The 235,491-nt window shown below is 35.8% G+C and overlaps 6 protein-coding genes across 10 annotated transcripts; 3 read left to right on the forward strand and 3 right to left on the reverse strand.

Annotated features, from left to right (window-relative positions):
- Positions 1–16,473: 16,473 nt before the first annotated feature.
- On the reverse strand, positions 16,474–25,418 carry LOC120633824 (serine/threonine-protein kinase 40-like). Its single transcript, XM_039904184.1, has 7 exons — positions 24,788–25,418; positions 22,891–23,124; positions 22,230–22,362; positions 21,255–21,435; positions 19,426–19,519; positions 18,107–18,298; positions 16,474–17,057 (listed from the first exon to the last, which is right to left on the reverse strand). Exons 1-7 carry the CDS (start codon positions 25,265–25,267, stop codon positions 16,515–16,517), a joined length of 1,857 nt encoding a protein of 618 aa, XP_039760118.1. The 5' UTR covers positions 25,268–25,418; the 3' UTR covers positions 16,474–16,514.
- Positions 25,419–25,763: 345 nt separating this feature from the next.
- LOC120633913 (AFG3-like protein 2) lies at positions 25,764–30,061 on the forward strand. Its single transcript, XM_039904314.1, has 3 exons — positions 25,764–27,349; positions 28,239–29,090; positions 29,455–30,061. The coding sequence occupies exons 1-3, from the start codon at positions 25,897–25,899 to the stop codon at positions 29,466–29,468; spliced, it is 2,319 nt and encodes a 772-aa protein (XP_039760248.1). The 5' UTR covers positions 25,764–25,896; the 3' UTR covers positions 29,469–30,061.
- Positions 30,062–30,654: 593 nt separating this feature from the next.
- LOC120633912 (transcription initiation factor TFIID subunit 3) lies at positions 30,655–35,359 on the reverse strand. Of its 2 annotated transcripts, none has more exons than XM_039904312.1 (2): positions 35,142–35,359; positions 30,655–34,987 (listed from the first exon to the last, which is right to left on the reverse strand). In XM_039904312.1, the coding sequence occupies exon 2, from the start codon at positions 34,969–34,971 to the stop codon at positions 31,375–31,377; it is 3,597 nt and encodes a 1,198-aa protein (XP_039760246.1). In that variant the 5' UTR covers positions 34,972–34,987; positions 35,142–35,359; the 3' UTR covers positions 30,655–31,374. The 2 variants fall into 2 exon arrangements, with proteins under 2 accessions (XP_039760246.1, XP_039760247.1); XM_039904313.1 differs by having other exon boundaries at positions 35,077–35,359.
- Positions 35,360–36,149: 790 nt separating this feature from the next.
- Positions 36,150–49,613, forward strand: LOC120633812 (general transcription factor IIH subunit 1). The gene is made up of 11 exons (XM_039904170.1): positions 36,150–36,546; positions 37,965–38,166; positions 39,011–39,147; positions 41,107–41,308; positions 41,647–41,752; positions 43,614–43,739; positions 44,066–44,323; positions 45,302–45,400; positions 46,015–46,141; positions 46,622–46,812; positions 47,191–49,613. Exons 1-11 carry the CDS (start codon positions 36,393–36,395, stop codon positions 47,311–47,313), a joined length of 1,725 nt encoding a protein of 574 aa, XP_039760104.1. The 5' UTR covers positions 36,150–36,392; the 3' UTR covers positions 47,314–49,613.
- Positions 49,614–57,601: 7,988 nt separating this feature from the next.
- Positions 57,602–69,816, reverse strand: LOC120633777 (syntaxin-12). Its single transcript, XM_039904124.1, has 6 exons — positions 69,640–69,816; positions 67,913–68,146; positions 65,621–65,786; positions 61,957–62,085; positions 60,736–60,874; positions 57,602–59,150 (listed from the first exon to the last, which is right to left on the reverse strand). The coding sequence occupies exons 2-6, from the start codon at positions 68,137–68,139 to the stop codon at positions 58,975–58,977; spliced, it is 837 nt and encodes a 278-aa protein (XP_039760058.1). The 5' UTR covers positions 68,140–68,146; positions 69,640–69,816; the 3' UTR covers positions 57,602–58,974.
- Positions 69,817–114,512: 44,696 nt separating this feature from the next.
- Positions 114,513–229,542, forward strand: LOC120633658 (fibroblast growth factor receptor homolog 1-like). Of its 4 annotated transcripts, none has more exons than XM_039903959.1 (17): positions 114,513–114,713; positions 159,925–160,065; positions 214,233–214,389; positions 217,025–217,146; positions 219,098–219,397; positions 220,099–220,293; positions 220,717–220,989; positions 221,304–221,495; positions 222,078–222,280; positions 223,980–224,115; positions 224,344–224,600; positions 224,902–225,139; positions 225,544–225,733; positions 225,851–225,959; positions 226,285–226,478; positions 227,598–227,735; positions 228,392–229,542. In XM_039903959.1, exons 2-17 carry the CDS (start codon positions 159,966–159,968, stop codon positions 228,594–228,596), a joined length of 3,009 nt encoding a protein of 1,002 aa, XP_039759893.1. In that variant the 5' UTR covers positions 114,513–114,713; positions 159,925–159,965; the 3' UTR covers positions 228,597–229,542. The 4 variants fall into 4 exon arrangements, with proteins under 4 accessions (XP_039759893.1, XP_039759891.1, XP_039759892.1 ...); XM_039903957.1 differs by lacking the exon at positions 222,078–222,280 and adding an exon at positions 223,227–223,444; XM_039903958.1 differs by lacking the exon at positions 222,078–222,280 and adding an exon at positions 223,227–223,444 and having other exon boundaries at positions 159,928–160,065.
- The last annotated feature ends 5,949 nt before the right edge of the window (positions 229,543–235,491 follow it).

Consider the following 235,491-nt stretch of genomic DNA (forward strand, 5'->3'; position numbering starts at 1 on the left):
TATACATAAATCCGGTAAGTTTTTTTTTATTTACAGTGATAATTGTAGGACCTAAGTTATTGCGTATGGCAGTTATGTTAAACTCATGCCCCTAGACTCAACCAGACCTGAGAAATATCAGAAATTCTAAATTCTGTTCTCTTCGTGTGAACACTTATCAGAGTTAGATTCCTATCGTGACATTCAGCTTGACGTTTCGCACCTCCGCAGTCCCGTCGAGACCACGATCCATGTAACTTGGTCGAAATATCGATTTTTAAAGTGGTGCGTGTAACCTTTACGCGCGATTGAAGTAAAACTTCACTACGTCATTGTAAAATTCATTAACATCACTTTCACATTTTATAAATATTTTAATTTGTTAAATAGAATAACTGAGAGTAGAAAATTGAAGGTTAGATCAGCACATGTGAATATAACCTTGTCCAGAAAATTTATTAATAATTTATTTATTACAAAAGTTATAAATAAACTACATATTATATATTTTTAAAACCTGTTGAATTTTTATTCAACATTCATTTCAATCAATTGATCCGTTTGAAAATATTAGAAATACATTATCCTAATTGATTATCACATTTGCCACTAGATGGCGTATAAGTCAAGAAGCGTGGAGTATATTACATATACTTACGACCAATCCAAAACATTATTTTTAAATAGCGGCAACTACACAGACGTCTGACGTAAGGGTTACTTCCGCCAGAAAAAAATCTAAAAGAAGTTTTTTTTTTTTTAATTTATTTTACGGCTGTGGATTCAAGTCCTTTAAGGCCTTTAAAAAAATATTGCAGTTTAGCTTAAAGAAAGAAGTTTTACTTAAAAAATATCATAGAGGTATGTACCCGTTAGAATTTTTTAAGAAATGTTAGTAGCTATTCACAATAAATAAAACAAAAGCATTTTATTCGTAAGCGAATTTAACAACGTAGAATATCACATTCGGCTCCGCGGTGCATATAATGCACGGAAGCAGGTAGAATAAAGACAGCGTAAATAATTTATGACTTGATGACATCAAATGATATATTTGCTATTTTGCTCCGCCTTGTGCGCGTAATCTTTCATACGACAAATTTGTACGGGATGTTCTTTTTTTTCATCACTTTAGAAAAGGGGCACTGGAAAATATGAAATGAGGTATTCTGTTTCTCTCATCCGTATAATGAATGTTTTTCTTGTTTTCACATGATTTCGGTTACAATTGGTTTTGTTTAGTTTATTAGAAACATTCTAGGAAATAAAAAAATAAACGGAATTGTTTTTGGTCAAAGAAAAATAGTTTTATTAGACTCCGTTGGTAAATCTGCGCTAGGTAATCCTGAATTGCGGGCGCCTGTTAAGCATTTATCAATAAGTACAGTTGTCACTCAGCTTTTACTTCAAATGAAAGGAAAAGAAATTAAGAATGAAATAAATTGTTGCATGCATTTAATTCAGTTAACTGTTTGCGAGGGTATCTCTTCAGTTGTGTCATAATTATTTGATGAAGCAATAAAGGATCAGTCATCGCCATCCTATCGCCTATAACAGTCCACTGCTGTACTAAAGGCCTCTCCCAAAGGAAGGGTTCGTCCATAAACACCACGCACATCCAAACCAACACAAATATAGACTAAGGCAGTTGGTTAATGGGCTTAGATATGTGTCTATATTACTCAAGTTATAGGTAAAGTGTTTAGTTCCTTCTTATCAAATTTAGCCGTTAATAATTCCAAACCTGGTTAAATCAGTGTCACCGAATCGATATGCTACCTGTTCAGGTTATTGTTATTTTATTTATTCAATCAACCTATTTTTAAAAATTATTAATATACATTACATTATGAGTATTACTGCTACAATAAGTCTACAAAAAATCAGAAGTCGTATAAAGTATGCCAACAACTTAAAGAGTGCGCTTGAATCGGAAGAAGAAATATTAAGTTACCGAGAAATATTCAAAACCACTATAGAATACCTTATTCACCCGCACAAAAACGATTCCGTTGAGGAATATTATAGAAAAATAACTGGTGTCATTGAAAATTGTTTGAAACAAGCAAAAAGGCCCAGCGCGCGAAAACGGAATTGCTCTGTTATATCTGATAACACAAGAAAATTAATCCATCGCAAACATGAGCTACTTGCGATTAAGCCAAAAACACGTTCAATGAAGAATGAACTGCGAGCTCTTTTCAAACTCATAAGCAGACATATAAGAAATGACTATAAAAATCATCGATTGCATGTAATTCAAAAACATTTAAATACCACGGGAAGCCTCAAAAAAGCTTTCAAAAAATTAAATGATCACAAAACATGGATTGAAGGACTTCATGGACAAGCAACGATTTTTCGAAAAAGGTCAGAAATACTCAACGCTGCAACATCTTTTTACAAAGACCTTTACAGTGAACATGCTAGGCCTCGCAAACTCGAACTAGAGGACCTGCATTATGATAAAGAGACTACTCCCGTGGACGAGTCTGAAATATTAAACGTAATAAAAAAGTTAAAATTAGAGAAGAGTCCAGGCCCTGACAACATTACCAACGAGGCTTTAAAAGCAGCGAGTGACTATCTTGCAACACCATTATCACAGTTATTTAACATGGTTATGAACTCTGGCGTTACACCTAAACAATGGTCGCAATCGAACATTATTCTACTATACAAGAAAGGCGATCCTAAAAATATGAGCAACTACAGGCCAATAAGTCTCCTTCCCTCTCTTTACAAAGTTTTTGCATCAATATTAGAGAAAAGGATAAGCATTTCGTTGGAAAAATACCAACCAATCGAACAAGCCGGATTTAGAAAAGGTTTTTCTACTGTGGACCATATTCACTCAGTCGAGATGATAGTAGAGAAGTACCAGGAATTCCGAAAACCACTCTACATGGTCTTTATAGACTATAAAAAAGCTTTTGATACCGTCTGTCACTCGTCGATATGGGAAGCTCTACAATCACAGGGTGTAGAGAGAAGATACATCAATGTTTTGAAGCATCTATACAAAGACTGTACTAGCAGAGTAAAACTGGAGCGAACTGGGCCACCCATTCCTATAAAAAGAGGCGCGAGACAAGGCGACCCGTGCTCTCCTAGAATTTTTATAGCGGTACTCGAAATGGTGTTTCGGAAACTGAATTGGCAAAAGTTAGGACTAAATATAAATGGTAAATACCTCAGCCATCTGAGATTTGCTGACGATATAGTGTTGTTCTCAGAAAACAGCAAAGAGCTCAATCTAATGCTACAATCATTACAACTAGCAAGTAGAGACGTTGGGTTGGAGCTTAATCTCAGCAAAACCAAAATCATGACAAATTCTTTTGAGTCCCCTATTTACCTTGGAAGTGAACCTATACAATATGTTGACAGCTATATCTACCTAGGAAAGCAAATATCTTTTAAAAGTCAGAGTAACGATTTAGAAGTAGACCGAAGAATTAAAGGCGGCTGGAACAAGTACTGGAGCTTAAAAGAAGTTTTAAAAAGCTGCATGCCAATAAAAGTAAAATCAAAGGTTTTGGATACATGTTTGTTGCCGTCAATCGCTTATGCTTGCCAAACCTGGAAATACACCTATCGCATAAAAAATAAAATCAAAATTTGTCAAAGGAGTATGGAGAGAAGTGTGATGAAAATAAAAAGAATTCAAAAAATCCGCCATGATGTCATACGACAAAAGACGATGGTAACAGATGCCCTTCATTACTCCCAAAGATTAAAATGGCGATGGGCAGGCCACATAGCTAGGATGGTTGACGACCGTTGGACATTAAGGCTGACGTCATGGCCAGGTCCTGCAGGCCATAGAAAGGTAGGCAGACCGTATGCAAGATGGTCTGACGATATCGTTAAAGTTGCCGGCATAAACTGGATGCAAATAGCCAAGGATAGAGACCGGTGGTCATCTCTGGAGGAGGCCTTTACCCTCGCATGAGAGGGGTTCCTGCTAGAAGTTATATAACACCAGATAACACTTATTAATTGAATCACTTGTTATTTTATTTTATCTTTTTTTATTTTTTCTGTTTATTTTTGTATTGTTGATGTTATCAGTATGTTGTAAGCAAGAATTAAAAGGCTTTTTTATTTTTTTATTTTTTATTTTTTTTATTTTATGAGTATTACATGTGTGATAAAAAAGCTTGGGTATGAATTGCTCTAACTTCATAGCTCAACATTAACTAGACTGTAAGATGGTGATACCAAAATAAAAACCTGGCTAAGTTTGTTGTGGGCTCTTCTTAGACCAGGGCGCGTTTAGAACCCTCCTAGCTTCAGTTTTGAGTTAACGAATGCAGTTATCACCGTCACTAACATAACTGTAACATGTTAAATGTATGAACGCTTCATAAGTGCCTGTAATAAAGTCTACATGAATAAAACATTTTTGAATTTGAATTTTGCATTTGAATAATAAAAGACTATCAACTATTACTGAAAAGTTGATAAAGTGGTTAGTATAATTTATATACTAACCACTTTATCAACTTTTCAGCCGGTACTCCGCTCTGTTCAAATAAAGTGACCTACCAGTAAAGAAAACTTAGAAAATGCTACTGAGGATGGATTGACAAATGGTTCCATTTTTACTATTTTATAACGAAACAATTAAAAAGGATACCTTTGTGATTTGACCATTCAGCTTGCATTGGTTAAGTCTGAGTTTTTATATTTGATTTGGACTCGGTTAGCCGTGAAAAAGAACACTAAGGTAAGAGCGGTCACAGATTTTCACCGTCGAAAAAACAATTAAAAAAAAAAGAAAGGTGAAATGCGGCTCGCCCTGTATACGGAGCGATTTTGCTGACAAAAGCCGAGTGTATGAAGCGGATCTGTCGCCTCGGGCGCCGCCTAATATGCTAATACGTGCCCAAATAATCGGGTTTCAACGGAAGCATGTAAAATGTTGCGTACTTAAATTCCTGCTAAATTCCCATATAACTAATAAAACAGGAAGAGTAATAGTAAAAGTAAGTTTGTAAATATATTTATAAATTAAAAAATTAATAAACCCCTTTTCAACATAGTGGACCTACATTATTGTATTTTTGATTTGATACTTATAATACTGCCATTTTGTGACGGCGGCCATCTTGGAACAATTTTAATCAAACGTGGCCAGGAGCATTCCCGAAAAATTCACCTCTCAAACAAAAACAAACAAAATAAAATCGGTTCATCCATTCGGGAGATACGTAGCCACAGACAGACACACACATACGCATAGACAAGTCAAACTTATAACACCCCGTCCTCTTTGCGTTGGGGTTTAAAAATGGGCGATAAGATCGCTAAATTGGAACTTACATCTAACCTGTTCTTTTTATTCTTATTTTTTGTATATGATAATGAAAATCGGTTGAGTATGAGGGAAAATATATATTTTAATATTGTCAATTAAAAATTTAAATAACCCTCGATTTTCAATATTGTGTACATTATTCTTCTAGTCAAGCCCGTTAACTTGCTATCTATATAGAGGGAGTTGCGAAAAAATGTACTTAATCTTTCATTGTGTGGCGGCCGCCATCTTGATTGATTTTCATTAAGCATAGCTGTGAACACTCCCGACTATTTTACCTTTCAAACACACACACACACACGCACACACACACACACACACGCACACACACACGCACACACACACACCGTCGTTCTTTTGTCAGGGGTTAAATATGGGCGCCAAATTGTAACTTCCATCTTACCTGTTTTATGTATTCTTATTTTTCGGAATATTTTTGTTTTACTGGTGTCTAATGAATTCAATCATTCATTCACATACTGTCGAACTCAACAATTTACGTTCTGCGTCAAGCCCCGTCTATTGGGAGCACCCTAACGATGGAATACGAATAACAGCGCTCCCATAAGAACCCATATAGATACCTTATACACGGTAAATAAAAAATAATCCGCACGATTGAGTCTGTGCGGCATATCCGCGGGGCATCACCTTTATTGGTATATTCTGTTCGATACGATTAGCTTGGAAATGGCTTATGCTTATGGCCTTACAAATAGAAGCGGCATAACGTCGGAATACTTATGCATGGAATACTTTTTTTGTATGTCGCTGGGGCTTTAGAAGATATCTGTTTTCTTTTAACCAAAAAAGAAATCTTAATATTTTATCTCTACCTACTTGCTGGACATTATATAGTTCTGTAACTTTTAAATAGCACAAAAGTTATCAGAACAAGTTAAGACGTCATTAGAACTGCATAACATCCCGCAACGGTGAGCACTGTGCTTTTAAAGTTGGAGTCCTCGGGTTCGATTCCCGCAGGGGCAATTTTCGAATTTATAATTGTCCATTTTTCTCTCATGGCGAGCTTTTGCGTTCATCTCATATCTCCGGTGACGCTGTTGAAACAGTCCTTCCGAAAAGAAATACACTTTAGTCTTTTACTGAGACTCAGACGGTGCAAAGATACCTCCTGGTGTATTAATCGTTATCGCATCCTGGAGACGGACTTAGGATAAAAATAACAATTTTAACAATTTTATACTTATATATGTTTTTTGAATACGGGTAATATTTTATCACATCACTCTCCAGTTGGTAATTTACCTAATGTCTTAGAAAACCATAAAATAAACAAGACGTTACCTATAGCACGGGACCCATAAACTTCCCTTGAATAAAGCTTGAATAGAATACAGAAGGTAAGTACCTAGTCCGATCGGGCAGGAATTTTTAAATTTACGATCGGAATCGGATTTTATGATTGTTTTAGTGCCGATGCAGTTTATATCGCTTTTAAATATTGGAAATTTAATCATCCGCGAACGATTGCCGATTGGTAAAGTGTTTTTTATGGCCCTCATTGTCCTAAAAGAGAAACATTACCAACAGTGGCGTACTCAAGATTGACCAGGGTAGGCATAAAGCTAGTATAAAATGGAGAAACCCTCTTCCTTCAAGTTATATGAAATTTTAAGGGTAGGCTGTGCATTTCTGCATATACGAAATGCATGCAACTGATTACCGGCCCAGTACAGGACTCGAGTCTGGTCCCACAATGAGAAGCGTTAAAGCTGTAGTACCATGCTGTGCGGATTAAATAAAAAAATTAATATACTACGACAATACACACATCGTCATCTAGCCCCAAAGTAAGCGTAGCTTGTGTTATGGGTACTAAAATAGCTGTTGAATAATTTTTTTTTATGAATATAATACACATAAATACTTATAATACACGGATAAACACCCAGACACTAGAAACTATCATGTTCATCACAAAAACATTTTCCAGTTGTGGGAATCGAACCCATGGCCTAGGACTCGGAAAGCAGGGTCGCTGCCCACTTCGCCAGTCGGCCGTCATATTGGTGGACTACACACGCCTTTGAGAACATTATGGAGAACGCACATAACTTAGAAAAGTTAGTGCTGGGATTCGAACTCGCCCTCCCGAAAGTGAAGCCGAAGTATTAACTAACACCGGTTACTTACCTTGCGTGTAGTACCTTGGTAGGCAGATGATATAAAATGAAGAAAATCCTCCAGTACGAGTTATAAAAAACCTTAGGATAGGCATTGTAAGAGTTTTATAGAGCCTACCCTTAAGTATTTATAACTCGCACTCGCCTTTTTGACAGCCGATTGGCGCAGTATGCAGCGACCCTGCTTTCTGAGTCCAAGGCCGTGGGTTCGATTCCCACAACTGGAAAATGTTTGTGTTTTTCCGTGTCTGGGTGTTTATGTGTATATTATATTATTAATAAAAAGTTTTCAACAATCATCTTAGTACCCATAACACAAGCAACGCTTTCTTTGAGCTAGATGGCGATGTGGGTATTGTCGTAATAAACTTGGATTTATTAATTTTTTTTTTTCACTTTATATCTTCTGCATACCCTTTGCATACCCTCTATGCACGCCACTGCGTGTACCTAAATAAATAAGATACCAGATACCGAACAAAATAAATAAGCTACACTATCTCTCGAAACAATTTAACTTAGTTATTTCACAACACAGATTAATGCGGGTAGTTTTTCGCAGCGCAAAGCGAAACATTAATATTAAAATTAGTTTTCATTTAAATGAGGGTTAGGTCGGACGCGCGGACGGGCGGGGTAGACGCTGAAAAATGGCGCAGATCTCGCCTTGGGAGTTTCGTTTTATTAATTTGTATTACGTCTTAGTCCGCATAGAATTTCCAAGGCGCAGTGGAGAGCAGAGTGGTCTTATGAGCAGGTAGGCAGTTTCTTCTTATTGGGTATGATACCCGCAGTGGCGTGCACTACATACATGCACAAAAGCGTTGCTTACCGGTAATTTGAAATATAGCTCGTCTAGGAGGAGCGTTTTTGCCATTTTGTACAATTTCCCTGTTGTATGCATACCCTGGTAAGAAACTCAGTGCACGCTATACCCGTACGCGGATACCCGTAAGGGTAAATTTGGGATTTTATAATCTGAATTATCTCTTGACGCACAGCGACTTAACGTTCTGGTACGCTGCCACGTTTAAGTCGATTTTGGATTTGATATAATTGCAATACCTGCCCCTAATAGGCCCGCTGTACGGAGGCATTCATACATGATGTCTGGAATTTTGTGAGAAGTCAACCTAAATATTTAGACCAATGATTTTATTTTGTATTTCTTCTCAATATTGGATGATTGTTAAAAGCAATGATAGCCTAGTGGGTAAGGCTTCGGATTTCCTTTCGTGGAGACAGAGTTCGAGCCCGGCACCACTGACTTTTCGGAGTTATGTGCGTTATTAATTGAAGCAATTTAAATATAACTTGCTTTAAACGGTGAAGGAAAACATCGTGAGGAAACCTGCATGCCTGAGAGTTCGCCACGCACCACTGACACCGCTGACTTTTCGGAGTTATGTGCGTTATTAATTGAAGCAATTTAAATATAACTTGCTTTAAACGGTGAAGGAAAACATCGTGAGGAAACCTGCATGCCTGAGAGTTCTCCACAATGTTCTCAACGGCGTGTGAAGTGTACCTATCCGCATTTGGCCAGTGTGGTAGACTATGGCCTAAACCCTGAATGAATTGGATTTTGGCCTTTCTACTTAATAATCACCATCAGATCATCATCATACCATTATTAGCCCAGTACGCACGGGTCTCCTACCACAATGAGAAGTGGTTACCCACGTTTCGCTCCGATACCGAAGCATCCTCAGGAGATGTTGACAATTGTTAATAATTATTAATTGTAAAGTCAACATCTCATCTCATCTCAACCGTACAATGAATGATTGTTAAGTCAATAATAGTTGCGATGCATAAATTCCATACCTTTTTGTTTTCTTTTAGTGTTCTGTTGTCTTTCATATCCGCCATATTGGATTTGTCATGACGTCAATATATTCCATGAATGCAATGTTTCGAACGAGTCCCATTCGCATATTAAGTACCTACTTATCTAAAAAGGCTTTATTACGGGATATACATGCGTTATTACATGTAATGTATTTACACGTAATTACGCCTATAATTACACATTAGGTATTTTTATTTCGATGTAAGTAGGTACCTACTTGTGTATATTCGATATTGCCGGTGGATAAGAACAACTGCCTGGTTTCTTACCGCTTCGCCTTCCAAATGATAGTCGCTTGCTTATAAAGTAAGCCTATTTGAAATAAACGATTTTTTTTACGTATTTAGGCCTTTTTCTTCTTTAAGTATTTTGACACCTTTTTTTAAGTGGGAGGTCCCGGGTTTGATTTCCGGCAGGGGCAATTTGGGAATTTGTAATTTCTTAATTTTGCTCTGGACTGGTGGGAGGCTTTGGCCGTGGCTAGGTAACCCTACGGACGAAGACGCCGCTAAGCGATTTAGTGTTCCGGTGCGATGTCGCGAAGAAATTGATTAGGGGTATGACTGCCATTCCATTCCAGCACATGGAATGGCAGCCCCGTACTGGTAAGCGCAGCGTTGGTCGACCCCAACGAGTTGGACAGACGACATTAAGCGCGTCGCAGGTAGCCGCTGGATCCAAGCGGCTCAGAATCGTGGAACTTGGAACACCCTACAAAAGACCTATGTCCAGCAGTGGACGTCTATCGGTTGATGTGATGATGATGATGATGATGATGATGATGACTGCCATACTGCCTAACAGGTTAATTAGCCCGCTACCATCTTAGACTGCATCATCACTTACCACCAGGTGAGATTGCAGTCTAACTTGTAGTGGAATAGAAAAACACCCGGTGGTGCATATTATTTAAAAAAAAAAAGTAGCATTTGTTACCAGCTTGATCGCTAAACTTATCTTGGCGAACTTTTGCATAGAAATAGGTTACATCCTGGATGCATTTAATCTCGGGGGATAAATAGTTCCAGCGGGATTTTTAAAAACCCAAAAAAAAACGCGGACGAAGTCCCGGTCAACAGCTTCGTCAACTTTATTTTACTTTCACTTTACAAATACTTGAAATTCATTATGTCAACCAATGGACGTCCACGGCTGGACATACGTCTTTTGTAGGTAATTCCAAATACCACGGTCTTGAAATGACTCCAGTTATTCAAGTTACGAAGATGCGGATCCGTGTTGCGAATGCGTCAGTGGTCGTCAGTTTTTGCAATAGCGTGGTCAAAATTTTCGCTCACGAATTGATCTGTACTCACAGGAGAGAATGCCTGCGAGGCAATGTTTAAATCGTCTAACATAGACTACGAGACCTAAAAAGATTGACTTGAATAAATAGGTACCTACGTCGAATACCTCCGCCATTTTCAAGAACAGCTTAAAAAAACTAGTTCGGGTCAAAGAGGAATGAAATACAAAAAGACATACCTTTTTTTTAATACATCTTTATTAGCCTACATACTTTATTAGCATGCTTCTAACAAATAACAAAATTGTCTACTTATTATACAAATATCTTTACACTTATATCGAATACATAACAAAAATATTAAAAATATAAAATAACAACCAATGCAGGGTACAAAAGGACGTAAATATTTATTTTTAACAAAAAAAAAACTGTACAGATAGTTAAAATTAATTTTGTTCGTAGAAATCCTTAGAAATAGGGAACGTATGTTGATTTTTAAAAACACCTGATCGACGTAATATACTTAAAGAAAGTAACAGTACTTCAATATTTTATAAAAACTAAAATCGGTTTTATTACAATAAAACGATTTTCGGCATTTTATTCGGATGGTTTTCCAATTACCATCAGGTGGACTTTCTGCTTGGCCCGTCAATTATTATTTATAAAAAAAAAACCAATCTCGCTATTATTTTCACCATTGTCACTAAGGGCTTTGCAAATAAAAAGACGGTCGATTGGCGCAATGTGCAGTGACCCTGCTTTCTGAGTCCAAGGCCGTGGGTTCGATTCCCACTGGAAAATGTCTGTGTGATGAACATGAATGTTTTTCCAGTGTCTGGGTGTTTTTTTTTTGTTGTTCTATTACCATTATTAATGTATATTATTCATAAAAATATTCTCCAGTTATCTTAGTACCCAAAACACAAGCTACGCTTACTTTGAGGGGATAGATGGGGGGATATGTGTATTGTCTTAGTAGGAATTGTTATGGAATAGTTATTCAGTGTTTTGTCCCGCTCTGACCTTCCAGAGGTGCTCTCAGTTGAAGTGTGACAAAACAATACGTAACTTTAATATCGTTATGCAATATTAATTTGTAAGGCCCTAAAAGTATAACATTTTTATCAAGGTTTACAATTTGTTATATTAAGTATAGAAGATGGCTCTTCGTGCTATCTATAAAATGGATCCGAGAGTCATTGAGGGATAAATTTAAAGACGTTAAGATAATTTTTAGTGACAGTTTTTAGTCAGTACATATTTGGAAATTTTATGTATGTTCACAAAAATGTATCTAAATTTAAGAGAAAATCTGACTGCAATAATTTGAACTTTAAAAGCAAAAATAAACTTGCAGTGCAATATACTAGACTACATTATATAAGTTATTGATTTAAAGGAAATTGTATACAATTTTACAATAAAAGTATAACATTTTCTTCAGAATCACAATTTGTTTTATTATTGTAGGTTGTTAAATTATTTTTTTTCCAGCCCTCTTACAAAGCTATTCACTACAATTCTTCTTCAAACTTGAAGATAGACGTTGTTTACATTTCGGTATATTTTGTTGCCCGTCACAGAAAGTAAAAAGAAGAACTACACTAAAAACTACTTTATTTATAAAAAAAAATATGCTAATATTAAAATCAAATATTTACCATCCATTATATTATGAAAATTAAGCTTAATTTTCATATTATGAAATTCCGTAACACCTGCTAATATCCAATATTTACATCGCTTTGTACTCCATAGTTGTTTCTATAATCGATAGTCCATGATTTATAAAACCTACCATGATAGAAAGGACGACAAGTTTTAAGTAATCAACCTAACTAATATTTATTCGTTAAAATTAATCCAAGAAAATATTATTATTTGGGTGGCATTTTGCGTAAACAGTATGATCGCTTACTTCTGTAAGCGTTCATGTTTAATATAACATTCAGAGATGGTGATAACAAAAAAAAGCTAAGTCTGCTCTAAACCGGCCATGTGGTGACGGCGAATCAGAATGCAGTTGTCACCATACGTAAATTAAACAGCGACCTCTATGCTACTATTGCCATCTGCCGTGATAACCAACGTGGCTATGGGTCCAGCTGTGGACTGTTATAGACTATTGTCTATAACAGTTGTCTTTTAGAAGTCGGTTTAGAAAATCGTGCGTTTTTTGCAATGCGCAGTATCTTATATCTTTAAACGAGCAATTCTTCTATATGTATTTATAATTGGAATCTCGGAATCGGCTCCAACGATATTCATGAAATTTAGTATACTATATATTTCGAGGGCGATAAATCGATCTAGCTAGGATTCATTTTTAGAAAATGTCATTTTATTTGTGTTTTCCGGTAATAACCGATTTGTTGCAACGAAGTTGCACGGGTCAGCTAGTTTTTTTTAAGGTAGATTATGATATCTTCGCCTGCGACCTGGCTGTACGTACGTACGTCATAAAAGAGGTTTTATTTTCAATTATAAAAAATAAAAATGATACAGCATTAATTCCTTACTTATTTTAACTAATTAATAATATTATATATTTACAAAACGGAATACTTAAAAATATCTAAAATTTGGCAATCATTTACAAAATTATAGTCGATTTTCCATTACAATAGTTATTTTAAAAACTTACCTAATAAAATCGATTTCAAATGCTAATTTATTTTTAAAATAAGTACTTTAATAGCCAATTAATATAACATAGTATGCATTGAGTAATAAACTACGTACTACTCCATTTTGAGTGGTCAAGAAAAACAAACAATTTTAAGGGTTACATTTTTTTTTCACGTGTCTTTCAATGTAAACTTACTTAACGTTACTTCTTAGTGTTAAGTTTAGTACACAGATTCATTTAAATTCTGAGATCTATAAAGCGTGCTCACCGTTATTACAAACTTAACTTTTAAGTTAAAAAAGTTTTTTAGCTTAAAATTAAAGTCAGAATTAATGAGAATGACGAAGGAAATCTTTTGTTACACTACTTTTACCTGAGAGCAATAATTTTGGCGAAATAACAAAGTACACAAAGTTTTCGTAAAAAATACGCAGTGACAACCAAAGTATCAGCTGTGTTTACAGTACAGGTCACGGATTATTGTGGCAATATAAAAAAAAATAAAGGTCCTAGATAATTTGAAAACAATCATTCACACACACATTCACACGCACACGTAAATGTTATGACAAGTATATACAGTCTATTTTTTCTTACTTGTCTTTTAAAGTAAACAATCTTTTTGTTACTTTTTGTGTAAAGTTTTAACAATTGTTAAGAAAATAATTAATTAAGATTTTTTTTTTTAAGTTATACTTCTAAGAGAAAAATTATAAGAGTGAATTTTCACGATGCGCGCGCACATCGACTCCTGAATTCTACATTCGTAAAGTTAGTTCCAGGTGGCAGGAAAATCGATAACTATGTTCTAGTTGTATATTCTAGTATTTTTATATTAAGAACAAGTGTTTCGTAACAGTACAAACAGTGTGAATAAATAAATATAATTACGATAATAAAACCTTTTTTATTTAAATAAAATCTTTTTGATTAGTTTTAATATTTATCGTTAATCACTACTGTAATATAGGTATTTTTTTTCATACGCCAAAGAAGTATAACTTCTAACGCGTGTACACACTCTTTTTTTTAGGTTGTTTATACTTATTTTTTCGCACTCCTTGTTTTACATTTTTAAAACATAAACAATCAACATAAAAAATCTTTTCATTAAGATTAATGAAAAGATTTTTTACATTATAGGACGAGTTAGAAAAATAGACTTTACAATAAGTCAGTGTTGTCAATTTTTATAGTAAACTGAAATACATTTATTTACTCTAAGTAAAAATCAAACTATTGTGTTGTCACACAAAGTATATACCGATTGAATCTCGGTATTCAAATCTTGAGCTATTGAATCACTTAAGAAAATATTTCATAATATATACCAAAAATAAAGGTGATTTTATTTTTGAAATAATTCAGCTTTGCCGTTGCGTGTTTGGATCGGCGCTTGAAGTCGAAAACCGGCGGGTATACGCCAACCAAAACATGTACGGAGTTAAACTAAATTATTTAAAAAAAAATTTATAGGTCACTGAATTAAATTTAGTGACCCAGATTTTCTTTTACACAAATCATATTACACTCGCTACTATTATTTTGGGACGTCAAACTTTGCGACAGTTCTTGTAAATGGCAAAATTTGACGTCACAAAATTTAAATTGATGTGAAACAAGGTTAGGTAATTTTTTACTACAATCTAAAACGTATTGGCCATTTATTCCTACAAGTAACATTTTCTTTAGTGAAAAAGTGTAATTTAGACATGTAAAAAAAACAACATACATAAAGAAAATGTCTCTTTAAGCTAAGTGCTTTTTTTAAAACACATGTCATAAAACTAAACTACAGATCAAAGAAATATTATTCTTATTTTTTAATTAATTTTACAAAGCTGCCAATTATCCAGACGGAAACACTCGAAGCACCCTTGCAGTGAGCATAGACAGGTTCACATCATAGACTATATATATAACAAGATATCAAATTGAACCAGAGAAATAGTGGTTAATATTTCGGCCTTCATTTCGGGGGCACAGAGTTCAATCCCCAGAACGCTCTACCGAGTTCTCCGAGTTCGGTGCGTTCTTATTTAAAACAATTAAAATATCAAATATCAATATAATTTAAAATAATTAAATCAATATCTATTCCATAGTTTAGCTATCGGGTCAGTTCGATTATTAATAAGTATGTTTCCACCTTTATTTATTAATTTGTAAATCTTCACCTATTTTCCAAAAATAAATCTAATCTTCGAAAATGTCTCCCTACTGACCTTTTTTCACCATTTTAATTCCGACGCTTTATAACCCGAGAGGATGTAGGAAATTCTAGACGGGGTGATAAAGTAACGCTGGTTTCGCTATCTTAGTATGGAAAACTGACACCCAAACTCTCCAAAAATACTGGGATTTTGTCCACCAAGTAAGTACTACATAATAAAGACTGAAGTTAACATATTTTAAAAAGAATAAATTTAATGCAGATAAACAAAGTTGACAAATAAAAACTAATAAACCAGCGAAACTCACTTAAAACGATAGAAAATACACAAGGCCTGTTGCATACCATGTTATTTGTCACTGTAGAAGATGAATTTAAGGCCGAAATATCTGCCCATTTACACACCTTGCCCATATCGTAAACTACAGAAAGTTTCAATGAAACACCCCTTCCAAATCAGCCACGCCCTCTCGGAACACCAAGAAAAGTTTTATTAATAAGTAATTCAGGTTTCTGAAATTACAATATAAACCAGTAGATCAGATATTAGAATTCCAGCAATTTTTTAAATATATGTCTATACAAATAAATACAATTTTTGATTGCTGGTGATTTCTAAATAGTTTTATTCATTTGGTCGATACTAAGTTTTTATGTACATGTCTGTCTGTTTGTCCAGATTTTTTTTTCCACTACAAGTTAACCCTTAAACTGTAATTATAACTGGTGGTCTATGATGCAGTCTAAGATGGTAACGAGCTAACTTGTTAAGGGTATACCAATGAAATGGTTTCTATGCGTCATCGTACCGGAACTCTATAGGTAGGATGGTAACTAGCCACGGTCCAAGCCTCCGACCAGACCAGATAAAATTCAGAAATTACAAATGCCTGTAATGCCTGGGATCGTAGCCGGAACCTCCCACTTACATCACTGTCCCACTATCACCACTACGCCATGGAGGTCGTCAAAAATATGTAAACAGGGCTTTCAATGGCAGGTAGAGACTTTGACCTTGATTTTACGACTTGATTGTCTTACGAGTAGTTCTTCTTCTCGGGGATTTCAAAAACAATCATATTGATATAGGATTTAAAAAAAAATCTCATGCCATTTTTTTTTGGGGAAACCCCCCCCCCCCCCAAGTGCGGCTACGAGCTTACAAAAAATCGAAGACAGGATCAACAGGCGGTCGAGGATTGTTTACAACAGCTTCCGGATTGACCGTATGAGTCGGAGCAGGGTTCATTATCCTATTATTACTCGATATTCTAGAAAGATCCAGAACTGGCAACCGTAGAACGTAATCCTGGTCTAGTCTGTCCATTTGCAACCGGGATCTTTCAGACCAGGCGACTGGCACGATGGGTGATAACCGAGGAATCCTTTGAGCTAACGTTCTTAGTCGGGAATTTTCCGGACGGTCGCTCCTGGCCTCCGATACGAAGTTCTGCACTTCGGTTCTTCTGGAACTCTCCGAGCGTTGGTTTGTGAACATGTGCTGGTACCTAGCTATTTCTATAGGTAGCAAAGGTCGCGCGTCTCTGCCTATTCTCTGCACGGTGATTTGCCGTTGATTTTGGTTGGTGTCGACGGGCGCTGCCGATTGTACCAGGATGCTGTTTTGGTTACCTCTAGTCGGCGACGGGAAGTTTAAAGCTAGGAAGTCTGGTAGAGGCACGCAGAACACGTTTAATTCCTCCTGTAAATAGTTAAAAATTAAATTAAGAAAAAAAATAACCGTTCAGTCAAATTACGGGGAGGCAAGTCAAAATAGATGCTGAATCCGGGAAAGACCCGTAATTTTATTATGAAAAATAAATAAATATACTACGACAATACACACATCGCCATCTAGCCCCAAAGTAAGTGCTTGTGTTATGGGTACTAAGACAGCTGTTGAATATTTTTATGAATATAATACACATAAATATTTATAATATACCCAGACACTGAAAAACAATTATTTTCATCACACAGACATTTTCCAGTTGCGGGAATCGAACTCACGGCGTAGGACGCAGAAAGCAGGATCGCTGCCCACTGCGCCAGTCGGCCATGAAACATTGTACCCGCATATTAGAATACACTATAAACCACAATAACAAATGCCTTCTTGGCCTAGTGGTTCATCATATCGACCCAATACTGGCATAGAGGGTACATTGTAACGAATCTACCCTTCTCGCTAAATAAACAATATTTTTAAAGAACGTAATTTCGAGAAAATCGGACCTCATAATTTTATTTTGTAACGAAATTCGATTAAACATGGCTCAATAATTAAGTTCGGAGACGTACTAAAACATGGCATTATAAAATAAATACATTTTAACAGTTTCTTTTTCATATATGCATTAGGCACGCCTTAGACATGAGTTTGATAATGGGATCTAGTGGTTATCTAGATACTATTTTTATGCTATTCAAGGAAACCTGGTTTTGTGAACTCGTTGCTTCTGACGCTCTAAAAGTCATGAGTTATTATGGTACAACAAGGTTGGGGTCTTAGCCTCTGGATGACCATGTGCCAGTATTATTAAACAAATTATGAAACCTTGCGGAGAGATCTTTAATAGGACCCAGTTGGTTTAGTAACAACGTGTAGATGATCTGTTTGGTGCAGAGTATAAGGATTGAAGAAATTATAAATTACACTATACAGATTCTCCTGCTTTTTGCGGAGTTTAGCAAACAAAGCTAAATTTTCATAATAAACGCGGACAAAGGCGGTTAAAAGCTAAAACTCACATTAGCCTTCGGTGTTCTCTCCCCACTATCAGGAATGGTCAAGAAGGGTTTCCTCTCGATCTCACTCGAGCCGTTTGACGCCGGTTTCTCCTTCTCCTCGTCTAGAGCCACGTCGGGTACCACTTGCAGATCTTCCGGTGGATTCGGTATGATGACGTAGCTCGCTATGATACTGGACAACTGGTCTAGAACCTAGAAAACAATGGGTAAGAATAAAAATTTAGTATCCTAATTCCCTCTATCTAAATGACCTTGTATAACATTTTGTATGAAATGCACGTGAGTAATCTAAAGGAAGTAAGACTTTAAATACATTTTTAAACATTAATAGACAAGAAGAAGAAGAAAAATTAAGCTTACTTTTTATCATACATATATCATGGAAATTTTGTAAAACGAAGTTATTATGCTCCGGAACAATCTGCCTGCTGAAATCCGTGGAAATAGTTCCCTTCCGATATTTAAGAGTCGTCTGAAGGACTACTACCTCTCTTTGAGTGATGGAATTAGTAGATTCTTTATATTTCTTTGTTTTAAATCATGTATTAAAATCTACTTATATATATTATGTTTGTTATATATTTATAAATATTATGTATATTTTATATTTATATTTATATGTATTTATATCTTTACATTTTGGTATTTATGCCTATCTATCAACACTGTTGGCACTCTCCCGTTCTCTTGCTGTAAGTCCTATCTACAAAGGTTCCCTGTAAGATATTGCTTGCAGCAATAAGGCCGCCTTTGCATGTCTACTTTTTGCACTGTATACTCCTTAGTGTATACTCCTTAGTTTTTTCCTGTATGTTATACGTGCAATAAAGTGTTTCTTCTTGTTCTTAATGGAATTCCGCAAAGTAACACCTGCTTCTATCCAATATTGATGTCCTTTGTGGGATTGAGTATACGCTTTTATATACGGTGGTAGAGTCATTACAAACATTTATAACCTAGAGTCATTAAATTATTTATAACCTCCCTGGCGCAACGGTGAGCTCTGTGAATTTAAGTAGGAGGCCACGGGTTTGATTCATGGAAGAATTCCTGAATTTTCCCTGGTTTAGCGATTTATTGTTCCGGTGCGATGTCGCGTAGAAACCGATTAGGAGTATGACTACCATACTCCCTAACAGGTTAGCCCGCTACCATCTTAGACTGCATCATCACTATTCACTTACCACCAGGTGAGATTGCAGTCAAGGGCTAACTTGCAGTAAATTTAAAAAAAAAGACTTTCAGAAGTTTCAAAAGTGCTTATATTAGGTCTACAAGGGAAATGAATGAATTTCATGTAATTTTATTGGAATATTTACCTGGTCGGCAAGCAATCTGTGTTTCGGATCCTTCACCAGCAATCTCTGAATCAGAAACACTGTGTTGTCCGATGCTTGAACTGAATTTCCATCCCTGAAATTTTACATACGTGTAAATAAAAACCGAAATAGTACTTCATTGAGACTTTTCTGTGAAACCGTTTTGTGTATAATTTTTGAGTAAACCATTGCCATTGTTTTTACTGAAAGAATTCAGATACATCATACAGCCCTAAACTCACATGCAAAATAAAAATCGAGTGACTCCTGTCACTTTATTGGGTACGTGTACCGCAGCGTAGGTACTATGCGCGTGTCGGTCTTTTATCTTCAATAGGGTTGTCACGTAATCACTTAGAATGTTTTGAATTAATTTGTATGGAAAAATATAAAACTTTAGGAAATATACTTATGCATACTTCAACAGTAATTAGTAATTCAGTTACACGTTGTATATTATATATACTAGCTGGTTTTTATAAATCCCGTGGGAACCGTTTGCTTTCCTGGGATACTACTCTCCGTCCTTCCAACTTACTCTATGCTAAAAATCGATTAATTAGTTTGGAGTTTAAGTAAAGATGAACAAACTAACAAGCAAACACATTGCATTTATAATATTGGTATGGCTTATGGCACTTATATAACAATCCATGTTGTGTCGGCAGATTAGAATACATATGAGTGACCACGATCCATGCAACTGGGTCGAAATATCGACAAATCCAAAAATATTATCGTATGTACCCGGCAATGGGCAGGGCACATAGCTCGGAGAATCGATGGACGTTAGGATCTTAATACTCTGTTCGGGAGAAACAACACCACAGATATGTCACTGCCTACATGCCGGCATAGAATTAAATTTAATTGTTTTTAGCTTATTAAATTTTAATTTAGTTACCTAATTTTAAGATCCTCTATTTTTATTTTTTGTTATTTTTTAGTTTAGTTTTTTATTTTGTATAGCGTGTACTCTGTATATTAATTCCTATGTGTTGTTTATTTCGCAAATAAAAAGATTTATTAATTGGGAAAAAACAAAATAATATATATATTTTTCTATATGTTTTTGTGTAGCGTGTACTCTATATGTTAATTCTTAAGTAATTGTTTTTTTTCCCAAATAAAAAGATTTTTTAATTCGGAAAAAACCAAAAATATATACATATTTTTTATTGATATGTTTTTGTGTAGCGTGTACTCTATATGTTAATTCCTAAGTATTGTTTTTTTCCCCAAATAAAAAGATTTATTATTTGGGATACAATTATTTTTTTTTTTTTATATGTTTTTGTGTAGCGTGTACTCTATATGTTAATTCCTAAGTATTGTTTTTTTCCCCAAATAAAAAGATTTATTATTTGGGATAAAACAAATGTTTTTTTTTTTTTATATGTTTTTGTGTAGTGTGTACTCTATATGTTAATTCCTAAGTACTGTTTTTTTCCCAAATAAAAAGATTTATTAATTGGGAAAAAACAAGATAACTTTTTTTTTCTTGATTGATATGTTTTTGTGTAGCGTGTACTCTAAATGTTAATTCCTAAGTACTGTTTTTTTCCCCAAATAAAAAGATTTATTTATCATTATATAATTATTATTACCCACCGTGTGCTTGTAATTACACCGGCTACCAAGCCCTTCAGACCGGAACACAGCATTGCAACAATGCTGCTTAGCGTCGCAAATAAGCATAGCGTATATTCTTCCCCGGACGTGCTCCATAACAAAAAGCTGTACTAACCACTAAAACCTCAAAGGCATACCTCTCAAAAGTATGCCCCACCATGGACTTTGAAGGTCAAATAAAATGGTTTTACACTCACGGCGGTATATTATAGTTGGCGGCCTGTATGCGACTGAACAGCTGTGCGAGACTTGTGTCACAGAATGGGAACTGTCCGTACAGCATTGTGTACAGAACCACACCCAACGCCCACATGTCAGAAGGCTTGCCGAGGTAAGGTTTACACATCAGCACATCTGGGGATATGTAGGCTGGGGAACCTGATGTGAAAAACAAATAATGTTTCATTGGTTATCACCAAATCATATATCAAATCAAGAACCGGTGATAGCGCCCAGTGGATAGGACTTCGACTTTACTTTGGGGGGGGCTGAGTTCGAGTCCAAAATAAATAAAATAAATAAATAAATAAATAAATATACTACACCAATACACACATCGCCTCGAGAATATCATAGAGAACTCTCAGGCACGCAGGTTTACTCACGATGTTTTCCTTCACCGTTGAAGCAATTGATATTTAAATACGACGGCCGATTGGCGCAGTGGGCGATTCCCACAACTGGACAATGTTTGTGTGATGAACATTAATGTTTTTCAGTGTCTGGGTGTTTATCTATATATTATAAGTATTTAAGTATATTATTCATATAATTATTCATCATTCATCTTAGTACCCATAACACAAGCTACACTTAATTTGGGGCTGGATGGCGATGTGTGTATTGTTGTAGTATATTTATTCAATGTGTATAATAGCCTAGCTAGAAGTTTTTTATTTGTATAATTGACAGACCAAGCAGATGGCACTCCTGATTGTTACTCGAAAACCAAGGCATGCAAGAAATATGTCCAGCAACGTGCCATCCTGGGTCCAGCAACCTGAGTCGAAGGTCTTAAGCCTGATATGCCTAACACAGCACTGCAACAATGCTGCTTAGCGGCAGAAATTAGCATGGTAGTACTTCCTCGGACAAGCTATGTCACAAAAAGCTCTGCTATTACTCAGTTTTGTATATAATAACCAAAAATGGCAATAAAATAAAAATCTTACCTCTCTGATCTTTCAAGAGATCCCTATCGCTTCCTAAATGTGTTCCGAGACAAAAATTAGTTAAGATCACTCTTCCAGTTCGTTGATTTAAAACTATGTTCCCCAGTTTCAAATCTCTATGTACTATATTTGTCTGTAAAGAAAACAATTCTTATCAGTATATGAAAGTCTTAAAGTCTTAAAAAAAGAGCACGGGTCTCTTCTCAGAATGAAAAGAGTTAAGGCCGTAGCATACACAAGTTATGTTTTAAGATATTTCAAACATATACTAATCAAAAAATAATTTCAACAATAATAACAAACAGGGTTTTAATTATGCAGATTTTAATGCTCTAAATTTAAAAACATAAGACTTTCTTAAAATCTGCCAACCCCTTTTCTACCCTTTGGGGTAAAAAAGCTAGATTTTAAAGAATAATTATACTTTCCTAAGTTTTAAATTAACCCGCTCATGGAATAAGATGGGGCAGGTATTCAAACAACTTTAACTACACAATATTATTTTAATCAGTCTATATATATGTATGTATTATATGTATTCCAATTTAATTTATGCTTTCAATTAATTCATTACTGTAATTTGGCTTTGTCCGTTCTAGTTAAATAACAGTAAATAAATAAATGTGTAGTGAACAAATCCTATTTAACTTTCATTACTTACTTTGTGCAAATTAGCTACGACCCTAACAATGTCATAAAATATCAGTATAGCTTCTTTTTCTGGGACTTTCTTGACTTTAGTGACATATTGTTGGAGATTTATAAGCTCACTGCCCTTTTCACTAAACTGGTGGGCAGTGACACTGTCTAGAACTAAAAACAGTCTTTGTCTAACACGGCCTGTGTAGATGTAGCCCGGGCCCTTTGGATTTGGCACCTCTTCTAAAGCGTGATCCTGCAAAAAATAAGTCATATCTTAAACACCTCAGTCATTTTTGTAACCTAATTATTATATATGAATACCAAATAACTTAGAAATGGTGGGTTACCGATTTCGACAATATTTGCTATTAATGCAAAATTGCTGCTTATGTTGAATCCACCCTATTTACAAAAATTGGCTTGATAAATTTTTAAGACCTAGAAGAGTGTCAATACATAAATATTGGGCACTGATACCAGTCTAATCTGAAAGCTGCTTTAACCAATACTGACAAATTTCAATATACATATATCCAGTGGTGTGAATAGAGGGTATGTACAGGGTATGCAAATGATATAGAATGAAGAAAATCTCCAGTACAAGATATAAAAAACTTAAGGATCAGCATTGTAAGGGTTATAAAAACCCTACGCTTAAGTAATTTTAACTTGTACTGGAGATTTTCTTCATTCTATATCATCTGCATACCCTGTGCACACACTCTATATATCTATCACTCTCACTGCATATATCTATCAGGTAAACGCAATATTCAGCTGAGTCAGAATCATTTTATTGGCACAGCACATTGTAGAATGAAAAGAAAAATGAATTAATATTATTGTTTTAGATAGTAAGTTACTCAGAATGTAAGTCTTAATGTGTTTTTCTGGAAATATTTTCCACATTCTATTCTCTCTATTATCTGATAATGGGATCTGAAATGACAAACTTTTTCCTGGTTAATAAAAAGAAAAAAATAAATATGTGTAACTTAATGAACCAAACATTTTTAACATCCCTAAGAATAATTAAAAAATTAAAACCTTCATTTATTAAATTCTTTATATATATAACATTATATAAATCGCAAAGTTCTCTGACTTTGAATAGGGGTAGCTTTTTAATAGTTTCAAATATATTCTAAAATTCATTACCTTTCAGTAAAATAAATATTAGCTATCACAAAATATACATGAAACAAAACTATAAAAGTAATACTATTCTCACTTTCAGATCTTGTAAAGGAAACGTAAATATGAATCACTTTAGTAATTAAAAGTATTGCGCAATTATTAGTGATGACCATTTGAACTGAAATTAAGGATACAGTAGATTATTAAGTAATTCAACAAATGATTTGCAGGGCAATGTTGAATTTGTCTGATTACAAAATACTACCCAATATGACCTTCAGTCTGGATTTTTGTACAAAAGTGTAACCTGTAATCTGACAAATCGCAGATCTAATAATAAAATTCTATATATTTTACTCCGAAGTACAAATCGGATAATAGACATGTCAGATTTCAATGATAATAGACATGTCAGATTACAGGGGGCGCAGGATTAGACAGGGGCCGTACTATCGGGATTCTACTGTTGTAAAGTTATCCTGTTTTCCTTGTGGCAATATGATTATAAGAATATCATTATACGGGAGAGAAGGACTGTATTCATGAAGGCAATGTCATTGTACGTGTATTACTAAAAAGAATGAACTCCATAACAGAAAGTTGCACAATAGCAGCCAATCTGTATTTCACATATCTGTCAGCAGGTCAACTGTGGGTCACGAGGACCTGAGTTTATTTCCCAGGTTAAGCCAAAAATTGGAAAGAATTCTCAGTATGAGTAGTGCGGCTGCTGTGCAGTGAAACTTTAAAAGGCTAATGTTGATGATGATCTCACATACCTTAAACAGTCCATGATGATGAATAACACCATCCTGGTCCTTCAACAGAGATAACAGTGAGTACTCAGTGTGCAGAAGCATTTTCCCTTGCCTATCATCCTGAGTCTCAACCTGACCCTCATTCCTTAAGCTCAATATCTTTATTTGGTAGAAATCATCAGTCTTTTCCTTCCTTGCTAAACATTGGACTATACTTTTCACAGGACTAGGCCCTAGTTTAGGCCCTAACAAGTAAGGTCCCGCCTTACGAACCAATTTTTCTGGCACAGGTGTACCAGGTGCTGGCACATCGCTTTCATTATATGTAACGTTGGATTTCTTTGGTGAGTTTGGACTCAACTTTTTGGAGTTCTTAAGAACGGAGCTGGACGTTGAACTCACGTACGCAGCCACTCTAGGGATCTTGGCCCTCGGTTGCAGTAACAAAGGTCGGGTCCGTTTACCATGGTTCACACTGGACCCAGGCTTTTCTTGATCCATAGCTTTATTTCTAGTGAATTCGACACCTTCAAACTTTAAATTAACAAATCACACTCTCTAGTTACAATATCTGTAGACTTTTGGAAACTAAAACATGCTGAAACTCCAACAACGGTACAAAAGTGAAATCGAAATCTTTTTATTTACTTGGCCAAATGTCGTCTACAATAAAAAAATCAACAATTTATTCGTTTTATACTCTGTGGTTAGGACTACAGATTCCACAAATCGCTAATAGATTAACATGATCAACTAATTTGGAAAAAGTAATTTTTAGTTTTCTACTTATTTTAACCTTTTACTGGAGGATTTAACTATTTTAAAAATTAGTTTACCGCTAAGTACTCAAGTTTTAATACGAGGTTAGCTTTGATTCACGTATTTTTCTAACTAATCGAACTCCAGTTTCCTTGGAATAAATAATATTGTGAAATAGTTATGAAACCGAGGGCAACACTATTCTACTATGAAGTATGATTATCAAAATTGACAGAATACAGATTATTTTTAACCATGTTTTTGGGAAGACTTGTGTAGTTCTCGAATATATTTTGTGACATAATAAGCAATTTTATTGTGAAATACGCGATTCGCACGAAAATTGTAAATAAAATAGACCATAAAACAGTATGTGGAAGGGCCTTAGATTAACGCAGTCACAACTGTTGAAACTAAACTTCAATGGACATAAACTTCAACCGATAGGAGTACCAGCTTTAGATACTGTATTGAACCAGTGGTACGAGTTCTGCAAGAAGCCGCCTAAGGGGTTCGAGAAGTATTTCCAGCCAGGTACTAGTCAGAAACAGGAGAAAAAGCCCGAGAAAGATGCATCACCCTCGCCGTCGAAAAGTTCGCCGCCTCCACCGAAATCAAGCTCGTCACAGGATAAATGGAATATTAATATGTTTTCTAACACCCCAGGAGGCGGTAGAGGCCCAGGCCGTGGTGGCTACGAGGGCCAGGACAGAGAAAAATGGATGATGTTCGGCGCAATGGGTGTAGTAACCTTAATAGCTTCGATAGCATATTTCGAGCTTAGATACAGAGAGATAAGCTGGAGGGACTTTGTAAATCTGTATTTAAATAAAGGAGCAGTGGAAAAACTAGAAGTCATAAACAAAAAATGGGTCAGAGTTAGATTACAGCCAAGTTCCTTTGAAAATAAAATCATTTGGTTTGCTATTGGTAGTGTTGATTCTTTTGAGAGAAATCTAGAAAATGCACAGATTGAAATGAATGTAGACCCACCGAATTTTCTCCCTGTTATTTATAAAACAGAGGTAGAAGCTGCTAGCTTGACTGGTATGCTTCCAACATTATTAATTATTGGGTTCCTAATCTACATGATGAGGCGTTCTGCTGATATGATGGGCAGAGGAGGTCGTAAAGGTGGAGGTCTCTTTGGTGGAGTAATGGAATCTACGGCAAAGTTGATAAACCCAACGGACATTGGTGTTAAATTCCAAGATGTTGCAGGCTGTGAGGAAGCCAAAATTGAGATTATGGAGTTTGTAAACTTCCTGAAAAACCCGCAACAGTATATTGATTTGGGTGCAAAAATACCCAAAGGAGCTTTACTAACCGGACCACCCGGTACTGGTAAAACCTTGCTAGCGAAAGCAACTGCTGGCGAGGCTAATGTCCCATTTCTAACAGTATCAGGTTCTGAATTTCTCGAAATGTTTGTTGGAGTTGGTCCATCGAGAGTTAGAGACATGTTTTCTATGGCCCGAAAACATGCACCATGCATCCTTTTCATTGATGAAATAGATGCAGTTGGTAGAAAGAGAGGTGGACGTAGTTTTGGAGGTCATTCCGAACAGGAAAACACTCTAAACCAGCTTCTCGTAGAGATGGATGGCTTTAATACAACAACAAATGTTGTGGTCTTAGCAGCAACAAATAGAGTGGATATTTTGGATAAGGCGTTACTTCGTCCTGGGAGATTTGATAGGCAGATCTTCGTGCCTGCTCCAGACATTAAAGGCAGAGCATCTATATTCAAAGTTCATCTGGCACCTCTTAAAACTACATTAGTTAAAGACAATTTGGCGCGTAAAATGGCTGCATTAACCCCAGGTATGTAAAGCAGCTAGGTAATCTATTTTAGAATTTAAACTATCATGAGTGAAGTTCTCTTTTGGTACATAATTGATGGCTAAACTCACCTGAATTTCCATTTGAGACAAGAACAATTAGTCTAGTGTTGTTTCTATTTTACTTTTTTGATGTGGAACACCAGTTAGGAATGCCACAAACCATGTTATAATAATAAAGTGACAAGAACAACAAGAACATTTTGTCTAGTGTTGTTTCTATTTTCCATTTTTGACGTGGAACACCAGTTAGAAACGCCACAAAACATTTTATAATAATAAATCATTGTTCATATTTTTGGCATGCTGAGGAAGTCTGTAGCTTCTTTATGAAATATCAATGAGCACTGGATCATTGATAATTTGACTACAAAAGTCCCAGAAAAGTGGACAGCACAGATTAAAGATCAATATCACAGTGAGCTGTGCTGTGCCCCTACCTTAAATTTAATAGCTGTTGCCCAAAAATTTGTCCATATTTGTATCCGGAAATAAAAATATCTACGTCAGTCTTTTCAGGTAGGATATAAAGTACGCGGCACGAGATAATACTAGTATGTTTGACCAGTTGTACTAATCGTATGTAAATAGGACATTTCATTGTGCTTCTGATATTTCTATTAAAAGCTTGTATCCTTATAGGCATATGAATTTCTTACCCATGCTTAGTAGGGTTTCCACTTTCTTCAAAGCACTAACAAACTATCTGTTTCGGATCGATAAAATGTGACATGAATCGATAAAAACCGCCAACTGCCGCTGTAGTATCGTGAAGTTGCTGACCTATGAATACCTCTTATAAACGAGGCGAGTGAGCAGCAGTGAGAGAGATAGACTAATGATGTTCTTAATCGGATTCCTTTTTTCTTCAGGTTTCACTGGTGCGGACATAGCCAACGTATGTAATGAAGCTGCCCTAATCGCCGCGAGAGAACTGCTCACGGATATTACCATGAAAAACTTCGAACAGGCCATCGAAAGAGTAGTGGCTGGCATGGAGAAGAAATCGAATGTTCTCCAACCCGACGAGAGAAAGATCGTGGCTTATCACGAAGCAGGTCACGCTGTAGCCGGATGGTTTTTGCAACACGCAGATCCATTGTTAAAAGTCTCAATCATACCAAGAGGAAAAGGCCTTGGTTACGCCCAATACTTACCAAAAGAACAGTATTTGTATAGCAAGGAACAGCTATTCGATAGAATGTGTATGACTTTAGGGGGACGCGTGAGCGAAGAGCTTTTTTTCGGCAGAATCACGACGGGCGCTCAAGATGACTTGAAAAAGATAACCCAAAGCGCCTACGCCCAAATTGTGCATTACGGCATGAACGCGAAAGTTGGCAATGTGTCCTTCGAAATGCCACAGCCCGGAGAAATGGTTATAGATAAACCGTATTCAGAGAAAACCGCGGAATTAATCGACTCCGAAGTCAGAGAATTAATCAATAGCGCGCACAAACATACCACGGATTTGCTAACGAAACAGAAAGAAAACATTGAAAAAGTGGCAGAGAGGCTTCTGAAACAAGAAATACTGAGTAGAGATGACATGATCGAGCTTTTAGGGCCCCGACCTTTCCCAGAGAAGAGCACTTATGAGGAATTTGTTGAAGGAACAGGTTCCTTAGAAGAGGACACTACACTTCCAGAAGGACTCAAAGACTGGAACAGGGAAAAGCAAACCACCCCAAAGTCTGAAAGTATACCATCAGCCGCAACTCCCAGTAAATAAGCCACTTATATTTTAATAATTAGATTGTTGAGTTTATAGTCAGTTTATGTGAAATAAATAGATTACATTTAAGACAAAAAAGGATATTTTTTTGCTTTTGTTAGGAACTTTAAAGTAGTGGCGGAATAGGGTAATATTTAAAACTATATATTAATTAGTTGATATCCAACGGATTCGTAGGAAGTGGTTCAACTTCCTTGTTTCAAACACTTAACGCAACTGTCTTCCACTAAAATGGTTCCTGAACAAATAAGCATTCTCTAGGCAAGCGAGCTTCGATTTAGTTTGCATAATCAATTTCTATCAGGTGTGTATGCTGTCGAGCGCTAGCACGGTAACTTTTTTTTTCTTTTCAGAACAAAAAATATAGGAACCGGATGTTTTAGAGAATTACCATTAATTCGGTGAAATAGCGACCCCTTGAACGAGTGCGAGGGACGCGGTGCGACGGCGGTACCCGTTACTTTCGGTCATTTATCCTTGCGAAACAATATTCAAATACTTTGTTCGATCAGAAGTTTCAAACTGCATTTATTTTTTTATCATTAGTGCAGTAAACTGAACACATTTGTAATATATATTTGAGATGCTTCATAATAAACAAAGTTTAGGTAAACTATAAAATGTTTTGTGTATTAAATGTTACAGACGCATCATTGGTTAGAGCGTTTCGCGATAGATTTTTTATTTTGTTGAAAAGATGTAAATAAAAAGCAAAGTACGAAAGTTAATAAAAGAATTTATTCAGAATTGGTTCCTAATTCCTGCTTAACATTATACAACTACATGTTGCATCAAATTTATTATGTCTACTGAGGATCATGCACATGTCAACAGAAACCATACTTCTATTTAAAAATAATTAAAATAGAATAGATTAGAAGAAATAACCATAGAAAATTAAAATAAATACGATTGCAGCTTTCCATCGGTTGTTGTTTTTAGAAAATAATTCTGCCAAAGTTGCTAAGTCTAGAATCGTCGGGCAGGGTGGCGACCGCAGAGGTGTGATGTCATAGGCCGACGTATCTTAACTAAACAGATTTTGATCGAGTTTCTCAATGAATAGTTATGGTAGGTAGGCATACCGTATCATTTGGTCTTATAGTTTAGAAACGCAAATAAAAACTGGACAGTAGGTAAGGAATAATGCGTTCTAAAATAATACATTATAAAACTCATTGTTTTCTATATCTACAGGTTCTACGAGAACGATATAATTTATCTATGTGTAATAAATAATAAGAAAACCCTTTATAACTCTGTTGACGCGGTTTCTGAATGTTTCTCAAACTGAACTGAAGTCTGACGACTTTTGCGCCCTATGACGTCACGTGCGGCAGTTATTGCTGCACTTGCTCTCTGCGTCAATAACGGCGATTGTATGAAAAAACTAGTTGAATTATATTTTTTTAAATCATTTTAAGATTTATAAAATGGTGCATGATCCTCAATGTTTTTTAAGCTTGTTTTACAAAAATAAATGAATTCTTTAGAGTTAGTGTTTTTTCTTCCTTGAAATAATTTAAGACAGGATTTTAAATAATTTACTACAATTTATAGTACCAATATGTTTAATTGGCCACTGGCTGAAATCAAAATTTACACATATCCCTCCCCTCCATGTATGAATGTGTTACTTAGGACGAGCACCTTCGCGCCAGTTTATAATTGTTAATAATTCACAGAGCGGGAGAGTAATGCGAGATTGTGCTAGCCCTGTACATAGATAAGAAGGAACAATTTCAACAAAAAAATAATTAAAAACAGAGTTATATTAAAATTATAATATGAAAATATTCAAATATTGCTGAATATACTTACATCCAGCCTTCTTTCTGTTTATTTAAATATTCACTACATTACTTTTTACATCACCAATTTCTTAAGTAAATTCAGTTTTTTGTACAATATAAAAAGAATCTTATATTAAAACCTCTATGTTTACACGCAGCAAGTGTACAACACGCCCGCATTCACATTAAAACTTGATCTAACCGAGCGAACGAGAAAATAAGAAATTTAACAAAAAAATCATTAAAATTATGGTAATTATTACATGTACCTATACTATTTTTTTATGTTCAACATTTTATGTCAATATTCAATCATTATCTATACTTACGTCTAGCCTATGATATAACATTATAAATGGTGACAACTTTTCCGCATGATATCAACAATAATTCATTAACAAGTAGGTAGCAATCCATTCACTCACTTCTATCGAACGGTTAAATTAAAACTAATCTCAGCAACAACGAAAAGTCCGACAGTCAATGACAGTCTCTTATTTTTTCCCCTTTTGGTTTGCGGCCGCGTTTTTTGCCGGAGGGGACACCGGCTAAAACCATTGCCGCACGCTTGGCTAAACACGACTTGCAGAACCAATCTTCCGTCGCGCCGGGTTCCTCCGTTATCCCTACGCACACCCAATGGTACCAACCGTCGCACCCGTCGCAACCGATCATAGGCGAGCCGTTGTCTGGCCGACCACACGCGGGGCACACCCAGATCTTGTTCCCATGCTCGTCTACGTAATACGGTGTCGGCAAGGGCCCACTAGGTTTGTCGACTGCCACCGGCGTTGGCGCCGGGGCCGCGGTAGGCACGGGTTCTTCTGAAAACGCAACCGACTCGTCTTCCAAATCATCTTCTTGAGACTTTTTCGACATAGGCTTGAACAATATTTTCTTTAACTTCGAATGACTCGATGGAGGACGATTTTTCCTTTGCGGCGAAGGAGAACTAGGAGGCGACGATAACTGCGCCTCCCCATCCGCTATGTGATTATGCTTTGAATGCTTTTGTTTGGGCGGTCTCGTTACCAAGGCTGAAATTTGCGCCAATTCTGGCGAGCGACTGTGTTCTCGCGACGTGGGCTCGTCTTTTATCGAAGAAGCATCATCGTCCTCCTTTTTAACAACTGGCCTTATATTTAATTTGAATATATCGGGCGAACTAGGGGGCATCGGGGAATTCGAGTTGGAGGAACTTAATTTAAGGGTCAGCTTGGGTACCAAACCATCTGTGGCCTTTTCTTTCTTTTTCTCTTTCTTTTCCTTTTTGATTTTATCTTTAAGCTCGTGACGTTCTTCTTTATCTTTTTTCTTTTCTGTTTTATCTTTATTTTTGTCCTTCTTGTCTTTTTTCTTTTTGATTTTTAAACCGTCTTTGTCACGCTTTTCTTTTTTATGGGATTTGTCCTTTTTCCTTTCCAAATTATCTAGTTCTTTTTCTTGCGGAACATCCATAATAACAACCCTTTCTGGTTCGGGTTTAGGAATAGGTGCCGGTTCCGGGATTGGTACGGGCTCTTCTTTTTTCGGGGATGGTAATCGCACGGGAGGTGGTGGTTCTCTCGGCGGCTCTTGCCGGACTTGTTCCAGTTTTGGAGGATTTAACTCAATAGTGATATCAGGCTGTACAGGGGGCATTTTATACAAGTTAGCTTTATGATCTTTATGTTTCAACTTTTGTTTCTGTAGAATATTTGGAATGGTAGGAGGTTTGTGCTTATCATGACGGTCCTTTTCACGTGGTATCATGGGTGACTTATGCATTATTCTTTGCTCCTCATTGTCGACGGGTATTACCTCCAAACTAGGGCGACGGAGCATTTGCGGAATTTTTACAGATGACGATCGGGATGTATGAGGAAAGTTGCCCATTTGCATGAGATGGTTGGGAATTCCTGGTCCTAGACCACCTGGTAGGAAGCTTGGCGGCTGTATAAGTCCAACTCCTGCTGATCCTAATGCAAATGGATTAGTAAGTAAGTTTGGAGGATGTATACCCCTAAGTGCTGGATTGTTAGCTAAGTTAGCAAATAGGTCACTTGGTATCAAACCAGGTCCAGACATCATCCCTCTACCTGGAGGCATGGTGTGGAAGAAGGGAAAACCTGGAGGCATTTGTGATAGCTTTACTTCATTCTTTGACCTATTTGGTTTTGATGGCTTATCATTACCCAGTTTCATTTTTTTCTTCTCAGCCATTTGAACCATTTGGAAAGATTGTAACTGCTGGTGCTGTTTCTTCAGTTTTGCTTCTATCTTTAATGCTTTATCCTTTTTCTCTTTATGTTTCTTTTCCTTCTTTGTTTTAGGACTTACACCAGCCATGTCTTTGGAGAATGGGAACTGCAGAGATTTATTTATTGATAGACCACCTGGTGGACGGGGTTCTGGATTTAAAGTTCTAAACTGTGGCATAGGGTGCATATCAAAAGAATCATCATCTATATTAATAACTTCATGAGATCTAATATCTATTTCTCTGGACAAATCTACAGGACTATTGTTATTGTTCATAATAGATTCAACACTTTTAACTCTAATGTTATCACTTTTTGATTCATGTGCAGAATTGTGTGCAGAATTTTGTATCCTTGAGATCATAGCGACAGACTGTGTATGCATTTTTTCAGGTACAACCTCTGGAGTGATTTTGTCTTCTTTAGATTTGTTCGATATTCTTTTAAATATATTACTTTTTGATCTATCTGGTTGGGAAGCCAGTTTCTCTTCTTCTTCAACCACCTCTTTTTTAATTTCTACTTCTGGAATAAGGGAATTTGTGGATGTTGGTTGCTTATTTACAGGTAAAGAGTTTGACACTAGTGGTGACTTTGAAATTGGTATTTTCCTAGGCACAGGAATTGCATCTTCTGGAAGTTTAGGTGGTGGTCTACTTATTGTCGGCGGAGGATCTATAGGTTCCTGCTTAATAACAGGCCTCAGAGGTTCCGGTACTGGCACTTGCACGGGCACTTGCACTGGCACTTGTACTGGCACTTGTACTGGCACTTGTACTGGCACTAGCACTGCAGGCACAGCAGATGACGGCAACATTGGAGAAGGTGTGGGTGCCGGTGGCTTTGAAGGGGGCATCATCCTCGGCGCAGGCATTGTTACATGATTATGATGGGTTGGATGTATATCTTTATTCTTTATTGGATATCCTGGAGGATACCTGTCCAATTTATTACTATCCCTAGATTTGCTACTTTCACCTTTATGACTCTTATCTTTTCTTTTACTTTTCATAATCTTGCCATTTAATAATTTATTTTTCTTAGATTTTTTATCACTTTTATCTAACAATGGTAATTTGATTGAGTTTGAATGATGCAAATTTGCTTTATGTTTTTCATGTCTGTCCGATATTATTGTTGGAGGTCTCGCTTCAGGCAATTTGCCTTCCCGTGCTGGTGACAGGAAGCCTGACATTGTCATCATAACACTACTGATTTCTCTAGTTCTTTCTTCTTCATCCAGCCGTAACCTTGGCCGTTTGCTATTTTGTAATGCCACTGGATCAATTGGCCTTTTAAATAAGTCTTTAGCTTTTTCTGGACTATCTGTGACTGATATTTCAGGACTTGTACAGCTAGGGTTACTTTCAATGCTATCAATACCATTTTGACGGATTTCAACAGTTCCAGCAACTGCTGGGGTATCCCTTTCTTTCTCAGGATACATGGGTGGTAAGTGCTCATGCACATGCATTGGTCTTGTAACAACCTCATGACTGCCAGGTTTAAGGAAATTCAAATTAGATTCTTTCGATTTGGGAAACTTTTCAGTTTTAACGGGTGGAGGTACAGGTGGCACGCAGCGTGTGTACTCCGCTAGTTCTGGAAGTTGTATGTGTAAATCACGAAACACTAATCCTAAGTCATGTAAATTTGGTTCAGTCCTATTAAATTGTTCAGAGTATCTGTTAGCTTGTGTGCCAAGTGTACAGATGTACTTTTCCAAAACATGTACTAAAATGTCGAGCGGCGTTGAGTTTATACCGTTCCATCCTATAGTTTGGCATATTTGCGCAACATTCCTCCGTAGTATCTCACGGGCGTACGCCTCTGACATTATGACACCAAGTTATCTGGAACAAACGAGTATAATGTATAAATACGACAAAACATCAGTCAAATAACGTATGTGGAATTTGCTGACCACAACAAACAGGTTCACCTTTCAACTCGATAGCTCTATATAAGATAGGAGAGCTAAAACAGCATATCTCATGGTTTTCATACCTGCAAGTGTCTTGTAGTACAGAGACGGTATCGCAAATAGGTGGAAACCTCGAGATTTGAACACACATGTATGCTTCGCTATGATCTTCGGAATTTACGGACAATTTATTATAGCACATTTAATGATTACAATGCAAATTAACGAAGTGTTTACGTAAAAACTTCTCAGCATTCTACAAACACAGAACCCCGTGCGCCATGATTGCATTTTGGTTGTGTCAATGTTTGGTGTTGCAAGGTAATAATAAAGAAAATGGCGGTCAATTACGGATGCGTTCAGTGATTTGACCTAATTAGAGTGATCTTGTCATATTACAGTACCTATTATTTTAATATTCTTTCCACTTACAACCATTACAATTATAATTAGTATTATTAAATAATTATCTATTATTCTATACTACACATCAAAATTAATACAGCTGACGTGATGTCAAAATTTACAGTGAAAGTCAGAGTAGTCAAGTACTGCGTAGTGTTTAAATACTCTTTGACTTCACAAACTGTGAGGATGCACTGTTTTTACATGCTACTGGTTTAAGCTCAGGGTTTATGTAATTCTCACATGGACTATTATATTTGAGCACCTGCTCTACTTGCTGTTGTTTTGTCACAAGACAAGGCAGAGCATATTTTTATCTTCAAAAAAGTTTATTTACTCGTATGTATAATTCGAAGTATTTTTAGTTTATTAAGTAGTAGTAGTACTAGTAATTTTTAGTTTTAGTATTAATGTAAGTTTAATAGGCATAGTTGCTACTGTGTTTCTTGGCTCTGAAGCTAATAAATAAATAAAATGAAACCAGCTACAGCTCTAATATTAATTCTAACATAACATTTTCAATCCATTCGACTACAACACTCCTCTAGCCTGATCCAAAACAATTACGTCATAAATAAATGTAGAAAGAACTCTGTGTTTGTAATTTTATCTGTTAAAACTCATTAGTTTATGTTTTCAAATCGCAAATATTGAAATTGACATTCCATGTCAAATACAAACCGCAAATGGTTGGCGATGTGCTTTTTGTGAATGCAAATTTTGTAAATAATTTAATCATTTATACGCGTTGCGAAGTGTCTAAACATGTTAAGCTTAGCTATTTAACTAAATACTCCACGAAAAGTCACACTTGAGTGCAGATGGTTGATTTGCAAGGACTTAGGAATTTGGTCTCATAGTGCCTAATAGGCCTACTAAAAAGTTTTGTAGTGGTGCGACCACTGACTGTTGATTTTCATCAATTTAAAATGACTACATCATCAGAGGACGTACTCTTGAGTGTGGGACACGTTAGGTACAAGAAGGGTGATGGAACTTTGTATGTGATGAACCAAAGACTTGCATGGATGTTGGAAAATCGGGATACAGTTGCTGTTTCTCACAAGTACGCTGATATTAAAAGTAAGTTGTACACAAATTCATAATTATAATCTTATGATAAACATCACAAAAAGTAAGAAATAAAACAAAATATGAGAAGGAACTATCTTTCAAATAAAGAAAAAATTATATGCATGGGAGAAACTTGTCGGAATAAAAACCTGCCAATATTATTATTATTAAAACAGAAAAAAACGAGTGTATCAGCTTGCACTTGCACAAACATTTTATATTAACATCAGTCTACCTAACAACTAGTTCTTCTGGTGCAGTTTAGGTTTGCATACTCTTTTTTTCTATAACAACCTTACTCTATTACTCTTACTATTATTATTACTATCTGTCATTTAAGACCTGATGCAATATGCACTGTCAGGTAGACAATAAAAATAGACTTCCTCTAAGTATGGTATAACGGTAGCCTCACAATATATTTATAACAATATAGTATTTGTAAGAAAACATATTAGTCTACATAAATAAAATGTGGATATAAACAGTTGACTTACAAGAAATGGTCATAAATTAGTGACATCTGCATATCATCTGGTAAAGGTACAGAAGTCATTTGTGGGATTGAGTATATGCTTTAATAATATGATTCCTTAGGTAATTTTGGACCTACCAATGCATAAGATTAAAGAATGTGTTAAAACACATTTATTACAGTAAGGTAATAGGTATACAATTGATAAATTTCTTAATGACAAGGTTGCTTGGAAGCATCCGGCTCCGCTTTCATCTCTCACAAGATAGAAAAATGAATTTTAAAATGTAAAATGTAAAGAAAAAGGAATTTTAAAATGTAAAATGTAAATTGTTGATATTGGGAAAGAGCATCTGTTGAGTTTTTGCCGGCTTCTTCTGGGTAGAATCTGCCTTCCACAGACAGACTTGACGTTTCATAAGTACTTATATTCCTTTTTGAAAAGAATGTTGAAGCATGATCCATGTTAAGCCAGATGATTTCATCTCAGCTGCCATGTTGCCTGCATAACATAAAATGAAAGTGAATTCTTACCCAATTATAAATCCTGCTGAGATTGTGCTGCACATTGTGGAATTGGATAGATAGACTTGCAACTCGGTTTTAGGTATAAGTTGTATGATGTAGGCTCTTTTCAGACCAGGGTGTGTTTAGTAATCTCGTAGCTTTAGTTTTGAGTTAACAAATTGGTTATAACCTCACAATAAAGCAGGTGATATTAATACAGAATTTTTGAATTTAATCTATCTCAACACTCACCTCTACTGCTCATGCTGCACTCCCTGCCTTGCCAAACATCACAGTAAGCTGTTAGCTTTACTAACACATTGTAAAATAGGGCTTATTGCAGATCTAGCCACAGCAAGATGTGTTACTGTATATAGATTTAAATAATTTGTCTAAGAAGCAATGGCTGGAAATGAAATGACTAATTTTTTTAAAATATTTACAGCACAAAAAATTTCACCAGCTGGTAAACCTAAGGTGCAGCTGCAAGTAGTATTACACGATGGAACATGCTCCACGTTCCAGTTTGTTAACTCTGGGGGCCCAGAGGCCCAAGCGAAGGACAGGGACCAAGTTAAGATGTTACTGCAGAATCTACTCCCTAAGTTTAAGAGACAGATTGATGGGGAATTAGAAATGAAATCCAAGTATGACTGCTTTATATAATATAATCTAATCAAAAACAAACACAGTGTAGAAAATATGTACTTTAAATGACTGAAGTGTATCTATGTTTTTCTATAATGTTTAATTACAAACTCAAAATAAATACAATTATATTGTAATAATAATAATCATGTATATACAAACTTTAAAAAGGAAAGTGGTAGGTAGTATAAAAGTTGTTCCACAACTTTTGTGGGATAGTTTTACTAAAATAACTACATATTTGAAAATATACATTAAAATTTGATGATATAACATTTAAAAATAATATATGTTCTTTTTTTAACATATGTTAAATTTAAATTCAACAGCACACTTTTCTGTATTTAAATAAAGTTTATTTCCTCCGTAAAGACTGGGATTGGTCGCGCCGACAATTGGCTTGTTATATCATATCAGGATTCCCTTTTCTTCATCTTGAGCAGAGCTTCAATTCCCAGTGTCACGTTAACACTGGTCTGGTGGGAAGCTTTGGCCGTGGCCGTTAACACCCTACCGACAAAGACCTGCCGCTAAGCGATTTAGTGTTACGGTGCGATGTCCCATAGGGGGGGTATGACTACCATACTCCCTAACAGGTTAGCCCGCTACCATCTTAGACTGCATCATCACCTGCCACCAGGAATTAAAAAAAATGAACCATGGAATAAAAAAAACAAAAAAAATTATCAACACTATCTTTAGTTCCCTACCAATACATTTTGCCGCACTAATCAGCATTCCTTGGAAGTTACGAATATTTTTTTAGGATATTCTGTATTTAATAACTTGACCATTTTGTAACCTAATAAACCAGGTCTCAAACAATTTATTTCTTTATTATAGATTACTATCTCTACATCCTACTCTAAAGCATTTATATGAAGACTTGGTGATATCAAAGGTGATAAATAGTGAGGAATATTGGAATACGCCCACTTTGAAACACTACACAGAATCCACTAGTATGAAACAAGAGGCTGGTAAGATTTTATTTTTGCACTTACCATTTTAATGGACTACGCACACCTTATCAGGCTAACACCAACTCAACCCAAGCATTGAAATTTAAGCTTTATATCAAGTATGTGACACAATGGTATATCATCATCGTCATCATATAAACCCATTGCCGGGCCACTACGGGCACCGGTCTCCTCCGACCATAAGAAGGGGTTATCATTAGTGTAGGCCAATACAAATTTTCATTCTACAATTCTCGAGGTCCGATTCTTTAGCGTGTGAAATATCCTCTGATCTTCCTTAAGAATCCTATTGAATGCAAAAAGAGTTTAATTTGTAGTTATTTTGATCAGTGTGTTCTGAATGAATTTTCATAGCCCAGGTAGACTATACTCAGTGGCGTTCCTAGGGTTTTAAAGATGGGCAAGCCCTAAAAATATATTAAAGTGTGTCCGACGTACGACTTTCAGACACATTAACAGAGTTCTCTGTTGCTAACATCGGGAGTTACATCGATAATAACCGAAACAAGTGATGTCAAATTAATTTAAAATCGACGCGAGACTTAATTACATCAGCTACGGAATGAATAATATCATTTTGAATTTTATTAGATAAATAACTCGGCTCGGTTTTCCCGCTAAGTTGATTTTGCATATGTTTTTCTAAAATAAGATCCTATTTTGAAAGTAACAATACAAGTTCTACGATATTTCCTTTATTTAATGAACTATTGGACTCGTCATGACCTCTAAAAGGTAGTTCTTGCTATGCCAAATGACAAACAATATCAAATAATCTTTGAAAATCACTACGATTATGGTCAAAACACGAATTATGATTGGAAATTTCAATTGATAATTGGTGGGATAAAGAAGTATCTATGCGCTGTTTGCTGAAAATAAAAAAATAAATAACAGCACTCAAATGTTTATGTGTAAATCTGGTGTCTTTTTATAGCACCTGAAAAGTTATTTCAATCCTTGTAACCAGCCGCGTTCCAAACGTTCTTTTCATTAGAAAAAAATATGCAATACCGACAATATAATTTATTCGAATGGGAGCATCAAACAACCCAACTAGTATTGTTTAACGATCTATTAAATTGCCTCTAACGATTTTTATTAGTTTTAAAAAGTTTCGGTGATGTTATTAGCTGTTTTTTTTCCAAAAAAGTTAAATAATTTACCTTTTGTTCACCAATTAACGTTTGCACACACCTGACGCCGCCACAAGAAACAATTTCCACACAATTAGAACTCATTGTTAATAAAATTTACTTTAATTAATAATGAAAAAAAAAAAAACAATGAAATGCACTTTTTCGAATTCAAGCAAACACTAAAAAACTTCAAACTATGAATCACAACACTATCGGAGAAGTGTGAAGTTGTTCAAATTTGACATCCTGACGAACTTCAACCTGTAATGTTGCTTTTTATGTCCATATAAATTATTACATAATTTAGATTGTCTCTGCTAAAAACACTAACATTTCTAAAGGTGAAAGCAGTAAAAAATAAGCCCCATGCAAGCCAACGAGAGTGAGTGGGACAAAGCGAGAGGTCTTCGTGCGCGACCTTGATATTTTGTCATTCCATCGCCGCCACTCGGAAGTTTGCTGCGTTCGGGAATTTCTGTACCGCTGCGTTCGGAAATCGCGCATTGTAATACACTATTGAGTCAAAGTTCATACTTTTTTATTTCCTCATTACTATCAAGTATGAATTATTATAGGAGATTTATTGTAACCCAAGCCGGGCTTTTCGGCTTCTATGGTAGTACCGCCACTGACTATACTCCACCACTAATAATATATTTATGAATATTATTCATAAAAATATTCATACACTATATACAAGCTTCTCTTACTTTCGAGCTAGATGACATTGTGGGATGGTATTGCCATAGCTTATTTATTTATTTATCATTACCTATTCTTGATTTAAAACTTTTTTTTTTCAATATTTATTTTTTAGGTGTGTCCGGAGCATTCCTAGCTGACATCCAGCCTCAGACTGATGGCTGCAACGGACTGAAATACAACCTGACGCAGGATATCATAGACGCCATATTCAAAACATACCCAGCAGTCAGAAAGAAACATGTCGACTATGTGCCCAATAAGATGACGGAGGCTGAGTTTTGGACCAAGTTCTTTCAGTCGCATTACTTTCACAGGTACATACTACATCCTTGCTAATATTGGACGGCCGAGTGGCGCAGTGGGCAGCGACCCTGCTTCCTGAGTCCAAGGCCGTGGGTTCGATTGCAACAACTGGAAAAATTCTTGTAAAACATGAATGTTTTTCAGTGAATCAATGTTTATCTGTGTATTATAAGTATTTATGTATATTATTCATAAAATATATTCATCAGTCATCTTAGTACCCACGAAGTATTCACGGAAAATTAGCTGATAGTAATAAAGTGCAAGAATGTACCATGCATCGAGGACTATTTGACTTTGGCTTTAACGGTTTAAAACGAGCAGGATAATTTTTTTTTTTTTTCCGCAGAGACCGCATAGCTTCGTCGTCGAGCAAGGATCTGTTCGGAGAGTGCGCCAAACAAGACGACCATGCGATCGCCTCGGCTATGCGGCATACTACACTGGATCTCACGGTGAGTGACATTGCTTAGAACGTATGTTCGGTCTTAAGAGCGCTAATGATCGGAGTCGATCACAGAACGTCGCGGATTAAAACGCGACCTAAAATACTGCGTGGCTGCTTCGTGCATTTCTCGATTACGACTTTCCTTTTTTTGGTTGTGTATTGCTCTAACTTCATAGCTTAATATTAATTTACTGTGAGATGGTGATAACAAAAAAAATTTGATTCAGAGGTTCCTTGTGAAGGATCCGAAACATAGATTGCTTGCTGATCAGGTAAATATTTCAATATTTGCTCTAGCTTCATAGCTTAATATAAATTTACTGTGAGATGGTGATCACAAAAAAAATACCCGGCTAAGTTTGTTGTGGGCTCTTCTTAGACCAGGGCGCGTTTCGAACCCTCGTAGCTTTAGGTTTAAGTAAGCGAACGAAGTTATCACCATCCCTGTCGGCGACTAGCTTTTACTTTAGTTTAGAATAATTAATATAAGTAGTAGAATAATTATTATAAGCAGTTAACATTTAAGATATTTAGGTAGAATAGATTTTATTTAGATGTTAACTAGACGATTATTTAGTAATATAGTTAGACTGAATAAGAAATATTATTAAATAAAGAGTCTCCATTGGCGGTCGAGTACTTTCACGCTCGATAGCTCACCAAGAGTTCTCGACCGAGAAATTAATATAAATAGACCACTCTGGCGGAATGCCAGTGAGTCGTCCCGGAGCATTGAAACAAGAAACATCTCGTCTTTTATTGCGAAGAATACCCTGAAACCTCAAGAATGGTGTCGCTACCCCCACCACGGGCTACGACTACCTGAACACGGTGGAACTCACGACCGGAGTGCGCAGCAGACGGGCGCCGACCAGCGCACGAGACAGAGCTCCAACTCTGTCACAGAACATAAGGCAGGGTTCTTATACCTGTCTTATTTCGCGCCTCGTCACCCAGTGGGACACGTTCCCTTGGCGTTGGTTCGGCATAAAACGCCGACGCGCCGCAACAATCCCCTTACAATTATGTAAAAAATTAATCTATGAAATCTTCATAATTGCCTGTGATAGGCCTAAATGAATAAAGAAATTTTGAATTTGTATTTTTGCAATTTTTTGGATGTCTAAATAATATTAAATATAAACGAAAGTAATCATTAATGTAATTTATTAAAATATGCCAAAATTTGTATCAATAACTAAGACTGAAAATTGGTTTCAGTTGAAACTTTTAGACAGCCGGTTGGCGCAGTTGGCGGCGACCCTGCTTTCTGAGTCCGATTCCCACAACTGGAAAATATTTGTGTGATGAAAATGAATGTTTTCTAGTGCCTGGGTGTCTAACTGTATTTTATAAGCATTTATGTATATTATTTGTAAAAATATTCATCAGTACCCATAACACAAGCTACGCTTACTTTGGGGCTAGATGGCGGTGTGTGTATTGACATATATACTTAGTGAGGGAACGCCTGCCATTGTCCATGTTTGAGACACAGGTTTACTGGTGTCCCAGCAGCATCCCTCCCTGAAACCTACCAGTCTCTTTTGTGAACCTCACAATATCCCCTATAGAGAGGTTTGCCAGGTCTTCTACACTTATACTCTCCTTACCTTGTAGTTCCCATCTTACCAGCACTCAGCTATGAAATGAAAACTGGTTTCCACCTCACCACACTCTGGACAGGATGCATCTTCTTTTGCATAGTATATTTAATTATAACTATTGATGAACGTTTAAAGTATGCTTAGGAATCTCCTTAGATTAAGCGCTACTTATTTAGGCATAGCCTTCGTCGTCGTTATTGAAACCGGGAATTAGAGCCTCGCCCGTTGGAAATTTAAAAAAAAACCCCTTTGTATTTACAGGTCGATTTACCCCAATTCACGGAGTCCGTCCCTTTCTTGCCAGACGACGATGCCGGTGAGAAGGAAAAAGACGGCACATCCATACACCGCAGTATGATCAAGCGGTTTAACCAACACTCAATAATGGTAACTATAAAGGCAATTTTTCCTTACTTTCCTTATTTTGTAAACAATATATTTTTTTTTTGTTTTAATTCTTAAAAAAAAAAACTATTAAAATTTTTTAAGAAAAAAGCACGGGTCTCCTCCCACAATGAGAGCGGTTAAGGCCGTAGTCCACCACGCTGGCACAGTGGTTATTTGTAATAGGTGGATTTTTGGCATAGAGCTATTTAATAATTTTGATTCGAGAAAACCAAACGGTTTTCATGGGATTTGTGAAAAAAGAAAACCATAACAAAAACGGGAAACATCCTCTTTACAATATTTTCATGTTTTTTTTATTTTTCCAGGTACTCAAAGCTAGTCATCAGAAGGCAACCAATAGCACCAATAGCAGTAGTAATAGCAATAGCAAAACATCGAATAACAATAACAAAGTTGTCGAGAACGGCGTGAAAGAGACAAACGGCGTAGAGAAGAGAGCGGCACAAGAGAAAGATCCATCCGAGCCGGTCGATAAGAAGAAGAGGATATTAGAAAAGTTACATTACGAGGATCTAGATAGTGTTAACATTGGCGAAGATGCCCAGGAGTTGAAGTTATCAAAGGTAAAAAATATTATAATTTACAGGTGGCAGAAGTAGAAAAGTGGACCCCGTTCCCCGTTATACTCGTAAGAAACCCGCAGGAAGTCGGGTGGTGACATCTGTATTCTGTTCTGCCGTCACCACACGGCACTATCTGATTATATAGATAATTTTAATAGTAGTTTATGTACTGTTCAATGTCGCGCGGTGTGCTGTCAAAACTTGAATAGCTATTGTTTTTGAAAACGCTGTCTGTGAGAAACCCTTTGCGCAGAAGGTATGAAAAAAATACAAACGAGTGTTATAATGAAATTTATATCATCCGTTATTTATGAAATTGGGTGTTTTAATGTTGGCAATACGCTAACCTTTTCAGAACCTTTTATAGAGGATTTATTTATTTATACTCTGTATTTACACACTGCAAGTTGGATAGAAGCAGGCGTTACTTTGCGGAAATCCATGATATATTATCAAAATTAAGCTTAATTTGCTATACTCCGCGAAAAGCAGGAGAATCTGTGTGGTGTAATTTATGATTTCTTCATTCAATTGTTAACAATTATTCATTGTAAAGTCAACATCTCCTGAGGATGCTCCGGTTTCGGAGCGAAACGTGCGTAGAGGATATATTGCCGAAGATCTGTTTGGTGTGGAGTATAAGGATTGAAGAAATTATAAATTACACCACACAGATTCTCCTGCTTTTCGCGGAGTATAGCAAATTAAGCTTAATTTTGATAATATACACTGCAAGATGAAAAAAACCAGAAGAAGAATAAAATAAAACACTGACAGAAGCAGTATATAAGTAGTAAGTACTAAAGGCGGCCTTATGGCTTAGTAGCGATCTCTGCCAGGCAACCTTATTAAAAGGATAGGATTTTTAAAGCATAGTAGATAAAAGCTTCAATGTGAGTTTTTGACTGTTTCCTCCTCCAGCCTCCACTGAGTTTATTTTCTAATTTACCGTGTTTTATAGTTCTGTCCTTTCAACAGGTAGAAAGGTATTTATTAGGCCCATCCTCCCAAGTCAGCCAGGCATGCACAAGCACTAACAATCCACCGCCATTGTCGGCTTTAGCGTCCATATGTCAAGTAAGTACAAAAATGTATATACAGACTACCCTAGGATCATAAACAAATGCCGACTCATAAAACATAATGTGTTGTATCAACTAATAAAACAATGTGTTGTATCAATTAACAAACAATGTGCTGTGTCAACTAATAACATATAATGTGTTTTATCAGCTAATATACCAATAGTGTTGTAACAACTAATAAAACATAATGTGTTGAAACACCTAATAACATATAATGTGTTTTATCAACTAATATAACATAATGTGTTTGTAACAACTCATAATAAATGTGGTTCGAGTCAAATCAATTTATTTAGACCTACTTTAAATGTCACCTAGTTATCAAATCTTATCATACTTACACGTTTTAGAGAAGATAGTTACATTACATAGATACATAGCATAGATACATAGCATAGATATAGTTTGATACACTATTATTTGTTATGTCACATTGTTTTAGTTGTTATGTTACTTTGTGAGACATGTCATAGTTTGATATGTCACAAAGTTTGACAAGCCACAGTTCGATATGTCACAAAGTTTGACATGTCACAGTTTGATATGTCATAGTCTGGGTAGTTATAGTGTAATATGTCTTAATATCAAACTTTATGTCACTTCTAGGCATGGTCCAGCGGCCAACAGTGTCAAAGGCCGTTTAGGGTGAGTGCTTCAGCGGCCGTGGGTGCTTTGGGTGAATTGAGTCCCGGAGGCGCTCTTATGAGGCAACACCACGCCTCGTGTATGGCTCGTGAGTCTTTTAGACTAATTAGTTCGCATTCAAATTAATGAATGATACAATGAATGGTTTAAATTTTTATTTATAGCCCTATTAACTTACTAGGGCCTTTTTGTTAGTAAAATTTCACATAACACGTGATACTTTATGGACAATTAGTTTACATTGATATTAATTAAATTTTTCTTGAAAAAGTATTACATTTACAAGTAAAATGTAATACTTTGCAATCTTATCAGTTACATTGTTTGAACATTAATTTAGACAACTTTTGATAGGTAGGTTCTTAACATTATTAAGAAAGCTCAGACATGCAGGTTTCTTCAAGTTGTTTCGGGCATGCGTGCGTTCTTACGTGCGTGCGTACGAGCGAGCGTTAATGCGCGCGTGCATGCGTGCATGTCTTTCAGGCTTACAAATTGTCACAGCTTGATAATCGTAGTAGTGATTTAAATTCCAACATGAATCTAAAAACGGATCATTGTTTACTAGAATTAATACCAACGGACGTGAAAAACGAGTTACACCGCATTTACCTATCCGGGGGGGAATTGCTGAGGGAGTTATGGCGGTGTTTCCCACAACCCGGCGCCGCCGCTGAGTCCGAAGACACCCCTGCGAGAGCGGAAAAGTTCTACGAGGCTTTGCTTAGGTTTAGGAATGTCAAATTACGACCTTTTGAAGTGAGTTGTTTTTTATTATTACTACCCGATATCGTACCGAAACGCTAAACTAGTCACAGACACACCGAGACAAACAAGTCAGCCAGACACAGAAAAAATCAGAAATTGTAAATTCGGATAGAATCGAACCCTGGTCCACCCATTTATAAAACTACAGCGCTCAGCACTGCGCCACAGAGGTTGTCGTTACTAGCTCTGCGTCGGTTTATTAATACGGCCTTTTATCTCTGTCTCTCTCACTTTCCGATTAGCGAAGGGCTTTTCCTAGTACCCACTACTTTAATAGACTGAGGATATCCTTTTATTCCTGTGTAAACTGTTTAATTAATAAAAGTATTTAAATTATGAATTCATGAATTAAAAATATATCTTTTGCAGGATAAGATGCTACGTGAACTAACACCGCTAGCGTCTTCGCTAACGAAACATATGAACCAAATGATCGATGCGGCCTGCGCCAAGTATGCGATGTGGCAGCAAAGACAGGCCAAGTTGAGGTAGTACACGCCTAACTACAACATCATACCGCATATGTAGCGTTGGTGTACTAATAACTTTATATTGCGAACAATGATTAGCAATTTTAGTGAATACAGTGATAAAATTACCTATTCAAGTTAATATTGAACGCGAATTGACGCTGTTATCTATAAGGCTTGTGCCAAGTTTGCGCTGTTACAACAAAGGCACACCAAGTGAAGGTAATATATGACTAACTTTTAAATCATAATGCATATGTAGCCTGACCGAACGTGAAGCCTGAAGTGGTGACTAAAAACATTATTTCGAACCATTAATAGTAATTTGAATGAATGAAGTGATAAAATACCGATTCAAGTTGATACAGAACGAGAATTGACGCTGTTATGGATAAGGCTTGTCCCAAGTATGCTCTGTGGCAACAAATGCAGGTAAAAGTAGTATATGCCTAAGTACAGTATAATATCTTAACTATAGCGTTGGTGTACTAAGAACATTGATAATAATTTATCCATTAAAATGTTAGCTTTGACAAGCCATTAAGTAAAAATGTGAGCCGGTGATAAAACACCGATTAAAATTGATCTTGAATCGAAAATATCTTCGATGAGGCGCAAAAAAGACTGGCCAAGTACATATATAATTACAACGTTGTTCTTGCGCACATTAGCGTCGCTGTACTAAACATTTGTCAATTTAATATTTATAATGAAAACAATGACTATCAATTTAAATAAATTCAGTGATAAAATAGCGGTTAAAGTTTTTACTGAGCCCTTAAATTGACACTATTAGTTATACGGCTTGCGCCAAGTGTGCACTGTTGCATCATACCAAGTTGAGGTATAACTAACTAAATGTCTGTGTGTAATAAATTAATGAAATTGATTCTAAACTTTTAAATCGACAATATACAAAAATACCGCGAAATTCAACGTATAAACAGGCACTATCACTGTAATACATGCGCCACGTTTAAGCTCTGTAAAGACTTTTATCGAAGGTCCTCAAAACTAAATACTTACATGATAATGGCATATTTTTTAAAAATCCGATATGGCCTGCGCAAAGTATTTGCTGAGGCAAAAAGGCAAGCCAAGTTTCAGCAGTCTCCTAATTACAACATCGTACATAAAATTAATGGTTAAGGCTTATATCATTCTTAAATTGACTATAAAACGGCCTTTAACTAAATATCTTTTGTGTCGTAATAGCTAGTTAATTCAGTGATAATATTATAGGTAAAGTTGATAAGCTTAAGTGGACGTTAAAATAACTACGGCCTACGCCAAGTTAGGACTTTGTGCAGGCCAAGTTATAACAATTAGTGATTAACCAACATTCTCATCGATTTGTACTGTCTTACTAGTTCACTACTACTATTCGACTGTGATTATTTTTATAATCAACGTATTGTACTAAAAATATAAATGTAGTGTTAAATAAATAAAGTTGAATAGCTATTAATCTTGCATGTGTGGTCATTTTGTATTTAAGGTCACTGCCCAAGTTGCAATTGCGCCTAGACTCTATTTATCAATGCACACTTGTATGTAACTACATTTGTCAATAAATTTTTAAGTCAAAGCCATCCGAAAAATATTATCCCATAGACTTAATAGCCGTATTGTTTGGTAATATTTTTTCGTAAAAGACAAAAGTGAACTTTAAGGGCCGGTTTTTCTATTGTCAATAAGAATTAATCAAGGTTTTTTTGCGTTATCTTTCTTTAACACTCATTAAAGTTTTGACGTTCAGAAGAAAATGTATTGAAAATGTACATTATGATACAAGTTTGCAAAGTTAATTATTGACTTTGATGCGAAAATGATATAGCGCTAAGAGGTTAATGAATTCAATGTATTAAAAAAATAATTTATTCGACTGCAATATTCCTAAACTATTCTAGCGTAATAGACCGAATTAATTACCAATAATTGCATTGTTATATTAACAAAAAGTTAAAATCTCAATAATAAATTGTTTAATAGCGAAAGATTATGATTAGAAATGTTTATGGAAATTAGGGTATAAATCGGATATGTTTTACATATAAAAAAATGACAGAAATTCAATAAAAAGCGCATGCTCAATTTTATTTTCTTTGTTGAAATTTTTAGTAGTAAATCTATATTATAGTACCAGATGGGGAAGAAAATTCCTGCATAGACGTATGGCTCATGGTTATAATACAACAAAATATATTAAATACATATTATTGTAAAACAAACATATGCATATCCTATTTTTATACAGGGATTTTATTATTATCCTACTTTATTTCATCTATCGGGTCTAAAATCTAGATCTGACTAATCCTTTATATATTGTATGTAATTTTCATTAATATTATTTATAGTCATTATTGTATGAATGTGTCCAATACTTATATAAATAGAAGAAAACTACTATTTCCTATATGTAAAACAAATTTGATTTAAAACCTTTATACTATTGAAAATTCTTACTCGAATAATAAAGGGACGGAATTACGCATTATGAAACTGATAATTATCGCTTGAAAAATTAACTAAAAAAGAAAAAATTAAAAAAAAATATTGTACATAACCTTTTTGTATTGTATAGAACTTAAAGTAAATTTAATACAAAGTTTAATTAAGTAGAATACTGGGGCCCCGATTTTATGTGACATGAAAATCGATATGCCTGTCATGTTGTCAGTTTGATGCTGGCGTTACAAATGATGCTGATGTAACTGATTTTGACGTCACAAATAATTCTGATGAAACAAATTGTGGTTGATACGGTGCTATGATTTGTATCGGGACCCAGGCCGCGCCAAACTTCAACCCCCGACTGAAACGCTTCTTACAATTTAAGGGCACCTTATATATTAATGTATGCAGCAAAAAACAAATTAATCGTAGAAAGTATAATACGATATATATTTTAGGGTGGATTACTCATTGATTAGAAAAACGACTACCTTTATACTAAGCTTTTGTTAACGAACGAAAAAAATGTTGAAAAGATCGCCTAGTCAAACCGAATAGCACAGGTGCTCGGACGCAAAATAGAGGATACAATTTTGTATAGAAAAGTTTACTTCTCACAAGTTTTTAGTTATCAGAAGTAGTTATAATATTTGTTCAATAATTCTTCTACCCAAAAAGAACAATAATTATTAAAATTCGACAGGGGAATCTAAATAATATATTTATTGCCAGTAAGTCAAAATTTTTAGTTTCGCTTAATAGGTCACATTATATCCGTTATTAAAGGGTGCATTTTAAAATAGGTTTTTTGTACCTTTAAGGCGGCATTCTTATTAAATTATAATCAAATATAGTAATACCTAAAACAATTTTCTACGCTGTTTTCTTTGAAGTTTTCAAAACTTTAATATGAAATTAAGAGTTACTAGAGGTTTATATAAATATGACAGACGATGTAATGTCTAAATGACAAACACTATTGTTTGGAAATAAACTAAGAAATACTTACCTACAATAAACAATATTTTAAATGTAAGTGATAAAAAATAAATTTATTAGAAGGTTTTGTTCTACTGAGAGGCAAGATTATGTCCGCCATTTTGAATCCCACGTTTTACTTTCTCTGATAGCACTAGAAGTTTGGCGCGGACCATAGATAATAAAGAAGGAAGGCATTTCAGAAAAACCAAATGACTGTTTACGTTTGTATAATTTTCTAGCATAATTTTAATTTAATTAATAATTATATTTTTAACATTGTAATATTTTTTAATACCATTTAAAATAATACAAAAAAAAGGTGTGCACATTATTGCAAAACATTTTGAAACATGATACAGTGGCTCTCTGATCAGTAGGTGTGATTGAACACCGAGGCGTAAGGCAGATTTAAATATGTAATACCATAATATTATTGTTTTTTAATACCTATTGTATGAGTAGACAGTTTCCCCGCGTCTCGGTTTTTAATTTCGGTGCTCGTGGGGTATGATGTATTTTTTAAAATGTTTATGTACTGATTTCTCTGTCAAAATTAATTTTTATAAATTTTTCTTTTAAATATTTTGGAGGGATCGTGTGTAAAAATTTAATTAAGTACCTTCTCTAAATAATTATTTTTTTATTTAAACAAAAAGAAAGATACTGGTCAACTATTCACTTACGTTCCTTTTAAGAAATAAGTGAAACAAAAACGGAATGCAATAATTTATCGACAATAATCATTAATTATAGTAATAATAATTAATTTTTGGTGATAGCACATTGCGACACTAGACGCAGTGAAATAATAAAGTTTTATGTACGGGTACGAGTGACGTCACATTATCACTACCGCGCCCCATTTAAATAACGCTCCGGTGAGTTATTCTCTGTGTATAATAATGAAGGCATAAATCGTTTGGGAATAGCCTGTTGCCACCAACGTATGGAGAATGGCCTAAGAAACTTCCAAAATAGCGGAAAAACAGCAAAATTGGTTAGTCATTCTTAGCAAAGCTCATTAGCAATACGTACTCAGAAAATGACTCTTGATGATGTTTTAGCCTGTTTTTTTCCTCGCAAGTGTGATGAAAAACGTATTAAACGCGATTACGTTAATAATTACAATTATTAAGTAAAATCCAATTTACCACACTTGTTTCATAATGTACTATGAAGTTATATATATATATAGGCAGTAGTTTAGCAGAAAAGACTCGCTTCTTATCTGCCGATAACTTTTCTATATGTATATGTGTCAAGCTACTGTGACGTCATTCGTGTTTTCGATTCTAAAACTGTGGGCTCACGCACACACTAAGTTTTTTTTTTTACAATAAAGCCATTCTCACAAACTGTTATCTTAAAGTGTGAATTACTGTCCTTTGGCCTTTGCATATGTCTACTCTAAGCAATGAATTGTGATATATTATGAAAATTAAGCTTAATTTGTTGTATACTCCGGAGAATCTGTATGGTGTAATTTATAAATTCCGCAAAGTAAAGCCTGCTTGTATCCAATGAATTCTGAGCTTTGTGTAATGTGGCCAAAAACCATTTTTTTTTTTACATTTTTTTGAACGGGTCACATAGCTCGGAGAACCGTTAGACGCTGGGGTCCCAAGGTGTTCAAACGGCGACTTCTCACTGGTAAACGCACCGTTGGTCGAACCCCAACGAGTTGGACAGGCGACAACGAACAAGTCACTGGGAGCCGCTGGAAACAAGCGGCCCGGGGTCATGGATTCCAGAACATCCTACAGAAGACCTATGTCCAGCAGTGGACTTCGATCGGTTGAAGTGATGATAATGACGAGTATATTTGAGTGGACTGCCACATGACTGTCAAATACTTTCAACAACCTTTATGTAGCATGACATAAAGCCTATATTTCAGTGCTTTACATTTGGACTGAGTCGATATATGCTGCATGTGAGAGGTACTAGGTAAGACTTTAATTTTGTTTTTTTTTATTCTGGAGTGTTTTTTTTAATCCCATCCCATTACCGAAGCCGCATTTGCATTGCTTTAGTGTAATTACATGCCCATAAAGTTTAACACCTAAGTCTCAGAGTGATCGATACGCGGTGGCACTTTGATGTTGCCTGCCTTACGAAGTATTGCTCTGCTTATAGGCGATGGTTTTCCACTTACCTTCAGGTGGACCATCAGCTTGGTTCGTCAATTATTACTTAAAAAAAAACATGAAATAACAGTTGGTATGAGATGTCAGGTCGTGAATAAGTAGCAAATGTGTTTAACTGTTATGTGCTACAAGCTTCGATCAATATAATACTAGATCTACTCGTCAAAGAGTCCCATAAAGAATAAGTTCTCCCCCACCAATGGGGTCCACCGTCCACGTTTAGGGGGACGCTGGTATTTGAATATAATTATTTAAAAAATGTTATAAAATAATTTAATAGTCCCCGTGTGCGAAACTTAAGTTGATAGATTTGTCAGTTTCTCATTTCGAATATGAAACTGAGTTACAGCTGGCCAGGTGCATAATATTTAATAATTTTATACAGATAACTAATAAAAAAAAATAACGAAGACTTATATTCTTTATGGACATATCTAGTACGTTATTGATCGAATACAAATAGCTTTAAACTTTAAGTGGAAGTCAAAATTATACGTTACCACGTCAATGGTTAGGTTTTACTATTCCTATGATAACTTTTTCTGTTAAGATTGTGTAAATTAAATTAAGTTTTTACGTTAACGTTAATCTCCACGTACAATACCTACTATTGTGTAGTATAAAGCGTTTGAGAATATTTTAGTGCATTATACATAACGAGCATTCGGAGGCGTTCATTACAGCCTTTTGTAGTATCGAAACACTGTAACGTCAGAGAAAAATGGAACTAATTTATCTAGTGTCAAAGTTCAAATTCGTTCATATTTCTATAGCTGGCGATCTTGTCGGAGCGTTTGTAAAATAAAAATAATGAGTATAGAATTTACGACTTTAAACTTAGCTTAATTAGGTCCATTTCAATTTGACGTTAAAGTACCTACTGCACATTTTTTTAAGAATAGGCAACATTATTATATAACTTACGGTTGATCGGTTCAGAATACAGTTTTTTTTATTTATTACTTATTCTATAAATGTTTCTCATTCGGTTCCATTAGAAACGAAAGTTTGATGATCGTTTCTCAAATTGAATAAAAATTGTAAATAAACAGTATTTTTAAATAAACTTTCGTTTTTCATATTATCTACCCATACGTAGGTCGTCAATCCCATCCCATATTAAAAACAAATCGCATTTACACATGCATCTGTGTACTTGTGAACGTGTGATATTTTTTTTTATTACATAGGAACAAACTTCTTTCTGCCGCCCTAGTAATCCCAGTGACTGCATTTGACCCTAAACAACAAAACTGATGTTTTGGTTGTCACTGCGTAGTGCGCATTTCTGTATGACATCATTGTACACAAATTACGAAACTATCTGCAATCTCATCTTGGTCAGTGAAAATGCAGTCTTATTGTGGGGGTTTTATGTATAATAGGATTTTCTATTCTTAGTATTACATTGATGGTACACTGCTGGGCTCAGGCCTCTGTCAAAAGAAGGAATTTGAGCATTGACCCACGCTGCTACAATGCGGGTCAGGGTTTTAACGTTTATTATAGCCCGGCTTAACATGCTCTCTACGGTGGTACGGACTACACAAACCTAATTCATCATGAACGTATTAAGGTCCCACTTGGAGTCAGGCCTCTGTCATCATAGCAGGATTTAAGAACAATGCGGAGTGGCGGGTTAAATCACCATCATTAACATTTCATTAAAGGCCCACTACAGGGCACGGGTCTCCTCTAAGAATAAGGGCGGTTGTTGGGATTGATAATCACCTCATGACAGGCTAACGCCGTTATTTCTAAAATGGTAAATAAATAACACAATGAAGTTTTAAAAAATAATTTTAATGATAACTACACATAATAAAGCGATATATTCATAAAAAAAAAACAATAATAAAGTAAAATGGTTCTCTTTTCTACATTCAAGAAGTTATTTATATTAAGTTAACATAAATATTTAAAATATTAATATGATACATTTTGACAGTCTTAAATAGGTACCTTAAATACAACGATATTAAATGTACAAAATTGCGTTACACAATAAATAACTACGTATAGGTAAAGAAGATACTTTTTTTTAAAACATAAATAGGCAAATTGCGAATGACTACTATAAGTTTTACTTCATCTCGGAAGTCTAAGAAAATATTTGTATTGATAAATACCCAGATCTCTGCATTCTCTTTGACCCGTAAAGTAAATGATAAAACAAAATTTCTTGCATAATAATGTGATCGGTAACGTAAATAACGGTTGGATTCAGCGCAGGCGCAGCACCCATATTCTCCTTTAACCTCACTCCTAGGATCATTCCCGTTATTGAGGAAAAAGTCCCATACACCAAACTTTACAAGTAATTAAAACAATAAATGAGCACATAGAATTAAGATCATACAGAACCCTTATTCAGGCAGTATTGCATGCAGTAGATTGTGTCCAAAAACAGTGAAAACGCCCTGCGCACGTCTCACAAACTTTTCCCATTTCCCCTATTCTATAATACTGTTTAGAATATTAGAGGTAAAATAATTACTGTCAACTGCTAAATGGAATGGAGTGACTAACCGCCTGTTCGAGAAACACTGCTAAAGTGGAGTGGTTTTTGATGATTCAATACTAAACGAGTACACGGTTTCTTTACGTTCTTAATTATGTGTATGAGCATTATTTTAAATCGCAATAGATTATCTACCATTGAATCTGGGAAGGCAAGATTGGTTCGCAAATGTTGGTATGTTTTATAATAAAATTAATTCCCTGTAATAAGGTGAAATGAGGAAAGCTTTATCCCCCATATATAGGGGGGCAAAATTTGTCGCCCCCTTTACTAACTGCCCGGGTATATAAACACAGATTTCTTTGCATACCACCCCTAGATTCGGCATGATTAAATCAGTAATAAAAGGACTCTTAAAAGAACCGTAGCTCAAAAACTTGTAGCAAATGTGCAAGTCTTAGCTGGCCAGTCAGTTTGATTTACACCTTGGCGTGCGAACGAACACAGGGTCCACGAATGCGTGGGCATTACTCCGGTAAACACCCACGAAAAATTCCGCGGGTTTAATCATCTTTATATTAAATTGTGATAAATATAACTCACGAAATTTCAAATGCTAAAACCCATAAATATAACAAAAAAAAATATATATGAAGACGCTATCGAATAAACGTTTGTAAAATTCATAGTAGCTTCTACCGAGGTATAAAGTTATCTTCCTTTATAAGGCGCCACTTCTACGAACGAGAGATATCCTCACTGCTGTTAAATTAAAAAAAAAAAAACTGACGCGGTATTAGGAGATATGAGAGAGATAGAAGATGAGACTCAATTAATATGCGTTAATACGTCACGTATTAACGCATATTAATTGAGTCTCATCCGAAACAAAATACTGTTCAATACAAGCTTGCAAGTATAATATTAAAGTAATTAAAATATCACTTGCTTCAACGGTGAAAACATCGTGAGGAAACCTGCATGCCTAAGAGTTACTCATAATGTTCTCAAAGGTGGTTGGAGTTCACCAATCCGCACCGGGCCAGCGTGGTGGACTACGGCCATAACCCCTCTCATTGTGGGAGGAGACCCGTGCTCTGTAGTGGGCCGATAAAAAATCTAAAGGAATCATATATTAAAAAAAAAGAAGCATATTTATGTTTCCATAAAAACTAATTCAAAACATTCCAAGTGTTTAATTATGACAACCCTATGGAAGGTAAAAGACCGACACGCGCATAACACCTACGCTATGCGACACGTAACTAAAAAAATGACAGGAGTCACTTGATTTTACTTTTGCATGTGATTTTAGGGCTGTATCTGATTTATTTCAATAAAAACTATGCCAATGGTTTACTCAAAAGCTATTAGCATTTCTGTTTCACAGATAAGTCTCAGTGACAATAATGTACCTCTAAAGCCTCCGAAGTATTATTTCGGTTTTCATTTACACGTTGTATATTGACACAGGTCAGTTAAAATTGGGGACACTAAAAAACATCGTCTACGAAGCTTTAAAAAGATTTATATGCGTCGATTTTGCAAATATTCAGATTTCAGATTAAAACTTTTCGCACTCAACGAAAACTTTGCCAAAACTTCGGGCAGCATCCGAAAAAAACTTAGATTCGGATCACAACAATTAGGGTAGCAAAATATTACATTGGCATTTTCTCAAATGATTAAGGTGTAGACAGTTTCGTGCATAGAGGGTATGCAGATGATATAAAATGAAGAAAATCTCCAGTACGAATTATAAAAAACTTAAGTATAGGCATTGTAAGAGTTATAAAAACTCGTACTGAAGTTTTTTCTTTCATTTTATATCACATGCATATACCCAATAGACCAATAGAAATTGCGACTTATCATTCGCTCCGTGGATAAACTAGCTCGTGAAGGTGGCGCCCAATTCTAATATTAATAAATAAAATTAAGTTCCAATAATTTTAGTATATAGTTTCTAAATTCAATTTTTTCACGTTTCAAATGCTGAGGTAACATGAAATCACCACTTGAAGCGCGATCGTTAGACGATATCTATTTATGACCTTATGTGACCGACCAAGGAGATGGCCCACCTGACAGTATTTTTTTTAATAAAGTTATTTTAATTCGATATTGTGTATTGTTAATTATTTCTTTTTTGTTTCCTCTAATTTTGTAATTTTAAATGTATTACTATGGGCTTTGCCTGAAATAAAGAGATTATTATAAACAGAGCTACAATTCGCAGTTTTTTTTTTTTTTTTTTTTTTAATTAAATATTCCTATAATAAAATATTCAAATATTATAAGCGATGAAAACGGACGCTTTTTATTTATCGCTCATCATCATCATATTAAACCATTACCCGCCCACGACAGGGCACAGTTATTCTCCCACACTGAGAAGAGTTTAGGCCGTAGTCCACCACGCAGGCCCAGTACGGATTGGCGGACTCCACTCGCCCTTGATAACATCATGGAAAACATTCCGGTATACAGGTTTCTTTAAGATGTCATCCTGCAGCGTAGAAACAAGTGATATTTTGATTAAAACGCAAATAACTAAGAAAAATTCGTGCGTGCTGGGATTCGAACTCGGCTGCCCGAACGCGAAACCGAAGCCGAAACCACTAGGCTACCATCGCTTATATCGCTTAATTATACTTAAGACAAATCGTGGTCAAATGCTACCTCAGCCTTTGAATACATATACAATATATACAACAAATAAAATTCATAAGAAAGTAGTTGGAATGAAATAGCCTGAAATAAAACAGTCCTTTAGAAAACTACTTTTGCGTTACAAGGTCGTTATATGCTATGTATTATATTTTTTTTTTGGAATTCAACGCAAGTAAATAACGAGACCTAATATTGTCTAATATCACTTAGAGCGAACAAAGGTACGTTTAAATCTCGGCAGATTATGCAAGACTGTGTCCGACATTTAAAAACAAATCCTAATGTTTAACAACGGAAAGTTAAGACTACGTCACACTTATTACACGCCACGTTCGGAGTATAACTGCGTTATATATTCAGAAATGGGATTCGATCGGATATGTTCGGTGTATCTTTGAGTGATAAAATCAGAAATGAGCTCCTTAAAAGAACCTTGAGTTACCGACAAACGATTTCAATGAATTTATATACATTGTAAAAATATATCAACATACGGGTCTCTTCCTACTATGAGAAGGGGTTAAGGCCGTAGACCACCACGCTATCCCAGTGCAGATTGGTGGACTCCACACCGCTTTTCCATCGCCTAGGCACAGTGGTGAGCGGTCTCGGAAGTTTCCCGTATTCGGTTACCCGCATGGGTAATTTGTCGTAACTGAAAGGTGGCACTTGGTCCGGTAAAGAGATGGACATTAGTGTCAAGGCGCTGGAATCGCGACCACCCTACACAAAATGCAGCGTTGGTACAAAGACAACATAAAACACGTAACAGAAGCTGGATATAGGCAGCAGAAGTCAGTGGCGTTTGGAACTCCACACAAAAGACCTTTGGATTTTTACGATTATACTTCTGGAAATAGAAAACGATGGGATACGATTAACGACATCGCATGTCGCGTGACGTGTAATAAGTATGCTTCGACACTAATTTCGTTATGATAGACACATCCAGAACGCTTAACATCTATCTGAAAGCCTTGACAAGCCACACGATGAGTATGATGGCCAACACGATGCCAATTAGGGAGCAGAAGAACATCTTCCGCCGGTACCGACGTTGGTGTTCAGCCGCCTTGGCCAGTTCATCCACACCGGCTTCTACCCCCGCGCTGGCCGCGTAGATGTGAGTTTCTACTGTATCTGTGGAACACAATAGACTTTGAATACAGTCGTTGAAAAGGTGGTACAATATGCACCTGTATATCAGAAAGTTGGATTTTTCGCACTAGTGCTTTTAACTTTTCGGTTATTATTTTTTTATTTGACCGTACACCCAGCCAAAGAGTTTGAAACTGTATATTTTTTAATTGTTTTTTTTTGATAATTAAATAAATATGTTAAAAAGTGAATTAAAATTACTACCTTGACTAATTAAAGAGTGAATGAATGAATAAACTTTGTGTAGCAAGGAATAAAATATAACAGAAAATAAGAATACATAAGACAAAGAGACTAATTTAATCTTAAAAAAACAGTTTCCTTAAAGTTGGCTGTATGATCATTACCATTGCCAGTATAATTAATAACCCATTAAAAAAATATGTTAAAATAAGTGATCTCATTCGCGTACCTACATCTACGAGGATATTATATTATTATCTATAGTATTCAATGCAGGCTAGCATTTTCTTATTTTATTTATTTGGGACAGAAGACAATTATTACATTAAAACGTGTAAATGAAAACCGAAATATTACTTCAAGAGCCTTTGGAGATACATTATTTAATGTCTTTGAGACTTATCTGTAAAACCGAAACGCTAATAGTTATTATGTGAACTATTTGTGACATAGATTTAACTGAAAGCAATCAGTTACAGCCCTAACATCACATGCAATATTAAAATCAAGTGACTCCTGTAACTTGGTTAGGTAAGCGTCGACTCGCGTAGATACTATGCGCGTGTCGGTCTTTTACCTTCAATAGGGTTGTCACAAGTTAAACACTGTTTTGAATAAGTTTGTATGATAAAGTAAATGAGCTTCTTTTGATTTAATATTAGACTAATAAATAGACATTTCTAAATTTGACTTATATAATAAGACATTTTTGAGTTGACCAAGTAGTTGACATTTACCTAATTTTAATATTAAAACTGAAACTAAATGAATTAATCATAAATACAAATAAATAGCCTAATTGAATAGATTTGTATCCGTAAAAAAATTTGCACGCCTTTATGGCAAAACATGTTTGGATCAATTTTATTTTCTACCTAATTACCATATATTATGTAACCCATGTTTAATGAAAATAAATGAAATTATTATTATTACAATGTACAAGCTACACTTACTATGAGAGATATTCTTTACTGTACTTAAAGTACCCAGTTTTTAATTAAAATTATATAACTCTCAAATTAATGCAAAACCTTTTCGTGCTAATAAAAGAGAAAGAGTGTATTATTAGTCCTGTCACTACGCTCATGATTCTAGACGCAGCCCTCACTGGGTTTTAGAGTAATATATAAACTTAAGTTTGACGTATACCCGATTTTCTTAGAAATTCTAAAAGCCTAGCCTACAATGGGGGCTCATCTCGTATTGGATCATAGCAAATACTAGTAGCCGATCATGGACCGAGGCGTGACGTCACTGGGTTTTTTGCAAAGACTCTATTTTTCAATTATCATAAACATATAGATGATTGTGAAAGAGGTGGGCTACAACATCCATGTCAACATCGATGTCTTCGCAGATGATAAGGAGTGAGGAATCTTACCGATGGTCTGCGCTTGCGCATTCACCATTTCAGAAAGATCTTGCATGATCTGTGTGACGTCCAGCACGTCTGCCTCTATTTTGTTTATGTACGCCTCCTTGTCTAATAGCATGCTAGTCTCGAATTGTACTAGACGTGCCTGAAAAAAAAAAATCATATAACAATACATTATAATAATTATAATAAATATACTACGACAATACACACACCGCCACCTAACTCCAAAGTAAGCGTAGCTTGTGTTATGGGTACTAAGATGACTGATGAATATTTTTATGAATTATATATACATAAATACTTAGAAAATACATATAAACACCCAGACACTGAAAAACACTTATGCTCATCATGCAAACATTTTCCAGTTGTGGGAATCGAACCCACGGCCTTGGACTCAGAAAGCAGGGTCGCTGCCCACTGCGCCAGTCGGCCGACCATTGCTTGTCTACAACCATGCAGGGCAGACTGGTGCGCGCAGTAGTTGTAGTAGTAGCATAGAGGACGCTGGTGCCCGCTCCCACAACTGGAAAATCTTATTGTGATGTACATGGATGTTTTTTCAGTGTCTGGGTGTTTATATGTATTTTCTAAGTATTTATGTACATATAATTCATAAAAATATTCATCAGTCATCTTAGTACCCATAACACAAGCTACGCTTACTTTGGGGCTAGGTGGCGATGTGTGTATTGTCGTAGTATATTTATTTATTTATATATTTAGTTATGTGTTTTTTACCAACACCAGATCATTTCTACCGCGCACTTGAAAATTATGGAACAATTTCTCATCTGATGTGTTCCCTTAAAAATATGTTTTTTTTTTAATTTTCTGTCCCTCTCTGGTGAGATGTCGTGAGATTTTATTTAACCCCCTCCCCCATCTCCCAATCTCACGTGATTAAATTCAGCTATTCGGTATAAAACAAATATGATGGTTTGACAGTCAGTACCTAGATATATAACTGCGAAGTATGAATGAAATTATTTTCTTTCGAACGAATCAGTGAATGAACTTAATCGATTACGCTCTGGATTAAAAGGAACAAAATTGTATAATTTTATTTTGTTCCAATCAGAAAAAAATGCGTGATATTTGCCGAGACCTTGAACGTAAGATTAGATGAGATTTGACTCGACCCCCTCCCCCCCCTTAAACATCTCTCGTATTTTATGAACGCCCCTAAGAATACTAAGAAACTACATAATCGTGTCAACTCACCTGCGCTTGTTGATTCTGGATCAAAGAAGCTTCCTCATCATCAGCTATGGCTTGCTCTTCCAGCATTCGAGGGTCGTTCTTAGGCCGGCCCTGCGTCGGCATATGGGCGGCCATTTTTTCTGATACTTGCTGCAATTTTATAAGAACATTTTTATGATATTTAGTTGGCTTGGTCAAGAGCTGGTTGGCGCAGTGGGCACCGACCCTGCTCTCCGCGTCCAAGGCCGTGGGTTCGATTCCCACAAATGTTTTTCAGTGTCTGGGTGTTTACCTGTATATTATAAGTATATATGTGTATTATATTCATAAAAATATTCCTCAGCTATCTTAGTACCCATAACAAAAGCTACGCTTACTTTGGGGCTAGATGGCGATGTTTGTATTGTTGTAGTATATTTATTTATTTATATATTTAGTTATGTGTTTTTTACCAACACCAGATCATTTCTACCGCGCACTCGAAAATTGTGTAACAATCTCTCATCTGATGTGTTCCCACCAAAATACAATCTGGGGTTATTCAAGGGGCGAATAAACAAACTCCTTAAAAGCCGGCAACGCATCGGTGGCTCCTCTGGTGCTGCAGATGTTTAATGGCGGCGGCCAGTTGCGTGCACGGGGTTTTTAACCAGGGTGGGTATGCATAAAGAAGAAAGATGGCAAAAAAGGGAATATCCTTCGCCTTTATGATTTATATATTTTTTTAGGGAAGGCAGTGCTTTGGGGCTTGTATGAAGTGCACCTTGCTCGATTGCCTGATATTAATATAAACAAAAAAACAACACTTGGAAAAAATATCGTATCTTAATTTCGACATCGATAGTACGAGAACCGTGGCTCTTTTGGTAAAGCGTTCAAGCCGCGTGCTAATTCCTGCCGGTTCCGAAATGCATGCACATTTCAAACATATATAAAATAAAATAAATGTATTATTAACACTAAATGAAAGTATTAAATTCACTGTCATGGACTGGCATGCAAAGTTAAGACCGTGAATAGTTTTTTAAATGTCATTAGTAAAAGTTAAGTATTTGTACTAGTGTTGCCCAAATTCAGTCTTGGTCTTGCAGTCTTGGTCTTGTTCTTGCGTTTTTGCAAGACCAAGACCAAGAACAAGACCGCGTATTTTTAGCAAGACCAAGACCAAGACTGACCGTGCAAGACTTGAGCAAGAACAAGACATAGCCTGCAAGACTCTTGCGTCTTGCAGCTAGGACTTAGCGCTATTTCACGGAGTAGTTAGGTGTAACAGTTCGGTGTATAGGTAGGTAGGTACGCTTAGGAATTCTATGAGACGCAAAAAACTATATCAAAGAATATGAAAAACTGGACCTATGCGCATTACGACTAATACCATAAACATAGCGAATAAAAAAATATCTATTAAAATCAAACTGAGTGCATGCATAGTTATGTTTTAACCATCGGCACTTTGATAATGCGGCATCAAAGGTTTTGTACTTACTTCTCAAAGAAATTTGCCGCTTTTCGGAAGTACATGGTTATGATACACGCGCCGGCGGCTTCTTTTGAAATCTAAAACAATCGTTGCCGCCGCGCCGAAATCATAACATTTGACACTATTCATGCAAAATAATTTCGAATTTTAAGAGTACCTACAGGTGTTCCAAAGAATAAATAAGTTTCAGATTGGTGATTTTAGATTGGTGGAGGACGCATGAGACAGAGTATCCGATTTTATCGAAAATGGCCCGTGATTTTCTCTCAATACCTGCAACTTCAGTACCTGCTGAGAGGTTATTTTCTAAAGCATCATTAGTAATTAGAAAACATAGAAATAGGTTAAGTGATGAGTCAGCCAGATGGTTACTTTGTATTAATTCTTGGTCAAAAGAATTGATATAAAGTATCATAACCTAATGATAAAGCTGTTGATTTGTGTTGTATTTTATTTTTTATTCAAATAAATGATAAATCGTAAAACTCTTTTATTAAATTTCTTATAAGTTGAGGGTTCAATCTCTTTCTAGACAGATAAGTATTGTTCTTTAAAATACAGTTAAGTTATTGTAATTAATTTGTTTTTTTACATGTTTTAGCAAATGTAAGCTTATAAATCATAAATGTTTATTAAGAAACAGTTACTTCCATGGAAAACGACATATAGGTCAGTTGATTTTTCGAATTTCTTATCAAATCTTCAGTTATTTATTAATCTGCTTGATCTTTACTATGGCTATGTTAATTCAAGCTCACAATGTTCCAATTCTAATACGTTTTTCTAAGATTTAAAGTAAACTTTAATAAATAGTAATAGACTAATAGGTAATTGCAAGACTTGCAAGACTCTTGCTGCAAGACCAAGACCAAGACCAAGACTGGGAGCGCAAGACCAAGACCAAGACCAAGACCAGGTGTATTGGCGCAAGACCAAGACCAAGACTGGCTAAGTCTCGTCTTGTTCTTGCATTTGGGCAACACTAATTTGTACACGTCGAATCAAAGATATATTTTTTGAAAATTACATAATAATTTTGCACTGCATGACAGTAGAACGCCGGAACACGGTTTAGATTGGTGCCTCATTCAAATTGGTATCAAAAATTACGTTTTTATTTTAAAGTAAAACCTCTAAAATCCCAAGCCTTAACTTAGACGGTTAAAAAAATCTTTTAATGGGATAAATTATTGGTTCTATTATTTCCGTCATCTTTATTAAAAATCTACACAAAAAAAAATCAAAAGAGGTACGTCACTTGTGTACGCATAAACAAAACAAAACGAAAAATACATACTGTGAACAGTACCATCAATCAAGTTACAATAATCGCTTGTGTCAAAAATAAACTTAATTCACGAACTTCATTTGCTTGTAACTCTGAAATGTATGGCAAATATTAAACCCTTCAGAATGACATAAATTCCATGAAGGCACCTTAACAGTACTATGTGAAACTAAATCCCATACTACGAGTACATCCGGCATTCTCCTTTACCGAATATAAAAAATTTAAACGGCTTTTTTTTTTTTTTTTTATTCCACTACAAGTTAGCCCTTGACTGCAATCTCACCTGGTGGTAAGCGATGATGCAGTCTAAGATGGTAGCGGGTTAACCTGTTAGGGAGTATGGTAGTCATACCGGAACACTACACTATATGTTGTGTGTTCAGTTTTACCACTAATTAAATTAACAAGTAATGTATTTACTTCTGGAGAAGAGTATATATTTTTAGATTCAGTATTTCTATATGTATTGCATTATATAAATACTATCATATCATGATATCTCCCACTTGGACTAGTAATCTTTAAATGATAATATATCATACTTAAAAAAATATGTTTTAGTTTTCATACATACATCAAATTACGAATCGCTTAGTTATTGCGAAAATATAAAGTTGAGACACACTAGCAGTGAAGACGATAAAGTCTTTCTCCTTTACCTTTTTATTTTGCACCTATGTTCATTTTTTTTATCCCACTACATGTTTGACCTTGACTGGTAAAATATAATAATTTGAAGTATGTATAATGTTACGTTCAAATTTATTGAAAACTAAAACATATTTTTTTCTGGCTTTCTGGCTTTTTAAGATGTTAGCGGACAGTGTATTAAACCCTTGTTTAGTACAAGTTTGGCAGCACGTCTTTGTCTGAAGTGGTAACTAGCCTTTGTTCAGCAAAAAGTGATCACTAACCTTTTGCACAGAAGAATACTTGGCGAGGGCATCACTGAAGGCCTGCGTAAGCCTCTCAACCTGTAACTTCTGTGGCTTGTCCCCTCTTCTAACGACCACGCCCAGCCTCTGTATATCCCTCGCGGTCGCTGACACAGAACTGTTGACATTCTGTTGTGTGTCGTGGCTGGAAAATGTAAACTATATCATTGTCTTTATCAACACAGTACCGGCCTACTACAGGGCACGGTTCACGTCTTAGAATGAGAAGGATTTAGGCCAGAGTCCACCACGCTGGCACAGTGCGGATTGGTAGACTTGACACGCTGTTGTGAACATTATGAAGAACTGTCAGCAATGCAGGTTTCGTCACAATGTTTTCCTTCCTATTGAAGCAAGTCATGCTTAAGGTAGCCAGGTAGAGATCGCTACTTAGCGATAAGGCCGCCTTTTGTATCCTACTACTTGGACGGCCGATTGGCGCAGTGGGCAGCGACCCTGCTTTCTGAGTCCACGGCCGTTCGATTCCCACAACTTGACAATGTTTGTGTGATGAACATGAATGTTTTTCAGTGTCTGGGTGTTTATCTGTATATTATAAGTATTTATGTAGGTATATTATTCATAAAAATAAATCTTTTTTTATTATTTGTACAAAGAAAGAGAATAAATAAATACTCAATTTCTTTAAAAAAACGCACAAATCTCCGAACATCATGCGTGCCGAACTCAGTTCATTATAGCTGAAAGCAACATTCGAACATTATAGCTGAAGCTTTAGCCACTGGTGTTATTTAATTGTTCTTTTACTTTAATAATAATAAATGTTATGATTGCGAGGAGTTTTGTCTTCGATTTAATTTAAAGTTATTTTGATTTTAAAATTTGAAATGAAAAAAAGAACCCATAAAAATGTGTTTCAGAATAATGAAATAAAAAAATTTTTCAAATAAATGTGATGAATTTATAACATTGTGCTCATTCTTCTTTAAATATTAAAATAGGAAGGAAATTTTACAATTAGGATTGCTATGTGTAGGAAAATAATTATTATGAAACAGAATGTATTTTAGGACACATATTCTGGCACTTAGGGAAACCTAATTTAGGTACCTGATACAGACCAAATTATTGCTGTTTGCTATTTTTGGATCCTTTTTATTTACACTAAAACAAATAAAGTTATTGACTGAACTGGGTAAAACTATGCATTCAACAGAATATTAGTTAGTAGTTTATTTGTATATTGTATATTTCTATTAGTCTATTCTGCAAAACGATAGCTGGTTGATTTTTTTTGAGGTTAAGTTAATTAATGAATATCCATATTTTCTAATAGTTGACATTGGATAATTAAGTTAAACCGTTATTAGTTTAAAAGTATAGGAATAAGGTTTCATACTAGATGAATACTAATGATGGTCCTAAATGGATTGTTCAATAAAATACTGCAATGATTCACATACAGTTCCTATTACTCACTTTTATGTTATGATTACATGACTATTGATTATACAACTTCTACTTGTACTACCTTATTTCGGCTCAACCTTAGGACAGATCTTAAAGAAATTTGGCACATATGTCGCTTTTATCTTTTTTTTCTTAACGTTAATAGACTAGTGCTAGACCACAATCTCACTTCAGAGGTTTTTTGGATAGGAGTTATAAGGTTCATTTTACTTTGTGTGTACCTGTAGTACATGGTTCATGTTACATGTTTATTTTACATGAAATAACACTATGATTGTGAGATTACAAATGTCTAACTACACTTACATCTTATGTACATACATACACGTTTACATATGTACATACATACATACATACATACACTAATGTCTTACATTTTGAGATGTAACACACTTAGCTGTAGCTGTTGTGTGGACCATTTTAACCATTGCATAGAGATTATCACAATAGTTAGTTTAAAGCTATGCGCGTATTATTCACAATGCAGCATGTAATGTAACATTTATAACAATTTTCCATCTATTTACATGAGTAAAATAGAGCATTCGCAGCAAGTATATAGACCTGACATGTGTGGGGTTTGCATTCGCGACATCTTTGGTTTATCTCTATCTAATTTTGCAATGGAAACATTAAGAACCAATAACGGTCAAAAAACATTAAACTACTAGCTGTGATAATTTAAGCATAATCACTTTAAAGTTAGGCGAGTCCATAGAAGACTGCTGAGTATGTTATTGAATTTGTTTCAAATCAACAACATTGAGAGGAACATCAATAGTTGTTCGTGTTTTATTACATGTTGCATTGGTAAAATCTACACACAGCTTAGTAACTTACATCTTGTCTCTATGCTGCACACTGTCATTGGGCCCACCAATTTGTCTCATCATCTTCTCCAATGCACGCAGGCCTGTATTGATAGTGTTGACATTGTCTGCTATACCTTCGCTGAGGTTGTACAGCTCTGTGGGGCTGAAATCTGCGAAGGCGACTGCTGGGGGCGGTGCGACAGCTCCATAGTCACGGCTTGAACTACTTATTGGATCTCTTTCTCGTTCAGACATTTTTGCTCTAAAATAGGTAAAAAAAAATGTTAAATTAATACTTATATTTTTGCAGTAAGATAACTTGGCAAGATTATTGGCTGCTTATTTGGTCCAACAGTTAGCTAGGTCAAGTTAAGTAGGTCCCGGATATGATTTCTGTATTAGGCCAAACAAATTGTTAGGAAACTCTCATGTTATTAACTAAAAATAAATCAATATGATGGCAGTTAATCAATTTTGAATTTGAGTTTCCTATTTCAAGCATGTTAAGCCACTTGCCCTAAATTATGAAGGCTTACATGTTATAATTTGTTATATCTTTACATTTGAATAACCCTTGAATTAGCTAAGCAGGCTAGAGATGGGTTTAGTGACCACTGCCACTCATTTAGGAACATACTTAGGAGTGCAGAAAAATGTTTTTAGAGAGTATTTTTTTAGTTTTATATTTGTAATGAGCATGTTGGTGATTATTATATTCATCATCATCATCACATAAACCTATTACTGGCCCACTACAGGTCTTGGGTCTCCTCCTAAAGTGAGAAGGATTTCAATTCCTCCTCCAATCCCCACTGGCCCAGTAGGGATTGGAGGAATCCACACGCCTTTGAGAACATTATGGAGAACTCTCTTGCATGAAGTTTTCTTCACAATGTTTTCTTTCACCGTTAAAATAAGTGATATATTAATTACTTAAGATTATTATTATTATTATTATAGTAATGAGCAAAATTATACAAAAGTTTCAGTTTTAGGGACAAGGCTGTCTCTGGAATACACCTAAGTACAAAATAGGTCTAAACCCACTGCCAAACAGCAAAATTGACTGCCTCTGTAAAGCTTCATTCTCATATTGGTCTAGATACTACAAAAACTATTGATCAGCCGTGAGTGGGGTCATTTTTTTACAAGATTATAGGAGTGCTGTGAATCCCTGTGCTGTGAAGGCAATATAGGATGTACAATGAACATTTCCCCCAGCTAATAAAAGTATTACTATTTTTTGTATCCAGAATGCAAGCTATCAGTATGTATCAGCTCTGAGATCAGCTTTACAGTTAAGTTGTGCATAAGTAACAGAGGCCATGAATAACTGGGGAAGTTTTCAAAGATTTTCTACCAGGATAAAAAGTTCGATGCCAAACCTCGTTAAGATCGGTGAATTGGTTGAGCCGAACCTAGGTAACGAACAAATCGACATACTTTAAAATTTTCACTATTAATAAAAATATGAAAAAGCATGAGTTTGACTTTATCTATGTATTACCAATATCTGTACTGTACAGTTGTAGTAATTGCTTTTAGTTCACTCAGTTAATCTTTAAAGCTTTGTTCACTAAATCCACGGCAATCTTCGATTTTCCATCCAATATCTGATGCGCACTGCCAACGACGTACGGCAAAACAACGCAAATGGATACTGTTGTGATTAAGCAATGATTCATATAATTATCTCTAATAAAAAGCAAGTTTAAAACGAACTATGTGGAAATAAAGGTGGAACATGGCACTTACTGTAGTTGAGCAGTCCAGGAAAACCGGATTAAAGAATAAATTTCACTTTATCACCTTATTTATTTAGTACTGTTTTTTTTAAACTAAATATTATACGATTGTTCTGTGGATTTAGTTTAGGCGACGATATTAAAATTTAATTTGCAATGCAATTGCGAGAATGAACTAGTCAGTTCAGTCAATTTTACAACTGACAAGTGTCAACTGTCAGTAATATTGATGGCACATCGAATTCGTTCTAAAATGAATGTACCTACTACCAATTTTAAAGATTGTTTTATTTAAATATAAACTCAGTATTGCATGATAAATTACGAACTTTTTTATTATTTGTACTGTAATTATTAAAATATTGCAAATGAATATTATTGTAATTTTGCATAGCTTGACGGGAGATGTCGCTAGTAACATTATAATTTAAGACTTGTACAGAAAAAATTAAAGGAATTTTTAAAGTAGAGTGAGACTAAGAACTTTAAACAGGGGAAGAAAATTTCTTGTACAGAGTCAACTACTTCAATAGATTTACATCGATGTACCAAGTTAATTTAAGGACTAGCCAAGCATCGCAAAGACATTTTACTGCAGTTTTTACCTTTAGACTAGAAATAGACTTAGAATTAGGTATGACGAAAGTTAATTAAGGCTATTATTAAAATTAGGTTCATGCTACTTTTCTCTGTTTTTCTTTTCACAATTTTGTTGTCTTAGCAAATTTCGATGATTTGTAGAAGACGTCGTGTAGGTACAGTACCTTTGTTACTAATCAAAATTTTATATTTTTATTAAAGAGTTTTTACCTATAAATAGGTAGGTACTTAGAGGAAATATTCGTATAAAAAATAATAAGTAAGTAGTTAAAGCGTAGAAATGCCCGATCAAAATGTAAACGGACTTGCGTCGCTTATAAATCTATGGATCTATTAAGTACCTATTAACATTTAATATTGCACTTCAGGCACACAATCTCAAAAAGCACAAAAAACCCTTAAAACTTTATATTGGTTACTCGTACAAGAGGATTTTTCCATGTTATGCTATTCTTTCTTCCATTCTCTCTTCTTTAGATCTTTATGCCATGTTAGACACTGCGAGCGGATTGAAACGTTCTTTTATTTGTAGTGCACCTTCTACATAAATAAGAATCTTTCTTTAAGTAGGTGCTTTATATGAAAACATGATAACGCTTTATCTATCCTACGATCTTACTTAGAAAGTGTACTTGTGTAGGTACATAAACATGAAAACCATTTAATCCATGTACAATAAATAACGAAAATTCCACAATAAATCCGCGCAATTCCAGCAAAGCGATTACATATTCAACAAATCAACATTCTTATTCTTTAGTCCATAAAGTTTGCATGTAAGAATTTTTCTCACAACCCATCAGGACGCATAAAGCAATCCGCACCTGTTACACGATTAAAAAATAAGGCTAGTCGTTTAAAAAAGCTTGGAAATTAAAATGAAGTGTCAGAGCGGATCCAAGGAGTTTGCGTGTGGAATATTAAACTCTTTTATCTGTAGGTTGATAGACCTCCCATTGTTTTGTTTTTAATCTGTGTGATTACCAAAGAATTGTTCTATGAGTTAGATTACGTTGAAGCGTAGTGAAGTAACTTGAATAAAAAAAAAATGTATTCTTACTTCTTGTCCACGTATTGTAGGTACTTAAGTAACTAAAACCTCAAAAGGTATAGAGCCTTGTTTAATACTGCTTAAATTGACTTATACTTATTCGAAGTTCCTTTTGTTTTTATTTGTGCTAAAAATATTTACAAATACGTTGTTATATTTAATTTAAACTGTATTTTTATCCGTCCACCACTCGTCATATTTTTACATTTAAAACCAGATATTTCGAATGGTAGACAGTTTTAATTGAAATAATTGAATGAGATTTAAGCGACGTCTTCCTTATAAAATACACTCGTTTCGTTGTGACTAACTCCAATTAAGTCCACGTCGTTTTACGTTTTAAACGCGGCGTGAAATTTATTATGAGCTCGTTCGCCATTTTATAATTATTGTGAGTGGTGAGCGTTCCTACGCACTGAAATAGGTTAAGGTTTTAACCGCTGCGCCGACAAGTGAAAAAGATAAATGGAACGCAAACAGCGTACTTTGGAAGGTGTCAATGCAGCAGGGCTAGCACAGGCTGGAGATAAAAATAAAAATTATGTTTATTATTACCCCCGTTTATTATTACCCATATCAGTGGCGTGCATATAGGGTTTGCACAGGGAATACACCAAACGGGAAGATGATATAGAATGAAAAAAATCTCAGTGCGGGTGATAAAAAACATAAGGATAGACATTTAATGATTTTCGGATGGACACATAAAGCTGTGGGAGAAGATAAATTTTTATCCATTCTTCAAGGATATAATTGTCTCCTGACCATGCTACCCGTGCTGAGCGAGAAAGGACACCAACACGCGATGGTTTACCACTTACCAACTGTTGGGCCATTTGCCACATCAACTCTTCATGTGCCCACTACAATGTTTACAGGGCACAGCTCTCCTCTAACAATGATAAAGGTTCAGGCCGTAGTCCACCACGCGGGCATAGTGCGGATTGATGGACTTCACACGCCTTTGAGAACATCATGGAGAACCCTCAGGCATGCAGGTTTCCTGACGATGTTTTTTTTCTTCACCGATGAAGCAAATGATATTTTAATTATTTTGTGGGTCAATATTATAAGGTTACCGTAACTTTATTCACAAAGAATTATTTATGATCAGAAAGAAGCATGCTGCAAACGAACTTTATAAATTATTTGATTTATTGCGAACAATATGTTTCGTCTTAAATATGATCAAGAATAACGCATATTTCGCTATAAAGACAATAAACTATTAATAGCTATAACTCACATTGAATAATTAATCACTAATGGAAAAGGTGACTGACTGACAGATCTACATATAAACCCACAGGTAATTATTGAGTTGGGAGAAAATTTGGCATGTAGCTATTAATATTAGCACGCTTTTTTTCCACCAAGAAAAAAAAATTGCAAAATTCTGCCCTGCTACTGGGCAAAACAAAGAATTGTGTGAAAGATGAACTTAACTTTACCGAAGCTGCGGGCAAAGGCTAGTTGTTCATGAGTCAGGTTTATTCATTTATTGAAATAACATGTACTTCAATAAACCTTACCCACTCACTTGGTAAAAAAAAAAGCAGACACTAATGGCGGGCGTATATTCGCGCCATTTTGAAAATAAGTAGTAGGTAAGTAATCTTTAGACGTCCATTAACTGCATTCGCGCGGTGAGATCTTAGGGCTTTCTTAGACCACTTAAAATATCTAGCGATGTCGAAGCTACGCATAAAGTGTTTAATTCCTGTGTGATATGGACATTTGAGTTCTTTAAACAAATAATCGACGTGAAGTACATTCACTTAGAAATATCCAATAATGCAAACAAAAATGTATAAGCATAATACAATTATCCATCTAATTCATTTACGCGTAGGTGCATCAAACTTAGGAGTTGGTAATGTTATTCTATGCTATTTTAACCTCGTGGTAAGTAATCATCTCTGACGTGCTAACAAAAAAAAGCGTCTTTTTGTTATTTTGTATAAGTAGCTCTACGTATCTAAGTCTTTTGCTTGGAAAATTAAAAAAAACAGAAACACAAAGAAAAAAAGAGGTACCGCTCCTTAACAATACATAGGTAGAGTTAGGATAAGTCTGAAATTCAGTTTCAGTGTGGTATCAAAGTGGCACCTTTTTCATTAGTACCTACTGCAAATGTGAAGAATTTACGGTTACGTGAATAACGTATATTGACTATGTAGACGCGCCGCGCTAAGCTCGCCAGCGCAAATGAATCGATTACTAATAAAATAATCCGAGTCGGGAATCGGTTAAGGTAGGTTTTCAGTTTCAAGGCGTAATGCTAATTTGGAACCCAGACCCGACCCGAAAGAGTTATTTCGTTTTCTTTGTGATTCTAATAAGTATCATAACACAAAAATTAAAAACACGCATTAATATTGGTAGATTGTTATTAATTTAAAGGTTGTAACTAATTAAATACTTTAATAAAATTTGTAAAAATATTGTGTAATTTTTTTTAACACATTTGACATCTTAGAAATGTCTCTTAAGATGTTCACAGTTCAGGTATATTAAACTAGCACATGCCAGAAACATTATCTGCGTAAAATTTCTAATGCTGAAATATCATGTGAGATTATGAATTTTTTGCGCGGTGCATTCTTATTTAAAAAAAGAACCCGAATTAAAATTTCATGATTATAACTCGAAAAATTACAGACTTACATAAAAACTCTCCTCCCTTAACCCACTTAAGAGAAAGTAGAATAGATAAAATCTCGTAGATAAGATAGTTACAGAGAAATATTTTAAATTGGGTATTGTATCTCAAATTTAGGCAATACCATTTATAAAATATGTTACTCTGGGCAATAATCTTATTTATAAAAGTAGGTGCTTTTTCAAACTTGGAATTATCTAATTCACTTTGCTAGCCAATATATACCTGCTACTTTTCTATTTGATATAGCTATCTGACAGATCGTATAAGTAATGTCGATTAGTAGTGAAGACCGTATTTCTTCATTTGACAAGTATTTTTTTGTTAAGAAAATAATTAACACCAATTAGAAATCCAATTAACATGCAGGAATCTAAAGCTTGACAAGATTGCGAAGAATACTTATAAAAGCTCCCCTAAACGGGTGGGAATTTCCGAACGCTCGAAGTTTAGGAAATGTGTTATTAATATACCTACTTATTGCTGTCATGATTTTCTGAAATTTATAATATTCTGAAAGACGCTATCAGCAATAATAAAATCTGTGGCATGAAATGAATGAAAAAAATAGAAGCAATACTAATTAATGTGACCCTGTGGCCAATCAGAACGTTTCCCGCGTAGACCACGGATTATCAACAAAATCTCTTCCATCAAAATTCAAATTTTGATGGAAGAGATTTTGGGATGAAGGGTTGGATGATAAGCGCTATAATTATTCTACTGAATTATTTTATTACATGTTTATGAAATAGATATGAATAGTAAGCACTGGGTTTGAGTTATCAAACTACTAAGTTAGAGGTACCTATGCTTCTTCTTAAAACAGGGCCAATTTGGAATATTCGCCGCTTAAATTTTAGTGGTGTAATGTAGGTTTGTGGGGTTAAGCTATTATAATAAATACTTAAGTTTGGCTACCTATAGACTCTATACCTACTTTATGGTAACTTTCTCTAAAGCTCATGAATACCAAGGAGTTTTTTAAGGAATAAATTAACACGGTAATGTATTAACGAGTGAACTGTTTGACCTTACGTGTCGCATGCGCAGCTTACCCACTAATGATGAGTCGAATAGGTGCTGTGTTGTTTAACAACAATGTTACAGGAATTTGTTGAATTTATTTTATTACGATATATTATATTATTTATAATTGAACGACCAAGCTGATGGTATGTGGAATTTCCTTGTCTTTACTAATATTGTAAATGCAAAAGCGTGTTTGTTTGTTAGTTTGTCGTTCCCTTCCTTCACTTGAATTTTGGCACAGAGTTAGTTGACAGCACGGGGAGTTACTGTGATGTATCAGGGCAAATGTTACGACCGTCAGTTACGAAGACTAGTATATTACTGAAGCTATATAGTGTTAGCGTTATTTAACGTGTTAAGATTAATTACGAGGATTAATTACGTTATTTAACGTGTTAAGATTAATTAATTAATAATGAGGAACTGAAACTGGAGGATACGACAGTTTCTCGAGGAATAACGTTAGATTCTTAACTTCAATGGGGCCCTCATGTAAATAATTTATCGAACAGGCTTAGTTCTGCTGCCTATGCGGTAAAGAAGATACGCCATATGACCGACGTAGAAACTTCTAGACTGGTATATTTTAGTTACTTTCACAGCATTATGCCATAAATGGAATTTTACTTTGGGGTAATGCTGCTGATATTAGCACTATTTTCGTGCTGCAGAAGAGGGCTGTTCGTTCGATCTACAAAATGGGTCCGAGAGAGTCATTGAGAGTAAAATTTAAAGATTTTAAAATAATGACAGTATAGTCAGTACATAGGTATTTGAAAATTTAATGTACGTTCATAAAAACATTTCTAAATTTAAGAAAAAATGTGACTGCAATAATTTAAACATTATAAGTAAGAATAAACTTACAGAGCAATATACTAGGTTACATAAAATTCATAATTCGTTTAAAGGAAATTGACTACTAATTGACATCTTGGAGATGTCTCTTAAAAAGTTCAAAGTTTGTATTAAACGTAAGCTTATAGAAAAGTCCTACTTATTATAGTATAAAGTACTACGTAATCGATAAAAAAGCTTGGGTGTAAATTATTGCTCTAACCAGGTTGCTCTTCTAATAATTTGAAATGACATTGTGAGATGGGGATAACAAAAAAAAAAAAACACCCGGCTAATTTTGTTGTGGGCTTCTTCTTAGGCCAGGACGCGTTTGGAACCCTCGTAGCTTTAGTTTTAAGTTTACGAATGTGGTTATCGCCATCATCTCACTACCGTGTAATTCTTATGTACGCATCAAAAGTGCCACCTATAATATATTTATTCAAGTAGGCCCACTTGAATACATATATTTTTGACTTTGACTTTGACTTACGTTAATGGTATTATTGAAATATATAAAATAATATTATTTAAGATCATTATATGAGGGATGGCGTTTGATTTGTTATTTTCGGATGCTAATGTACCTAATTGTAAAAAAAACCTATTTAAATAAGATTTACAATTATAATTTAGTCAATAATTATTTAACATAGATTATTTAAATAGTTACAACAATAATTTACTAATTTATATTAGCTTGAATATAAATTGTATGTTTGTTTCCTCTTTGGTAAGTATACCGAAAAAAAAAACAATATAATTATGGATGCAGGCGCGAACTCTCACCGTAGTGTGTGTGTGTTTAAATATCACAAAAAAAATATTTGTTCATAATGAAAGAAATGGACATAACAATTAATATAATTACATTTGGCATACCAATAGACTCATTATCGGAAAAACAAGTTTCACGCAACATTAAAAAATTTTTTACAACTGAATTAAATAAATCACCGGAATGAGCCGCTCAGATTTTTATAGTCGAAAGTGTACATTGTCAAACCATAGATAACTTCAGGGTGTCGGTTTTTTTGTAACCGTGTGCGCGCATCGTAAACAATTACTCTCATAATTTTTCCCTAACGCGCCAAAAGCTTCACTTCTAAAAGTTTTCTCTTCAGAAATGACTAAAGAAAAAAGCAAACTTTTTTTTTCAACTGCGTTATCCTCCCTTTGCGTGGGCTAGATGGAAGACAAGTTATTCGGCAAATAACTTTTTATCTCGTGCGTGCAATGCTTTCAATAGCAAATATTGTGAGACGGACATTTTTCATGTCAAATTTGGCACTTTTAGGAAATTTATTATGGCAAAATAAGTATTATAAGGTTTAAAGTTTTTGTTTTTCTTTTTTGTTTTAATTTAATTGTTTTTTTCTTTTTTTGTATAATTTTCGCTTGGTATGTACTTATTTATTCCTAAGCAATTGTGGTTAATGTTATCGTATTATATGTATAACTAAGTTGTGCAAACTTCATTGGTTTATGTGATATAAAAATACGGCATTACTTTTGTTTCCCTTGAAAATAAATAAAAAAATAATAAATAAATGAACTGATAAATAATGACCTAAGGACGTTATTATTGTTATTTTTAAACCTAAATACGCATGGTGGTAGACTGGTAGTACTTCCTCGGATGAGTTTTTCACAACAACCTCTACTACTACTGTGGTTAGTACTTTGCCCTGCCTTTTGGGAGAAACGGGTTCAATGCCCGGCATGCAACTCCAACTTTTCGGAGTTATTCAATATCACTTATTTTATCGCGTAAGTAATACAACGTTACATGATAACTTGCATTTCTGAGTAAAAAATATATCTGCCTAGTTTTTGCGAATTATCATATTAAGTTTTAAGTTTCTTGTTAAGTTTAAGTGTACAGTTAATCAATTTTTAAATTTCCAAAGAAACCTGGCACAGGATTCGAGCCCGGGCCTTTTTCGTAAACATCGGTTTTAATAAAATCCCACAGCACAATCTTTTATTAATGTAAATGTGTGAACATGCATTCTAGCACCGTATTTGCCTTGTCCCATACCCCTCCACTAATTAGTAACCACAGATAACTTCTACAGATTACTTCACTTAGTGTAGAGACACTCTTACAAAACCTCACTCGGTGCCACGCCACGCGGCGACGCTTTTAAAAAAAAAAAGAAAGAAAATATATATCTCTCTCGCTCTCTCTATTGCAAGAGAATATTGCTTATTGTTTTGTATTGTTTGAATTAAAATATTGCTTCAAAGGTGAAGGAAAACATCGTGAGGAAACCTGCATGCCCGAGATATTTTATCAAAAGTGTGTGGAGTTCACCAATCCGCACTGGGCCAGCGTGTTGGACGACGGCCTTAACCCCTTCTCATTGTGGGAGGAGATCTGCCGGTGCAGTGATCTGGCAATAGGTTGATATGAGGATAACGATGATGGTTTTGTACAGAATTAAAGCCTCATCTCTCATGGGAGAGAGGGTTTTAGAGCAAATATTGTTTTAGTACATCCCGTGGATCCAACGCGAGTTGGCGGGCTGCTTTATGGATTATTATCAAATGCCGTTAATAAAAACTGAGACTGACGACGGCTTAACGTGCTCTCCAAGGCACGGGGACGGCTAGCCAGCTTGCGTATTTTTGACCAGCCCTTTCGCAATCGGAATTAGTAATGAAACAATTATACCTACATAACAATTTAAACTGATAAAATAAACAAGAGCTCAGAAGTTAAAAAGAACGTGAAATGAGCACAGAAAAAAATCTCATACTAATATGCAAAAAAAACTCGAATCAGGGTACCAAAAACTCAAGATTAATTCATGAAGGAACGATGCATGCCGGATGGGTTTTTATCACACAGATATTATCATGTATAAATAAATAAGAAATAATTTAGACAACGTGTGAGTGAATGTTTCGGGGTGGCTCGCATGAGGTGTTAGCGTTTAATAAGTGTGTCAACATCTTAAGTTTTTTTAAGTGTCTACCTATTTATAGAGATGTCCAAACCATTTGCATATCGATAAGGTAATATAGAAGTTAAAATCGAAGATGCAAAAATTAAAGTTGATTCAAGATAAGTAAATGTTACTTGTTAATGTATTTTAGTGAGTAGGAAGGGTAGTAAATAGGTAGGAGCTTAGTATCTTAATGTATTTCAAAGGAATTTTAAATCCATTACATAAACACCTCTATTAATACCTATATATTTCTTTATTTACTGCAAAGTAGCCGTTGAGTGTACTCTAACCCTACATGTAATAATTTATGTAGGAGTCTGAGATAAGTGTAGGTAGCGAGGTAACCTGTTTGGTGTAGGGCACTGGGCGGTTATATTAACCAATACCAATCAGTTTCTACGTGTCAACGTACCGGAACGCTAAATCACTTAGCGGCATCTTTGTCGGTAGGGTGGTATCAAGCCTCCCACCAGGCCAGACCAGAGAAATTCTGAAGTTATAAATTCCCAAATTGCTACCATCGGAGTTTGAACCTTGGTCTGTTCGATAAGGTAACTAGTCACGGCTAGTCTCAGACCAGAAGAGAGAAAATTATTTTTCTTGTATACCCCTTAAAATGAGTGACGATCGTAATATGAAGGTTTCCGGAGTAGGTATATCTCCGGAGATTTTCATAGATCCTGACGGAATTTCTATACAGACAGCAACCAATGTATAAAGGCGGGCGGCGTTATGAAACTCATATGCGTTTAATTATAACCGTTCAAAATTACCTAATAATAACAAAATTTTGTATAGTGGCTTATATTAAAATTAAGATATATGGTTTCGAGGATTTTAGATCTACTAAAATTTTAACAATATATTTATAGTATACACGGCGTTTCGAAAGACAGTCCATTTAGTCGGCTCGGTAGCTGGTGGTATTTCTTTTACGGCTCGCTTTACGAGTATCATTATTTTAGCCATTTTAATTGGATACAATTTTGAAAATTAGTTCAGTAGTTTCGAAATGTAACGATTATAAACAAACAAGCCAACCTTTCAATTATTTTTCTGCACGTGATTTTTAAATAATATTTTTTTTTCGCAGCGTTATTAAATGAGTCCCTTTATTACCGTGTTCACCCAACTTTCGTCGCACCAGCGCAAGCGCACGTCTCGGGTCGCAGGAAGTTTACTCGGCACGCGCGCCGTTTCCTCGTTGCCAGGATGTTTTGTGATTCGCCGCTTCGAATTCGGAACGATTTGCTATTTGTGTTGCTAGGGTTCCGTTGTGTCTAGCGGCTTGGTGCCTAGAGCTAGATTATAGCTTTATATTATTAACTCAGTAGTTGCATAGAGGTGTGATAATTTTATCGATATCGACAACTTTGACGGCCGACTGGCGCAGTGGGCAGCGACCCTGCTTTCTAAGTCCAAAATGTTTGTGTGATGGACATGAATGTTTTTCAGTGTCTGGGTGTTTATCTGTATATTATAAGTATTTCTTATGTATTTTATTTATAAAAATATTCTAATGCGACTTAACTATGATAGATTTACTCCCTCCCAGACTTTTTTGTAGGTATTAATGAGTACTTTGATCATGTAGTACATAATTTTTACGTTTCGACAATAGTTTTCTCAGCTCACGCCTAGTAATGAATTTTATAGGCAAAATTTTGCAACTTTGGGTCACATTATGGCAATTTCCTGAAGGATCTCCAGTTTTTTTAAGTAAATTATAGCCTATGTTACTCTGTGATAGTTTAGCTTGCTTTTAGTGAAGAAATAGTTAAAATCGGTCCCGTACTTTCGGAGCTTATATTTTTTTGTTTGAAACAACAAATTATTTCCTCTTTATAATAGTAGTATAGATGCGTTTCTCTCACCACTATAACGGTCAATACTGATCCATACACATATTATAAGTGTGAAAGTGGATATGTTTGCTTATTTATTTGTCATTTGCATTTATATAGCTTGCGTCCTGGAGATGGATAATGGACCTACTTGTCAACAAGTATCAGTTAAATATACTAACTGACTAACAGCTGCATAGTTCCGAATTTACATATAAAATACAATATAATAATATATTCTTCTTCACGAGTGTTTGTCAACCAACTCCTTCTAATCGGCTGGATTGATTTTTGTGTGTTCCAAATTCAAATTCAAAAATTCTTTATTCATGTAGGCCTATCACAGGCACTTATGAAGCTTTCATACATATTTGTTTACATGTGTAAGGGGATGGTGATAACTTCGTTCGCCAACTTAAATCTAGAGCTACGAAGGTTCCAAACGCGCCCTGGTCTAAGAAGAGCCCACAATAAACTTAGCCGGGAATATTTTTTTTTTGCTATCACCATCTTCCAGTAGGGCTGGAGACAAAAATTATATCCCCTGACGACGGACATAATTAACTACCTGCTAAAAGCACGGGAACATTCAATTGGAGAAGTTTACCCCCGTTTATTAATTCACATACTCGTTTATTATTGGGATATTATTTCCACTTGTGCGCCAGTGCTCTGAGAGTTAATAAAGCTGTGGGAGAAGGCAAATTTTTATCCTTTCCCCGGGGAGATAATTGTCCTGCCCATGCTAGCCTTGCTGGGGATATTATCGGGGGATACAATTTTAATCTCCTACTGAGTTTAAAGTTAGTCTGACAAATAAATAAGGCCCCAACATTGTATATTGCGCTTATTTCCTCTGTTCTCATTACTTACACGTGCTGCAAAACATACGCATACTATTCAATAATGACAAGATGGCCGCCAGAGGCAAGTCTTGATCACTTGTGTATCATTATGAAGCGGATGTGAGGAGCAATTGGTGCCCCGTCCGCCATGGGGATGGTCATTTGTCTAATCAATATTAACAAGTAAAAATCAAACGTTTGTCGGACGCTCGCCTGTAGGCTTTGCATGCGGTTACATTTTGCAGGATTTGTCCCATTTGAAGTTATGTTTATTTTGAATAAGCCTTAACGGGTAAGACTTCGAAATTATCGACGAATATATATACTCAGGACGCACGATCCAGCTAAATAGGTATGTCGAATTTTAAGGAAGAGGTGAACCGTCAGATGTGCTGAATTTGGGAAACTCCGTGACATCTTTCCGCCCAAAATATTTCAGTACCTACGGAACGATGCCTTAGGACAGTGTGACCATTGGCGTGCATAGAGTATGCACATGATATAAAATGAAGAAAATCTTCAGTCCGAGTTATAAATACTTAAGGGTAGGCTTTTTATAATTCTTACAATGCCTACACTAAAGTTTTTATAGCTCGTACCTACTAAAGATTTACTTCATGACGGCCGAGTGGCGCAGTGGGCAGCGACCCTGCTTTCTGAGTCCAAGGCCTTTTCGAAGGTTCGATTCCCACAACTGGAAAATGTTCGTGTGATGAACATGAATGTTTTTCAGTGTCTGGGTGTTCTGTATATTATATGTATTTATGTATATTATTCATAAATATATTCAACAGTCATCTTAGTACCCATAACACAAGCTACGCTTACTTTGGGGCTAGATTTTTTATTTTATTTATTCATTTTATATCATCTACATACCCTGTGCATAACTTCTATGCACGCCAATGAGTGTGAGTAGCCAGTGACGAAACGTGGTCGCTGTCTATGGGCTCCATAAGAAGGCGATGGAGAGAGCTATGCCTGGAGTATCTCTACGTGATCTTACCAGAAATGAAGAGATCTGTAGAATAACCAGAGTTACTGATGATCGAGTCGGGAAGCTGAAGTGGCGGGCTGGGCACATAGCTTGGAGCTGATGGACGTTGAGATCCCCGTGTGCTAGAATGGCGAACACGCACCGATAAACGCAGCGTTGTTAGAGCAGCGACGAAATGGGCGGATGACATCAAGCACGTTGCTGGTACCAAACGAGCGCGGTATTTCGAACTCCCTAAAAAAGACCCATGCCCAGCAGTGGACGTTAATTGGTTGACTTGACGACGAGGAGGATGATGATACGTGCCCACTAGAGGGCACGGGTTGCGTCTAACAATGAGATGTGATTTTCTACCGTATTCCACCACGGTCAAGTGTGGATTGATGGAAGACATTGCAACGGGGCGAGTAAAAGACAGTTGCTGGCGCACGACCAGTGGCGTGCATAGAGGGTACACAAGGTATGCAGATGATATAAAATGAAGAAAAACGACAGTAAGATTTATAATAAAACTTAAGTATAGGCATTGTAAGAGTTACAGAAAGCTTACCCTTAAGTATTTATAACTCGTACTGGATATTTTCTTTATATCATCTGCATACCCTGTGCATACCCTCTATGCACGCCACTGCGCCCAACGTATAGGTGTTTTCCTCACCTCGCAAGAACCTGCACTAACTTTCATACTGAGATGTCACACTTTATGATTTATTGAAAAACTTTTAAATTTTTCTCATTCTAGGCTACTTTTATGGAAAAACCAAAACTATAATATAATTATAAAACAAGCAATGTGCCATCTCTTGTTTCAAACGTGTCTCATTGTAAGATGGACCTTAGAAAAAGTAGATCGAAACTGCAACGTTTCCTACTAGATGACGTACAGTCGCTATAAGACTGATGTAAAAGGCACATACTAATTTCGGCATCGACGGTAGGAGAGCCGTAGCTTAATTGGAGAAAGCGCTCAGGCCGCGATTGTCTCAGGGTCGCAGGTTCAAATACTGTCGGTTCCGAAAATTTATATATGCATTTTAAATTTATAAAACCAAAACTATTACTAGAAATCGCTTATATTAATTATTGCTTGCATTGTCTAAATATATAATTATTGTAATCAATTTACGACGCCGACGACGTCATGTAACTTCAAACAATGCCCTATTCTATTTGAAAGGAACTTTTCCAAAGTGCAGTAAAGACCCCCACTTCCGGTTCATTCCCCTGTCGAAATAACGAGTACCTATAAAGTATCTACACCTATCAACGTAAATTGTAAACAATGGACATGAAAATTATAATTTTGGGCACGTGAGAAGTTCTTAAGAGTGGAGATAGCTCATAGCTCATTCCCTGTCGGCAAGACCCAGTTCGATTCCCGCACGTGCCTCTATTTTGCGGAGTTATGTGCGTTTTTATTTTATAGCAATGCTAAAAATCACTTACTTTAGCGGCGAAGGAAAATATCGTGAGAAAACCTGCCTGCCTGCATGCCTGAGAGTCCTCAATAACATTCTTAAAGGCGTGTGAAGTCTTCCAGACCTATGTCCTGTTACAGGACGGTACTACATCATTGTGTCTCCTGTAGTGTGCCGGTACGGGTTGATGCTGATGAAGGTACTCATATAAAAAAATATTACGACCATACACACATCGACATCTAGACCCAAAGTAAGCCTAACTTGTGTTATGGGTACTAGGAACTAACGGAGGATAACTGATGAATAATATATATAACTAATATACTTAAATGCTTTAAAAAATACCGATAGACACTGAAAAACATTAAACTCTTTATGTGTATACCACAACATTAACGTTCATGTTTATCACAGAAACATTTTTTCCGCACAGATTTGGACTCAGAAAGCTGGGTTGCTGTCCACTGCGCCAATCGGCCGTCAGGCTGTCAAATAAAGAACTAAAAGTCGGGTTTAAAAAAAAATATGCGTTGCGCCCAGTCCTTGAGAAAGACTTTAGGCTATTTAAAATAAGCATCGGATTCTTTGGGTAAGTCATCATCATCATCATCATCATCATCATCTCAACCAATTGTCTCAACTTCAGGCACTGGGGGATTTTGGACGAGAAGATGTCACGAAGTTTCCCGAACGCTTGGGTAAGTAGTAGAATCAAATTGTGTGTCAGAAAAATGTATTTATAATTAGTAGTAGTAGTAGCGGAGAAAAGCGCGGGAAAGTCTGTTATAAAATTCCCTTAGTCGTCTCGTACGAATACCGCGGTAAAAGAAGTGCTGGTGACAACTGTATTTCTATCTATCGTCATCATACTGCACACTAAATAATTCTACAACTAAACATAATAATTTTCTAAAAAGGTTTAATTACCTATTCATAATCTGCAGATACACCGGAAAAGATTGTAAACGCATCATATGCAAGCTGCAACTCGCTAACATCAAACATAATAAGATATTCAGTACCCTTAGCTCAAGATTAGTACGCTCGCAACTGTAGAGTGCCATTCGAGTACCGAGAAGCTGGAAGGTTTTAGTAAAAAGGAACGAATTGTCATAATAATAAAGTTCAAATTTGTCTATAGGTTTACAGCTAGTGCTTTCGGCAAAACGATTGCAAAAGAAGAATCGGTAGGATACAATTTGCGTCTCTTACACCAGGAACGCTACAGGGCAGGTTTCCGTCCAGAATGACAAGGGCTTAGGCCGAAGTTCAACTCGCTGGCCGAATGCGGATTGGTGTACTTAAAACTCCTTTAAGAATCATGGACAGCTGTCACGTATGCAGGTTTCCTCAAAATTTTCATTTACTTTGTGCAAAAGATAGTTTCTTTCTTAAAATGCACAATCATATGCTATAGGGAGATAAACGCTCTCAAGGTAGGCCACAAAAAAGAAACATATTTATTGTTCCATACAAAATAATTCAAAGTGTTTGTTTAAGACAACCCTATACTTATATTTAGGGTCGCAGCAGGATTCAGAATAAAAAGATGGTAAAAATAATGTAAATTTATTACATTTTAATTATTATAATATTAAAACTAAACTTATTAACAATGCTCGGTTGATTTGTGGCACGAGCTCCCAAGCCTAGGTCTTACAATTAATTCCTATAGGAAGCGTTGTAAAAAGGTCACGATTCAAAGCTAGCCTCCGGAATAAGTCTTAGAGACAGTAAATACACCTCTAAAGCATGCGAAATAATAATTCGGTTTTCATTTACACGTTGTTTATACTGTGGGACGACGATATAATGTTTCGATATTCAAAAGTGACTCTACGTTTGCGAGTGTGACAATCTTATACTAAAGGCTCAGGCATCAGCTCAGATTTATAACGAGGCGACGCTAAAATTATCATGTCTAATGTTGATACAAGTAATTGTAATGTACGTAATGCAATTGAGACATTAGCATTATTTATACGCTATAAATCCTCGGTGCTATCAACATGCTAGCAATTATGCGGAGCCCTTTATCATAGCATGGTTTGTTTCACTTGAAACCTTCGACATATTAAATTTTAGTATGCGACATAAAGAACGTTGGAATGGATAACATAGGTGTTGTTGTTGTTGTGTACAGTTTTGCTCTCTCAAAATTTTTTTTCAAGTTGGCCTAGTTTACAAGAAACTTCAGTCGGTTTGTCTCTACCACCGGTTCGGAAGGCAGAATCTACCGAAAAGAGACTGCCAGAATCTCAGCAAATCTTTAGATTATTTTTTATCTTGTGAATATATTTAATCGTGTAGTAACCACGATTAATTACATGTGTTTTATTACATTGTTTAAGGTATCATGTTATAGAAGCTTATACCTGTTACACTTGTGGGTATTTACATAACGAGATGGCAGGCGGTTGCATCCGCGCCATGACCACTCAGTTTGGAATACAGCTAAATCGGAACGACAGTGTTTTAAGCCCTTATTGATACCAAAATAACAATACCCATCCCCACAAAGGATTTCTGACTCTTCTACTTTTCTCCGACGATATGCAGATATCACTAATTTAAGTCCGTTTCACAGCTCTGCACGGCTAGCGTGGAAAAAAGCAGATGTCAAAATTTTTCCGCCGCTTCTTTATTTATTTTTATTTATTCTCTTTACTTACACACACATAGCACAGAGAGGCAGAAGCAGAATACAAAAGGCGGCCTTATCGCTTAGTTGCGATATCTGCCAAACAAACTAAGTAAAACAGATTTATTATGCATAAAAAAATACATATACGTGAACAAATAAAATATTATATAACACAAGTGCCTTTTGTTCAAGTTTAGTACGTCTCTTATAAAGGTTGCAAGTGTCATTTATGCAAGTTAGTACGTCTCGTATACAGGTCGCAAGTGTCATTTATGCAAGTTTAGTACATCTCGTATACAGGTCGCAATTGTCATTTATGCAAGTTTAGTACGTCTCGTATACAGGTCGCAAGTGTCATTTATGCAGGTTTAGTACGTCTCGTATACAGGAAGAAAGTGCCATCTATGCAGGTTTAGTACGTCTCGTATAGGGGTCGCGGTACCTTTTATGCATAAACGACACTTGCGACCTGTATATGAGACGTATTAAACGTCTCATATACAGGTCGCAAGTTTAGTACGTCTTGTATTCAGGAAGGAAGTGAATTTCTTGCTACTTTAGTACGTCTCGTATACAGGTTGCGAATGTATTTTATGCATTTTTAGTACGTCTCGTATACAGGTCGCAAGGGTCGATTATACAAGTTAAGTACGTCTAGTATCCAGGAAGGAAGTGAATTTTTTACAAGTTTAGTCGTCTCGTATACAGGTCGCAGGTGTCTTTTATGCAAGTTTAGTCAGTCTCGTATACAGTTCGCAGGTGTCTTTTAAACAAGTGTAGTACGTCTAGTATCCAGGACGGAAGTGAATTTTTTGCAAGTTTAGTACGTCTCGTATACAGGTCGCAGGTGTCTTTTATACAAGTTTAGTACGTCTAGTATCCAGGACGGAAGTGAATTTTTTGCAAGTTTAGTACGTCTCGTATACAGGTCGCAAGTGTCTTTTATGCAAGTTTAGTACGTCTCGTATACAGGTCGCAAGTGTCTTTTATGCAAGTTCAGCACGTCTCGTAAACAGGTCGCTAGTGGCCTTATGTAAGTTTCGTGTGTCTCGTTTAGAGGGTTCAAAAGTGGCGTGCATAGGGTGTCCAAAGTAAGTATGCATAAAGAAGGAAGGAAGGAACAATTTTGCCTAATAAGGTACCTACAATTAAAGCAAATCCTATTAACGCAGCTGAAACGAAAATTTAATTTGTCCCTTATGAGTATCTACCATAATTAAATAAGGAAACATGTAGCTTAGTATACTATCCAGTACTGTACAGTATTCTATCTGATTCGTGCTTAGCTGAATAACTCGGCATTTAAATCGGCCGAGTACGAGTTATTAAAAAAATACCGAGTATTGAACGAGTACTCGGTCCATCGATGATTTCTAACATCATTTCCACAATCCCATAGTTAAGTACCAAGTGGCAAATTCAATTCGTATTTCACTGGCGAATGGCGATACATGGCAATTAACAAGCTCTCTGCCAATAAATCTACAGCAGACTAGATTCAGCTCGCGGCGATTGTAAGTAAATTGTTTTGGTTTCACATTATAATTAGTACTGCTTAAAATACCGAAGTCCCCAGGGATTATTGCCGCTTTGACATTTACTTCAAGGGTTGCTTACTTTTTTAACAAATCTTTTTTAAGCAAACGTACTTACAAAAACATACAATCGAATTGAGAATCTATTCCTTTTTTTATAAATCGGTTGAAAATCACATACTTCCGAAACGTTAAGAGGTCTTCCGGGTAATATTGCCTAACGTCTAGGCTATCCCCGCTTCACGCATATTTTTGATGTGAAACATCTATAGGCGGGGGTATACCTGATTGTTGGCATGGCGACACAGGCCGTGGCGACGCATCGCCACTCTATATGATGGAATATATGTACTAAAAGTATTTGAGTTCTCACGATTTCAAATAATTATTTAAAATTTAAATAATTTTTAATTAAATTTTGTTTTTAATAAAAATTGAATAAACATTATTTTATGGAACAAATTTGTAATGCATTGTCTTTTACGCTATATCTGATTTCTGTCGTAATTTGTTATTTTATGCATATCTTTATATATATACTTAGAAGAGAAAGAGTGTGGGTATGTTCCGTATAGGCTCTGAAACGGCTGGACCGATTTCAATGAAACTTTCAGTGAATTCTCGGATTGACCTGGCGAGTAATCCTGTAAAGTTTGGTGACGATCGGAGCACTCCTATTTAACTCTCAAACTGTCAAATACAGCTTTTATTTACTATGATGATATTCTATTGTTGGGTATACATGGGTGTAGATAATGATCTTCAACCGCTCGAGAAGAAAATAGAAGAGAATGAATACGGAGAGAAATAATTTGATTTGTACGCGACATCGTACTGAAACTCTAAATCGCTAAGCGGCACGTCATTTTCAACGGCCGATTGGCGCAGTGGGCAGCGACCCTGCTTTCTGAGTCTAAGGCCGTGGGTTCGATTCCCACAACTGTTTGCGTGATGAACTCGAATGTTTTTCAGTGTCTGGGTGTTTATCTATATATTATAAGTATTTATGTATGTTATTCTTAAAATTATTCATCAGTTATCTAAGTACCCATAACACAAGCTACGCTTACTCTGGGACTAGATGGCGATGTGCGTATTGTTGTAGTATATTTATTATTATTATTTATTATTATATTGGTAGGTTGGAAACTAGCTGTGGCAGAAAGAAGGCAATTTTTAATTTCCAAATTTCCTCTGGCGGTGTTCGAACCTTGGACCGACGGACACGGGACGTATGTAACTATGTGACGATCAAAAATAGATTTCAAACCATTTCAAAAGAAACCTCGCAATGTTTGTAAGAGCGTTTAGTAATCGTTGTAAACAGTAGCAAGTAAACTCAGTAAACCAAATCAAAGAGAAATGTTAAAACAACATCAAAGTTCAAACGCTCCGGGCGATCAAGGACCCATTAGGTACCTACTCGATTGATAACGGAAACCAAAGAAAAGTTTGCTTTTTTATGTACGCTGTTAGTTAGGTGGAGTGATTGACGGCAGAATTTGTTCTAGTTACGAAATATTACAGCCACGTTGTAGAACGGTTAGTAGTTTTAACTGCGGTTTTCAGGTTGATCATCAACCCATTTCCGGCAGTGGTGTGCATTGGGTTTCTTACCAGGGTATGCATACACCGGGAAAATGGCATAAAACGGCTCAAACTCTCCTCCTATTCGAGTTATAATATCAATGTTAGGGTATGCAGTGCTTTTGCGCATGTATGGAGTGCACGCCACTGACTGCAGGGCACGGGTTACCTCTCAGAATGAGAAGGACTTAGGCCGTCCACCACGCTGGCCAAGTGCGGATTGGAAGATTTTACACGTCGTTGATAGCATTATGTAGAACTCTGATACTAAGAATCTTTATCAGACAATTCTTTGCCCGACCCGGGAATCGAACCCAGTACCTCGTGATCTGCAGCAGAATATACTAACCAGTAGACTAAAGAGGCAGTTCTTGTATCAATATCATTATCGACCAGTCTACTACAGGTTACTGGTCTCCAGAATGAGAACGGTTTAGACCGCTGTCCACCTCGCTGGCCAAGTCCGTATGGGTAGACTTCACACGCAGTGTTCTTAACGGTGTCTTTCTCATTAAGGAGAACTCAGGGGCAGGTTTCTTCGAGATGTTTTCCATCACCGTTTAAAGCAAGTGATATTTAAATTGCTTAAAAAAAACATTTTGATGACCTTCTTGGCACAACAGTGAGCGCTGTGAAAGTAAATAAGGAGGTCCCGGGTTTGATTCCTGGCAGAGTCAATTTGGGAATTTTTAATATCTTAATTTTCTCCAGTCTGGTCTGGTGGGAGTATGAGACTGTAATAGCTGAGATTGTCGTACTTTATTTGTTTATTTATATAAATCTATGCAATTTACTTCGCTGCTCCCACGTTTTTTGCAAGAAAAGTGAATATTTTCTAGGTGTTCCACTCTTTACCTCTAAAGCTGTAAAATGTGATAACTGAAAATTAATTAGACGTTTAACAGTCCAGTGAGTAATAACCGGACTAGTTTCGCTTTTGTGTTTAACAAGAAAGGTGTGAAATGGATCCGTTACTTCCTATCCCATCGAAATTGGTGTTAACATGAGTGTTTAATTAGGCATACTGTGTGGGTAAACTGACCTAGTTGCGCCAATATTAGACTATCTTTATATATGTACAGAATTAACTTTAGTCTACCCGTCACCATCATATTTTTTAATCCACTTAAAGTTAGCCCTTGACTGCAGTGGCGTGCATAGAGGGTATGCACAGGGTTTGCAGATGATGTAATATTAAGAAACACTCCAGTACGAGTTTTAAAACACATAAGAATAGGCATTGTAAGAGTTATAAGAAGCCTATCTTTAAGTAATTATAACTCCTACTGGACATTTTCTTCATTTTCTATCATCTGCATACCCTAAATTACATAGATTTATATAAATAAACAAATAAAGTACGACAATACACACATGGCCATCTAGCCCCAAAGTAAGCGTAGCCTGTTTGATGGGTAATAAGATAGCTGATGATTATTTTCATGAATAATATACACATACATACTTATAATATACAGATAAACACCCAGACTCTGAAAAACATTCATGTTCATCACACAAACATTTTTCCAGTTATGGGAATCGAACCCACGGCCGGGTCTCAAAGCCGGGTCGCTGCCCTCTGCGCCAACCGGCTCTCAATTCAATGAAAATTAAAAATTCAAAGGATTCGCTCGGATGTAGCCACGCGCCTACGTTTTGAGTATCTTATTTCTAGTCACTAAGCGAAGACAGCTATCATTCACAGCAAAAGTTTTGGAGGCAGATCCGTCTTAAGTTCTTTTTGTGTCAGTGCTGTGTTCTGGTCTGAAGGGCGTTGCCTGTGTAATTACAAACACCTCCTACGCCGCTGGTTGACGGACACAGGGTAGCACTTTGTACGACGCTTTTCTGGCTGACCCTGTGTAGCTCTGTTCATAGGCGTTTGTTCTCCAGTTACCAACAGGTTCATATTATCATAGAATAAAAACGAAGGCTGATCGCACATTGGCACATTGCAGTACTACTATATTGAGAAAAAAATAGGTTAAAAGTATAGTATGTCACTGTCACTGTCAATCAATCAATCAATCAATCACACACACAAGCACACAAGAAAAAAATAAAATAAAAGAGAACAAAGGTACAAGTCAATTAAGTTTAAGTTTGTGTTTTAGTGATTTCTACCAGGCAACCATTATGAGGAATTGGCTCACATATGAATCCTTTTAGCGGTGCGCAAAACTCTAAGAATATACATAAATATTAATATTTACAAAAACAGTACACATATAAAATAAAAAAGAATACAATATGGTAAAATAAAATCACTGTTGCGATAAAAGATGATGATGTTGTTGAATATCACAAGTGTACAAGTGATACATGCTACTGATGTGATATCCTATCCCTCCTATGTATCCCTGGTACATCTGAAGTGGAAACGCATCCTAAGAATATACCGCGAGGGATGTCGTTAAGGCCACAATTGATTAGTGCGAGAAAATCTCGTAATGCCACGTCACGGGACCTTTATTAAGTACCATCATTGGTCTACAATACGAGAGGTACAATTGAATAACGATTTTAATGCCCACGGTGTACAGGGGTTTGAGTTTGGTGATGGGAGCATTTATTTTTGTTTGTTTATCGATGTTTTTTTGAAGTGAATCTTGTTAGGCACCGATTCATTAATAAAATGTATGTATGTAATCGATATTAAAATAAGGAATTACTTTTAGGCAAATTTTGTAACATGAGAAATAGGGAGAAATAATAGATCTCTACATGTTTATAGCGCAGTGGCGCAGTTCGAATCCCACAACTCTAACTTTTCTAAGTTATTTGCGTTTTAAGTAATTAAAAAATATTCGACGGTAAAGGAAAACATCGTGAGGAAACCTGGATGCCTGAGAGTTCCACATAATGTTCTCAGAGGTATGTGGAGTCCAACAATTTACTGGGCCAACGTGGTGGACTGCTTTACCTCTTCTCATTGTGGGAGGAGACCCGTGCCCTGTAGTGGGCCTTTTATTATTTTTATTAGATATCATCATGTCGACCCATTACCATGAGTTGATATGATGATGAAATAAAAATCGTATACGTACTATAAATTATATAATTATTTGAATTTGTTTATACTTTGAAAGATTTGCAAACGTTACCAACTTGAGGCCATGCCACGTTTGATACGAAAAGTAACGACATCTCAAATTAAAAGTAGGTTACCTCCTAATTCGACAGTTGCTTGTTTTTTGGCGACTAATGCTATCTTCTTATCTCGGTCAATTCTCAATCGACTAATCATTTACAATTAGTATATAGTATTTGTAAAGCTTCTTGTGACAGAATTCGTCTGAGGAAACCTACATGCCTGAGAATTCTCCCTAATAATTTCAACGGCCTGTGAAGTTGAATCCGCACTTGGCAGGCGTGGTGAACTTCGGCCTAAACCTAAACGACAACAATGACCTTTAACGTCATCGTTGTCTCATAGATAACAATGAAGCCAAGCAAATAGGATAGACTGCATAGGAATGTGTTCAAGCAAGGATAGGATCAATTACAACGATTAAACAACACAAATGAAGTAAACAAGACAATAATATTAGTAAATAAGGAGCGTTAGTAATATTTACTCAATATTAACACGGTCGTACTGATTGTAGCGATCACTGTACAAATAATGGTAATCACAACAGGTTCAACAAACAAATTTTGGTAACAAAACTATTACATTTTGTGTACACAGATCAATAACATAGAAAATTCTGAATATAATTATTTAATGTAGGTCTTTAAAAGCGCTTTCGAAGCGTAAGATCTGTCTAGTTACAGTGACCATGTTTTCCCAGATAAATTTGTTCTTAGACCGGGCGCGTTTGAAATCCTCGGAGCTTTTGTATTAAATTTACGACTGTATGTAGTTGTTTTCTATGTTATGTACGCATCAAAAGTGCAATCTTTGTGTCTATTTGGCTAAACAAATATTTGACTTTAACTTTGACTCTACCACCGCGTTTGGTTGTTTGTTTTTCCTTCACGCACTAAATATGCAATCAATCAACTTCATATTTGGTATATAGTTAGAACGTACTAAGAGAAGTGATGTTATATTTTTACCCAGATTCGATTCATTTTATGCGGTGCAATTAATTTATTTTTATCGATATCGTAGAACATCCCTTATATTCTAGACCTCTTATCAATGACGCACATGATCTGCGTAATAGTCGTTAAGTGGATACGGGAGTCTATTTGGCATTGTACTACAAGTATCACCTGCTGGTGATCTAGTTTATTGAGATTTGCTAATATTTTTCCATGCTACTATTATTAATGCGAAAGTGTGTTTGTTTGGTCCTTCCTTCACGCCCCAACCAAGCAACCGATCAACTTGATTTTTGGCACAGAGTTAGTAGAAATGACTGAGAGTGACATAGGCTTTTTATACTAGTAAATCAAAGGTATCCCACGGGATTTGTTAAAAATTGTAATAAACGCAGTCGAATAACACCGGCAGCAGTTAGTAAGATAATAATATAATGTGCACTAAAGTTCGATGGCTTAAAGCTCATCAATTGGCTTGTGATCGTCTTAATCGAATGCAATTGGTCTTGTTTCTGAGAACGCTTATTGATGGCCCTTGACATCTCAAGCGTTGCGGTATCGTGCAAACTGCAAATATTTGATGTTGCGAATGAATGTTAACTGTATCTGTACTAAATCTCACTAAAACTTGACAGGTCTAAAAGTGGTGATGTCCTTTTTTACACTGAAGCTCCAAAAAAATAATTAAAAGTTTCAGTTTCGTTTAGAGATTTGTGTCTAACAGATTTGGCACCAATAGGGACGCTTGTTGGTAGGCCTAGACATCTCGCAAGTATCGTTCACACTGCAAATAAAATATGAATGAATGCAACATTATTTTTTTTAATCGATTTTCTGGTAATTTCTAAAAATAGTGCTGACCTTTTCACTCCGTAACTCCTGGAGGATACTATTATTTTTAATCATCTCAATTTAGTTTAGCTTCGAAATTTGAGTCTAACAGAATTGGCATTCATTTGTTTTAAAAATATACTGAACAGGAGATAAAATATCAAGTAGATTACAAGATTAATGGAATCTTTAACACTTGCAGACAAGACAAACTTGGTGCTAAAATAGGTAAAGTTTTAAAATTTAGTATTTACTGTGAAGACAGGCTATATTAACAAAAGTTATAAAAACTGTTGAACTGTTTTTTTACATCACTTTGGTGACGCGATCGAAAATCACTGTCACCCAACCCAATATGCAGTAGCCATTATGTTCACAATGCAGATAACAAATGTTTTATGTGTTATCCAAATAGATCCCATATAAAATCCAGCTCTCTAACGACATCGTACAAATTATGTTTTCCTTGCGACACCGGACGTAAAAAATAATGGGCCGCGACACCACGTAGAACTATAAAATTTAAGAAGTGTTACCGTTTTAGGTTGAGATATTCGAGAAGTTTTAGAGGAAGCGAAATATAAAAAGGACAGCTTTATTTACTCTATAGTGTATCCAGAAAGAGATGGCAATAATGGAAATCGATGGGCATCGATGCGGTAAAAGAGGCGTTAATCAGGGAGAGCAGCTAGACTTTAGCGACAAAGCTGTCAGGTAAATAGGACTTAGTAATGATGCTTTGTTTAAGCAATTAAATATCACTTTTCTTTGCATCAACGGTGAAGAATTCGGATGACGGAAATAAAACATGCATGCCTTAGAAAAACAAAAAAAAAAGAACAAACACCTCAAGTACGAGTATGTGGTAGGATAGAAAAGGCGGCCTTATCGCTAAGTAGCGATCTCTGCCAGGCAATCTTCGGATTAGGAAAACAATCATAAGGATGCAATAAAGCGTAGTTTTCAACATACTAATAAACAAAAGATTCAAAAAAATGAGAAGAACCCAAATAACAAAGAAGTAATTGAATTTACATTGTAACATTTATTAGTTATTCCCGCCAGCGTTAATGTAGATTTGACATTCATTTTGGGTTTTCTTTATTCATATAAAATAATTAAATCTAAGCATGCATAGGGACAGACAGCAGGAAACGACTTTGTTTTAACCTATGTAGTGATATTGCAGGAATACTTCGCATGTCATGCAAGGAACACGTCCTGCAAATTGCCAAGCTGTGTTCATCAACCTGAGTCGTGCGTTTGTAACACCGGCAACACTGCTTTGCTGCTTGGCGACAGAAACAAGCATACCGGCAGTAGTTCCCCGGACGAGCACAAAAAAGCTCTACTACTAGAACTTTATAAAGACCTAGTAGACCCTCCCGACTTCGTCCGCGTATGTGTTAATCGAGAAGCTAGAAAGGATCTGATGCTAACATCATAACCATCGTGGCTGTACTAACTATTATTTTACGTGGTATACTGAGTTAGTAAGTTGTCATTATTTTAGTTGATACATATACATACATACATCACAAACTTTCGCATTTTGCCGCAATATTTGTAGGATGGTAAGCATGCATTCGTTAAAGTCACATATGCCTTGCGACTTGCTGTTAGTTGTGAAGAGTTATGTCTTTTATCTCCAACAATATTTATGAATGAATTGAATGAATACACTTTTATTGTACACCAAAAAAAAATGTATCATTTTGTGGCCTTGTCGCTACATAGCGATTTCTTCCAGGCAACCAATGGCATGAAAGGAAAAATCATAGAAAAGAGGTAGATGGTGCAATCAATAACATTTAAAAATTATACAAATATATAAATAAAATATATTACTATAATATATATATAATATATATAAAATATATAAAATATATTACATATAAATACAAATAAGATATATACATACATATTTATCATAGCATCATTAAAATAAAACATTACATGCTTGATAGTATACACTTTCAAATAAAGAATTTTTAAAATCGATTCAAATTTAACGGAGCTATGAAGTAAAATTGATAAAAAATTTCATCTCACTTCCCGGGAGAAGCTTATTGTTTATCGGGATAAAAAGTATCCTTTATGTTGACCCGGAATACCAGCTACCACTATACCAAATTTTATTTAAATCCATTCAGTAGTTTTCACGCGATGCCCGGACAGACAGACAAACAGACAGACAGACAGACAGACAGACAGACAGACAAAAATTAAATAAAAATCTGTTTTGGACTCAGTATCGATTATAAAGTATCCCTCGGTCAAAATTTTCAAAATATATTAAATGTAGAGAAATCTTCCAGTTACAGTTTTAGTATAAGTGTAGATTACAAGTAGCCATTTTCAAAGGACCTCCTGCAATAGTATAAAAATCGGATGTGAAAGTCCACCTTAGCATTCCGATCCGATTTTATTCCACTCTCAGGGACTACAAAGCGTACCATGTAGATACACTTTTTCAAATTGCCAGTATCGATTATATTATCTGTTAACGTGATACATTTGCACAGGGTAAGTAAACATACAATGTGACCTCTAATATCTTATCTAAATCGAAGAGAGTGAGTGTATTTGTAAATACTTGGAGATAAAACAGTCCTAAGCAAATATCAAGATGTTGTGCAATTTTGCTTAAACTGAGTGATAATTTGATAAGATAGTCAAATCCATTTGATAGGTAATCCTCACGGTCAATGTTGATTTACGTAAAACTGACGGAATGTAATCAATATCGATATCAATCTATATATATATAAAAGAGAAAGTGTGTGGGTATGTTCCGTATAGGCTCCGAAACGGCTGGACCGATTTCAATACAACTTTCAGGGAATCTCCGGATTGACCTGGCGAGTAATCCTGTAAAGTTTGGTGACGATCGGAGCACTCCTATTTTTGAACTGTCAAACTGTCAAATACAGCTTTTGTTTACTATGATGATATTCTATTGTTGGGTGTACATGGGTGTAGATAATGATCTTCACCCGCTCGAGAAGAGTATAGAAGAGAATGAATACGGAGAGAAATAATTGATTTTATATATTATGAGATTTAAATTAAAAATTTAATGATGTAAGTTTATTGTTTAAATAAAATAAAGCAATATCTAGCCCGGCGAAGCGGGCTGGGTACGCTAGTAGCATTTAAAAGTCCGCTGCTGGACTTAATGCTTCCACTACGCTGTGTGGACTGATTGGGGATAGCAGTAGATAGTAGTTGTAGCACAGAGGAAGCTGCTGTCCGTTTTCCGTTATATAGGTAGGAGAATTTCATCATTATCTAAGTATATGAATAATGATAATGCTGTATCATCTATAATTGATTGATGTAATGGCACTAGACATAACAGGACAGATAGGTTGCTGATCGCAGCAGATGCGTTATATTCGACGGCAAATTGGCGCAGTGGGTGGCTACCCTGCTTTCTGAGTCCAAGGCCGTGGGTTCGATACCCACAACTGGAAAATGTTTGTTTGGTGAACATGAATGTTTTTCAGTGTCTATAAATCATAAGTATTTATGTATATTACTCATGAAAATATTCATCAGTCATCTGAGTACCCATAACACAAACTACACTTACTTTGGGACTAGATGGCGATGTGTGTATTGTCGTAGTGTATTTATTTATATTCCCAGTGAATATAGATAAATACATAGTATTGGGTTTTTCTATCAAGAAATTCTACTACCAGTAGTAGTAGAAGTTGGCGGTGATTCAACCCCGTGCCTGTTAAACTGCCCAAGCGTGCCCCATAAGAAGGCTCAGACTTACTCAGCGGACGATGGAGATAGCTATACTAGGAGTATCTCTACGTGGTCATATCGGAAATGAGGAGATGAAGAATTAGACCAACATAGCTCAGCCAGTCGCGAAGCTGATGTGGAAAAGGCCGGACACATAGCACAGAGGACCAATGGACGTTAGGGTCGTTTGGTGCTAGAATGGCACCTCGCACCGTTAAACGCAGTGTTGTTCGGCCCCCAAGGAGGTGGGCAGACGTCATCAAGCCAGTCTCTGGGAGCGGCTGGAAACAAACGGCGATTTTGGAACTCCCTACAAAGGACCTACGTCCAGAAGTGGACCTCAATCGGTTGAAGTGATGATGATTAAACTTGGGACTCTTGAGCAAAGCCTATGTACTTCTAGTATATCGAGGTTCGCAATAATTACGCTTTGACCTGGTTAAGATAAATTAATCGAGGCCATAATGTTTCGTAGCTGTTAACCTTTGGTGTATTGTACCTATTAATGTTTCAAGAAGCATAGGATCATTAGGCTTTGGATTTTCATTTTCTCACAAAATTAAACAAAATAGGTAATAACGCCGAAAAGTAAGTGGTGCGTGCCGGAATCTAACTCGTTCCCCCCGAAAGGGAGGACGAAGCCCTAACCATCAGCTATTACGCCACAACTTTCAACGAAGTATTCTATCATAATAGTCTTTACAGTCGCATTGGACTAGCGCAATGGAACTTTTCATGAGATCTGATCTTCTATGAGAGGGGAGACCTGTACCCAGCAATCGCTGTTAAGTACACAGGAATATAAATAAGCAATTTCTTCTTGATCAATTCAAAATGACCAGTTTAAATGGAAAATAAAACCATTAGTAGATTTTACATGCGCCTTATACCGCCTCGACTGTCAAATGCAATTTTACCAAACTGGACGCCTAATGTACTATTATTAATATCATGCCACGCATTACAATTTCCAACACCTAACGAGCTCATTAGGTATTGCCAGACGCTGTGCTGACAGAAGGGGTTTAGGCCATAGTCCACCACGCTGGCCACGTTGGTAGACCTCACGCACCTTTTAGATCCCTATGGAGATCTCTCAGGCATGCAGTTCTCCTCACGATGTTTTCCTTCCTTAGAGCAAGTGATATTTTGAATTTCTTATTAACAAACTTACCTTTCCCCAAATAAACCAGGCGATCATAAGTTGGCAGAATATGTACGACATATGCAAGATGCTCTTATGACCTACTTACGCTTCCTCGTGCTCAGAAATAACATGCGACGAATTCGCGAGACGTTTTCTCAAATTTTCCGTGTGCACGTCTTTTTGCTGTGTGTCGTCTCAGGGTAACCAAATGAATCGTATCTTTGAGAAAGATCTATGGAACGATTAAAACTTTTTTTTAAATTATAAATTCACCTAGCCTTAGTACAAGATTTGCTTGCTCGCAATCACAGAGCATAAACGATATGCTATTACAATCTAGCCTATTTTTAAGTTGATATAAAGTTTTTAATACTAGTCGATTTTTTTAAATTTTCTTGTTCTCTTCATATACCTATGCCGTGCCGACGACATACCTTGAAACTCAAATCAATAATGGATCATCCGACATCTCCTGCCGCTCACATTGCATCACCGTGACTAACAGTTTGCTATGCCGTCCGTGTGCATCGTTATCAGTATAAGGAGCGACCTTCGTTACGATGCATTGTTTGTTGACACCTATCGGCTGTCGCATATATATACAGTAACACACTATTAATATCCTATCTGTACTAGGGACTCTACTTTTGTAAGGTAAACTAACGTATCCTCATCAATTCAACCAATTGACGTCCACTGGACATAGGTCTTCTGTAGGGAGTTACACAATCCACGGTCCTGGGCCGCTTGCCTACAACGCCTCCTCGCCTGATATCTTCTGTCCACCTCGTCGGGGATTGACCTACGCTGCATATACCGGTGTACGGTCGCCATTCCAGCACCTTAAGACCCCAACGTCCATCGATTCTCCGAGCTATGTGCCCTACCCATTGCCACTTCAGCTTCGCGATTCGCTGTGGACTTACGGATCTGAAACGTAGTCGCTTACTATAAGCCTCATAAGAAGGCTCAGAGTCACTCAGCTGGCGATGGAGAGACCAATGCTAGGAGTATCTCGACGTCTTCCTCAGCTTATAAATAAATACCCATGTTCAAGAAAAATATATCTATTTATTTTCATCTTATCAACCCATTACCAACCAGCTAACTGCAAAGCACGGGTCTCCTCGAATAATGAGAAGGGTTTGGTGGACTTCACACGCCTTTGAAAACGTTATTTAGAACTAAGGCATGCAGGTTTCATACTATGTTTTTTTTCACCGTCGAAGCAACTGATTTTTGAATTACTTAGAACGCACATAACTTTAAAAAGTAAGAGGTGCGTGGTGGGATTCGACCTGGGCTATCACCGCTATGGGGGGTTCAGTTTTTTTTCAATCCACTACAATAATTTAGCCCTTGACTGTAATCTCATCTGGTAGTAAGTGATGATGGTGTCTTAGACGGTAGCGGACTAACCTGATACCAGTGGCGTACATAGAGGATAAAATCTTAGACGGTGACGGACTAACCTGATACCAGTGGCGTACATAGAGGATAAAATCTTAGACGGTAACGGACTAACCTGATACCAGTGGCGTGCATAGAGATAAAATCTCCATTACGAGTTATAAATCGGTAAGAGTAGGCTTTTTATAAATCTTACAATGCCTATCCTTGAGTTTTGTAACCCGAACTGAAGATTTTCTTCATTTTATATCATCTGCATACCCTGTGCACACCCTCTATGCACGCCACTGCATGATACTAACCCGATGAGAAGTATAGTATCTTGATGGTTTTACGCTACATCGCACTGCAACGCTAATTCACTTGGCAGCACGTCTTCAGTGGCGTGCACTTCATACATGCACAAAAGCACTGCATACCCTAAAATTGAGATATAGCCCGTATAAGAGGAGGATTGTTCCATTTTATGCAAATTCCTGTTGTATGCATACCCTGGTAAGAAAACTAGTGCACGCACGTCTTTGTCGCTAGGAGCCGTTTAAGTGAACTTAGTAAAAATATAAGTCGCAACGTTTTCATATAATGTTATACCAAGCAACCACCCACTTCCTGACAACCCACTGGTATCCCAACTAACAGTTCACCTTAATTAATACAAGCTGCGTATGAAAAGTGTGGCGTGTAATTAATGTTTACCGTTTGCACGTCACACGGAGTGACGTACGGACATATTAGTGGGCGTTGTTTTGGTGTGTTATATGCGCGTAGGTGGGAGGCACTATGGCATTAAATTACTTGTCACGATGTATGCAATATCCACCTTATTAATAAATGTTATTTCATTCTAGCTCCCTATATATAACAATATCAATAAAAATATTAATATCTATACTATGACTGAATAAACTAAATTCTATACTATGATTGACCTAGCTAAAACGAAAATAAGTACATGGCTGCTGCAAATGAGCTATGATCAAACGGAAGAGTTCATTCAATCAAATATATGACATCCATAGACATCCTGTAGTACGTATCTATAATATAAACACACACAAGCATATACACACACATACACACACACACAAACACACACACACACACACATCAACTCACACATATAACTCGGAGGTGGTGGAGGTGTACTATAACTCGGAGGTGGACGGTGGCACGGTTTTCACTATTGCAGTGCCACACTTGCTAATATTTTAAGTGTCATTGTAACTGTTCGAAATAAAGATTTATTATTATTGTTGTCAGTATGTTATATATATAAAGAAAAAAAAAAACCTTTATAAATTTAAAAATGCGACGTCGTTTAAAATGATTGTAAATTAAATGAATAACATAATATCTCAAACGTTATTGTGGCACCGAATTGGCATTTCGCAACCTACGTATATCAATGAAACTGAGGGTAGATTTTTAATAAATTATATGTTTTGCTGTGAGTTCTTTGAGGGCCATACTAATCTCGTATAGGCTGACGTCCGGAATATCTTCGATGATAGTGACGATGATATGTATATCTAAGTAACTCTAATATGATTGCTAATTTATTTATTTTTATTAGGACTACCAACAAAATTACATGTATTATAGTTATGAATAAAGCTAGCCTTAGGTTACTAATGACACATAATTTCACTTATAGGTAGTCACAGCATGCACTGGTTGGTATGTACGATAACTCAATTTTATACAAGCATTATTAAAAGATATGTAAATTTGTAATAATAAAATTTTAACAGAAAGCTTCATAAGTGCCTGTGATAGGCCTACATGAATAAAGAAGTTTTGAATTTGAATTTGAAATAGAAACTTACATTACCAATGTTAATATTTAAGGAACTTAGAAAACAAAGTTGGGGTACCTAATTATCAGATTACGAATCACCTTTTAGCGAAGTGCCAAACGTTTTAATAATTTTGGTTTTAAATTTTCCTAATGTATCGTTTAATAATCAATACACTCACTTTTAGCACTAAATTCATTATACAATCTACTTAGCGTAGTCAAATGATATTTTTAAGATCTATATGATTTCTTTGTACGTAAAGTAAAATTATTTTTAGAGAAACAAATAATTCTTTGACCTGATAATATATGACATTATCAGAAGGCTCAGAGTCAACAAGAGATATGTTTTGGAAAGACTTTTCGTGATCAAATTAGAAATTAGGCGATCCGTACAAGAACCAAAGCTATCGGCTTAGATATTGAATAGAAGCAGGCTTTACTTGGCGAAATTCCGTGATATATTATGACAATTAAGCTTAATAAGCTATACGCCGCGAAAAGCAGGAGAATCTTTATGGTGTTATTTATAATTTATTCAATCCTCATACTCCCCACTAAACAGATCTTCGGTTATGTACCCTCAACCTCAATGTATCGGCTTAGCGCAACGAGTTACGAAGATAAAAAACAATGGACTGAGAACTGCTGGACGTTGGTGCCACAAGGTTCTGGAGTGGAGACGAGAATGCAGTGGTGGTAGGAACCCGCTTTGTTTAATGACATCTGTCCACCGGTCCGCAGTCTACCAACGCTGGATTGACCGTTTTCTGGTTTTAAACTTAGAGTGGAAAGCCACTATTCTGGTTTGATGTTTTTTTCGTGGACGGTACAGAAAAGTAGCCAGTAGCGTCCGCATAGCGCGTAACTAATGACTTCCTACGCAACGCGCCTGTCTGTCTGTCACATGTATCGGGAACTTTTGACATGGCCTAATATACAAGGATAGGGATCCGTTAAACAATAAAATGGAAATGTAAACAATCATCAGCCTTATCTTATTTACAGTGGTTTTACTACCATACAAGTCGAAAACCCGGGCTTTAATTATCAATCGAAATTTCTAATCATAAATCCCGTGTGGACCATAATCTTAGTGTGTTTCAAAGATGAATTGATGTTTGTCATTTGGCACAACGACTTAAAAATTAGTAAGTAAATAGTAGTAGTTAAATTAGTTCTACATATAATTGGGCTTGCTCTAATTCAGGACCCTAGGAACGCCACTGCTTATTTATCATTTTAACAGCCGGTTGTCGCCTTGGGCAGCGACTCTGATTTCTGCGTGTTTTTCTGAATATTATAAGTATTTATGTGTATTATATTTATAAAAAAATATTGATCAGCTATCTTAGTATCCATAACACAAGCTACGCTTACTTTGGCGCTAGATGGTGATGTGTGTATTGGCGTAGTATATTTATTTATTTAACTTAAAAAATATCATCATTATCTACTAATTGCCTGCCCATTAGCAGTGTGAGGGCACGAGTCTCCTCTGAAATTGGAAGGGAACGGTTTAGTCCACCAGGTATCCAAGTGCAGATTAGTAAATGTGTTCTTGCTCGAAGGAAGTTATTTCGATCCAAACTAGATGGCGCTACAAAGATCCTGCATCGCGCTAGGGAAGTTTTCATAAATAATTACCATGTATACAACTTCGAAAGATGAATGGTCGGATCTCGTAACTATAGGAATATTTCGTAATAATTCCGCTGGGAGGAAGATATTCCTATTGTTACGGTCAAGTCAGTGGGTCCATCTTTGGAAGTTGAATGGTATTTATTTACGAAAACTTCCCTAGCGCGATGCAGGATCTTTGTGGCGCCATCTAGTTTGGATTGGAGAGATTGGATAGTCTATCATCATAGAAAACTCGTAGGCATGCAAGCATTACAACACACGGCGGCACTTCCCCGCAGTCTCATTCACAAAAAGCTACTAAAACTACCACCTCAACTTGTAGCTATAACTATTAGTTCTGGCATTTCTTTTGCGGGGAGAAAAAATAATACTATAGTTTCACAAAGTCTTATTCCACACTTGTTTATCGCACAGGACATCGTTAAGAAATGGCCTAAACTATTTCAAACGACGGATAGCGAGCCAAAAAAGAAACATTTCTTCTTTCTATATTGGGATTCGAAAAAACCGAAGTACTGTAGTATCGAAGGACGGATGCGCACGCGCTCAAAGCGGCGCTATGTAGGCCGAGAGATAGTGGTACTTTTATGTATTTTTTTTTTAAATTTTAATAAGTTACGGACCAAGCAGATATCTGTCAGAACTGAGGGACACTTTGCAGGGCATGCAATGAACACGTCCCTACAAAGTGCGGCACTGTGTCTATCAACCTGAGGTCTAGGTGGCGAGTTGTATGTAGAATTACGAATTTTCCTGTTCCTGTCCTTAAAGCCTATGTTACTTTCCGATCTTTCAGCAAAATCTGTGCCAAAATTAAAGTCGATTTGTTGCTTGGTTAGGGCGTGAAGTAGGGACAAACAAATAAATAGACCAGCATACACACTTTCGTATTAATAATGTTAAATAACAAATAACATCATCGCCTATAACAGTCCACTGCTGGACTGAAAGCCTCGGGATAATCGGGATAATGACCACGCTTCTAGGAAGACGGGTTGGTGATCGCCGTAGGTGGTAGTAGTAGCACGGAGGACGTTCTCCGTTATCTTATCATCGATATAATCCCTGTACTTTCTCCGTTATCTTTGACGGCCGATTGGCGCAGTTTGCAGCGACCCTGCTTTCTGAGTCCAAGGCCGTGGGTTCGATTCCCACAACTGGAAAATGTTTGTGTGATGAACATGATTGTTTTTCACTGTCCGGGTGTTTATCTATATATTATAAGCATTTATGTAGGTATATTATTCATACAATTATTCATCTGTTATATTAATAGCTTAGCTTGTGTTATGGATACTAAGGTATATATAACACAACCTTACTTTGAGACTAGATGGCGATGTGTGTATTGTCGTAGTATATTTATTTATTTATATTTCCTTAGTCGTCTGTTACTATAGCCGCCGTAAAAAGAGGGGTGGTTTAAATTGTATTCCGATCTACCGTCTTGTGGCAAAATAAAATAAGTGTATTTGTAGTGTAAGAACAAAGTTTCATATTTCGCCCTAAGCCTTATAAATCGCCAGCTGCTCTTTGCCTATTTAAACAATTAATAGTTTCCTTGAGCTTGCATTTCCTATTCGTGTTGAGATGTCGCCTCGGCTAGATTAAATGTATGCTGGTAATATTTTGTATTGGGCTGCAGTATATCCGGTTTTCTTTGATAAGTTATGGCTTACGAAATGTACTAGTGAACAAAGGTAGATGCATTCCTGGCTGAGGCATCGGGTATCAAGATTATTAAATTAATCAGCGTCAGCGTATTATTATCCCAATGCTGGGGAAAAGCCTCGTTGATAAGAGATAGGGAGTTAGAGAATAAACCCACCACGTTGCTACAATGCGTGCTACATTGCGTGCATTGTAACAGTAACAATTTTTTTTTATAGTAATATTGTTTCATTAAAATATAAATATAACCTAAAATAAAAATAATAATCAATAATCTATCTTCATTTCAAATTTCAGTGAAATCCATTTAGTAGTTTTTACATGCAAGTGTTGTTTTTAGTAGTAGTAGAACTTTTTGTGACAGTGCTCGGCCGGGGAAGTACTACCACCATGTTTATTTTTTCAACTAAATAGCTGTGTGTGGCTTTATGTTATCTTTGCCTCAGATTGCTGGACACTGAGCAACACTTGGCACGATGTGTTCCTTGCATGCCCAGAAAAGTGTTGCTCTGTTTATACGCGACGGTTTTCCACTTACCATCAGGTGAGCTATCTCCTTGGTCCATCAACTATTATTATACAAATTATATTGGGAAGTATAGAATAAAATGGCAGCCAAGTAAAGACACAATTGCGTCGCGTCGGGGGTTTTCGTCAAATTATGATCCCACTTCTGAAAATAAACCTACATTTTCATAGGATGTTTGTCCTCGAGCGTCAGTCAACTGTAACAAGTGTTGATCTTGCCGAAAATAATAGCAGTTTTTGTGCTAGGTATGTATCAACGTTACGCCTACGCGCTTGTAAGCACGGAAACTGAGAACTGTTAAATAATATCAGACATTTGTGATACCTGAGACTTTTATTCAATCATCATTATCAACAAATTACCGAACGACTACAGGGCACGGTTCTCTTCTCAGACTGGGAACAGTCCGGGCCGTAGTTATACGCTGGCCAAGGGCAGGTATGCAGGCATGCATGTTTCCCCACGATTCCTTTCTTCACTGACGCAAACTATTTTAGGAAAGTTAGAAGTGCTTGCCTTAAATCTGTCGGTCGTCCTGAAATTGAGACTTCGGCCTGCCTTTCGGAGTGATCGAGTTTGATCCTTAGTAGGCACTCTAACTTTTCGGAGTTATGTGAAGTCTACAAATCCGAACTTGTCAGCGTGTTAGACTACGTCCTTAACTGTCATCGTTCTAAAAGGAGACCCGGGCCTTAAAGTGGGCCGGTAATGGGTTGAAGATGTTAAACTATATGTCTTTTGGACAAAACACTTAATGTCATACATTCCTTAACAGGGTTGAAGTTATGATAGCTAGTAGTAAGTAAGTTAGGCGGTCGGCCTTAAAATATATGCCAAAACTTATCATGATATTTTTTTTATTTTTTTTTATTAGCGATAGGCCAGCGCTTGACGACAATCATGCCCGAAAGCAATGATGAGGTCTAGGTTGGAGCACTATGAGTTATTACGAAAAAAAAAAAAGAAAAAGAAAAAAAAAAAGAAAAAGCCTATTCACTCTAGCCTTGAAGGTACTCAAATTATACGTGGCAGAAAACACAGTTGCCGGGAGGGCGTTCCACATTTTAGCGGCACGTATCAGAAACGTGGATAAAAAACGTTTCGTGCGTGTTGATGGAATATCAACCACATAAGGATGCCACCGCTCACGGTGTCTCGCTGTTCTGTGGTAGAACGGGGAAGGAGGAACAAGATTGTGAAGTTCCTGAGCACACTCACCGAAGTATATCCGGTAAAAAACCGATAAAAAGGCAACATTGAGTCGATGCTGGAGACTATGTAGTTTCGCCTGTGTTAACGACTTGTCGCCTATAATTCTCCTGGCGCGACGATCTACCGAATCCAAAGCTTCAAGCTGGTACTTCGCAGAGCCACCCCACAGGTGACTACAGTACTCCATGCTTGTTCGCATTTGAGCCTGGTACAGTAATAACTTTTAAAATAAAAACTAAACTTAACAACAGACTTAGGATCTTGTGATCATATAATATACATGTAGTATATATATCATTATATAACATATACATATTATATAACACGTTTTCCACCAGACCAGTTTATTATTAGGAAATAAAACACTTTTTAAGCAAATGTTTGAAACAAAATAGAGGTCTCAAATATTTATATAAGAGAATAGCTACATAATACAAGCAAAGTTAAAGCAATAAAATATTTATGGTATTTTACTCGTTCCCCGATAGTTTTACATCCACAAATCAATAAAACAATGTCCATAGATATCCGGGATCCGTATAAACATTCATAAATCAAAACTGCAGAGACTGTTCCAAAAGGCAACGGTACATAAAGACTTGGCCATAAATCATAATCTAGGAATTTGACTTATGGCTTATCTTTATAAATTATATGAGCACTGAATCCGTATGACACTAAAGTCGCCTGCGCGCGTAGTCAAGGCTTTCTTTATTAAAACAGAAGTGTAGAAGGCACTTCTGATGTGTACATATTTTTTTTTACATTTTAGTGAGATCATGGTACGGGCAACATATACTCGTACTCACTTGATCACCCTCAATTCCAGGACATTGTTGCGGCTGGGAGTTCTAGTGGTAGCAGTGGCGTGCATAGAGGGTATGCACAGTGTATGCAGGTATAAAATGAAGATAATCTCAAGTATGAGTCATAAAAAAACTTAAGAATAGGCATTGTAAGAGTTATAAAATCCTACCTTTAAGTATTTATTAATCGTACTGGAGATTTTCTTCATTTTATATTATCTGCATACCCTGTGCGTACCCTCAATGCACGCCACTGAGGGGTAGGTACTACAATACTATTAGGCTTATTATTAGCTTTTTTACTAATTCCGACTCGATCGCTAAGTCGATAGGTGGTCATTTATAGACGTCATTCATTAGGAAGCAGGAATCTTTTCCAGTCGTCGAAGCACTCTGATATCGATTGCATCGACGTATTTATTGGGCAGTATGTTTATAGCCTTTGTTACTCTTTTCTATTATTTTTATCTGACGGGAAATGATAATCCTACTGATATTATAAATGTGACAGTTTGTAAGGATGGATGGGCGGTTGGTATTTTGTTACTCTTTCTCGCAAAAACTACTGTACCAATTTTACTGAATTTTGGAATGGAGATAGATTATACTCTGGATTAACACATAGTCTTCTTTTAATCCCGGGAAAACGTACGGTTCCCGCAGGATTCATGAAAAACCGCAAATACTGCGTACGAAGCCGTGGGCAACAGTACAGTATAAAATGAAAATACTCTAACGTGGTGTTGCTTAGTTGTTGAATATTACGTCAGCCCGTTGCTCTGTTGTTGCATGTCATTGTCAGCTGGCGGTGACATTGCATTATATGATGCAGTATCTCGACCTGCTGGCCGCGTATTTGTTCACCTACCCGCTTAAATTTGAAAATTTTGTATAACATTAAAGGATTGTGCAATATACATACAAACTCAATGGAGTTTCAGGACATCAAGTCACCTATATATACCTTTATGATAGTAAAAAAAAAAATGAAAGAAGTGCAAACCGAAAAACTAATAAACGCATTTTTTTTAATTAGTAAATACCCGTTGCAAAATTCCGGGACTCACCCAGATTTCCTGCCGAAATGGCAACAAATAATTATTTACTGGAACTAACACAAAATTCTGGGATATTTCCGGATTTGCTACTGAATCGGCGACTCTAGTGGTAGTGAAATACTATTATTGCTTGCTAACTGATTCCAGACTCGAAGTTAAGTACTTATAGCAGATCGTTAACAGACTTCATTCATAACGATCGACTTGTTGGACGTACGCACGAATCGATTCCGGTTGGCGATGCACTCTGGTATCGATTACATCGACGTATTTATTGGGCGATAAGATTCAATTTTTATAACTGTTACAAAGATTTTATCTTTCGGTAAATTATGCTGTGTTGTGACGGGAGATCAGCACACAGTTCTCACCATCCACTTTCTTCCCGCGGGTGTCGTACGAGGCGACTAAGGGAATGTAACGGAGAACGGGTATCAGCGTCTTCTGTTCTAACACTACCATCTAATGCGATCACCAACCAATAAAAACTGAATGCAAAAAAAAAACAGATAAAAAAATGAAATAAGCTAAAGAGATGTTCTCAATTACGATAAGTTTTATCAAGTTTTCATACTTTATTCTTACAACTTATGAAAAGATTGTTTACAAAATAAGACTAGTGAGTAAAAAATAGTTTATATTATAGTTTATTTTATCTATCTGTTACTTTTATACAGCTCAACCATAGATACAGTCATGGTAAAATGCATTTGCCTGTAGCTTTTAATCTGGAGGTTTTAAATTACAGGAAATTATACGTCCAAGATGTCGCTCGAAGCCGCGGGTAGCATCTTGGCAAATAAATCAGACAAGATAAATAATAGAAACAAAGCAATGTCAGGCAAATAATTTGCGTAGGCGACGCGCCGCTGCGTGCGTTACTCGTAAAATATGGAGGTAGATATACCGATTATGATTGGTACGGTATTAGTTTAGGCTGTGCGTTGTTCGTTGCGTTGTGATAATTACAGATGTGAATTTTAATATTAATTTGTTTAACGCTTATGATTTATTAACCTTACTGTTCTATTTGTTGACGTTATCTATTATGTTGAGGCAATGGGGCACATAGCTCGGAGAACCGATGGACTTACAGGGCCCAAGTTACTGGAATACGCACGCACAGGTAAACGCAGTGCTGATCGGGCCCCAATGAGAACCGCATATATCAAACGATTCGCTGGATACTTTTAAAAAGAAAGCTGCTCCGGATCGTGGATTTCCTTCAAAAGAAAGAAAAAAACAAAAAAAAAAAAAACGTAGTTCTACGTGCTAAATAAAAGCCCAAAATCATTAAAGAATTTATAAAATATGCTAAAACATTGTCTCGTTTATCCTGGAACTCTAACATTTTTCACAGACAAAAAACTAACTTCCGCAATGGCACGCGCCATGCCGGAAGCGGATATTCGAGCATAGAGCACGAGTATTTCTTAGACCAAATTCGTTGCCAACCGATTGGGTATCGATTGATTGATGTATGTAGGACTGCTTGAAATAAAATCTATTAGTTTCCATGCGTGAGGGGCGAGTATACTACTGTTAATTTTTTTAAGTATTGTTATTTTTTTCTTTTTTCTTCGAACTATGTGTAACGGCTGCCCCTTGATCATATTTTAATCAGTTTTTGGTGGATTTTGGGTACTGAAAATTGGAAATAGCGTCTTCTTTTATGACGGCTGATTGGCGCAGTGGGCAGTGACCCTTTTTTTTGTCGTGGTGGAAAAGCTTTATGGCTACCTATGTCTTTTGGGCAGGAAAGGGGTTATGTGGACTCGTTTCTTCACATCAACTCATTACCGGCCCACTACAGAGTACGGGTCTCCTCCCACAATTAAGGTCCAACACGCTGGCCCATTGCGGATTGGTGGACACCTTTGAGAACATTATGAGAGCTCTTAGGCATGCAGGTTTCCTCATAATGTATTCCTTCACCGTTAAAGCAAGTGATATTTTAAATATTTAAAACGCACATAACGCAGAAAAGAGGGAAGTAGAGGGATTCGAACTCGGTCCTCCGAAAGTGAGCTCCTAACCAATGCGCTATCACAGCTTCATGTGACTCGTTTACACAAACTAAAAACCACCAGGGCACTACTCTCTCGTTGGCTTGGGGGCAGTGACCCGGTTTTCAGAGTCCAAGGCTGTGTGTTCGGTTCCCTCTACTGGAAAATGCTTGTGTGATGAACATGAATGTTTTTCAGTGTCCGGGTGTTTATCTGTTTATTCGGTTTTATAAAAAAAATATTAGTATTCATCAGTTATCTTAGTACCTACCCATTACACAATTCAAGCTTACTTTGGCGATGTGTGTAGGTATACAATAATACAATAAAACAATAAAAACGTTTTTCAGGTTAGATAGCCCATTTATGGAATAAGGTTAATAGATATACTTACTTATATATTATTTTTGTATTTTGAAACGTTTGAAACCGCGAGCTGAAGATATAGTTTTTTGTCCAAAATCTACATTTCTTCGGTAAAAATATATCAAGTTTTATTTGATAGTTTGGTGTATTTAAGATCAATCCTGTATCCAATGACAGCGGCGCGCCGCGGCGGCGGTATCAGTTCAATAAATTGCTGTCAAATAATACAGCAGAAAAAAAATCCAACTTGATAAGCTACATGTAAATTTCTTAATTCAGAAGTAAATATTTAAAATATTTTAACACTTAACTTCAATTATTTTTAATATTGTTTAGATTTACTATTGATCGGATAGATTAAGGGGGCTTCCAATGTTGGACAATAAAAATATCACGGTGTAGGTATAATATGTATACGTGTACACGTATAGACATTTTGAAGAGCTCACTTTGATCACTCAGTAATGATGGGTTCTGCATAAAAAGGAAGCCGGAACAGTAAAATTGTTTACTGAGAACTATATGGAGCAAATCTACTTCCTAGACTGGAATATGAATCATTTCTTATAAGTATTAAGTATTGAAGATTATACTGGTTAGAAGCATGCGTTATTTTGCGGAAGCCTATGATATACAAAGTAATCAACATCAGCTTATATATTGGCGGTGGTTTTGTACGTGTTTATTTAGGTATTTTAAAAACCGGGAACCGGTCATTTTCCTGGGCTAAAAGTATCTAATATCTTGGCTCCCCAGCGTCACTCTCCGAAGCACTTGGCGACCTGGGCGGCCTGCAAAGCTTCTGGAGTGAGCTCGGCTGGCTGGATTAACCCAGCGGGGAGCCGTGTATCAGTGTGTGAACCAGTGGCACTACGTACAACGGAAGGTTCCGGCCGACCAAGTATGGAGACAAGCCCAGGGGGATAAGAAGAAGAACTATTCTATGTCAGTTTCCAGGATGCGAGCTATCTCTGTCCAAAGTTTTGTAAACATCTGCTGTTCTGTTATGCGGTACATAGGTAACAAAGGTTTCTTGTTTCAACTCCGCGTGAACGCTCCTCTGGCGTTTTAAAAGGATAAAAAGGAACTTATATGTAGGTCTTCAGGGTGCAAGCTACGATTCTAACAATTTTTTCATGATCATTCACGATCTTGAAATAATATACTGCCGAATATAGATAACAAAAAAGCAGATATACTTTCGTGATTATAGTATTGATTTAGGGATTTTTTAAATGATTATTATTTATATTTTCGCTGTATAATATTAATACTCTTTGGATTCATTTCATTTTGTATGTCGTGTGATGGGAACGGGCAGATCAGAAAACAGTGTTCACCACCCCGCCTTTTTCCGATTGTGGTATGAGGCGCATAAGGGAATATAACGGAGAGCGGGTAGCAGTGTCTTATGTGCTACTACTAATATCTACTTCGATCAGTAACCCGCAAGGTGACTAGTAGCATAGGACAGCAGCAGACTTTTATAGGATATTGATGAAGTAGTTTTCTAAATAATTTTATAACTGTGACTTTTTATTACGCAGTAAACCGATAAAAAAATCAAACGCTAATTCTGTGAAACGACGGCAATTTGTTTTACCCAATTTCAAACATAAACAAGAAAAATACTACACATCTTTGTCTTAAACCGAACTGATATCAGACTATTACTGCTTCAACGAAATAAATTTGTTACTGTTCTGTTGAATATAAACCAACATTAACATATAGCTCGTAGCCCAAAGAGATTTAACTTTATATTATTAGTGTCAGATAGGACACGATAAAAACGAAAAACCAAAAAAAAGAGGTCGAATACCTTCTATTCTCTCCAGTGATAATGGTTTACTACGGTGGAAACCTGAGCTTTGTCATATAGAATGCAGATTGTAAACAATCACGCGTTTGCTATTGCATAAAAGTTTTTTTTATTCCAAAGAAATTTAAACCCTAACTGCGATCTACAGGTGGGAGGTTGTGGGTATGGTAGTTAAATTTAACCGATACTCCTAATCCGTCGGTAGGATCGTAACTGGTCACGCATGAAGCCACCCAGACCAGACCAGACCATGATCCTATCTGGGACTTCCCACTTATACGAAAAAAGCAGTTACCACTGCGCCAATGAAATCGAAAAAGATCAAGATTCGAGTCAAGTCAAAATTGCAGTCAAACTTAAAATTAATAACTTGCCAAATGGACAGCTATTTTTTAGTTACAAGAGAATATGAGGTCATTAAATATATCCGTTTTTAATAAATTGACTAGAAAAAAAAAACATTAACTTAAGTGAAACAATGCTTAAAATTGTCGCTCTACTGTACAGATAAGTGTCTTTGTAGAAAACGTAAAAAACATTAATCAGACGACAGAATAAATCAAGAGAATTACGTAACCCTAGCGGCGGCTGCGTTTTCTTAATTTTCACGCAAAGACATTAGGCGGGAGTGAGATAGAAATAAAACAAAGTCGGAGCTTTTGGTACTAAAGATAGAGATAGCATTACATGACCGAACGGGGCGCACGCGCATCGCTGAAAGCTCACGACTACGATTATCTTCAGTCTTAACTCAACCCTCGAAGTGTGCGGACGTACGAACCGTAGCGCGTGTTCTGAAAAATTCAACTCGATATCGTTTAATCGTGAACTAAATCGTGTTGAGTGACATTTTAGTGTTGTGGTAATTTTCTTGTGACCTCTATCGATATTTTTGACTTAAATTTATCGTTGTGACATTTAGTTTTTGATGTGCGCGGGAATTGTACTCGTTTCCCGTAGCTGGTAAGCCCATTTGTGTTTATTTTAGGATATAATTAAATATAGAACGTTCTTGTATGAAAACATAATTAGTTTCATATTTAACATGAATCAGAGTTACCTAGAAATATTCGTAGCGTCTAATATTGTTGCCGGTTCGTTGGGAAAAGGAATTCGAAGCACATGTGTATGTCTAATGTATTTCTATTGAATAGGAATAAGTTATGTAGTTACGTGGTCCGTTAATGATTTGATATTAATATTGTTTTGCATGGATTGGTTCAAGTAAGATTTGGAAAAGTATAACGTTAGGTTACATCCCAAATTTTGTAAAATCTGAATCACCGGTGTAAGTCCTAAAAGGGGTTTAGAAGTTCTTATTTTTTTCTATGGAATGCTGAACTTCTCTTTAATGTTTTAACAATTATAATAATCTAATTAAATATCGATAAAATATAATTTGAACTCAGCAGTTTTTTTTTGATAATGTTTAAATAAAACTTATAGAAAAATCATGCGTCTTCTCGGGCTTCAGAATAAGTCCAGAAAATAAATTGAGAAAAGAAAAAAATATTGGAGAGTAAACCAAAAATGGAATAAAAAATCTGTGTTCATTATCATTACTATCAACCTCTTACCGGCCCACTACAGCCTAAGGGTCTCCTCACAGAATGAGATGAGTTTAGGCCGTAGTCCACCAAGCTGGCCAATGAATAAACTTCACAGGCCTTTGAGAACGTTTTGGAGAACCTGCATGCATGAGAATGCATGCAGGTTTCTTCACGATGTATTCCTTTAACGCTAAGCTAGCTATATTTGAAACGCTCATAACTCCGAAAAGTTAGAGGTGAATGCCGGGGATCGAACTCGGTCCCCTCGTAAAGGAGGCCGAACCCCTAACCGAACAAGGATCATCTACAAGGAATAAAAGCTTTTAAATTCTCCGGGATATTATGCAGCTTAGTGTTAATGCGAGTGTCCCAGTGTCAAATCGGTTCAATTATTGTAGTGTGAAGGTGTAACAAACATCCATGCAAACAAATTTTTACATTTATATTACTGGCTGTCGCCCGCCATAATTAGCGTTTATTTCGGTTTACTTTAAATCCCACGGGGTTTAAGTTTACCGGGCTGAAAAGTGTTCTTTTTTTTTAAAGCTTACGCCACTTTGCGTAATTTTGCCAATAACTGTTGCGCTTTGCTTTGTTATGTTACAAAGTTTATTTTTTGACATCCCGCATGAATATTTGTAATTTCTTCAAAATCAGTGCAATAATTGAGACGAACATAGACAATATATAAACCAATAAAAAAAAAATAGACAAATTTTCCTATTTATAATATGAGTGTGGATTAGAAAGTTAAGATATTTGTTTTAATTCGCTACCCTAGCATAGATTTATGTGATAATTAAAAAGAAAGCTCAATAAATATGTCGAAATATGGTTTCCCGAGGCTACAACAATACTTGCGATATTATCTACTAACTCAACCGAAGGATTAAGGAAGGATTAATTTAGTGTTTCGGTCCATAATAATCGTCATTTTTGAGCTAAGTCGTCTATTTGCCTGTGAAAATCCCGTGAAAACGGTTCAGCTGTACTGAAGATTAGTCAGAATGAAACAGACAACAATTTTAATAAATTAAATAAAAATACTCAATCGCTTGAATCATAAATAAATTATATTTTATTTGAGAAATTTACAAACAGAGTACATGGTTGGCGCTTTTGAAGGGAATATAGGCAAAGAACAGGGAGAAACATAACTTTAAATTGAAAAGTCGAAACTTTTTATTGACATCAAAAGGTGAAAAAACTTTTACGTAAAATAAACTTTTACTTTTTTTTTTAATTAAAATGAATTTTATAGTATAATACCTATACTACAGAAAAACAGAGGCGGTGCCACAAGAGGTAAATATAACTGCCAAAATCCGAAAATGGTTGGACATTTTTTTTTCTTTACAGGTAGGTACGTCATGGACGTTCCCAGTTCAAAAACGTATTTTTTGATGCATTCGTAAATGCAAATGTTCTTTGGTAAAATTTAAAGATTACAAATATGAATACCATAGACAGTAAATATATTTCCATAAAAAAAAAAAAAACATAAAAATGTGACATTTCCTGCTCTGCCTTGCCATTTGAGGATTTTCAAGATGCAATAAAAAAAAAATTAAAATTCGGGTCGTCCTGTCCTCGTCTTCTCAATTTTTTATATGTATTTCTCATTATTATAAATTTACAATTACTGTTTAATTCTGTAATACAAATAAATCATAACGATACCAAGCCGTATAGTATAATGGTCAATGGAGAACAATTAGTGTCTTTAAGGTAAGCCAAGGTTGAAGATTATGCTATAAGCCCGCTCGCAAACGTGATTACTGGATCACATTTCTCATAATATCTGAATTGTTAGTAAAAAAAAGTTAAACAAATAAAAAAAAAAATAACAGAATTGCTAAATAAGCATAGACTACATACTTAGGAATCGAGAATAAACTTTTAGTTAGTGATGTTATACATAAAGTTACTGATTAAAATTGACACGCTTTTGATTACATGGATCGACTCCAACTGCGTCAGCATTTTATTAGGAACTATTGGGTTTGTCTGTTGAAAAAAATCAGTATCAGCCCGGATTTGCAAAATGCAATGCCAGTTTCCTAAATCCAGTCCGATATCGTGCACAAACTCCTGTGCACAAACGATCGTTAAAGCTTGCCAACCCGCCATTCATCATCAGGGTAGGTTCGATGTGTGATGAGCTCTAAATTGCCTGCCTGGTTATTGTCTTTTCGTTTCCAGCTATCGAAAGAAACGAGAAATATACGAAGATAATGCTCTTTTTTGATGCAGGACAACTCTGAAAACCAGTTTTAGAAAAATGACAAAAAGTCATATTTTTCATTACATGCCAGAGCTGTGCTCTAGCATATTGTGATTTTTTTTTATTATGATGATGCTGATAGGATTACAGTTATGCCCATCAAACGCAGATATATAGTAGTAGTAAAACTTTCTGTGATAGAGCACCTGCGGGGTGGTACTACTGCTATGAATATATCTGCGTTTAAGCAATATTATTGCAATTCTTAAAAATAGTTCGAAAGGTACATACCAAGATTATATTATGTGATATTTCGACCCAATTGCAATGCTGAGTTCCGGACTGAAGGGTGGAATTGCCGGTGTAATTACAGGCAAATGTGGTTTAGCATCTACGCCTAGGGTTAATGGACCCAAGATGGCACGTTGCAGAACGTTTTTCTTGCCCTGTGTTGCTCTGTATATATGCGATGGTATTTACTTACCATTAAGGCTTCTGCTTGGTCCATCAATTATTACTATTAAAAAAAACCCGGTCGCGTCACCTCGTGTTTGTGCCCAGCCTTATTCTTCAACAAGGCGAGTCAAGACTAGAGGCTGGAACCCTTAGCATGCATCCCGCGTCCTAACACGTGGCCAACAATGTGTTTTTGTTACTAATGGACAGGGCCAGGCATGGAGTCGCTCTATTAATATTTATTGTACATTTTTATTCTAGTCTACCAACAGTTATTGATAATAAAGTAAGTACCAGTAATTGAACAATACAGTAGAGTACAGTTTTAGAATTCAGATCAGAATTCAGTTGTCACCGCCCCTCCTCTTTCACATGCAGGCAATAAATTTTAAGGTAAGAAACAAATTCAAGTCCATTAAAACTTAGCAAATTTAAACCCTACAATCAACTAAAGAAAGCATACCTACATTTGTTAAAACTTGTTAAATCTGTTATTTTTAGATTACTTGATTTTTAATAGAGAATTTTCAACCTTTAACATTTCGCTAGGCAAAATACCTTTATCTGTATGTAATAAATAAAAAAATATAAAGAATGGGAAGTTTATAAGAATAGTACTATAAAAAAGTAGATTAATTAAATAATCAAAATAATAGGGAATAAACGGATTTTCCTTCGCATGTTATAAAATATACTAGTTCGCTGTTTTATTTAGAAAGTTAGATATTTTACTTGCGTGCCCAATCTATGGTCTGAGTTACTAGAATAGGAAGTTTAAAGGAATAGTAGTAGAATATAAATAAATTAAAGAAATTGTTTATTTTTAGCTAGTAAATAAATAAATAATAAATACTGCATATTTTTATAATGATGGAGTCCATTCTATGTTCTGAGTTACACCTAACGTGTGCCAAACACGTGGTCACGGACCCTTAGCAAAAAAGTTTGTCTATTGCTTTCGAGCCGTTTTTAATTTTTGTCTATTACTACTAATCAATAGCATCTTGCAGAGCATACGAATGGAGCATGAAGAATGTTCTCCGAAAACTGGGTACATTGACTGCCATTTTAAACGTGAAAATATGAATATAATATCATGAATTTTACCGATACTATTTATTTGCTAAAATTACAAAATACAACGAACTCGCAATAAAGAAAGATTATTATTATAATCCCTATCACTATCCCTACCAATATTATAAATTCTAAAAGGTAATTAAGGAGAGGCAGTATACCAGTATTTAGGTTAAAACGCTAACGAATTGGGTTTATCGCCATTTTTACTCGCAACTTAAGAAATGTTTCAGTTTTTCTTTTGGCTTTTTCATGTTATTTCTGTTGCTTTGATCACCGTTAATGAACCCCGCGTATAAAGTGATTATTAAACGATGATTTATTGAACACATTAGCTACTGTTGCGATATAGTTCTGAGCTCTCCTTTATATATCTTAATTGTGCTGTTTTATTAGGTTTTGTATCGCTGGGTTAGAGGTTTTAAATAAGATATCTCGCCTTCCTTCACTTATTCACTACAGATATCATTATCTGATACATAACCTCTTCTTATTCATCAAATATGAAGTGATGCGTTTCTATGAATAAGATTTTTTTTAAAAGGTTTTCTTTGTCTCGTAGAACATGTAAAGCCTTGAAGTAGTAAAGTTTTAAGCGGGACCGACACGTCCTGCTTAAAACTACAAACATAAGTACTTATATTATAAATGTATATGTTTGTCTGTTTATTTGGTTGAGTGTTGGTTACCTATGTTCGGAGGACCCATTAAATAAAATATATACATATTGTATATTACCACATTACACGCATCGTCATCTAGTCCCAAAGCAAGCGTAGCTTGTGTTATGGGTACTAAGATAACTGATGATTATTTTTGAATAATATAAATTAATACTTATAATATAAAGATAAACATCCAGACACTGAAAAACATTAATGTTCATCACACAATACATTAACTAGTTGGGGGAATTGAACCCCGGGCTCGGATTCTGAAAGCAGGGTCAATGCCCACTGCGGCTATTGCCAGTTTGTATCCTGGAGAGCAACATATGATTTATCCCGGGAAAATTAAACCACTTTTTTATCGGATTAAATAGTTATTTTACCTTTGAATTAGCATTTAGCACGGATAGGTCGTAATAATTTTTATCCAGATAAAAATTTACAGATTTTTTTTTTTATGAAAATAAATTTTTCACAATACCCCAGTCTTAAATTCTCACCATATATCGTCCTAAAACTAAAAATGTTTTATCCTCGCCTCTTTACAACAGTAAAAGGTTTCTGTGCGTAATTTGAGATTTCCACTATAAATGTTTTTCAATAAGATTAATGTAATGTAGAGAAAAACGCCCAAACCAACGGATAGTCGCCGTTTTGTTTGAGTACTCAACCCTTAACATTGGAACAAAAAGTGCTAATAAAACTGAAATACTGTGTTGTTTTGTGCGAATATACTCATTCGGTTTAACTCAACTTGACGTCTTACAATAAATGGACTTGCCAAACCGCTGATGGCATTAAACAATACGAGGTTTCGGGGAAAATTACACCATAATATAGTCGAAGAGCCACTAAAGATTTTCACTTAAGACAGTACCAGTTTTATCGCCACCAAGAAAGAGTTTAATGGCGACAACGAAATAATGAGGTATTATAGAAACTCATACAGAAACGAGTTTTTAACATAAACTTTTTTCAAAAGTAAACTTAGTTTCAAAGAATGAAAAATACGTTTATAACACTTTAATGTCTCACTCATAATTACGTGACATATCATAATATTCATAAAAACCGTTATTTATATTGTGTAAACACAGAAAATTATGTGCACTTCATAATAATTAAGGAAAGGTGGTGTTAGTGACCTTTTTACGTGCCTATACGTTAAACTGTAGGCGTCGGTTGTTATCAATGAAATCTTATAATAACGAATTGCAATACGTTACCTAAGCCACGTATTGCATCTAAGCCTTATGCGCTAAGTCTCTCTCGTAGGAGAGACGAAGCGTGTACCCAGCAGAGTGATTACGTATCTCGCGACAGGCTTGCGACAGGCGTAAATCTTGCAATCACTTTTTTTTTAACTTTTTTTATATTAATAGCGGGCAAACGAGCAAGTGGGTCACCTGATTGTAAGTGATCACCGCCGCCAATAAACATCTGCAGCACCAGTGGAGCCACCGATGCGTTGCCGACTTTAAAGGAATTTGTTTATCCGCCCCTTGAATAACCCTAGATTGTATTTTTGAGGAAACACATGAGATGGAAGATTGTTGACAATAAATAAACAAAAGCGACGTTTGACAGCAGCGATTGCAAGATTTACGCCTGTGCGAGATACGTAATCCCCTGCAGGTCTGTCTACGGATGATAATAATTATGCTGGTGTACACAAACTAACCTTGATTAAACCTCGAACAAATCGATCGCCAGCTCGCAGACTATCGGTCTTACATCTGTTTAGAATACATTTACTTAATCTAAAAGCTTTTAAACTATCAATTTCTCAGTATAAAACATTAAAGCGGGCAGCGAATGTGTTTTCCGCCCCCGTAAGCAGATTATGCAAGCTTGGCAAGTAGATAAAGTGGAAAAGAGCAACTGCTGTGAATCGGCCTTTGGAAGCGGTGGTAGAGTCATAACAAACGGACTCTTCGAGTGTGTGCTACTGAAGTGACGCTGTGTGGGCAGATGTTATTTGCTAGTTTAAAGTGAAGGACCAAGCAGATAGTCCACTTAATGGTTAGTGGAACACCATCGCCTATAAACAGATCAACACTTCGCAGGGTATGCAAGGAATACTTCCTGCAACTTGCCGCCCTGTGTTCATCTACCAGAGACGTAGTAGTTAAGCTATTTGTGCCCAAAATTACACTGGCACCCACAACCTTCAGACCCGAACACAGCATTTTTTGACGTGACAACGTCTTATAATTCGATGGTGCCGGCTGCACGCACGAAAATAACATGACGTATGCGGCGTTACCTCGCTCTGAGGCGTTCCATTCAAGGCTTGAAGTGCAAGCGAGAGAGCGGAACGAGCGTCCTCTTGGTGTCTCCTCACTATTTCCAATAGGCACAGTCGGCCTCCGCGTTCGACATCTATCTCTCTCCTACTTGAGTGAGCGATGCGTCCGCGTGAACAGCTTCTATACAATAATACATTTACATGTTTTCGGCAAGGATGAAGTGCAGTGAAAAGTGAATGTGGTGTCAATTGTTTATAGCAACGATAATATCTATCGAACAAATAAGATTAAAATTTTCTTTTGAAAAATGCAACCATTCCATCAGTATTTGACGGCCGACTGGCGCAGTGGGCAGCGACCCTGCTTTCTGAGTCCAAGGCCGTGGGTTCGATTCCCACAACTGGAAAATGTTTGTGTGATGAGCATTAAGTGTTTTTCAGTGTCTGGGTGTTTATATGTATTTTCTAAGTATTTATGTATATATAATTCATAAAAATATTCATCAGTCATCTTAGTACGCATAACACAAGCTACACTTACTTTGGGGCTAGGTGGCGATGTGTGTATTGTCGTAGTATATTTATATTTATTTATTTACATTCAACTATCGTCAGTAAGCAGACTTTAAAGACAACCAATGTTTTATTCCATTACAAACTTCCCTGACTGCCATCTTGACTACCCTTGACTGTCATGAACTGAACTGGAAAATGTTTGTGTGATGAGCATTAAGTGTTTTTCAGTGTCTGGGTGTTTATATGTATTTTCTAAGTATTTATGTACATATAATTCATAAAAATATTCATCAGTCATCTTAGTACGCATAACACAAGCTACGCTTACTTTGGGGCTAGGTGGCGATGTGTGTATTGTCGTAGTATATTTATTTATTTATTATTTATTTATTTATGGTAGTCATACCCTAAAAGGTTTCTACGCGACATCGCACCGGAACACTAAATCGCTTAGCGGCACGACTTTGTCGGTCGGGTGGTGATTAGCCACTGCCGTAGCCTCCCACCACACCAGAACAGAGAACATTCAGAAAGTATAAATTCTCAAATTTCCTTCTGCTGGGATTCGAACCCGAGACCTCACAATTAAATAGACAGCGCTCTCAGTTGCGCCAGAGAGGTCATTGAAAATCATTGCAGTAATGCTGGTTAACGGCAGTAATAAGCACTTCTCTAGCAGCCAGCCTTGTAGTCGGTTCGCATGGCGATCGCGGTCCTTCTGTCTGTTTTTATTTATTTATGAAAATCCTTAGTATACTTACAGCTAGCCAAAACGTATACTAAGTCACTTACAGATGTACATTACATCTGAAGTCTGTATCTAAAGTCATGCGTATTGCGGTTACGGGAAGGACGGTCGGGATTATGGAGGGTAAGGAGAGTCATCTTATATGGGAGAAAAGTTGAAAAAGTGTCCAGTGTATGCGCTAAATAACAGTTCAAAAATCCTCCACAATGGCGCTGGTGGATGCACAGGGTATGGTATGAATGTAGCAATCGTAGATGAATTGAAGTATGCCGAGTTAAAAAATTTAATGTCATTATCGACTAAAGTAGTTAATTATTGAGAATTTCAACAACTTACGTTGTACAAAATTAGACGGCCGATTGGCGCAGTTTGCAGCGACCCTGCTTTCTGTGTCCAAGGCCGTGGGTTCGATTCCCACAACTGGAAAATGTTTGTGTGATGAGCATGAATGTTTTTCAGTGGCTGGGTGTTTATATGTATATTATAAGTATTTATGTATATTATTAATAAAAAATATTCATCAGTCATCTTAGTACCCATAACACAAGCTACGCTTACTTTGGGGCTAGATGGCGATGTGTGTATTGTCGTAGTATATTTATTTATTTATTTATTTATAAAAAACAAAATATTGTGGTAAATATAACCTTACTTCCTTGTATCTCCATACTTCCTTGTTTATTTTTCAAGTCTACTCTAACAATATTTATATTTGGCGCTTCTTTTAAGAGTAACCCTGATGCAAATGTGGCGCCATCCTAATTTAATACATTTTGACGACACTTTTTCATATACACAGATGACTCTCCTTACCTCTACCCTCCATAGTCGGGATATGTAGGAGGTTTTAGTCCGTAGGTCGCGGAGTATTGTACTGTCGGCGAAGTCGGGCATGTTAAGGGGTATTAAGTGACCTATTGACATCCTTTCTAATAATAAAAAAAAAAAAGATGTACATTACAAAAATATTAGTTCATTTGTCTGAATATAATTAAGGAACTTAGCTAAACTTATATTAAATATGTCAATTTGTTGGTGCTGAGCAATCATATAATTAAAAAATAATTTTAATTTTGCGCTATAACTTTTTTGGCAAGAAACATACCGAAGCTTTCTTATCGTTTGAGTAATCCTTAATATACACGCGTGTGGTACGCAATTTTATCATAGAACCTCTCGAGATCTATTGGGACCTGAGTTCAACGTGTTTCCTTGAATTTTAATGCAACAACTAATATAGGTATTGCCTAATTCGTATTCTCATAACTATATCGGTTTTTATTCATCCGGCATGCGTATTGTGACGCGTATTGCATAAGTTATTAGAAATTATGGTTATTTTAAGCTACATTCCATGCCTGTATTCAAATATCGAATGCTTCCTTATTATATTTCAGTAGTACGTAGGTACTACTACTGAAATATCAGTAGTAGGTAGGTACTACTATAATATAAGTATAGGATATAATTCTATAAGATATACACTTCGTATATCTTATAAAATTATGAATGGAAAATTATAAATTATACATTGATATGATACCTACGTGGGATAAAAGAAAAGTTTTGCTGCTAATGCCGATGTTTAATTTGATACTTAATGCAATGATGTAAAGTTTAAAATCCATTGTAGATAAATAAAAGGCACCATACATAGAGTGCATCGTACGCTGTTATTTGAATATTAATATGAAATTTTATTCTCATGACATATTTTGTATGCAAAGCTGCACAGATATCGATGACATAATATAGAAGTGTAAGGGCGGAAACATACCTGTGACACTCGACCCGACACGCGTGGTATGTTGAGTAAAATTAAATTAAGTAAATTACGCAACCAGAATATACAGCACTGTCTTGAACTGCTTAGTTGATCAACCAGCCCAATGCCCAGCAGTGGGATATTGATGGACTGAATAATGAGTATGTTGATGACGAAGGGCTATATGCCCTATCAAAATAAAAATTCTAATAATAACATAAGCTTTGAAACGTCAAGTCTATTTGTAGTGACCCTATCAATGGTTCGGAAGGCAGATTCTCTCGAAAAGAAGCCGGCAAAATAACTCAGCATGCTTTTCAACGCAGCATTGCAATTCTATTAGCGGCAGAAATAAGTACGGTGGTAATACTTCCCCGGACGAGCTCTGATTCTAGGAGCAACCAATACTTGGTAGGAGATCTAGACAGCAGCGTTGCACGTGATCCGTTGATGTGACACCAGTGACCAGGCGAACCTGAGCCGCAAGCAGAAGAAGAAAAAGGAGAAGAAGAAGACAATAAATAAATGTTTTTGTAAACGTATGAAATGGTAGGTCCACAATTAAATTGGGAATCAGATTATTTTGAAACATAAAAGCATTACAATATGAAGGGGCTAAACACGTCAGCCATTATGACATGAACAATGATATCCTATCTAAAGGAAGCGATGATAATATATTGGCGGATATTGTTGAACCGTCCCGACCTTTGCAACCATCTTAAACACTCTAGGTATTAATATGCACCCATTTAACCGATATTGCAAATTGATCACTATCGCTAATGGTATAAGAACGAATTCTCCAAAGTGTTTACTAACGAAAGTAAGTGGCTGACCAAAGGGATTTTGTTATCGTCGTACATCGCCAGCCTCTTTAATCTATCCGATCTACAGTATCTGTTTAATTACTGTATTCACTGCAGAAGCTGCAGGCTTTTTGTATTTGAAACTTAATTATTATTTATTATTTAGTTTACTCACTTCACTCTTATCCTTTTGTGTTATTGGTACCATAAATTTATTATTGGAGGTGCGCGTTTAGGGTTGCGTCACAGTTGTCGCAGTTATCGCGGCACCACCTTTATTGTGTCAATTACCAATATTCTAATTAAATAAATTTCTTATGGCTGGGGTTTGGATTGCTCGCGCTGAGACCAACTGAGTATATGCCGCGATATTAGGAGTTCTGTGTTCCCTATCCCTACTAATCCCTACTAATATTATAAATGTCAATGTAAGTTTGTTTGTTACGCTTTCACGCAAAAACTACTCGTAAAACTTTGTACACATATTCTTGAAAGTGTTAGAAGTAATATAGAATACTTTTTATCCCGATATTAAGCTCGGTTCCTTTGGGAGAGGGGATGAAAGTGTTCGACGATTTTACACCATAACTCCGACAAATTATAACCGATTTAAATAATTATTTTTGTACTATAGGTATATGTGTTTAATTTTGCCCAAACTGTGGTTGGAGATAGAGGACAGAACTCCTCAGCGGACAGCAAACCCCTGATTTAAGGCTTAGCGATACAATTTTTTTTTTTATAATAAATAATGTTGTTGCTAAATTTAATGTCACATCAAAATACAAACGCAGACGAAGTCGCGGGCAACAGATAGTCTGTGTATATTTAAAACAAGAGTGAATAGGCATAATCTAGGCAAGCGGATGTGGCCTATGCCACATCCGCACTTTCCATCAGGTGAAATTGTGGTCAAGTTTTAGTCTATGACAAAAAAAATAATCGAAAAAGCTGATCAATTTTGACAAATAAGTAGGTATAAAACAAGTGATGTTTTAACAATGTTTCCATGAAGGGTCTACAAATGGCTATATTAATAACAATAATTACAGGTTTAAACGTATTTTGCTTTTAAGTATGCTTAATAATCTAGAACTCTTTAGTTTTTCAACAGTATTTTTAAAGATATAGGTGAAGGATAGTATTTAAGATATACATACAAATGTTTATTCTAATGGATCAAATACATCGAGTCCTATTTAAAATACAAATACCTATTTAAATTGCTATTGCATTTATATTTTCTGGTATTTTTTTCGATGTACAAGTGCACTTTTACCTTCATTTTATTTACTTTTTATAATCAGGGTAGAATAGATTGTAAGTTATTGCTTACTGCCGTCTGAAAAATGACAATGGGTACTCTGTATTATGGTTCCATCTTTATATATGTAAAGAACTCTTTTCTCGAGTTCATATATCGAACCTTTTCTGAAAGTTTAAGAAGAAATTATTTTGATTTTAAAGACCTGAAGTAAGGGCTTTAAATGTTGTTTCTTGTATTTTCACAGAAACGCAATATCGTCTTTATTTCAACTACCCATTGAAGGGAGTATTGTAAACATTATTTTATTATTATATTATATATCTTTATATATATATTTCTTGTGTGCGTGTGTATGTCACTGAACTCCTCCTGAACGGCTGGACAGATTTGAATGAATTTTTCGGTATGCGTTTGGGTGGCACCCTGGATGGTTTAGATTCAAAAATCAGCCCGACAGATGGCGTTGGGGTCCGCTAGTATATATATGTATATATTTCTTGTGTGCGTGTGTATGTCACTGAACTCCTCCTTAACGGATGGACCGATTTGAATGAACTTTTTGGTATGCATTTGGGTGGCACCCTGGATGGTTTAGATTCACAAATAAGCCCGACAGATGGCGCTGGGGTCCGCTAGTAACATTTATATTTCAGCATTAAATTTTTTTTATTTCTTAAAATGAGCCTAGAAACAATGAATTAACATTAAAAGTTCCTTATGATACAAAACACTTTAGCTATAACTTTTATAACTTGTACTCACTCCGTGTAGAATAAAAAGCATTCCACCATCAACAATCAAGTGGGATGACCATCAAACGACAAATACTCTCCCCTCCATTATGTTGCTACTCGGACTAATGACGTTAAATTTCTCGGATAATCTGTGAGCCTTTTGTACTTCCAACAAAGGTCCAGGGAACGCCGACAAAGGTCAAACCGTACGAGAGCGAACATTAAAGCGTGTGTGTTTTAATGTGTTATGCACTTGTGATGTAAATAATCTTTTCACAGTTATTTTTCATAACAAGTAAAAATGAAAACTAAAATGATAATATGAAGACGGTATAGAATGTATAGTGCTTTTAATAGTTTGTTTTGTTACACTGAAAATAATTATTTTCATTGATTGATGATTAAAATTTGTGTTCATTACAGATTCTGTGCATTGAAGATATTATAAAAACTTTTTTGAAGGGCACTCTATAAACGAAACTGCAGCCAAAACTGAATTTATTTCATTTTTGTCCGTCTGTCTGTATCTTGCTCGATTGTATCACACCGAACTGGCTAAATAAATTTAAATGAAATTACCTAGGCAATTATTGTACGTTAGCGTCTAAAATTAAAATTTTTCGTTGCGTTTTCAAAACCCTTAGGTACGGTTTAGGCGCGATAAGGACGAGGTAGGACTAGATTTCGTGCCTCGAGATGATTATCTCTACTCGTTACTCGTGTTCTTCTATAGCGATAGACAAGATAATGGGTGGGTAATCATCTCGTGGTGCGCATGCTAGCCTTGCCCTACTGATCTTACTAATTGGCAGATTAATTCGGTAAAACCATTTACACTTAAGTTTGTTTCTCTTCTTTTTCACCTGTACCAGGAGTTTATTCATTTTCATTTCATGTGTACAGTAAAAACGTCATAAGTTTCTTGTTTACACGGTTCTTTGATTTATTATATCTAAGATAAAAATATTAAATTTTATATTAAAAACTAAAAATAACATGAGATGATATTTGCTATGTCTCAATCCAAGTATCCAAATCAAAACAAACACACGGTACCTAATTCAATAAAACAAAAACGGCTCCTGATTGCTTCAAATCACATGAGTGGTACATTATCTTCGATTGTCCAGCGACAATAAATATAAAGGAACGTTTTTGAACGTATTACGAAAACTCAACTTTAAATCAATTGTATAAAGTCGAGATTTATATGTAAGCTTTTGCTTACTGCAGTCTGAAAAATGACAATTGAAAAGTATCCTTGTTGTGCGTAAATATAGTTTAGAATTGTATAGCTCGTTTTGTCGTGGTGTCTTCACCGTTCCGATTCAAGCATAAGACGTAATAAATTTCAATTAATACCGCCGACAGGCGCGTATTGTCTTACAAAGAGATTTGGCTATGATTTTTTTTTCGTTCGTGCGAACTTTTCGTTAATTCGGCTGTTAGAATAATTTATGGAACCATTAATTTCTTTTAATCTTTTAATCTTGAAACTGAGATGGGCCATGTATGATGTAGTGAGAGTAGATATTTTGTTTTTTTGTTAGCCATCTTTGTTATTTGTCTACATTTATCGCTTGATTACAACGATTCGACGACCTACTTGGCACAATGGTGACTGCTATTTTGTGAGTGGAGGTTCAGGGTTCAATCAAAAATTCTAAAATTCTAAAAAATTCAAAATTTATTTATTTCAAGTAGGCCTAATATAAGCACTTTTGAAACGTCAAGTCTGTCTGTGTGTAGTGACTCTACCACCGGTTCGGAAGGCAGATTCTACCGAGAAGAAGCCGGCTAGAAACTCAGCAGTTGCTCTTTTCCAATATCAACAATGTACATTTTACAATTTAAAATTCATTTTTCTATCTTGTGAGAGATGAAAGCAGAGCCGGATGCTTCCAAGCAACTTTGTCATTACGAAATTCATCAATTGTATAATAACCTCGCTGTAATAAATGTGTTTTAACACATTCTTTAAACTCATGCATTGGTAGGTCCAAAATTACCTTAGGAATCATATTATAATATACGGTATCATCCCCAGATATATTCGGTAATTTATAATTTCCGTTTTTTTTTGTTGTGGTCTGGTGGTAGACTGCGTCCTTAGCATAGTTACCATCCTACCTACCGTTCCGCCTAAGTGATTAAGCGTTTAGGTGCGATGCTTTGTACAAATACATTAGTTAGGGAATATGGTGAAGGAAACCTGTATAAATAAATAAAATAAAAATAAATAAATTTATGACTGAGAGTTAATAATAATGTTCTCAAAGACGTATGAAATACACCAACCCGCATTTGTCCAGTGTGGTGGACCTAAACCCTTCTCATTCTAGAAAGAGACCCGTGTCGTAGTGGGTCGGTAATTTTATTTATTTTATTTATCTCTTTATTTGTTATTTGTTGTATTATGAAGTTAGGAAAATAAAGAAAACCAATAGAAATACAAAGACAGAAGTAGAATACAAAAGGCGGCCTTATCGCTTAGCAGCGATCTCTGCCAGGCAACCTTTGGATTAGGGCAAGATGAGCGAGAGCGGACAGGTGGTGTAAAATTATTATAAACCTTAATTCATATAGCTAAATACAAATACATAAACAAAATTGCACAAATAAGAAAATTATAATAAATAAATATAAAATATATAATTACTCAATAATATATAAATAATTAAGAACGTGTAGATAATAATGGGTTGATATGATGAAGGAATATAACATAAATAAGTAAAAGTTCATTACACCAATACAATCTCATTACGATTCAAGAGTATACACCCTAATGTTGTATCAATTGTCGGTGGCGGTCATTCTCTTCCATTTACAAGCAAATAAGCAATTGATTATCAATTCGCCATCTTGTTTATTGACCGACTGGCGACCGTGCATGCACCGAGCGCCTTTTTACTATACGATACAGTTAAGATAACGATACGACTTCAACAGTTACTACAAATTGAGAAATTGCATCGGTTTGGATTTTGTGCCATCACCTATACGTCCATCAACGTGCCTGTAATACACATACTTTGAAACACTTTGACTGCTCTTAGGCAGTGGCTAGTTAACCACCTTACGAGCAAAGACATGCTGCCAAGCGATTTAGCTTTCCGATAGGATGTTGTGTAAAAACAGATTACGGGTATGTACTATGTCCTACTGTCATATGTCTAACAATTTAGCCCGATAAGACATCAATTACCATCAGGTAAGATTGCAGGCGAGGGATACGAGGGGTACGGTAAAATAAAAACGCTTTTTGAATTTAGGCGATCGTAAATTCCATCGTTATGATTTTTGAATGATTTCAGAGGGCATACTACAATTGTTTCCAGAAGTTATTTTTGAAAAGACAGTGTCACATGACACGCATTTAATTGCATTTTTGAATCCCTACCATCGCCTAAAGCAGTATTATAACTGACAGATACTGTGACATAGCTTGACGTCCTTAAAATAAGGATTATGATTTTGAAACAAAACTAAAATAATATTAAAATAATATACGTTAAGGTCATGGTAAGAAGGGAGCAGAAAAAAACAGTGTCATCAACAATGTTATAATAATATTTTGTATTAAATGATTCTTGATCTCTTCCAGTATCTAGTATAACGGTCTGTTATTCGGATTTTCGAATACAAAAGTTTCGATACGATTCGAAGCTTATTAAATATTTTAGACTAAGATCATGCAAGTGATTGAGTGGGAAATCTAATAGATAACTTTTTTCTACTTTCCTTGCAAAGTTCTTAACTTTTCGAAAATTGTAAAAGTATCAAAATTATCGCGCTATGTAAAGACGGGCGCGCTTTCAAAGCCACGAGAAGCAGTGATAATAAAGATATAAAACATTATCAAGTATACATTGAACATATTATGTGACAAACAAACAGCTTAGAATATTGTCCGTGGGTAATGTACTGCTAAATTCAAATATTTGCGGTCACTTTGTGCATGTAAACGTATATATATTCTATTGTTTGCTCGAGTGATTTATTTACTAGTATTATGTAAACTGCACGTGGATGCAAATTATTGTAAGCAGTGGTCAATCTACTGCAATAAAGTTGTCATCTAAATAGTAAAGGTCTTTTGATTTGAAGAGCAAGAACATAGTCGTTAGGTGGTTGTTGTCAAAAGTTGAAAAGCGTTTTAAAGTCAAATTGATGTTATCATTAGGCAGTGATAGCTTAGCAGCTTCGGCTTTCCTTTTTGGGGGAGGCTTTTTGATCCCACGCACCTTTCACTTATCTATATAGTATAGTTTCACAATTCTGACCCAAGACATTGGCTTAAAGATTATTAAAACAATACCTGTGATGATAGACCAATGTCTTAACATGATCTCAGATGCTCGGAGTTGTCAGTACCAACATCTTCATAATCATTATCATTTCAACGTCTTAACATGATCTCAGATGCTCGGGGTTATCAGTATCAATTTCTTCATCATCATTATCATCAACCAATGGACGTCCACTGCTGGACATCTTTTGTAGGGAGTTCTACAATTCACGGTCGTGGCCCGCTGGCGTCCAGCGGCTCCCAGCGACTCGCCTGATGTCATCTGTCTACCTCGTTGGGGGCTACGCTGCGTTTTCTGGTGTGGGGTCGCCATTCTAGCCTTAAGACCCCAATGTCCATCGGTTCTCCGAGGTGATTGCGCTGCCCATTGCCCCTCAGCTTCGCGACTCGCTGAGCTATGTCGGTAACTCTAGTTCTACGGATCTCCTCATTACTTTTGATTACGTAGATATACTTACTCGTAGCTCTCTCCATCGCTGAGTATCTCTGAGCCTTCTAATAAGGCCCATAGAAGCCCTCATCAACTTCTTAAATCCCATAAATAGTCTCCCAAAGTAAGTTTCAAATTTCTAAGTGTATAACTTTCTGGTAAAGTAATAAGTAGATTTGGTTCATAATAGGTATCAGTATAAATAACATTAAGGGTGAAGATACTTACAGTTAAATCTGGCATTTGCTCAGTGGATAGACTAGAGTTCTAGATATTTTATATAATATAACACGTCTACACCAAGTAGATTCGGATATGATAATGACAATCGGCTAATATAATATTCAAATTTCACCTATTTACTGTCATACATGCATCCCGATTAATATTTCTCCACGCCCATCAGAAATCGTTCCCACTTCCTTGTACGTGCGGTGCATTTTATTGACTATCTTACCTCCCTGTCTCACTTATGTGCAGTCGGCTATGTGTGTGTGAGAGGCAACAATGTCTGGTAGCAGTCGATCATCTTTATTCGTGGTGGCTAGTGGTATATTATCGAAGCTTCCGGTTCTGTTAAGTCATTGACTCAAGTAATACTGGATACGTTTGGTTGGATGGTCCTTGATATTACTAAATTATGTAATAGTTTTGCCAAGCACGTTGGATGGTTTCTGATCAATGCTAGCTTTTCTAAGTTTGCTGTTGCTTCAGAAATTCTTTCAGTACAGTCATTAGTATATCGTAGTAAGTTTGTGATGACTTATGGCTTCGAAACGTGGTCGATGACTAAGAGTGTCTTAAGAAGGCTCATAGTCACACAGCTGGCGATGGAGAGAGCTATGTTAGGAATATCTCTTTGTGATCAAATCAGGAATGCAAAGATCCGTAGAAGAACCAGAGTTACGGACTTAGCTTAAGCTGAGGTGGCATTGGGCGAGGCACATAGCTCGTAGAATCGATGGACGTTGAGGTCCTCGCAGCGTTGGTAGATCCCCGACTCTGACAGATGACATCAATGATGTTGAGGACAGATGGCATCAATCGAGTCGCAGGGAGCCGCTGAACCCAAGCGACACAAGTCCGTGGTATTTGGAACTGCCTAAATAAGATATCCAGCAGTTGACGTCAATCGGTTGACATGACGATGATAGAGTCAACTTCCCGTTATCTTTAACAATTTTGTGCCATTGAAGCAAATAATTTTATTCCGTCATTTCAGAATACCCAGTATTTTAAAAATAACCTCGTTCAATTGAAATTGAGTATGTTTCGAGTATTTATAATGACCTTTTCTTTATGAAGAACAAATTTTTATTCCTTTTAGTTTGTGCACTGAACATCTTAATTTCTTCACTTTTAAATATTTCTTTTAGCCATGTTAAATAAGGTTTCAAATTCAATGACGATTTTTTATCATATATACCGTAAGATATGTTAGTCTATTGTAAATTCTAACTTTCTCTCACGTATAAAAGTCATATTACTCGTATCATAGATTGCTTACCGTCTACTTGTAAATTCGGACCACAATCCTGTTAACCGTACGATTAACACGAAAGAATTCTGTTACGACTTGTTGTAAGAATTCAAAACGATCCTTGAGAATGCTAATGGTTGACTTTTGTTTCATACCCACACGATTGACTGACCTTATTTACGGTTCGATTTGGAAATCTTTGATTTCTTTTAGATCTTCCCGCGTCTTTATTTGACATCGTAGATAGTGTAAAAGAAGTCTGGTGTTTCATATCACATTTAAATCAGTACAGGTGGATGAATATTGTCAACCTCGGAGGAAATTTACAAAATACAAATACAATAGAGTGTTAAGGTAGAAGTTGCAATTTGACGGCCTTATAGCGATCTCTTCCAGGCAACCAAAGGCGTAGAAGAAAGTGCTACAGATGCTTGGTAGGTCGTACAACATATATATAATATACACATATGTATATAGTGGGCAAGGCATTGGCTATTCTTTATAGGGATTCGAGTTTCGATCCCCGGCACGAACCTCAAACTTTTCGCAGTAATGTGCGTTTTAAGCAAATTAATAACACTTGCTAAAATGGTGACGGAAAACATAGTGAGGAAATCTGCATTCCTGAGCGTTCTTCTTAATGTTTTCGAAGGCGTATGAAGTTTACCAATCCGCACTTACCATACTGGTACTACAGGTGGACTACAGCCTAAACTCATTTCATTCAGCAGGGCTAGCGCAGGCAGGAGACAAAGATTATACCCCCCTGCCAGTGGCGTGCATAGAGGGTATGCACAGGGTATGCAGATGATATTATTATTTCTATTTATTTATTTATCCCCTCTATGCACGCCACTGCCCCTTGCTAAAGCACGGTAACATGGAATAGGAGAATTTTACCACCGTTTACTATTACACGTGCATTATTTGGATATTATTTCCACTTGTGCGCCAATGCTGAGGTAGGAGATACATTTTTATCCTGTCCCCTTGGAGAAAATGGTCTCCTGTCCATGCTAGCCGTTCTGTAAGTAGATCCCGGATTTCCTTGAATAAAAAACAGTGTTGCTCTCCATCCTATTAACTAACCCTATGTCAAAAATCAAGTCGATAGTTAGGGCGTAAAGTAAGGACCAACAAACGAACAAACTATTGCATTTATAATATTAGTAAGGATTTTCGCTCACAGCTATCACACCAAGCTTCCTGTTAATCGTTAATTATTTAATTTATACTATCATCGTAATCTGACATATTGCTTACAATGAGGTGTTAAACTTAGCACCCTCCATTGTCCCGGGAGATAGATATCATGTCGTTTGTGATGCGGCACGGCACTGCTTGCCCTAGCTGAGATGAATTGAGAATTAGGAGGCGTTCTCAGAACTGTGTTCCGTTTGATAAAAAATGTGTCGATACCCGTAAAGTATTCGTTTACGAAAGACGAGGGTCGCATCACTAATTTATCTCCTTTCTTTTTTTGAAATTTTGGTTCGACTTTAGTATGAGTGTTTTTGTTAAGAATTTTGTTGATTGTTGACAAAATGCTGCCCTCATTAGCTTACGGTTCATTATTATTTAAATTCGTAGCCTAGTTTCAAATAAGACGCTGCTTTTTTATGTTATTATCCGATATGACCTTTTTTAATTCTGGTTATGTAGTATTTAAGTTTATCACTCCACACTTGGCCGGTGGTGGATTACAGCCTAAACACTTCTCATGCTGGAAGAGGATACCCGTGCCCTGTAGAAGGCCGATAATGGATTAGGATTGTAATACCACAGTAAAAGTCAAAGTCAGAAATATCTTTATTCAAGTATAGGTTCATATGTTTAATTTATGATGCGTGGCGATAAATATATTCGTAAACTTAAAATTAAAGCTACGAGGCTTCCAACCCTTAATAAAACATTAAGTTGTGAAGTAGGATTACATAATAGTTATAGATTAAGAAAAAACATGAAATAAAATTCAATGAGTGTACGAAAGTTTAAGTACTAGTAAAGCTTCTTAGTTTTGTGACAGAGCTCATCTGGAGAAGTACCTACTACCTACTACCGCCACGCTTTTGGAGTTTACTCCTTAAGTATCGATTTTCATACAAAAGGCGCCCGGTATGAGAAAAATGTGAGGAGAAAAATCTTCTGATGAATGACCTCGTTACGTGACTATAATGCGCAAACACGCTTTCGTTTAATTAACTTATTTTTTTTAAGGAAACCGTATATTATCTAGGTAAAGAAACAAACACATAAATATATGGGACAGAGTGAGATAGAAAACATTATACATTTTTCTTCCTATTCTTGTTACCGTGGAAACTAAATAATAAACATTACATTTATCCTAATAGTTCGGATACTCTACATCCACCTTAATCTCCCGTAGGCTACTTTTAAGAAGTTACACTTCCGCCGTGTGTGAATAAATTGCACAGGATTTTAAATTTACCCTTTCATATGGTATTAATCTTTATTCAGCTAAATAAACTCTTTTGTGTATGTTTCGACGATCGTACTTAAGGAGTAAACTCCAGTCGTGCGTCGGAGCTGACACACACTTTTTTTTTCTACTACTACTATCGTGTGCCGGTCTCAAGAAGGTTGCCCATGTAATTTCAGTTACAAGCGGCTTAACACTTATGCGTCTGGTCGAACGAACGTGGTGGAAAGACTGCAGCAATATGCCAGACGTGATCCTCGCATGTCCTACGAAGTGTTTTTGTAGGCGATGGCTTTCCGCTAAACATCAGCCATTCAATCATTACTATTAAAAAAAAAAAAATACGCGTGTATTATTTCTATTTTTGTATTGACTTTGATAGTCTATTTTTTTTAAAAGAATAAATAAATAAATATGCAACGACAATACACACATCGCGATCTAGCCCAAAAGTAAGCGTAGTTTGTGTTATGGGTACTTAGATGACTGATGAATATTTGTATGAATAATATATCTACATAAATAAAAAAAAAAAAGTTTATTTCAATACACAGTTACAGTAAATTAAAAGTAGTACAAAATGAGGCGAACATAAGGTAATGTGTGTCATGCAACCCAAATTCGATAATATGAGATGGGCGATATAATCTAGTGACATGAATAAATAAATACTTATAATATACATATAAACAATGAAAAACATTCATGTTCATCACACAAACAATTTCCAGTTGTGGGACAGCCTTGGCCTCAGAAAGCAGAGTCGCTGCCCACTGCGCCAATCGACCGTCAGAATGTCTTCATAGATAGCATTTGCGCCTCCTAGATGCCTTTTACAATAATCTGACAATACGTCAGTTTGTTTACACATTAAATAAGTACCCACTGGCTACTAGTCCCAATCACGTATCAGAGATCCTTCCACAGACTAATAAACTACTCAATAGACAAACAAGAGGGCGGGATAAGTAACTGGAGTCGGTGCAGTTAAAAATAAACAAAGACCCAATCTATCAACCTCAAGTGCCCTCATTCAATCTGGACTCTGGCCTATATAGAGCCCCTATTGTTTGGCCACCTTGCTTCTATGATAACCTGTATCTATCTGTACATTGACGGCCGATTGGCGCAGTTTGCAGCGACCCTGCCTTCTGAGTCCAAGGCCGTGGGTTCGATTCCCACAACTGGAAAATGTTTGTGTGATGAGCATAATTGTTTTTCAGTATCTGGGTGTTTATATGTATATTTTAAGTATTTATGTATATTATTTATAAAAATATTCATTAGTCATCTTAGTACATCTTAGTAGTAGTGGCGATGTGTGCGTTGTCGTAATATATTTATTTATTATTTATTTTATCTATACGACTAATAAAGCTAGTGAGTTTGTTTTTTTGTTGAAGGCGCTGGAATTACCAATCAATCGGATTTGAAAAATCTTTCTTTTATTTGATTTGATATTTGAGGAAGACTATTAGCTATAAAACTAAAAAATTTGGGCTGAAAGTTTGTATATAAGTCCTTCGTTTTTCAATATATCAATCGAAATCTTGTATAGTATGTATGAAAGCTTAACAAATAATACATTTTTCAGGGTTTTTAAAAGGGAAAGTTTTTATGGGAAGAAGTCCAACAACGGGCGAGGGGAGCGATGAGACGCGGTGGACGTAAAAAGTTGCCTCTACCGGGAATCGAACCCGTAACCTCCAGTTACTATATAATACTTTGCAGCTATAATTTTTTGTGTATATGATTTGTTTACTTATACAGTGCTCTATTATCAAAAATAACCAAACTTTCCATTTCCATTTAACTGACAGAATACGCAGTCCCTTAACAAGCTCTAAGAGAGTTTACCGTGAGCTCAAGTCAAATTAACGTAATTTACAACCTCGATGTAAACAAATAAAGCGATTTGCCCTAATGTAAGTACTCTATAAGTGGTAACGTAAAACATATTTTTTCGACCGAATCCCTCAGATGTAGGAGCAATAAAACCGTACTTCTTTGGGGATATCCGTTAGAAGTTTATTTTTGTGTGACCGCGGGAACTTCGGTTTTTATTTATGCATTCTGTATGCACTGAGCTGTGATCGCTCAGCGATAAAAAAGAGTGTCTTTTTCAATTAAATCTCTTGATTTTGTTAGAAAGATATCAAACTATGTTTTAAAAAATTCGGTAATAATTTTCCATAAAAATCTAACTTCATTTATTTCGAGTACCTAAGTCTTCTTCGAAACTGCGCGTTTGTTCGACGGCCGTTGGCGCTGTGGGCAGCGACCCTGTTCTCTGAGTCCAAGGTTGTGGGTTCGATTCCCACAACTGGAAAGTGTTTGTGTGATGAACATTCATGTTTTTCAGTGTCTGGATGTTTATTTGTATATTATAAGTATTTGTGCATATTTGTTATAAAATATTCATCATTCATCTTAGCACCCACAACACAAGCTACGCTTACTTTGGGACTAGATGCCGATATTTGTATTGCCGTAGTATATTTATTTATTCATTATATATAGAACTGCTATTGACAAGTTACAAATCCGCGACATGTCATCTCACGGGAATGATAAGTCGCTGGATACGTATTTGTGAGTAGGGTGGTAACTTGCTACCGCCGAAGCCACCCGAAGCCAAACAGACCGACTAGACGAGAGAAAATCAAGAACTTATAAATACTAAAATGGTCCCGAACCTGGGGCCTGCAACTTATACGCATCGCATGAGCGTATCGCTCACCATAGCAACACGGCATTTTTTATAGATGTCTATTCTCTCTTGATTTGAAGGTAAAACTCTTGATTTGAAGGTAAAGGTAGCACGTTACTGTAAAAACAAAGTTACGCAATAAATTAATAATGATTAATGCCCACTTGACTATTAAATTTCGCCTGCTTCTCACAAACAGTTTTTCGATAATCAATACGTTTGCGATCTTATCCTTACTAATATAAATGCGAAAGTGTGTGTTGTTTGTTTGTCCTTGTTTCTCGCCCTAACTAAACAATCTTGATCAAATAAACTTGATTATTGTCATATAGTTTCTTAAAAGACGGAGAGTAACATTGGCTAATCTTTATCCCAGCGAAAAAAAAGGTTCCCAATGGATTTGTAAAAAACCAGAATAAAGCAGGACGATAAACGCGGGCAAACGCTAGTAGTAATATAACGTCGGCAACAGTAACTCCGAAATAATTCTCAAGTGATCAGATAATGCAGTTTTTTCAGATCCACAATGTAAACAAAACAGTGTTTATTTCCCCGCTCGGCTTTTTCGTTCTAAATATACGTATGACGACTCCTTGAAACTGTTCGACCTTCCGCGGAACTCAATTTTTTATAAGAATCGCCTCAACTCTCACGAATCTCAATAAACTCAATTCTTGTTAACGGTATTTGAATCTGAAGAAAATCTACAGTACGAGTAATAAATACTTGAGGGTAGGCTTCTTTTTATAACTCTTACAATGCCTATCCTTAAGTTTTTATAACTCGTACTGGAGATTTTTTTCATTTTATATCGTTTGCGTACCCTGTGCATACCCTCTAAGCACGATACTGCCCTCTTTAGAGGGGGAAGTGCTACCTTTACTACCCATCAGTCGCAGGTAGCCATAAAACCTTTCAACTACGGCAAGGAAGAAGGTCAATACGCCCCCGCAACCGTGGATGAGACCAACGGTTCAAATTCACTGGCAGAGTACAGCTTTGGATCATATAGTGTGGTGTGCTGCTTAGGATCGTATAATATGTGTGTACTTAGTATGGAGGGTAGAGGTAAGGAGAGTCATCTGTGTATATGAAAAAGTGTCGTCAAAATATATTAAATTAGGATGGCGCCACATTTGCATCAGGGTAACTCTTAAAAGAAGCGCCAAATATAAATACCGTACTATTTACTGTTTACGAAATAAAATCACTCTAAACGCACGTTTGGTTATAATAAATCTGTAAGGTTATATTTACCACAATATTTTGTACAACGTAAGTTGTTGAAATTCTCAATAATTAACTACTTTAGTCGATAATGACATTAAATTTTTTAACTCGGCATACTTCACACAACATCATTCATCTACGATAGCTACATTCATACCATACCCTGTGCATCCACCAGCGCCATTGTGGAGGATTTTTGAACTGTTATTTAGCGCAACAACTGGACACTTTTTCAACTTTTCTCCGATATAAGATGACTGTCCTTACCTCTACTCTCCATAGTACTTAGGATCGAGGTAAAAGTAAGAGGTCCTCTTGACCAATAGCGTGGTGGAACAAGAAAATACTTTGATGGTACTTGTTGCAAGCAATCGAAATATACAACGTGTAACCGAATTACGAAATACTGTGGAAGGGTGAATAATTATATTTCATAACGAATCGTCCTGTAAAAATATTAAATGAAAAGAAGCATATTTATTTTTCTACACAAACTTTTCATTCTAAGTGTTTACTAGTGACAACCCTATTGAAGATAAAAGACCGACACACACAATTTTCACGAAGAAATATACCACTAAAGAATACAAATAGCGAAAAGTCGGTTGAAACCTGAGAACAATCAATACACATTGTTCCGAGGTTGAAACACTATTACAATTCTATGGGATAATGAAATATCCTTTTTGTAATCAATTCAATCAATTCCAGATTATTTTTGAACTTGCGCATCTTGCAAGTAAATCCTTGTTCCATAGCTAAAGATTATTGATAACAAAAAAACTCAGCAACTGATAGTTTGAAATCACAAAATACTAAGAGATTTGCGAAGTTCAAGTGGTTCAAAATTGTGCTTACATAGACGACGTCATAATGTGACGTCATAATTTTGTTTCGGCGTTTCAAGTGTACCAATTTCACTTCTTATATATATAAATAAAAATACGTTTTTTATAATACATGAATCATATATCATTAGGTAAATACATTATATTCTTTGTTACCAACATAATGCCTATTCAAATCGAAATAATAAAATTTATTCGTATAACGCTTAGGAGAAAAAGGACAGATACTTAGTTGCCGATAGAACTCCTGGAAAACTATTAACTCTTGCCTTATAGGTACCTAAATTATGAGTGACAGGAAACGTGGACACCGGAAAGACATTCCACACCATAATCGTACGCATTAGAAACCTGGCAGCCCCTTGATGCACATATAAAGAAGGTTAATCACATAAGGGTGCAAACCCTTATAAATGTATCATTTGATGATAAAAAATAATAGTTCAAAAAAACTAAAAAACACGCTTGGTTTAGAAAACCGAACTATAAACCAAATAGTATAGAATTATTAGAAGTAGAGATAAACCAAATTTATAAACAATCCATACCGATAATAAGTGTCTAAGTGTGTATGTTTTTATGTTTATTTGTTTGCCCTTACGTAACGCTCTATCTTAACAACCAATCGATTTGGTTTTTGGCATAGAGTTAGTTGGAAAGACGGAGAGTACATAGGCCACTTTCGGTCCTCGAAAACCAAAGTACCATAGTAATTAGTAGTAGTAATTAGTGGTAGTAATTAGACAACTTATTAACAGAAGAAGAAGAAGAACAGCGGGTAACACTGTGGGGCGCAGGTCATAAACAAATTGGGTAAACTTGGAACGTCGATAAACATTTTAAACTCGTGCCAAAGATATAATTTAAAAAAAAGGAATACTAAAAATGAAAAACAATGGATTTATTTAGTAAAATTCGCAGGTCTAGTTTATTTGTATAGTACATATTTATAATGAATTCGCACAGACTAGAATGAATGCCAATGTTTTAATTAGAAACGTGCCGCCACCGGTCGTATATCTCTTTAGCGGATTTCCTGACCTCGAATTAATTTCGGATGTGTCTAGAAAATTACATGTGATTGAAAAAATATGTCGCATAGACAAATAACATGTTTAGTTGTGGTTATTTTTGCAACAGATTTTTATGTAGCTTCTGTTTTGCGTCCATTTTCTATATTCAATCTATATGTAATCTTTATGTCTAATATATTAACTAGCTAGTGTATAGTCGTTTTTTTTAAAAAAAACTTAAATTTACGCTTAAATGAATAACATTCGGGTTTCTGTCCGACAATCAATTTGAGAGCTAGTGGACCATATTGTTATTATATACTTAGGTACAATTATAGCAGACCCCAGCGCCATCTGTCGGGCTAATTTGTTAATCTAAACCATCCAGGGTGCCACCCAAACGCATATCAAAAAATTCATTCAAATCGGCCCAGCCGTTTAGGAGGAGTTCAGTGACATACACCCGCACACAAGAAATATATATCCAAGATTACTAATCAACGTTGTTAATGTCAAAAAATGACCGTACGATTTCTAACAAACAACAAGTTTGTTAAGTAAAACGTATAATATAGAAAACGGACGTGGATCGATTTGAATTCCTAGAATCGTAATGTAGACAAGAGAAGATATTATGGTATTAGTTTAAGAGTTTGTACCTACTTGAAAGGTATTAAGAAAAGTGATTTGGCAAAAAGTGGGTTACTTAAATTTATTAAAATTTTAAAAGTGAGCTCCAAGTTATGTAAACATATTGTGCAAATGTATAATATTATTAATTGTATTAAATAGTCCAGTGTAGTATATAATTAGTCGAGTGAAAGTATCATTCAAAATTAAATTAATAAAAATTGTAATGAAATAAACCTATCCGAAATATTTTTTTATTGCATATTGTTAAAGATCCACTGGAAGATGCGTGTTATGGATAAAATTAGACAGATCTGAGTTTAAACACATGCTGATTCGCGTAAAGCTGAATCTTAAATGGTGGTCAAATAAGGTGACTCGTTACAATAATAATCTAAGAACATCATGACGCGCCGATTCGTAGATGATGCAGTTAAAAGCGTTTTAGAATTTCTAATATTATAAATGCGAAAGTGTTTTTCATTACGTAACGCTCTAAGCTATCAATGGACTTGATTTTTGGCATAGAGTTAGTTAAAAGGACAATAACAGTAACATAAGAAAAATTTTATCACAGGAAAACAAACGGGCTTTGTAAAAAGCCGTAACAAACGGATGAAAAACACCTAGTAAAAAACAATAATTAATTCAAGCGATTTTCGAGTTTGGATGGCTTCATCGTAGTAACAGCTACAGTATGGCTAGGCCTTTACAAGCTAAAAATAATTCCGCATCATCTAATTGGAGAGAACATTTAGTGCCACGTTCCGCCCGATTTTTGATATCATTAAAATATTTATTTGCACATTTATCTTCTTGACTGAGGAACTTCAATTGGCTAGACGTATCCGCACATACCTTAATTAATTTCTTGAAGCATTTTTACCTTTATTTGTATGACCATAAGAGTTTAATCCGTTCGTAGTTTTTTATGCTGAATTGGTAAGGTAGATTGACGTAATGTTTTAGCAGACTGATCTCTATTTCCGTTTCTTGAATCTCGAGTCTTGACCAATACATAGTATTGACCTTAATCTATTTTATTGAAATGCTACCGTCTCTGGATAATCCTTGAGTGATTAAATAATTTTCAATAATTGCTGGAATACAAAATGAAAGAAATTACTTTTGTAGAAGTATTGGGACCAACCGCGTACCCGACTAATATTGAAGCATCAAAAATCACTCCACTTAGAGTGTTTCTCGAACAAACGGATAGTCACTTAATACCATTTACCATTATTTTATCTCTAATGTTCTAAATGTTTACCATAAAATGGGAAAATAAGAAAAAGTTTGTGAGCTAGCAACATTCTGCGGGTGTAAAGTTTGCGTGCGCGGGGCGTTTTTACTGTTTTTGGACACAATGCACTGCATACAATAATGGGTGAATGAGGTATCTGTATATTTCTTAATTCCAGTGTCAACAACAAAAATAAGGTTAGTAGTATGGAGGGTAGAGGTAAGGAGAGTCATCTGTGTATATGAAAAAGTGTCGTCAAAATGTATTAAATTAGGATGGCGCCACATTTGCATCAGGGTAACTCTTAAAAGAAGCGCCAAATATAAATATTGTTAGAGTAGGCTTGAAAAATAAACAAGGAAGTATGGAGATACAAGGAAGTAAGGTTATATTTACCACAATATTTTGTACAACGTAAGTTGTTGAAATTCTCAATAATTAACTACTTTAGTCGATAATAACATTAAATTTTTTAACTCGGCATACTTCAATTCATCTACGATTGCTACATTCATACCATACCCTGTGAATCCATCAGCGCCATTGTGGAGGATTTTTGAACTGTTATTTAGCGCAACAACTGGACACTTTTTCAACTTTTCTCCCATATAAGATGACTCTCCTTACCTCTACCCTCCATAGTTAGTAGAACCTTTCTTATTGACAGAAAGGACATAGAGACAAGGATAGCATTACCATATTCAATCTGCGATTGGACAATTTACGATCATATTAATTATTTCGGGAGTAAAATTACTACATTTTGTTTAGGAATATTTCTAGTCAGTTGTTGCTTTAAGAAAATTAGCTGTCTGGGATATAGAATCAATAAAACTCTTACAGTTCTCTTTCTTATGTCCCATATTTGTTTCGGAAAATGTAAAAAGTCTTCAGATATTTCTCGCGTAGACAAATCACGTCGGATTTACCGACGCGCAGACAGCATTACGGTCCAAATAAACAGAATTAATCTGTAATTACTGAGACACAAGGTATAATTTAGATCGCATTAACGTTTACTAATGCACCGCCGAGTGATTTAGCCGTGGGTTGGAGATTCGAGAGGGAAATCTCGGGGTAGATTTTTAGTTTAATGAAAGAGTGAAGTTTTTTAAAGAGAGGTTTTATATCTTATATATCTTATGTCGATTTGAGGGCGCTTTTCTCCCCATAGCTTCCATTTGAGGAGATGGTTGCACCAAGAGTTCTCCTTGCGAGCTATATGCCCGGCCCACGTTTCACGGTATAATCAAATATAGGTGAGAACATATTTGGAATATTGATCGGATCCTGGTAAAATACCGGGAACGTACGAGTAGGTAGATCAAAGTCCAGTAGTAGGTAACGTAGTACGTATCAATTTTCGCAGAGCTCTTAGTGTTGTAGGATTCGGCTCACGTAACCGTTTGTAGCGACCGTTATGGCTCGTAGCGCCCAATTGAATAACGATCGAGCTGACCGCTAGTGATGTTCCGATGTCGATATGTGACATTTATGTGCTGGGAAATTTGTTGGAATCGCCGGCGGTCATTTAAAACTGAAAAGGGTGGTATAAAATTCATTCATTCACTGCAATTGGACAAATATTATGTACCCAACACACATTGTGTTAGTTTTGAGATATTTACATTTTGACTGAAATCAACTTTAAAATCTGAAGGTGTGAAAAACACTGCTCTTTAAATAATATCTGCTTTTAAAATATAATTAATCTCTTTCAAAACTAGCGAGATCAGAGTTATTAAGAGGCCTGGCCTGAAACACTGAGTGTTTGTTTGACCTACCAAGAAGATTGGCCTACCCGATAGTAAGTGGAAACAATCACCTAAAACAGAGCTAGACTTTGCAGGATATACAAGGCCCTACAACGTGATGCTCTGTGTTCATCAATCCCAGGCGTAGGTGGTCGGTTTAATGTACCTGTAATTACACCGGCAACCACGTCCCTCATACTGGAGAACACATTTATGCTTTTTGGCGGGAGAAATAAGCATGACTAATAACTTACTCGGACGTGCTTAGAGAAAGAGCTCTAGTACTATTTACTAAAGTGTGGGACCATTCAAGATTTATAAAAATGCGAAATAGCATCACAGAGCGCGTTTGAGCGACAGATGCCCATAACATCGATTAAAATGACTTTTATACCACCGGAGCACCGAATTGTTAACAGATTGTGACCGTTTGAACGAGGTTAATGGAAATATAGCTTTGGGACACAGCCAACCAATGAAAGTCCTATGAGTATCTTCTGTTAAGTGTAGGTTTTAGAGTTTACGATCACGGCTCGAAGAATGCTAAATGGCCATTAACGTATGAAAGCACGAGTTAAGGTCGGCTTACCACTATAACTCTTTAGATGTACCTCTGCGATGTATGGAAGTGATCTTTAGCAGTGCAATGAATCAAATAGGAGCAGTGTAATGAAAGATGTAGTGGATTGCAGTGAGTCGTTGATAGGATATAAAAGTCACATTATAAATGAAGCCTCGTTGGTCTAGTCATTTATTTAGATTCCAGGAACGGGCCAAAAATTTTTAGTTAAAAAAATTGGTTGCCTGTAAAGTCGGTATACGGGCGAAAGTTTTACGTGACAACGACTTTGAGTGGTAAAATAATTTTAATGTGAATATTCATTCGTATAGTAGGAAGAAGGATGAAATAATAGTAACAATTTAAAACATTTATTTATACAAAGAATTATATTTAAAACATTAATTTATACAAAGAATCTCGCACTGAATTTCATATTAACAAAATTTTATTTTTACCTTTACACATACATACGTATTTATATACAAATATACATACAATAACTTGCAATACATTTGCGTACAATGAAACAGCGTTTACTACAAAGGGACGCGTGCCTTTCACTTTTTATGTCTGTCTCTCTCGCTCTTAGGCGGGCGCGTGCCTCTCACTCGCTCTCATTGTGAGCGCATAACGTGAGCGGAGCGTAACGCAGTTTCTTGAAGTGTCACCCGGCAAACCAATTTATAAGACGTTGTCACGTCAAAAAAATTGTGTTTATTTATTTATAGATGTTTTACATTTCTGTTAAATTCAGCTGGAAAAACGGCCCGAAACGTAACTGAAATATTTGAATACATTTCAAAAGTATTTCTACGATCGTTTACAAGAGTTAGAAATAATGCTATAAGTGTTATTTAACGGTGGGACGCATGGAATGTTAATCCAACGAAATCGTATGAAACGTTTATTTAAAAACATAAATATAGAAAAACGATGCTATATTATAAACATAATCCAAATACCACATAATGCAGCGATTTACCGTAATAACCTTACTTCCTACAATATGTGCGGTAATAACGTGGCGAATTTATCGACAATAAATATCAATTACGCGTACATCACTAGTAAATCCCGGACACTTATCTTGACACAATAGTCCGTTTCGATGCGGAGGGAGAATAAATACGAAACTATTATAAACGGTGAAATTTATATACGCTATTATGATCTCTATTATAGTGATTTTAAGGAATAATATGGTTGGATATGTTTAAAGCTGTTTGACATTGATCCTTGAAGTCCATTTGAACGTGTGTACGTTTAACAAAATAAGGAAGTTTTTTTTTACGTTGGATTTTATGGTTTTTGAATAGGTTATAAATAGGTGCTGATTTCAATTTGATATGGGATGTTTGTTCGGTTAATGTGAAATATTGCTTTATGTGGGTAGATTTTTACTAGGAGGGGTAGTAAACTAAGCACCGTGGCTATAATGCCAAGCTTGAATAACTATTTCCGATAAGTATTATGATGATTAATAATATATATAAATAAATAAATATACTAAGACAATACACACATCGCCATCTAGCCCCAAAGTAAGCGTAGCTTGTGTTATGGGTACTAAGATAGTTGTTGAACATTTTTATGAATATAATACATAAATACTTATAATATACATATAAACACCCAGACACTGAAAAACATTCATGCTCATCACACAAACATTTTCCAGTTGTGGGAATCGAACCCACGGCCTTGGACTCGGAATGCAGGGTCGCTGCAAACTGCGCCAATCGGCCGTATAAATTAATAAATATTTTATGTCATCTATGTATCTATCATAAACTTGCTATCTAACTTTTGTGTACTGACTTACTGGTAGGGTTGTGATTGCAACTTAAATAATTAAAAAAAAAAATTGTTTTTAAAATCATTAATCATTAATATACCTTGGCACATAAACTCTGTGTGGTTTGAGATGAGGTGAGTGACCTAGTTGTCGTAAATTGTTTTACTCTTAAGTTGACCAATAAAAATAAAAAATAAAAATTTGCTTATAATAGTTATCGTTGTAATTACGATTTCCCGGTTCCTTATATAAATTCCTTTCTTTTAGGTAGCCTGGAAGAGGATCAATTTTAGTGATAAGGTCGCCTTTTGCCTGTAATATTTATCATACACATAAATATTACAGGCAAAAGGCGACCTTATCACCGACTTAGTTTGTCTAGTACGACGCAATAAAGACGTTAAAATTATAGGAATACATAAATTTGCGACAGTAAGACAAATCTGTACGATGTAGTTTTTTTTATTTTTTTTTTGTTTAGCGGTTATAATTTGACGGCGGTTTTGACGGCCCATTGGCGCAGTTTGCAGCGATCCCGCTTTCTGAGCCCCAGGCCGTGGGTTCGATTCCCACTACTGGAAAATGTCTGTGTGATGAGCATGTATATTTTTCAGTGTCTGGGTGGTTATTCATAAAAATATTCATCAGTTGTCTTAGTACCCATAACACAAGCTACGCTTACTTTGGGGCTAGATGGCGATGTGTGTATTGTCATTGTATATTTATTTATTATTTATTAATTCTCATATTGAGTTAGTCTTGAAGTGGAGTGTACAACATTATAAAACAATTATTGTTAAATATGTCCATATATTAAGATAGTTCTATGCACGTTGGCTTCCTAATAAATAAATCATAATTATCACCCTTTTACCGACCTACTAGGTCTCCTCTCAGAGTGAAAAAAGGTATAAACAGTAAACTATCACGCTGGCCAATACAAATTGGTAGATTTCGAATTCTTTTTGAAGCATTGTGTAGAACTCTTAGGCATGTAGTTTTTATGAGGATGTATTCCCTTTATTCTTTTTTTTATATAATTCGCACTCAGTTATACTCTCGTCGTGACATGTTCATGCTATTTTTTTTCATTTTAACTTCTTGCGTGAGCGGCGCTGTCTTCAGTAGCCCCGAGTGCCCCGTCAAATGATCGAAAATATACTTTAACCGTAACAACAAGTCTAATCAACGTAAAGTTAGAGTTGCGTGCTGGGCATCGAAATCGGTACCCCGAAAGAAAAGCAGAAGTCCTAACCACTAGGCTATCACCTCATTTACTTACAACGTATAGTTTCAAACTGCCTCCTTAGTTTAGTAGTTTACAAGTTCGACTACAGATCATGAGATCAATTCTAGGTTGGGACGTTAATTAATATTCTACCAGTCCCGAAATGGAAAATTGCCCGGTTACTCGGATAGCACGTTAAGCTGTCTGTCTTTTTCATTATCACTAAAAAATGATAATAATGGTTTAAGTCCGCCGACCCTCTCTCCCTCTCTCCTACGAGAGAGAGGAGGCCTTGTGCTTTTTTTGGTCATCTTCCTTTTAACAGTCTATCACACTTATTTTAACACTTATTTTTAATTGGATGACGAATGTAGTCTTTTTAGCGGAATAACAGAAGTTTAACCCGGGCTTAGTCGTGTGCAATAACTAGTGTTACTACATTATACAGCTAAGTTAAAGTCTAGTCTGGGATATTATACGGATTTAATTTTATGTACGCCCGTGCGATCGGTCAAATCTTGTACGCAATATGCTATTTCTGTAGATTGTGTACGCGGTGCTGCGTTTAAATCGCCAACTGGACTAACCGCGGGTACTTGAAAACTAAACACACACATTATCATAGTGAATAAACTAACTAAATTCTATAAGCAATGGACAATTTGCAACACCCATTTTAATTGTATATGTATAATGTATATGTATGACCAATAAGTACTTTTCTCAGATGTTTGAAGCTTGTGCTTGGAGTGGATAAGATACTATACTACGTTTGGTGTGTACGTGTACAGCAGTATATTATGTATACATATTGCTGTAAGTACTATACGCAAAGGTTGCCTGTGAAAAATTACTTGCAGCAATGAAACCGCCTTTGAATGCCTACTCCTTCAATGTAAACAATTCGTCTCACTTCTTTATGGTTTGCGTATATCTTCTTATTGCTATGAGTTATGAATTCGGTATAAAATCTCGGTTCAAAACAAAAAGGAGTGTGTACCAGTGGCGTACATACAGGGAATTCACGGGGTATGCATATTATACAAAATGAAGAAAATGTCCAGTACCAGTTATACAAACTTTAGGGTAGGCTTTTTATACCTACGGGAGTTTTTTTTAAATTTTATATAATCTGCCAGCTGTTTGCATAACCTGTGCATACCTCGCATAGGGCACACCACTGGTGTGTAGTATACAATTTACTACCCAGATAAAATAAAATCAAGCAACTCGCCCAATGTAAACGCGCACCGGTCAGCGGCTGCTGTTTTCCATCTATCGATGGTTTCTGCAAAATCGTATCCCAAATAATGGTCGCTGCGAAATATGAGCTGGTAATAGCTGGAAACACGGCATGCCGGTTTTTAAACAAAAAAAACTACATATGGGAATTATCGCAGAGCATAAAGAAACGTGTACACGACAGATATTTAAATTCAAATTCAGATTCAAAAATATTTTATTCATGTAGACCTTATTACAGGCACTTAAAACTGAAGCTAGGAGGGTTCCAAATGCGCCCTGGTCTAAGAGCCCACAGGCCACAACAAACTTAGCGAGGTTTTTTTTTTGTTATCACCATCTCACAGTCTTGTTAATGTTGAGCTATGAAGTAAGAGCAATTCATACCCAAGCTTTTTTATCATACATGTAATCCTTAATATTATAATAGGATTTTTTATCATTATTAAAGCATCAAAAACCACGTTATCCATTATATTCCCTTAGTCGCCCCGTACGGGAATCGGAGGGTCGATGAGAACTGTATTGTGATCTGCCGTCACCAAACGGCTTCATCTACCGCATTATTTAATTTATGAATTTAAATATGTTTTGATAAACTACCTCAGTTCTATGACATCCTTTTCCTATATAAGGAATTTAGTGCTAAAAGTGAATATATATATTGATTTTTTAAATGATACTCTAGGAATTTAAAACAAAAAATATTAAAACGTTTGGCACTTCGCTAGAAGGTGAGTCGTAATTTTTTGTTTACTACTACTATTTTATCTCAGTCCCTGAAATATTAATATTGGAATATTAGTTACTATTTCTGTTTATTATCTGTTACTTGTGCTGTATTTTAGGTAGTTTAATTCTTGTATTAAAATAAGTTATCGTACTACTAACCACTACCTGTAAATGAAATTATGTATGTCATTTCGTTGGTAGTCGTAATAAAAAAAAAAATAACTTTCTTACCTATATAAAGTTACAATTTAAAAGAATGATTCGGCACTATAAATACACGGACAAGTTGCTTCTCGTTTAAATTGAGGAAATAAATAAAATTCGTTCCAGTGGTATCACTATTAATTTCCCGGGAAATGTATTCACAAAATGTAAGATTTATTAGTGTAATTGTTGCCTTCCTTTTTAAGGTTGATTTGTGGATATTGGTGGAGACATTTTCACAGTTTAATGTGGCCTTTCGTGGTTTAATCATCTTAACTGGGGTGCATCTTTGTGTGGTTTGGCGTTTCGGCCGTGGCTAGTTAACGTTGCGAGGCAGGCGACCAAAAATATGCCATGTCTATGAACCTGAGGAGTAGATGTTAAGGCTCATGTGACTTTAATTACGCTGACTACCGTGCCCGGCAAAAATAAGTATGGCGGTAGTGCCTACAGACTGTTGACCCTTTGACTGTATCTCGTTGAAACGGTCATAAACTAGCGGCGACAGCATATCGTCTTCAAAATTCAAAAATTCAAATTCAAAATTCAAAAATTCAAAATTAAATATTTTATTCAAAATTCAAAAAATTAAAAATTCAGTACAGGTACAGTAGTCATTTATAGGGTTCAGTATTTTTTTATAACTTGAGTCCCGGTAATTTTGGTCGTACCCAATGTAAACGTTTAAAAAATTACAGTTAAAATATTTAACCATCTGCCAGATTTTTTTTAGAAACACTGAAAATGAAAATGAATACAATATAATATTTTAGAAAATACCACATTGAGCGATGCTTTTATTAAGTAAATGTTTTTTTTCATATTGAGCATCCCAAATAAAATAGATTTCCTTACAATGTCCTACTATGAGTTTTAGTAAATTCGTGGAGAAATTTAATTTTAAAAATGGCTGCGCCCGAATTGGTTGTAGTACCTACATAATTATTTTATTGAATCATGTATTACAAATGTAGCATTATGTATGGTGCTGAATAAATTGAATTCAATTAATTTAAATAAAAAAAAAACACATTTATTACTGCGAAGTAAGGTTACTGTACAATTAATGAATTTCTTAATGGCAAGGTTGCTTGGTAGCACGCAACTGCGTTTTCATCTCTACAGACAGAATAATTATTGTAATAATAACGATTTTGAAAAGAATTACTGCCGAGTTTCTTACCAGCTTCTTCTCGGTAGAATCTGCCAGAGTAGAGGAATTAGAGTCTCTATAAACAGACAGATTTGACGTTTCAAAAGAACTTATATTGCCTGCTTGATAATAAATATTAATTATTTTTTTAATTTACGGACGAGTTCTGTCACAGAAAGCTATACTACTGAAATATAGATCATAGAAGATAACACTTTGTAAGGATATAAAATAACAACCAAACAAAAAACCAGTGTGTGTTCTGCATTAACGGTGTTAATAAAATAAACAATTATACAACCGTCGCCGACACCAGATGGCGCGTGCGGCGTTTTTTATGAATATTAGTAAACAGTGTTTGAAGATAACGCATACAGAGTGATTTCTTTGTTTTAGCTGCCTGGGCCCTACTTTCATCGCTTAACGCAGTATTATTATGATTTGGTGATATAAAATATAAAACCAGGTTAGCAAAAAAAAAAAAAACGATAATAGTAGAGGAATAAAAAAACGAACAGAACAGAAACTTGGCTACGTAAAACGTGTGCCTAAGAATTTCCCTTTGGGTCTAGCGGTTGAGATGAGGAAATTGTCATTGTCCCGTGCGTGTTTACCCCGTGCTTCGGAAAGCACGATAAGTCACTATCGTTACACTTATAAGCGAATGGTTTGCGGCCACTCTAGTAACGTGCAATCGGTTTTAAAAGCCAGTCGGAAATGCAAAACAAAGTAAGTAAAATTATTTGCCCAAGATTATTTACACTTGCCTAAGTTAACAAAGCTCATCACAGCAAGGAACCGCCAACCGCCATTGTACAATGATGTAGCGAATTCGATTCTCGATTTCTACAACATCCTGTGGAAACGCACGTGTTCGGTAAACTTCCTGCCTCTGAACACCGCATTATAATAACCTTGACTGCGCCGTAATGCCATGGCTTTAAAGTGCTAATTTGCACGACGAAGAGCCTCATATAAAGTTGTGTTAGCACCTGTGCGCCTTAAAGCTAGCACAATAAAAGTCAAATTAGTATAGACTTACTGTATCGTAAGCTCCGGTATGAAGCTTCTGGCAAAATATAAATTACAAACGAAATTCTACCTAAATCATATCACGGTAGGAATGATAATCGTAATGGTTATGTAGCGTTTGGAAAATAAAATCGGAAACACCTAAAAAACAAAAGAAATCCCGAAAATAGTGACATTCGAAACTTAAAAACTGGTAGTCATTAAATTTCCTCAGATTAAATATCACTGATTTGAAATTTATTTTTTATAATCGTGGAGTTTTTTTTACAAATTACAGATAAGAGATCCTATACTTATTTAGAACATCATAAAAATATGTTTTAGCATTATACCGACTTTACCTAAAGTATATGTTTTCTTATATTATAATGAATCTTACAAATATTATTCATACTTTACACTAAAAATAAATAAAAGCATAGCTGTTTACATAATATGAAAAAAAACTTGCTATAAAACCGCAAAAGAGAAGATTTATCTTATTTTATGTTTGTAACTACTTGATAAATTTCTGAGTTTCAAAATCTAGTGGTTGTAGGCTTGTGTCCACATTTGCGGTTGGAGCCAGTTTAAAAATAGAAAGAAATATATTTTTTAATCTACACAAACTTGTTATATTTTATCTGCGCGCGCCTCGCACAGATAAATAACAAATAAAACATGCACATGCATTATCACAGTACATGCAGGTTTTCGTTGTTTAACCCACGCCGACATAAATAACGCACATTCATCCAAGTGAGACATGCGGCATTGATTTATTTTTATTTGATTCCTAAAGGGTTACTTCGGATAGAGTGCTAAGATATAGTTCTTTTGTGAACAAGTCTCAAGTGGTTTTCGAAACATAATGCTACTTATACTTGAAACTGCTTGAAGTATCATCTAGCTACTCTAAAATATTTTTAGAAATCTTTTTTTTATCTGTGCAACGAAATGATAACTAAACGAATATAAACAGAAATGCCGCAGATTAAAATTTATGAAGGTGTGAAATAGGATATTCTTGTGGTTTAAATATACCCACATACTGAATAACATGGCTGATTTTTTGTTGTTTTTAAAAAATTTATATATATTTATGGACGATTCGAAATTACTGTAGGTATTATATGCCGATATTAAAAATACATAAAAAAACCAACTGGTTTTTATTTATGTGGGCATTTTGTGTCGCAACAAGCATACCATTTTGTAGGCATCATTTTTTAAAGGTTTCATTATTTTTTTGGAGTAAGAACGCTAAAAATTGTTAGATCCCGCAATGGGCGTTATTATTTCTTTTTACGAGAAACCCATTGCTATCCAGCTAGGAAATTATTAGACTATTGAATATAAAAATTCTTCAATAAACTTTATCGTAACTCTTTACCTCTGTCATCCTTTTTCTCTGCTAGGAAGTGTTTTTTTAAATTTATCTGTATTGGGTATAAAATAGACGTACACCTACAAATTATTACATCTCGAAAAGATAATTTTATATCAACAGAGATTAAAAATAGAATGTGACTCCCTTGTATCAATTATTTACACGTCACTAAAACCACAGATTATAAAAACAGTCGAAAATAAATCAACTAAAAACAGATCGTTGAAAGTTCTATTTCCGAACGAGGGTAAGAGAACAATAAAAAAGTAATCTAACCCTCGAGTTATTTCCACTTTTAAATTTTTCAGGTTAACTCTTCAACGCTGTACTGTGATATATGAGACGAAGGCACGTGCTATAAACTGCCTATTGGAATGGTAGCATTTTTAACCGTTCAAAAACGATTTTCTTTGTATTTTATAGTTTTATACTATTTAAAGCAGCTGCTTTGCCTGCCAGCCTGTTTAAAATACCAACCGAAAAATTGTTGAAATTAGCATGATTGGTTCGTTGAATATCAATATAGAAGCAATAAAAAGTGACAAAATAACTTTTAGTTTCTTTATCGAATACCAACTAGCTTTACCCGCGGTTTTATATCTAAATATACAATATACTTACTTTCCTATTTTTGTTTGGTATAAATAATAACCGATGTTAAAATAATGCTAACTCTATGCTCTGTTTTTGCGTATAGAGCAATGAAATAAATTTTATAATAGTGCTATTAACATCATTATAAATGTAAAACTGGGATTGTTTATTTGTCCATATTATCTGTCGTTATTATCTATATATCTAAAAGAAAGTTGTGTAATGTACACCATTTATAACTTATGAACGGCTGGACCAATTTTTATGATATTTGATTTTTTAGATTTCTCTTAGACCCGAATCGGATAATAAGTATTGGAATATAACATTCATCAAAAAAAAATATCCGTGGTACGAAGTTCGCCGGGACAGCTAGTTTGCAATAAAGATCAATTATGAGACGAAAAGTAACTTAAGCTACTTTTAGGAATAGGTTAGTAACAAAGTTTTTAAAGCTTAAAAAAATGTTACAAGAACATCCAAAGCAGATAATGGATAAGTAAAAATAACCGGCAACCAACCCCTTATACACGGCCGGGCGCCGATTGAAAACCGAGAATTTTATATCCTTGTTTATTTTAATGTTTAATTTTATACGGTGCCAATGAACCCAAAGTAATGCGCTCGGATAAAATTATGTGTAAAGTAATACGAGAGTTACACCAAAGGAAAAATGCATTACAAATTTCTGCCAACAAATATACAGAGCAGGCCTTTTTTAACTTTTTTCAGTTAGTCATCATAATGTCGTCACTGGCCTCATCTTTTATAGGAGGTAGATTTTAAGGGCCTAACAATTACAAATAATTGCGCCACGTCGGCAGATGAGAATACAGTTGTCACCATTGAGGCGTGGCTCTTTCCGCGGGTGTCATACGAGGCTACTATGGAAATATAACAGAGAACGTGCAGCAGCGTACTCCGTGCTACTACTACTGGTACTGGTGATTACCCCTCCAGTCCTTTAGTCCAGCTGTTGACTGTTATATTGACGGCCGACTGGCGCAGTGGGCAGCGACCCTGCTTTCTGAGTCCTTGGCCGTGGGTTCGATTCCCACAACTGGAAAATATTTGTGTGATGAACATGATTGTTTGACAGTGTCTGGGTGTTTATCTGTATATTATGACTATTTATGTGTATTATATTCATTAAAATAGTCAACAGCTATCTCAGTAGGTACCCATAACACAAGCTGCGCTTACTTTGGGGCTAGATGGCGATGTGTGTATTGTCGTAGTATATTTATTTACTTTTAGAACAATCTGGATAACTCTCAGGCATGCAGGTTTTTAGTAAGAAATTTAGCTTTCTTAGATTACGTATAACAAAATATATTCTATGCTTACTTGAGGTACGTATATAGTTAGCATTCTTTTAGGAATTAAATTTTCTTTTTAACTTGCAGCCTAAAGTAAACTTTTGAATCCGTCCCATGAGACAAAACATTCTAAAATCTATTTTAAGAATTGTGAATCAAAGTTTAAATCAGATTGTGGTATATCAAGACGTTAATGGTCAAAGCTACTAAAAATAAATTCGCTTCCATAACAGCTATTTAGGAGATAATACCATATGACGTGGATATAAAAAATCGAAGATACGTAGCTCATATTTAATAATGTGTTTGTTGTGTATGTAAGGTTTTGTCATCCCTGTCCTACTCAGAACATTAATATATCATTGCTGCGCTCAAACCTGCTGGCTCTTTTCCGGAGAGAGAGTCGAAAGCTGTGACTCTCTCGCTTTTCCAACGGAGGCTAGATGGTTTTAACTTTAACCCTGTTGTTGTTAAATATTGTTTGATAAGAAAAATAACTAGTATTAGCACGGCGTTGAGGGAATTAACTCTGTTCAAAGCCCAGGGACTCTTATATGCTGGAGAAGTTGACGATGATGATATCGGTATATGAAAACCCTTTGGAACATACTTCAAAAAAATCTAAATAAGTAGCCCTTATTCAGTGTCGTGCACCAGATTTTAGACCAGGGTAGGCATAATTCCAAAACTTAGCAGAAAAAGGATATTTTATTATTTTTTTAGGGTAGGCAGTGCTTCTGTGCATGTATGATGTGCGCGTCTAAGCACTTTTGAAACGTCAAGTAGTGGTGGCGATTCTACCACCAGTTCGGAAGGCAAATTCAACCGAGAATAGGCAGGCAAGAAACTTAGCAGTTGTTCTTTTTCAACATCATCGTTTTACAATAATTATTATATCGAGGGATGAAAGCGGAGCGGTGATCTTGCATTTATTACTACTTACTTCTTAGTTACATCTTTGATTCTGTATATCAATGGTTTGTATACAAGAGAGGGTGCTCTGAAGGTGTGGACTGGTAAATCTTCGTTGGTAAATAACTTATAATATAAGGCGGGCAGTAAAGGGAATGCATTTCGACGTTTATGTGTTTTCATGCACCCTGTATTTCAGTTGTTGCTAGGGTTGACACTTCTACCACTTACTTTGTACAGTAATAAATATAGAATCAGAACCTGCATAATATACGTCATATTATCCATAAAGTGGTTGAGGTAAACTTTCCAGTGTACTTTAAATAATTATTATTGGTAATGTATAAGTCTACTTTTTGGAGACTAATAAGAGTGGAGTATCTAAAGTTACTGTCTATATTGTAGATCAAAACAACTGATCCTCAAAATTTAACCTTAAAGAAAGGAATTTTGAGGAATAATTAAACAATGGTCTAAAAATATTACGAGTGACGATGTACTTTTAAGCTATACAATCCATAGCCTTATCATTTTATTTAAATATATATATTATTTTAAATACATGCATAAATTTCGGAACCGACGGGATTTAAACCTGCGACGCTCTCTCAATCGGGGCCTGACCGCTTTACTACAAAGTTACAGTTCATATCAAGCTGTCGCAAAATAATAAATGCCCCTCTCTATCAGCCTTATAGAGACATAAAAAAAATATAAAAATTTGATATTTCATCCATCTGTCCTAAAGTTTATTACTATCAAGATTTATGAAAATATGTAGGTGTGACAACCCTAACGCTTTGCAATGTGCATTACGTATTAAATTTTATAGGCGATTTGTAAGTAGGTGTATTTTTGGAAGTGCAACAGATGTTTTGGGCTAACCCATTCATCTTCGCAAATAGGGCCACTGTTAAATATTTGCCTGTTCTGTCGGAAATATTCCAAAATTTTATTGGTTGAGGAAAATTTTCAGTAGTTTACGACGTAGCAATTGCCTTGCCTTTAGATATAGCTGGTAACCCTTCGAATTGTGACGAGGTTTTAGGGCGGTCATGATATGCCTAGCGGGCTTACATGGCAGCTTCACCAGTAATATTTGCACCGGAGAGAGATCTTCATAAGTTATGTACATTGCGGTTTTGGTTACTATTATAACAAAGTAGAGTTTGCACCGCGCTGCTTTGAATAAAGTGCAAAACTCCATGGTCACTGTCGAATTATGAATTAGTAGAGCCCGCTGCTTGTACTGTAGGTTCGGCACTTGCTGTATGGAGGCTCTAGTACAGCAAAACCTATTTATTTTCGATGCAGCAGTGAAGCAGACCTGAAGGGCCTGTCCATAAATGCCGGCACACAAAGAAGCTCGCCCGTCCTTGACATCTATAGAAGATCACATGACACTAGACTTGGGATTTTAATACATATTGCTATATGAACGCATTAGATTGCAGTGTGCAACGATGCAATTTGTTTTTTTATGCTATCATCGATGCATTCTAGGAGCCATCGAATTTATCTAAAAATATGAATAGCATATCTTTACTTTAGTGATTTAAACACCTGCAACTTACAATACTACATTTTTTTTTTTTAACCAGCTATAAAGTAGTTTATCCCAAAACTGTAATGCAACTAATTCAGAGAAACGTACTTGAAATTTTCGAATTTGATAACATTGACATTTCTTTCTGTCGAGAAAATTTTACGGAATCGTATAAAACGGACAACCATTTAGTAATTATAAATTCACTGTCAAAAAACTACATAAATTATTTCTTTTCTAATAGTTTAAGTTCTTTTAACTAGACTAGAGAGTTCTTTCTAGAGACTTCTTTTATGGACAAATTGATTTATTTCTGATTCCATTGTTCCAGAAGCTAATGGATCCCAACAAGAGCAGTTGAACCGCTGAAACATGAAGCCGGCGGCCATTGCGTTTTGGCGCGAAATGCCAATCGCTGTCACACTCACGCTCGCATTGGCGTGCTGCGTTTCAGCCAGAGACATTGTTTTGGGTGAGTAAATAAACAAATGTTTAATTATTTCAGACTAATATAAACTGGAGAATTATTCTTGGCAACCGATTGGCATTCCACGCTTTAATGAGTAGAAGGTTAGGTTAGGTGTGGTATTATCTAAACCGCTGTACTCGCCAAGGATGCAAGAATAAAACATCGAGCTCGTCGTCGAAACATTGATTTAAATGTACAAAAAGACCGAGATTTTATGTACACCGATTTCTCAAAAAATTGTTCCGATTTTCGTGATACCTTCTTGGTTTCGTTGCAGAAGCTACTGAATAGTTCTTAATGGAATTTTGTTGACATTGGTTGTTTTAACTAGCTGCAAAATTAGGCCTAGGTCTAACTTCAACGGTAAGGAATTTTAAGGTAATTTCCTTAATAATTTGTTAGGAAATCACCTTCTGGCTTCAAAACAAGCTCTTAATTTGACCTAAGTTTGAAGGTTGGCATAACCTATAAAACTATGAAACAGGATTCCCGTGGTAAACAGATGAAGATGATGCATATCTTAAAATCACAATTGATCTGATTTATGCACTACAAAAAAAGCTGCAAAAGGTGTCGTTATGTAGCTTCTAAATAACTGATGACTATATACCACACCCCATGAATACAAAAAGCATAAATAATTGTTTTAAAAATACAGTCATGTCATATATGATTTTTTAATAGATATGATGAATATGGCATGAGGCATGATTTGCATTGAATAATAATAATCGGGCAGGTCTTTCCATTGCCAAAAAAAAAAATGCATTGCCGCTGTGTTACGAAAAAATAACTGTTTTTAGCTAAATTTATATTAATTAGAATTTTTGCTAACAGCGAAAGTGCATTCATATATCTTATTCAGTTTGAGGTAAGATATAAAGATATAAAGTATCAGACTGGATGAAAATGAAATCTGAATTAGTGGCTAAGGAAAATTTACCGGCAGATAAATTTAGTCACCAAAAATGAACGTGCAAAAAAAAGGTTAATCACAGAACCCAATGTAATATTCGGACAACATAGAGCTATTCTAAACACCTGAAAACCAAATTTGGAATGAGCTAAAATAATGATAACTTAAAAAGTGGAAAACTCCATGGTGACTGAAGTTCATGGAGTTTTGCACTTCTACAAGTGCTCCGAAATGTGAATGCTTAAAATGTTTTGTAATAGTTATCAAAAAGTTAAGCTTCGGATCTCGTAGGGCTGTTTTGCTTGATCGGAGTAGAAATGAGAAATCAGCTGCACTAGGAATGGAGCTGTGGTGTAAATGATAACTACGCATCAGAAGAGGCCTATGAAGAGGACAAACAAGTCAAAGGACAAAAACCAATGACACACGACCAGGTTAAATCTGACGAACATGCATTGATGAAAATAAAAAAAAATGCTGCAATAGATTATAATCATCATATTGAACGCATCCTATATTTATATTACAGAAGATTTTGTTAATGATTTGTATGCCAAAGTATAATGCAATTATTAAAATTCACGACGGCACATCGAAGATTTTTGTTAATATGTCATCGTAGGATGTCTAAAGAATATGTAATATATTATTTGGCATTCACAATTTTATTAGGGTATTAAAAATTCATTGCGTGCACGTTATAGCCCATTGTTGGATTTGAATTTCGAAGTTACGGGGTCTTGATTTTTAGCAAAGTATTATTTATTATATCCGGAGGAGAAAAAAAACAGTTTTGTATTACATCCGGTAACTTTAGACCGTCGATTACAATTGTTTTCATTTGGACATTAAAATTATCAATAAAAGATTTAGGCACAACCGACAGATTTAACGACACGTTGTGCGTTTTGATATAATCAAATTGCAGTAAATTTCTATGATCATCAACATGGCATAGTTTTAACTTGTTTTTTTTTGTTATTTGCTAATGAAAGTATCAAGCTAAGATTGCAGGTATCTTCTTTACATAACATAAAACAAAGTCACATCCGCTCTTAGTACGCTTGTATCTATTAAACTTTGCAGCGGATTTTAATGCAGTTTTCAGATTAGATAGAGTAATTAAAGAGGAAGGTTTATATGTAGTAAAAAAATGCATGCTGTAGTAGAGAAAAGTAAAGAAATTTATAGATTTGTTATGTGATGTCCCAAAGGCGGTAATATAGTCAGGACTTAAACTTCACTTTTGGAAAGTGAGGAAACCTGTATACCTGAGAGTTTATCATAAAGTTCTCAAAAGTGTGTGAACTCCACCAATCCGCACTGGGCCAGACTGTTGGGCTACGGCCTTAACCCCATTTCATTGACAGCCGATTGGCGCAGTGGGCAGCGACCCTGCTTTCTGAGTCCAAGGCCGTGGGTTCGATTCCCACAACTGGGAAATGTTTGTGTGATGAACATGAATGTTTTTCAGTGCCTGGGTGTTTATCAGTATATTACAAGTATTTACGTGTATTATATTCATAAAGATATCCATCAGCCATCTTAGTACCCATAACACAAGCTATGCTTACTTTGGGGCTAGATGGCGTTGTGTGTATTGTAGTATTATATATATTTATTTATTTATTTATTGTGGGAGGAGACTCGTGACCTGTAGTGGGCCGGTAATGGGTGGATATGGTGATGACGATGAAAGTGAAGTCGTAACAAACATATTTTTGTGCGCTTACATTGCAAAGATTGGCTTAACCTTACGGGATAGATATAATAAATATACTACAGAATAGTATGAGGTATTAATCAATCCAAATTTTCTCACATCTACCTTTCAACCATGCGGATCCGGGGCGGGTCGCTAGTTATAAATATTATTACAATATAACACTCTCCCGGACAAATTGAAGGGCACAATCAAAGCGGAACCCGTTATTATTTCACGGGCCCAAATCAATTGCTTCCCAAATGCGTCAACCCTCTCATTTGGTACTCATTAAGTCGCCGGATGCATAGACAATTATCGTAATGACCAGTCAACCAAGCGCTTTGCTTTCTTTGTGAGCACGTTGATTATTCCTGAATAGCGTGCAGAGGGTGGGGGTCTTCTGTGATTGGTTAAATGGCTAGGATGTTTTATTCAACAATTCATTTAATGTAGACCAATCGGCTCCGGTTATGCTAATTTACTCCTAATAGAAATAAATGTATCGCTTCGTACATTTTTTATCGAGTTCGTCTTTATATGAATTTTCATCTCCTTTCCATTATGAAGTTTACTTTCTTTTATAAAGTTTATATTTTTTGTTTTTATATGTGATTTCATAACTGGACTTCCCTCAACTAAATAGGTCCTGACAGAATACCAGCGTTGTGGGTGCATTAATATCCGGAACATTAAGCTGAGTCAGAACCTTTTTATTGGCCCGACACATCATAGACTTAAGCTATTAATAATTAAGTACAAAATTTTAAGTTACTCCGTATATTTGTGTTGTTCTGGTAAATAAACAAATTCTATTCTAGTCTATTCTATATTTAACATGTGCTTTAATTTGTGTCATTATATCATTTACGATTATTAGATGGTTATTCTTGGCCTATGTACCCACTCGTGGTTATTTTCTTTTATAATTTAGTGTTCTTCAATTTATAATGCTTCTGCCTGCGACTGGGCTGCGTGGAATTCAGAATTGGGTTTAAAGCTTCGCTCGATAACAATTATTAATCTTACCATGGGAACTTTTTGAGAGATTGGTATAGAAAATACATGCCCTTTTCCATAGCATAGGGGACATTTACACCAAATTTCGAAGATATCTGCCCGCGGCTTAGCTCGTAAACAATTTTCAATTTCCCTCGGGAACTACTGAAGGCATTGGGATAAAGAGCCTATGTTATTTTCCATGTCAAAGGCTACATGCATGGCAAATTTCATCCAAATCCGTTCAGCCGTTTTTGCGTGATTAAGTAACAAACATCCACATTTTCACATTTATAATATTAGTAGGATTTCTGTTTTGAATTTGAATCTAATGAAGTAATTACCCTCGTCCACGTGAACAACATTTTTTAATGTAATCAAAAAAATGACCATAATTTTTAAATCCATCAATAATCAACTTAAATATTATGCTTTATTGCTTGCTGTAAAATATACATTCAAATGTGCACGGTAAAAATAAGTCTTCCACTCTATATGCGATACGGATTCAATGGTTAGTCTATGCCGATAAAATTTATTGTCTATTTTATGACTGAGACTATCACGAAAGTTTACGAGCGCAAGTCACAACAAATACTCTCTTTATCTGAAAGTCGGCAAATATTTACATGGATGACATTCTGCTTCAACTGTGTTCAAGTGTTTACTCTAATTTGGCCCTAAACAAACACCTATAAAAATGTCGATAAGAAAGATTTACAACGAATTTGAAATAAAAGTTTTTGCGACTTAAACGTGCACAACGGTGACATTTATCTCCGGATTACGATAACGGAGATATAAATTAATAAATAAAAATATATATTATATATTACTTCAATACACACATCGCCATCTAGCCCCAAAGTAAGCTCAGCTTGTGTTATGGGCACTACTGACTAATAAATTTTTTTTTATGAATAATATACATAAATACTTATAATACACAGATAAACACCCAGACACTGAAAAACTTTCATGTTCATCACACAAACATTTTCCAGTTGTCAAACCCACGGCCTTGGACTCGGAAAGCTGGATTGCTACGAACTGCGCCAATCGGCCGTCGAAAATAATTAATATACAATGACAATCCCAAATATACTAATAAAAACAAACTATCTTTATTTATCTAGTTCCTAATAAGTTGTGTCAATCTAGATTATTGTAACAAAATAGTACAAATACAGAGATTTTAAAGATTGCTTTGATTCATTCATTCATTCATTCATTCATTGATCATCATCATCAACCCATTATGTTGGTCAAGTGCGGGTTTTTCGACTTCACACTTCTCTTTAAAACATTATGAAAAAATCTTAGGCATGCAGGATTCCCCACGATATTTTCCTTCACCGTTAATGTAAGTGATATTTTATTTCTTAAATTACTCATTGAGTTAAATGAGTAACTTTAAAGCTATAAAACTCTAATATAATATGGTTTCGAGAAAGCATAGTATAATATGAGTAGGTATGTTAATTTGTAACCTGTTGAAATTTCCCGTTTTTCCAAACATCATTCTTTTAAAAAGAGTTGTCTGGAGTAGATTGCTTGAAGCGAAAAGACGGCCTTTGCGAATTTTTTGTCCTTTCTTTTTAACTTATTAATTAATTTATTTATTTGTTTAATTTTATGCGCAATAAAAACGTTATCCATCTACCTAACCATTATTACAATAAAACGTAGTCACTGCGCATACGAAGATATCAAAGAAAAAGGCAAAGAGGATAATGCCAATAAATATCAAAATACACACAATGCAGAATTAAAAGTATATTTATTAAACATTAAAACTAATGTTAATCCAGCTATTGTGATCGCAACTATATTGGAATACAAATATAATTTTCCAAGGCTGTGTAAGGACGTGCCCGGTCACGACTTAAAATCACGAGTTTCCCAGTATGTGGAATATCGCATGCATGGTACGTGTATCAAGATATGACGAATTCTCATAGGATGCATCCGTCAGGGTGAACTTGGGTAAAGAATACCGACTTCCGTCGTAAAAGTCATTGATATTCAATACTAATGGTAAATGCAAATTCTAATGTCTTATTTTTCTTAGCTTCTAATCGAAACTGCGTAGACAACTTGTCAAAGATGAAATAAGTCTTTTGTTGAACTGTTCGGGCCCAGATTCTAAATTAAATTCGCATGTTTAACTTTTATTTGTGATGTTATCGTTTTAAACCGCTTTGAAACTTTTCAAAATTTAGATTTAAATGCCAAAGAGATGCTCAAGAATTTATTATACAAATTTAAAATGCATATAAAAATTTTCGGAACCGACAGGATTTGAACCTGTGACTCTGGCCTGGCATCGCGGCCTGAGCGCTTTCATCAATTAAACTACGGCTCTCCTACCGTCAATGCCGAAATTAGTATTTGCCTTTCACATCAGTCTTATAGCGACTGTAGCGTCATTTAGTAGGAAACGTTGCAGTTTCGATCTACTTTTTCAAAGGTCCATATTACAATGAGACACGTTATAAACAATTATATTTATATAATTGTTTCAAACGTGTCTCATTGTATATATAATTTTTTGAAATTATAATTGATTAAAATTGATAATTCCTTCAAGTGTAGGTAAAAACACTAATAAAAATTATAAAAATTACTTATACGTCTTCTATTGATTTTAAAAGGAGAAAATCAGCTTAATATCTACTATTTATTATCAAAGCTATCTACTTCATAGACAAACACTCAATCATTTATTCACTGAAATAATGGTTAGGTAGATAATGATGGCTAATTAAATAACTCATGAACAATTCAATATATATTTCAGCACATTGTTACCAATGGGAGTAAAATTAAAGTCAAATTTTTACGACTCCCATCCTTGGCAGACAATTTATCCACCGCAGTCAATTGTTTTCCAAGAAACAACCCATTAAATGCGATTAATAGGGCATTATGCGTTTGACATCTATAAAAATCCACTAAGTCCAATGAAAACAAATTCAGCATCCTAACTATATAGTTAGGGAGATGACGCTTAAAGCGTCGTAAAGATTTTATCGTTTGAAAGAAAATAAATAGTTTTTCGCTGTGCTTCATCGAAGAGTTATACAATAAAAAGTTTACAACTGTAAGAAAATAGACTGGCTTAGGAGTGGCCACCGTTTCGTAACCGATGCTTTTACCGCGTACAAATAAATACTGGCATGTTTTAAATTTCTCTTTTCAAGTATCCATAATGGAAAGAAACAGAAAATTAAATAAATATGACCTGTCTCTCTAGTTATATTAATGATTATTAAAATTCTTGTATTTGTTAATATAAAATTCATTTAGAATCTAAAGGTCTCAACAGCTTTTTCTTTCAAAAGCACCCAGAAATATGTTTCAATATCATCAGCCTAGTAACGTCCTACTGTTGAGCACAGGCTTTCCCGGGGCACGTGCTCCTTCAGGCACGGGGGGCGAAACATAAAATTTTAATATTTTATTATTAATTGAATAAAATTAAAGATTTTAAACTAAGATTTTCGTTGTTAATCAACATTTCTTAAATATAGTTCAACGGGCACATAAGATAATATTTTGGATTTGTCGATATTTCGACCCAGTTGCATGGATCGTGCTCACGACGGGACGGCATTATTGTGGTATGTATCCGTTGAACTATACTTAAGAAATATTGAATAAAATATTAAGCTAAATCAAATAATTATTGTTGAACTAACAAAACATCATTATGAAAAACTTTTATAGTTATATGTTAAAGAAGTTCTCCAAAACGCTGGTATTTTAAATAGACATCTGCCTTCTCACGTAGCAATAAAATAATATTATCATCTCCTGAACAGGTTCATTAAATTTAAGATTTAGATGAAGAGCGGGCAGCTGTAGCGAGACAATAAGTAAAAATATATCTGCCATCAAATCCAGAATTATCCTCACGCATGATACATTTTCACGCCAAAAATATGCAATATTCCGACACAAGACTCATGTTTAATAAGACAATTTATCAAGATGTGCATGGCTTCTCAAATGCGTTTGTATTCTTCATAAATCATTATCATTTTCTCATCAGTACTAAACAATATTTGAAGGGTATCGGAGGAATTTCGACCTTATACGTTCTGTATATATGTCAAACTTCTTTAAAGTCCTTCGCAGCTAGACCCACGCGTAAGCTAGGATTAAATGCCCGATTAGTCAATACGGCTTGTTTGTGAAAGTTATGGCCTGTTGTAATGGATTTGCCATTGGAACCACCCTGATGTGAAAATAAATGTCCCCATAAAGTACTGACCGCAACTCGCAGAATGCTAGATAGATATAAATGATAGTTTTAAATCATAAATATTGATTTATATAACGTTAATGAAGTAAAATATAGTGCATACGGTAGATCTTTTAACATATGCGGTTTAAAATCACTGAAAATGCTGATCAAATATGAATACACAAATTTAACCAGGAAAAGGAAAGTTGTTATCAGCATCCATCGCACCTACGGTCTTCATGAATATGAATTAAACAAACTAATAGTTTAATAGTATATACTTAAACATATTTAAATCAGAGATAAAGTTATTTTACTACAAATTTAAAACAGTAGATATGAAATGAACCGATATGAAGGAAGCCTATTTTACTCTCCGGCTTTCCCCTATGATTACCCACTTATGCGTTCAAATAAAGGAAAATTAGTATATATTTACTCTTATTTAAGTATTTTGTATGATAAAGTATTTACATTTCTTTAACCACTATAACGTTTAGAGACGCGTTGGATTAGATCGTGATCAGATATTTTATCAAGGAGCAAAGCCATCATAATATACTACGTGAATTTGGAACAATTATAACTGAGATTTAAAAAAAAATGTTTTGGAGACATACCTGGCTTGTATCGTTGCAAAGACAGAGGCGATAAGATAACGAACTTAAATTTTTAATGCTTACAAATCATAATAATTCTTATAAATATTAATAATGCGAAAGTGTATTTGTTTGTTTTTTTCTTGCCTTCACACCCTAATTCTAACAATCAAACAAGGTTGGATTCAATGGGATTTGTAAAAACCGTAATAAACGCGAACGAAGAACGTCAACGTCAACGGCAACGGCTAGTCATAAATAAAAAATGGAAGCCTTGAATGCTTTCTAGACTTTTTAGGTTGGAATTTTCCCCCTTTTTAGAACTTTAATATTTAATTAATAAATTAATCCAAAATCTTCAAATCAATATGTAATTTATTTCAAAAGGGTATCTTGATCATCAGGGAAGAGTGGCAAAAGGATATCACTACTAAACTTAATTTTTAAATTTCATTTGAAGATTTTGGATAATATTGAGTATAACATTTCGGCATAAGTTGACATATTAAGACCTTAGATAGATTTATATTTTATCCTTACTTATTTTATGCGAACGTGTGTTTGTTTGTCGTTTCTTTGCGCCCTAACTAAGCAACTAATAAACTTGATTTTTGTACAAAGTTAGTTGAAAAGTATATGTAAAACCGCGGGCAAATGCTAGTACGTTATATTTTGCATAATGTTTCTTCTTGCAAGCAGCTGTTATAGTCAGCTGTCAGCACAATATTCACTCCATGAATAACATGCATTCTTGACATAATATGCGTTTAGATTTTCATTAAGTTACTGATGCCTTGTCACATTTCCAACTCAGCAAAGTTATTACTTTAACCGTCATCACTTCATATATTTATACCATCAAGTAAATTATAATATTCTTAAACGATGACTTTAGAATAACTGACCCTTCAAAAAATGTAGAGATTAGCTCGATAAACGATATTTGCTTAAGTAGCGTTGTTCTCAGAACGCGTGATTTCTGCCAATAATAGTTTACTAGTTTCAGTTAGTAAGATTGGAGATTGTTTTAAGTGGCAAGTTGCTTTTAGTCTGAGCAATCTAGCAATTAAAGTAAATTCCTTATTCAAAGTTATTACCTATTTTATCAGGTATATTCTGAACTCGGTCTCCAATTTTTTATTGAAAAATAATTTTGATTATTTTTAAAATGAAACTTCTTTAGAATCGTTGTGCTTTCAAACTCGATGAAACGAAAAAATAAATCCATTTACACACAAACACATAATTTTTTTTTTTTATTTAGTTCAGTTTTTAATTATTCTATTTATGTTATAGTGTAGTGCGTAGTGATGGGTCATATATACCAAATAAATAAATAAAGAAAATAAATAAATAAATGTATAGGACAGAGTGAGATAGAAAACATTATACATTTTTTTAATCTTTTCTAGTTACCATGGAAACTAAATAATAAACCTTACATTTATTTTAATTGTTCTGATACTCTACATCCACCTCAATCTCTCGTTGGCTACTTTTCAGAAGTTACTCTTCTGCCGTGTGTGAATAAAGTGCACAGGATTTTTTTTAAATGCAAACTTATGGAAAAACAATCGAACCATTTATTGTTGAACAAGTATTATATTTAAAATTTTGTGCGATCTTCCTAAAATTTTCTCACATTTTAGACATTTCCACTCGTATTATACTCTATGCTAAGACAAAAAAATTGCGATACAACAAATTGTCGGTTATGAGAGGTAGTATATCAACATTTTTTTATTTATCCATTTATTTTTGAATTGCTATTTCATTCTCAATTTCAGTTCCCGTAATTTTAATGATAAGACTTTTGTTTATTAGTGTAAGTATGTTAAAACATCAACATTGCTAAACATTAAAATTTGCTAGTTTTTTATGTAGGTTCATTAATTGTCTCGCATGGTGTAAAAGTGTCTTGTCATTGATGTACAACTAAACAGACGCACACACAGCTGCCTTCTCTGAATATTTGCCAGCATGATACTACAGTTCATTGGCTCGCCGATCTATATTTGTGATCGCTAGGGAAACTAGTATTTCCATACGTATCACATACTGGAACGGTGGTTTACTTTATGGGGAGATGTTTTTCTTCAATGATATGCTCCTGCGCTTGTATTGTGTCCTTTTTTGTTAAGTACAGACGTTGGGCAAATAACTCGATTGAATGGTATGTAGTCTATAGATACAATGCTGTTGCACGCCTCATAAGCGAAGCGTTGAGGTGGGTATTACTGTCAGTTTACGCACACCGAGTGAATCTCCAACTTAAAATGTCACTTTTTTTTTATTCTTTATTGATTTTATAAGTGAATATAAATAGACAAATGTTGAGAAAAAACACTATTTTTATCACTCATGATATTTTTAAATCTCTTTTTATTATTTAAACTAATTTATAAATTGTTTAAAAAAGTACTGTCTTGGACGTCCGTGTGCCTGTATGTGCGGATCCCGTATCTTGTGGTCACGATAACGAGCGAAATAATTACTTATGGCGTTCGTTTTTTTTTATAGGCTTAAGTATTTTGAGGAATAGAAGCCTATTACTTTTCACGGTATACTTAGATGTAGTTTAATTATTTTTTACAAATAATCTCAATTTTATTGTAATTAATGAGATTATGAGGCGTGCACTTTTGGATTTTCCAACTATTTCCATAATATTGGCCTGAACTCACAACAATGTAATCAATTTGAGTAAATATTACATTTGAATGTCAAAGTAAAAAAAGGTTTGTAAAAATATGGTTTTACAACAAACATTTATTTAGTTTCTACTGTCCGTATCAGTTTTTCTGTAATCAAATCTTGCAAGTTGAATTTGATCCACTTCCCACTTTTCCATTTGTTAGGGAGCCCTTTTCCAAAACATGTGGAGAAGCTTAAGCTTTAAAGTAATGTGCATAAGATATATATTACTGTGATATATTATGTGTATAGTGTTCTGATGTTTGAATACTTTCTCACTATGATCGAAAGGTTGGAAATCATATGCTAAAGATTCATGCTGATAAAATTTAAATCGATAATTTTAATCTCAAATATTTATTCAGTTATTAAATTCCAAATTACAATTACGTACACGTCTGTTACCGCTACTAATTACTTATCTTGTTTTTATGTGGACGACAATAATAGTCTAGTCTAGTTTTTTTTTTGATTTTGTTTATTATTTACCTCTTTGATGATTTTGTATTTCTCGATGTAAATAAGCTTGTATTAATGAAAAATATCTTTTGTTTGTTTATATATTATATTCTATGTTATTGTTCTTTTTTATGATTATTTTGTTATTGTTTGGTCGCGAGGATTCAGTGACGACGAAGATAATGGGGCTGGCTGAGAACCAGTGCTGCGCGTTTTAGTTTGCAGCTATACTGAGCCAGCTCCTTTGTCACAGATTTTTTTTTTAAATTTTTATACTTTAACAATTATTTTATTTCACAAATGTAACATTTTACACAAATGTGTGACAATAAATACGATTTTTCTTTCTTTCTTTCTTTCTTTCTTTCTTTCTAGTGGTAATCCGAAATTTCAAAGAGATAAGAATATAATTTATGACCTTTTAAACCCAGGAATGGGTTTTCAACGAACTCATCTAAGTTAAGCATCAAAATTATTTAGAAAGCGTCCCTTTTTGCCCGTTTTGCTTTAAAACATGGCTCTCCCTAAAGACCATTAGCAACGGGGTGAAACGTAACGTCAACGCCACCAAAAGCAAATGACAAATTATTCACTTGTCAGTATTTACGAGATTTTAGTGTAAAAATATCTGAATTCGCAACACGAAAATCCTTATGGCCCAACTCTTTAGAGATCATATTTGCTTGATGAATGGTTGTTGGGTGCGGATGTGTGCAGGGTTTTTGAAGGCACATGGTGTCTCTCCGTTCATTTTACAGTCTGATGCTATTCTAGGAATCATATTCCACCATATCTTCTGGTGTATTTTCGGTCAGGTGGCCAGATGTCGATGCGATGTTGTTCCTTTTGCGAAATTTTCTGCAGGGGACGTCACTCCGAGTAATTTGTCTTATTAGGTCTTTGGGTGCATAAGCTTGGATTTATTAAGTGACTCTTGTATTTATTTTTAAGTATTTGTGGTGCATCAACCCAATTACTTGAGAATGACTAATTGTTTATTATTTTATGTACAAGTTTCTTTTAGTCTTATACCTTTTAAGTTGGTCAGTTATGCGGTTTTATTTCTGTTTCGATTCATAATAATATAAGATATTCTTAAAGAACTATAGGACTTTGTAAAAGGAGAGTAAAATTTTTTTTCTTATGTACTGTTTTTATAATTCTGTATATAACTTACTATTTTAAACTTATTGTACTCCATAGATTGGAAACTTCAAAAAATAAAGCAAAAAATACTTAAAGTACTTTTATTTTTAAAGTATGACGGCCGATTGGCGCAGTGGGCAGCGACCCTGCTTTCCGAGCCAAGGCCGTGGGTTCGATTCCCACAACTGGACAATGTTTGTGTGATGAACATGAATGTTTTTCAGTGTCTGGGTGTTTATCTATATATAATAAGTATTTATGTATATTATTCATATTATAATTATTCATCAGTCATCTTAGTACCCATAACACAAGCTATGCTTACTTTGGGGCTGGATGGCGATGTGTGTATTGTCGTAGTATATTTATTATTATTTATTATTTATTTATTTTGCTTTATTAAAAAACAATAGTTTTATAGACTCGTTACTTTGTAGATTGAAACCTTAAACAAAGCAAAAAGTATTTAAATATTATTGGCTTTATTTAAAAACATTACTTTCAGAGAGTCGTATACTAACCTTATTGTAAAAGGTGGTCAAAAAGTTAAGATAAATAAGAACAAAAAAAAAATAGACATCTGTAAAGAAGGATGTGACTACCTTTACCTTTTCATTACTTATTGGATTGTACATTTATGTTTATCGTGTAATAAATAGCTTAAATAACAATACTTTCTGTTACTTTAAACTGTTCAATACAAAGGTTTTTATAAATCATGTGTTTTTATAGCTTCATTGGATCATTTTTTAAGACTCATATTATTTTTTTTCATATAAGTACGCCGGAAGTCATTACTAAATAACAATAAATTAAATCCAAAATCTTCAGTATCCATAAATACAGAGAAGAGCAGGAGAATATAGGACTACTATATTTAATTTAAAATTTGAAGATTTTGTATAATAGAGATGATGAGAAAGTTTACACTATCTTCATAATCTCAGTCAAAATCTTAAAACTTTTTTGCGACAAAAAATAGATATCGGTTAAACATAACATGCAAAAACATAGGTTACCGTTGTTTATACGTAGCGCCTTTTTGCGAGGTGTCGGCGTTCTCAAAGAGATGCGTGTGTGTATGTTATTACAATTTTCTCACGAACACATGTGCCTGAGCAGGAATCCTACGCAGTGGTTGTGAATTCAAGAAACGGATGTTTAATATGGATGAAGCGAAAGGGATTTTACTCGTGGTGAATTAAAATTAAAATCGGTCAAGCGTGAGTAGTGATGGGAATAATGTGGGTTTTTATCGCCTTTCTGGATTTGAGTTTTAAACGAACTGTAATACCATGTCTTATTTATTACAAAAGAATAAGTTGGATATAAGGATTAGTAGTCTAGTAGAAGTCATATTTTATATTGTTTACGTAGATAAATTAATAGAAATGAATCATGTATACATTTTTCTAATATATCTACTTCTTTGGTAAATTGGAAATTATTACCTAAACGTAATACAACCAAGTCTAAAATATGGAGAAGTACGGTTTAGAAATTGGTAGGGCATACTTATCGCAGATTCCATTGAATTTAAGGCGTGTTTTTTTATTTTAATAGCTTAGGGCATGTGGAGTCATTAACCCTAGCGTTCATAACCAATGTAAGTACTTGTTTCTTATATTGGTTATGAACGCTAGGGTTTTTCAAAAAGGTTTTTCTAATTAACTCCGATTTGCAAAAAACCCAATAAAACTACTCACTTATACTCACTCACACTCACATATATCAGCTTTTATATACACGGAAATCTATAATTAAATGAATACATTAAAACTAACATCTAACTGAAACAGTTAATAAACTTATTTCAGATGTCATAGGTTCTTATTTTATTTTATGTTTCAGTCTTTTAAACAAAAACAAAAACTTATTAAATAATTCAATCTTAAACCTGGAATAGTAAGTGGAAATGGTTTACGTATTTTATGTAGGAACCCTAAAACATACTTTCATGGTTCGATAAATTTCTCTTTCGGAGGAAAAGGTAGCAGCTGCTCAGTATGTAGGGTTAGTACAACTCTTACTGGTATTTATATCGGTTTACGTAATATGAATAATTATTAAATTCGGATATAGTACACGGTGATAGCATAGTGGGCTTCGGCCAACCTTTTGGAAGGACTAATTTCGACTTGTGCACCATTAAATAAATAATAATAAATAATGAATATACTACGAAAATAAACACATCGCCATCTAGCCCCAAAGTAAGCGTAGCTTGTGTTATGGGTACTACTGATAAAAATATTTATGCATAATATACATACATTCTTATAATAAAGATATAAACACCCAGACACTGAGAAAAATTCATGTTCATCACACAAACATTTTCCAGTCGTGGGAATCGAACCCACGGCCTTGGACTCAGAAAGCAGGGTCGCTGCCCACTGCTCGCCCGTCTCATCGATGATCATTGCTCTGAGATTTCATAAAGCTGTGGGTGAAGATACATTTTTATCCCTTCCCCGGGGGTATAATGGTAGTCTGCCCATGCTAGCTGTAGTTACACGTATATCTAACTGTTCAGAGTTATGTTTATTTTAAATATTATTAGAGGGAATCTGCTCTCCTGAGAATACTCCATAATTTTCTCAAGCACGTGTGAGGTCTACTAACCGGCACTTGGCCAGCGTGGTGGACTGGGTGTATGGTGAAAATGAATGGTTTTAGAGACGCCCAGCCGGCGATAGAGAGAGCCATGCGCGTAGTAGAATTGATGATGTTAGAGACGCTCAACGGGCGATGGTGATAGCTTAGAAATTTTAAGGCTCGTGAAAGAACCAGAGTTAGCTCCAAACCAAATAACCCAAACATAGCTCAACGAGTCGCGAAGTTGGGCAAGGCATATGATAGCTCGGAGAACTATGCGGTCCCAAGGTGCTGGAATAGCTGCGACGATAAACGCAGCCTTTATAGACTCTTGACGTGTCCAACGTGACGACAGGCTGACAGATGACATCAAGCGTTTTGCAGGGAGTCACTGGACCCAAGCGGCACAAGACTGGGTATTCGAACCACCTACCAAAGACCTACGCCCAGCATTGGACGTACAATTTTTGACTTGGTGATGATGACGATCCGTCGTATATTAAGGAGTTCAGATGTTAAAATGATTATTTAGGAGTAGAGATATACGGAGTCAGACTCGCACATTAAAGTTTTCAGGAGAATAAGGTTTAAACAAAACAAGGGTGGTTTTCCTACATATAACTAAAATGTTTTATTACACGCTTTATGTTAGCTTCACTTGTATGTTTGCATGTTTGTTTGTTTGTAACGTTTAAAGTAAATCAAAATAGCGTCCAAAAGGAGTCGGCCTTTGGACGCTATTTTGACCCACTTTTAACGGTCCGATTGTATTCAAATTTTGCACACCTGTCAAAGACCGATGAATGTCCAATAATTCGATTAAAATAGCCGATTTTTCTGATTTGATTCGACAGGATTCATCAATTTCTTTCCGGATCCTTTGCATGAGAGTAAGAGAGATTCGTGCATTTCGAGGGAAACAATCACTTCGAGTTATCGCTGAAATATAATAGTAGATTAGATCAAATAACAGTTTAAAAAAATAAAAAAAAGCTCTTATAAATAAACCAAACTAAAAAGTAAAAAATAATAATAGTTTAAAAAAAAATAAAAAAACTAAAGTCTCAATAAGAAAAAAATGTATATTTTTAAAAAAGCTTTAAAAAATACGATTTTTCAAACTCCTATTATTAGACATATCATGTCTCAACAGTTTTTTGCAACCTCGTTATGCAGCAGATTTATGGAGTGTCCTTTTTTGACTTGTTTATTTATTAGACGCATCACGACATGCGCAAAAAATGACCTCAAAAAGGTCTCAGTAATTGATTAAATATAACGGTTTGTAAGTTTTTATGCGTATTTATTTGAACCAGGCAAAAAGTATAATCATCTTTTTACATAATTTCTCGTTTTTGAAATAAGTTTTACATTTATATATATACGAAGAAATTTGTTTCAGGAATCTTCAGTTCTTACTTTTTATTAACCAACCCTCCTTATTTTATAAACGCGCAAAGATTTTTTTAGTATGTTTAATTTTTGAAGGCGCCTTATTGACTTGATTTTTTTATATTGCCTAATTGTCGTGATTTTTTATACAAAGATAGTTAAAGGGTTAGATTGAGAAATACGCTACTTTTTATCCAGGAAAGTGCTCCGTACATATTGGATGAAGTAGTTCTGTTAGGTAATGTCGTCGTATGACGGCCAACTGGTGCAGTGTGCAGCGACCCTGCTTTCTGCGTCCGAGGCCGTGGCTTCGATTTCCACAACTAGAAAATGTTTGTGTGATGAACATGATTGTTTTTCAGTGCCTGGGTGTTTATCTTTATAAGTATTTATGCATATTATATATTAGTATCCATAGCACAAGCAACGCTTACTTTGGGCCTAGATGGCGATGTGTGTATTGTAGTAGTAAGTATATTTATTTTTTTATTTTTTTAGGTAAGTACATTCCTGAAATTGTTGTACAGATTATGATATAATATATTATACAGTATCTATAAGCTTTTTGGTCGCCCTGAAGTGAGCTAAAAATGCGTGTAGATCAGTGCGGCTCCACAATTATTATTACTACTGTATATGCTAAGTTATGGAATTCTATATTATTTAATACTGTTTATGTTGAAAACCGATTAGTATTTATTGGAAACGCATCTGTAACTTTTCTCTTAATTCAAGCAGTAGCTTTACAGTAAAGGCATATCGGCAGGCAGGGATTTTTACAAACCATTTATGTAAATAAATTTTTTAAAGAAATGATTTAGAATGAGGTGGGCGGTACTTTTACGCATGTATCAAGTGCAAGCCTCTGCCAGGAATTGTATCCGGGACTGTTGTTGTTACAGGAAACAGCACTTATCACTTTACTGCATGGGCTCACTTTACAAAGAAAACATGGGGTTTGTTACGTGAAGTTTTATATTCCAGCACAGTTTGGCTATTGCTTTATGGCTCCTAAACGTCGCAAACTGTACGATTCATACGAAGGCCCAGAGCGGGCGATGGAGAGAGTTATGCTTGGATTCATTATCGAACCCACATAGCCTTGGATTCATAAATATTACCTTCAGACCAGCATCTCATAGAACTGTAGGTGGAATTCCAGATGTGATGACCGAGAATGTAAATCGTCAGGGTTGAGAATTGTATGTCGGAATCAAACTCAAAACCTCGTGATCCTTAGCTGAACAAAATCTGCGCTAACCAGAAACATTGTTTGTGGTTAGCACAGACAATAATTTTTCCTTTTTTTCGAGAATGTAAAACGTCAGGGTTGAGAATTGTATGTCGGAATCAAACTCAAAACCTCGTGATCCGTAGCTGAACAAAACCATCTGCGCTAACCAAAAACATTGTTTGTGGTTAGCACAGACAATAGTTTTTCCTTTTTTTCGAGAATGTAAAACGTCAGGGTTGAGAATTGTATGTCGGAATCAAACTCAAAACCTCGTGATCCGTAGCTGAACAAAACCATCTGCGCAGACAATACTTTTTCCTTTTTCTTATTAAAATCATTTAGTTTTTCAGCTAAGCCTTTAGAAGACCAAAATAAAGGACGTGATTTATCATTAATATGCAGGTTACAGAGCGTTTCAGTAAAAGACCTTGCTCGGTCGGACCACACTGTAAGCCAGTTAAACGTTTTACTGCTTCCTATAAATAGAACTGTTAAGTATGTATCTAACTGTTATTTTATTATGTTACACGTACATTAGTTGTCTTTGAATTATATGAAATCAATTAAGCCGTGATAAAATAGTGGGTAAGACCTCTATCTCCCTTTCGGGGGCACAACTTCGATCCCCGGCGAGCACCTCTAACTTTTCAGAGCTATGCGCGTTTTAAGCTAATTAATATAACTTGCTTTATCGATGAAGAGAAACATAGTGAGGAATCCGGATTGCCTGGAAGTTCTTAGAAGAAGATCGAAGTGGTCAGCATAGTAAACAAGAGCCCTTCAAATTCTTTTTTTTTTACTACAAGTTACGTTTAGTTTGACTGGAATCTCACCTAGTTGTAACCTGCTAGGGTGTATGGTAGTCATTCACCTAATCGGTTTCTCGGATTTTGGAACTCCCTACAAAATATGTCCAGCAGGGAAAGTCAACAGTGCTGTGCATAGAGCGTATGCACAGCGTATGGAGATTATATAAAATGAAAAGAACCAAAAAGTAAGAGAAGAATTAACGTCAACTAACTCCCTAACCTTCATTATTAAATCATCCATTCATCAACTAACCAATTTAGTTTAAAAATCGTCACTTCAACCGATTGACTGGAAGTCAATAAGTGTAAAAGTGGCGTGCATAGAGGGTATGCACAGCGTATGCAGCTGATTAAAAATGAAGAAAGTCTCCAGTCTCAGTTATAAATACTTAGACTTTTAACTATTACAAAGCCTATCCTTTAGTTTTTTCTCTTACTGGAGATTTTCTTCATTTTATATATAAGCTGCATAAAGTCAAAAGTCAAAGTCAAAGTCAAAAATATCTTTATTCAAGTATATAGGCACTTTTGATGCGTACATAAGAATTACACGGTAGTGAGATGATGGCGATAACCACATTCGTAAACTTAAAACTAAAGCTACGAGGGTTCCAAACGCGTCCTGGTCTAAGAAGAAGCCCACGACAAACTTACCCTGTGCATACCTTCTATGCACGTCCCTGGAAGTCAATCAAGTGACGATTTTGAAATTAAATTATTTGATGAATGGATGATTCAATAATCAAGGTTAGGGAGTAAGGTGACGTTAATTATTCTCTTACTTTTCGGTACCTAAAAATTTGGGTACGTATATTAAGAAAATTGACAAATAAGAATTGTTCTTAACAATTATTCATTGTACAGTCAACATCTCCTGAGGATGCTCCGATTTCGGAGCGAAACGAGCGTAGAGGGTACATTACCGAAGATCAGTTTGGTGTGCCGTATAAGGATTGAAGAAATTATAAATTACACCATACAGATTCTCCTGCTTTTCGCAGAGTATAGCAAATTAAGCTTAATTTTCATAATATATCATGTTTTTTTTGCAAAGTAACGCCTGCTTCTATCCAATACTTTGCGCACGTATGTTGAGGGACGTTACAAAGTAAACATAAGTTCCGATATAGGTACCCCACCCCACAACCGCCCTTGAACCTTACTTAAATAGGTGAATACACAGGGGTGGAACAGAAATAGAATATGGTTAAAATTCTAAATATACCCTTATTAGTCGGTACATAGATTAGGTCTTCGCGTACCATTTTTCAGCAAAACATCGTTCATATTTAAAATGCGAAAGTGTGAAATCATTGCCGATCTTTCTTTTTTTTTTATCCCACTACACGTTAGCCTTTGACTGCGATCTCCCGACTCTCATGACTGATGGTAAGCGTTGATGCAGTCTAAGATGGTATCGGGCTAACCAGTTCGGGTTTATGCCAGTTATATTTAAACCGTACCCCTAATCTGTGTCTACGCGACATCGTACTGGAACGCTAAATCGCTTAGCGGCACGTCTTTGTCGGTAGAGTAGTAACTAGCCACGCCCTAAGCGTCCCACCAGACCAAATCAGAGAAAATTTTGAAATTATAAACTCCAAAATTGCCCCTGCCGGAAATCGAACTCGGAACGTCCAGCTCAAATCCACAGCGCTCACCGCTGCGCCAACGAAGTCATCAGAATCTCAGAAAAGTTAATTAATGTACGTATTCGCAGCTAAACCTATCCAGGCGCAATTTTGCGTATATATCTCTACTCTTGCTGACATCTTGGAGATGGACATAGGATACTTTATATCCAGGAATTATGCATAATTCTCACTTGAACAGCGTGGTGGATTACATCCTGAGCATTTCTCGTTCTGTAGGGAGATCCGTGCCCTCTAGTGTGCTGTGAAAACTCGTTAGAAGTTACTTCGGCGTAGGTATCAAGACAAAAATCCTTTCAAAATTTTTATCTTACGCCTTTTTCTATAAGAGAAAACGACACTGACTATAGATAAAAGGTATTTAATACATTGAAAGTGTTATTATAAAGCATCATCTTGTTATCTCACTATCGGACCACCAAATTTCACTGAATGTTAAAGTAACAGACTTTTGTACAATTAAATCACCGGAATGAGCCCGTAGACTTTGACAATTGAAAGTGTACGCTGTCAAACCTGACTTTGACAATTGAAAGTGTACGCTGTCAAACCTTATATATAACTTCAGGGTGCCAGTTTTTTGTGACGATGTGCGTGCAAATCGTAAAAAGTGGGCTGGCACATTTCGTTACATCGCATCGCATTTTTTCTACTACGCCGCTAACTATCGTATCCATCCATGTATTTGACACATACTCTTTTTAAATCATTTTTTGGTATTTAATTTGTTTGTAAAAACAGGAAAAAAAAAGTGTCGCCTTGCCGAATCCTTGATTATAGAAGTATTGTCTGTGACCGTAGAACCTTAGTAATGTTCAAACTTATAATTTAAATTTATTATTTTGGCCGAATTTCGGTCGCATTACAACAAAAAAAAAAAATAATTAACCGCAATCAAATCTGGACCGTAAAACGTAAACATAGATCGCACATTTCTATAAACATTGAACAAAGAATATTCTAACAGGCACTTCAACTCATTTTATATACGTTCGTAGAAATATTTATAAATTAAATTTGAACTTAAAGGACTTTTAAATAGATTTTAAATTTGGATGATGTGCGAACGATATGGCCATACTGCAGATTCGGTCAGTATGCACCATGACATTGAAATTATCTCAATAATAACGTTTAAGTGCTTTCCGTGTCTGGTTTTTTGCTCGTCTACATTAGGTAACTGTACTTGGAGGTCAGCAGACAGCACTTTGTCTAGAAGCGGTCTATGTATTACGCCATTTTGACTTGGTTTAAGGTGAAAAGGTAATGAATTCTGGCTGAAACATTTCTGCTGGAACTGTCTTTAACCAGTATATTAAGAAGTGGTTGAGGTTTGTGACAGAGCTCAATTACATCTACGTCTCAGGTCTTTTGGCTTGGCACAGTGGTCAGTGACCCTGGCATCCTGAGTCCAAGACTGTAGGTTCGATTACCACAAATGGGGAATGTTTATGAGATGAACATTAATGTTTTAGAGTGTCCGGGTTTTTATCTGTTTAATATAACCACCCACTATGCCTACTAAGCAATTTAGCGTTCCGGTACGATGCCGCTTATAACCCGATAAGAGTTAAAAAAAACTGTTTTATCCCAAACAATTTCAATACGTATGTGGAATAAATTATTCTATAATATTGCAATAAGTTTTTGCATTTAATATAGCGTAGTTGTGTTGTTTAAATTAAGGAAATAAATGAATACATAATTTAATATAATAATAACAATACTACAAGGAGCGCCGATAGCGCATTTAGTAAGAGCTCAACTTCACTTTCGGGAGGCCGAGTTCGAATCCCAGCACGCACCTCTAACTTTTCTAAGTTATGTGCGTTTTAAATAATTAAAATATCACTTGCTTCAATGGTTAAGGAAAACAACGTGAGGAAATCTGCATGCCTCAGAATTCTACACAATGTTTTTAATGTTATCTCAAAGGTGTGTGGAGTCCACCAATCCGCACTGGGCCAGCGTGGTGGACTACGGCCTTAACCCCTTCTCATTGTGGGAGGTGACCCGTGCTGTGTAGTTGGCCGGTGAGGGGATGATGAATACCAATACTATTCTAAAAATTTATAAATTATGGTAAAAGAATAAATTACTTTTTTATCTTTATTTATTAACTAGCTGTTGCTCGCGACTTCGTCCGCCTTATTAAAGCATAAGTTGAATATTGTTGTAAAAAAAATCGGGAGCAGTTTTCAAATAGAACTTTTCCAATTAAGTTTTGTTTAGGTGTCCTTAATCTTTTTAATCTCACGATGATGTAAAAAATTTTTCTTAAATAAATGTTGCCTTAGTTACTCCTAATTACATCAGCTACCTGCCAATGAAAGTCTCGTCAAAATAGGTCCAGCCATTTCAGAAATTAGCTGGAACTAACAGACAAAAACAATTCTAAAAAAATGTTATTTTGGTTTATGTACCGTATATATATATTCATTATTCATAAAGTAAAAAACGGTTATTACAATATTTCAAACAGACACTCCAATTCTTTTTCATGTATAGAGTATACCAAACAGGTTATCTCGCTAACATCCCAATGTGCACCACCACTTAAAAAGAAGCTGAGGATTCAAATAAACATACACGCAACCTCTTAGTCAAAACGCAAATAATGTCCTTGCAATGGATAATACGCCATAAGGTGCCACAAAAACCAATAAAGCCTCCTAACAGGCTGAGTGCTAAGTTATGTGAAGTACTGTGCAAATAGTGTAATAGGTGTCATTCAGTTAGTTTGTCTGTCATTAGTTATTTGCTAAGTTTTATTTAAACGTCACATCGTTAACTAAAATGACATGCGTAGTAAGCGCTGTTCAAATAAAAATAGTATTTAAGTACATGCATACATTATTTTGCCAACTTCCTGAGTTTGTGACTTTGGTAATACAGCAATGAAGCAAAAGCAAAAAATCTCATTTTGCATATTGAAATATGAAATAATTTTATCAGATATAGAGCTAGTGTCATCGGTCCTCGATATATCTACAAAGTTTGAACGAAATCAGACCGTTTGAAGAGGGTCGGAATCAAGTCCAAAGGAGTCTTTACCAACATAGCAACATACAAACAAATATACTCAACCCCGCACTTTCTGCACCTTTTGCAGACGATATGCAGATATCACTAATTTATGTCCGTTTCTGGTAAGTCGATTGTTAATTTCAGCTTTTTGTTTATACCTATTGTTCTTCACCTTTAAAACCAAGAAACACTTCGCAGGGCATGCAAGGAACACGTGCTGACTGTTACTAACAACCTGATGCGTAGGTGTTTAGCCTCATGTGCCACCAGGGACCGGGTTGGTGGCAGAAATCTTCTTCTTCTTCTTTTCCTGAGCCGTTTACGCACTTGTTTAGTCTGAATCCGTCAGTTGTACGTATGGCCACTACTATTACTGTTTTATTACTAAGTAGGTAGGTATAGTACTTTTAACAAGCCTTTTTGCTTCTTCGATTTTGTACCTCATAAAAGTAAATAGCTAGTGAAAGTACTAGATGTTATACAATCGCGGCAATAAAAGCTATGAAACTTAAAAGCAAAACTCCCTTAGTGTGTCTGGAATGGTTTAATTGATATAACACTTGAGCTTCGTATTGGTACCTACCTACGTTTATAATTACACTAGCTTATTGTAGCCACTTTGTTTGAGTAGAATTTTTAATATTCTATGATACTAGGGCGCTAAATTAGGTTCAAAGAACTTAAACTATTGGTTTACTTGTTTATCATCTGTTTTGTTTGTATTGTATACAAAATATATGATAATAAACTACGACAGTACCCACGTCGCTGTGTAGCTCAAAGTAAACGTGTTTTGGGTACTAAGATGACTGATGAACATTTTAATGAATAAATACTTGTAATATGTATATAAACACCCAGACACTGAAAAACATTCAGTTGTGCGAATCGGCCTTGGACTCAGAAAGCAGGGTCGCTGCCCACTGCACCAAGCGGCTTTCGTAGGTATATTATTCCACTTCTCATTGTGGGAGAAGACCACACACCCATGCCCTGTAGTGGACCGGTAAAGGTATGATGATGATGTTTAACACCCATCTAGTCACAGACTAGACTAAATTTGCTAAACCATCGTATTTTCTGAGCAGTTCAATGCCCTCACCAGTTATTAATTACAGTGAGTCAATCAGGGATTCCACATGAGATCTATTTGAGTGCGATATGACATCGATGAGTAACTGGCCAGTCTGGTCTGACCGGCGGCGTCTCGGTGCAAGGTCATGTAATATGATTCAGATGGATGGATGGTGTGGAAACATTTATATAGCATTCAATTCCTTTTATTTGTCAGAAACGTTCGCGTTGACTTCGCGGGTCATAAATGTCTCCTACAGTCGACAAAGACAAGTCTCAGACAATGCTGTCGATACGGGCGTAGGACGAAATAATAAGATACAGTCAATAAACTAGGCCCTCCGACCTTCCAGGCGCAACGGTGAGCGCTGCGAATTTAAGCAGGAGGTCGCGGGTTTTTTACATATCCCGTTGGTACCGTTTGGTTTCCTAGAATGAAATGATTACCTACCTATTACTCTCCGTCCTTTTAAATAACTCAATAAAAAAAAACAAGTTGATTAGTTGCTTGTTAAGGCACTAATGAAGGACTAACAAACAAACAAACTTCGCATTTATAGCTTATACCCGCGACTTCCGCGTGCGCTCGGTTAAAGGTTTATTATTCCCGCGTGAAATCTCTTATTTTCCGGGATAAAAGGTAGCCTATGTTTTTTTACATGTCAAAGGCTAAATGCATGCCAAATTTCGTATAAATCCGTAACATCCACACTTTCACATTTATAATATTAAGTAGTAAGTATGGATGATATCTGAAATATCATCTTACTTAAAATGAAAATAAGTCGAAATTGAATATAAGTCACACTGAGGTATGATGATAACTCATATTTTGCAAAACAACTTGTACTTTTCGGCACTTCGGACAACCCTATTCTGCGCAATCTCGGTGCGCTGTAAAGGCTCACTATCTTACTAATAGTATCCATACCATTGCGAACAGCGTGTTCCCTACATCCGTCTGTTCTTGTACGCATAGAAAAACAAACGAAAGTTAAATATGATTAACACTTGCTCTACTTAACAGCAAGACGCCGTGAGTCAGGCGGCGGGCATTCGCGATCCGCGCGGGAGTTGGCGGAAATGCCCAATCTCGCCATTAGCTATCGAGGTTCACACTTTGCACGTGTTGGGCGCGAAAAAGAACATAGATATTCGCATCTATCTTGTTATCTGAACTCATGAACCGTTAAACTGGTGAGAAACGTTAAACTGGGTATATTAGGCCTACTTGAAATAAATGAATTTTGAATTTTGTTTTTTTTTAATTTTGAGAGGCTTCAACCTTAGCTTGCTACCACTCAACCGGCAAATACGCGCCGACAAGCCAGGTATTTTTATAATAAAAATAAAAATATATCATTCATTCATTTTTACATAAATAAATCATTCATTCATTAATACAGATAAATAAGCGTTACGTTTCAGCCGTGTTGAGACACTGAGATTCCAAAAATCCTTTGATGTCTTAGTCGTTATAACATAGCTTAAAATCCGTCTCTTGACTTCGACTCTAGAGGCTGATGGTGATATCCGATAAAACTATTATACTCAGTATAAGACTGCAATAATTTAAACATTAGAAGTAAGAATAAACTTACCGTGCAATATACTAGGTTACATAAAATTCATAATTCGTTTATAGGACGGAGCATACAATTCTACAATAAACTACGAATTGACATATTGGAGATGTCTCTTAAATAGTTCAAAGTTTGTATTAAACGTAAGCTTATAGAAAAGTCCTACTATAGTATAAAGGACTACGTAATCGATAAAAAAGCTTGGGTGTAAATTATTGTTCTAACCAGGTTGCTCTTCTAATAATTTTAAATTAAAACAAAAAAAAAACATCCGGCTAAGTTTGTTGTGGGCTTCTTCTTAGACCAGGAAGCGTTCGTATCTTTAGTTTTAAGTTTACGAATGTGGTTATCGCCATCATCTCACTACCGTGTAATTCTTATGTACGCATCAAAAGTGCCACCTATGGGCCTACTTGAATAAAGATATTTTTGATTTGACTTTGACTATATAAAATATAAATAATACACACATTAAAGCTCAGAGGTACGTAACGGGAATCGAACTCGGTCCCCCCCAAAAGGGAGGTCGAAGCTCTAACTACTAGGCTGTAATGCTTGAGGAAAGCGGTGGAGTATATTTATCACAATGAGTTGATCAGTCATCCTTCACGGGAACCAAAACCGAGTTGGGACCATTTGCGTCACTGACAACAATACCAGAGATTTGTTTACGTACGTTCAATTGTTTGTTATGCGCAGGAGTGGCAGTACAGGCGCCATGATTAAAATCATTCGAATTTTAAATTTAGCCGTGATGGCGTAGGAGTTATTTTTTTGCCGCAATCTCACCTGCTGGCTGCTGCTAAGTCTAAGATGGCTGTGGGCTATTATGTTAGGGGTATGACAATTATATTAAAGCCATACTCCTAATCTCGCAACATCTTACTCGAACGCTTAGTCGGTAGGATGGTAGTTTTAGAAATTATAAATTCCCAAATTGCCCCACCAAGAACTCAAACCTAGGACCTCTAACTTATATGACAGCGCTTACCACTACGCCAATTTGACAGAAATTCTCGCTTTACGTCGATGTTATAGTAAAGTTGAGAATACTATAGAAGTGCACAAATAGACCTACTATATTATCGACATACTTCAATCTTACACAATCAATATTAATTTTGCATGTCTACGTAGGTCAAATGCTAGACGTAAACCTCCCTTTACGTAGGATAGATGTATTATAGTATTCGGGATATAACTTTTTATCTCGTGCGCGCAATTCATTCAACAGCAAATATAGTGAGACGGACATTTTTCACGTCAAAATTGGTAATTTTAGGAAAATAATTATGGTTTTTTTAAATTTAATTTTTATGTGTAATTTTCGCTTGATACTTAATTCCTAACCAATTCGTGGTTAATATTATCGTTTATATATAACTAAGTCGTCGGAACTTCATTCGTTTATGTGATATAAAATTACGTCATTACTCTTATATGCTACCGTTTGTTTCTCTTGAAAAGCTAATAAATGAAATAAATAAATAGATATATATAAGTTGCTATAAATAACTTCCTCGAAATAGACAACAGTGTCCAAAATTTTAAAAATGATCTTGTATAGAAGTGGGTCAAAGTAAGTCGCTGACATCACTTTGTTACCTTACATTGAATGTATCACGCGTTATCACATCACGTATATCAAACGCGACGCCAAATTGAACGACCATTGCGTTAACTAACTGTAATTCTGTAACCGAAGCTGATTAATTATTAATAGTGCTTTGTATTCAATGCAATACGACAGCATATCATTTTGATTGGTGGAGTATTTGTTAGGTACATCTCATCAATCATTAATAGCCCATAACTGTCCACTGCTGGACTAAAGGCCTCTTCCAATGGCTGACGGGTTGGTGATCGCATTAGATCGTAGTAGCAGCACAGAGGAAGCTACTGCCGTCTTTTTTTATGCCACTACAAGTTCGCCCTGCAATGTCACCTGGTGGGAAAGTAATGCAGCAGTAAGATGGTAGCGGGGTAACATGTTAGGGGAGTCATATCCCTAATCGGTTTCTACGCGACATCGCACCGGAACACTAAATCGCTTAGCGGCACCTCTTTCTGGGTAGGGTGGTAACTAGCCACGTCTGAAGCCTCCAACCAGCCCAGACCAGAGAAAATTCTGAAATTATAAATTCCCAAATTGCCTATCCGGGAATCGAACCCAGGGCCTCTGTTATATTCCCTTAGTCGCCCCCACCCGCGGGAAGAGGAGGGTTGGTGACTGTACTGCACTCTGGTCAGCCTTCACCGTACGGTATAAGATAGTCTGTAACCAAGCTAAATAATTAATAATAGTTGTTGGTATTGACCACGGTAATTAGGTTTAAAGGCAGTAACATTTATATCTGGCATTTTTTTGTTCAAAATTAAATTCAAAATTTCTTTATTCATGTAGGCCTATCACAGGCACTTATGAAGCGTTCATACATAAATGTTTACATAATAGCAAGGGGCTGGTGATAACTTCGTTCGCCAACTTAAACCTAAAGCTACGAGGGTTCCAAACGTGCCCTGGTCTAAGAAGAGCCCACAACAAACTTAGCAGGGTAAATTTTTTTTTGTTATCACCATCTCACAGTAAATTTATATTCATGTTTATAGTGATAAACCCTCAGAATCGTCGACGTCCTTGGCACAGTCGGGGTGCTGTTGTCATATATGTCGGTCGTTAACTAGACGTGACACCCGAGCATTTATTTAAAACTAAAAAGTTTTTTTTTCTGTTCCTAGTGCCTGTAGCCTATAGAAAGCTTAAATTAATAATTAATAATATTTTTGGATCTACTTATTAATTTGGTGGTGAAGTCGGTGATCCTCGGCAGGGAAAATTTGGGAATTTATAATTTCCGATCTGGTGTAGTTGGTGCTTCAGCCGTGGCCAGTCTAGGTACCACCCTTCCCATCACCAGATCTAGATGCGTAGAACCTATAGTGGTATTAGAAAAACAAACTCGTTTGTTTATCTGAGAGATCTAAGGGTCTTGTTTTGAGATAAAATAACAATAGTATTTTATTGTACAGTCGAGGCAGTAATAGGCGCGTGAGCTGTGAGCGAACGCGATAAGAAAGCCGAGAGTGTAATATATGACGATTTTTATCACACTTGCGAGGGCCATTTTTGCTGTTTTCCACTGTATCAAAGTTACGTACACAGCTCTCCAGGTTTTGGTGGCAACAGTCCTTTCATTCATGATTCGGCGTAGTGAAATAGTTCCTCTGTTACGGAAAATGGCGCGAGATTTTTTTTATACAATAAAGAAGTTTTCACTTTAAAAAACTTAGCATTATTTTTAATAGAGAAACGTTATTCGTGCGAAACATCTTGTCATTTGAACTAAAACTACCTACCTTCTTTAGGTGGTAGGTACGTATATTTTGATCTGTATCAACTACTGAGTTTATCTGAGAGAATTTGTATCAGTGAAAGTTGTAAATAGTGAGCTGGTTAGGGCATTAATTTATGGTATTATCTGGATAATCTCAATTTTAACAATACCGTTATCTTTAATCTACATGACGTGGGTTTTCAATTAAGCTTTACTGGGCGTAGTACAAAGTTATATTAAACCGCGATTGAATAGATAAATAATGTCTTTTTTACCTTCCGATACAAAGTTTATAATATTTACCATTAAGCACGCAGAACATGTAGCTCTGATAGTCTTATTCCAATATGAATGCTATCAAGTTTTGATATGTAATAACAGTAAGTAGTTAAAGCCTGATAACACGCGTTTCAGCTGCATGGTGGGTCTTTGCTCTAGAATCGTCTCTACTGTGACAGAAGAGGTCCGGTCCCAGCAGCGGGCTGATATAAGTTGTTGCAGACTATGTGTCACTTCACCAAATTAATAAGTATATCCAAAAATATTTTATGCTTTCTTTAGGCTAGAAATATGACACAGAAAAAAAACTTTTAAGTTTTAAATAAATGCTCGGGTGTCACGTCTAGTTAACGACCGAAGTCATTAGGGTGATTTTCAAATGACAAAATAACAAAACATTTATTTTTTTGAAACGTTAAAATTTCCAGTTTGATGGAAATATATCTTAGATCAAAGTAGTTTCAACAGAACTATTTTGAAAATACCCCAATATGTAATTCCACATTCTCTTACTAACTAACTTATTCCTCGTTTAAAATAAGTACCATTATTTTTAAGCCAACACCATATTATGAATGAGCATTATATTTGACGGCCGATTGGCGCAGTGGGCAGCGTCCCTGCTTATAAAGTCCAAGGCCGGGTTCGATTCCCACGATTGGAAAATGTTTGTGTGCTGAACATGAATGTTTATCAGGGCCTAGGTGTTTATATGTATATCATAAGTATTTATGTATATTATTCATAAAAAATATTCATCAGCCATCAGTAAAAAAAATTCTTTGGGGCTAGATGGCGATGTGTATTGTACAAAAAATATATAATACATATAATTGCATATAATAATGTAATTCCTCATTCTCTTTTCCAAACCTATTCCTCGTTAAAGGTAGGTAAGTACCTTTTTTTTAAGCCATCACACATATTATATCATTACACCACACACATTATATTAAAATTTATGTGAGCAAAAAAAAAATTTCTTTCTTTCTTTAAACAAAAAAAAATTCGTCAGCTATCTTAGTACCTATAAAACAAGCTACACTTACTTTGGGGCTAGATGGCGGTGTGTGTATTGTCGTAGTAAATTTATTTATTTAATATTTCTGTCAAAACCTCAACTCAAAAGTGGTCTACTGTGTCTCGCATCCGTTACATATTTGTTGCTGTCTGCATTTAATTCTAACGGTGGTATTTTTAATTTTGCCCCGGTTATTCCTTCCGGACCTAGCGCCAGTAATAGTGCAGGGAAGCGGTGTCTGTGACAAATGGTTTCCTCGGTTATATGGAATGGTCCAAATTAGCTGGCCGGAAGGAATCTCTGAAATCGGGATGGCATAGTGGTAATAAAAAAGAACTATTTTGACGTTTCATTTAGGAACTAGTAACGAATGGATTAAAATTTTACTCTCAACTTTACTATTGTAGCCTACTGGTTATGGAGTATGGCTAGAGAATTTTCTTCTTGACCTACCGTAATTCAAAATTTCCCTCGCGCTATTTGGGAATTTATTATTTCTGAATTTTCTGTGGTATGGTCTGGCTTTGGCCGTGGTTACCACCCTACGACATAGAAGTGCCGCTAAGCGATTTAGTGTTCCGCTGCGATCATGTAGAAACCGATTAGGGAGTATGACTACCATACTCCCTAACAGGTTAGCTCGCTACCAGCTTAGATTGCATCATAACTTACCAACAGGTGATATTGCAGTCAAAGTCCATCATGTAGTGGAATAAAAAAAAATACAGAAAGATAATTTAAATGTTTTCTCAGACATTTTGTTTCAGTCTGATAAATGTTCTATATTGTTGTGGAGAGTGGTGATGAGGTGAGACTATCACCTGATACCTACTTTAGGCTTACGTTATCTGCAACATAATAAATCGTTTAGTTAAACGGTTCTACTGTATAACAACTTTACTTATTTAAAATACTTGCACAACTTCATTTTCGAATTTTCATCCTTTGCTTTTAACTGTCAAATCTACCCTCCCGATTTCCCATCATAATACTCGTATAAACGTGAAAATGTTTGTTGTTTTATGGGTCATCCATCTTTCCATTTATCCGGTTACAGTTTGGTTTACGAAGACTTAAGTAGAAGAAATAGTAAGGTTACAAGCCTATCGCGTAACCCTTACACTTTGTGTTTGTGCGTAAAAGGTTATGTATAAGTATTGCCAGAATTAATCTTCTGAAACTTACTACTAAAATTGCGGAAATGAGACGCTTTCAGCTATTTACCTAGGATGCTAATTTAAGGGAACATCGATCAGGGAAACTGCCAGGAGATGATAATAAATCACTTGTACACGCCGTAAATGACGTTAAGCTGGCAACTATGTCTCTAAAGTATCCTTAAATAGCATAAATATGAGTCTTCACATAGATTCGTCTTACAAATATGAAGTTCCCATGAGTACCAGCTGTATTAGAACCTGATGCCTGCAAGAGACCTGATGGTATGACGCTCATTCCTTGGAGGCTGGGAAGGTCACTTGTGAGGGATATGTCTTGTGTCGATACCCTAGCTGCATCACACATCCGGGCCACCTCGTCAATGGTGGGTGCGGCTGCTACCAGTGCCGATCGGGCCAAGAGGCGTAAATATGAAAACATGTATAGCAGTTTTATTTTTGTGCCTTTTGGATTAGAGACTTTGGGATCGTGGGGTCCGGAGGCACGAGCTCTTTTTAAAGAATTATCAAAAAGGGTTATCGAGTCTACCAGCGATTTTAGGGTGGGCAGTAACCTTAGCCAAAGGATTAGTTTGGCTATCCTATGGGGCAATGCTGCCAGCAACTGTTAGGAACTGTGCCTCGCTGCGGTGGTTTCGAAGACGATTTAGATTTTATTTCGTTTTATATAGGTTATTTTAGTACCCATATGTGTTAAATAATTTAAAAAAAACCATAAAGTTCATCATATTAACAAAAGTCAGAACATTTGTTTTAATTTGAGAACGCAGTCGTTCTTTCAACAAACCTCAAAAAATCATGCTAGAAAATAAATATCATCGAATCTGAAGCGTCAAGATTAAATAAAAAAGTGAGAAAAAGGTTATTGAATAATTAAACGGAATACCATTTGATGATTTGTGTAAATTGAACTGAAATTAGTAACTTGATCTATCGTTTTTGGCTAGTTGACGGTCTATAGACTAAGCAGTTGGTATAAAATAACTTTCTACGCTAATATTTAATTTAAACTGTTTGATAATTTGGCTGTGGGGATTGTCACAATTTCTTTTTTACAAATGCGTTAAAATTCAGTTTTACCTACAATCAAATTTATGTCGATGATTTAATTTTATTTACTGTATAGCTAGAATAATTTCTAGTCCAGTAAATTGAGAGCAATAGATGCGCAGGCGTCGGAAAAACGACGAATCTGCCGCGAGCTAATTTAATGACACTCAATTACGACGTAGATAAACTCGTCGTGGTGTTTGTCTAAATCTCTGTGGTTAGCTGCTTAGGTCATACCAATGAGCGCATTCTATTGCGCCTAAAGCTTGTTTATCTTTAATTTTAGGCCGAGGAAATACAGAAATGGATCATTTTTAATAATACAACTTTATTCATTATTCATCGTTAAGTAATTATTATACTTGTGACTTAGTATTTATGCTGTTTGATGATACTTTTAAAGTTTATTTGTTATTAATGGTATGTCCAAGCGTGATTTTCTATGAGCGACATAAAATTTTACTTATGACTTAGAATATATAATCATTATCAACCCTTTACCGGCACACTAATAGGCCTGTATTGGGGGATAGGAATAGTGGGGTCTTTTCCGAATGAGAAGGGTTTAGGCCACCACGCTGGCTAAGTCCAGATTGGTAGACTTCGAGCATCTTAAAGAACACTAGGTACAACTCTCAGACACGCAAGTTTCCTAAAGATGTTTTCCTTTAACGTTAAATCAAGTAATATTTATTTGCTTAAATTAAAAACGCACATAACTCCGAATAGCTAGAGGTGCCTGCTGGGAATCGAACTCTGTCCCGTACACCCCAACTAACACCAATATATTAAATCGTATAAAGTAGTTCTGAGAATTGTTAGTATATAAGCTACTAATATATTTTACATAAATAATAATAATAAATAATAAATAAATATACTACGACAATACACACATCGCCACCTAGCCCCAAAGTAAGCGTAGCTTGTGTTATGGGTACTAAGATGACTGATGAATATTTTTATGAATTATATATACATAAATACTTAGAAAATACATATAAACACCCCGACACTGAAAAACACTTAATGTAAGTTGTGGGAATCGAACCCACGGCCTTGGACTCAGAAAGCAGGATCGCTGCCAACTGCGCCAGTCGGCCGTCATAGACAAATCTGTATTTATTTCAGATATCCGCTCGGTTATTGACATTCAATCAAAATTAACGATTCCAGAAGATAATTAATGTCGCTCACGTGTCGACTCTCGGATCCTGAACGTGTTCCATGAAATCGATTTCCCACAAATCAAACTAATTGAAAGCTACCGAAAGAAACGCACGCGCACCTCTATTTATAAATCCAATATGGCGGACGACCCTTCGTACGTAGACAAAAAATAATTTAAACTGGCGTCTGGCCTGTTGAAGCTTTTAGCAGAAATGCAGTCACTAGGGCGCACGGAGCTTTGTTAACTAGATGTTTAAAGTAATAAAGAATATTATAATGTCTGTATTTTTTAACAGCGGGCGCATGTTTCAGAGTAATTTCAATGAATATGAGATATGGCAGCTGTTGCTCAACTGAGTGCAATCCTCAAATACTCGTAAGTAAAAGAAATGACAGGATTAGGTTTAAAACAGTTTATATCTACTTCTTTTGGTTGTAGCTTATTAGCTGCACTCCACTCAACTAGAACTGCACTTCGCTATAGGTAAACTTTGTTAAATAGTTTTTTTTTTTCATAGTATAATTGACGTACAAAGAAGACGACCAACCTAATTTAAAGTAAAAAACCATAGCCAATAAACAAAACAGCATTATGCAGGGCATGCAAAGAACAAGCCCTATAAATTGTCTCTCTTTGTGCATCAACCTGAGGTATTAAACCTTTTGCTGTAATTATACATGTGATAAAGCTTTCAGACCGGAACACAGCTTTTGAAATGAAATAAAATGAAATTTTATCCGCTGAATATGAGCTTACATAGGGTCTTATTATAATATAACATTCCTCCATATTCTACTATTAAGCATGCGAAATGTAAAGTGCACAACAAAAACAATCATTACACATGTCTGCATAATCTTGTTGAGCAAGCATTGAAAAGTTATTTATTAGATTATACAGGTAATATCAATGTTATCATAATAATGTCAAAATAATATCATTTTGAATTCGAAGTTAGATACTCGGATATTGTATAGAAACATTTTGTACACAGCCAATGCGCCAGATTTTTCTTAAAAAACGCGTAGGTGGATTTTTAGACCTGCATCTAATTTATTGTATATTTTAACGCACATAGCAAAGGGGGATTTTGCGGTTTGTCTTAATTTATATTTTTTGTTGCACAGCCGAATTTTATTCCATGTTTTAAAATGGCTTTTGCTAGGCGGCAAAAAAAGCTTTACTACTTCTCTGTATTTATTCCTGGTGGTTTCGGTTTTGGGTTTGATTCTGATCGGGCCAAACTTGTTGCGTTACTAGGTTTTGGTGTCAATTCGCAAAATCAGTCTATCGTTGGAGAGCGGCCAACTTGCCAAGAGACAGACAGACACACAGACCAAAATAAAAAAAAATGCAGGCGTCATCGCTCGCATAGATCGCATCTCATATGGTCACATCAATGGGCGGATCGAATGGGTCCGCCCATCGATGTGACCATATGAGATATTCAAATGGACAGGAATTATGTTCAGTAAGTTACATAAATAAGCCGCAAGGTGGCGGACGCGACGAAAATTCCAATAGTGGGCTCGAAACCCGAAATCCGAACGGGAGGAAGCGGATGTGCCGTTGTCGCCTTTTTAATAATTCTATTTTATATTCCGGTCTCGTCTACGATTGTGGCGATTAAAAATAAAGAATCTCTTTTCATCTCGACCGTGCGTACGGCTTCCTATCAAGAAAAAATTGCTTTTGAAGTTCACAAAAGTTCGGATGAATAATTCAATTTATTCATACCTAACTTTCGAAATAGGCGGCTAAGATTCTCAGTTTGACTCACCGTATGGTTTGGTTTGATTGCGATGACTGTTTGTGTGATAACGTCTACTATTTAAACGTAGTAGAGGTTTTTGTGGCAGAGCACGTTTATGGTAGAACCGACTACCGCCGTGCTTGTTACTGCCGCTAAGCAGCATTGTTGCAATGCTGTGTTCCGGAAGGTATGGAAGGAGAGCGAGAGAACGAGAGCTATGCTTAAAGTTTTTCTATGTGATTTAATCAGAAATTCGGAGATCTATAGAAGAACTATATTTACCAACATAGCTCAGCGAGTTGCGACTAAAGTGGTGATCAGTGGGGCGCGTTGTTCGAAGAACCGATGGAAGTTGGTGTCCAAAGGTGTTTGAGTGGCGACTTCGCACAGGTAAACGCAGCGTTGGTCGGCACCCAATGGAGTGGACAGACGACATGAAATGAGTCGCTGGGAAACGCTGGAGAAGCAAGGCGGCAAAGGATCGTAGATTTTTGAACTCACTACAAAATCAGTGGACGCTAATCGGTTGAAGTTATGATGATGAAGTTACCTGACAAATGTAAATATATTAGTATCACTCATGCGGGGAAAGTAGTATCATTTTAAAATTTGAGTGCGACAAGTTTACAAGTAAACTTGTCGCACTCAAATTTTAAAATGGGCAAACGGTTCTTTTTCAACCGCAACAGCGAGCGTCAAGATACTACTTTCCCCGCATGAGTAATACAAAATAGAATGTGCAACAAGTGCGACATTTATTACCCACTCAAGCGAGTGACCGCACTCGCTTCTCTCGTGCGTTCAACTTCGCTTTCGTGGGCAATCGACAACTTGTCGCACTAGTTGCACAATATACTATTATACACGACGATTTATCTAGAACGTACGCTGCCAAGACGGCTGTTGGACGCGCCTCGATATTAGTTATGACAGAAAATTACACCATCACTTGGAGAGGAAACGACGCTATTTCTAAACGTCATACGCCAAAACTAATGTAACGGTAGTCATGCGACACCCTTATACATACCAACTTATCTAACAGTCTAACAAATTACCGCGACCCTTTATTTCTTGGTTAACAAAGCTCTAAGTTCTTTAGCAAACTTATTTTCGGAAGGCAAAACGAAGTGGTTAGTTATGCGGTATCGTTTTTAGAAACGACATCGATACTTGACGCCTCGAGTGTCTTGCAGTTTTTTGATTGCTTTATTTATAAAATTTCAAGCATTTTAATAATGATTCTAGATGTTTTAGTTTTTAAGGGTTCCGTACCAGCAGGGCTAGCACGGGCAGGAGACAAAAAATATATCCCCCGATTATATTCTCTGAAAAGGGATATAATTAACGTGTCCACCTGCTAAAGCACGGCAATATGGAATAGGAGAAGTTTACTCCCGTTTATTATTACACATGTATTATTTTGACATTATTTCCACTTGTGCGCCAGTGCTCTGAGAGTTGATAAAGCTGTGAGAGAAGATACATTTTTATCCTTTCCCCGCGGATATAAATGTCTCCTGCCCATGCTAGCCGTGCTCAAGGATAAAACGGGACCCTATTACTAAGACTCAGCTGTCCGTCCGTCTGTCTGTCCGTCTGGCACCACGCTGTATCACATAAACCGTGATAATGAGCAAGTTGAAATATTCACAGATGATGTATTTTTGTAGCTGCATTGACGAAAAATACTAAAAAACAAATATTACGCTTGTTTTAATAGATAATGGTAAGGAACCCAACGTGCGCGAGTTCGACTCGCACTTGGCTGGTTTTTTTGAGACACCACTAGCAGATGCAAGGTTTCGTGTAAAAAAGTAATGTAACCAAAGTAGGTTACATTTTATTTTAAATTTTGCCATTTAAGTCTGTTTGTCTGTTCTTTTATTGTATAGCTCGAATGAATAGATCGATTCAAGTAGAGTTTTAAATGCAATTAGTATAGGTACATAAGCCTAGAGAATCTGGAAAAACATTCCAATCTTGAGGTTTATAAAAATATAAATTTGTTACTATAAGGCTACGACCACTTTATTTAAAATAAGTTTTGTTTATTTATTAGCTTTTCCAGGGAAAAACATTACTGTTACCTTCACAAGTTATTTTTTTATCACATATGAGTAAAACAATGAAGTTTCCACAGCTTTAGGGTGCAGGTATGAATGAATGAATGAAGGAATGAATATACTTTTATTACACACCACGAAAAGTACATAAAAAAAAAATTATAACAAAACAACGTATACAATTTGGCGGCCTTATCGCTTCATAGCGATTTGTTCGAGGCAACCAATGGCAAAGAAAACAAAGGTGTATTAAGAAAAAAATAACTGTACCAGCCTGGAGTTTGGAGATTAGCGTCATTAAACCGTTGTTCCCGGATACTATCTTTTGCGTGTGATAATAATTGTAAAGGCAGAGCAACCCATATTGGAACAGCATCATGGGCTTATGCTTTTAACCTCCCCTCTGCACGTGATTCTATAAAGCTGAAGACGATAATGCTAAAGAATTATTTAAAAGATATAACGCTGGATGATTTGTGAAATAAGGTATTAGCTTTCGAAGAAAAAAACTCTTTTTAAAATAACAAACAAGACAGTAACATTGTTGAAGATAATAATGATTTATAAACTAGGCATTTGGAAGCCAGGATAATTTATTGTACAGCCTACGGTTGTTGAAATAGCTATGATATATTACTATGTTTCACTGAATTCCCGAAATACTTGATGTTTACAAATATTTTAACACAGAAAGGTCACAAATATATTTATTGAATGCTAGTCCGAGTTTCATATACATATATAAAATAAGTACTAAAATCGCTTGCTTCAACGGTCAAGGAAAACATCGTGAGGAAACCTGCATGCCTGAGTTTTCTACATAATGTTCTCAAAGGTGTGTGGAGTCCACCAATCCACACTGGGCCCTCTTGGTGGACTACGGCCTTAACCCCTTCTCATTGGGGGACGAAACCCGGGCTCTGTTGTGGGCTGGTAATGGGTTGACGTGATGATGACGATGATATTTCCACTTCCACTAATCCTCCGAGAGTTGATAGAGCTGTGGAAGAAGATACATTTCTATTCGTTTCTCGGGGAGAAAATATTTCATGTGCCAGCTAAGAAGGTAGAATTAATAAAATACCTGCAAATTGAACGATACTTTAAATAATTAAAAAAAGGAGTTTAAATCCGTCAATCCATTAATAATCCACTTCCATCCACTTGTGATCTCAGTTGTCCATCCACAAAACGCTTTGCCTATCTGTGGTCAAATTTAGAACACCCTTCCTTGTTCCCTCTGAATTACAAAAAGATGAATACCACAGAGTAAGAATTAATTTATTCGTACCTTAACCAGTCTTAAAGTTAACGCGCTCTTAATTAAGCTTATCTCGAGCTCATCGGGTCCTCTTGACATTTAGAAACAAAGGTCGCTGTTCATCCGACAACAGCTTAACGACTTCCTAGTTCCTGTAGGAACATCTCGTTTGCTCCCTGATGTATTAATTGCTGAAAAGCGGATAGATTGTGTAAACACAGCCGGTGATACAATCTTCCTTATCTCAGTATTGGGGATGCAGTCAATTAGAAAATGCGTGCAAACTGCCACTTGTTCAGTTGTTGGTATGTATTCTATGTTTTTTATGTTAGATAGGCTTGGCTTTGACAACTATCCTGCCTGATGGAAAGCAATGATGCGGCCTAAGTTGGGCCGCGCTTGCCTAGAAAATGCCTATTCACCTTTGCCTTGAAGACAGTCAAAGTAGTGTTTAATTGTGATGCTCTGCAGGTTTTATATCCTGGTTCGGATTTCAGCTTCAATTTCGGGGGGCCGAGTTCGAATTCCAGAACCCGATCCTCTAACTTTTCTAAGTTATGTGCGTCATGCGTGAGAGTTCTTCTGATAATGATGTCAAAGGTGTGAAGTCCATCAATCCGTACACTCTAAAAAAAGAAAGCCAACTAAGAGAGATTTTCTCTTAGTTGACGTTATAATATAAATTATAACAATTATGATAATAAACATAACAACAAAAGCTGATTAGTTATAGCAGCAAGTTCATTATAGATTGAGCTAACAATGTAGGTATGTTCATTGATTCTAACAAATAAATACGTTGTTTCTATTATTATTTACTTCTTTGTATGATTAGATCATTTTTAATTATTTAGCTTAAACAAGTACGTAAATTGAATCAGTTAAGAATATGCCTTAGTTAAGTAACAATAATAGGAGCAATACAGTTGCCCAGTCCATTGAGTTTCATATACATATATAAAATAAGTACTAAAATCGCTTGCTTCAACGGTCAAGGAAAACATCGTGAGGAAACCTGCATGCCTGAGTTTTCTACATAATGTTCTCAAAGGTGTGTGGAGTCCACCAATCCACACTGGGCCCTCTTGGTGGACTACGGCCTTAACCCCTTCTCATTGGGGGACGAAACCCGGGCTCTGTTGTGGGCTGGTAATGGGTTGACGTGATGATGACGATGATATTTCCACTTCCACTAATCCTCCGAGAGTTGATAGAGCTGTGGAAGAAGATACATTTCTATTCGTTTCTCGGGGAGAAAATATTTCATGTGCCAGCTAAGAAGGTAGAATTAATAAAATACCTGCAAATTGAACGATACTTTAAATAATTAAAAAAAGGAGTTTAAATCCGTCAATCCATTAATAATCCACTTCCATCCACTTGTGATCTCAGTTGTCCATCCACAAAACGCTTTGCCTATCTGTGGTCAAATTTAGAACACCCTTCCTTGTTCCCTCTGAATTACAAAAAGATGAATACCACAGAGTAAGAATTAATTTATTCGTACCTTAACCAGTCTTAAAGTTAACGCGCTCTTAATTAAGCTTATCTCGAGCTCATCGGGTCCTCTTGACATTTAGAAACAAAGGTCGCTGTTCATCCGACAACAGCTTAACGACTTCCTAGTTCCTGTAGGAACATCTCGTTTGCTCCCTGATGTATTAATTGCTGAAAAGCGGATAGATTGTGTAAACACAGCCGGTGATACAATCTTCCTTATCTCAGTATTGGGGATGCAGTCAATTAGAAAATGCGTGCAAACTGCCACTTGTTCAGTTGTTGGTATGTATTCTATGTTTTTTATGTTAGATAGGCTTGGCTTTGACAACTATCCTGCCTGATGGAAAGCAATGATGCGGCCTAAGTTGGGCCGCGCTTGCCTAGAAAATGCCTATTCACCTTTGCCTTGAAGACAGTCAAAGTAGTGTTTAATTGTGATGCTCTGCAGGTTTTATATCCTGGTTCGGATTTCAGCTTCAATTTCGGGGGGCCGAGTTCGAATTCCAGAACCCGATCCTCTAACTTTTCTAAGTTATGTGCGTCATGCGTGAGAGTTCTTCTGATAATGATGTCAAAGGTGTGAAGTCCATCAATCCGTACACTCTAAAAAAAGAAAGCCAACTAAGAGAGATTTTCTCTTAGTTGACGTTATAATATAAATTATAACAATTATGATAATAAACATAACAACAAAAGCTGATTAGTTATAGCAGCAAGTTCATTATAGATTGAGCTAACAATGTAGGTATGTTCATTGATTCTAACAAATAAATACGTTGTTTCTATTATTATTTACTTCTTTGTATGATTAGATCATTTTTAATTATTTAGCTTAAACAAGTACGTAAATTGAATCAGTTAAGAATATGCCTTAGTTAAGTAACAATAATAGGAGCAATACAGTTGCCCAGTCCATTGAATTATGATAAACAATCATTATCATCTTATTTGATGTAATTATGTTCTTGTTAGGCTCGTATGGAATCAATATGCTTGATCACAACAATCACTATCTTGTTAGGAATAACCAATTTTTTTTTAGAGTGTATTGGGCCTGAGTTGTGGACTACGGCCTAAGCCGTTCACAATTTGGGAGGAGACGCGCTGTAGAATTTTACCGCTGATAATGAGGTAATATGATGACGATGATGATTGTTAAATAAATTGCAAAGTTATTTTAAAATTAATAATTATCATAAACACAATTACAACAATGCACAGTGTACACAAAATAACCTCCAATTAGTCAACGTAACTTCACTTACTGCTATGACAGAATGTCGGTGAAGCGGAGTCACAGGATTTGACACCTCCAAAAGCCAAATATGCATTATTTTTAATAATAAATTAATTTACTACGCCTATACACATCGTCATCTAGCCCCAAAGTGAGCGTAGCTTCTGTTATGGGTACTAAGATGACTGATAAATAATATACGCAAATACTTATAACATGTATGATGAGCAACCAGGCACAGAAAAACTGCAAAATGCTTATTACACAAACATTTTGCAGTTGTGGGATTCGAAAATACAGTCTTGGATTCAGAAAGCAGGGTTGCTGCCCACTGCGCCAACCGGCCGTCGATTGTATTTAATACGAGTATATTCGTGTAAGTATATCATATTCAATATATTCGTACCGGAGCATGTCGAGGTTTTCAGTGACGCGAACGTAAGTTTATCCTCTACCAAAAATCGCTAAACTCTTCTAGAGAAGTTACCATTTTTAAAAAAAGGCGATCTCATAGAACTTTCGCGTCAGGTGTTAAAAAGGGGTAATTTTAGAACACATTTGGTAGCTACGTAGGTAGATACAGTAATTAAATCCGACGAATCATATTTCTTTACTATTAAACCTGTCAACGCTCAGGCGAATGCTTTTTGCCTCGGCCTCGTTACTGAACTTCTCATAAAAGTGAGTTATGTTTATGACATACGACTTCAAGATATAAATACTACGCTAAAAGACAAATAACGCGCTACGTAAGAGAAATGACCCGACGAGAAAAAAGTTTCGAACAAAATTATGTTGTTCTAGTAAAAATGAATTCATCATACAAATATTATTAATGCGAATGTGTGTATTTTTGTTGAATACTCTGGGTTCAAACTCAATACTACATACATAGTGATGGTCTTTGGCACATAGCTTGATAGATTTAAAAGCACCCAGAAAGCATTCAGGTGTGAAAGCAAAAATTACCTTTTTTAAAATGCATGGCTAAAGAGTTAAACCGATCTAGACGAAATTTGGCATGTAGGTACGAGGTAGCTTTGTAGAGACTTTACACGTTCATAAACTATTTTATAGCCTAGGAAAACAAACAGATAATAAAAAACAGCAAAAAATGAGGACAAAGCGGGCAACATTAATCAATTTCAACACCGATATTTTATTGATACCAAGATATCGGTGTTGAGGTTTACTTGCGTAAAAATAGTAGTATTTAGTTTCTATTATTTTAATATCTGATATCTACCATTCTTCTTGAGTAACTTCAAATAAATAAATAAATATACTACGACAATACAAACAAAGCAAGTCTAGCCCAAAGTGAGCGTAGCTTGTGTTATGGGTACTAAGATGACTGATGAATATTTTTATGAATCATACACATAAATACTTAGAATATATACATATAAACACCCAGACACTGGAAAACATTCCTGCTCATCACACAAACATTTTCCAGAAGTGGGAATCGAACCCACGGCCTTGGACTCAGAAAGCAGGTTCGCTCCCCACTGCGGCAGTCGGCCGTCAAATGATAGGAACTTTGATTTTACGAAAAAAATTATTGTTTCTAGAGCAATATCCAGGGAAGAAATATTGTTTGATTGCATTTGTATGGAGTCCAAACTATACTTTCATCTTAAAACGAGGAAAAACGGAGCGCGTTTGCGCTAAAAACACGTGGTCGAAGAGACGTCCGCGTCAGTTGCTTCGCCGCGTGTACACGTTGGTAAGAGCGTGACATGACCGGATTATATTTTATAAAATATTAAACTAAAACGCGACCTGACCGCTCAATAAACTTTTCCATTTCCACTGTTTGCAATATTCTGTTGCTCAATAAAGAGTTTACTTTGACTCAATTTGACTCTCCAATTTCAAAGCTTTATATTAAATTCCATGTAGGGCTGTCTGGAGGCACAAACATTAATTTGTAACTTTTGTTTATTTAATACTAGCTATCCCCGCGAATTTCATTTCGCCTTAGTTTATTTCACATCTCAATGTCTTTATAAAGTACAATACATAAAACTCATCTTACTCCGGAACCTCTCTATAGGTCACATCAACAGTTTTACGATTAGGTATAGACAACTTGACGTGCGCTGTCAATTGTGTTTTGTTACTAATGAACGGCTAGATAATTGTTTTGATTTTAAATTTAAAAAAAAAATTGTATTATTATACTTATTCTCCTCCTTATTCTCTCCGGATTAACAGGAATCAAAGAAATCAAAAATAATGAAAATCGGTCCAGCCGTTCTCTATAAATGGTGTAACTAACACGACTTTGTTTTATAGATGTAGAATATAGATATATATATAAGGACTGTCGAACGGGATAAAGAGTATCCTATGTCCGTCTCCTGGCACTAAACTACCCACTTACCAATTTTCAGCCATATCGGTACAGCCGTTCTTGAGTTATAAGTAGTGTAACTAATACGACTTTCTTTTATATATATAGATTATTATCACATGTAAGTTTTTTAGAATTAGTTTAGTTTTACATTATTCTGTTATATATTAGTGTAGATGGGTTATGTAATAAAAATAATAAATGATATTTTTATAAAATTAAACATTACCAAAGCAATCTGCACGTTGTTTGAACCATATTTTGGAATGCATCACTAAAGATAATTTAAGTAGTAGAAGAGCTTTTTGAGACAGAGCTCGTCTGGGGAAGTACTGTCTAGACGGCCGAGTGTCGCAGTGGGCAGCTCCCCTGCTTTCTGAGTCCTAGGCCGTGGGTTCGATTCCCACAACTGGAAAATGTTTGTGTGATGAACATGATTGTTTTTCAGTGTCTGGGTGTTTATCTGTATAAGTGTTTATATTATTGGGATGCCATATCTATGACGAAGCTTGGCTTGGTATTCTCGCTCAAAAAAGGATACGAAGGCATACCACGGGATCGTCAGGTTGCGCCGAAGGGTTTAACTGCCATATCTGCGGCCGTGAATGTCGCTCGCGCATCGGCTTATTTAGCCATACAAAGAAGTGTCGCTTAGACAGTGTTTGAATCGTCTCTCAAGACGTACAGGCCATTAATTAATATTCATAAAAATATTCAACAGCTATCTTAGTACCCATTATGGGTACTAAGATAGCTTAAGTAAGCGTAGCTTGTGTTATCACAAGCTACGCTTACTTTGGGGCTAGATGGCGATGTGTTTATTATCGTACATTTAATTTATTTATATTATATATTTATGCTTACTTCTGCCGCTAAGCAGCATTGTTGTAATGTGTTCCGGTCTAAAGTGCGTGGTTGCCACCTACGCCCCAAATTGACAGGGCGGCATGTTGCAGGACGAGCTCCTTGCATACCCGGTGAAATGTTGCTGGGCTATCTGCTTGGTCCGTCAATTATTTCTACAAAAAAAAAAACATCATCATCATCCATGAAAATAAAGCCTAATTTGCTATACTCAGCGAAAAGCAGGAGAATCTGTGTGGTGTAATTGATAATTTCTTCAATCCTTATACTACACACCAAACAGATCTTCGGCAATGTATCTACGCACGTTTCGCTCCGATACCGGAGCATCCTTAAGAAATGTTGACTTTACAATATATTGTTAAGGCTTAGGTCATCTTACAGATTCTCTTTTCGCGGAGCATAGCAAATTAGTCTTAATTTTCATGATATATTATGGATTTCCACAAAGTAACGATAACCTGCTTCGATCCAATAACATCAACATCAATAACATATAATCGGCTCACTATATGTTAAGTCCCTCCACGCTGCCTCACGGATTATTTCGGTGAATTTTGGAATACAGTAGAAAAGTGGTTAGAAAGAGCGCCCTCCAATCAATTCCCTCGAATGAAACTCTATTATGAAAACGGTTTTACTTAAATAAAGTACGAACGTTATTTTCGTAGTATAATTAAACAGGCCATAGTAGAGACGATTATAATAACTCAAACATAAACTGTAACGATGAACTGGAAACAACACATAAAAACAGATCAAGAAAAATGTAAATCATAACACAGTTTTAAACTCAACATTAGCGCTGACTTGTAACGGGAATCTTTTGTGATCCCGTGTTGTATGGTTTTTTGATAGCTTGGAGCTGGTCCAAGGAGGTTTTCCCGTGGGTGGTTAGTTTTCTACCGGTTTCAGAAGAGGGAGGTTACAATTCGGAGTAATTTCAGAGTTGCGTACCAAAACGCTAAACATGCATCCATTATGGTGTCTTCTTTTACCGTTTGTTAATCTACAATAACCATAGAAATCTTAATAACAAGACAATATAAATTTTGTGTACGCGTCACTTTGTCGCCGCGAACGAGACTCAGAGCACTCGAATTTTAACAAAACAATTGTAATATTGAACTACTTTATTGTTTTTATAATATTTTATTAGTGTTTAACCTACACTTGGAGGAATTATCAATTTTATAAATTTTAAAATGCATATAAAAATTTTCGGAACCGACAAGATTTGAACCTGCGACTCTCTGGCAATCACGGCCTGAGCGCATTCTCCAATTAAGCTACGGCTCTCCTATCGTCGATGCCGAAATTAGTATATGCCTTTCACATCAGTCTTATAGCGACTGCAGCGTCATCTTCTAGGAAAGGTTTCAAAGGTCTATATTACAATGAGACACTACAACAAGAGATGACACATTGCTTTTTTATAATTTTTGACTTTACTGTTATTTATAAATTACTTTCTGAGCTCTAAAGCAACTTAGTGTACGCCGTTGTGAATCCACTGGGCGCAGTCTTTCGGCGACAAGTTTTTTTCTATACTGACAGTGCTATGAACATTTCTAGTGTCTTTTTATTTCTTTGGTCACAGCCGATTATTACACTTATAACTAACTTGTATTTTATAGCTTACAAAGGGGGAAAAATCTGGATATTTTAACCTTAAATATTTATGACTAGGCCGAATGGTGTGTGATATATCTCATGAAAAGGTTATTTTTGTATATTCTTAAACGTATTTCAGAAAGATCTTCTCACAGGTCCATCATGTTTTCACTCTTTTAATATAATATACTCTGTTGTATTTAGTAACTTAATCAGTTCACTTTGAACCATTGTTTAAGATAATCGTAACTTAAACTCAGATTATAATCAGGCGTATGTAAATATAAGATTCGATATCCCAGATTAAAGATAAACCTTTATAAAGTAAGGCCATTGTTCGACGTATTTATACTAATTATAAGTCTTTCGATGGTAAGGTTGGGCAATGGATGACAATTAGAGAACTGATTTTAGTAATATGAATACTGAATAATTTATTATTTGAGGACAATGATGCCACACGCATTTCGTCGGTCTTAAACAGTGAGATATTATTACTTCTAGAAGTGTCAACCCTATTGGGCCTAAATGTGTAGGTACGTATATATACCAAAATCTTACTTCTTCTTAATCTTACCAAAACAGAACTTGAGATGATATAATGATAGTAAAAGTATTTATTATTTGAAAGATCTAGGGAGTACGTTAAAACATTTAAAAACAACTCTGTCTTTCAACATTACTCTACGAGTCCAACCCTTTCATTTGGTGAAGGAGTTGTGAAAAATATGTAATACGCGCAATGTGGCGGCAGCCATTTTGGATCCTTTTTCATCAAAAATAGCTCACACACACACTCACCGACTAATTCACCTTTTAGACAAAATCAAAATAGCTTCATCTGCTCGGGAGCTACGATGCTACAGACAAACACACAAAAAATTGTGCCGATTGAAAGATAACGTATGCGTCTAGATATATATTATTTATTGTTCATGAACGACTCTACTCTATTCTTCTATTCTACGCTGTGTGCTCACGTCTCCGCTTCCCGCGAGTTTCGTACAAAACCACTAATGGAAATCGCACCGTTGGCTTCTAGGCCTATAGTCCAGCAGTGGACTATTATAAGCTATTAATTCATTCGTTCATTAATTCATTCAACGAATATAAGATTCGTTCCCCATAAGTTAAAACATGGCGTAAGGTGCGGTATTAATAATTACACAGTGTTTCAGACTCCAACTAAAAGCAGGTGCTATTTGTTAAAGATAATCATATATTTGTTAAAGATAGAGATATTTTAAAATTTAATGTACGTTCATAAAAACATTTCTAAATTTAAGAAAAAATGTGACTGCAATAATTTAAACATCAGAAGTAACAATAAATTTACAGTGCAATTACTAGGTTACATAAAATTCATAATTCGTTTAAAGAAAATTGCATACAATTCTACAATAAACTACCCGTTGACATCTTGGTGATGTCTCTTAAAAAGTTCAAAGTTTGTATTAAACGTAAGCTTATAGAAAAGTCCTATTATAGTATAAAGGAATACGTAATCGATAAAAAAGCTTGGGTGTGAATTATTGCTCTAACCAGGTTGCTCTTCTAATAATTTTACATGACATTGTGAGATGGTGATAACAAAAAAAAAAGACACCCGGCTAAGTTTGTTGTGGGCTTTTTCTTAGACCAGGACGCGTTTGGAACCCTCGTAGCTTTAGTTTTAAGTTTACGAATGTGGTTATCGCGATCATCTTACTACCGTGTAATTCTTATGTACGCATCAAAAGTGCCAACTATGGGCCTATATCCTAGGGCCTGTCAATATTCCTTATTGAATTTTGAAAGTATAAGGCAAATTATTTATTATCATCTAGCACAGGCCTCCTGTCTCATCGGAGAGTGGGGAGCACAGACCCACCACGCTACTCCAATGCAGGTTGGTGAGCTGTTGTCAAGTGACAATAACCGGGACCGACTGCAAAAAGTGTTCTCCGCCGGCGGTTGGTACCACGTATTTCTAACTCCGGCGTAGTACTGAAAATTATTTAGCTTAAAAAAAACAATACCTCATAATTTTGGCCCGACCCGGTTTTCGAACCCAGGCCCCCGTGATCCTTAGATACAACTAGCCACTACAAAAAAAAATAAAAAAAAAAAAACGTTTATTTAATTTTTTATATGACATGATGTGGAGTCCTCCTAGGAAGCATCAAAACACCTATAAGGCTAACCATTAGACCAACGAGGCAATGAACAATCAAATCACGTTCAATTCAGAGAAAAAACACTTCTGCATCTGTTTTTCAGATAACTATTGTATTCTCATTACCACAAAATTTTGGCTACCTACATCCTTTCGCCTTTCCTGCCTTTCATTTCGCAAATTGCAAATGGAATAAAATTCCAAAACCGAGCGACGGTCGCACATTTGGTTCTCACGGACTTTGTCGCCATTGTTTTTGAAAGAAAAAAACAACACTGTGATTGAGTCTTGAGAAAGGTTTTTTGGGCCCGAGGGCACAGGTTTGCATCTGCTGAACATGTGGCACATCGACCTTTACTGGGTTTTGCGTAAGAAATAGTGATGACATCGCCCGATGTATCGACAGGATGTTATAATTTGAGGAATGCTGAACGATATTAGGAATATAATTGAAATATGATGGAACGTTAAATATAATTTATGGGATCCTTAAATTCATCATTATCAACCCATGTCAAAAAGTTTAGGCCCTAGTTAGCCACCCTGGCCAAGCAAGGATTGGTAGTCTGTCTCTATATAGGTGTTGAGCCCGAAATCGGTACCACCAAAAGGGAAGCCGATGTGACACTAGGATTTTAGCTTATCTAAAGCGCTACATCCTTAAATTATAAGACACACTAGAGTAGTGTTGCCCAAATGCAAGAACAAGACGAGACTTAGCCAGTCTTGGTCTTGGTCTTGCGCCAATACACCTGGTCTTGGTCTTGGTCTTGGTCTTGCGCTCCCAGTCTTGGTCTTGGTCTTGGTCTTGCAGCAAGAGTCTTGCAAGTCTTGCAATTACCTATTAGTCTATTACTATTTATTAAAGTTTACTTTAAATCTTAGAAAAACGTATTAGAATTGGAACATTGTGAGCTTGAATTAACATAGCCATAGTAAAGATCAAGCAGATTAATAAATAACTGAAGATTTGATAAGAAATTCGAAAAATCAACTGACCTATATGTCGTTTTCCATGGAAGTAACTGTTTCTTAATAAACATTTATGATTTATAAGCTTACATTTGCTAAAACATGTAAAAAAACAAATTAATTACAATAACTTGACTGTATTTTAAAGAACAATACTTATCTGTCTAGAAAGAGATTGAACCCTCAACTTATAAGAAATTTAATAAAAGAGTTTTACGATTTATCATTTATTTGAATAAAAAATAAAATACAACACAAATCAACAGCTTTATCATTAGGTTATGATACTTTATATCAATTCTTTTGACCAAGAATTAATACAAAGTAACCATCTGGCTGACTCATCACATAACCTATTTCTATGTTTTCTAATTACTAATGATGCTTTAGAAAATAACCTCTCAGCAGGTACTGAAGTTGCAGGTATTGAGAGAAAATCACGGGCCATTTTCGATAAAATCGGATACTCTGTCTCATGCGTCCTCCACCAATCTAAAATCACCAATCTGAAACTTATTTATTCTTTGGAACACCTGTAGGTACTCTTAAAATTCGAAATTATTTTGCATGAATAGTGTCAAATGTTATGATTTCGGCGCGGCGGCAACGATTGTTTTAGATTTCAAAAGAAGCCGCCGGCGCGTGTATCATAACCATGTACTTCCGAAAAGCGGCAAATTTCTTTAAGAAGTAAGTACAAAACCTTTGATGCCGCATTATCAAAGTGCCGATGGTTAAAACATAACTATGCATGCACTCAGTTTGATTTTAATAGATATTTTTTTATTCGCTATGTTTATGGTATTAGTCGTAATGCGCATAGGTCCAGTTTTTCATATTCTTTGATATAGTTTTTTGCGTCTCATAGAATTCCTAAGCGTACCTACCTACCTATACACCGAACTGTTACACCTAACTACTCCGTGAAATAGCGCTAAGTCCTAGCTGCAAGACGCAAGAGTCTTGCAGGCTATGTCTTGTTCTTGCTCAAGTCTTGCACGGTCAGTCTTGGTCTTGGTCTTGCTAAAAATACGCGGTCTTGTTCTTGGTCTTGGTCTTGCAAAAACGAAAGAACAAGACCAAGACTGCAAGACCAAGACTGAATTTGGGCAACACTACACTAGAGTGTTCGGGATATTTCAATTTACCAAGCAATTTACGTCGCTGGTGCAAAATATTGCTAGAGTGGGATCCCAAAGGGTAGGTCGGCCCCCAACGAGGTGGACAGATGACATCAAACGTGTCGCTGGCAGTTCGTTGCCTATTTAGCAAAGAAAATCGTGTAAGTACTTACAGACTTATGAAGTCTGGACGTTGAAAAGTAAAAAAAAAATTCTAATAAAATAACCTAGTAAAACCTCCTTCTTTAAAGTCAGCTGAAGATGGATGCCGTATAAATAAAACTCGTGATTCATGTACCATTCAATCATTCGCAAAACATTTTAAAAGCTGTAAAAATGTTTATACATTCTTTGATCGGGGCAATAAAAAATATTTCACTTTGCAACAGAAGATTGCTTATTCACGATTTCCTTGTTTTATTTCTTAGCAGGCGCCACAACGTCAAACATCGTCCAACATATATTTTGAAAGTTGTCGATATCGACGTAACAAAGCGCGTCACTGTTCAAAAGCAATAATTCACAGGCCACAAATCTGGAGGGTCATTAAAACTTCAACCGAGCCCTGGCCCTAAATAAAGGAATACAACATTGCAGTCTGCACTTACCCATTACTAGCTCTTTAACCTTGAATCAGAACACAACTCACAAGTGATTCAGATTCTGGTGTACTGGTTTGACCAAACTGGATATTTTTTTTCAAGTATTACTAGCCAGTCTTCTTTATTTAAGTCCTTAAACATCCAGTGGTGCATAGGGCCGAGACTACTTTTTCCCATCCAGATCCCGAGCATATTTAAGCATGATCCATCATCCAAGATATATTGAAAGCCTTTAGACGATTTATATCCGCTTCCAAAGAGCACTTCTATATAGCCTTTGGCCGGCTACGCTTTCATGTAGGCCACTCTACTGCTATAAATATTTTCATTTAAAACGTCCTAGGAAGCACTTTATATCGCCAGACTGAGCGCAACAATACGAATGCGCCCTTTGCCTCCATAAGTCTGTTTTTAATATCTTACTCGATGCCTCCTGTAGGCGTAACTACGCTACCCAAATAGCAGAAACGTTCAACAGATTTAAGAGTGTCCCCATCCACTAACAGATCGCGGCCCCTAGGGTTCAATTTCCTCCGAGGCTATGCTCATGACCACGGTCTAACCCATCTTGATTCTAAGACCGACCTTTGCAGCTTCTTCCTTCAAGCGGTGTAATTTTGTGGAAGCGTCCCTGCGGTTAGATGTAAGCAGAAAAATATCATCAAGATCCTCCAAAAATGCTCCTCGAGTCCATAGAATACTATTAGCCAGTACCATCGATATATTCAACAGTTTCCCTGACCGATTTCGGCCACGGTGGCCGACAGCTAAAAGTGCTCTCCGAGGCACTGATTTAATCAATACCAATTGCCTAACTCCGGCTTTAGTAATTAGTACTTGGAATTTTAAAATATAACAATTCGCAGAACGACCGAGAGTCTAGGACCCTGTGGTACGTAGTAAAAAATGATAACCACTAGACCAATGAGGTTATATATTTACGTTGTAAACAATAAGAGAAACAATTGCTTCGTACGTGATGCATGTGGCGCGAAGCGCGCTAAATATCGCATCTAACCTCATAAGTCGCGAGACGTGTGGTTGTAAAAACGTTTATATTATTTTTGGAGAGTTGTGTACGAGTAACCTCAGGGCCATGGCAGTATTGTAAAAGCGCGTTGTAAATCACGCAGCGATGTAGCGCCTCTCAGCGAGCTTAAGATACTAAAATGTAATAAATCTTGGTAGGTATCTCTGAAACTGAGGGCAAATTGATAAAATCAGTTTTGAAGATGGCACGATCTTATATGGACGCAGTGATTTTCATAAATCTTGGTACATCTAAAACTAAGAGTTGGGCTCATGTTTGATATCAAGATCTTTCATTGCTGGTCTGTTAATTTATAAAAGAGTGATAACGTTATAAGACAAGTAACAAAAATTAATTCATACAGTGTCGCATAACTTCATAGCATCGCCGAAGCCATGGCCCTACACACAGTATGCACACTTTACCAGATTAGCGTAACAAATTGTTATGGGATGTGTAAACAGGTTTAATTCCAGCTTGTCCTAAGCTCAGAGTTCATTTGTTTTGGCGGGTTACGTTGACATTTTAAGAGTTGCCAAAAATAAAAATCTGATACCCATCTGTCTTCATCTACATCTTGTCATTGATTTAATATGTTACTTTTATTAGCTCATTGCATCTAAACATCCGTAAGTATGTATTGCCATGCATGAGTGCTGCAAAACTTGTATAATACATTGATATTCTTTTGTTATGGTTAGATCCCCTTTGGAGTCGTGCAGTTTCGCTCAGCGTAGTTTGGATATTATTGTCAACCATTGGCCGCCACACTTGTTAATATCGTGTGCTAGTTAGTCAATTATACGACACTTCGTTCCGATGGTCACAGTGTAGTACAGAATTTCGTTCTAGACTTCGATGTTTATTAAATTTTAGCCTTAATCTAATTTACTTAAAAACAACATTTTTTTAATGTATATAGAATAAATAAATAAATATCCTACTACGATAATACACACATCGCCATCTAGCCCCAAAGTAAGCGTAGCGCTTGTGTTATGGGTACCAAGATAGCTGATGAATATTTTTATGAATATGATACACATAAATACTTATGTGTAATATACAGATAAACACCCAGACACTGAAAAACAATCATGTTCATCACACAAACATTTTAGTAGCGGGAATCGAACCCACGGCATTGGACTCAGAAAGCAGGGTCGCTACCCACTGCGCCAGTCGGCCGTCAGAATATGACTAGCTGCACCCTATGAGACGGTTTTAGACCATATTCCGACCAGACTGCTCCAATGCGGACTTATCTTACGTTTCCATACCATATGATAAGTGATAACGATGCCCAAGGTGAACGCTCTTTTAATTAAATAATTTGACTTATTCAATGTTGGCCCGCGCAATACTGCCCGTTGGTGATATTAATTACCAACGCACTTCTTCAAACTTAGAGAGTTATTCTCTAAGTTTGAAGAAGTACGTTGGTAATAAAACCACTTTCTTTGTTACAGATGAAGACTACACCGTGATAGCTGCATCTACAAATGAGAGGCTACGACTGATCTGCGGACTGAAGCCCAGGAACCAGGTCCATATCGTTAGGTGGTTCTTCGACGGAAAGCCCCTGGATATTCAGTTAAGACCCAGGGTAGTGCAGCTGAAACAATGGTTAGTAAAATAATTTCATTGCCTTGAAATAGTACATGATTGCTCCTAGTTCTTTTAACTCTCAAAGACCTTCCAGCCTTGAATGACACATGAGTACATGCTTATTCAACGGCAACTCCTCGATAGTCAATTTAGATCTACAAGCATTTGATCAATGTCTTGAAACATGATAGTTATAGTTCTTGTTACTCACATAGTCTGTCTAGCCTTGGATGAACTAGTAGATGCGTCTTCGACGGAAAACTCTGCGTATTCTTAAGATACTCAGAGTAGAGCAGCTGACATAATTGTTAGTAGAAACAATGGCTTGAATAAGTGTGTACATGTGTTTATAGTTCTTGCATCTCACAAAGTCTTTCCAACCTCAGTTAAACTAGTAAATGCTTCTTCGATGGAAACCTTTGCGTAATCAGTTGATACCAAGAGTAGTGCAGCTGCAACAATGGTTAGTAAAACAATGTCTTGAATTAGTAGATTATAGTTCTTGTATCTCACAAAGTCTGTCTAGTCTCAGTTAAACGAGAAGATGCTTCTTCTATGGAAAACTCAGGGTAATCAATTGATACTCAGAGTAGTGCAGCTGAAACAATGGTTGTAAAACAATGTCTTGAAATTGTGTATGATTAACTATCATAGTTCTTCTCCCTCACAAATACTGGTTAGCCTCGGTTGCAATACAAGAATGCTTCTTCAACGGAATTCCTCTAGATAGTCAATTAAATAGTGCAGTTGATCTTTTTACACGCTTTATATTAGCTTCACTTGTATGTTTGTTTGTAACCGACTTCTTTGGGCGCGATTTTGACCCACTTTAAACGGTCAGATTTCTTTCAAACTTTGTAGACATATCGAGGACCGATGACAATACACTAATCTGAAAGATTATTCCAATTTTCACTATAAAAAATAAGATTTTTTACTAATTACTACAGCGCCATCTAGACCCTAATGTAAAAAACCTATGGCGTTCGCGTACCTAAGAAATTCCACAGAAAACATTAAGCTACTAGATGGTAGAGGGCGTTAGCTATTACTTTTTAATGGCCTGTTTTAAATAATAATTAGAACTTGCATTTCGAGAGACGGGCACACTGAATAAAAAATAAAATATTTTATCTCTTTAATGGTGGATGGGTTACCGATTAATTTTGCTCAAATAAAAATAATAGATCAAGAAAAACTAAAAAAAATCGCTATTATGAATAAACTAAAAGAAAGAAATTAGTTTAGTTTTTTATACCAAGCGTGTTTTTTTAGTTTGTTTGAACTATTTAATTATTATATTTTTCTAGTAAGCTATCTACTTTATTTGGTAGTATTAGAGCTCGTCCGGGGAAGTACTGCCTATAAGCATATAGCTGCCGCTAAGCAGCATTATTGCAATGCTGTGTTCCGGTCTGAAGAGCGGGGGTTCTGGTGTAATTACAGGCAGATAAGGTTTAACAACTACGCTTTATTTTGATGGACACAGCGCGGCAAGTTACAGAAGTGATCCTTGCATGCCCCGAGAAGCGTAGCTCGGTTTATAGGCAATAGTTTTCCACAAACATCTTCTTGGTCTGTCAAATAGAACTATGAAAAAAACAACTCACTGAAACTACTAGTCACCTAAGATTTCAATGCTGCGTAGAAAAGCATGATTGATGGATTATTGTGATCGGAAACTTGATTTCAAATGCCTCGAATAGAATCGCGTGTTATATGCCGTTGCATATGAATTATTGCATGCTCGGACAGAAATGCATAAATATTGACATGAGCTTGCACTAGTAGGATTTAGTCAGATATTTTTAGACTCGTAGTCTTAATTTAAGCGGAGGATATGATGCGCAAAACATGGAATTGCAGATCTAAATCCAGGGGAGTTTAATTTTATTCGTTGCGTGCTGACGGGTGTATTTATGAGATATGTATTGCTCGCGTTTGATTAATCCTGCTAGTTAGGTGGGCTTTTACGCAATCATAAGGGATTTGAATTGCAATAATATTAATAGTCATAGAATTAAGAACATACAGAAACCGTGTACAAGGTTAATATTGAAGGATTAAAAACCACTCCACTCTAGCAGTGTTTCTCGAGCAGGCGCGGTGGTTATTCACTTCATTCCATTTAGAAAAATAATTATTTTATTTTTAAGGTTCTAAACGTTTACCATAAAATGGGGAAAATGGGAAAAGTTTGTGAGCTAGTTGCTAGTTGTTCCGCATGTGTTACGTCAGACACAACGGCATAAGTGTTGGACACAATGCACTGCATACAATAATGGCTGAATCAGGGTTCTGCATGTTCTTAATTCTGCGTTAATAGTTGTACTAATAATAATTCAGTTTATTGCCTCGGTGGTCTAATGGTTAGCATGGTTCACTAAAGATCACGAGGTTCGAGTCCCGGGTTTGGGAAAAACTTGTTAGCTTTTGAGTTTTTTCTGCTTCAGAATTATTGATAGGTCCGGAGAGCACGTTAATCTGTTGGTCCTGGGTATTATCATTAACTTATAGTGACAATAGTCGTTGAAGCCCACAAACCCGAATCGAAGTAGCGTGGTGGTTCAATGCGCCTAAAAAAACACAAATTTGTATAAGTCTAAGAATTACCCTCTACATGTGATTGATGAACTGATTTATATCTTTTTAGGTTAAAAATAAAGTCGTTTCGAGATGAAGACGCCGGAGTGTACACTTGTCATAATGAAGAGGATAAAGGAAAAGAAATGAGTGTCACAATTAAACATAAGCCAGATCTAAGCAATATAGAAGGTACGTCCCATATTATAATTATTTGATTTTTACTTAGAATACCTCTCATATATAAAGCGTAACAAGGCATACGAAAAGGCAAATAAAGAAATATATATAATTGCAAGCAAAATCGGATTATTTGCTAAATCAATATGTCTCTTAGTTAGATTTAACTTAATAATCTTTTAGTTAAGAATGCAAACAATGTTCTTCTTCTTATTCGGTTATTAAACAGCTTGTACAAGATGCGTTTTCTTTGCTTTACATTCTTTCACTAACAGCTAATTCCAACCATCAATTTCTTTGACATACAACAACTCTTATACAAAAGCCTGTTGTCTCCTCTTTGAACTCTACTTTCAAGCCTTTTCTTCAAATTTCTTTAACATTCTTCTGTAACTTGAACTTCCTCTTTTATAAGAATTTATCTTTAACGGTTTTTATTCTCACACAGTAAATTCATCTCAGTATCTACATTTTAGTACCACTGTTTTTTCGTTTTATTTTCCTCCCTATAATGTCCCAATATTCAGAAAATTTATTAAAATAATCAATAATTTACTTAAACTCTACAATATTAAACTAAAGAATACGCTAAGGAATTTAAAATTAATTTATTGTTATAACTTGGCTTCTATTCAACTAAATAGTCTTGAAGCAGTTTGCAATGTATTTAAAATGACGGCCAATTGGCGCAGTTTGCAGCAACCCTGCTTTCTGAGTCCAGGGCCGTGGGTTCGATTCCCACAACTGGAAAATGTTTGTGTGATGAGCATGAATGTTTGTCAGTGTCTGGGTGTTTATATGTGTATTCTATGTATTTATGTATATTACTCATTAAAAAAAAAAATATTCATCAGTCATCTTAGTACCCATAACACAAGCTACGCTTACTTTGGGGCTAGATGGCGGTGTGTGTATTGTCGTAGTATATTTATTTATTTATTTATTTATTTAAAATAAAAACAAAACCAGATCAACGGTTATATCAAAGATTTAATATTCTGAGTTCGTGGGTTCGATTCCCACTACTGGAAAAATGTTTGTGTGATGAACATGAATGCTTTCATCGTCTGGGTGTTTACCTATATATTATAACTATTTATGTACTTATTGTTAATTAAAATATTCATCAGTCATCTTAGTATCCATAACACACTAGGTATGCTTACTTTGGGGCTAGATGGCGATGTCTGTATTGTCCTAGTATATTTATTTATTTTAAACAAGTAAGTTAAGTCACTATGAGAAAATTATTTTCTCATACTGCCTATAAATTTGTAAATACTTCTCTGAGGTTGCATATTTGCATAGTCTCTAACATTTCCTAAAACCACTTCAATATCCGCTGTCTATTAGACGATTACTGCTTTCGAGCCCGTAGGTATGTGTGGTCGTAAGCTGAATCTGTCCTTACATATCTCGATATTACATTTAATCGACGACTTCAGTGCCCTCCAGATGTGTAAACATAGCCGTCCTGGATTCCTCAGTACGAGAAATGTAAATTTGTATTCCGTATGTTTGCCAACATAATATTATTTCCAATTAAATCATTCGAGTGCTCTTTAACTTTCTTACATTATTAACGCACTAAAATTTACAAAATGCGCGAAGTTAAAATTTATTTGGCTGAGTTTAAGAGAGTTTTTTTGAAAACCAAATTAATTTTACGGCCATCTTACAAAGCTTATAAATATTTAAGATCATTTAAATAGTATAAACGTTAAAGACTAGTGAAAGATTAGTCACTTTGATTTTGATCTTTCTTGGGATTCAAAAACACAAGAAAGATCATTAGAACATCATCATTATTACAATCATTTAAATTATGACTAGACAGACGACATTAAAATATGGCTAGTAGGAAGCCACTGGATACATATGGAACAAGCAGTGTGATGGATAAACACCTTGTATGGGAACGGTGACGAGCAGAAGAAATTTTTTTAATCGTTTTTGTTCGCAGAATACCAATCAGATGTGGACGTATTGAGACCGATACAAGATATACTATCCCAACATTCGGCTCCCCTAGTCAAGAAAGACATAAATGAAGAGAACGCGACTGATCCTAGACTTAAGTACCAGTTGTATGAAACAACTGACGACGATATTGATGCCAGTAACGAGAAATCGCACCTTAACAATGGTTATTTTGATGCTACTAAAGAAAAATACGCACCGAAGTTTAAACATCCTACGAGAATGTTTAAAATGGAAATAAAGCCACCGGGAACCACTATTCGTTTTAAATGTGTTGCTGAAGGTAAATATAATTTGAAAAAAAAAAATACCAATAAGACCAACACCAAATACAAGTCATGACTATGCTGATCAAAACTTACAGCGATTCAATTGCGAATTTTATAGTAGTTGGACTTGGAAATTGCTTAAGAGAGGCGGGGGAAATGTTTGCTGACTACTTGAAAGTAATATTGGTTTTTATTACCCATATCGAAACCATTTTCACAACTTGAAAATAATTCGTGACATCAGCACGAGTCCTGCGCTAGTGCGGCAACATGCGATAAAATTTTAAATTCAAGTTTAGTATAGAAACATTTCGAATCTAAAAGTTCTGAAGTGAACGGCCAACTGCACGTAACACGTGAACAGTAAGCTATCACTGCTTGCCTACGGTAGTATGCGTAAAAAAAACGGCGTGTCGATAACGACCAGTAACCTTTAGAATTTCTCAGTTTAGGGCTTTTTCAGCTATTAAATATCACTTGTTTTAACGGTTAAGAAAAGCATCATCAGAAAACCTGCTGGCCTGAGAGTTCTCCATAATGTTCTCGAAGGCGTGTGAAGTCTACCAATGTATATTTAACAGCGTGGTGGACTACGGCCTTGACACTTCTCATTCTTAAAAGAGATATGTGTCCTGTAGTAGGCCGGTGATGGGTTGCTCATGATGACGTAGTGCACTAAAGAAATCTCAATTTTATTAAAATCTAAACCTTGCAGGTAATCCCATGCCGAACATCACCTGGTACAAAAATAATGGGACACCAATATCGAGGAGTTACTTCAAACCGACCTACGGAAAATGGTATATGGAATTTGAAGAATTAACGAAGGCTGATGAGGGAAACTATACATGCAAAGTTTGCAACGAATTGGGTTGTATCGAATACACATACACACTTCAAATATATAAAGGTAAATTTTATTTGCTTTAACACAAACAATACATTTGAATATTAAGATTCTTGTAAATATACCTATCCGTTCTACAAGTGTTTTAGAAGTATTTGTAATCCAAACACTTTGCCAAGTTTGCATATATTTTGTCACAATATGATCTTGAGGTTTGTGTGTAAAAATGCCTCGCTATCTCTTGCCTTCCATTCCTTCGGTGGTTGGTAACTGAGTAAGTCTTTTAAAAAAATATTACTTAGAAGTAAGACCTTTAAATTGTTAATTTCTACTGACTGAATTTTACTTAGTCGGATATTCACCTATCATGATGGCACAATTTTGCCTAGAAGTAAAATAAAAAAAAATAGCCATAATATAAGTTTCATATAAGCTAATAAATCTAACGATGAATAAAAATGATTTAAAAGTCACATTTATTCGTAGCAATGCCTGAAATACTTTCCCAACATTCCGCGCCATTAGTTGAGAACAACACTATCGAAGAGAACGCGACTGATCCTAGACTCAAATATAAAGAGTATGACGTCACGAAGGACGACGATATTGATGATAAGAATGAAAAAGAACATCTTAACTACGGTCATGTAGATGTTACAAAATCGAAATATGCACCAAAGTTCAAGCATCCTACGAAATTATTTAAAATGGAAATGAAACCAGCAGGAAGCTCTATTCGGTTTAAGTGCGCGGCCGAAGGTAAGCTATTAATTATTAAAAATCATTCCCACTTGCAGATATTCGAAGCTAAAATTAATATGATTTTGATCGGCGGCGGCAAACTAATAAGACATTAAAATTCATCTAGACATAGACTTTAGAAAAGAGATTGTATAAAATCAGGAGCAAGATCTGAAACTTTGTAAAGAAGTATTTATTGTAGATGCAATTCTAAAAGCTTAAATGTAAGCAAGACCAGGCGTGAATATAAAAGTTCTAAAATTAAACGCGGGTCATATGTACGTTAGCACACGAGAATAACCTTAACTTTATTACAATGTAAACATTCGCAGGTAATCCCATGCCGAACATCACCTGGTACAAAAATAACGGTACACCAATATCGAGGAGTTTCTTCAAGCCCTCGTATGGAAAATGGTCTATGGCAATCGATGAATTAACAAAGGCAGATAACGGAAACTATACATGCAAAGTGTGTAATGAATTGGGTTGTGTTGAGCATACGTACACACTACATATACAAGGTAAATTTTATTATATCACACTATCGAGTATTGAGATTCTAATAACTGTCAACGCGGTATGACTCGTAATACAAATATATTTTACGATCTCATTTCGCTGGTCAAAGAGAATCTTGGATTATATATGACGTAAAGCTATCTCTCAGAGTTGACCACCCTTAGCTTTTTTAAGGGCTATTAAATGAACTTACATCCTTCATCGATATTTCAATTGGGGCATTTTTTATTGAACGCCAAAAGTGTGCCCTCCTCTTCAACCTACTTATTGTATCTATTTGTAAAAGACAGGTCCAAGCATATTTAATTTGCTTTGTTGGTTCTTCTTTTTTTATCGTACGTTTTTGACGACAATGACATATCAAATTTTAATAAATTTAAATACGTGTATAACATGTATAAAATGTAAAAACAAATGTTATTATTACAAAAACATTACAAATATGAGAATTTGTGAAGTTGCTGGAATACTTGGATATATTAAACATGAACAAAGCTATAAATACAAAAAATTTAAAAATTGTAATTTCGTAAAATTGTTCAGCTCGCATAGAAAAATAACTGTAACAAAATATGTTGCTTTAGAACGCTACCCTTCTAAGCCGTACATAAAAGAAGGACATCCAGGAAACGTCACGGTGCTTGTCAATGAAACTGTCACGTTGACCTGCCCACCGGTTTCTGATTTGGAGCCTTACCTTTACTGGCTCAGGCCTACGAATTACACCGTTAAAGATACAGAGGTTGGACCAAGTGACGCGCCAGCTCCTGTAGGAGATTTCATTGAGGTGTTTCTTTATTTAGAATTTAGGTGACGGTACCTAACTTGGTTACGGTGACGAAAAAGGGCAATTCATGCAAAATTAATGCAATTCAAGAAACTAATTAAATATTTAGATAAAAAAGAAGAGTTTTCTTTTTTATCTAGATATTTTATTAGTTTCTTAGTTTTTGGTTAACGTACTGTGAAGTTAGACCTGATTTAATTTTGAAATACTTAAACACATCATATTTAAAACGTATTACTCTGTGTTGATAAAATTATCCGCATTTGAAAAGTGGTGGATCCTTTTTGTTTAGTTTTTTCAGTATTCAATACTTTTTATTATCTTCTTTTGAAATGGAGCAAAGTAAAATTTCGCATAAATTGCCACATGGAACTACGACGGTATTTAGACATAAAAATGTTGTAGTCACTATTTTGTTGTCACTTTTAAAAGATAAATAATTTTCATTCCAAAGTAACATGGTTTAACGTTAGATCTTATGGTGAAGGGTATTAATTAATTGGTGATGGTTAATGTTTAAAATTCACATGCACAGAAATGGAGATGAATCTTATTATAGTGCGAATTATTATTACTTTGATAAAATATCCTTCAAAAAGTTTAATAATAATTCTAGCGATAAAATTACTGTAATGTACATGATATTATCATTCAGTAAATGAACGTATCTTGACTAAATCGCACTGTAATAAGATTGAAATATTTGTTTTGTCACTCTAAATTAAGAAATCTTTACTCTTAGTTTTTACACGAATATTTGTGATGTAACTAAATAAATTGTAAAATCTAACGAACATGGTCTGTTTTAACTCTCACTTGAAGAAAAATGTTCTTGCAAACCTACGATTATAAATTCCGTAAAGGACCAACTATAACATCCTCGCATAGATATAAGTTTAATCCGAGATTGAATCCTAAATTAATTGGTACATATCTTCCTTTATAGAGCGTTTATACGCAAAGCCCGTCTTAACCGTAGCAGCTGTTAACCTGACCAAAGTGGTTGGGTCCACTGCTATATTCAGCTGTGAATTCCTTAGTGATCTCCACCCATACATTTACTGGATGTACTTCAGTAAAAACGAGTACATCTATAATGAGACCACGACTGACCCCTCTTCGAAGGAGTCCGTTGTATATGAGGATCAAACTAAATTTGTTACGGTGAGGGTTGTGTCACTAACAATTGCTTTTTGTTATGTGTGTGCATGTGTAGTAGTAGGATCTAAAACATAATCACTCAAAAGTACTACATTACTCTTTAGAAGTTTACCTGTATTAACGTTCGTTCGTTCGAATTGTGTGTTGCAATAACTTAAATTTATAATGTGCTTCTAACTTTTATCAGTGTTGTTGAAGCCGATACTTAACTTAAATATACAATATACAAGATAGCATAAATTATAATACCTGACTGCATGACGATCAATTTCGGTAGCCATAAAATTATACTAACCTTATTTCAAAGGAAAATGAACAGCATGGACTATTAAGCTTATTTAATCTTAGCGTAAGTTAAAAAGTAAAGTTATCCTATAATCTTAAGCTTCAAATGTTAAAAATTAAATGTAAAGAGGTCTGAAATACGTAAACGATCCATGCTCCCGAACTCCTGCATTTGGTCAAGCCCAAAGTGTTAATGTTTTTTGCTTGTTTAAACCGATAAAATTTTATACTTATTCGGTTTTGAATTTTCCAGAGTGAAAACCCAGCAGATAAACCGGAACAATTAACGATTTATAATGTAACGAAAGAAGACGAGGGCTGGTATGTGTGTGTTGCACTAAACTCGCTCGGTAACACTACAGCGAAAGGTTACCTTACTGTATTGGATTGTAAGTAAATTTTCCTTTTTAATTGTATAAAAGGATTTGGTCACTTGTAGTTTTCTTTTCAATATTTCCTAGAATTTTTAATTATTTATCAATAATTTATGCCTTTATTTTTTTTTAATAAAAAAAATACATTTGATTTTATACTCATCGTTTTATTCTTAGCGTGTTTGTTTTTGATTCTGTTGCTCTAATTCAAGTTCAATTTGTCTAATTTCGCAAATTTTACAGCATTACCAGAAACCAAACCCCTTGATCACGGCAAACACAGCCTGCTTATAAACGTATTGACTGCTGTATTGGGAGCCATGTTCTTTGTAGCGGCCATCATAGTAGTGATGATATTCAAGAGGCTTAAAGAGGAGAAGATAAAGAAGCAATTAGCTATAGAGACAGCGAGGGCGGTGATAGTGACGCATTGGACGAAGAAAGTGACTGTAGAAAAACCACAGATGAATGGAACGCAGAACACTACTGAAGAAGGCTTAGTAAGTATGATTTAAGTGAAAACCCCTGAAACTATAAGGCTTAAATTAAATATTAAGCTTTAAGAAAGGATTTCATTAGGCCCCTACTCATGTGAATCCTTGACATGCTTCTTTGGACATCTATCTGGATTTCTGTCTAATTCTAACGAATGATGTCGAATATGAATATTCAACGGCTGAAAATAATGTTAGAATATCAATACGTAAACATGATTTCCTGTAAAAAATTGTTATTTTTTTATTTAGATTCGGACATTTAACATGCCAGTTTAATTATTTTATTCAAATTTTATCGTTACAGTTAATGCCAGTAGTGAAGATCGAGAAGCAAAAACTCTCTCAAGTGCAAAGTAACTGCGATGCAATGATGATGTCGGAATACGAACTACCCGTAGACATAGACTGGGAGGTTCCCAGAGAGTCACTCAGTATTGGCAAGGTGCTTGGGGAAGGAGAATTCGGAAAAGTTGTAAAAGCGGAATGCGTGGGAATTGTGAAGCCGGGGGTACAGTCTGTCGTGGCCGTTAAGATGCTGAAAGGTACCTATTTTTGTTCGTACTTCATTATTATTCAAAGCAAACTTAAAATTAAAAATATTGATATTAGGAGAAAATTCAATTATTTTAAATTTTTAATTTACATATTTTATTCCTGACATTAAATTATACATTTAATTTTCACAACTAGCAACAATAAATAAAGAAAAGGATCATAAAGAGAATATGTAATTTTTTATTTGTGCTTAAAGCAATAGACGTAGAACATTTCAGTTGATAATATTTCAGTGACGTCTTTAAGAAATAAATAATATTTGACAGTGCAGGTAGCAACTGTAATTGTAGTATCTTAAAAAATTTTTGGGACTTTGATTTATTTTTAGAAAATATAGAGCCTTTTTCTGGGTAAAAGAAATGACTGTAGCCAAATAATTATTTTTCAACAGAGGGCCATACAGACGCAGAGATGATGGCGCTTGTGTCAGAAATGGAGATGATGAAGATGATCGGCAAGCACGTAAACATCATTAATCTTTTGGGATGCTGCACACAAGACGGGCCCCTCTATGTGATAGTTGAATATGCGCCCAATGGCAACCTCCGAGAGTTTCTGAGAAACCATAGACCTGGAAACAGGTAAATAAATATCTATGGATATTTTTATATTAACATTACTGATGAGGGACATATTTTTGAGATTTTTGTCATTGATGGTTGAGAATGCAACATCTAGATACATAAAATTGTTTACAGGTATGAATCAGATGTAGAAGATAAAACAAAGAAAACACTAACACAAAAGGACTTAGTGTCATATTCTTACCAAATTGCGAGAGGCATGGAGTATTTAGCGTCTCGAAGAGTAAGTAAATCATCGTTTACTAAATTAAAAATTATGTTCTCATCTGACGGTTCTAAATTACAAAAAATGGCAACATTTGGCGTGATTTTTTAATTTATGAATCTTCATTTTGTAACATTTACTTATTTCATTTTTCTTTAGCTATAAACTTTGAATATATGATTTATGTTATCTCTTATTTACCAACGTAATGTTTTGTACTGAACGAGTTCGTATGACTTTATAATTCCAAGAATTAACTTCGATAGCGATAGGCAAAATACTCGCTACGCCATCTATCGCAAATGACGTTAAGCTAATTCAATTTAATTACTATGATTTATAGTGCATACATCGAGATCTTGCAGCTCGCAACGTTCTCGTCACAGACGACTGTGTGCTCAAAATAGCGGACTTTGGACTCGCGAAGGACGTCCATAGCAATGATTACTACCGCAAGAAGACTGAGGGTCGATTACCAGTTCGGTGGATGGCACCCGAGTCGCTTTACCACAAAGTATTTACCACGCAGACTGATGTGTGAGTATTTTTACATCTTCCATTATATTTATTTAGCATAGTCTAGTATAGCAATAGTCCAGTGGGTACGACATCGGACTGCCGTTAGAGTACACTGACTTTAATCGTAGCAGTTGTATAGTATATGGTGCAGTGGCGTGCATAAAGGGTATGCACAGGGTATGCAGATGATATCAAATGAAAAAAATCTCCAGTATGAGTTATAAATACTTAAGGGTAGGGTTTTTTATAACTCTTACAATGTTAAGTTAAGTTAAGTTAAGTTTTTTATAACTGGTACTGGAGATTTTCTTCATTTAATGTCATCGCATACCCTCTATGCACGCCACTGATATGGTGTCATATTGTATACAGAAGATTATCAAATTAATTATTACTTCAATGGTGAAGGGCAACTTGGTGAGGAAATATTACGAATAACTCTAAGGTTTGTAGGTTACACCTGAGAGTTCTTCATAATGTTTTCAAGGCGTGTGAAGTGTATCAATCCGAACTTCGACAGTGTGGTGGACTACGGCCTCCTTCTCATTTTGACGAATCAATAGTTCGCTCGTTAGTGCTCGTTCTCCAAGTGGGCCGGTAATCGGTAGATAATTATGATGAATTATGATATATTTCATTAAAAGAACCTACTTATAGTGGTATTGCGGTCGAATTTATTGGGCAATAAATGAACCATTTGTGTTGTACCAAATTATCTGGTTTGTGTATTTGCTCTAAACATTTTGTAAGGCGTCCACTTTATATGTTAAAGAATTATAAGCGTTCTTACTCCAGGTACGATAGCTCTTAATTCTTACATAGAAAATTAGCGACTTTGTTGAGAGACTCCAATAGCGGTTAGTTAATAGTTGCTATTCATTATTCGTTCACAATCCTCAGAAGCTTTACCACTGTACTGTAATAAAAATTGCTTGTTAGTTAGCTCTCCAGCCTGGATTATAATAGAATACCTCACCGTAGGAACTGTAATGAGGACACAGAGTACAATTTCTTATTTTTAGTCTGCTAACCTAACCTAAAAAATTGTTGCACGACCTGGAAAATGAATCCAGAAGTAAATCGAGCAATGAGGCTATAAATACCTACCTAGATACTGATTTTTTATTGGCATTTCAGCTGGTCCTTTGGTGTTCTACTGTGGGAAATCATGACGTTGGGCGGTACGCCGTACCCCACGGTACCAGGGCAGTACATGTACCAGCATCTCAGCGCGGGCCACAGGATGGAGAAACCGCCGTGCTGTAGTTTAGAAATGTAAGTGACGTTGACGTTTAACAAACCGCCAATGAGTTATCAGCTATTAGAGATTTGTCTGCGTCCAGATAAATGTAAGAAATGAATACGGTTCCAAAATTTGTTTGTCGTTGTGTGTATAAATCTATCAGGGAGATTTGGAGCATATTCAATACCAGAAACCCAAATTTGTTTCTGTGGCGCATGGATCTTAAAATCAGGAGATAACCTAACTTTGAGAACAAATACAATAAGAAAGCGGTGAGAGCCTAGTGGGTGGGACTTTGTCTTTACTTTTGGGGGGGGGCGATTTCAAATCCCGGCACGCAACTCTAACTGTCTAAGTTATATGCGTTTTAATGCAGTAAAATACCACTTGCTTCAACGGTGACGGAAAACATCGTGAGGTAACCTGCATACCTGAGAGCTCGCCATAATGTTCTCAAAGGTGTGTGAAGTCCACCAATCTGTACTGCGCCAGCGTGGTGGACTACGGTCTTAACCCCTTCTCACTGTGGGAGGAGACCCGTGCCCTGTAGTGGGCCGGTAATGGGTTGATAGAATGAAGCGAGGATTAAAGCATTTGTAAGTGACACTCGTAAATGTTCGACATTTCGGTTTTCTAAAAGCCTAGCAGTTGGATATAGGATGATGATTTCAACTTTACTTTATTGCAGATACATGCTAATGCGAGAATGCTGGTCTTTCTCCCCTGGCGACCGGCCGTCCTTCACAGAGCTGGTCGAGGACCTGGACAAGATCCTCACCGTGACCGCCAATCAGGAGTACCTGGACCTTGGGCTACCGCAGCTGGACACCCCTCCATCCAGTTACGATGGCTCAGGGGACGAGAGTGATAGTGAATTTCCTTTTATAAAATAAAACATTTTTATACCAGTGACTTGTACAAGTACATGTGAAAAGCATTTTAAGTGAAACTATCAATTATTTCACCTAAAACCTAAGTGACATAAGTGTCTTCTTAAGTTTTATATTCGGATGAGATGAAGCAGCTATCATACTGAGTATTATAAATGCTACATTGTTTTCGACAGAACTTATCGAGATTATTTTTGTCCTGAAACACTTTACACGGATAAATTTACTGCTACTGTTGTTATCTAGATAGTTGTCGACCAATATTTTTGGACCATGACCCTTGTACTTTGATGACGAATTATAAACGTCACAAATCTTCGTTATTTTTTCCTGAAAAAAGAAATTGGCAATACTTAAGTTGGACATGGTTCAGTTCAAATGTCACATTTTATTTATTTTCCTTCATAATGTAGTAGGTAGTTAATAGAGGTTTGAGGATCGGCCAAATATACAATTTTGGATCTACCCAATACTGTCTATCAAACTGTATTGGCTGAGCAAACTGTAGTGTTTGGGAGACATAGCAATGGCTCTTTACCGATGATCGAAGTCGAATGTTTACGGGAGAGCAACTATTCCCCGGTATTGTTCTTACTAGCGACAAGAGGTTCCGGCCTACTAGTGTGGTTATGGGCCTCAAAGTCGTTTCGTCCACGAATCCCATGTTAATGATGCTTTCACCAACTTGCGCAGCGGCGTTTGTAATATCTGGTGTTTTCTGGAGCACTGGAGATAGTGTACGCCAGGTTCGACCACTGTTGCTATTCTATGGATGTTTGTGCACGGTTGGCTGTCAGTTCGAGTGAACATGCGACATGCCGTTGGATTCATTCTAGAGACGAAGTTAATGTCGTTACTGACAAACCTTGAGGTACCAAAGCCTAAAATGCTATTTCCTGGTCTTGATGTTGCAGTTGTCGTACGGGCTCCGTACTCAGAATGATATCACTCCAGTCTTCCCCGCATGCTCGGTCATCTTCGATCCGCCCTTCATGTGAACGGCGGCGAAAGTGACCTTGTGACCCGTCCGATCCCGGAATTTGCATTTCACAATCATTATTCGATATATAAGTCAATGGGATCTAAGGTTACGGCTTTCACACGGTATACAAAGATGGCGCTGTTTTAAGAACCATCTCATCTCTCTCCTCACAACGTTTTCATCACATAATAGATGGCGCTGCCGCAATTTAGTCACGCTAAATATTTAGTAATCATATGTTAGGATCAAGAAAAAGTTAGTTGACGAATTTTGTATTTAGATTAAATAATTTTTAGTCAGTTAATTTTTTACGAAATGTAAATTTATATAGGAATCGTATGTCAATAATTTTCCCACCTTAGGTAGTTATTTAGAACAGACTCGATGTAATATAAAATCGTCTACGAACTATTATTTTAGTTTTAGATTAGTTAAATCCATAGTATTGTATTAAAGTTATTTTATTGTATTTATTTTGGACTGAATGTCGTGAAAATGCAGTTATATTTTAAGTTTTATTTGAGAATTTTGAACGACCGCATTGTGCAAGTACTCGTATTAAAGAGTTATTATTTATCTACGTATCTAAATAAACTACTAATTATGATCACTTCCGCTTATATGTAGAAAGGTGGTTATAATAAAATGAACATGTAAGTATAAAAAGTAAGGTGGGCTAGGAACAGTTTGAGCCGAATTCGCGCTCGGGGAATTAGACCTTTAGATTTGCGTTACCATTTTACCCTCAGCTCTGTCCATAGCCTTGGTTTTTTTCCCCGCATGTTGTAAGTATATCGATTGGCATTTCAATAATCGTTACCCGACCTACGGAAAGTCAAGAGATGCAGTATAGATCATAAGGTAAATGTGTCGTTTAGGGTTTGAAACCGATTTTGAAATAATAATATTAATCAAGGTTGCATCGCTGTTGACAATTTAGTTTCGTTGCGCTCTCCACCGCTGCTAAGTGCGAGATCGAACACGAGCAGTCATTCAACCCAAGCAACGCTTGTACAACGAAACCAATCATTTACCAGTCAATAAATTTCGTTTCTTGATAATATGGACCAGTTAAAGCGAACTTTTTATAAGTATCCTTATTATTAGTTTTCATGAAGAATTTAACTTTGCTTACCACGTAAGGTACTTTTAGTCTCATTTGTTATTTATATAATTTGTTTTCGTTTGTCTTATTTTGTTAACTACCTATATTATTTTGATAATATAATCTTGTGCGGTCGATAATGAGTATGTAAGTTTTTTTTTTTTGTTTACTTATTTATTATTTTTGCATACCAAAAATGCATCACAAAGTATATTGCATAATATTTTGCGTTTATTAATATTATATTTTGCAAAACTTTATGTAAATGTTTTAAGTAATTATTTCAGTACCAAAGTCTAGAAATTTATGTATTATAAAAGTATTACCTAGTGCTGCATTAAATATACCTACTATTTATAAGTCCTTCAACTTCTAAGTGACTAAGACTGTTTCCAAGTTTCTAAACGGTTAGTCTTTTAGACAACCTTATAACGTTTCCAAGAAGTGGCGGATAGCGAACCAATTTCTTGTCCGTAGTAGTATTTTTTTAGGTATCTTTTGCTCGAATTGTTAGCGTGTTTTGTTAATTAATAAGCTGACATGAAGAAGCTGCAAGAAATGCTGATGGCAGCGTCGGCTAATTCAAAGACTCGGCACGTGCTGTACATGCGTTTTCGCGCAAAACTATTTCAGTAGGTAAACATTACCATAATATTCGGAGGATTCATAGGGTTAATACTTAGTTTAATGACTTTCTGTGGTTTCAGTATCGTAATTAATAAACAAATTTTGAAAAAAGAGCTTTAACATAATTGTATGTATATTTTTTAAGTTCACATAGTTCCAAAAATAGCCTCGGGTACTTCGAACTATTTAAGCCAACTTCTCAACTTTATATATGAGATGTAGATTGGACAAATTAAACCACATCTTAAAGTTATGAAAAATATGGCCGATTACAACTTCACTACTCGCCACTTCTAAATAAATCTTTTCTATAGGCATGCATGATAAAGAAAAATAGTTAATAACTTCCATTTGATCTTGATGTGGGATCAAGGTATTTGATTTATAGGTAGGACTGCCCTTATTAGTAAAAAGAGCTGCAGAAGACTATAACAATTTAACGTCGAGTCCGAGAAGAGTCTTCAAAATTAAATATCTTCTGTAGCTCTACTACCAATTACTATGGTTTTAAGTAGGAAGTTATATTGTACTTAATTAGTATTTAATCATGTTTCAATAATGCTATACGTACATGTAGGGAATGTGAAATTAAGTGTAAATATTTTAATTATTGTAAAAATAGTTTAAATACCTACCTAATTACCGTTATTTCGAAACAAAGATTGTGTAGTTATTATTTTTAAAATGAAATTATATATATATTTTTTTAAATGACAATTTACTTACGTTAATTTCAGGTTTAGTTTGTTTTTTATTCAATCATTTTGCTAGTTTATTCAACAAGAACTGTTTCGAGCTAAACCTGAGATTTGTCAATTTTGTTTTATTCAACTAACGAAAAACAGACTATTGCCGAATGCCGGAATATATACATATTATTGTTTATTGTTTCCAGTAGGAAAAACTAAAATAGGAAAATTTGACCTACAAAATATTGTAAGCAATTTTCCTTTTTTATTTTTCGTTTGATTTGATGTGTATTTTTCTGCAAATAAATATAAACGGTTGAGTTAACTGTGGGTACAACTCACTGGACTGTGATGCTGCTTTCTATATCTCACTCAGTCTACTCCAGTAAATTTGATCGTTTTATTATTGTCAGCCTATTGTAGAGCAATGAAATTTTTCAAAATATCTTGTTTGTATATTTGAGTCTATGAATGTATTAATGTTGTGTTGAGACACATGGTGAGTAAAATTATAGTGCTGATAAAAATATTTTTTATTTCTTACCTGACCCCGATTCTGTTAGTAGGCACTCTTTATACTTGCAGAGACTGTAGTTGCCTACATATTTACGTCGAAAGCTGCGGTATAGAGTTCCTATCGGATTTGACAGCCGATTGGCGCAGATTGCAGCGATCCTGCTTTCCGAGTCCAAGGCCGTGGGTTCGATTCCCACTACTGGAAAATGATTGTGTGATGAGCACGAATGTTTTTCAGTGTCTGGGTGTTTATATGTATATTCTAAGTATTTATGTATATCATTCATAAAAGTATTCATCAGTCATGTAAGTACCCATAACACAAGCTACGCTTACTTTGGGGCTAGATGGCGATGTATGTATTGTCGTAGTATATTTATTTATTTGTCATCATCATATCAAATGATTGACGTCCACTCAGTGGCGTGCACAGGGTTTTCGACCAGGGTATGCATAATGAAGGTACATGGCATGAAATGGAAAAAAATCCCCTCCAATAAGAGTAATATAAAATAATTTGGGTATGCAGTGCTTTTGTGCAAGTATGAAGTGCACGCCACTGCGTCCACTTCTGGACATAGGTCTTTTGTCGGGAGTTCTTAATATCACGATTTTCAGCCGCTTTGGTCCATCGGCTCACTATTACTCGCGTCACGTGTGATATATACTCCACCTAGTCGGGGGTCCACCAATGGTGAGAGGTCGCCATTCCAGCACCTCTTCCTGGCAGAGCCCCATTCCGAGGCTCGCCAACAAGCCCGCGTTACGCTGTTAAAATCATTAGGGTTAATCAGCTACACACAATCCGAAAAAAAAAAAAAAAAATCCTGCACTTCGGGACCCCAACGTCTATCCGTTCCTCAAGCTATGTGTCCCGCCTATTGCCCACTTTAGCTTCGCGACTCGTGGAGCTATTTCTGTAACTCTAGTTCTTTACAGGATCCCTTCGTTCATGATTTGATAACAAATTCAAATTCAAAATTTCTTTATTCATGTAGGCCTATCACAGGCACTTATGAAGCGTTCATACATATTTGTAAGAGGGTTCCCAACGCGCCCTGGCCTAAGAAGAGCCCACAACAAACTTAGCCGGGTAATTTTTTTTTGTTATCACCATCTTCCTTACTGGAAAAAAATAATATTAAGCTATGAAGCTAGAGCAATTCACACCCAAGCTTTTTTATCGTTAAAGTAATCCTTAATAGGATTTTTCTGTAAGCTTACGTTTTATATAAACTTTGAACTTATTTCAAATTCAAATTCAAATTCAAAATTCATTTATTTTAAGTAGGCCTAATATAAGCACTTTTGAAACGTCAAGTCTGTCTGTGTGTAGTGACTCTACCACCGGTTCGGAAGGCAGATTCTACCGAGAAGAAGCCGGCAAGAAACTCAGCAGTTGCTCTTTTCCAACATTAACAATTTACATTTTACATTTCAAAATTCATTATTCTATCTTGTGAGAGATGAAAGCGGAGCCGGATGCTTCCAAGCAACCTTGTCATTAAGAAATTCATCAATTGTATAATAACCTCGCTGAAATAAATGTGTTTTAACACATTCTTTAAACTTATGCATTGGTAGGTCCAAAATTACCTTAGGAATCATATTATAAAAGCGTAAACTCAGTCCCACATATGACTTCTGCACCTTTCGCAGACGATATCCAGATGTCACTAATTTATGACCATTTCTTGTAAGACGACTGTTTATATCCACTTTTTGTTTATAAAGACTAATATGTTGTCTTACAAATACTATATTGTTATAAATATATTGTGAGGCTACCGTAAGGATACTTATTTCTTTAAATTTTTCACGGAGGGATTCACGTGATTTAAGTTTATATATTGACCGTACAGCTCTTTTCTGCAATATGAATATAGTTTCAATATCAGCAGCTTTGCCCCATAATAAGATCCCGTAAGATATCACACTATGAAAGTACGCAAAGTAAACAAGTCTTGCTTCATCTCTTGTTTCTACGTCAGTATTGAGAGACATCTCAAAGATTTAATTTGGTAATTTGTTATAAAATACAATATACAATTGCCCTTGAATGAATTTGCAATTTAGTGTAGCCTAGTAAACTGATATATTTTTATGGACATAAATTAAATTTTCATTTTTAGCGTAGAGTTACTCCTTACATAGCTCTCGTCATCGCCCGCTGTGACTCTAAGCCTTCTTATGAGACCAATAGTCAGCATCCACGTTTCGGGCCAGTAGTAATCACTGGCCACACGCACTGTTCGAAGACTGCTCTTCAGGCACTGAGGTACACACGGATAACTATCACAACAGGAAAATAGATAGAATCGTACCGGAATACTAAATCGCTTAGCGGCACGTCTTTGTAGGTAGGGTGTTAAATTTTTATGGTTGTCACCGCGTAATCTTTATGAAAATGGTGTAGTATGGTCTTTTTATGTTAATATATCCCAGAAAAGAGTTGCACACCGAAAATATTTCACTACCATGTATACGGACTGTACTATCTAAAATAAGTCTAAGGCGAAAAGAAACTACTACTAAGAAGTCCAGAGTTGCGGAGGTTCAAGGAGACTAACTGACTTTCCGATTTGAAGAGGTTGACGAACTTACCAATTCCTACCGAGAGATGGCGGTTATTTCACCAAAAACACTTTGCCAAACAGGGTTGAATGTAGACATCCGTCAAAATAATATAAAAAAATCTGTCTTCAAGTTCGCAGAAGACATGTTGAGCCAAGAACAAATAACATGGGGTAAGAAAAGAGAGAGAATAGTATATTTCCCCATTGGCATTATAAGTACCCCCTGAGTCTTGTAAAGTTGTAATTGACGAGGTAAAGACAAAACAGTCAAACATATAATAACTCTTCTTTCCACTTTTTACTTGCAGGGTTAAAAAAAACAGGTAGATTGTTTCAATTGTTATTTAATTTTTTTGTATGCTCGATATTACTCGGCTTGGCCGAGGTTTCATCCAATTAGTAC

This window comes from Pararge aegeria, chromosome 22 (genome assembly GCF_905163445.1).
Source record: "Pararge aegeria chromosome 22, ilParAegt1.1, whole genome shotgun sequence".
NCBI classification, from domain to species: Eukaryota; Metazoa; Arthropoda; class Insecta; order Lepidoptera; family Nymphalidae; genus Pararge; species Pararge aegeria.

Bases quoted from the DNA above. Each gene is read 5' to 3' on its own strand.
- LOC120633812 (XM_039904170.1), top strand. From the start codon at position 36,393: ATGACTACATCATCAGAGGACGTACTCTTGAGTGTGGGACACGTTAGG. The intron at 36,547-37,964 runs GTAAGTTGTACA...AAATATTTACAG, and splicing joins CAAGTACGCTGATATTAAAA to CACAAAAAATTTCACCAGCT. The intron at 46,142-46,621 runs GTGAGTCTTTTA...ATTGTTTACTAG, and splicing joins CCACGCCTCGTGTATGGCTC to AATTAATACCAACGGACGTG.
- LOC120633913 (XM_039904314.1), top strand. From the start codon at position 25,897: ATGTGGAAGGGCCTTAGATTAACGCAGTCACAACTGTTGAAACTAAAC. The intron at 27,350-28,238 runs GTATGTAAAGCA...TTTTTTCTTCAG, and splicing joins AATGGCTGCATTAACCCCAG to GTTTCACTGGTGCGGACATA.
- LOC120633658 (XM_039903957.1), top strand. From the start codon at position 159,966: ATGAAGCCGGCGGCCATTGCGTTTTGGCGCGAAATGCCAATCGCTGTC. The intron at 220,990-221,303 runs GTAAGCTATTAA...AAACATTCGCAG, and splicing joins GTTTAAGTGCGCGGCCGAAG to GTAATCCCATGCCGAACATC. The intron at 224,601-224,901 runs GTAAGTATGATT...TTATCGTTACAG, and splicing joins ACACTACTGAAGAAGGCTTA to TTAATGCCAGTAGTGAAGAT.
- LOC120633824 (XM_039904184.1), bottom strand. From the start codon at position 25,267: ATGGATCAAGAAAAGCCTGGGTCCAGTGTGAACCATGGTAAACGGACC. The intron at 23,125-24,787 runs GTATGTGAGATC...TATTTTTTGCAG, and splicing joins ATCATCATGGACTGTTTAAG to GATCACGCTTTAGAAGAGGT. The intron at 17,058-18,106 runs GTGAGTTTTAGC...AACTATTTACAG, and splicing joins AGAGAACACCGAAGGCTAAT to GAGGAATTAAACGTGTTCTG.
- LOC120633777 (XM_039904124.1), bottom strand. From the start codon at position 68,139: ATGTCTGAACGAGAAAGAGATCCAATAAGTAGTTCAAGCCGTGACTAT. The intron at 62,086-65,620 runs GTTAGTGATCAC...ATAAAATTGCAG, and splicing joins AGTATTCTTCTGTGCAAAAG to CAAGTATCAGAAAAAATGGC. The intron at 60,875-61,956 runs GTGAGTTGACAC...TTTTTTTTTCAG, and splicing joins TCCAGAATCAACAAGCGCAG to GCACGTCTAGTACAATTCGA.
- LOC120633912 (XM_039904312.1), bottom strand. From the start codon at position 34,971: ATGTCAGAGGCGTACGCCCGTGAGATACTACGGAGGAATGTTGCGCAA.